The following is a 252,053-nucleotide window of genomic DNA, read 5'->3' on the forward strand; positions in this document are numbered from 1 at the left end:
AGCGCCATCCCCTTATTTCAGCTGGAGTGCCGTTAACTTATCTCAGGTGAAGTTTATTTTTCTTATACATCCAAATATGGACCGAGGAAGTCCTAATCATGCCTCTAATTAGTGTTTGTTTGTTTTGTTTTTAATTTCACACAAAGCTACTCGAGGGCTATCTGTGCTAGCCGTCACTAATTTAGCAGTGTAAGACTAGAGGAAAGGCAGCTAGTCATCATCACCAACCGCCAACTCTTGGGCTACTCTTTTACCAACGAATAGTGGGATTGACCGTAACATTATAACGCTCCCACGGCTGAAAAGGCGAGCATCTTTGGCGCGACGGGGATGCGAAATCGCGACCCTCAGATTACGAGTCGCACGCCTTAACACATTTGGCCATGCCGGGCCCTCTAATTAGTGTAAACTGTAAGTAATCTTACTTCCCTCTTCCTTTCCACTACCTTTGAAACAAAGCTACGCCCGTGGAGATAGTAATGTTATAATAAAACTGTTGAATTATTAATAGAGTAGTTGGAACACTTTCAAACGTTATTCTAGATTACACTGAGTTAAAGGAGCGGAAGTTTATGTTCGATCTTTGTGATCCAACATTAATTTATGAGATTAACTTGTCTTAGTTTTCTTTTGAATGTTAATAAAGCTTGACGGCAATTTTTCAGTGTTATTTTAATTCGATATTGAAAGTTCATGCACGTGCGAGCACAAACCTAGCAGAACAAAAGAATAACAATCACGCATATGAAAGGTGCATGACTTCGTGTTAAAACTATTGATAATTGTGTATATTTTTATAATTACTGGAATTTGAAGTTATCATGATCTTTGGACTTCAATAAGACCGTCCTTGAACATGCTTGTCCTTTAAGTCATGGTGGTTTTAATGTGACGATCAATCTTACTATCCTTTGGTAAACAGTAGCCTAAGAATTGGTAGTGGGTGGTATTAACTATCTGCGAGGTCACTAGCAACATCTAGTAATATTAAGCAATACTCCTGTTCAGATATATCTCGTGAACAACTCGTCAGAACTCAATGTAGGGTTTTTATTCAAATGTTAGATCACGAGATTACAAATCATGTGATCATAATTTACACAATCCTGTAGAAGATATCTGTACATAATTTATATACTCTTCCACAACATTAACGATATCTGTACATCACCACTAGTATAAATTAATGTCGGTTTCATAACACACGCACGTTAACTGAAAATAAACGTGATCATCAGAAGACGAGTTAATGTTTTAAATGTAGCTAAAAGTCATAGATAAACTAAACGATAGAAGAACTAATGAGTGAATGATAAATAAAACCATAAGCTAATAAAAACAGAATTCGTGCAGAAAGTTTTAAGAATGTTTTCTCATTTTTCACACAGTTTGTTGATACTCGACTTCAATGAACGCAATGAGGAGGTTGAAAAACAATACCAGGTAAATAATCATATTTTATATAGAAAAAATAGGAAATAAATAGACGAATTTTCTTGCTTTGTAGTGAATAGATTGTCAAAATTTATAAACTTATATAGGGAAATTTGAGCTTCCGATAACAAAGAGAGTGAAATAAAAATTTCGCAAACAGCCAATCACTTCTCGTATATCAAGTTGGTATTTGAAATATACATGTACTACACAAAGTTACTACAGAAACTGAACCAAATTTATGAACTGGTGATTATTTTTAAATAGGATAATACAAAGTACGATAAATATGCTACGCCCCGACAACACGCTTCATTATTCATGATAATTCCGTATTTTCTGTTTGAACAAGGTGCGAATACCATCATGTCGCTATACCTCTAAAGTAAATCAAACAGGAATTTCTTCCATCTTGCATCATATAGTGTAGGGAAAAAAAGGCTGATGCACTTATTGAAGTAAAAATGTGTATGGGTATTAAAACTTTAATTAAAATAATGTACAGAACAAATTTTCGATTTACTTAGGTCAATCTAAGAAGGTCAAAATACGTAGCTCAGACTAATTAGAATAGTTCGCCGTTTTGTTGTTTGTACTGTATAACTTTATCGCTAATAGCGTAAACCAGTTTTACAGGCTTCCGTGTTACAGTGGTATCAGTTTAAGTGAAAAAAAAATTAAAACTACATTTCAAACTTTGTTATTTGACAATAAAACTAATTACCTTATAGTTATTAATCAAAGCATGTTAAACAAGACTTTCTTCTACAATGACGTCAGTAGCATGTTAGATTAAACTAACAGGTTTAAAGAGAATGTTTATTTTCATCATGTAGTCGTCATTTTAGGAAATTTATTTATAAAAGAATGTCAGCCATGAATTAATCATTCGTTTTAAACTTCTGGAAGGTGAAAAAGTAAAAGAAAAATCACCTTGATTATATTTTGAAAAATTTAACGTATCGTGCCCCTATTTAGCATTATTGTAATAAACTTTTAGCTTACAGACCATTATTCGTTGGTAAAAAGAGTAGCCAAAGAGTTGGCGGTGGGTGGTGATGACTAGCTGCCTTCCCTCTAGTCTTACACTGCTAAATTAGGGACGGCTAGCACAGATAGCCCACGAGTAGCTTTGTGCGAAATTCCAAAACAAACAAACAAACAAGCTTACAGACTCTTTGTAATTGACGTTCACTGAGAATAATGTTAGCAGATTTGTTAAGTTCTGTCTTTGCTATCTGAAATATAAAAACGAGATTAAAGATATATTTACATCTTAACCTTTTACAACTAGTTCTAACTAACGTTATAATCTGCTTCAATCAGTTGATTAACTCAAACTATTGATCACTTATTCGTGATGTGTTTGCATGTTTCATTGTACTAAATGACGTAACTCTTCTCAGAAAACGGGTGTTTGTGTTTATCTACATTAGAGTTACATATACCTACTTGAGGTTAACGACCTGATGTACTTGGAAGTTTAATTCTTTGATGCACTACCTCCACATAACGTTATTGCCCTTTAGTTATAGTCCGTGATAGTAGAACGATAGATTTGAAGGGGGGTGCTTTTGTTTTTTAATTTCGCGCAAAGCTACACGAGGGCTATTTGCGCTAGCCGTCCCTAATTTAGCAATGTAAGACTAGAGGGAAGGCCGCTAGTCATCACCACCCACTTTGAATGCGAAAGTAAAAAATAAAAAAGACTGAATGAGGGTGGAAACTGTTTAATTGGGAAAGTCAGCTTTCTAAGATGTGAACTTGTATCAGATCAAAACTTGTTATTAAATGTTAAGACTCTTTCAGTACATGTAAGTTAATAAGGCTTAAAGTTGTCTCGGGATCAATAGTTTAATAAGGGCTAAAAATATCCAGACAACACATATTTTAATAAGGGCTATACATGTTACAAGTATGGTTTGATTATGGGTAGAGCTGTCTCAAACGAACTGTGTAAAAAGCGCTAAAGCTGTTTCAATACAAGTATTTTGATAAGGGATAAAAGTATTTAGAGATATTTTATTAAATAAAATATAAAATGGTCATATGAACTGATTACATGTTTTAGCAAGGTATGTAAACAAGGCTGAAGAGGAATAGTTTAGCACGAGCTAAAGCCGTTTGGTGAAACATAATTTCTGTTATTTTATTTGAAGTTAAGCGCAAAGCTACACCAACGAGCTAGCTGTGCTCTGCCCATCACGGTATCGAAATCAGTTTTCTAGCGTTTTAAGTCCGTGGACGTACCACTGTTCCACTTAAGAACATTTTGGTCGTTTTTGTGTTAATTAGCTTAAATAGAATTAAAATTACTTTCATTAAAATATCTTAAGACCTTAAGCTGTCAGAAACAAAACTGTTTGATATCCAACAGCGGTTTTATAACAAATTAGTTATATAAACATATATTGTAGGTTTTTTTCTGATCGAGTAAGCTCAGTTGATCTAAATTCATATAGTTTATTAAAGGTATAAACTATTTATTCTTGATTGATGTAAAATGTACAATAATTATGTGAGAAGAGGATTAAAATCTTCCATAATTTTCTAAAGGGTACAAGATTTTAATAATCTACTAATAAAGTTTAAGTAGAAGTTGGATTGCTGTCAGTAATTAAATGTAGTTTTGTCGTTGATTGAAAAGATGAATGCTGGGACCTGTTGATATGAAAACCCTTCCTAGTTATTCGTTCTTAGACTGACTTTTGTTGTATGTGTATGTATCTTCATTTGTACCTGATGAAGATAAAATGAGGTCTGATAACGATACACGTACATACATCTAAACACATTTTAAATAATATGCACCTCGGCAGGGTGTCATGTCGACAGCTCCTGTAAAGATGGAAGATTAAAAACATTTTTAGCAGACGAAAACTGGAGTCAATAACAAGTCTGAACAAACTATTATTTTATGAGTGAAAAGACGGTTATGAACAACAATTTGATAAAGTGAAATCATGACGCTGCAAATATAACTCGGAAAGCTCGAAGCCACGACATCAAGGGAAAATTGTTATAGTAGCTCTGATGAACACGTTCTGCTGTACAAACCGATTAGACTGGTAGTAAATAAATGCTCAATAAAAGACTGGACCATGCTACTATGATAAAAAAAATTAGTCGAATGCTAATGATAGCAAGAAACATCATATTGGTGGGTAGGGTAGTCATGTATCTACTTCATACTGAAGACAAATATTGCTTTCTTTGTTACATTCATTTTAAGCTATCTGAAACGAAATCAAAGGAATATATACATCAAGCGATCTGATACAGTTCTATGAGACTGAGCAATAAACTGAAATATTGTGTTGATTAAGGTCGAGCGTTGAAACTGTCTGTGGTGTTATTTCGAAAAATGATGACTTTAAGTTTATTACTTCCAGGAGATTATTTTTGTCTGACTGGTAGTGGAGTTACCAGTGAGTATCTTGTTCCAGTTAGATCACAAAGAATACGTATAATTTTAAGTAAACTGGAAAAGGCAAAGAGGTGTCTTTAGGACTAATGTATAGTTAACAAAGCCTTCTTTCTTTGCAAAGTTATTTCTCTGTTGAGCTGAGAATACTGAAGTCTTTACCGCAAGGTGTCATGCTACAGATGTTATTGAAGTGTATATAAATAATGAAATTATTTTATTCGTTCGGTTTAAGTACTTATTTGGTTCCATCCACCAGATGGTGTATTATAGAACCGATATAAACTTGTTTACATGTATATTTGTTAACATGTGCTTGACCGATTCAAAGGTGAACCAAAAATGAGCATGTTGTCAATTAGTTGACCATGATCGGCCCACGATAGACCGGAAGTGGATATGTTGTCAAGTAATTGATCATGATCGGTTTACTGTAAACCGGAAGTGAACTTGCTGTCAAATAGTTGATCATAACTAGACTATTGTGTACTGCAGTTTATTTATTTATAATTAGGTACAAAACCACATAACGGACTATCTGTGCTCTGTCAACCACGGGTATTATCGAAACCTGGTTTAGAGCATTGTAATTCCACAGACATACTGCTACGACATTGGGAAGATATAATTATAAAGAAGAAAAGAACTTAAAGCTTTTACTTATGTTGCAAAAAATCTTCAGAGACATAAATATTAGATGAAAAAAATTATGTAAGTTGATTATATGTGCCTGACTACAAAAATATAAACAGTATCTGTATTCCAAATATATCACAAAATATAAACGTGTATATATTCTAAATATATCACAAAAATATAAACGTGTATATATTCTAAATGCATCACAAAAATAAAACGAATACATTAACTTTTCCAGGCAAACTTCAGATAGAAACTTGTTTCCAAAATAATTTTTATTTCAAAAGGTGGTAACCATTATGAAGTTTGAGATAACATATTGATAAAGTTAAAATTACCCAACGCAAAGAAAAGTTCAGTAAGACCAAGGAATAAGGTATACCATTTTTTAAAATTCAAAATGCAACAGGGAAACTTAGAAATAGAAAATGTCTTTTTTCCGTATTGAGTAGAAACTCCTTTTTTAAACAGAACAGTGCAACTGAATTTTATTTATAGTTTACAGTGTTGTTGAAACTTTCAATACGAGACATTTGTGGTAAAGCTTCACTCTAAGATAACTACTATACACAGATTCCATTGATAAGAGAGTGTATAAAAGTTCTACAAACGAAACTATTCAGTCACGTTATTCACATAACAATAAAACATTCACACGTGTGGAACGTATGATATGGCTAGTAACAGGCATTCTTTACTGTTATTTGAAAGATCAATAGTCAATAGTTTACCTTAAGAAGTTATTGTCAACTGATGATGACTCCGTTTTCTTTCGGAACAGTGGAATGTGTGTCGTGACATACATAGGAAAGATATGTTTTGTGATTTGATTTGCTTACGACACATTATAATGACTAGTGGCACGTCCTGTTTGATTAGCATTTCCTTGTTTGAAAATAACTTTGTATGTGAAGCGGTGATCATTTCTGAAGATTTAATAGCAAATGTAAAGAAATGTTAAACATTGTAAGTACTTCAAATAACACAAAAATGAAAATACAATTACCTTTATTTCGGATTAGAATAATTTCACACGTTAAACATTTTGCTATTTATATGTTAATCAAACGTAATTTTATAAAAATGGGTTATCTAAAAATTACTGGGTTACCACTGGCTTTTAAATGTTGTCATAGAAAAAGTGAGTGTGTATACTGTTATCACTTAAACAGTACATGGTACTTTATGATTAGTAATCGTTTACTCTTAACTAATATGACGTTGTAATAACCTATTTAGTGAGAGAAGGAACCACATATGAAAGAAGAATGAGCAACTTGTGTCTTTGTATAAGTTAATAAAAACAATTAATGCAATCGTAGCACGAGGCCATTCAACTTAGGTGTAGAAATTGCAATATTTTTTGTATGTAAAGTAAATGTAGTGGCATTACATATATAAAATTATAAATATTAATAGATAACAAGTAATGTTACATTGCAGAAAGACACAAGATCTAGAAATTAAACACTCAGAGATATTCGTGATGACGAAAAACCAACTTGAAGTAAAAATGTATTCTCAAGACGGCTAGTGTGGGTATTAAAACTTCACTTAAAATAAAGTACAGAACAATGTTTCAATATTCTTGGGTAATCTTCAAACTCAGAGATGATGTCGTGCGATGATGTGATGTAACTTTGTTTCTTGCTAAAGGGTAAGTACTTAGATTATGGAAAATAGTATAAAATGTATAGAAGATCATTATTCAATCGGACCTAAAACGATTTTCTTTTCTGAAACCTTTAAACCTTTTATATAAAAATTTCTGCCTGGTTTCTCTCGGAATTAAATAAAACTAAAATATAATTAGTATTTATCTTAACACTGTTAAATGAATAGATTTTATGAAACTGAAATGTCTTCATGCTGACAAAATGACTTACATTTCATATTTTAGAGCACACAGAAGAACTGTAAAACACTAGTTATAACTTTATGTTAACTACAATCAGAAAAAAATGTAGCTATTTCAAAGTTTTTCAACATATGAATAGAGAAACAGGTAGGAATTTAACAATGAGAAGAAACCATTACATCTGATGTATTTAGTTTCAGAGTAGCTCCTCCATAAGGTTGGCAGGCATATAACACTATAAAAATATGTTTATATATTTACTGGTTTACTATAAATACAGACATAAGGCTCGCAATTAATACAGTCGCTATATTTATCTTCCAATATAGTTATATTGTAATTAAAATTGCTAACTTATTCTGCCAAAATTACATTTTTTATGTATATGTATGCTAACAAACAAAAATACACAAGTAATTCATTTTCTCTGTGAAACGTATAGCAACACAAACGTATAAAGTTATCACTGTTGCTATATTCATTAATAAAAAAATTGCTGCATGCTCAGACCAACAAAACGTGGTTGTTCTGTTAACCTACCAACAGAACTAGCCAAGTACAGCAGCTACTGCTTTACTCTACTAACACGATGATACAACGATTAAACATGCAGTATTATAGGTTTCAAAGAATGCATTTAGGAACTCCTTCACAAAGATATTTTACATTCAAAGAACTAGAACCATCAGTGAAGTAAGTATAGCAAATTCTTTGTGAAAATTATTTTTAAGCTAACCCTAACTTGTTCACGAACTAAGTACAAATGGTTTCGATAAGTCACTTGTTTGTTTGTTTTTGAATTTCGCACAAAGCTACTCGAGGGCTATCTGTGCTAGTCGTCCCTAATTTAGCAGTGTAAGACTAGAGGAAAGGCAGCTAGTCATCACAACCCACCGCCAACTCTTGGGCTACTCTTTTACCAACGAATAGTGGGATTAACCGTCACTTTATAACGCCCCCACGGCTGAAAGGGCGAGCATGTTTGGCGCGATAGGGATGCGAACCCGCGACCCTCAGATTACGAGTCGCACACCTTAACACGCTTGGCCATGCCGGGCCGATAAGCAACCTATGATAATATCTAATCAATAGAAGAGTGATTTAGTCAGCTGTGACGTGTAAAGAGTGTGATGGTCAGGTTGTTAGGACGCCTGACTCGCAATCTAAGGGTTGCAGGTTCGAATCCCTATTTTATCAAACATGCTCGTCCTTTCAGCCGGGAGGGCATTATTATGTGATGGCCAATCCCACTATTCGTAGGTAAAAGAATAGCCCAAGGATTGGCGGTGGGTGGTTGTGGCGAGCTGGCTTCCCTCTAGTCTTTCATCGCTAAATTAGGGACGGTTATCGCAGGTAGTCCAAACTAAAGATTTTATGCGAAATGGAGCAGTCTTAATGAAAAAAAGAACAACAAAAATAAGGAAAACGTGGTTCTATTCACTTGAACAGTTTAGGTAACACAGAATGAATACATATTCTACCAAGTACAACAGTATAGAAGCAAACTCTGTTAAACAGGACGGTCTTCAAATACAACTAATGGAAATATAAGATATAACAATTAGTGTAAAGGCAGAAAGATTATTCAAAACGTGATATTATCAGAACAAAGATGTGTAGAAATACTTTGCAACGTAAGATACTCTCAGAACAAACGTATAGAAATTGAATTTTCGGATGTGTGAAGCATTCTCAAGGCTAATATTTGTAGAACTCGAAGAATTTGGTTGTGTGAGGTACAATCAAAAGAAAGATGTTTAGAAAGTCTCAACTAAGTGGAACAATATGAGAATAAGGATGTGTAAACATAATTGGATAAGCGAAAAAACCAAGTACAAAGAGGTGTAAAAATGCTCGGTCAAGTGGAACAGTTTCTGAACAAAAATTTATAAGTAGACATGTTCAGCTATTATGAAAACCTCCAAACACTGACAGGTTAAAACTGTCAAGCAGGTAAAAACTAAACTGAAAAATGTGAATACGAGTTTGAGAACAAAAAGAAGCTATCCCTTTAAACTGTTTCAATGTCTTAGACACGTGTATGTCCCTCCCCTTCAGAAAACTTACGTGGGAGTTTGAAGTTTTTTAACACCATGAAGATCAATCATTTCCATTTATATTTGTCAAAGTTTGCCAATTATAAGCTTCAGGTAACTGATTAACATTAACACATGTATATTTTTGTTTTTATTGTGTACCTAAAAACGAATTTGACACAGGTGGATCTACTTACAAAGGTGTCTCTGAAAGATTAACTTATGTTCAGTCATCTTGTGCTGTGAGTAGCTCAAAATTTTCAGAAATTTTCTGTAAAAGTCTCTAATGTGCTAACAATTATAAAATTTTGTTGACTGGCATCATATTTAACAAATGAAGTTTGAACTTTTAAAGATCATAACAGAGAAACGAATAATGTGACCTATAAAAAATAAGACCTAAACATTTCAACTTGATCAAAGCAACACCTTTGTTTCGTTTATAACAGAAGTACTCACGTCTGCACTGGAAGGTCGGGAGAAAACTGTAGACTCCTCTGGTCCATTGTCCATGTCGAGAGGGTTCACTTCTTTTAGAAACGTCAAGCTGTATTTCAATGGTTTGGAAATGTTCAGTATTTTCCTCACACACACCACGCTTCGTATTATCTCGTACAATCCAGCCGTTAACGTAAACCAACACGAGGAGTACGAAATAAACTATGCTACTAGCGCGCTCTGTTGTCCGTTTATTAAATTACTAATGTTTAATAACGTATTCTCATTGCGTGATCATGTTAGAGGTCAGTTACCTTTGAGGCAAAACTAATGTTCCCAATATGCATGCTTCTCAGTGAAGTTCACAAGAAGCAATATCTTGTAGTCATAAGTACTTGTAAGCGCACAATTACTGAAAAATATGTTGTTGTTATTTCATAAACTTGAGAGATGTTAGAGAAAACAATAAAGTTAGTAATGCAAATCCTAGTTTAAAATGTTTGTGATGTCATAAGAGACAGAGAGAGCATCGATAAGTTTAAATCTAATATCAACCTATACAACTACATCTCTCGCATTGTTCCGAAATATAAGTATACAGTCTTTTCATGGTTACGTCAGACAGATACTTGCAATAGGCTAGACAAAATAATGGAGACACTTATTGTTTCATAGATTTTATTCATTAATAGAGAGTTCGTTGATCATGAGCACGTGGAATACCGTTAAATGGAAGCGAAACTCATGAAACAATGTATCGCGTATCAGAGAATTGCATATTTAACAATTCGATGAGAAAAGTTTTATTTGATTGTTGAAGTGATATTGTTTGTGGGGAACTGCTTCGAAAGTTGATTTTAGAAACTGGCCACAAAGACCTAATAATATTTAGCTCTGGTGACTTTGTTGGCCAAGTTAGGTGTCTAAGCTCTTTAACCCAACCTGTAATAACTTCGACAGTATTAATAAGTGTGTTGTCTTCTTGAAACAGACCAGTCCCAGTTGGAGGCCCGACATGGCCAGGTGGTTAAGGCATTCGACTTGCAATCCGAGGGTCACGGGTTCGAATCCCCGTCACACCAAACATGCTCGCCCTTTCATTCGTGGGGGCGTTATAATGTGACGGTCAATCCCACTTTTCGTTGGTAAAAGAGTAGCCCAAGAATTAGCGGTGGATGGTGATGACTAGCTGCCTTCTCTCTAATCTTACACTACAAGATTAAGGAATACTAGCGCAGATAACCCTCATGCAGCTTTACGCGAAATTCAAAAACAAACAAACCCATTTGGGAAAATATATTCATCATAAGATAAAGTTAGACTGCTTTAAGGTTTGAATATTTTTTTCTGTCACTCATTTCCAACAAAAAGTTATTCATATCATAATAATGCCTTCGCCATGTTTCACTGATGGCACAAACACTTTCAGGCCTTCGAATATTTTACTGTTATTACAGATTTTTTAATGAAAGCTCTACCAATATAACTCATTTTGTGCATTTACCTTCGAGTTTTTTGTTTGTTTGTTTTTTTTTAATTTCGCACAAAGCTACTCAAGGCTATTTGCGCTAGCCGTCACTAATTTAGCAAGGTAAGACTAGAGGAAAGGCAGGTAGTCATCACCACCCACCGCCAACTCTTGGGCTACTCTTTTATAAACGAATAGTGGGATTGACCGTCACATTATAACGCCCCCACGGCTGAAAGGGCGAGCATGTTTGGTGCGACGGGGATTCGAACCCGCGACCCTCAGATTACGAGTGGCCTTAACCCACCTGGCCATACAGGGCCTATTGTGTTTTTATATAAAAATTGATTGTTGTAGGCTAATATCAAGTTTTGCGCACAGTTTTAATGTTGTAGTCTTTTGTTTTCGTTTTACTAGTCACCTTTATGCTTGTCTGTCACGACATATTAGCTTAATTCTTCGAATACTGCTATTTTTGTCTGACATGATTTTGTTTTCACATATGTACTGACATTCACTTGGTCACTGCTTCTCGGGATACATTCATTACTTTAAGTGCTTTACTCTTGTCGCTGGGCGCTCAGCGAGACTTTCACTTGTAACTAAACCTCTTTCGAAATATCACGGACAATTATTAAGCCTAATATTTTTAAAACTCTTTTGAAAACAAAATAATAAACTGTTTATGTACAGATAAAATGTACAGAGATATAGTTCTGTACGATAAGGATATGCAGCCGTTTTATATCTAATAGGGTTAACGAAAAAGCTGTACGTTTGTCATCTAAAGTGACAAAACAGCTCATCGCTGTCTTAAAAAGCACTGAAACGGTTATATACTTGTCATCTAAAAACAATAGGACAGCTACATATCTGTTTTGTAGAACCGTGAAACAGTTGCTTTGTAATTTATAGAACTAAACAATAACTTTATATTTGTGATCTAAATTCACAGGACAACTATATCTGTTTCATTTTAAAACATTAATTGTATTATTTTGAAAATGAAAAATACAACGAAGTTTTACACGTGCAAACATTTTATACATTATGCGTTTTACTACTAAACTTAAGTTCATGTTGGTATACACAATATTATATATCCAAGTAATAATCCAGCCTAGCGGCTAGCATGTCGGACTATGAAACCGGTGTTCCATGGTTTGCACCCCGTTACTCTAAAATAAAAATAGAGCTTCGCATTTTGGGGTTCGCGGGTCCGTTATAAGAGTGACGGTCAAATCTAGCTGTTCCATTAAACTAGTCTGTAAGTTGACAGTGGGTACTGTTGCTTAGCTGCCTTTCCTCTAGTATGTCACTTAAAAAAAACCAACAAGAATTGAAGTTTGGCTTCGAATAGCTTTATGCAAAATTCTATAAACAACAACTGTAAACAATAGTTATGAATTACATGAAGCCCGTGCTTTACTCAAAGTGACATAAACTTTCTAATGAAAGTTTATAATCAGTCAACTCTTAGGAAAATTTTAGGACAATATTTTTATCTCCATATTACACTTGTAAACACAAAAAAAATTTATAATAACAAAATTAATTCTGCTTTAAAAAGAGTAAGTTTAAAAGAATGTAATAAAGGAAATGTTTATGTTGCTGTTGTAAAGAAGTTTTAGAGTTAAGACTAATAGGCTTAAGAACAAGTAGAGAAAATTATGTGTATAATGCCCTCAGTTCCAGTTATTGTTTTACGTATTCAGGTTATATAAAATGTAGATTAAGAGTTGATTATATTTAGCTTTAACTAATCTGTTCTATCTGAAAAGCGTTTAAAAACCAGTTTGTTTTGATTTATCAAGCACAAAGCTATACGTTGGGTGATCAAACAAATGCCGTGATGCCTTCAGCTCCAATCGCTGTTTTGGGTATTTAGAATATTTCAAAAGTAGTTTAAGAACTGATGTTATTTAGTTTTAATTAATCTGTTTCACATGAAATAGTTCAAAACCGGTTTGTTTCGTTTGCCGCGCATCACACTACACAGTGCACTATCTGTGCTGTGTCCACTACGGGTATTTAAAGGAGGAGGGGCTTAAAACCGTTCCTTGCATTCACTCCGATGAATAGTACCGGTACTTTTCAATGTAGGCCTATAAATTTTCGAATCCATTTGTTTGCTAGCGATTTTTATTTTTATAGATTTTTATATTTTTGTTGCCATTTTATAACAACGTACACAGTAGGACTTCTGTATTGTCAAGTTTATCGATTATAATCTTTCTAATGGTTAGATATAACTCTGTGTTGCATAGCGTGCGTTTTGCAGTTTAGATTATTGTATCGACTTTCTCTTTGTTGCTTAGAGCGTGTTCCGTGCAAATTAAATTCAAAAAAGTGTGGTATTTTGAATATTGCTTAAATTTAAAACATCGTGTATCATTTAATGTAAATGTGGAACAGCTACTACTATGAAATTATGTGTCTTTCAATTTAAAGATTAAATTGTATGTTTCTATTTCAAGTTTACCAAGGTAACATCGTTACAAGAATATGTGGTACATCATATGTTGTGTAACTGACGCTTTAAATACGAATTACACCAAACAATCTAGTCAATGGGATTTTCTTGAAGTAAAGAGAAGGAAAAAGTTTATTACTTTTTAGCTCTTGTTTAAAAAAAATGTTTTCAGAAGTACAGAATTTTGTCAAGTTTTTACTTATTTTGACAGATTATACTTTATAGATAAAAATCAGCTCACATACAATGTTCCGAACACAGAATTCTTGGAAAACTCTGATCGATACATTTGCGACACGATTGATCAAGGTATACAAAACAATGATAATACGTCATCACAAAGCTAAACTTATCCTGACGAATGAAGTTAGGACCGTTACGATGGGATCGTTTTATATCTGCATTATGTTCAGTCCAACCATTAAATATGAAACACCTTCGTTTGAGTTCTCAGGTAGAACAGTAGTAAGTTTACGGACTTACAACGTTAAACTTCGAGTCAGATTTCTTTTTTTAGACACAACAAATAACTCAATGTGACTTTGCTCTAAAACAAAACAAACCTCCCGTTGATTAACGAACGAATAATAATCCACATTTTCAAGAAATACGTTGACAGATCCAATGCTGATATCATAGAAGTAATTACTAAATGTAACAGAGAGTAGTTTTGTGATGCAACATTTCATCTACATACGAGAGAAGTCCAAATAAACAGTTCTAGCAGGAACCCCTTAGTGTATGGACTATAGCCCCACAGAAGTAGATTTTCTATGAGCGATTAGTAAGTGAAATGTTGTCTGAACAAGCAGTTTTGGTACAAAACACTTCTTCTACGAAGGTACTTCTAAAAGTGGAGTTTGATATGTTACAGCTGGTCCATGGAATGTTCTGCAAATAAACAGTTTTCACATGCAACACGCAATTTGTGAAGGATACTCCAAATAAATAAAACTTAATGAGTTAATCGAAATTTGCGGCAGAGATGACCCCGAAATACAACAGACTGTGGAAACGTAATCATAGGCCTAAACCTGTTCTTCTAAAGTCCATGACATCTGATTAGTCATAAACCACTTTCTTTGTTGCTTAAAATATAAATTATTAACTTCTAACTAGCATTTTACTCATTTACGTGAACTTGTAAGAATTCAAAAGGTAGCGGATTTTAACTGAAATTCACAGCAATGAATAAAATAGTGCATGTGCTATTATAAACATTGCAATATGTGTTCTATCGTTTAGCCCGCCAGTGGCACAGCGGTTATATCTATAAACTTACAACGCTAGAAACTAGGTTTCGATACCCATAGTGGGCAAAGCACAGGTAGCCCATTGTGTAGCTTTAAATAAAAGAAATAATTATAAACCGCTGTTACAAATATTCAATAGTATAAACCAATGTCTGTACACTTTAATACAGTTCCAGATGATGTTTCTTCATTCACTGCGATTATTTTACCAGCTCAACGTTGGAAAACCAATTTTCTTAATACTTCTTCAGAGAATATTGCCCAAAAATTTATGAATGAGAAAACCGGTTTTATAAAAGCAATTTTTGTGGTTAACATGCTTGAATGCTGTATCGTTCGTGGCTCAATTTTCAATTTCGGATTTGCCGCGCTAAAATCCGGAGTTCGATTCCTCTCAGTAAATGGCTCTTAAATAGCCTAAAGGGTGACTTTATAATAAAATAAGCAAACAGGCAAAAGTTTTGATTTTTGTCTTTTTTTACTTTAACAATTACTCAGTTAACTTGTGTGAAGGTTTTGTACGTATACAAGCATGTTGCATTTAAAACACATTATTTAGAAAAATTAAATTATAAACATGTTTTGTTTTTGAATTTCGCGCAAAGCCACTTGAGGACTATTTGCGCTACCTGTCCCTAATTTAGCAGTGTAAGACTAGATAGAAGGCATCTAGTCATCACCAACCAACGTCAATTCTTTTACCAACGAATAGTGGGATTGACTGTAACATAATAACGCCCCCACGGCTGAAAGGACAAGCATTTTTGGTGCGACAGGGAGTCGAATGCCTTAACCCACCTTGTCATGCCGGATCGAATTTTAGACATTCAGAATACTTATGTTATTTTAGAACCTTAAGCGTAGATGCACATAAATTAACTGCGGGTAAAATATTTCTATACAATTGTATATAAGACAGATGTGTGAGCTGTAATGTTGGGTATAATTTCAGAATGTTTGAAATGATTTGACAACTACAGACAAATACAAATTTTATGCCAAGTTTCTTATGGGATTTTTGATGTGTTTACTTAAACGCGAGTACACTAAACATCTTCCTCTTACTCAAAGAGGAGTTTATTGAAGTACTTTAAACATAAAATAAAAGGTGTTTTAATTTCACCTCGTTCGTTTAAATGTTAGAAGTTGACATATTAAGTTACTTAGAGAGGAAAAGCGAATTGTAATCAAAGTGGTGATTAATGTTTGTGTTTTCTTATAGCAAGGAGACACATCAGGCTATGTGCTGAGCCCACCGAAGGGAATCAAACACCTGATTTTAGAGTTGTAAATCCATAGGCTTATCACTGTACTAGCGGGGGGCGGGTGATTAGTGTCCATCATTCAAGTGGTGATAATGACCTATGGTTTTTAAAAGTTTTTATATTTTAACGTTATAAGGTTAATGTCACAAAGTATTTAGCCATGGCCAAGCGTGTTAAGGCGTGCGACTCGTAATCTGAGGGTCGCGCCAAACATGCTCGCCCCTTTCAGCCGTGGGGGTGTTATAATGTGACGGTCAATCCCACTATTCGTTGGTAAAAGAGTAGCCCAAGAGTTGGCGGTGGGTGGTGATGACTAGCTGCCTTTCCTCTAGTCTTACACTGCTAAATTAGTGACGGCTAGCACAGATAGCCCTCGAGTAGCTTTGTGCGAAATTCCAAAAACAAACAAGTATTTAGCAATTATAAATAGTTATTTGTGGGTATAAAATAATAAGAGAGAGAGAGAGTGACCTAAAGTGTCAATAGATGTGTTTTTTGTTGTTGTTTTTTCCTTAGCAAGCAAAAACTATAAAGTACTTCTTGCAGTTTTTAAAATCTTCTGTCAATGTAATATTCTTTAAAGTTACTTGTAAATATTTGTTTTTGTACCAAATCATATGAACATGTTGCTAAGATAATACGAACAATAAATGTAAAGAAATAGCTAATTATGCGTGTTCTGATTACATAACATATTATGGCCCATAAAACTGTCTTGTGCTATAAATTTCACTAGAAGAGAACAGCTAGCATCGATTAGAAAAATAAACCGTTCTGGTGTTTTTATTCTTCACAAAATATTAAGATGGGGACAAGACACTTGTGTAATGACAAAGTAAAGCTTGTAATCTGATGTTTATGAAATGGCTAGGTTATTAAATTCTGTTTTTTATTCAGTTTTTACTAATGAAGACTTAAGCAGTATTCCTCATCTTGAACAACTGATAGATGAAAACAAAGCTGAACAAGACAATCGCCTAAATTCGGAACTGCTAAACTACTCTTTATAGTATTTCTTTAAATAGGAGGGGCAAAGGCTCTAGAATTATTAAAGTTTTATCGAAACAATTAAAAATAACAAGTACAGATTATACACTTTTAGTCTATCATTATTCTGGTAATACATCCAGAAGGTGTTCTGCTGTTAGTTAATATATTTGTTAACAATCATAAACTTGCATTAATCCTCGTCACGGGCTAAGGCTACGCATCACAACAGCCGTTCCGTAGAGCTATATCTGCTGAGTGCCGATTAGATCAAATGGGACAAGTTAGACTTTCATGTTATCTTTAATACGGAAAAATGTAACAGCGATCATTTACACTGGAAATCAAGACCTATGAAATACAACGCTAGGACTTTGTTCTAACTTACAAACGGTATAGATACAATCTTGTCTTCGTTGTGTGCTGAATTCATGTGCTTTTCTATCAGTTCCGACAGCCAGAAATATAATTTCAGAAGCAGGCCAGCATGTTTTATTGTGTGTAATAAAATGTTTGTTTCGTCTTTCATACAAGTATATAATTCTTCCCTTTGCTGTTCATTTTATTTTGTCGCGAGTCAATCTTTTCGACATTCCAGTTATAGCGACAATCCGTATTTGAAAATTAGGGACGACTAGCGCAGATAGCTCTCGCGTAGCTTTGAGCAAAATTCAAAACAAATAAATATTTTGAATAGCGATTTCCCAGGGTTGAATTTTTAAAAAAAAACCAGTAAGTCTGACACAGAACTGGTGTAGCAAGTGTTCATTTGTCTATTTGGTTTGTTTGTTTTTGTTTTTTGTGAATTTCACGCAAAGCTACATGAGGGTTTTCTGCACTAGCCACCCTAATTTAGCAGTACAAGACTAGAAAGAAGGCAGATAGTCATCACCACCCACCACCAGATCATGGGCTACTTTTTTACCATCAAATAATGGAACTGACCGTAACGTTGCAACGTCTCCACGGCTGAAGAGTCGAACATATTTGGTGTGACAAGGATTCGAGCCTACGACCCTCAGAGATTATTAGTCTAGCATTCTAACCAACTAACCATGCCGGCCCTTTTCTATTTGAAAACGAAAATAAATCACTGACTTTTAAAGGATGGTTTTGTTCACGTACATACAGAATAATAAGTGCGCTTTGCATGAACTTGCATCGAATTTGTTAAAATATTTGTTGGTTTTTTGTGAGTTTTTGATAAACATTCTAATATAAGTTTGCAAGTTCCAACATTTAGTTGTATAAGAAATATTTTCCCATTCTAGGCCATTCTTTTGTCTGTCGCAGGTGACCGAATGAAACTAAACATTGAAAATTAATGAAGTTTATTTTTAAAATTTTGTTTAAATCTTTATATATATAAAACCACCTGGCCATGCCGGGCTGATCAGGGAAGAACTTATATGAAGATATTCCAGTCAATTTCACAAATCAACCGAGTCTGAGATTCGTAAATCAATTACTGCATTGGTAGCGATAAAAATAACAACGGGCACAATAAGGTGTGAAACTAATGTCACAGAAAGCCAGAAGAGGAAGTGTTATAGTTGAAGCAGAAGCAGCATATATATATAAACGTGAATAAATAATTAAAGAGGCTTCGCAACACCGTCCTTACAGTAAAATATAAAATACTATTTATCACTCTTTAATAGCAGCTACGCGAGCCAACCCAGCACCTTGTTTGGATTAAAAAAAAAACGTCATGCAAAATAGGTTGAGTTGTTTTGATTAAACAAAAAGAAGCTGTTTGGCACTATTTTTGAAGCCTAGGTCATTGGACCAGACCAGTAACATGAAAGCCAAAATGGAGAAGTTAACTTTGTAAATGTAATTTAAACGGATGTAGTAATAAAACTTGCTTGAAATGTTCAAGATATGATAGTGCATGTGGTGGTTTAAGTGTGACGATTAAAATAAATCATAGGTCTGGGTCGGATTAGGGAAGTACTTATACCAAGATATTCCAGTTGATTTTACAAATAAACTGAGTCTGAGATTCGTCAATTAATTACTGTATTGGCAGCAAAACATATAACAACGGGTACAATAATATCCTTATCTTCAAAAAAAAGATTGGAGCCATATATAATAAATATGGTGTGAAATTAATGTCACAGAAAGCTCAAGGATTGACTGTCGTAGCTGAAGCAGAAGCAGCATGCATTACAAAATGATTTTATTAGTGATTCTTAAATTTAAAATGCCATTTTTTGCAATGAAACATAACTATGATCAGGATGGTATAATGCCTAGTTTGTAACGCCATAGTATAATTAATATACATTTCGTCATGTTATATTTTCATTAATGCTTAGTTTGTTATTTGTAGAAGTTATGTCAAGCTGCTTTCATCGAGATATATCGGAATATCCCTAAATCACCGGTTTCCGGACTGCAACCTGTACTAACTATCCTATGGTCCATACTAAAAAAAATGCTGGCTGGGTTAGATAGTGTGGTAAATGTTAAAACAATGAAATGTTACTTCAACAAAGCCCAAAAACTTGAATGTTGTTGTTACTTATGGTTTTACGCGCAATACTACTTTTGTATTTTAATTAATATAAAAAAATAAAAAATAGACAATGAACCAACTCCATCGGGAAGTGTTTACCAATCGGTTACAGGTATGTCTACACCACCTCGTATTTCGTTGGCCGATTGTGGTCAAGTGAATACAGTAAAACCTGTCTAAGGCAGAATCACACGGGACCGAGTAAAATTTCCGACTGAAGCAGGTTTTCCGACTTAGACATAGTGAACATGAATTTCCTTAATTATACAGGGTGGTCCGTAAGTCCCTACCCATCCATGTATCTTATGTATCCAGTGTATCTGTGTGGTGTCACCAGTATTCTTGCGCTCATGTACCCACGTACTTGTCACAATACGCTCTTCAAGTGTAAATGGGCTTACAATGGCCATATTTTTCTGAAAAAAAAAGAAAAAAATTTATAATACATGCGTAACTGAATATAACATAATAACATATGGATGATATGGACTTACGGGTTACCCTGTATATAATTTCTGAGCGGAACGTTATACTTGCTTGGCTTAAGGGAAGTAAGACGTTTATTATACTGTTTATGCTATATTTATTAGTATAAGAACGAAAATACACATTAAAAATATACATAAGTACACAAAATCTTAATCAAATTTATTTGAAGAAAGTGTCCAATTTCAACTGTTTCGTTTTTTAATGGGCTTTCTTGCGGTTAAAAGAGAAAGCCAATTCTACGGTCTTTTCATGAAGTTCATTTTACCCCTTTATGTTTGCATACAATTTGATAGTGTTAATATTAACACTTGCGATGAAGCAGGAATTTCTAATTCCTCATTATCTTTTCCATTTTGTTAATCTTCTGAATTTCTCACACTGTTACTATCTTGCAATTCTATTATAGATTTTAAATCAATTTCATCAGCTTCTATGAAAACATTCAAGTCAACGTTCACAGAACTTTCTGCGTTCACAAAATCATCTGCATCAATCTTCTCATCAGAGTTTGGATTTCACTAGAATCATCATAACAAACAACTTCTCCGCAATCTCCACCATTATCAAGAATAAATTCACAGTTTTGAAAGCGCTTTCATTACGCACTTAATTGAATGACTTAAAAATGCAATTGCATCTAACACGTCAATTTTCACGGTCATTTCAGATGCTCTTTTACAGTCGTCTATGCTTGCAATGATACAGCAGTTTTCTGTATTTCAATTTTATACACTGTATAATTCCATTATCTAGTGGCTGTAGAACTGATGTTGTACATGGAAGTAGAAAGACTAAACGAACATTTGAAAGTTGAACTTTTGGGTGACAAGTTACATTATCTAGGAAAAGTAGAATATTCCTATTTTCTTGTTCCATTCTTTTGTTTAATTTAACTGCAAAAATAATGACGGCAGAAAAAAGAACAGAATATATTTAACCAATACTTACTGTAACAAAATGTCCGAGAATTTATTAATATTCCAACAAATTATTAATTAAACAAGAATTTATAAATATTTAAATAAATTATTAATTAAACAAGAAATTAATATTTAATCAAAAACATTTTTTCCGCCTTACTCAAGTTCTAATCCTACTTGTTGATAGATGAGGTAAGTGAAAGATAGTTTTTACTCCGCGTTTCGCAGGTTCCGCTATATAGAGGGTCTTTTATAAGAAAAACCTTAATGCTGTTAAATTTTGATATTTCCGACTTGTATCGTTTCCGCCTTAGACAGGTTTTAATATGGTGTAGTATATCGGGCTGTGTATCAATGGGCTCAGGATTCGAGGTGATACGTTTTATTGATTATGCTCCTCAACTTCTAATGTGGGCGCGTTTTAAAAGTGAAAGTCAATCCCGTTGTTCAGTTCCAAGAGTCGAAGAAAATCTTTGTGGTGACGGATGCTGCTAATTGTCTGCTTTCACAGTGGTAGTTCAAAATAGAATATCATTTATTTTTAAAATTACAATTAAACCTCGTTTGGTTTAGTTTAAAAACGTTAGTAAATTGCAACAACAACGAAAACAATTTAAAGTGCCTTAAAAAAGTTACTTTGTTTAATTGTGTTTTGCATATTATATACGCATTACTATAAGTATGCGATAAATTTATCATTCGTATTTGCTGGCCACATGATAAAGCTCTGGATTTCGAAACTTATGAAGTCAGGTTGCGTTAACATAAAAGATTCCTCACAGTTTAATATATTATAAGTGACAGTTAACCCTTCTCTGTACTGAGATAATGGATGATAGAGTGATAATACCTAGCTGTCTTCCATCTTGTTAGTAGTTCAAAATTAGGAATAGTGAAAAATAGCCTTGGTAGTTTTGCCATAAATACTAAATCCAATACAGGTACAAAAACACAACTTTATTACCTAGTTTCTTTACAATAAAAGAATATATTTTTAAAAAAATGCAGTATCTTTTATAGCCCCATCCCATTACTAACATGATCAGTCATCTGCCAGTGTAGGCCCTAATTCTAATGTTTTGATGACACAAACTATAAGATTTACAACAAACCACTACGTGCAGTTTTTTCCGATAGATTTGGTGCATTGCCCTTACTCTTTATTAATACTATAATAAAATGTATATCACTGAGTAATAGTATTACATAAACTATAATTTAACCTCTGTGATGTTTTAAAATCCAATAAAAGCATGTCAATAAATAATTTTATTTTGACTGATTTCAGTTTTCAAAGGTAATTAGATGAAAAAACATTAAAGGACACCATTGCGAACTTTAAAATGGGATTAGTTCATCTAATTACCTATGTTAAAGAAAAAGGCTGAAAGAGTGATCTTTTACATTAGATTATTTCTTATTTTATTAAATAATTGGTTAGGATATTTCCATAAAGAAAATTGTGCATTTTTATTTGAGAAGTATGTTTGGAATGTTAATGTGTATATGGACGTTTCCTGAATTTATTTCAACTAGAAAACAGATAGAAAACCTGTACTGCTCAAAGCCAAGACAGCCATACACAGTACCCATTGGAAAGACTATACAATAAACATTAATTTTCTCAAAACAAAGTAATTGCTTAATACACATTTCACTAAAAATACCACCAGCAGTAGACTTAAATTGACAACTTTCGTTTGTATCATCAGAAGATACAACACTTAATAGCTTCATGTACATTTATTGGTAATTTTTATTGTTCCAGGAAAATATGGTTAACCATGTAACTATATTTCCTAATAAGACTTTAGAAATGTCATCTGATATGTGATATAAGTTAATGTTTCATAAAGTTACTAGTTCTATCTTAATTCTGAACATAAACTTTTGCATGTCTCAAGTTTTCTTAGCTAGGAACATCTGTAATACCAACTGTATAGAAAGAATAATTCCCATAACAATAAGGTGTATTTATGTATTATTTACAGTACATTTTTGCAAAACTAAACTTTTAACCTGGAGGACTTTTACTTCTTGAAAAAATGGCCATAATGTTATTAGACACTAATTAATCTATATTTACTAAACATATTGTTAATTCTGTTAATTGTTAATAGTCAAAACTACTATTTTGACTGTCTTAGAATCTAACTATATAACATATTTATCTCTTGTGTAACATTAAACGTATATTGGACTAGCATGTATTTGATTTAATATAACTTTTCTCTTATCATGCATAAAAAAGTACACTAAATTTTTGTAATGCACAGTTTAACAAAGTGTTGACATTCATTAAGCAATAAATTAAACAAAAAATTAAAAATTTTATAGATTGTAATATTGTTATTATTAAATATGTCCACACATGAGCTTATTAATCTATTTACTAAAAATTTCATAAAACAGAATAAAAGTATGTCATAACACTTAAATTACTTTGCTGCTTGTTTTTTGTTATCATAGACTAAATTTTCTACAGTTCTGAAAGTACAAAAATCTTTCCTTTACACTTATTGATGAAAATATAACATAAAATCTTCTGCTGTGTTATAAGCATTAGTTTGTCATCTAAATTATTTTTCTGCAGATTTGTCTCTGTAGCTTGAAGACTGGTTTGTAGAATAAGAGGGTTTTTCTGCATTCCCACAACTCATACCTTTCCTTGTTTTGTTATGCTATTAGTGGACTTTAAAGATGGAAGACTAGTTCATCATACCCAAGGTCAAAACTATATAGAGGTAAAGGTAAAAAATATTAAGATAAAGAAACATCAGAAGACATAGATTTTTCTCAGAAGATATCTATTAATAGAGATGAAACATACGTGTAATCAGCTGGCTGTTCATACTGTGATAACTTCCTTGAGAAACTTTCCTAAATAAACTACTTATAGCTTTATTATATAAAATCAAACAATCAAAACTGTTTGATCAACAGAAATCTTATGCATGCTGTGTGTTTACAATAATTTTTTCTAGCTGACAAAATGTTTAATATTAGTTTAAAAATATCAATTTCTATTAATTAAATTTTAGTCAGATTTTGTAACCCCTTCCCTATATATTCAATATATAAATGGTTTGTGGTTTTTATTTTTAAATTTTAGAAAAACATGATGAAAAAAGTAGTTACAATCCTATCACTAGATTAATATCACAATACACTGGAGCAGTGTTTCTTAATTTTTTATTCTTAAGGCACTTGGAACTATTAAAAACTAATGTGACATGCAACTAACTGTGATACTTATAATAAATAAATACAGTAAAACCATATGCATAAGAATCTGAAAACCAGACAGTGGTAAATGTCTTGTGAATACTTTTATTGGAAAGTCCAAGGGTTTTTGATACTAAAAACTGGGTTCTGATACTTGCAGTGCACATAAGACAGAGAGCTAATTCTGTAGTAATCATATTAAAACTGCAGTTGTAATGCATTTCTTAATACTTGTTCATTTCTTCTGCAAACCAACTATGGAAAAGTGGAAAAAGTTTTGCAGCATTTTATAGTAAGTTGTTAATCACCTCCTATAGTTCCATAACAATGTACCAGATGGCTTAAACCTTGCAACAATGTACTATCAGTAGATATTATTTTATAATAAGTTGTCACTTAACTTGTAACTTGAATTATACATTGTTTATTTTGTAGTGAAATACTAATTAGTGCATATTTCATTATAATGTCCCAATTGGTTTCTATTTTGTAATAAAGTACACATCACTTCACATTGTATAATAATAATTAGGTGATATATTTTGTTAGTTATATAATTTTTCATTGAATATCTTGTTTGTTACAAAATTAATCAGTGCTTGTTTTGTAATTAATTGTGGAGCAAATTCAGCTATTTATAAAACTTATCAGTATATATTTTATGGTAGATGATTATGCATATATAATTAATTTATATTTGTTAATTCTTCTAAGTAAATATACTCTTCAAAAAAAGAAACGCAAAAGGCAAAATTTGAGACAAGTTGTTAACAAGTTTATTCTGGGTAATTCTGTATGACATGTGTGAAACTTTGCACATTCACTGCTGAACATCCAAAGTCTGCAAAGGCGAAGTACACGCTCACTAGGTGAAGTTTAACGTCACTCAGCGTCAATAACGAGTATGCCCCCCGTGAGCATCAATAACTGCTTGGCATCTCCTGCCTATGGAAGCGATGAGATGATGAATCACATCCTGTGGAATGGCTGTCCACTCAGCCTGCAAAGCTGCTGCAAGCTAAGGTAGAGTCTGTGGTTGAGGTTGTCGCCTTCGCAGACATCGGTCCAATTCCTCCCAAAGATGTTCGATGGGGTTTAAATCTGGTGATCTGGAGGGCCAGGGAAGAACGTTAATGTTGTGGTGTCTCAAGAAGACAGTGGTGAGTCGGGCTGTGTGAGGACGGGCGTTGTCATGTTGAAAGCGTCGTTGACGTTCACCATGATGGGTTGCATATGGGGCCTAAGAATCTCGTCGACGTATCGTTGAGCCGTAAGATTCCCTCGAATGTGCAAAAGGTCTGTTCTGGCATTGTAGGCGATGGCAGCCTACATCGTGATGCTGCCACCACCAAATCTGTCAACTTCCTGCACACAGTTTGCTGCAAAACGTTCACCTCGGCGACGGTAAACACGGGTCCTTCCATCATGCCTATGAAGCATAAAACGTGATTCATCGCTGAACCAAACATGCCTCCATCGTCGATGAGGCCATACCTGATGTGTCCGAGTCCACTGCAGCCTTGCTTGACGATGTTGCTGGGTGAGGATGACGCCTCTGACTGGACGTCGAGGTTGGATTCCTGCATCTTGTAGACGGTTGCATGTGGTCTGATCAGAAATCCTATGCAGCCCTGGTATGGTTGAGGCAGTAGACGTCGCAGTGGTGGTCCTATCCCGAAGGTGATGTAACCAGATATAGCGATCTTGTGCGGGCGTGGTGACATGAGGTCTGCCAGATCGTGGACGGTCACGAGTTGATCCATGTTGTTGGTGACGATTTCGTAGCCTTGTGATGGTGCTTGGGTGGGCATTCACAGCTCTGGCAACATCTGATTCGCCTGCTTCCAAGCGACCAATGGCGTTGTTGCGTTGTGCTTCAGTCAGTCTTGGCGTAACTGTATTGCGTGTCGGTGGCTTAACACTGAGCTATGGAAACAGAGAACCCGTCACTTTTATAGGGATTTTGCACATGTTGCATTTGCAGAACATGCAGATCTCTCAAACAAATTTATTGGACACGAATGCGTTTTGGCGAAAAATCCGATGTTTTCCTTGGTTTTCAAAGTGCACAACTTTTATTGTCATTTTGGTCTGACAGTCAGTGCCTTAACACGTGTAACATCACATACTCTGAGCTTGTAACGTTATTACATATATTTCTCTTTAAAATAACAAAAATATCCCTTTTGCGTTTCTTGTTTTGAAGAGTATACATTTTGTGGTAATTAATTAAAAAGGCAATTATTATAGATTCAACTGTATGATCATTAAATGATTGGTAACAATAATTTATTTCCTTTACTGTTTTTTATGTCTTTCAAACAAACAAGTATATATTTATCTCTACTTTGAATGACTAAACAGAGAATTACACTATTTTCTATTATTTTTGTAAGGGTAATTATTAGTTCTCTTTATCTGTAACATAATCCATTAAAATGCATACTTTTAGTTTAGGTTATTATATAACATGTTATTTATCACATGTACAAGTCTTATTAGCTATCAGGTTACTTACTCAATTCATCTAATCTTCATACTTAGCTTACACTCTATATATGTATAATCACTTTAAAGCCTACTAAAATTTCTGTTAACTAAAGAAATATCCAAATAAGAAACCACTATGTTGTTTATTTTAAATACTAAAATAACCAACAGTTCCGGTCCAGGTAAATAGGAATCCACCTGTTATTTTCACTAAATACTAAAATAACCAACAATTCTTGTCCAGTTAATAAGGATTCATCTGATATTTTTACTAAATACTAAAATAACCAACATTTATGGTACAGTTAAATAAGAATACATCTGTATTATTATTATTAAACACTAAAATATCTAGCAACCCCAGTACAGTTAAACAAGAATCCACCTGTTATTTTCACTAAATACTAAAATAACCAACAATTCTTGTCCAGTTAATAAGGATTCATCTGTTATTTTTACTAAATACTAAAATAACCAACAATTCTTGTCCAGTTAATAAGGATTCATCTGTTATTTTTACTAAATACTAAAATAACCAACATTTATGGTACAGTTAAATAAGAATACATCTATATTATTATTAAACACTAAAATATCTAGCAACCCCAGTACAGTTAAACAAGAATCCACCTATGTTATTTTTACTAAATAATAAAATAGCAAACAGTTCCAGTCCAGTTAGATAACAAACCACTTGTGTTATTTCTAGTATTTAATAAAATAACCATAATTGATAACTTCAGTCTCATTTAATAATAAACCTGTTTATTCCATTATTGTATAGGCTTCACTCATTTAATCTGCAGTGTATAATAATAACTAAACCTAGCAGTTGTTCAACAAAAAACTTTTTAGTTTTTTTATTCTAAGTAATTATTATAGTGACTTTTGAAACAAAAATTTGGACTTATGTTTAACTTGTATTATTTATATAAATATGTTATCTCACCATTCAAACTACAAGTAGAATCATAGAGGGCTCATGAGTAAGTTACAATGATCAGGACCCAAACGTTTCTTTACTTTCATTTGCATTTTCCACTTTCTTTCTTCTCTGAGCTAAAATAGACTGTAATTCTTGACCACTCATAGTTTTATACTGAGAAAAAACAAAACAAGTTATAATTATTAATAATCTATTATAGCATATGAATAGACTTATCTCAGAATTATCTAGTAAATTGTTCTACAGGACCTATATGATAGTGAACACATTTGATATTTGTAAACTTCAAATTCAGAGCAGAAATAAACTTGACCAATGAACCTATGATCGTCAAAATGCTACATTTTTAACATTTTAAAATAATGTTTAAAAATATTTTAAAAACAAACTTTAAAGTTAGAAATACATACATCATTATTTTGACAGCTAAATGAAAACACAGAAATGTTACAAGGTGAATTTTATTTTTACTAAACACTCAACAACTTGCAAATTGAAGTTGATGGTGATTTTTGTAGAGACAATGTAACTAACTCTAAACATAATATTTACTTACACCACTCATATTTTTCTGAACAGCAATATGACCATGCAGACGACTCCCAACTTCTACTCCCAACATTTCTTCAAGTTGGCTCCTTGTAAGCTCAAACAGTCTCTTTCCATTCATCTCTTTAAACAACTGACAGGCTCTGGTGAGAAGTTTCAGGAAATTAAAAATTATCTAGTTTATTCTTAACTAAAACCTATTATCTCAATACCTTATCTGTGAACTCAAACTGTCAAGGTGCAGTAGAATGAGATGATTAAAATAACTAATACCAAATGGATTTATATTATTTAAACAAAATACTCATTCAGGCATTCATTAGGACTAAAGTTAGAAAATTTTATTAGAGGTAAAATACTGTTGCTAAAGAAAAATATGATATTTGAAGTTCAAGTAAAATTATGTTAAACATAATGTCAAGAAATTTGTGATTTTAAAGAGTAATGAAATGCTTCCACTAACATAGAAATGGTATATTTCAATCTATGATGATGTGAAAGCTAATACAGCATCTAAATAAAATACCATACAAGTATTTACACTATTTTCAATTACTCCTTTTCAAAGCTTATATTTTGCAATATTTCAAACTTATGCCTACATCAGGCAACTATGGAAAGAAGATAAAGAGAGAAAACAACTGTGATCATTTGACAGGAAACCAGGATAATTAATGAATACTTGTTTACTGTAATAAACGTATTCAGAAGTAATATCTTTAAACTCACTCTGGGCTATAATCTTTAGCTTCTAACCAATGCTGCACTTCCACTGGTGTAGAATCAGCAGTGATGTAAACTGCTGCTAAATTGCTTTGCTGTATCAAACCCAACTTTTTCTTTGCTTTGTGGCCTAAGGTCAGTCTCTCTCTCAGTTCCTCCTGAAACAAGTCTCGTGTATTTGTAGTTTTAGGATGCACTTCCTGCTTTATTTTTACTGCTGAATCTAGTCCAGAATAACAAAAGAAAACTCAGTTGTCTTTGCATAACATTCATTATTTAAATAAGAAAGAAATATACGTTAGTAATGGATTCAGTTCAGTTGTATATAACTTACTAATGGAAGAACAGTTACCTTAAATTTGAAAAGAAAATTATACTGCTTATATTAAATGTACTAATTATCAAAGCTTTTGTTAGTGGAAGGTATAGATTTGGCAAAGTTGAAACAGAAGGAACTGGTCCATTTTAATTATAATTTTTTCCAATTTGTCTAGAGAAACGTTCATACACTTTAAGGTAAAATGTATAAAACAAATATGCACTTAAGCTGAGAAATTATATGTGTAGGTAAAATTTAACTTCAGATGGTTTATAATTAAGCATACATAAAATAACATACAATTCTAAATAAATATAAGGCTGTTCTCTAAAAGTTCATTAAAAGATTTAAGAAAGGAAAAGTAGAATTTTTAATTATTAGTTTTTGACTTTTAGTTCAGAAATTAAAAACACTCCAAAAGAAAGATAAGTGCAGATGCTAAATACTAAGAAGTATATTTTTACTTTTTCTTCTGCAGTTATGTTTTGTTGTCTGTGGTAATACACTTGACATATAGTTACAAGAAAGAGTTTTATGTCTCGTTCCTTTTTTGTTCATGGTCATTGTTGGTTATATTTTAACTCCAAGTTATTGTGCTTGAGTTATATCTACAGAGATTAGTTTCATGTCTATTTAGTTATCTTTTTTTTGTTTATAATTATTGACAAGCCTGTACATGATTATACTTGTGGTTGTATACCCTAATAGGTGTTTTGAGTACTCTAACATGCCTAAAACCTATTCATGGTTATATGTAATTTTGTACAAGGTATTGTGAGTGCTTGGTTCTTTCTTACATACAATACTAAAGGTAAAAAAAAAAAAAAATCTTATTTCACGATAACTCATTTCTATTTCTTCATATTTACATGCTTTTTACCCACCCCTTCCATATTAATTGTCTTTCAAACACTGACAAAATATGTTTATCAACACTGAAAACCATATTTATAGCTCTAACAATTTAATTTAAAAAAGTCTTATGGTAGTTTGTGTCAAAAAGAGTATTATATACTTCATTTACAATCTTCTCAGTAATTTACTTTGTGTATAAACATTGTAAAGTTTTCAAATAAAACAGTTTGTTACCACTTACCCTTTAATGATTTACAGATACAAACTGATAATTACAAAATTATACATGCATTTCAGTGTTCCTCAAATTAAAATAAAAACACTTCTTTATTTTCTCAATGAAACAACTTGTCAACTAGCATTACTGGTTTAATATCTGTATTTGTTCTTGATATTTTACAACAAAAGGCAGCTACAATTCTACAAACTAGTTCCTCAATACATAGTATTGCAAAAGTATAAAAGGACTAACTACTATTTAACCTTAAAATTTTTCATGTTTCCTGAAACTTCTTTTGATACAGCCCAAATGAACTCACTGAAACTGCATAAAACAATAAACATTCAACCTTCCAATATACTTCTATACAACAGTAACTAGGATGCCAGAGTACTACTTAAACATAAATAAAACATTTTTCATACTGGTGTTATTTCTATTTTCATCTTAATTCCTAAACATTATTGTATCTAATATACTTTTTATCTGTAAGTATAAATCTGAGGGAGTTCGTGTAATGAAATTTTTACCATACTTAGATTTGGTTTATTTTTATTATATTTTGTTTCTTTAAAAGTTGAAAGCCTAAGACAGATGATAAGAAAAGGAGGTTTCAGTTAAGCTAAAACAAGTCATGTTATTATCTGCTTTAATTCTGGGAGTATTGTGTGTGTGTAAAATTTATTTCTAACTAAAGTTGCTTAAGCAATAAAACTTTGTGGTCTCTTCATATTTTTTCACACCTTATTAAATATCCTAGATTCCAAAGTAAGAAATTTATCAACTTGAGTCAGTGAAACAAACCCAGAGAAAATATTGTTGTGACATTGTTCTTTCATCAGTGAGTTCTTTTTAAATTATCGAGAGAAATTAATTCAGCATTCAGTCCATGTAACAAGAATAAATTACATTATTTCTTCCTTTAACATTCTACAAGCTTGAAAATTTGTACATTGTTATAAATTGTTGTAGGCTTACAAGTCTACATTACAAATGATGTTGAAACCTCACTAATATTACTAGGCCTAACATAAAATCAACTTATTTGTACAAAATAACTCAATAAGAACAGTAGTACGCACAGATCCACGTTCTTCATGAAAAACAAACTGATTAATTTAACCTTCTATCTTGAAATAAATTTCTATCTTTTTATAACTCTAAAAATGTTTTCACTTTATATTCTTGATGCTTTATGGAACCTTATATTTATAATCCAGTTTTGAATATACTAGTGAACTATACATCACCTCCTTAGAATTTTCTAGATGTTTTAAGCCTGCCTTATTAAACCTTATGACCTTAAGAGCCACATCTTCTTGAACTTAAGTCCTAATTACAGCATCAAAAATAGAGCATAAAACAATATCTTACATTTGGATACATCAGATGCTGTAGCTGTGAATGATGGTGGAGGTAGGGGAGGAGGAAGAGGAGTCATCACAGGTTCTGGCTGAATGGTCATGAAACCAGACCTCTCTGGAGTTGTCCAAAGTGGAAGGAAACGATTATTTCTTTGTTTTCCTGGGTAAAACAAACATAAAAATAGGCAAAGGAATGGGCATAATGTGGTTAATGAGGTTTAGCACACTTTCACAGGAGTTGCATAGCATAAGCATGATAGAATTTGGATTCATCATTACGAGTTGTGTAGTCTAATAATACAAAGATTTTATTGATTGATTGATTGATTTAGTGTTTTATGGCACAAAGCAGCGAGGCTATCTGCGCCAGACATTCGGTAAAAATGTAAAAAAAAAATAAATAAATAAAATAAATGTGGTAATAGACATAAATGGAAATGAAGGTAAAACAAAAAAGTATAAAACCAATGTTGACACCTAGTCTACAATGTTAAGATAGAAGGCAGAGTATAAAAAGTTGTAAGGTATTTACTCTAGCAAAAAGGTAATGATCATAACCTGCCAGGAAGATTAACAGGTAAGTTCAAGAACCACCGTCAATCAACTGAAGTTGGCCTTTCCAGTCCTGGTTCTGGGTTATGTGTCATAGCAGCTATTATCAAAATGTAAAAGAATAAAAGTTTTAAAAGACACTCCGCAAAATCGTAATAATGAGTAGCCAAATGTCCAGTAAAAAGATAAAAGTCAAGTAAATGGAGTAAAATTTGTAAAAGTAATTGAAGATAAAAGCAAAACGGCAATTAAAACAGAAAATGGCGTAAAAACCAATGTTGACATCCAGTTAACAAAGTTGTAAAGAACTACCTGTAGCAGAATGGTAATGATCATAACCCGCCAGGAAGACTAACAGGTAAGTATAAAAACCACCGTCAGTCACCTGAAGTTGGTCTTTCCAGTCCTGGTTCCGGGTTATGAGCCAATATGGCCAGTACTAAAAAGTTAAGTAGTAAAAGTGTGAAATGATATGCAGTAAAAGTATAATAACAACTCGCCAGGATGACTAACGAGTAGTTCAAACGGATAGTTCAAACAGGAGCGTTAGTCACCTGAAGTTGGTCTTTCCAGTCCTGGTGTCGAGTTATTTAATGTTCTGGCCATTGTCTAATGTCAAATTGAAGGAGAGAGATTAAAACTGTAAAAAAGGAACCACAATTAAAAAGGTGTAATGAATAAATATGCAACACTTAAATGAAATTAAAAAGGTTAATGGCCATTAAAAATTAAAAACATTATCAAGGTGGACAGAGTCACCATCACCAATAACTCTGTCCAATGTTACAGATTGACCCTGGGAAAAAATATGTTTAAAATATTGCCGTCGTTGAGAATTGTAACGATGGCAAGAAAGTAAAACGTGGCTGATAGTGATTTGAGTGTTACACAAACTACACATTGGTGCATCAGTTCCAGATAAAAGAAAATGATGAGTTAAAAACTGTGACCAATGCGTAGCCTAGTGAGAACAACTTCCTCCTTCCGAACTTTACGGAAGCTAGATGGCCAAAGTCCAATTTTGGGTTTGATTTGAAAAAGTTTGTTGTCACGTTGCTCATTCCAAGTGGACTGCCAGCTGGCACGGAGCCGAGCCTTGAAGACAACACCATAGTCCATGTACGGAATAGGCATAGGAGTGATGGTGCTGAAGCAGACATATTTAGCTGCCATGTCTGCAAGCTCGTTCCCGCGAATACCAACATGGCCTGGTATCCAGAAAAACTGGATTGAAGTAGCTGCTAATGAGAAATGGGCCAGTCGGTTTCGAATATCAGCGAGAATAGGATGTGAGCTAACGTGTAGCGATTCCAAAGCAAGTATACAACTAAGCGAATCAGTATAAATAGTGCAGTTGGAGTACTGCTCAGCTGCAATATGATCCAGGGCAAGAGATATGGCATACAGTTCAGCAGTGAACACAGAAGCTGTAGAAGGGATTCTGCGCGCAACTACTGACCCATAGCAGAGCCCACTGAATTACCTGATTTGGAACCATCTGTATAAATGGGAACTGAATGATTGTTTGAAAGATATTCATTGAATAAAAGACGGTACTTCCAATCTGGAGTATCTGCCTTTTTTAGGTGACTGAAAGAAAGGTCACATTTGGGGGCTGTAATAAGCCATGGTGGGATGGGCCGACCTGTGGAATCTGCAATGTTATCCAAGGACAGACCCAATTCATCCAATTGCTCCCGGATGCGAAGGCCAAATGGAGCAATGACAGATCGTCTGTTCTGAAAAAGTACTGCTCACCGAGGAAGGAAAACACATTTCCAGGTGGAATGCTTTGGTAAGGAATGAAGTTTCGAAGTATATTGTAAAGATAGTTGCAAACGGCGAAGGTGTAGAGAAGGTTCATGAGATTCAATGTATATACTTTGAACTGGAGAGGTACGGAAAGCCCCAGTGCAGAGTCGAAGTTCTTGGTGATGAACGGGTCCAGCATCTTTAAGGCCGAGGGTCTGGCAGAGCCATAGACCATTGATCCATAATCGAGTTTCGATCTAATAAGAGCACGATATACCTTTAACATTGAACAGCGATCTGCCCCCCAACTGGTAGAAGAGAGAACACAGAGGATGTTCAGTGCTCTTGTGCATTTGACCCGAAGCTGCTTTAAGTGTGGTATAAAGGTCAGTTTACGATCAAAGATAAGCCCCAAGAACTTGGTCTCCGGGACCACTGGCAGCAAAACTTCACCGATATGAAGTTCAGGATCAGGGTGAATACCCCGTCGACGGCAAAAGTGCATGCATACAGTTTTGGAGAGAGAGAAATTAAAGCCGTTCGCCAGAGTCTACTTCCGTACACAATTGAGGGCGGTTTGTAGTTGCCGCTCAATATATCTCATGTTTGACGACTGACATGAGATGTGAAAGTCGTCGACATACAGCCCATTCGCAATAGTGAGAGGGAGTTGTTCAGTGATGGCATTTATCTTTATACTGAAAAGTGTGACACTCAAAACACAGCCTTGAGGGACTCCAAGTTTCTGTACAAAAGAACGGGAAAGTGTCGAACCCACACGAACCTGGAATCTCCTGTGCATTAAAAATTTTTAAGAAACATGGGTAGATGGCCACGTAACCCATATGTATGGAGGTCTCGAAAAACGCCATACCTCCATGTTGTGTCGTAAGCCTTCTCTATGTCAAAGAATATTGATACAAGATGTTGGCGGTTGGGAAAGGCTTCTCTGATAGATGTTTCAAGACGAATTAGGTGGTCTGTGGTGGAGTGCTGTCGACGGAACCCACACTGGGTGGGCGAGAGGAGGTTGTTTGATTCAAGGAACCAAACAAGACGAGCATTAACCATCCTTTCTAATGTCTTACAGAGACAGCTCGTCAAAGCAATTGGACGGTAGTTTGAAGGAATCTTGGGATCTTTCCCTGGCTTAGAGAAGGGTAAAATAATAGCCTGGCGCCAGGCATAAGGAAAAACATTCTCCTGCCAGATCCGGTTGAAAACAATCAAAAGGACATCAAGAGAAGCAGGAGATAGATGGTGCAGCATGTCATAATGAATATCATCAGGTCCAACAGACGTACTGGCAGACCAATGAAGGGCCATTTTTAGTTCCACCAGGGTAAAGGGACAATTATAGTCAAAGAAACAGTCAGTTCGAAAGAAAAGAGGTGATCGCTCTGCCCGAGTCTTGATGGCCAGGAAGGTGGAGGAACAAGCAGAAGTGCTAGATACCCGCAAAAGCTTTCACCTAGAGTGTTAGCGATGTTCGAACATCAGTCACCTCCTGACCATCAGAGAGTAAGATCGAGAGGGGGATAGAATTGTAGTGTCCATTAACCTTTCGAATCCTGTCCCATATGATCTTGGAACTGGTGGTAGAAGATATACTGGTTGTGAACTTAATCCAAGATTCCTTCTGGCTGTGACGTCTTATCCACCTAGCATGTGCACGGGCCCGTTGGAAAGCAACCCGGTTTGAATGTGTGGGATATCTACGAAAAGTATCCCAGGCCCGCTTTTGAGCCTTCCGTGCTAAGTGGCAAGCAGAATTCCACCACGGACGAGGATATCGTGGAAAACGTGTCGAGGTTTTAGGAATACACTGAGCAGCTGCATGTGTAATACAGTCAGTTACCGCTGCTACACAGTCATCTATTGATGGCTGATTTACGATGGCAGGATCAAGTTCTGCGAGAGCAGTGAAAGTGGACCAGTCTGCCTGATCCAGCTTCCACCGGGGCACGCGGGTAGGGTGGCATCGACAACGACCAGTCTCTCTCAAAAGTATAGGAAAATGATCACTGCCTAGTGGATTACTGTCAACCCTCCAAAGATTTTAAAACACAAAATTTAATGACATAATTTTAACATAAAATACCTTCAAAACAATAATATGAGTAATGTAGTAATATCAAGTCTCCCACCAGAGGGGAATCTTACTGAAAATATAGGGATATTAAAGGACAATTCTGTAAAAAGTAAAGCAGGTAAAAGAGCTTAATGATCATAAAAGACAACAAAATGCAAACACTTATATACAGAAGTTCTTGTAATTAATAAGGTTTATACACTTTAATCAGTTATCATTTCAAATGATAACTTATTTCTATTCTCATGAGAACATTAGAAGAATGCTGGCAGTCTGCTGATAGGATAACATACAAAATCAATAATCTTAAATACATGTACATATCTTGCTTACACTGCAATGATACTAAATTAGTCCTAGTTGAAGAAAAAGCCTTCGTGCTTTAAGAATATGCAAGCAAGTTTAGTTTCAGTTACCGTATTTTATGCCTTGTAAGACACTACATCATGGAAGACACATCCTAATTTTGGAAAGTCAATTCTAAGAAAAAAATATTTTGACTCCGCAACCAACACCTTGATGCAGCCTTGACTTTTTTCCAACCTACTGAGTAAATACAGTCAAATACATCATATTATTCACAATATATCAACAGAATTAGTTAAACTGAATTTTTAAGCTATTGAAAACACTTGTAATTGGTAAGTAATGAGATTCCGATCTATATAAGAGGCTGTTTTGAGTAGATCCTAAGCTAACCTCTTGCCTTAACCCATCACCTTTGTCTTGGAAGATGCATGGGGATTTTTCAAGGTACTTTTGAAGAAAAAAGTGCATCTTACAACTTGTAAAATATGGTACCTTAGTAAATTTTAATAGATAAGCTTTTCTTGCTCCTAACAAATAGTAGAAAGTAGTTAATAAATATATCAATTAAAGTACAGAGGTATAGAGCAATATAGGGTTTGTGGAAGGACAATAATATGATAAAAATAACACATAAATGTTATTATAAGGTACTCTATACAGTTGAAAAATGTGAGGATGAAAAGAAAGTATTTCAATAGATCAGTTGTTCAATAAATTTTCTGTGTTTGCACACTTTGTGTTGTTTTTTAAGATAGAACAATAAAGTGTAATCACTCATACCCATTATAAATTTGGATGTTGAACAGGGAACTACTTCTAAGATCAAAATAAAACAGTTATTCATAAGAAGATTGTAGTAAGACAAGCAGTGTTATAATATTTATGATAGAATAATGTCAAAATCACTTAAGGTTGGTAATTTAATCTAGATCCATTCATTTGGTATGTTGGAGTTGGATGAATTGTTAATCTCTTGTAACAGAGGTCCAGGAACAACTGAATTTCATTACATAAATGCCCTAACTGGGACATTTATTTATGAGTTAGAACAGTAAGAGTTAAGGACATTTATTTGAAAGTTAGAAATAACATTATTATTCCAACTCTCAAGTAAATATTCTTACTGTTATAATTACAACTTCCAGGTAAATATCCTCACTGTTATTGTATCTACAGTGACATTAAAACATTATGCATAGGGCTTATGTATTGTTCAGACTATTAGAGTGATTATTCCTCTACTTTCTATTAATAAATGGATTTTTTAATCATAAAATATTATTCCCTACTGAGAATATTAATGTTAATTTAAGTCAATAAATATTTTATTTCTTTCTCTAACAACAGAGTCAAGTTTCACGTATAAAGAAGACATTAAAAAATCTCATTAAGAACATTATTTATAAAAGACACAAACATATCTTTATTTATATATATATATATATTATATTATAAAATGTGTGTGTGTGCAGCCTTGACCTTTTTCAACCTACTTAGTAAATACAGCCAACTAATAAGTAATGTCCAAAAATTTAATACAGAAAGTGCATCATCATTTCTGTCTTTGTAAAAGGCTTTAATAACTAAAATATGTAGTAAGATGTGTATAAAAATGTTCAGACAATAAAAGAAATTAACCCAACTCTATTTTTTCAGATCATTAATCAAATAAACCCTTACAAAAATGGAAGTATCTGAGAAGCACATTAGGCATATAATGCTTTATGAGTTTAAAAAAGGCAATAGTGCAGCAGAAACTACATAAAACATTCAAAGTGTTTATGGTGCAGAGTTTCTCAATGAAAGAAAATGTCGAAGGTGGTTTCAGAAGTTTAGATAAGGTGACCACAGCTTAAGTGATGCGCCACGTTCAGATCGTCCTGTTGAGTTTAATGATGACTTGCTGCTGGCTGCACTTGATGAAGATTGTGCTGTGACAGTTGAAGAATTAGCACAGAAGCTTAATTCAACTCATTCAACAGCTTGGAATAGTGTAAAAAACTTGGAAAATGGGCCCCCATGATTTGACAGAAGCCAACCTTAGAGCAAGAGTGAACATTTGCACTTTTCTGCACTCTGGGTGAACATAACTCACTTTTTTGAACAGCTTATTTACTGGAGATGAAAAGTGGATATATTATAAAATTTTTAATCGTTGCAGAAAATGGCTCAGCACAGGCAAACTGGCTAAAGCACAGCACAAAATGAACCTCCACTCAAGGAAAGTCTTATTAAGCATTATGTGAGATATTGTTGGTGTGATCCACTTTGAGTTGCTGCCACTCAGTGTAACGATTACATCAGGCTTCTATTGTCAATAGTTAAAGTGTTTGAATGTTGCACTGAAAGAAAAGAGGCCTTCTTTGATCAATTGTAAAGGTGTTGTGTTACACCAGGATAATGCATGGCCTCATACAGCAAGGATCACATCTGCAAAGATTGAAGAGCTAGACTGGGAAAACTTCTACATCTTCCTTATTCTCCAGACCCTGTCCCATCTGATTATCATCTATTTCAAAGTTTGTAGAATTATCTTGATAGAAAAGAGCTGGAAACACATGAAGATGTCAGAACTATCTTATCTACATTCTTTTCCTCCAAACCCAAAAAATTTTAAAGAAGTGGCATTCAGAACTTGTGAATCATTGGCAGGAAGTAATTAATGATAATGAAACATACATTATTGATTAAATAACATTAAAAGCATTTGAAATCCTTTCTCTATTTCTGAACCTAAAATCGGACATCACTTATGGGATGACCTGATATTATGTGTTTGTGTTCATGTACATATGCATGCATGACAAGCATAAGTGTATGGATAGAAATTAATGTTAATAGTCTTAAGTTAACATTTCAAGCAAATGACATTTCCTTAAAACATTCATAAGTATATGTATATATAATGTTTTAATACTTAATGCTCAAGACAGTAAAAAGAAATGGGTAGTTGATGTTGAATATGCAAAAATTATCATCCAGTTAATAGTATAATGTAAGAGACAAAAATACCAAATGTGAAAGTAATCACAAACGAGTGAACTCTTTTACTTAGGTTATAGGACAAAATATTTTTGTTTGATTAAAAAAAAGTAAAAGAAACCATAAACTCATAAAATGTAAAAACAAGTTCTTATTTATTCTTTAGTTTCATATTTCTATTATACAAACGAATGACTGATGCTTCATCATTAAGAGAAATAGCTGAAAGTATTAAATGTATATAAAAAAGGTTTGTTTTTGAATTTTGTGCAAAGCAACAAGAGGGCTATCTGTGCTAACCATCCTTAATTTAGCAGTGGAAGACTAGAGGGAAGGCAGCAAGTCATCACCACCCACCACCAACTCATGGGCTACTCTTTTACCAGTGAATAGTGGGATTGACTGTCACATTATAACACCCTCTGCCTGAAAGGGTAAGCATGTTTGCAGGGGCAGGGATTTGAACCTGTAATCTTTAGATTGGAAGCTGAGTGCTCTAACCACCTAGCTATGCTGGACCAATACATACATACAAAGGGAATATAAATATTATTTTAATTTAAATTAAAACTATTTAGCCTGACATCTCCAAAACAATTGTTGTAAATAGCCTTGAAATTTAAACCTATGTACAATGAAAGTCATTTTGTGTAACAAGCTTTAGCTCTAAGCAAAAATCCTTGTCAGGAGTGTCATACAAAATCTTTGTTGTTGAAATATTTTTTATACACTTTTCTTATCAAATAGCCTTACTGGGCAGGTAAAGAACAATTTAATTATTATCAATTTGATTGTGACTTAATATCACATAATGTTTCTACCTTCTTATTTTGTTTGGGATGAAACTTAGCTGTTAAAACAAACGTTCTGCATGGCAGACTTCTGTTTATACTGCAATAAATATGTCTGTACAAAAGAGGCTCTTAGTGAAACTTATATTAACATTTAATAGAAAAGATGCTGTTTTATCTGTTGCTACATAATGAAACTTTTGCACGATAATATCATGCAAGATGAATCAATATATTTTAACAATTGGAAAATATAGTGCAAACTAAATTCTCTTTTTTATGTATGGCCAGAACATATTGTTAACAGATAGGATACTCAGATAGTGAAACAATGCATTTTAATCTTTACAAGTAGCAATGTAAGAAAAGTATACTTACTTAGTTATACTGACTCCTGATTGATTGGTAATTTTACTCTTATGTTTATAGCTTGCTCTGATTGGAATTTAATATTACTTAAGTAAATATACCCTTAACTGTTTGATCTTGAAGCATTTAATGGTAATAAAATTCATGACTTTTTAATATTCAAATTGTGTTGGTTTTTCTTCACCATACTCAGGTATATTAAGTCGTATACTTTTAAGAAGTCAGAATTTAGCTATCTCTGGTTTTTAAACATTCTTCAGCATGTAGAAACATTTAATGATCCAAACTGAGATTAACTTACTGTGTAACTGCTTTGTACTACACAGCATCTGATAGACTAGTAGTGTATGTAACATTTGTTTCAGGATGTTTGCTGTCACTGTATACATAATACTGTATTGAGATTGAAAATAAATTAATATACTGTTTTATGTGATTCACTCTATAGACTACAGTGTAAAAGCAAATGTATCACTAGATGTAAACTTCAAGATTATATGTATCATTTGATGCAGGATATAAGATAATAACAATAAGCAGTGTATCAACCCATGCTTTAGATGTGTGTATGTACTATTAGTTGAAGGCTGTACATTATATTATAAGTTCAAAGTACCTCTTAATATAGGCTGCAGAAAAACTGCAAAAATGCATATATCACTTGACAGAGGTTAGGTTTAACTAAGACAGAATATTTTTCACCTGATTCAAGCTGCAGATAACATGATAAGCTTGCATTTACTACTCAAGTCACAAGTTACATAAACTGTCAGAAAATGTACAAAATATAATGCATGCTATAGTTTGCTAATAGATAAAGTCTACACATTAACAGATTAAGCTTCAAGTTAACTGAATGTTCAGTAATTTTTACTTGTCCTCTACAAGTGGCCTTAACTCATCCACAGAAGAAATCCTGGTAGGGTAAAATAAAACCAAACTCAAATGGCCATATAGCATTTTATATGATTTAGATCATATCAACTGACTATCTAACCAACCATGAATGATGACATTCAAGTTATATATATATATTGAATAATGTAAAACAAATTATGATACTTTACATAAAGACTGTAAGGGTATGTGCACCACCTGACTGAGGTAGTAGAGCATGTGATAATTTATAAGCTCCACAAGTTGAAACTGTTAAACAAACTATATATACTTTTCAAAAAAAGAAACGCAAAAGGGATATTTTTTTTATTTTAAAGAGTAATATATATAATAATGTCACAAGCTCAGAGTATGTGATGTTACATCTCTTAAGGCACTAATTGTCAGACCAAAATGACAATAAAAGTTGTGCACTTTGAAAACGGAGGAAAACATCGGATTTTTCGCCAAAACGCATTCATGTCCAATAAATTTGTTTCAGAGATCTGCATGTTCTGCAAGTGCAACATGTGTAAAATCCCTATAAAAGTGACGGGTTCTCTGTTTCCATAGCTCAGTGTTAAGCCACCGACACGCAATACAGTTATGCCAAGACTGACTAAAGCACAACGCAACAACGCCATTGGTCGCTTGGAAGCAGGCAAATCAGATGTTGCCAGAGCTGTGAATGTCCACCTAAGCACCATCACAAGGCTATGGAATCGTCACCAACAACATGGATAAATTCGTGATCATCCACGATCTGGCAGACCTCATGTCATGATGCCCGCACAAGATCGCTATATCTGGTTACATCACCTTCGGGATAGGACCACCACTGCGACGTCTACTGCCTCAACCATACCAGGGCTGCGTAGGACTTCCGATCAGACCATACGCAACCGTCTACGAGATGCAGGAATCCAACCTCGACGTCCAGTCAGAGGCGTCATTCTCACCCAGCAACATTGTCAAGCACGGCTGCAGTGAACTCGGGCACATCGGGTGTGGCCTCATCGAAGATGGAGGCATGTTTGGTTCAGCGATGAATCACGTTTTATGCTTCATAGGCAGGATGGAAGGACCCGTGTTTACCGTCGCAGAGGTGAACGTTTTGCAGCAAACTGTGTGCAGGAAGTTGACAGATTTGGTGGTGGCAGCATCATGATATGGGCTGCTTGTTTGTTTGTTTGTTTTGGAATTTCGCACAAAGCTACTCGAGGGCTATCTGCGTTAGCCGTCCCTAATTCAGCAGTGTAAGACTAGAGGAAAGGCAGCTAGTCATCACCACCCACCGCCAACTCTTTGGCTACTCTTTTACCAACGAATAGTGGGATTGACCGTCACATTATAATGCGACCACGGCTGGGAGGGCGAGCATGTTTGGCGCGACTCGGGCGCGAACCCGCAACCCTCAGGTTACAAAGTGCACGCCTTAACGTGCTAGGCTATGCCGGGCCCTGATGTGGGCTGCCATCGCCTACAATGCCAGAACAGACCTTTTGCACATTCGAGGGAATCTTACGGCTCAACGATACGTCAACGAGATTCTTAGGCCCCATGTGCAACCCATCATGGTGAACATCAACGACGTTTTTCAACATGACAACGCCCGACCTCACACAGCCCGACTCACCACTGTCTTCTTGAGACACCAAAACATCAACGTTCTTTCCTGGCCCTCCAGATCACCAGATTTAAACCCCATCGAACATCTTTGGGATGAGTTGGGCCGACGTCTGCGACAGCAACAACCTCATCTGCAGACTCTACCTCAGCTTGCAGCAGCTTTGCAGACTGAGTGGACAGCCATTCCACAGGATGCGATTCTTCATCTCATCGCTTCCATGGGCAGGAGATGCCAAGCAGTTATTGATGCTCACGGGGGGCATACTCATTATTGACGTTGAGTGACGTTAAACTTCAACTAGTGAGCGTGGACTTCGCCTTTGCAGACCTTGGATGTTCAGCAGTGAATGTGCAAAGTTTCACACATGTCATACAGAACTACCCGGAATAAACTTGTTAACAATTTGTCTCAAATTTTGCCTTTTGTGTTTCTTTTTTTTGAAGAGTATATATATTAACATATGTAAGTTAAGTTGATGGATAGCTGACACATTGTATATTACACATCACAGGTATCAGAAAGAAAACTAATTGCAAACTTGTATATTTTACTTGAAATAACACTGCAGATTATGTATAACCATCAAAGTCAAATTATTAACAATGTGATTTAGAAAGAAAACTAATTTAATTTACACAAATGATAACTGAATATATCACATACTTATTTGAAATTGGTTATATATTATTGGCTTGATACATTGTACTATATTGTTTCAAATAACACAAATTATAGAATAACTGAATATACTGTATACCTACTTGATATTGGCTGTAGGTTAACTAATATGCTCCAGATATTATTTGATTGAGAACGCAGGTCAACAGATAAGACAATGTATCACAATTCAAAGAAATTCAGTGATAAATTGCACGTGTCAACTGATTCATATTAAACATGACTTGAATCAGAAAGTAGGTTGTATGATAATATATATGTATTATTTTTATCCAAACCTGTATGTTAACTAGCAGTTACTATGTGCCACCTGATTCAGCTGGCAACACTAACTGGCATACTGCAGATAACATTCACACTTCAAGTCAGGTCAAGCACAGATAAAATGGAAATTAACCCTACAGAAGAAGATTTACAGAGGTTCATTTGTTTCTGGTATATGAAAATATAAAGGAACAGATATTTTAAGCATGTATTTACATATCGCAAAATCTTAATAAGTATTTTTGAAACAAGTAAAACCATGAACCATTGTATGATTAACAAACTATTGTATGCTATAGTACATTAAAAAGACCATTATTAAATTTGACCAGTTTAAATTAAATGAATAATTTTAAAATACTACTTGGTAGTTTATCTTCAGAAGAAAAAGAATGAGCCATTATTTCTGTTAAAGTTAACCATGTTATAAATATGAGAAGCACATCTTGAATACACCCAATTCTATACATCTCACAGAGAAAAGTCATTAATCCTAAAAAGAATCTCAGTGTGAAATCTTAAAATAATATAACAATTAAAGGTCAGCTTTAATACATTTTATATCTCAAAACAACTGGTATGGGTATTAACACTTTTACTGATAAGCAGAGAATGACATTTTTATGACACAGATTGAATCTCAAACAATCAATTTAGCATTATACCCACCACTGTACTGGTACAGGTAAGTTGATGATAAAATTGCTGGACTCACATTTACAGAACACACGTTTTTTTCAATCATGTTAACTTGATACATGATCATTCATCCCAATATTAAGTTCACCTGTTAACAGGAAAAAAACTAACCAAATAGCATTTTTTAACCTCAAGAGCACTAGAACTGATACACAATTCAAAACAGAAAATCACCCATACTGGATTATACATTACCTGGGACTCAGCACATGAAACAAAACAAAAAAACTCAACATATTAAGAAACCAAGTTAACACAGCCACAAAACTATGCTCACCTGATAAAATTAACAATGAAATCAATAAAATAAAACAACTCTTCATCAACGTCAGAAAATTTCCTCTAAAACCATGGAAAAAATTATAAGCACACAGCCAGACCTACATCAAACAAACAATAAATTCCAAGATACAACAAACTACAAAACCTTACACTGCTGCATACCGTATGCTCCTGGCAATAACTGCCACAACTCTTATATTGGGGAAAAAAGCAAAAAAATGGAAACTATATTAAAAAAAAAAACATCTTTTAGAACACTGCAAATCAAATAAACATAACGTAGCCATAGAACACACTCTGATACCTAGCAGGGACACAAATATAAACAAACAATCCAGTACCCATTTATACTCTCAATCCTAAAAAGGTCCTTGGAAACAGTTGGTTGCAAACTCTCTCTTTTTTTAACCTGAAGATGACTTAGGAAGGTTGAAACGTTATTCTCTGCTTATCAACAAAAGTGTTAATACCCATACCAGCTTTTCTGAAATACATTTTTATTTCAAGTGGGTTTCTCATCATCAATAATTTTTTTCATTTTGTTTGTTTTCTCAAACAATTCAGTGCTCTGGATGTAAACAAGTGTCTTCATTTATTATTTACTTCTTAGAGAAATGAATCAAAACTTGCAGCTTATTTATGATGAAACCTATTGGATCATTATTAAAAACTATTATGTTAAAAAAACTTCTTACTTACTTCTATCTGGACTATCCATTCTGGATAAAGCAGTGTTAAAAGCTGAATCTATTTGAAAGCAGAAAAACTAGTCTGTTAGTAGTCACCACCACCAGTGTTAAATTAAATCATATGAAAAAAAACTGTAAAACTATGGTTATTACATGCAAGCAAAATGTTAATAAGCTAAATAACTGAACGAAAGACTAAATATAAAGTTTCTGTGTGTTAGAATGAAATTTGTCAAAACTTATAAAAATAATAAATAAGCTTGTATTTGACAATGTTTCTCTCATTTAGTGATGTAGTAACTTAAACATTTTGAATGCATATTTTTGTTTTTCAGCTAACACTACATCGATAAATTTAAAATGTCAAACTAACCCCTGAAAATAACTTACATTTTTATAACTGATTGTAAAATGGTTTTGTAATATATTATTTTCTTCAAAACTAAGTTTTATCTAAATTTTAGTTGTTTTTTTCAATACCTGTCACAAAAATTTATTAATTTGGGGGTTTTGTATTATGTCTACCAAAGTGAACAAAAATACTGACAAATTATATAAAACATGGAGTACATTTAATTCTGATAGTTTAAAATGCCAACAATTTATCTTGTTATTTGTCAACTGGTTAATATCAATGTATCAATATCATGCTGAATTGATAAGCTATTCATATCAATTAACAAAAAGAAGGTAGATAAACAAGCAAGGACCAAACATATATAAGAAACATAAAGCTGTTAAATTTCATGAATTTCAAGAGGTAGAAGTATGCTACAGGCTTTTTAATAACATCGAATATTAAAAAGGAAAACAGTTAAGACTTCATTGTTACAAATAATATGGAGAAAAGCAGAGGAAAACAAAATACTCAACAGAAAAGACATGAAATAAGGAACATGTTCAATTCTTGTTAATATAATTTTTATTGAAAATCAATAAACATACAGCATGATTCACTCCAAAAACCAAGGGGTCAACCATATACCATGATCTATTTCATATTTAGTGTCCATACAAAGTTTAAAAAAAAATCATTAATTCCCACTGCTACATATCATTCTGAGCCAAAAATAACAAATTTTTGGATCACTTTATTAAAAATGTATACATTTTACACAGTTATTTACCTACTTCTCTGACTTTAGCTTTCATATTAGTAAAAAAGCTTGAAGTTACTATTAGATGTCACAAGTTTTCCAGAAGTCATGAGCAAATTACTTCTGAAATGCTTATTTTTCAAAGCTAAATGTCATTTACAATACCAACTCATTTCACATAAAAAATTCAATAAGCAGATGAACCATGATTCACATTTAATATCTAAAGTAAATAAAATTTAACACCTCTTCAATGATTATGTATTATTGTCTAAAGTCGGTAAACAGCCTTAAAACTTTCCGCAAACATTATAACATGTTTTAAATTTCTGAAATCAAAAAAACATCACTGTCAACCAAATATATAACTTCCACCATCAACAAACAAACTTAAAACATAAACGAACATTTAATACAAATGGTGCTTTTCAATATTAAAATATTTTTGTTAAAATTGAGTACAAAATGCAACTTACTTCTTGAGCAATGTGAATGAAATTTATGAACGTGTTAATTACAAATGCAAAGTATTTCAATGATATCATATTTAATCCTACATGAAAATACAACATTACATCTTTAGAGGTCAAAACACCACTTATATTTAATGTTTAGCATTAATTCAATTTTACTAGAAAGTTTGATTCATAATTCTTGAAAATTTGTATTTTTTGGTGCATGCTGAAAGAATTAACATTTTATATGTTTCTTTGTTGTGAAGCATATAGCTAAACCATGACCTATCTGTTTCATGCCAACCACAAGTATTAAAATTCAATTTTTAGCATTGTGAGTCTTCATACATACTGCAAAGCCACCAAAGAGTAAAAGTGTTAACATAATTTAAATATAAACATGGGCAATGACTGCACTATAAGATTACTACTGAATTAAATTTAAAAACAACTTCCATCATTCCTTGAAATACATGATATAAAATGTTGCACAATTCTTATAGAGTTTTACTAGCAAAACAAACAGAATCAGTACACTCTTACATAAATTCCAATAAAATACTGGCAATACAGTAACAACAAAATAATACATATGTAAGTTTGCAATCTTGACATTAGTTACAGCTGTATTACAACCAAACACTTTTATATACAAAGGAAAGCAACCAGTTAGTCATTTATCAAAATAATGTACTTTAACTAGTATTATAAGTGTTAAAATATTCCTTAGCAAAACAAATACAAGTTTATAAAAATAAACAAGCACTGGGATTTCCAGACAGAATTTGCAAAATAAAAAGTAATAACAACACTTAGAATGCTAGCTCCACAACAACATAATGGTGTGGTATAAACTGCTACATAACTGCTGTTTTCTTAATGCAAAGTTACACTATAGGCTATCTCCATTTTGTCACTGCATGGAATCAAATCCGAAATTTTAGCATTGTAAGTCCATAAACTTACCACCAATCCACTGGGGAAGTATCATACAAATAGTAAAACCATATAATAAAGACAGAATAAAGTTTTTATTTAAAAAATACAACAAAATCTCAATAACTTGCTAAGCAAATATAATTTTTACACCTGTACTTGTTTTGTTTCAGTTACAATTTGGTATTTACATAAACAATTAACTGTTACAAATAGAACAAGTTGATGTCATTAAAAATAAAAGTCACTTTAATAACCATTTCTGCAATTTAAAGGAGAATTAGTATCTGAACTTCATTAGATTCTGATACATAAAATACATAGATCTTTATATTCTATTTTATGTGTGACACACCTCAAATACAATTCAAGTCTAATTTGGATAGCTTATTTTATGTATAATACATACAACATACAATTCATTGAAAAAATTCTCTTGTATGCCTCATTTATTAATTTGACAATTCAATAAGTGTGCCACAGAACTTAATTAATAGTTTCTGCTATGTTACATGACTTGGATATAAGTATAAGGTGATAATAAAGGAAACCTCATTTAAAATGATGAGGAACAGCAAGAACCATAAGGTTTATTCAGTTCAGAGATGTGTTTCAAAACAATATTATAATGTATACATACCTGTATTACTTTCTTTACAAACTAGTTTTGCTTTTTCTTTCATAGATTGTTTAGGCAGAGTATTTATGATGAAACTATGTAGATTGAATGGCAACTGCCTGTTGTGGAGACACAAGTGTAGAGGATGATGTTTCGATGAAAGGTGAAAGACTTTCAAAACGTTGTCCTCTACACATGTCTCCACAACAGGCAGTTGCCATTCAATCTACATAGTTTTGCTTTTATTCCATCTTAAAAATATGAACAATGTCTAGAACATATGATGCTTGCAGTCACTTAATTTAGAGAAATTTGTCTGATATGCTAATTGAGAAAGTATGCTGAATATGTTCTATGTTCCAAGCCCACATTCTCCTACATAAAACATATGTTTTTTGTGCTTCTGGTGCAATTTGGTTCTCCTAGAACAAGTCGTTTTCAGTGATTTCAACTGGAGGTATAATAATAATGTCCCTGTAGTTTCTGCTGTGTGACATCTTTAATTCTCTCTCTACTCAAAGTTTTGTTGGGTGACATAAATGTGATTTACTAACTATCTTTACTGTTTTTTTGTTTTACTGTACTGTGAATCAATAAAAGTATTTTAAAGCTACTGCTATCAAGATTAATATATGCCTCAACTCAAATAACTTATGTTGACTGCAAGGTTATCAAGGTTTCTGGGCTCCAGAAAGGATTGGTTGGTATCTGGGTGACCCTTTGGGGTAGAAAGCCTTGAAAAATGTTCACTCGCCTTCCCACCCTGGATGGGCAAGAAATGTGATTCACTTTTCAAGTGCTGGTATATGACATTTATGATCTACCATCATCATTTGTCTTCAAAAGCTGTTATTGGGTGACACAAGTATATTTTTGTAATATTACTTGAACATATTCAATTGCATGACACAATCTAGATCTAATAACCATATTTGATAGCTTCTCATATTTGGTATGTCTAGAGTTTATTATCTAACATGGAAAGCTTCTAATTTGTGACATTACAATTACCAAGTTTCAGAAATTTCTGTTGTCAAACACAGTTACTGAATACTGTCCAATGTGAAAATGCTTCTCTGAGAACTCTTTTCCTTCAGCTATTCACTATTTAAGTTTTATAACTACTGAGATACGACTCACCTGAAATTTACTATCTTACACTGAATAGTGTGTGTCAATAGCATACAGCAGGGGACAAGAGGGCTACAGCCTTCCTTTGATGTGATTAATCTACTATTCTAGTCTGAGGTAGGCTTGTTACATTACAATCTACTGCTTGTTGTTTGTTCATTCTTGATTAGCCAGTGTGATTGCAGGATTAGTGTTGGGAGAGCTTAAGTTTAAGTGTAGCCATGCTAAGCACTGGTCCACTGAGAATGGAATGTGCCATGTTACACTCACACAGCTCATCAATTATGTTTTTCTACGATGCTGTGAGAATTTTTGCTGAACAGAAATGCAAGTAATGAACTGTCATGAGAAAACAAGAATTTTCTGCATGCCATAGGAACAAAAACAAAGAGTATATAAATTGTGGACTCGTATGTTTCATAAGTAATTACTAATAACTCAACTGTACTTTTTGTGTAAAAATGCCTAAGAAAAAAGAGCCCAAGTTTCTATTCATTCTTTAAAATTTATAGTATACCAGTTAAGAACCTAAAATACTTAATAGTGAGACAATGTTTAGCTAATACAGTTAATGTTACTGGTTCTCTTGATGAAGAATATGAAAAGAGTTCAGAGAATAATGTTTTAAGTAAAACAATTTCAAGGTGAAACTTCAGTATTTCAAATACTACAAAATTACTTATCTTTAATGAAGATTAACTGCAGTATGAACCTGCATTACATGAGTTCTCCAATAATTCAATTTTGGCTAACAGTGAATTGATAGAAAAGTCTGATATCGGAAGTTTTGTAAAAGCAAGTAAGCATTTAGCAAATGATGTTTAATACAATGCATTGGAAATAATGTGAACCCTACTGACCAAATACTGCTTCCCTAAATCAATACTATTTGGCTCATAAGACAAGAAGGAATAACCTATAAAATTATTGGCTGAATACTTTTATCTGGCTGTCTCACAGTCACAAATATCAAGGAAACTACAACTTAACCTATGTTCTCTTTTGGCCAAAATAAGATATGAAAATAAAGTCTTGGAGAATTTGCTTATCAATTTCTAAAAAAAAAAAACAAGAATGCACAGCGAAAGTTTGAAATCTACAAAAGAAGATGTTATCATAAGCCATTGGTCATAAAATCAGAAGAGTTTAAAAAACAAACAAACCTGATATGAGCACTGATGTTGTTGCAATTCAACCTAAAGACCAATTAAAAAAGAAAGTAGATCAAAACCCTCAGTACCTTTTACCTATCACAAAAAATACTGCTTTGGGACCAATAACACATTACAAGGAAAGTCATTGTGATGACAGAGAACAAAACTAATAAATACCCAAATCAAAGGCAATATTATTTTAGGGCTCAATTATAATACAAAGTTATTGCTGATGAGTAAGTGTTCAAAAGCAGTTTAAAAACAGATACATAAAATGCTACCATGATTAACAAAAGCACTTACAAAATATAGCTACATCTTGTAGAGTAATTAAGATAGAAAAGAGCAGACAAAAGTGTAATGTAATGGTTTATAAAACTTAACAGTTAATCCTCTGTGTTAGATATGTACTTAAGACACTACAGTTTAGGGAATACTTTCTGTATTTTGTCAGTATTGTAGATCTAAAGGGTGAACAGTTTCCACAGACAATATTAGACACTTTTATCAATGTTCAGTCTTTAGTATATCACAGAAGTAAAGGTTATTAGAGAAGTACCAAGGTGTGAAAACATTACCCCTCAAAGAGAAAAGAAACAGAATTATGGTGAGACCTTCAAAAGTGTATTTTGTTTGTTTTCTTATAGCAAAGCCACATCAAGCTATCTGTTGAGTCCACTGAGGGGAAATAAACCCAAGCATTGTAAATCTGTAGACTTTCCACTGTACCAGCGGGGGACTCAAAAGTGTAACCAACAATGCAAATGAAAATGATATAAACTTATCATGTGAAGTATGAAGGTAAACACACAAAGCAATCTTCAACCACCAAACATTCTGTTATGGTCTGTATACCAATTTTAGCCCTTTTTACGAGAGGGAAGCTCATTAATGTGGTCCATACCATAACTATGTTTGCAATCTCAGATAATTTTACCACTGATTGAATATTTCATTTGACTGTCGCATTTTGTATGTATATAAAATCTTACTTTCACTAATAGAATTAAATGCAGTAGAAAAGTTCTTAAAAATGCATTACTTCAGTATGTTTCCTACAACACTATGAAAGTGAGCTCCATTTTCACATTTTTTTTCTTGTCTAAGTCTCCACCTTTAACTATTCTAGACTATTTCCTTGATTTGGAATGATTGTCTATTTTTGTGGTTCCAAGCCTGTGGTACTCATACCCTTGAGAATATGCAGAGATCCTTCTGGAGGTAACTGAAAATCTTTATAAAACGTTAAAAAGAAAATTAAGCCCACACCACTAAAAAGAAGGGCTGGTGAGTCACCAATGTATCCCACTAATTGACACTTAATGTTCACACGTTGCCGACTTACTCTTAAATTACTTCTTTAGATTTACTTCTGTATTAATATAAAGTACTTTAAATTTTTTTAAATATACACATTAGGGGTTTGCAGCTGGCTCAAAGGTTTGATTGAGGGTATGCAGCACAAAAAAGCTGAGGATAACTGGTCGTCTTTATTTTCATAATTTTTGTTGTGCGACACATTTGATGTTCCACCAACTTTCACATTTTGTTTCTGCTGCTGTTCTGATGTATTTGAAGAGTGAAAATATTCTTCAGTGGACATTGAAGCAATTCTTTGAATAAAAAAATTAAACTCTTAATGGGCAAAACTGTTCTCCAGATCCCTGTACATTTCACCAAGGAAGTTATTCCCTTAACTTATTATTAATTAATTTAGTTCTTTTTGTGTGGAACCATTATCAAACAAATGACTCTTTTAATATCTGTTAAATTTCTATCAAAGATTTTATTCCTTGAAACCTAACAAAAGTAGGACCTCTTATAATGATATTTTTCACTAGATTCTAAATTAGGTTTAAACACTTGTTTGCAATAAAAAATGATACTTTCCAAGATAACTGCCTTTTATGGTGGGTTTTATAGTTGTATTACTGGAAGTATGTTATACCTTGATCCACAATTTCTAAAATATTTTCTTATGTTGAAATTATATAATCATAATATTCATTGGAAATAAAATGCATTAAACCCATCTTCTATATAAACAAAACAATTTGATGAAGGAATTCTTGATGAAACACGTTAAAATTCATTATTACAAAATGCACTTTAACCATTCTAACTAGTAGTTTATATTATACTATATACATTAACAATGATATTCACAACATATGAAACATGAGATTAGATATGAACTCATGCTCTAGAGTATAAAGTAATATTCTTCTTCAAAACACCTGTTGTGGAATAAAATATTCAGATGTTAATAATTTTCATGTTTTCATCCTTTAATAGAAGTTATATTATAAAATCACATTTCTTAGTCAATATTCTACAATCACCAATCATTTATTCACAGAGTTTCATATTTTAATAGATTTATAGAAAACATTTTTTTATCAATATCATGAATTTTTTCTCACCTTTTATATTTTATCACATCTTCAAAATATAGTGTAAAGATTCTGAATTACTATTTTATGTGGAAAATCAATTTATATTTCTTACCTTCAATTAGATCACAACTTATTTCAGCACAACTATACTAAGTAATCTGTATTGAATAAAACATAATTAGTTATTACAGAAATACTGCTAATGCTTAATTCTATTCACAGTTAAAACTGATGATTTTCGTGAACATTATTAGCCACATAATTATACACCATTTAGTCATTATTATTATTTTTGTGTTAATAGTATGAGAAATAACAAAAAATGAACAAATCTTCACAGTTCCAATCCATATTTCAGTAAACTGTGATTTGTCAAATCTCCATCACATATTGGTAATTTTACTTCCCACCTAGAAATCCACATAAGAATATTATAAACGTTCCTGATACAGCATCAAGCACAAGTGATGTTTCAAATGTCATCTTCCATTATCATCAACTTTCAACTAAGTAGCTAAGCTGGTCAAAGGTAATTCAGCATATTTACTCAGAATACACACATTTAGATAGTCAAACAGAGGGTAGACAAACATGGGAAGGCAAGAAAGCCACAAGGGATTGTCAGATGAATCAGAAGTAGCGAAATTCACCTTTCTTTCCCATTCGTTCTCTCTGGATCCAGTCAGCTGTTGCTGGAGTGGGAATTGGGTGGTGTGAAGGACCTCGATATGATGAGCTTGATGGCCCAGAGCTACTGTCAATTCTTCTCTCTTGGACTGGTGAAGATTCATTCTGAAAAATTACAAACAGTATCAGTAATGTCAGCAATGACAAGAAAACCCACTTGTAGAGAAAAATATATATCTGTAAAAACGACTGGTTTGGGTTTAAAAAACATTGTTTGCTCCTCTACATAAAAAATTTTCTCAACCCAAACCAAACGTTTTTACATATATAGTATCACTAACACAATAAAGCAAATGATGTAACTATCTTGTCATCTTAAACTATTTTCTTAAAGCTACTTAATTTCTAAAACATGTTTCTAATTAAGTTTAGTTATCATGCTTAATAAAAGAACAACACATAAAGTAAAAACTATATAGTACAAAGTAATGTGCTACTGGCCACATTTTGCAAACTAAAGTACTGATATTGTTTATTGGGTCTCTAGATGACCAAGGTACATGGCAGTAATAATAACATGCAATTCATCAAATCTGAAACATGACTTATGTTGAAGTACGCAGTAATATATTTTGAATTAGATCTGGAATGTGAAATATAGAGCAGAATACACTATTGTTTTGTTCAACAGTTCTGACATATGAAGCATACTGTCATACACTACACTGCATTATTAATCAGGTATGAAAATATAATATAGAATAGTAAGGGAGTACTTTAATATTCATAATATCTGATACATGATGCACAGTAGTAGAAAGTGATATGCTTTGCATGAGGTCTTAAATAAGAACTACACAAAATAAGAGAGTAATATCTATGAAAACCTACTACAATCCAACAATTGGCCTAACAAGTAACACTTACTGCACTATAATAAAATAAGAAATATTGGCCACATCTTTTGTTTTTCTTTCATAATAATTTTAACCAACATTTTAGATTTTTATTAGAGGTACATATAAAATATATAAGATACATTTAAAATGTAGACATTATTTTAAAAAGTGAGATAAATACTGTATTTTATACCAATTATTTACTGAATTCTACAATTTCAGAAAGCAAAATTTTTCTACATGGATTGTTAACACATTCATAAATTCTGAGATGAAAATCCACCATCTGTTCCCTTTACTTGTTAAAAACAATGACATTAACATCTTACTATACATTAAGTTTTAAAATTAAATACAAATTTAAAATATACTAGGGTTAAGTAAACTAAATTATCAAAATTATGTCATAAGTTTTTTCACGAAATTGTAGAAGTATTTCTCATTTCTTTACATGGAAACACTGTTTAATATTTGATTAGTTTTGGTTATCAATAGAAACAATGAATTTTGCTAAACAAAGAAAAGGAAAGAAGGATCATTATGATCCACTATACAAGAAGTTATAAAAGACATTCTTTTCAGTCTTCACACTAAATTTAAAACAAGGTGCACCATAAAATACACTTATAGAAAGATATGCTTGAACATGTAAAACCATTCAGTAGCCTAAAAAACTAAAACTTACAGGGCTGTTGTAGAAGTTGTTTCGACTTGGCCCAGCACGGGAATACAGAGGATTACTAAATATCTCATCTTCTGAAGATGGTCCCTGATACTGTGCAATAATAGTACTTGGAATATAGCCAACTTGTCCACGCATGTTTCTTGCTCTCCACCATTTCCTACTATCATCTAGAAGCTATATATCACACAGAAATAATTTACCAAAACTCCTAGCAGAAATAGTGAAATAAAGAAACAATCACTAAACATAAGAATAGATTAATAAATACTATAGAAATCTATAAACACAAAAGTGTAGTGGTTTATATTATGATAGAAAACCTTTGTAAAAACCATTATAGCAGATTAGCATAAAGCTAAAGTGATTCTTACGTGTACTAAATATTAGTAGCAAATAAACAAATCTTTATAATAATAATAATAATATTAAAAATACCCAATGAATAATTTACTGAATACTTTTAAGGGAAATAAAATCAAGGGCAAAATATTGTCTTTGACTGTATTTTTAGTAAATAATAATAATAATATATATGCATTATATCTTACAAAATCAAACTGAAATTTAGTTCTTTCTTCCCCATAGTAGTGTCCAGTAACTATAACAGAAGTAACAGTTAAAGGGACAGAATATAAAAACACACTCTGATATTGCTGACATGTGAAATAAGAAAAATGTTCATTTAAAGCCTTTACACTTGAATTTTAAACTTATTATTTCTTTAAATACTTACTATTTAAATTCAGAATAACAAAATATTAAGACTAGAGATTTGGGGAATGAAATGATGAAACTGCTAACAAAGATATATAGTAAATGACTTTCATTAGATAATTATATAATTTTGAGCTCATTAAGCTTAAAAGTCCAAGTATAATTTCACATAGAAATATTTTCTATGTACTTTCCACAAACATCAGAAACGCATAAACAACACTTTGTGACATTAAAAAATACTGACACGAAAAGAGTTACGCAAAAAGTAAAAAATGGTTTTACTAAGAGTAGTTTCAAAATGGCAACTGACTATGTAGTGTTAAGCCTTAATTCAGTAGTAACTAGATTTCAAAACTTAGATCTCTTCGTTTGTATGAAGATTTTTTTATGAAACAGTTTCCTTTGTGGTTCACTTGAAAAGTCACCATGGAATTGATTTTAGATATTAAAAATATACATGCTTAAAAGTAGAACCTAATACAGGGTTTATGATTATTTTCTTGTGTTAAAATATACCAGCCCTTTAATAAAATAAGTTTTCTGTTTCTTTAGATAATACTGGTAATGGCACTTTTAATTTAAAATTTTGCTAAAAAAACTAACCAAAATTGTATGTAAATCTGAAAATTTCAATAAAATAACTTATTTTCTTATCTTACTATAATTAACATTATACTTATGTCAGTTTCTATGTGTATAACCAAAACTCCTGCACCAAACAAAAATCCATAAAATATTTCACTCTTTGGGTATTCAAAATTCAGACAATTAGAAAAATAACTGTGGTATGTGCAACAAATATTTTTATTTATAACAGAACACAAACTTAAATAAAAGTACTATCTTCATAACAAGAACACAAATTTCACTAGAACTGTACATGAGGGTTTAATGTAATATTTTAAATGCAGTGCTGAGAACTTGGAGTTCTTAACAAATATATTATTTTTCAATAAACAGTACTACTTTTAATATGTAAAAACATCATAATTTAATACTACAATCTGTAATTACTATCATAAACAGTTCCTCATAGAGTGATGTTTATGCTAGTTTCAATAACTATTAATTATTTTTAATTATGCAAGAGAGATAATATTTTGGACTAACTTTAGTCCCACGTAGATCTAAGAAAAAAGTTTGTGAAGTTGCACAACGATACTGTCATAAACGTCTATGAACATATAATCAATAGAGAAGTTTTTATTACACAATTATTACCTCCAATAACTCTCCTTTCACAACTGTCAATTCTTTGTCATTATTAGCAGTTCGTGGATACAGTACTACAACACATTTGTTTCCACGTGCTCTTATGTCTTCAAACCAAGGCCTCTGTTGACGTTCAAACTGTCTGAGGGCATCTGTAGGTATCATTCCATGCTCAGCAGAACTGGTGCTGATGTCAGACCTTGTTTCTCTATCATGAAAATCCTGATCAGAAGGAGTGTTAGCACCAGATCTGTTTCAATGAAAAACCTGAGTTTTAGCACCCTCAAAGCTTAGTATTTTTACTGTGCATAAAATATAATTTCTTACACAGTTCATTAAAAAAGGCAATTCTCAGGTCATAAATTCTTTCACAGAACTTCTGAAAATAGTAATACATTTTTTATATGAAACACCCAAACTTTTTAGAAAAGAATAATTGTTCAGTTACAAAATATTCAATAAAAGTACCTGTATGTGATTCTCATACACAGTACAATGAAATCTGTGATGGAAAGCTAATTTCTTAAATCAAAGTGTATATATTATCTCACAGAAAAAGTACAAGTATTTCTAGATTGGCTATTGGTCTCATCTCTTTGAAAAAAAATTTCAAATTTATGAAATTTGCAACTTCCTACTCAGATCAGTGTCCTGAAATTGAAGGTCTACCATTTGAAGTTCTAGGACTCGATTATCAAGTAGATAACTCCCTATACTGTACACATATACATCACAAAATGACAGTTGTAAAACAATATATACAAGAGCTGTGGTTATTTATGTTGTTATGAATTAGCAACTGTGGTAAATCTATAAAACTTCAATTTCAGTTTTTGCAAATTAAAATATTGTATTATCACAATGATTTTTTTTTTCGAAAATTAGTCTAAAATTATATTTACCTTTTAATGAAAACCTATAATTATGATTCTACACAAAAAATGATTTACTAAACAAGTGGAAGTAAAATGAACTTTGCAGATCATTGAATAAATACTTATAGATATCTATTGCACTTTATTTTCAATAGCTATCAATCTTTTAAATATAAACTTAGCTTAAAAAGGTGGAAAACTCTCTAATTTTTCAAAGTTCATTTATAAAAATATTATATAATATGAAAACATCTATAGTTAAAACTGACTAATTATTTACATATTATTCTATATATATACACACTATACCAGTTAGATCCTCACCTGTCCATGTAGGGAGCCTTTCTTAATACATCTGGTGGTGGAGCATCATAGAAGTGATTGCTGTAGTTAGCTGGACGTTGTTCTGACATTGGTCTCTGGTCTCTATCACTGCTATAGTAATCAATATCATAATGTCCTTCTCTTTCCAACTGGGAATTAGATTGTCTCAAGTAGTCCTGATTTCGTAGTTCAGCCTAGTTGGTTGGAAGAGGAAATAACAGTCTATTTGAACATTTAAATAAAAATAAACAAATATATTCATTTAAATATTAAATTTAGATCATTCCGATTCAACATATTGTTTTAAAACATGAAACATTCCATTTAGGCTCATCAATATATCATAAACAAAACATAGAATAGATAAAAATAATCCAGAAGAGACATATTAAGTAAACATTCTAATTAACCTGGCAAAATAATAATAAGAAATATAAGACTTTTTAAGTTATTGCCTTTCAATTATTTTCACAGAAGAGTGTGTAACATGAGAGTATAATACTAATTATATGTACATGTAAAACTGAAATATCATAATGTATATGACTATTACACAGATAAGCAACAGAGTTATACACTGTAAGTCTAGGGATATAAAAATACAACACTAAAACAGCCATAAAAGAACTATATTCACATAATCATAAGATTATCTGAGATATAAATAATAATTATATATATATATATATATAGTAAGTGAAGAAAATACAAAAACAATTTCTTTATAAATTAAGATTTGATGTCCCTCCATATAAACAAATTCTAGATATATTTACAGTGGAAAGTCAATACTTTACTTTAAAATCAACAAAACATGTGGTAAAGTATATTTCACTTTTAGTTCTCAATTAAGATAAAATGCCAATTTATAATTAAATAATTATAAATAATTAAATTTATTAAATGTAATTAATAAAAAATAATTAAATTGAGCAATATTTACTTAAAATCACAAGCATTTTAATTTATGTACATTTTTTATGAATAACTGACTTAATCATGATTACAGAATGGGAATTATTTTTTTAGGAAAACAGAGAAATAGTACCAAGTGTGGATGACTATTTTATCTAATTATGTGGTAATAAAAGTAAGATAAACACTAGCATGACAAATATAATTGTCCTACACTGGCTAATACAATAAGATAAAACAAAATGATTAAAGTCACTGTGTATGCAAAATAATAATCTGTATAAGCTAAAGATAAGTGTCCCAAAAAACATCTTAGCTTGCTTTCCCATAACAGCATGCAAGTCTCAAGCTGAAGAACTGTATGAAGTACAAGTAATCTTTACATGATGCTAAGTAGAAACATTTACACCTCTAATGAGGTTGGATCAACACAACAAATACAAATATGATCCTACAATTAATGTTGTTACACAGTGTTATGGTTACACAAAGTAGTCCAAACAGGATCTTATATACTGGTATGATGTATACATCATAGGTATATTAATTTGTCAGGTTTCCTTTTCTTTTAATCATAGCAAAACATATTTTGCTTAAATTCAGTTCATAGTAATTAAAATGCAAAAATGTTCGTTTTTATTGTTTTTCTATTATTATTCCATACAAAACAATAAGGACTTATTACAAGTTACATCAGTCATTATATTTTATTCTTAATTCTTAAAAAAAGTAATAAATGCTTGAAGACTATAAAACACTGTTTACTAATTTACATTTAACAGTGCTTAATAATAAGGTTAGTGAAACTATCTAAATAATTTAATTTCTATGTTCTTATGTTATGAATTAAAAACAACAATTTTGCAATATTGTCAGAAAATAGACCTAAGTGTTGTGTTTGTTCAAGTTGTTATGAAGTAGCAATTGTGCAACTGTGGTAAATTTATAAAACTGCAATTTCAGTTTTTGCTAATACTATATTATCACAATGGTTTGTGGGAAAACTAATTGTTCCCATGAACAGACTTGGGGTTTCTCTAGATAAAAATATTGTATATACATTTACAGTGGAAAGCCAGTAATTTATTTAAAAACCACAAAACATATATTGTGGTACAATGTGGGGGGTACAATGAGGGATCCTAATCAAAGATGTGAATTGCGTATATGCCAGCATGTTGTCAAATTGTTTCAGTTCTAAGTCCAAAACTCAAATGCTGGGAACCAACATCCATATGGGGTTAAGATGAAGGAAATCAGTTGCATGACTGACTTGCATGAGGATATATTGTGATTGGTTTGGCTCTAAACTCAAATGCTGAGAACCAACATCCATATGGGGTTAAGATGAAGGAAATCAGTTGCATGACTTGACTTGTATGAGGATATATTGTGATTGGTTTGGCTCTAAACTCAAATGCTAGGAACCAACATCCATATGGGGTTAAGATGAAGGAAATCAGTTGCATGACTTGAATTGTATAAGGATATATTGTGATTGTTTTGGCTCTAAACTCAAAACTCAACTGCTATGAATCAACATGCACATGTGGGTAAGATGAGAAATCCCTATTGCACTATGTGTGTGAGAGCATGATGTCGATAGGTCCAGCTCTGAATCTAAAACTCAAATGTCAGGAACCAACATCCATGCAAGGAGAGGATGAGGGATTCCAGATGTCATAATATATGAATGCAAAAAAAAAAAGGGTGATCGTTTCAGATCTAAAACCCAAAACTCAAATACTTGGAATTGACTTCTATGTGTAGGTAGAATGAGAAATTCCAATGATTACTACAGTTCATTTCAAAACTCCATCATTCCTTGGGATAAGCCAGTGCAGATATGCGACATCTTTTTGAAGAATATCCATCAAAGACACCAACAGAACACCACCACTCTCTCTCAACTGAATGGAGTCATTGTTGTTTATATTGTATATCTCTCATTCAGGAGTATACATCTATGGTCCACAACTAGTAAGAAAAGAAATCTCTTACTCCACTAGAAAAAACAGGGAAAGATAAATCAGTGGAGAGTCTAAAAGAACATTCACACTAAAGACCCTATTTTGAAAAGGAAATCAAACTTTAATTATTCAATCCATGTAATGGCAGGAGAAGGGGCAGCAATCCCCTTCTAATTTACCTATGAAATCCCTGGGTCAATACACTCTGGAATGGGCATACTTGTAAAACAAAGATATCAAAAGAAATAACCTACAAGTAATATTGTGGAACACCACCTTTCCAGCATATGTGATACTAAAAAACAGTGTACATTTAGTAGCCATGAAAATTATGAAAGTGAAGTCAATGTGGCATTACAGCACAAATTTATTTATAATTCTAAGTAACCTGAACAGACACCACTTACCACAGAGTGAGATCTTGATCTAGATAAAAACATGGGACAGGCCACTGAAAAATATATGGAATTAAAGAAACAAAATCTTACATGGTTATGGGCCCACCAAAGTCTGAAGAATGGTAACAGGTGAAAGACAATAACATGACAAGGAAGAAACAGCAACATGATGCAGATACTGAGAGATGAAAATATAAGGAGTAGTTCACATGCCTGCATGAATAATTTCCTAAAAATTATGATGCAGATATGATGCAAGGGAAAAAGTAAGGTGCCTAATCTAATGGAAGACACCCAGAATACGTGACAAGGAGATGATAAAGACTAAGCCAACTGAATGAAAAGTCAAACCCAAATGGTGAGGATGAAAGGAGAGAGATCATGAATAGGTGCCAAGGAAGAAATAAGAGGAAACGATTATGAGGTAAGGAAGCTATGCAGGCGATATAACAATAAAAAGCACAAAATGGACATAGAAGTCTATCTGGATAAGACCTGGAATATAGGTAGCAAATGGAAGAAAAATACGTTGGCAACAAGAAGGAATTACTCCCTTGATCCACTAGTCTTGGGAAGAAAAGATCTATCCAGATAAAAGAGATGATAAGAGGAATGGTACAGAATACAGGAAACATCAATGGCAAACAAATCCAATCAATGGCATCCAGAGGCTAAAAGGAGGAAGAAATATGCCTTAAGAAATAAATGAAAAATAGAACACAAAGAAAAGGTTTAGACAGAAGTAAAATAAGGCAGTGAAGCATTACATTAACACCCCAAATCAAAAGGGCTGCATATCATGGAGGTTGAACAATTCAGAAGGAATGTAACAATAATGATAAAGTATAGGAGGCAAAAAAATTACTGTACCAAGAAAAACAAAAACAAAAAAGGTGTGAGATAAGGTTGTCTGATAACCTGTGATTAAGGTGACCAAAGACCCCTGATCATTTAACTAAGATAAGAAATCCATAATAAGAGAATAATGGGATAACCCTAACCCTAAGACCAATGACAGAAAATGTTTCACTAACAATAATAGACCTCCATGGAAGATTAAATGGAATGGGCCATGATAAATTAGATCTTCTCACCAAGGCATGAAGATGAAATGTAGAAATGATGAAATAGAACAAATGAAATTCTGGGAAGGGAGAAACAGTAGAGCAAGTGAGCTGTGGAGCAGCTGCAAAAACCACAACTGGGCTGGTAAGTCAGGAGAAATCAGAAGGATACACATAAAGTAATTTATCTGTCCAATCTGACTGAATGCATCAACAGATAGAGCAATAAGATGATGCACCAGAAACCTAAAGAGAGGTAACTTGGTATTGAGGATAGTAGCAAGTGCATCCAGGTGCAGAGTATCTACCCAAGTGCATAACCACTGGAAACTTGAGAATTTGACCATTCTGTCAGATAAATTTTTTCTACACAGGAAAGATAATCTACAACAAGGCTGAAAGCACCTAGCATTGAGTTAGATGAATGCTAAATAGGAAATCCAATGTTCAACAACAAACAGAACAAGAACGAGTGTCTCCCTGGTAATTGATATATGCCACCTGTCTAGAATTATTTGTACAGATCATAACCAGTAAACTGTTGGCAAGATGAAAATTTATTCAAAACCTGATGGACAGCAATAAGCTCCAGGATAATACTGTTTGACCTATCCATCCCAGCTATGAAGTGTCCATAAAAATATGAAAGTCTGGATAAGGTAGAGGAAGCAGAATCCCTGCCAAAGTGTGATTGTCCACATTAGAAGAATGCAAGGTAATAGGTACACAAGGGATCCCACAAAAGGTTCAATTGGTTATAAAGAGTTCACTAAAGATATTTCCACATGAGCACAACATATGGGAATAAGTACCACCACAGAATAACACATCCCCTTAAACAATATGACATTGTGAGCAACAATAAAGGAAGAAGTTAGATTGTTGATGACTACCAGCTCTATCAAAAGGAGCCAAACAGAAGAAGGTTGGGTCTGAATGAAATGAGTATTGAAGAAAACACCCAAACGAATAAAATATTGGGTAGGAACAAGGAAGGATTTCTCTAAATTCGTCAATTAACCAACCCATGCCACATCCAAAAGAAGTAGATAAGTTTATTGGGGGAGACTCCAGTTTGGAATAAACTGAATAACCCAATAGAAGCCAGTCATTTTTGTAATGGTGGAAGCACAACCCTTGAGAGTACATAAGTCTGGCAAAAACCTTGACCACCCAACAAAAGACATCTGGTGCAACTGCAAGTCCAAAAAGGTAGATCACAAAATTGATAAACCACCTCAATTGCAGAGATATAGGAATATGAAGATAAGCATTCAAGATGTTGACCTAGATCATTCATAAAATGACTCCACAGTAAAACAAGGTAGCACAAAGAAGTGATTAAGGCATGACAGATCAACCACAGAACTCCAGCATCCAATTTTCAAACAGCCTAAAATGAAACCCCTGAGAAAGATGATCCTATACTGCCTCAGGATTCTATCACATATACTGATATGTGATAGAATCCTGAGGCAAATGACTGGAAATGAGTATCAGAGTGTCAGAATCTCATGATAAGTTCTTCAACTAAGACCTAGAAAACTCACAGATCACTATTAAAGTCTCTTCATAGATAAACATATTAGGACAAAAGAGTCCCCACCAGACCAGAACACATGGAGTAGTCAGTGATGATGAGAAAACCCACTTGTAGAGAAAAATATATATGTAAAAATAGCTGGTTTGTGTTGAGAAAATGTTTTATGCAGAGGAGTAGTCATCAAAACTGTTAGTGGAGTGACACATGATGTTGAATAAAATGATGAGAAGAAGATCCCTTAGCAGAGGGAACAAGAAAGGAATTGGAAGAATTAGGAAAGGGAACATATATATAAGGGATGTTCAAGAGTCTAAGTGAGACAAATGATCAACAAATAAGGAAAAAAGCTGTTTCCCAAATTCCACTCTGGATTTCAAAGTTGCTGAAAGATTTCCAAACACTAACTGATGGAGAAAAGGGGCTGGGTGTAAGTAAGTAAGCTAAAGAGATGGAAAATTAATGTGGGAGAAAACCACATCTCTCCCAAAAAGATCCCAACAATAGAGGAACCACATGTGTAAAGAGAAAAAGTTAAAGTTGACAAACGTGCCAACAAGGATGCAATTAAGGCAAACAAATTCCACAAAAAAAAAACTCAAAATTTTGGTGTATTGCCTTGAAGATGAGATATGTTAGACAAATACTGTAATATAGATGTAAAAAGTAAGATAAAGGCAAGAACATTGGGCTTGGGATAAAAGAATAGAAACAATCAGGTCTAAACAAGTAACATGGATACAAGCTCCTAGGAATCAAGGAAAGAATAATAAGCCTTAAGCATGCCAATGATCTCACGAACCACGATACAAAATGCTCAGTATGGTGGAAACACAACATACTTAGAGGATGAAGTATCATATAACAAGAAAGGCAGAGGATCTTAGGAAATTGGGGAGAAGAATAATGCCTGAGAAATTATGTCCAAAAGAGCTGTATTAGGCCTAACAGAATTCATAGTAGGAACTTAGGAAGACATGGCAAATTCAGGTAGAGTAATAAGAGTATCAAATGCTTTACTGTCTCAAACAGGTTCAGCTTGTTCAGAAAGAATTTGGACAACATCAGAAAAGGGAGGTTAGCTTAAGTAATGACCAATCTTTCAACAAATATTTACTAATTATTTCAAAGTCAAGTCCCCCCCACCTGAAGCTTGACTGCTAGTAGGTGGTAATTTGCACTTCATAATTCATAATGCAAATGAAAACCAAACACAACTGTGTTGGTAAAGAAATAAAGAAAACCATGGAAAATTTATTAATTTTCATAACTAGGTAGAAAATTAAATAATACCACAAATGAATGAGGTATAAATTCAAACAATAAAAAATAAGTAGGGAACTTGAAAAATAACTGGTCAAAAATTTTATATTTGAAGAGTGCACTAAGTAAAATATCCAAACATGAGCATTGCCCAAGAAGTGACAACTGGGTAGAATAGTATAGAGAGTTGCATGATTCATGTGTGTGTGTGTTGGGGTGGGTACATCAAGTGGTGGAGATCTGTTGCATAATAATTTGCATGCAAGATTCAGTTAAAGCATGTGAATCAAGGAGTACAGGGAAGTGAAATACTTGTGGCAAACATACGGCAACACTGAACAAGAATTGCTACATACGTGAGCAAAAGTAGGGTACCTTGTTAAAATAAGTGATTTCCACAATAACTATAAATATTAACTTCCGTATCTAAAACTGACTGACAATAAACCACACAAATTTTTACTATTATTCTTTAATTTAATCCTTTCACTACAGACTCTGTGTAATATACACTAGTTTAACGTCTTTGCATTCACACACATTAAATATTTCCAAACACTTTTAATGCAAGATGTGTATCTTCACAAAATTTAGACTTTTAGCAAAGATTACATTTTTGTTATACATAAAAAAATCAGATTTTTTTAATGAAATATGTTCACTAAAGTTTTGTTAGTGAAGCTAGAGTCTGTTTCATTACTAGTCTAAGTGTAAAGTGATTTCATTTTTTGATTAAAAAAGTATTCTTTGTTCCAAAAATCTCAAATATTATTTGCTTAATCTCTAAAATCTCATAAGTACATTTCAAACGTTTGTTTTCAGTGAGACTATGTTTTATGTTATTTTCTATACTCTACGTAGAATCTGTCACTTGACCAACTTCGTTACCATCATAAAAAAAGGAAATAAATATAAATTATGATTTTTTCTTGCTAGAATGACTATGTATTATAACACAAAAATACAAATGTTTAGTCTATGTAGCTTAAGTCTCATAATGCTATATATTTACATACATATTTATTATTTTGTATTGTACTGACCTATTAAAATTTTGTACATGAAGGATATCAGTTTCTTTTGGTTTTTTCAGGTTTTATATATACAGTTGAATAACCAAGAAATCATAAATAACTACACTGATACTATAGAATTCCACTATAATTTATTAAGCTCAGTAACTAACATGTAATTTAGGTTTTAAAGTAAAATCTGAAACTTCAAGAACACTAAAGACACAACCTATCTCATTGAAATCTGGGATTGAAAGAACATGGTAATATTTTCAAATATTACAGTGACTGAGAAAACCATTCTGGGGACATTCTAAGCTGTTGATTGGTTATTCATATGTCACATATTGAAATGAATGTACATAAAGGACCATTTCCAAAAATAGAAAGAGGTGAACAGAGCTACTGTTTTTGATTCAATACATAAGCCAATACTCAGCAAAATAAAAAGATATGAAGTTCTTATTATATATTTTAGCTTGATAACATTAGTAAATTGAGTTCCTAATTTGTACAAAACTACAGACATAGTATTGTACCATCACAAACATCTAATTTTAAACAGTGCTGCATTCAACATATCACACGACTTACAAAAATCTGTAGTTGGATATATTCTTTTAATATTTACTTTTAAATTACGAAATTAACGCACACATAATACTGAAGTTTGGATTATAATCTACGATTTGATTCTAAACTTACTGATGTAAATTCACAAAATAGTAGTTAAATAAAGTTTTGAATACAAGCAAAACTGTGATGATATGGCCTTTTACCCATGGCCTGCTCTGAAAAGGGGTAAATAAATAAAAACTCAAAAAGTCGGGCAAATTTTTACTTTAATTTATTAAATAATGAAAAGGTTTCTTCACAGTGACACAACCGTAAGTAACATGCTTTGAAGGAGTATTTTATCGAAGTCCAGTGAGAGGCTGTTTTTATATGGTTTCACATTTCACTATGCAGTAAAAATATCCTTATAAATTTGGTAAATTAGTGAATTTGTAGGAATTTTACAAGTATTAAATTCTACAGGATACATTTTACCATCTGAAAGTAATTCACAGAGTGTGTACCTCTTCTTGAGCTCTTCGAAGATTATCTCGTCTATATCGCTGTGCTGCTGAAGCTGCTGCTGCTGCAGTGATTCCAGCTCTTTCTCTGTCATCAGAGAAAGGATATTCTGGTGCCCAACCATTGGTGAACACTGGATGATAACTGGCTTGGTTTCCTCTCCACTGGTCTCTGTGCCATGACAAAAACAAGTTTACAACAAAGTTAAGGCCTACTCGGTTACAGCAGATACAATGAAAACCTGCCCACTGACCTCAAACTTATGAAAGACAAATTTGTGGCTTATTAAAAATAAAGTATACTCAGAATTAATAAATGATATCTACTTGATGCTATAAATGGAATTCTTGGAAAACTTGTTTCTAAACAAGTAATCACAAAATATAATTTATTAACATGATTTAACAATGCTTTGGTGAATCAAAACCTAGATTTTACAACAAAATGAAATAATGATTTTCTGGATGTCATTAAAATAGAAAGAAAAATTTTAGTTCATATTACAAAAGTGTATTTCACAACAAATGCACATCCTAAATTCATTTTAACAAATGGAATATTAAATCTTACAATTAATTTATATCTATGAAACAGAATAGACAACTACCTTCACACTCTTTCTGTTCAACAACAAAGAAGGTTTTAGCATAATAAATCAGCAATAATTAACTAAATTACAGTTTCAAAAGGAACACAATAAACATTTGGTGCTCTCTTGGCCAAAAGGTGAACATTATATCATGTAAAAAATAAAGTAATAACAGTATATAACAAAAGTAATCACAAACCAAACTAATTACTTATTGAAGTTAAATCTATGGCTATGCTCAAACTTTAGTTTTGTCTATTCTGCAAATGAGCGATTTATATCTCTTGAACCACTTGGGTACCTTCATTTATGTTATTATGAAGTTCCTACAAAAACAAAACAGATATTTTATGATTCCTACCCCATGAAATGAAATACTATGTCATTGTTACTAGTTCTTATATGTTATGTAAACTAATGAGTGTTACAAAATGGAATAACTACAGTAGTTTAGCATTTGTATGTATGGTACATATCCTGGTAGATACAATAGTATTGGAACAACCTTTAACAAAACTTTACCAGAACATAGTAGTCAACAACAAAGTAAGAATTAAATAGAAATCTGACAGCCATTTTTTTCTCCCAAAACCAAAGCCCAAAAACTCAAAATTAAGCTTTGTAATAAGCATATTAAGTTCAGTTGGCTCAAATTATGTAAAAAAGTCATATTACCCACTTTTGATAGAAATGTTCCTTTATGTTTCTTTTCTGAAAATCCCAAGTAGTTTAAATTACAGATCATACTCAAAGTAAATATGTAAATTATAAAATAAAAATAAGGCATTTCAAATACAATAACTGTAGGTTGTGGCATGGCAATATTTATTATCTTGAGAAAGATAGCCACATCTGGAGCTAAAAATATAAATATGTTATGTTTCATTAACAACACTCCCAGAAGTCACAGTTTAGCTCCTCATTCAAACTGGTGCATGGTGAACAATAAGAGAGATAAACAGCCAGGACAGTTCCATGTCTCTCCAGTACAATAACAGGAAGAGCTACTGTACATGCTTCAGTCACATGTATTAACTCCAATTAGATCAATTACTTCTTCCCTCCTTCTTGCAAAGCACTAACAATTAGTGGCAACTGTGAACAACACAGTTGAAAAAGACCAAAAGTCTTTGATTTATTAAATGTTACACTTATAGTTTGTGGCTGATCTCTCCTTCAATTATTTGTTTCTTATCACTACAAAAGCATTTTTATATCTGCTATTCTTTTCACATTTGTAGATTTTCCATAGACATGTCATACCTGGGTATGATCCATGGATCACCAAGGCTATGCCATAGGTCTGTTTCTTTTGAAGAGCAGCAGTTAACCAAAAGATCTATGGCATCAGCTGTCAACAATGGTGTGACAACTTGTGGTGGTAGATTTGACCCAGTCTGCTGAGCTGCATCCACAACAAGAGTCAATGGAGTAAAGAGGAAGTGAATCAGTTCTGGTGCATTAGGGTCATGAATGTGGTTCTTCAGTTTGGCCTGCAAAATTACGTCAGCTCTGGTTTTTAGTGTTATCTATGTAGCTTTAAAAATTCTATTGGATTAACATTGGTATTGAGCATTAACTTTGATTACAAATCTTGATGCTTTTCCTTAAGTTATGACTGTTTAAGAGTTCTATCATTATCCAAAGCCAATTTTATAATTATAATACTCTTACTTTATTTAGAGTGCAATTAAACTAGCCATTTTAAACATAATTCTGGATAAATATTTAGTTTAACAAGTAAAAGTTTCTTACATTGTTAGCAAAAGTTTCTCTATAGGTCCATTTATGTATAGTGGTGAAAATGTAAAAATATACCTAGTTTAAGCCTTTCCTAGTAACTACCACCTTGAAACCTATAAAAACAAAAGTTAGAAAATGGTAAATTATAACTTTCCTATTATGAAAACATATTTCTGATAGGAAATTACCTCCAGCTCACAGATATAGTTATTCTCATTCAATACTGCATTCTATATGCAAGGAAATTTTTCGTGTAGCACAAGCCATGTACTAACATTACCCATGATTATTATGATTTCTCTGTGTCTTACACACAAGTTGTCATGTGATAGCCCTTCACCAACAGAAGTGCAACAAAGCCTCCAGATGTATGCAACTCCCACTGTTTGATTCTACTGAACTATCACTTTAATTTCAGTTAGAAAAGGAAACACTGGTTTGAAGTGAGGAGGAAAGTGTGAGAAGAGGTAAGTGCCTATCAAAAATATATTTCTATTACAGGAAAATTGTAACTTCTCATACATATATAACTAGAATCCCACATTAAACAGGCAGAGGGTCTGATACAAGAAATATAAAGAAGCACACTTCAAAAGCATATGGAGAATACCCTGTACTGATGATCCTCTTAATAAAGAATCATTCTTGGGAGACTGCATCACTTCAGTGCTAGGTATACTCTTTCCCCAGTGTGCAAATAGGTAGAAAAAGGGAAAAAGCACAATAAAAGCAAGAGAAAATGGTTAAATTTCAATCTGCACCATATACAAACATACTTTCAATCCTGAAGAAGACAGACTGTAGATGAACCATCAACAGACAACAATGTAGGGGGAAGTGAAAATGGATGTGTTCCAAGGTGAAGAGTGACTTGTGTGTGTTGATGGTATGTGGCCAGTCTACTCCAGTACAAAACTAAATGGTACTGGGCATGTAACCTCTGATCTATGGTCAACCCCATCCTCACCTCAAGTTTCATAGAATGGAAGTACATAATGTGCATAAGGTGAAGAGTGACTTGTGTGTGTTGATGGTATGTGGCCAGTCTACTCCAGTACAAAACTAAATGGTACTGGGCATGTAACCTCTGATCTATGGTCAACCCCATCCTCACCTCAAGTTTCATAGAATGGAAGTACATAATGTGCAAAACGATCTGAAAAACAGGTATATGTGCAAAATCCACAATATGTGATTGTCAGATGAGGGATTTCAAATGAAGGGGTAAACTGCAATGTGATGGGTCAACTCTAAAGCAACATCATCTCTTTAAATGTACAACATTGGAGTATATCACAAACTACCAAATACCACTTTGTGGAAGTGGATTGCCCCTAAACGCATATGCAACTGCACCTTCTGGATAATCACAGAAGCTGAAGGCAACATCAACCCATGAAGCCCACCATACAGAGATGGAGCATATTTGCTATTAGCCATGTGCAACAGCATCCCCTCAAGCTTCCAAATTCCAATGCACAAAAGTGGATTGCTTCTATAAATAATATCCAACTTCACCTTCCACATAGTCACAGAAGCTGGCACAACAACAATCCCCTGCTCTGACCCCACCATACAGAGATAGAATGCCTTTATCAATGTATGTGTGCAATCTCATCCTCACAGGCAGAATCATACAGATTGGAGTGCATCACTAACTTGTGGTTACCACCACACAAAAGTGGATTATCACCATAAATGATACATAACGTCACACTCCAGATAGATGCAGAAGTTGGGTGCAACATTAACCCTTGAAGCCCACCATACAGAAATGGTGCACATGAATGGAGAATCATGACATCTACATCAGCAGAAACCTCCAACTTACTTTTAACTGAATGGAGTTGTATGTTTAGTTATTCACATTAAATCACATTCAGAAGATCCACAACTCCAACAACTTAGAATAGGAAAGTGACATGGGCAACCCTACTTTACTTGAAGAAAAAGAGGGATAAAACACAATGGAAAGTGTGGCAGAACATCAAAATCAGAGACAGTGCAAATGAGTGACCAGAAAAGTTTGTTTTATTGAACATAAGGAATAGCTTTTCCCTTCTGCTTTATCCATGTATATTACAAACTTCAATTGGTTACTGCATTTTGAAACAGGCATATTTATGAAGCAAATATATCACAAGGAAAAAACCCAAGAGCAATCTTGTGGAACATCCAATCTTAACAATGTGCATTATGGACCATGGAAATACGGGATTTAATGATAGCATTATGACCATACAGTGTGAATTTGCGATGCTTTAAGTATATCTGGGTAGGCAATACTCACCAAAGAGTGGAATCCAAACAGGATCCAAATTAAAAAAAGATAATTTTTCAGTCACAGTATGACTGATGTTTGAAAGATAGTATCCTGATAAGAAAGAAACAGCCACCCAATGCAAATAATCAGGTATATGAACAGATGAGTAGTAGTTCACATACCTAATTAAAGAATTTTCTCCAGTGGATAATGGAGGCAAAAGGCTACAGAAAAGGTAATAAACCAATATACCTGATTTGATGTGGCAACATCTGAACTAGATTTTGGAAAGAAGAAGAAGACAAGGAGGAATAAGCCAATTGAAACAAAAACAGAACCCAACTGGTGTGTGTTGAAGGAAACATATCATAAACAGAGGAATGTTGCCAATGGATAAATAGACAGGAATGAGAGTCAAGAGGAAGTCATATGGGAAATGTGACAATGAAGAGCAAGTATGGGACATAGAAGTCTGTCTGGATCAGACTGAAAATAAGGGTGAAAGATGGAAGGAAAAAATTGACAATTGGAAATTTGATAAGCTTTAGCAACTGATGGCAAGCAGGAAACTAGTGAAAAGTTCTTAACTAGAAGAAATAACTGTTTGCTGCACTTCTTTATTTACTATTCTATGTTTTAAGAAATATATGTTTAAGAACATATTTGTAAATAGTAATAATTTAAATACAAATATAATGTATTATGGCTGAAATGTGATTGTATTTTACAAAACACTAGTCCACTAAAATATAGCCAAGACAGTCTTGTAAAGGCCAGTTTTAAATTTTTATATATGGTTACATGACTACACGTGTTGGGTCTTTACAACTTCTGTAATGTCAGCCAGGTGCAGCAAAAACGTCAATACAATAAAAATAATAAATATATATAAATGTATAATGTTATAATATTCAAGCAATTTAGGTTAAGCATTTTTGTTGTGGTGTTATAATTTGTTGCTATTCTTGAACGAAAATAAAGCGTAATTTATATTTATTTCCTCATCTCTTATGGTAGTTATGAGATCAGTTAAACTGACCAAACTCATACAAAGATTCAATAATGAAAAGAGATAAAAAAATTTTCTTAATTTGTTTTTTAAAATGTTTAATAATTATCTGGAGGTTATAAAGACTTACATATTTTTAATTTTAAAATCAAAATTACTTTGCATGTAGGATAGTTGATATTACAAAAGAAAAAATGGTAGGAGAAAAACGTTACTTCAAAAATTAATCTCACTAAAAATCTAATGTTTTGCTCATAAAAACCTTGTAATGTTTACTGATAATCTGCAAAATATCATGAAAATACACTTACTAATTTAAATGTTATAGCTTGAAAACTGTAATAAGCACAAACTGGTTATGAGATCAGTTTGTAAGACCAAACCCCTGCTAAAAGAGTTAAGGTATAAGGAAAATAAAGAAAAGTAGGAAAAAGGCTCCAACAGAGATAAAGTAAAGGAGTGAAAAACCACAATGACATCCTAATCCAGAAAGACTACATGATGTGGAGTAAACAGGGTAGATAAACACAAAATAGTACCAGGTAAAATGGAGGTGTGTGATAAAGCTGCTCGATATGCAAAGATGAACAAACAAAAGGTCCATGATCAAACAGCCAACTGAGGATATTGGTAATAAAAAGAATGGTGGTTCAAGAAGAGGAAAATCCCCAACACATGGTCAACAGCAGAAGACATTCCATTTACACTGATCAGGAAGGATGATTGGAACAAACCAAAAAGGAAGCAACCTGCCAGGACAATCCAAAACACTTCTCCAAAAACCTGATAAATGCCATGTATGAAGACAGAGGATAGAAAAGGCAGGAGGAAATACTAGTGATTAAGGATGATTTAGAAGAGGAAGTGGCTATAGAAGGGCAGTACAGAGTTGAAGTAGTTGAGGAAACCAGTTTTGTCCTGAGCAATCAGGAGTAAGAAATGGAGTGGCATGAATGATCAAAAATCACCCTGGGAAGAAAACAGATGGATAGATAAACAACAAGGAATCAGTCAGTTCAATGTTGGTTGTGCAAAGCCAACCAAAGAGACCTCACATGTGCTTGACCTAAGGGATAATAGCTTCTAAAAAAGTACATATCCCCAAAAATGATAGAGCCTTGCAAGAAAGAGGGGAGTAGAAAAAGCATGGAGAACTGACAGCTTCATAGAATGGAGTCAAAGAAGAGAAGCTAAGCCTAATAAAGGTGGTTGTTGAAAAAATGACCCCAAGTGGACAATACATAGGGTAGAGAACAGGAGTAACTTCTCCAGCTTGATAATCCAACCCACTTCAGAAGCTTCTGAAAGAAAGACCAGTGTGATGTGAAAGCCTCTATTTCAGAATGAGCTAACAGAAGCCATTCATCCATGTAATAGTCTAAGTGCAACATCTAAGCATGAATACAATGGATAAAATCTTTGACACTCCTACAAAAGACACATGGAGCTGAAGTAAACCCAAATGGCAAGGACGTAAAACTGGTAAACAAGCCCATGATGGAGAAGTCGAAGATAGCATCAGCACCAATGAGAAATAAGAATGTGTAGATAGGCATTTGAGATGTCTGTCTTGGTCATTACAATCCCAGAGAGAAAACCCATCTAGTGTGAGAAAAGATGCCATTATAAAGTGGGGAAGATCCAGAAAGTGATAGAGGTGGGACAATTCGACCACTAGACCTCAGTTCCTGGTGGTCTTGTGTACCATAAACAGCCTGCAGTAAAAGCCTGGGGAAGAAAAATGAAAGGCTCAATAGCTTTCTGCAATAGAAGAGACAGAGCAAACTTTGATAGATGTCGGTTGGTAATAGGATCCTGAGGCAATACAAAGGATACGTGTATAGGAGACAACAGGTGTAGGGAAAGGAATCAGATGAGAAGCCCTTCTTAAAATACCTGAAGAACTCAATGATTGGTACCGATTACCCTGCACTGGTGAACAAATTCAGATAAATAAGATCCTACCAGACCAGAACCCACAGGATAGTTGGCATGGTGATGAAGAGACCTGTTTCAATAGATACTAAATGGTAAAACCCCTAGTTGAAGGAGCAGGCAAAAGATTGGAGGATGTTGGAGGTGAAACAGTGGGTTGCAAGGGCTCAGGTTGAAACAAATGAGCAACCAAGAACAAAAAGGTCAAATGTTGCATCACAGATTCCAAAGCTGCAGAAATATTCCCAAAATATACTATTGGAGAAATGGGGCAATCCCTAATTTCCAAAGATAAGCTGACAGTAAACAAACCTAGAACAAGACAGCATCTCTCTCCAGAAGATTCCAAGAGCAAAGAAACTACATGAGGAAAGAGAAAGCAGAGGAGGACAACTGTGCCAAAGTAGAAGTAATGAGGGAGAAGGTATCCCCAAAACATTCCTCAGGAGAACTGTGGTGTGCTTCAGAAAGGTGGTGTATGGTGATGAACAAGTACCATAGGAGAGTTGGAAGGGTAAGATAATGGCAAGAAAATTGGGCCTGGGATAAACAGACAGGATTGTCATGGTCTTCTTCCCATACTGGCAGTAGTGATTCTAACTGCTGAGAATCAAGAAAAAGTAATCTATCTGATGGTAAGCTAAGGCAAACTGATCTATGGCTCATGAAGGGTGAGGTGTGCCATCACTGGCTCACAACTGAGAAACAAAATGCTCAGCATGAGCCCTGATGTTAGAAGAAGAATGGAAACAAAGTACTAAGAAGAATGAATATCATGTAACAAGGAATGGACTGAATTGTAAGAAATTAGGGAAATAAAAAATACATAATAAATCATGTCTAAAAAGGCTGAATTAAGCCTAGCAGATTCCACAAGAGAGGCATAGAAAAGCCCAGCATGAGTGAGAGGAAGAAAAAGACCATCAAAATCCCTTTTTCATGAACAGATCCAGCTAGTTCAGCAGGAAAATGAACACTATCACAATGAAGAGGTCAACTTGGACAATGTTCAATTTTCTGATGAATAAAGGCCAGAAACACCTTAGTCAAGTTTCTCCAACCTGAAGCTTGAGTAATTGTAATAAGTGCAGTGGAGTATAACCTTTGAGTGATAACAATAACTTTGGTATTCATCAGAAAAAAATGAAATATTGGAAGTTATTCAAGTAAAAAAGAAAAATAAATACATGTACAAAAAAGCTATAAAATTAAAAACAGTAGTAAAATTTAGAAATTATCTTTTCACTTTATATGACATTAATAAATAACAAATTCCATGAATAGAGCACAGTCAAAATACATCTTGACTGTAGCACTGAAAAATGGTAGTTCCGTATAATTGAATAGAGTGAGCCACATACATCAGAAAGTTGTGTGGATGGTTGTTACATGACAATTTACAAGAGATACACTAGAATCATAATATTTGTAGGGTAGTGGGAGTACAAGGCTTGAAGCATGTGAAGAAAGTTTTTGGATATAGAGGGCAACAATAAACAAGAATACTAAGTGTGTGACAGGAGTTAATTTCCTACTAGAAATATATTTTCAATATGGGAAAATTATAACTTTCCACTTTCTAACTTTTGATTTTTATGATTCTCAAAGGTAGTAGTTGCTAGGAAAGACTTAAATTAGGTACAATTCTATATATTTTGGAATTCATATAATTATTATAAATTACACTTTAAAAGTTGTAACAATTATTTTCATTTTCAAAATAGTTAACTTGTTTTAAAATAAATTAGATAGTATGCTTTTTAAATCCTGCAATTGTGAGCCATGCTCACCTATATTTCATTATATTCCTATAATCAGCATTTAATTTCTCAAAAATTAAATCTTCTTTTGCTATATTATTTCAAATTAAAAAAACTAGTATTAAAGTACAACAGAAATCCTGAACCAATAATCAAAAATTAAGCTCCAAACTGAAAACAAAGTCAGAGTTCCAGAACTTGTAACATGCAAAGCCTGAATTCTATTATTCGTATTGTTACAATAATCTTTTCAGCTCAAACCATTTCAATATGTTATGCATATACAAAAATCAATGAGGGTTATATTAGCAAATAATTACAATTTCAACATTAATATGTTTAATTCAAATCCATGTTCAGCAGTAAATTAAACTTAACAATTGATCCTCATATCACACTACAAACTTTACTTAACCTATACTTTACCTAATTTGATATAAAATGTCTATTTGAAGACTTATATTTCACTCTCCAGTTCCAAACATACATAATTAAAACTTAACCAGACATATTAAGCCAACATTTAAGATTACCTGTATACAAACTGATTCAACATTCATGTAAAATTATTTTTAGTGCTAACCTATAATATTAATATGAAGAAAGTAAACTTTTATTATAGTTCACTGTATCAATAAAATGCATACCAACAAGTTGAATGAAAACTTGAACTTCTGCAGAACTTCAATAAATTCTCGTTCAGAAGGAGGTTTTGCACGCATGCTCAATATTCCATCTAGAATATTATATATAGTATGGATAAATTTAACTTTGTAAATGTTACTTAAATTCAAAAGAAAGAGCTATTTCTAGCTTTTAAATTGTATATATATATAGACACACACACATCATACATGCAATTCAATAGTTAAAACTGGTTTCTTCATGAAAAGTTTTAATCAGTTGTAACATAAAAAGAAATGTGATGATGATGTGTAGATCTTTGTCTGATGTTACAATCCACTAGACATACACAAAAAAGAAAACCTACCTAAATTTTACCATTTCAACAGATTGTAATATAATGTAAAACACATTAAACTCAAATTATATACAAAAATTATTCATGAAATTCCTTATGACTGAAGTGGTTTGATGTGAGCTGATAAACTATAAAGCTGCAATAATTTGTATTCTTTTATAATGAATGAGAATGTTTAAGTTTTCAGCTTTTCTTTTACACAGCTCTACAATTCAGCAAGTTGGAATAACTTTGTTTGTTTCTTCTGTTGTGAATTTTATGTGAAACTGCACAAGGACTACTTGTAAGAGCCATCTCTAATTTATAAGTAATAGGCTACAAGGAAGCCAGCTAGTCAATACCACTCACCACCAACTCTTGGACTATTCTTCCACCAAAAAAAAAAGGAATTAACCATCACATTACAATGCATCCATGTTTTAAAACATTGAAATATACGGTGGCCAGGTCTCCAAGCCAAAAACCAGGACATCCTAGCTTTTGTCCCTAATTTCAAAATGGTTATTACAAATGTAAAGTAAACTATATTTTATTTAATTTGCTTTAACTTGATTGAACTGGTCCACAATATTTCCAAATATATTAACACTGAAATAGTTTTTTAAACAGTTCATACTACCTTTTTTGGTGATAGACAAAACAAATGAGCAAGAATAATCCAAGTATAAATCCAATAAATCTTTAATTACTCACTTCATCCAGTTCATCTTGAATTGTGCTACTTCATACCCACATTTATTTAAGAATCTTTAACATTTTCTATATTATTTTGACACTTGTTAAGGCATTTTTGTGAAGAATGAATGTGCATTTTTTTTTCATTAAATAGCAATAAAATCCAGTAAACAACTGTAAAAAGTGTGTTTTGAGAATTAAAACTACTTTAACTGTCTTCACATTCAGATCTAGTTTTCTCACCATGTACAGTAAAAACTTTAAAGAGACCTTAGCAGCAGGAGAGTTCATATTACAACATTGAGTAAGTCAAGTAGGCCTACTACATTTGTAATTTGATGTCTTTATCATAAAAATAGGACATACTGTTCATTTTGGGAACTGTTTTCTGCATAGTGAGACTGTTCTGACCACAACAGGACACTTGGTCACCCTAATAAAAGATGAGCTTTATGGAATAAATAGTATAGAGGAGTGTGTGTACAGTCATGTGAAAAAGTTAGGACACCATATGAAAGTCTGTGTATTTTTGTAACATGTTTGGATATATAGATATTTAATCTCAATTTTAACAATACTGAGAGATTATAGGAATATAACTAAACAATTAAAACTGAAGAAAAGACTTTTCAAGATCTTCTGTAAATGTAATTATACAAAAATGCATATTCTAACTGAGGAAAAAAAGTTAGGACACCCCCACATTTATTCCCACTTAAAATGGCTCAACTCACACACAGGTGTATCACACCAAGTGCACGTGATTAGAAGATCGTTACTCAGCATTTTGAATGAGCCTTGCCCTATTTAAGCCTCAGACATTTAGTTTGGTGTGCTCCTGACTGTTGAAGTAAGAGTGAGCACCATGGTGAGAGCAAAAGAGCTGTCTGAGGCCTTCAGAAAGAAAATTGTAGCAGCTGGTAAGGGATATAAAAAGATCCCAAAGATTTTGAAATCAGCCATTCCACTGTCCGGAAAATAGTCAATAAGTGGAGGGCTTTCAAAACAACTGCCAACATGCCCAGGTCTGGTCGTCCAAGCAAGTTCACCCCGAGAGCAAACCGCAAGATGCTAAAAGAGGTCTCTAAACACCATAACATGTCATCATGGGACCTACAGCAGGCTCTGGCTACTTTTGATGTGAAAGTGCATGCCTCAATGAAAATTAAAGCTGAAGCAGAACTGGACCCTGCAACATGACAATGACCCAAAACATACCAGTAAATCCACCAAGATGAGAACTAAGAAATGGAGAGTCCTGGAATGGCCAAGTGAAAGCCCAGATCTTAATCCCATTGAAATGCTGTGGGGTGACTTGAAATGGGCTGTACATGCAAGAAACCCTTCAACCATCTCACAGCTGACATAATAAATAATTTCATCCAATTTTTGGTAATTTCTTTACAATTTAAGAGGCTAGACAATATGATACAATATAAAACCTCATTAACAGTAAAAAGTTTTATAAACAAGTTCCACTTTGATGAAAATTCATGTGTTAGGTAGTGACAATCTGTATAAGCACTAACATGCTTATTTTTGACATGTAGGTCAGCACTAGATCAAATATTAAGTAGGTTAATTGAGTTTATTATTGCTTCTCACACAAACTCACTCAAAAAAAAGTCTTGTTTAACCCTTTCATTATACAATTAATTTTCAGGCTGATTCCCAAATGTGTTAATTATCTACAAAAAAATAAAATAAATTCAATCCTTTGTATCACTTCGTCAACACTGAAAGATGCTGTATTTTCTTAAGTATGACAGGAATATTCCTTGAAAACCATACTTGACAGTGTAAAATAATGATTTAAATAAAAATTAGAGGAAAAGTATTCTCCACTAAATGTCATAAATGTAGGCAAAACTAATTTGGTAATGAAGCATATAAACATCCAGGTTTCATGGTGTAAAACACACATATGACAGCACACACGCAGGTTTGGTGATTCATGATGATGAGAAACCCAGTTAAAGTAAAAATATATATCTTAGGACTGCTGGTATGAGCATTAACATTTTCGTTAATAAAGCAGAGAACAACATTTCGACCTTCTTAGGTCATCTCCAGGAAAATACATATAAAATGTTATGAGCCTAAGGCTGTTTATGATAAATAATTTTAATTTTCTGCTACAATATGCAATTACTCTGGAAAAAATAGGGTAACTTACAGTTATTTTATATTTCTTGTGGTTTGTAAAAGGTTGATAAAATAGACTGACCCAATATGGTGTTTAGGAAAACAATAACAGATAAAGTAACAAATGATATCTGTTTGAGATAATGTACATAAATATGAAAACTGTATAATGATTAAAAAAGTTTATTTTATTTTATTCTTAATATGAAAATCAACTTACAATTAGAAAAGTCAGAATCTGAGTCAAACTGACTGAAATAAATTCAGAGGGAAATCTTTAGTAGAAATACTTTATCTAAAATTAAGCTTTTCTATGCATAGAATACTTGTAATGTTTACTAAAATCTTACAGAATTGTATATAAAAATACATTAGTACATTTGGAATTATAGAATTCACAGCAAACATTAATTCTCCAATATGAGCTTGATCCAATGGACTGATTTTGTGCATGTAAAGTTAAATGGGATGCATATGACATGCAATCAAAACAACTATACTTTAATTGATTATTTTCAATCAATCCAAAAATACATTTCAATGAGGATCATGTTTTGGCTATGGCTTCAGAGACACCCATTGTTTCAAAGACATACATAAAGTAGTTATTTCTTTTATTTGTAGAAGGTAAAAATATGTCCCCTCTAGGTAAATAATGTTACATTATTTATGTTACCAATCTGCAAAATGTACAAACCCTTGTATATTGCTATTTTTTAAACAACAGTAATATTTAATAAAAAGAATTATATTTAAAAAAGTGTAAAGCATCTCTGACACTACTTACCACCAAGATCTTTCTTTTTATTTTTTCGGCTTTTCTGTCTTCGTTCTAATTCTTGGTAAGCTGCTGCAGCATGTTGAAGTCGACCAACAAATATTTCAATATCATCAAAACAACAGTTCAACATCATCTGTAACAGGGTAATGCTTGCTGAATTAGTTTAGTGTCTACTTTTTCTAAGATTTTTTTTTAACATTTGATCAAATTTCCACAACAAACCAGTTATAGGTTTTTTAGATTTAAGAAAAAATAAATTTATATTTAAAACTATTGCTAGAAATATTAATAGTAAAATGATGGATGAAAAAATAACTGAAATAAAACATCTGAGAGGAAATAAATAAATAAAGCATTAAACTTCAAAATAACTCATCTTTTTAATCTACTCAATAAACATTAATAAAAAATTATGGATTACTTATTGCATTCACTGATTTAAAACTGAACCACCTGTTTTTCAAATTTCATTATGTTCAAGAATTTTCTAAACATTTTTTGATCAAAGACATACACAAATAGAAAGCATTTTAAAAGCTAATAATGAAGTTAACTAAAAAATAAAATAAACCTCAAAAAAAAATTCTGTTTAAATATTGCACTAGCATAAATCACAAGACAAAATCTAACTTCTGGTTCCAAAAAAACATTCAATTTCTAAAGACCATAAAATCTAATCTATATTTGAAGTTTATTCAGTTATATTCTTTACAGATTAAAGCACTATTTTATTATTCTGGTGAACTCTTCTGTCTTATTACAGAATTATTTATAAAACAAGCTTTTCAGTGCCTTTATTAATATTTGACTCTCTAGTCAATCAGTTAAATTTCTTCAATGAAATGTTAATAAGTCATAAAATTCTTATTCATACCACTTCCTTTTCATATCTTTCATTCCCCACTGAGGTAGGTTCTTCAGCAATTTCTCGAGAATAATGAGATGGTGATCTCGTCTGTTCTTGTCTTTCATTTTTTGTCTGAGAGTTACGTGGTACTACAAGAAATGTAGAAGTACAATCATATTGATGTGAACTTGCTACATATGAGACTCTTCATAATAAGGATATAAAAAAACAAATGAAAATTCCAAGTGCTTTGAAGAAACTCTCTTCAACCTCAGAAGCAATGAAGATAAATAGCAGAATTTATAAAACAGTAAATGGTAGTCAAGATATAAGTAAAAAATGCAACTGCTCAAGTGTTGGAAAAGGTAGGTTTTATGATATATGGACAATGTCATAAAGTAGAGTAGAAAATGTAATATGTCACAGATGAAAATAACATGGCATTGAGTGAAAGAAACTAAACAAATGGTGCAAAAACTTGAAATGTAAAATTAATATAAAAACTTTAGAATACTCATTGTGATAAAATGAAATAAAATACACAAGTTGAACACAATGTCAGTAACAGAAATTAATAATCAGATGACAAAAATTTCAAAAAGAAATTTAAATGCTTAAAAACAATAGAAGGGCAGATATAAATAAATACTATTCAAATTTTAAGGGTTATGAAATCATAAGACTTTATTCTGACCATAACACTGAAGGTCAATAGCTTTTAAAATTTTTAAGCTACCTTTAAATTTTATGTAATTCTTCAATATCTGATTTAAATAAACTGAACATCAAAATGTAGGTAATGGTTAAAGATTTTGAAAATGTTACAAATATGTTGGGTTGCTGTTAAAGTTTTTTTATTTCTAAACTATTGATATTATTTATACAATTGAATTACTCAAAATTTTTCAATGATGCCTAACTAACACAATTGGTAACTTATGTATTACTTACAGTTTGTTATTTACTGGCAAATACAGTCTGCAAAATTAGTGGTATACAAGAATATTAGCTTTATATGTATGAGAGAGGGTCAAAATGCCTGAGCAATGATCTTTTACAGAGCAACATTCAACCTGGTATTATATATTTGGTGTCAAAAGTGATCAACTATTAATTTACTTTTGCTGATTTGGTAAAAGTTTGTGGTGGAGGAAAGTAGATACCTGATACATTATTCAGGAATACAGAAAAAACTGGAGATATGCAAGTTAAAAGATTCTAGAAATTATGAAAATAGAATACACAAATTGTATAATTGATTAAAGCATATTTATTCTTCATATAAATATTACCTTAAGTTCTGATTCTAGTTGAAGTACGAGTTATATAAATATTCCCTTGTACTCCAACTAGAGTCAGAACTTGAGTTATATAAATATTCCCTTGTACTCCAACTTGAGTCAGAACTTGAGTTATATAAATATTCCCTTGTACTCCAACTAGAGTCAGAACTTGAGTTATATAAATATTACTTTGTACTCCAACTACAGTCAGAACTTATGTTATACAGGGTGTTCGGAAAGTCACTGTGCAGTTTTGTAATCATATTTTAACAACATTCATTCAGTCTATCTGAAGCCAGCAACTGATAGCAGTGTTTAGAAACAAAATAAAAAGGATCCAAGCCTGTATTGATGCCAACAGGGGTCACTTTCAACATTGTTTTAATTGTCATTCATATTTACCTCCTGTATTCTATATTGAAGCATGTCTGTTGATAAATATATAAGTGCACAGTGACTTTCTGAACACCCTGTATAAATATTACCTTGTACTCCAACTACAAGCAGAACTTGAGTACAAATACATTTTCAACTCATCTGATATTTTGTGTACAACAGCATTTTATATTTTACTACAAATTTGATCCATTTAGTACAGACACACTTAGTAAATTCAGAATTACAGTTTTAACATTGGGTTAAATCCATCTTTCATATTTTCCAAGTGTATAAAACAGGTTAATAAACATTTTTATATATATTCTGAAAACCTAAAACTTTTAACACTTGAATATACAGAAAAAATGAATTACCTTGTGGCACTGAAGCAGCAGCTGCAGCTGCTGCATTAAACAGGTTTACATGATCCCTCACTCTTCCATTTAATGGAGGATTAGGAGGAGGATTTGATGGAGGAGGGGGAATGGGTCTAGGTGTACTTCTATAACTGAAAAACATTAAAACCAATATAAAAAAAAACTTATATTTACTTCAAATGACACTTTGGATTTATAATACAAGTTCAATACATCAAGTTAACCTGAACCACACAAACATAATGAGTAAAATAAATAGATGCGAACAGAAAACTGTTTTGAAAAATAAAGAGAAAATTAAAACCTTAAACATAAAAATTCTATTCTTGTTTCCAGTACTTTATGATGACGTATATAACTCTTTATGAAATTTGTTACAAGTCATTTAAATTTTATAAATGCATCCTCCTTTAATATGATACATGTTATCAAATCTATTCTATTTTTAATTAATTAATAATATTAGTACAGACAGAAACACAATAAGTACAAAATTCAAACCATAAAGTGATGTTTCAAGTGAACAAAACTTATACTTTACAATTTATGTAGTTTCAACTATTTCATATTAAAGTTGGAAATCTTAAATGGTAGGAAAATTTACCCAGGTTTCCATTTTCCATTCATAAAAAGTCTCATCTCTTCCACCACATCTTGAGCCTAAGTAAGACAAAATCAAAATATCATTAAGCAATGTTAGTCATCATATGCAACACATTACTGAAGAAACCTTCCCAGAGAGCAAAAAAAATTCTTGTTGGTTTTCTTGAACTGTTTAAAGAATATTTACTAAATTAAATATTTAGCCTGTTTCAAAGACCACTCAATTTTCTATTTACAGCTGTAGTTTCTAACACTGCTATTGTAAAGATGAAAGGGTAAAAAAGTTTTGTTTTTTTTATCTAATAATGTTACACTTCCAACTGCAGTATACTACTTATTTATATACACATGAACCATCTTTCAAATCTTTATGCTAGTAGAGGTTAATTGGGATAATTGGTTCTTTAATATTTTTATTTTCAATTCTCTTGCTTCTAAACGTAACATCAGTTTCCATAATTATGCATAGAAAGAATCAAAACAATCTTATTAACTTACTATAATAATGCATTCTGCAATGACTTTTGACTGATAGAGGATGTGTCTATATGCTATGCAGAAAAAAGCTTTTATCTTATTTTAATGTAGAATTTTACAAAACCTTCCTGTGTTGTAGGTTATGTGTAGCTTTCCCATAGCATGCAATGAAGAAAATTGTTAAGGTTAACATTTTTCTAAATCGAAAATATATTTCCAATAAAAGTTACCTCTGCTGACATTATAGTTATTTCTTCATCTCTAGGGTTTTTACTTCTTTGCCTACCTAAGCAATGATCATGCTTGCTCCAGTCTTTTACACTCCACCTGAATGCCTTTTAAACATTTACTTTGCAAAACTCTCCACTCACATCAATACATCAATGCACCCTCTATCTAGGTACTAGATACAAACATCTCTTTCTGATAATGTAATCACTTTTTTGAGAATTAACCCATCCCAATCACTAACACTGGCTCTCAGTGAGGAGGAATGGCACGAGAGTGTCAGTGGAGGTTAGCATTACTGAAAATGAATTTTCAATTTAGGAAAATGTTAATTTCCAAAACATACTTATCATCTGCTGACACTATAACTAGAATCCTACATTGAAAAGGTGGAGGAACCTGTGCAGGTATTATCCATAAATAAAACATCTGTATGGATCAAGGGTGTACACAAAGATAATGATATCCGAGTGGGGGAACAGCATTACATCCAAAACGGGTATGCTCTTCACCTAAAGCACAGATCTTGCATTAAGGGTGGAAATAGTATGTAAGTAATTATTACTACAGACCAGCCCCAACCTGATAGCCAAAGTCCACTACTCGCAGTTGGAGTTAAGGGGTCTTGTTCCTGATATTACACATTGGTGGATAGAGCAACTGAACTGCAGTGTTATATAGAGATATATGTGTGATCAGATTCCAATGTGTAGCCATGGAGGGAAATGTTTCAAACCACCTAAATTATGGCAAGAAAGTAAGTAACAGTGAAGAGGACAAACTTTCTCCTCAGCCTGAAGAAGTCCAAAAGGGAACTCCCCAAACTAAGAATGGCAAGTATGTGTATGCCTTACTCGATTCATCCAGTGTGGAATTATAAACATTCATCCTCCCTCCCCATCTGAGTGGGCAAAGAGAATGCCACTTGCCCCCAGAATTATGGAGAGGATGTAGAAAACTACTCAATCACATTTGTAATTATATCAAGATAGTGAACTTCATTCTATGAACAATATACTAAACTGATATTAATCAAAAAGAAGAGCCAAGCAACCCCCAACCAGATAGCTTTGCATCAAATCTGCATTGGTGTTACAAGTAAACTTGTAGATTCCTGTGTTGGCTGGGGACCCCAACTTTGTCCTCTTCACCAAGAGTGGAGGAAACTTGCTCACTTTGGAGAAGAAGCCTCTGTCCACCACTCCAGTGACTAAAAACTAAGTCTGGTAAGAACTCTCTAGTTCCACTAGTAGAAAGTAATGTACATTGGAGAGCCCCAAGGAACAGTGATTTGGAAACAACTCAATAGGCAACCCAAGTTCCTTAATGTTTCAAAAGTAAAACAACCTCAATTTATTCAATCAGAAGATCAGCAGGAATGGGTACAATTTCTTTTGACTTTATTCATGATAGTTCATGAAAATGATAATACCATCTGGTTAGCATCTAGATGTTCTATTGGAACACCTCATTTCTAAAAAGCCTGTTACAACCTGTAGTAAGTATAGTAAAAGTGGTTGATGGTGTAGAATTAGGATGATAAGGGCACATCAGCCTGAGTACCACTCACTATTGAGTAGGATTCATTGAAAATGTAAAGGGATTCTGGAAAGAAAAGAATCCATATGATGGAGAAAATTATTCATCCTTTGTTAAAATCTAGCAGATGTGGTCAAAACAGTTACATCGAGTAGTAAAAAAACCTTCAAGAGAAGAAACTGCCAGATCATGTAATTAACGAGAGAAGAGAGTTTTGGGAGAAGTCCACATACCAACTCACACAGTGTCTTCCAGAGGGCAATTCAAATGGCCACTTATGACACAGAAACATGATAAATCTGATGAGAAATGATTTGCAACAGACTCCTCTCCTGTAGACTTGATTCAGAAAAGGCAATGTAAATCATTCTGCAAAACCACCTTGTTAAGAAAATGGGAAATAAATCACAGGAAACTGAAGGATCCCAGTGAATATATAGTTAATTCCTAATATCTCTATATGAGTTAGTATGAGCCACAAAACACCTGAGGGTCCTGAAAAGACACGACACACAACAGGAGTTCAAGAGGTCTCAAAGGTGAGAAATGGTTGTCAAATTAACTGGCAAGATAGATTTATCCCCCACTCTGACTGCCAGAATTGGTAAAGCAGAATATAAATGGAAAGATGAATAGTCCTATGCACATGTACTGCAAATAACTCCAATTGACAATGTCCAAATGCTGACAACAAAATATAAAAAAATATAATTTAAGTGAAAGGTGAAACAAAGAATAAGAGGCTAAAGGTTCAAAAGTATGACAAAACAATGCAAGAAACACAACCTAAAAATTTCAAATTAGACAACTAAAAAGGCTGTTTGGGCCAAAGGACATGAAAAAAATTTTAGTAAGTCAAAAATCAGGGAGAGTAAAAAATCTTCTGACATTTGGAATACGAAAAGGTAGTTCATAATGATGCCTTATATAAGGCCACAGTAGACAAAGCAAGACCTCTTTCAAAACCCAAGCCAAAAATGGGATATGGTATGTAGCTTAGGTTTAATTTCCTTTTGATACATCACTGACAATAAGTTGCTGTAGTTGGTCTACGAAGATATTTCATTAAATACAATGTAATTTTAGAAGTTAAAGCTTTAATTGAAGCAAAGGACCACATAATTTTCAAGCAGCAAGACATTCAAATTTCTGAACGTATGTGTGCAGAATGACAGACCAAGGTTGTCTCAACAGAGATGACTAAAGAGGAAATGGCAGAGGTGAACACTCTTACAAATACCAAATAAGAGGAAACCATGTTTGAGATGGCTGATATGGTGCTATCAAAAAAACGCAACAAGGAGTGGAACAAACCACAGCCAGAACTATATGCAACAGAGAAACTAGGGGAAAGGCATACAGATGCATATCCATCCAGTACTGATTGAATGCATCTACTGTCGATGCCTAGGGATGAGGTACCAAGAACCAAAACAACTGCAGCTGAGAATTCTAATGAGTTGATAAAGCACAGTCGTTGGAGACCTAAACTGTGATCAAATCCATTGGAAAATCTTGTGATGTAGCATCATTTCTGTTGGGAGAATCCAGATGGGCTGAGAAAAATGATATGCAATTGAATTCATCACTCCTGGAATATGGCATGCCTTAGACTGATAAAAAAGGGAGTAACCACAGTACAAAAGATTCAAAGTTTAAAAAAAAAATCTTGGGAATGTGTGCCTTCTTGAAGAGAAATATGATACCACCATGGAATTGTCAATATGTATCATGATGATTCTTCACATCAAAAGACATACACATTGTTAAACCAAGACCCTGTGTATATGTAGGAGTTGAAGAATGTTAATTAATGTGGAGGGTATATTTGATATCCATTCAAATATCCTGGAATTCCTAACTTTAGATATTATTCCCATCATCCCTGAAGAGTCGCATCTGTGGACAGATGGATCTGGGGAAAAAGAGGTGGTATCAGTAACCAGACAAGAATGTTGTACTGATCTAAATACCACTCGAGATCTACAATGTTGCTCCTGAGTAAGGGAGACTAGATAATCTATTGGATTGAAGCTCATAATCCACTTACACACAGTAACAACTTAAGAAACCTCACATGAGCTATTCCCATGGGAATGAGGGATTGGAGGGATGCCCACATCCACCAAAAAAGAGAGAACCACCTCCACAGTAGGAGAGGGATAAATGAGTAAGAGCCTGGCTGCTCTTTCCATAGCTAGTAGCCTGATAAGAGTTGACTAGCCTTTACTTAAGTACGTGTCAAAAAATAACACCCAGACAGACAAGGTATTGAGTTGACAATAGAATGGACTTCTCTACTCTGGATGTGTTGCTCTGCTAACTGACAAGATGACATCAGAAGGAGCCATTAATCCATATAATGATGCATGCACAGACCCAAGGAATGCTTGTGATGAGCAAACTCTGCATAAAACAAAAGGTGTTATTGTGAGTTCAAAGGTAATGACCTGAACTGCAGCACTTGGATTCGTGGTTAAAGAAATCCAGATATTCAGAGAGTAATGTAATTTTTCTCCCACTGCATTAAAGTTGGTGGAGAATTTTGCAAATTAGGTATTTCCAAGGGCATTCAAGTGGGGTATAAAAGCCTGGATCAAGCTCAATCAGTGCTTAGATGAGCAAAGATGTAGAAATTACAAAGACTGAAAAATAGCTATAGTGTCAGTGGATGGTAAGTTTGTTTTAGAATTGACTCTGTTCTAGCTGCCTTTATTCCTCCCTCATTTTCTTGAAGTCTCATCCATTCTGCCTATGGCAGGTATGACTGTAATGCTTCACAATGTGTGCATTGTTCTTATGTAGTAGATAAAATGGTATCTAAAGCTTTGAATGAGAATGACCATACACATGGGCAGTGTTAGTTCATCTAGATAACTTTAACATTACAGATTCAATTACATAAGATGAAGTGTAAAAAATCTAAAAATTCATCTCAAAATAAGTCACGAAGGATTAGGACTAGACTAATCAATTCACGACTTAATTAAGGGGTCAAAACAGTTTATTGTTTAACAAAAGCACACACACTATGCTTGCAATATTAATAAAGACTGTTTTAATTGTGCATCACAATTTATGTCCAGTTCATTTAACTCTTGGCACAGACTCATTTAGTTTTATAGGAATCTAGAATTACATCATAATTTATCTTACCAAACCTCCACTTATATAGCAGAATCTAGTTATCTTCAGATGGATTATAAACTTACTTATGATCCTGAAAAATGCATCTGACTGTCGGTAAATCTACATGTACTGTTCATGCATAAGTGATCACAAACAACACAAACATATTACCATATTTGAAACATTTTTATGCAATACCAAAGAGAATCACATGTATACTGGTCAGAAATAAGTAAATCATCTACACAAAGATAACTATGTTAAATAAACAACTGGTTACATTATGGTCATTGGTGTTGAAGTAATTATAAAACAATATATTGCAGATGATGATGTTGGCAAAAAACAAGCATTCACAGGTTACTAATTTTTAGTTAAATTTTAAATCATCTTAAAAAATTACTAACTCCTAAAAATTCACTTGCATTCCTTTTTAACAAGATAAACTTAGTATTATGCTTATGTTTAATATCTGCAAAACACAAAATTCCAAATGAAGGAATGAATATACAAGTTTTGTAATTTATTATTATGTTCATGTATACAAACAGATATTTTCTTATTGCACTATTATTTCCACAGTTACAAGTAAGCTTTAAAATTACAATTTTTTTTCTCAAAACTTAATGCCTCACAATTTTTCTATTGATTCAAAAATCATAAAATTTGACAGTAAAAACACCTAGCCAAAGGTTCATAATACTGAGAAAAACTTCTTGACTACAAATGGTAAACTTACTGATACCCGAACACATTGAAAGATGTGCATTTCTCCAGAGTTTTTTAACTTGTTTCTGGAATCTTCTCGAACAATGAATATGAGGACATTATTGTAAATTTCTCTTGAATCATTGCTAATGAAGCTTGTTGGATCACTGATCAAGTTCATTGGAAACTTCTCCACCACATCCTAATTATAGTAAAAACCAATAATCACTACTAGCTTTACCATATTGTTTTTATTTCAAATAACTTTAAAAGTTTAATACAGTTTCATTTTTCCTACTTCTCTGAGAAGCAATACTAATCCATTATAAAAAACCTTTTTATTCTGCTCAGAAATACGCATTTAACTTCTTCACTGACATGCTTATAGATAAATAACAACTAATCATCATGTTATACTTATGTAAATACAGAAGCACATGGTCTTGTATATGCGTCTTGTTTATTATTTGTCATATCAACACAAAACTATTTTAATGATAATTGGCTGAAATATTTCACAGATGATTATTCTCTCATATGTTTATAATAATTATTTAAGCATTTATTTTCAAATTTTGGGAATTAATTTGTAACATTTGGTTTTTTAAAGAATTACTGAGTTGCTGATTTCACTGCTTGCCTATTTCTCAAAATAGTTACTTCATATCATACTCTTTAAGGTTTCAACATGTGTAAACTAAGCAACTTATTGAAGTGTGAAGTTCATTGTACAACAGATAACCAGCCTCCAAAAACAAGAAGAAATCACACCTAAAAATCAAATTGTCAAATCAGGTTGAAATCTAAAGAATTAAAAATAAAACTTTCTTAATAGTGGCTTAACATAGAATCTTACACCATTCTCATAATCTTTAATAACCACCCATCTTCGATCCAATTTCAACTGCATCTTCTGAGTCCAGATTCCAGTAGATTTTTCCATCTGCAGTAACCTTCGAAGTCCATCTTTAGGTGATTCTAAACCTGTAAAAAAGGTACACAGTTAAACAGTTAATGAAGACATTCAACTGAATTTCTTTGAAAATGACAGATGACTTATTAAAGATATATAAATAATTGAATTATAAAAATGTGTTTAAAATTCCATAATTCAACAAAAAATGTCTTGAAGTGTTACTGCTACTGTGTTTTACATAGGTTATTTACTACTTGATAACAACACTGTAACCATTAAGTCTCAACACGCTAAATAATCTGTTAATAAAAAAGTACACAAACCTTAGTTTCACATTCTATTTTAATGTTAAGAGTATACAATATACAAATACTAAATCACTTATCTTAAACAGTAGCATTTATACTCTTGTGAAAATCCAGACCTAGTCAATTAAACCATACAACAGTACCATCTATTGGCTTAAATCTATAACATATAATTACAACATTCTAAAGAACATCACAATATCTTCTAAAACTTGTGACAAAAAACAATACACCGATGACTGTTATCATGCAATCAAATTGGTGAAATAAAATATGTAACTGCTGTTACAATACATAATAGAAATAAAATATTTCTTCTTTCCTACACATGTGATTTAAAAAACACGTCTTTTGTGTTTTAAGATATGCTTTTACATCCTAAAAATACTGTTTCACATGAAATGCTATGCAATACATGTAAAAGTGGAACCATTTGGTATTGCTATGTCATGCACTTGTAAAGAGAGTCATTTCAGTCTACTGTTATACAAAGTTGGGTAAAGAGAATCAGTTCAGACTAATGTTACACTATTTGTTTGTAGAGAGAATCAGTTCAGACTAATGTTACACTATTTGTTTGTAGAGAGAATCAGTTCAGACTAATGTTACACTATTTGTTTGTAGAGAGAATCAGTTAAGTGCTGTTACACACAACTGCATTCCTATCACACAAGACAATATTCTACTTACCAAATTCTGAACCAACTGAAAAAGTTGCCAAATGTTCTAACAAATATAGTGGCCCATCTTCAACTTGGTCACTCTGCTGGTCTGAAAGAAAATAACCTGAAGTTTATTATTTTATTAGCACCAACATCCTTTTCTAATGCATGTCTGTGCTATGTTTTCATTCTACACTCTTCAAACGTTTATACCTATGAAGTATTATCCACTCTCCTTCTTACAGGCAATCAAGTTTTTAAAACATATTTGTACACCATATATCTCAGACATATACATAAAAAATATCTGTAAATGGTTAATCATCACGTTGTTCCAACATACAACATTTGCCCCATCAAAAATGTCCTATTTCCCAATGTACCTCCAATAACAAACAGAAATTTGGCCACTAAATCCTCAAACAATCATCCACCATTTCTATAAAGTCTTAACCTCTTAACTGCTGTTTTTTTCAAGGAATATTTACCTCTCTACTGAAGAAATAAAACTGCCTCAGATAGAGATGTGTGTGATGTTTTGAAATCTTAAATTTATAAACTCTTTATACAAAACTCTAGGAATTCAAGATAAAAAAAATCTGATGCATCAATCTTCTTTTAATTACTTTCACATACTTCAGTTGGATCATCCTCGACCCTTTTTTTAAAGAAACAAAACAAGTTAAGAAATTTCAACGTATCTAAACTTATAATCATCCAAACAGTCCTGCTCTGATCCCTTCCAACAACTCAGTGTCCTTTTTTAGCCAAAAAGTATGGTACGTTATTACCTGTTAATCAGAGTTTAATGACAAGGTGACATATGTAATTATAATACATATAACTTTATATTCTGAAAGTAATGTTTCTACTATATATCTTAGTAAAGGCAAATAAAACATGTTACGACAAAATAAGCATAATAATAAAAAAAACTTAATACTTCTGTATTGCATTACTCATATATCATACTATAGCTCATATTTAGGTGTTTGGAAGCTCATCATGCATAAGACGAATTTACTAAGAATTTAAAACACAGCTTGAAAAAAATCACTTCAAAAAATGTGGATATTTAAAACAATTTGTTCTATTACCATGTTCTGTTATTTATATGAATCAGGTGTTTTAAACAGATTGTTCGACTAATACGTAACACGTGTCAAAAAGGTGCTTTAAAGCTTCTAAAAGACTGTTCAACTTGCATGTTAATCATGAATCTCCTAATAGTCTGCTTTTAGGTATGAAGAGAGGCAGTAGTCTGAAACATTACTTAATAAAAACAGCTCTTAAAGGTAATATTTCCTTTGTTTTTATTCATCACATTATGACCTGCAAACTATGTTCACTTAGCAAAAGTATTAAACAGAGCCAAATCCAAAGTTATTTTTGTAAAAATCATCCTCTGTATTACACTGAAATTTCCCTTCTGAAGAATAGAGGTTTACAGTCAATAAGTTTAAGTAGAGATGCCTTTAGGCATACTTTTCCATATACATCATACTATCATTGATACTAATATTTGTTACACCTAAAGAAGTGTTATAATAAATATTTTGAATAAATTGCACATAAAAACATAAGAGTGGTCTAGTTCTATAGTATTATCTGATAATAAATGGTTATAATCAACAGAAGCATTAGAAAACTTTTGATAGAACAAAATACATGTAAAAATAAAACAATTGCTATGTGTAAACTTTCTATATATTAAAAAAATAAATATTCTACAGCTCTTTACATTGTACTGATGAAATATAAGCCAACATCTATTCTGACTGGTAGTAATATTAAAATGTGGATATTTATGTTAAAAAACACTTAAAAAACAAAGTAGCAAAACATAAATAAATCATAATTAAAGATAGTGTTAACAGAGTGCCTTTTGAAGATACGCCCTGCTAACTCACCTGTAAAAAGAAAGTATCCTTTCTCGAGAAATTTTTATTATTGAGTTTCTTGAAATGATATGTTTAAGATAATTAACTACCTTATTTACTTATAATAGTAACTGTTCTAATTAAAGTTTAACCAAATGTCCCAATTGAGTTACCCTTATTATAAAATAATTAACTCACTGATGCTTCAGTTTAAAGTTTATTCATAAAATTATTATTTATCTGTTTACTAAAATTAGCAGCCTTTAAACAGTTATTATAAATGAAAGTAGATACTACCTAGAGCTTTTGTAATCAACATGAACATGTACAAAAGATGTCTGATGTCAAACAGGATATAATATGTTCTAAGTTAATTTTATAGTCAAATAATAAACATACGTGCTCTGTACTGCTCTATAATTCATGTTTGTTTATTGTTGTTTTTTCTTTTCCCCTACCCTGTTGTTCCAGTTTCACAAAACTGCCAAAGCGTAACATAATGAGTACATACTTATACCTCTGAATATGGCTGCCTGGGGCAACTGTAACAAGTTTTATCTTTTACCCTTTTCATTTCTGTATTCTTTTTTGTGTATTTTAAACTTGTCTTGCATTTCCATTGAATCTGTACACAGTTCATTATTTTATACCATGATATATTTATTTGTGTTTTAAATGTTTGGATAAATTTACTGAAACAGTACGTTATGTCCATAACTGTAAAATAAACTTTTCAAAAGTTGTTCTTACTTTTAAAATGAATGTGTACATTCATAAAATAACTAAGAACTAAATCTCATTAGATTCTAATTAAATAATGTGTATTCAAACAGCCTTCAAAAATAAAATGAAATATAAATTTTTCAAATAAAACACAATTTTCAATAATGTGAACAGGTAAACATTCACATGTAATAAGTAACAATTAGTACTTAACTGTACAAACTGAAGGAAATATTAGCATATATAATTTCTGATAAATGTGTTACCCCTAAAGAAACATTATTTCAGGTTATAAATCGAACGAAGACCACAAAAGTACTACCTGATTACTCAAAAAAAAAAAAAAAAGTGCTGCTGAGGTAATAAAAATAGAAACAACTCCATCTCTGATAAGTAAACCTAAAGTGAACTAAAACTAAACCCAACACATAAAAATATTATAATGCATGTTCCACATAGGTACTCTACATTTATACGAATAAAATTCTTGCAAGAAAACTGAAAAGATAAACTAGTAATAAGATATATAAATATACCACAAGACCTTGAAAATATATACATAAAATTATAATTAAGACAAACCTACACATGCATACGTGCCTACATACACTAACACACTATTGTGCATACATACATACATATATATACACACAGATGTATCTGCAGAAGTGTATATATGCATAAGAAATTGCTAATTTAAGTTACTGAAAGGGGAATAATAATAATCTCAACCATTCATTCCCCTTTTACAACAATACTTAAGTGAAGATCACAATTTAGAAGACTTGGTTTATGACTACAAAACCACTCTTCAACTACTGATATCATGATACACTAAACAAAATGAGTTCCAATAGTACTAAATACTTAGTGTACATTTGCTTCTGCCACATATTAAATATTTTAAAAAATCATTTTCTGTTATAAGTAAAAAGTTCTCAACAATACATGCCAACAAGACAGAATTAAATTTTCTGTTACAAAATAAACATGATTATAACAACCATATCTTCTCTTCATGCCATCAGACAACATCCACAATACAACAAAACAAGGGTTGAAAGAGAAACATTATTTCTTCCTTAAATAAGTGCACTGGTTAATGCAGATAGAAGGATATAAACAATTGGGAACAATCTCCTTTAATGTTCCTAACAGTCTTAAGTGGAATACAATCCAAAGCCAGAAGTAATTTTGGAAATATATCTGTCATTTAAAAGTTTTCTAATAATATTTATAAGATAAATTTTCAGCTTATTCTTTTCTTATGTGCTACTTATTGTAATTTTTATTTTTAGATTTAAAATTTAGTACGTGACAAACAGATAACATACTGAAGACAAGTATGTTAAGACCCAAAAGTTAAGGAAAAAAAAATTATATTTTGGCACTTAACAGAAGAACATGTAAACCTTCCTTCTTGTTTATTTACAATGATTAGCTTCAACTACCTAAATATTACTCAACTATTTAGTTCATAAAATATGAAAATTTTAATTGTAGCTAACGACTCATACCATGATCAACCAAAATTTGATTACAGGCTAGTATCTATGATGTGGTATTTTTGTTGTATCAATACCTAGTTAATACCTGTAATTTAAAGCACTGTTTAACAATCAAACAACCATAAATGCACTTTTGAACACTCCTAATAATGTCATATGACTAAACATTCTAGACTTTTATATGACCACTTGTGACTTAAAAGTAATTTATGTTGCAGTTATTTTTACCTGAACCATAACCATTAGCAAATGAAGATCTAGAGGCTCTCATGTCTGAGTCTTGACGATGTGGTGACATTTCTCTTCTGTCAGGATATGAGCCAAACCTATCACAAATAATAGAAATAAAAGTACTCAAAACACATAAAATACTTAATTTGATAAAACATTACCTTTATAACAACTATTACTAATACAAATGTTTAAAAATTTTTGCTTAATGTTACAACACAAAACTAAAACCAGTTCAGTGACATTCTAACAAAAAAGCTGTTTAACAAAAACAACTCAAACATTATTTACAACATCCAGTAATCTATGATAGAGACTGTAAAAGAAGTTTACTAGATGCTAAAGTATGTTTTGACTAGGAAAGAGTAATGATACACCATCATATATGTTTATCTTTGGAAATAATTTAATAAGTGTTTCAGTTTCTGCTATTTTTCAAAATTAACAACAAAAACTCCCATTAGTGGTCAGAAAGAATTTACTGTCAACTGGCTACTTACAAAACAAGTGTTATGAAAAAGACTAATTGGAAAATTATTTTCTGTATTGCTAAATTAAACCATGGGATCATTGCCTTACATATTTAGTTTATATCTAAGTTGCATATGTATATCAAATATATCTATAAAAAAATCATTTTCAAGTTTATATCAATTTTAGTTCAGCTTTGAACAAAGTTTAAAGTGATCTTTAATAATACTGCCCTGCAAATTTAAACTTGATAAAAGTGGTTCTAGTCTTAATAACAGATTTCTCATAATTCAGCTATGTAAATTTGAAAAACAGCATTTTTTCCTGTCATGTAAGGAATTTTTTTAAATCAAGAAGAAAAAACTCTCATTATTATTTCATTTACCACAATGAACATTTTTTATTATTATGTTTGTTACCAAAAATGCAAACAAACTGAAGAAAATGGAAGAAAACTGATGTAAAAAAAATATGCATCACCATACATCCTAATTTTTGTGTATGAAATTTATGTCTCTTAGTCTCAAAACTATGTTTCGTGGTACTTCTTTTGTGTATTGCATTATGACATTTTGTGAAAAATCTGTATGTGATAGAGAAAAACAGACATCATTTTCAGATTCAGTGTACAGGAATTACTGTAGAACATATTAAAAAACTCAAGACAATAAAAGTATTACAGGCATGTGTTATCTACTAGACTGAAGAGGTTTGAGGTTTATATACTTAATACAAATTTTAAATTTTTCTTATTTTTTTGCATTAAGGTATAGTGTAATCACACTTTACTGAATGGTATGTAAGTACTGTACTAACTAAGCTTAAAAATTAACATTCATTTTGATACCTATTCTTGAAACATAGTTTATTAAGCCATCAATAAATTATTTCAATGGTCTGAATATATAGCAGTTTCTACAAATTTTTTTATAAATAAAGTTCGTAAACTAAGAATAAGATATGATAACATAAAACTGTAATTGAAAGTGCTGATCATTCTTTTGTAAACATAGCAATAAGTCCATTTTCTATTCATCTTTTTATACATACAACAATGGCTAACATTTCAAGATAACCTATAAATTTACTTTACCTTAAATATTTCATAATACATCTTCATTACTGTGTACATATACACACAGCATAATACAATGATAATTACTTACATGGTTTTAAAGGATAGATTAATGTTTTCTTCAAAGGGCAAAGCAAAGAAATAAGTAATATTTGTGCTACATAATTTTCTTAGCTCCATTCATAAGTAAAAGAGCTATGAATGAAAAAATTATTGAAAAAATCAATTCAAAAAATGTAACCTTAATTTAAAAAATAACTTTAGTTTTACACTTACAAAATACAAAAACAATTCACTGAAAATTTAATTAAACACTAACATATTAATTATTCTTAACTTTGTATCACATTTATTTGTCATGTGGTTGCATTAAAAATGTAAGAAATCCTTTTATAAAACCAACACCTTATCTTGTAAACATATAGTCTTTAAATAAATTACTGGAGAATAATAATATTATTAATTACTTATACCATCACATCTCATAGCTAGATGTGTGGCAAATGAAATGTCAAGCAGACTCTTGGAGCTACTTTTAAACAAAATAATAATTTAATTGTTTTAAACACTGTACTTGTACATATTTATAGCTACAGAAACTTACAAAAATAAAAAATTCATATTTTAAAGTATAAACAGAAAAAATAAAACAACTTACAAGTCATACAGTCTTGAGCTAAACTCTTTGTTCCTAGACTTAGGAAGATTATAAAATTTCAGCTATTTGTGTTTGTTCAGTAAAACTAACTTTTATTTTTCAGTAAGTATCAGAGTCCTCTGTAACCCCACCCCAAAAAAAATGATGAAAGACAACTTTATAACATTTGGTGTCAAATGAGAGAAAGATAGAAAAATATTACAAACTGGATGAAAAAAAACATAAGAGAAAAACACTACCGAAACATTACAAATGTTTTACATGTCACTCTGGAGCCAAGAGTTGTGTTTGCACTACAATTTGTTGAATATTAAAAGCAAGTTCAATCCAGAAACTCCCAAAGAGGGTGTTTTTGGATGCATCTTTTTGAGACAACTTTGAGAAAAGTTTTCATTCATTAAATGATAAATTTTAAAGTGATATACAGCATCCTCAAGTCTCTGTACTAGCTAGTACTAACATATACCCATTGGTAGTAAATGCAATATATATCAATTAAATCCATATTCTAAGCATAATTAATTAAGTCAACCTTTTATGCTTAGCTTTCAACTGAGATATGAATTATTTTACTTCAGATTTGGTAAGGAAGGTTGAAGTATAACAGTCAGCAGTAAGATGACAAGAAAACTTTGAAAGTAGCTACAGACATAATACTGTACTCAGCTTGCCACAAGATATCTACAAAGGTAGTTCTAAATGTTTATGAATACTTTCACATGTCAGTTTAAGACTGCCAGTTAAGTTCATGATACACTGACAGACTTTAGTCACTTTATCACTTCAAATCACTTTTTTGCATCCACAATGTTAAAAGAGTCCTGCAAAAGACCTTCTTTTTAGCCAATAAAAATGTAAAAAAAAATTTAATTAAAATTAAGAAAAGCAAGATTGGGTAGATTTTTGTTGTTTTTTTAACAAAAATGTCCAACACTAGTTGAAAAAGGACATGTTAAAAAGCAAAAGAAAAAAAAAACAACAGAAGATACACTACCAAAACTTTACAGGTCTGTTGAAAGAGAATGATAGAAAAATTGACAAGACATCTAAGAATGGATGATAAGTTGAATAAACACATACAGAGTTCAAGAAATAAATAATGCCAAGAATGCTATATTCCAAAATTGTGTAAGGTTGTCATAAAACTATCAGATACACTGCCATAAATATTCTGACTGATCAACTGCAAAACTTTCCTACTTTCAGGACTACAATTAGCAGTCATTAGTGGTTGCTCATTCCATTCATCTTTTTATATAGATTGGCTTGCACATTCACCTTACTCATGTGACAATGTTCCGTTGTTTTTTGGTACATTTTCAGTTTATTAATGTTTTTGAAGACATAAACATCCAACTGAGCAGAGTAATAACACACTTTTGAGAACAACCATTCAATTTGATACAAAGCTTCCACTAAGATTGTTAATAAACATCACTGAAACACTTAACCAAATGACACCTTTATTAGAGCATTAAATGTCAAATCCATCTTAGGACTCAGATAAATGTTAATCAGATATAAATACTGATTTGGATGATTTTTCCATAAAGAATTCCAAGATAGGTTACTCAAAGCTGTAAGCTTCAAGATGGAAACACGAAGCATTATGCTAGGGATAGAAAAAAAACAATACTACACTGAAAAACATAAGTGATGTCATAAACAACATAGTGGAAGCAGCTGCAAGTTAAGACCATAAAGGAGAAGTTCAGGACATTACTTAATAGCAAACATAAACATTCTGATGTATTATTTATCATTCCCTGACTGAAAGCAGAAAATTAGTAATACCAACTATGTTTTTTTTTTTATTCTCTTCTATTGTAAAACCTTACATTGTGGCACTGACTTCCTCACTCACATGCATTAATACATATTTCAATGCATTAGGAGATTGAAACATATAGAGTATAATGCTGACTGTAGATTAGTACCAAATAAAAATGTGTATTGTGCAAACAAAATGAAGTTCTTGGTTTTAGTTATAATATCTGTTTATTTATGGTTTTACACAAGTTTCCAAGAAGAAATTGTAATGTGCTTTAATGCCACTCCTTTGCCACAAATGCCTGGATGCACTGATTGGCTTCTAGCAAGCTGAATTGTATGATGACAGCAGACTTAAGATTGCTTTCAGCACTCAAGAAGCTTGTATTAAATACATGTGAAAATTGTCTGTATTATACAAATGCCACTTTATGAAGCTGATAGAGTTTACACTGAGAATGCTGCAATGAGATATCTAACCTACATTTTGGTGCCTGGATGCACTTTCTCAGACTGTCATCAGGAGCCTGAAACTGATATTTCTATAAATGTAGAAGACAGTTGAAACTGAAGCAAACAGAGTATGTACAAATGCATACATTGGTGGAAATGTAGAAATAAACAGTATCCATGATACCTACAAAGATCACAGCAGTTATAGACTGTACCCAACCAAACAAGAAGTCATTGCCATTATGTAAACTGGAGAAAATGACCATACATTTTTAGTTTTAAAGCATACTGTAGCTAAGGCTCTGGTGTTGACTGACTCTCAGTTACTGTCCATTCATCCTCGATACTGATACCAGTGAAAACTGAATCACTCTAGTGTTGTTAAATTTGAAGGCTGTTATAATGTTGATTGTTACTGATGGTTTCTGAACACTGTTACTGCATAATGAAGAAATTTTTTGCAGTTGTATTATTTACCATATGCTACCATACATTAATAATTTCATTATTTGTGTAGACCAAACATCACAAAATTTGATCATGAACCTTAAAAATCTAATATTATGACCATACACTGGATTATAATGTTCCAAGAGGAGAGTAATACAGATGAATTATGTCTCTTCTGAATGTCAAGAATGTAGGAACTGTGGAGCTGCAAGTCATCATAACAGCAGTGATAAAAAAACAAAGCATCATGACTTTACTGATTCACTATGACCTTAACAAGTACAGCTAAGAAACACAGATCTACACTTGAAGCTACTTGCCATACAACAAAGTAAGAGATTACAAGTGGAAGTAGGTGCACTATGTTGCTACTTCGATCTACACAGGGTGCTGTATATTCTGTAATGCAATTATTGATCTCAAGGGTTCTACTTATGAGATACTTCAGACTTTGAATGAGGGCATCAAGGAATATTATGCATGACTGCCAATGTACAAAATTGGTTTTCTTGGCTACATTCATATTAAGGTTTTGAAGATGACAAAAACACTGGATTATACACATTACCAAGAAGTAAAGCTGACCAGATAGCTGTTGGTTCTTAAATTACAGAAAATAATCCTGGATGTAGTTAAACCCTTATCAAACAGTAGAAACAGTAATCAACATATGGTGGTTGTGATAAGTTAAAGAGGGATGAAATTTATCTACTGGCTGACACATCAGTATGGTTCATTGTTTATAAATTTGCTGAAAACTAGATAGTATAAAACAAAATATAATTTATATCAGTCACAAACTGCTGATATACACATTCAAAATCATGGTCCATGAGAATATGTAAACGTAATAAGATTTGCATTAGTTGATATGCATGAATTTGAAACATGATAGGTAAAAATAATCAAAAGATGAGTGACAAGACATTACAAGAATTAAGGTTGGAGACTGGATGTAGTCTTGATACATGCTGACAGCATAAACAAACTTGATTCTGGCTTAACTGGTTCTCATCTTATTTTTGACAATTCAAACCATCACATTACAAATCTCAGTACAAAAAACAAGTATTTTAAACTTCTCAACAAGCTGAAGTTGTATAAAACAGACTAACCTTCCATATAACAGTGTATGTCAGTACAATTATAGTACAGATTACATATGAATGTGTTCATGCATATTGTATTACAAACATGAATATGAACACATAGATGGGACAATTTTCAAACCAGTAAAGAACTTGTCTAATTTACTAAAACATTTATGTTCATTAATTACTGCAGTTATCAACTTAGATTATACTGCAAGAGAAATTAAATATAGTAGGTTTTGTATTTACTGTATGATAGTAAAAAAATATTTTGTAACTCATATTTCCATAAATGTTTGGTGCTTCACTGAAGTGGATGAAGATTGCTTTTTTTTTTTTAAATCTATGCCACACCATGTGAAAACATTTTGGTTCATTTCGTTTTTATTGGTGGTAATGAATTGTATTCAACTGTGCATATATTAAACATTTGTAGATCTTGTGACTTTGTCTAAGAACAATGAACTTGTGGTTAATAACTTGTTTAAGAATAAAAGAAAATATAAACTATGTAGTGCAGTTTCTTGGTACTCCTAATTATATTTATGGAATGGACCAATTTCCAAACTTTACAGGTACTACTTATGTACTCATTTAACACATGAGAAACACAAACTGGTTCCCATGAGGTGAAACATTGGGATAAAATCCAAATTCTGCCTCTTTTTCAGTTCCCTGCATGCACTCAGTGTATAATGCAGGTTTAGTAAGAATCAGTCTAGTAGTTCACCAGTTATAAGGGGATACACACATACCCAGACATTTCTAAAATAGCTGTTCAAGATTACCAGTGCTGATATGACCTATGCTACAAACCAGCAGCTACAGAGAGCCACAGCCTTTAAGGGGCTTCAGAATTGGTAGGGCAAAAGAGTAAAAACTGCTAGATATAAAGTAATAAAGAGAGAGAAAAATAAGTTCCTATTTTGAAAGTTGTCTTTTTGTTCTTACAAAGAGTTAGCAAAAATTAAAAATAAGATTCTCATTAATGAGAAACTGTTGTATTTTTGTTGTAAAATTCTTTCCACCACTTATAATTCTCAGAGGTTTAATTCAGAAAGTCAGCATGTTTTCCATGCAACAAGTGTATTTATTCTTTGCTATGTTCTGGCAAAGCAGTAAAGTTGTGTTATTTGCTTTTAATATCTTCATAAATGTATGTTTATTATCTTTAGTTCTAATCTTTAGTTATTTATTAATATATAATGTTATGGTTGTAAAACACAAATAACATATCAGTCAAAAGAAAGAAGAAACAAGTAAAAAGAGGAAAATAACACGAGAAAGGTGCTCTTAAAAATATTTTATTCTAATTTTAAATTATACATTATTAGATATATAACACAATATAAACTGAAATAAATTTATCACTTAAAGAATGGTTGAAGTGTTTGATTCTTTCGTTGCAAGGAATGAAGTTAGCAGATTCACACATCTGCTGATAAATATTTATTAAATAAGTGTAACATGAAATCTATTATTGGGTATGTAACACATTCCACAAAAATAATGTGCATGTTAATGCTAACATTGTTTACTACGTATCACTTATTAAGAAATCGTCTTTTTAAATGCAAGCTATGATATACTTCAACAGTTCTGTGCTATGTCAAAGATGTGTCATGGAGTTAAGTAAATTATTTCAAACATACGACACTCATGTATACTGAGCTACAGTGTAAGAATACTTACCAAGTTAGGTAAGAGTAAGTTAACATATGTTATATGTGCAGTACATGAATATCACTTGTCCATCTGTTGCACTAGGAAAGGATTGTCACACAATATTAGAATATGTTCTATAAGAGAAGAAAAAGAGAGGCTGCAAGTAAAAAAAGAAAACTGGTTTACAAAAAGATAAGTGATAAAGTTAAAGAAATGCATTATAAATTTTTGAAGTTTAAATTAATTACTATGATAAGAGGCTTAGAGAATTATAAAGGATTGGGCAAACAGGTAATCATGAAATCCAAAAGGGTATATGAAAAAAGACTGGCTCAAAATATAAAAATTAAACTTAGATTTCTTTAAATACATTAAAAGTAAGCAAAACATAAGGATGGGGACAGAAACTTTGTACAATGATAAAAGAAGGCTCATATCTAATGATTATAAGACAGCTTGGTTATTAAATTCTACTTTTTCTTCAATTTTTATTAATTAAGATTTAAGTAACATTCCTCAACTTGAACAGTTACTAGATGAAAACAAGATTGAAGAATATAATAATTACATTAATACTGAACTTGTAGAGAGAAAGTGGAAACTTTAATAGATGATAATGCTCTCAGAGGAGATTATATTTCCTCAAGGGTTTTAAAGGAAGTTAAAGGTTGCATATGTGAGCCACTTGCTACTACTTTTAGTATTCCTTGAATAGTGGCAAGATGCAAAAGGATTGGAAGTTGACTTATGTTACTCCTTTTTTGTTTTTTTAAAGTAGGTGATAAACAATTGTCCTGATAATCATAGGTATAACAGTTTTACATCACCAGTGAAAAATGTTTTGAATATCTGATAAATGATGCTTTGCAAAGTAATTTATCAAAGTTTAAACATTTGTTGGATAATCAACATGGTTTCAATAGGGGGAAAATTTTGCCTTATTAATATTTTAATATTTTAAGGTGTTTCTGCTGATATAAATAAGAGTGAGTGTATTTGGATCTTCATGCTTATTAGAAAAATTATTTCTATACGTGTAGGAGATAAGTTGCTTTGTTGGATAAAAAGGTGACTGAATGAAGAAAAAACAGAGGATTGATAAAAGGAGTTCAGTCAAACTGAATTAATGTCACAAGTGGGGTACCTCAGGGGTCAGTTTACTACCTTTTCTCTTGTTGATTTACCTCATTGAAATAGATGAAGGAATGGTCAACAAATTACTTAAATTTGCTGATGATATTAAGGTCTTTGATGTTACTGGCTGTAAAAAGAATGCTACCAATTTAGATCATTTAGTGAGTTGGGCAAATAAATTACAAATAGGTCTTAATCATAATAAATGCAAGTAGGATATCATAATTTGAATTGTATGAATAAGTTGGATGGGAATAACCCTCAACAGTGTTATGAAAGAAATGGATCTTGATATTCTGGTTCCTCAGTCTATTAAGCCATTCAAGAGTATTCTGTTGCTAGTAGTATGGCAAACGAGATTTTTGGTTGCACCTACATAAATATTACATACATATTTGATGAAGCTATAACTTATTGTATAGATTACTAGTTACACTTCCTTTGGAGTATTATGTTTGTATAAGCTTTTCACATTGAATTATTCGAAAGAGTTCAAAAGAGTGGTAATAAGATAACACCTATAATGAAAAAGTTGTTATACAAAGACACTTTAAGATCTTTCAAACTGTTTTCTTTTAAAACAAAAGAAGAGTTTGAGGGAATCTGATTGAGGTGTTTAAGATTGGTAAGGAAATTGATAATATAAATGCAATATATTTTTTATGTATTTAATAACAAGAAGGACAGGACTAGAGAACAGAAGTATAAAGTTTGGCTGGGTAGAAATTATTATTAGCTAAGGCAGATGTATTTTTATAATAAGACAGTTATCCTTTTAAATGGGTTGCTTTCAGATATGATGGATGAAGCAAATAAATGAAGTTTAAGGGAAGGTTTAATTAATATTTGTATTATAAAAGCTAGCTTTATTGTGGTTATTTTTTCTTAAGTTTAGTTTGATAGATGGGACAGTCTAAGAGGACCAACAGATCCCTTATTATCCCAAAGTTTTATATTAAAAGTACAGTGTTTGTATAAAATAAAAAGTTGACATAATAGAAAAATATATACATATGTATAAAATACAAAATATTCAGACTTAAAAACAACAGGTTTTTTTATTTAATTTTATGCTCACATATACAAATCTAAAAGTATAAAACTCTTTGTGACAAGTTCTTCTTTTATTGCAAATCATTGTGAAAGTTTTATATTAAGGTATTTTGTATCTTGGAATTTCACTGAAGGATATTTTATGTGTATATTTGAAACTTTTTCAAGTCTTTGTTGGGGTATTGTGATGTATATTCTACATCTAGTAATATGCATGCATATAGTAATAAATGGCTTACTTAAGTTGTGTGTGTTAGTAATTAGTTTTTGTGATGTTATAACTGTCTAATCATTTTTGTAGTCTATAATCTAAGAGTAGGTTCTTCATTATCGTGTTTGGTTACAAAATTTAAAATACAAGATGGACCAAGGATGGTTCTGAAGGAAAGTAGAATGGTGTTGCATGATGCAAGTATTACAGCTGTAGCCCCTTCATAACATAAATATATGTATGTATAGGTATATTCAATAAAATAATTTAAGTATTGTACAGGCTAGCTGTACTTAATAGTCCTAGAACAGAATATGCTGAATACACTAATCCTTGTATTGTCTAGTAAAGCAAGATGTAGGTAACAACAATTACTGATATCTAAAATCTGACATCCATATTGGTCAGACTATCTCACTTGTCTTAGCAATCAGTCTGACTTAGCAGTCACATGGGAAGATAGGAGAATCAGAGATTCTTGTGCAGTTGAAGAACAGTTTGTTCTGTATGCTTTTATGAAGAAGCTGGCAAGAAACTCAGAGCTAGTCATATAAAATAGTCAGTCTATATATATGTCATAAACCACATTGAAGTTACAATGATGTGTTTTGATGTTTTCAAGTGTAACTTTATGTATCCAGTCTTTGGTCAAGTTCAGCTTAATAACACTTCCAAACATTTTATAAAAGCCTCTAGTTATTGCAGTATTTGTAACTCGTGGTTACAGTTTTACCTAAAAACACTAAATATTTAAAAAATATAAATTTGAAAGTCATAAGGTCACTCGACATAATTAGTTCTCCTGGTAAACAGTTACAATGAAGCATCACCAATTAAACTTAGTACAGCAAAGACTGAAGTCAATCATTACTATTTTAGAATTATCTAGATACATCTTAAAATATCAAACATATATTTTTATGTGCCTTTTAGATAGATAAAAAGTACTCACATTTTCATTCTCACACAGCAGAAATGATAAACTAGTTGTTAATGAGTCAGTCAGTCAGCTAAATAGGTAAGTATAGCATTCAGCAAAGAAACAAATCAAAAGGATGGTATCACCATACTATTTTGCTCCACCTAAGGAAACATTCAAATACTGGGATTTAGATTTATTTATTCTTAATCATAAAAACACTTTCAGGAAATTAAAATAACCATGCAGAACCTACTAGAATTTACTGAAAGTATCCTTACACTAACACAAGTTTTCAATCAGTTTTCAAATACCCAATTTACCCCACTAGAGTTTTTTTAAGTGTTGTACTTACTGAGCTACCACTAACTAACTAACTGCCCTTAGCTAGAAGACTTCATTCAATGCTGGTCTTTAAAGATAATTCTGAACTTGCATCTTAGTTAACAAAATACATTTAGATACTGCATGTCACTGATGTTTCTCCTTTAAAAGGTAGCATTCTTCCAAGACAAACAAGTCTGAACCTAAAGTGTAAAATGGCTATTTACAAAATTGCTTATTACTCTCATTAGCATTTTTTTTTTCAAAATGCTTACAAATGAGAGACAGTTCACCCAAAATATAACACCCATCATCTTTCATTACTAAATTTATGCATCTGATTTACTAAACAGTGAGAGAGAGAGAAAGTTAGATTATAATTATTTCTGAAAAAAAGTTTGTCATGTGTCTTAAAATCCCATTTTTTAAAATGCCACATATAAAAAAAAATGGGAACACTAACATTTGATCAAATGCTTTGTAAATTTGAGTAAAGGTACTGAGGCAGCAATAATAATTATTAAATTTATTTACATTACATAAGTATCATTTTAAACAATTATTTCTTCATCAGTAAAAACTGTCAGTAGAATCTTGTGCTTTAAACTTTATCTTGTATTACAAAACTATAAAAGAAAATGACAAGTAGCAAAAGAGGAATATTATTCATCCATAAAAGCTTTTGAAGAAATATATTTCCAGCAACAATAAACAAACATTCAATCAGCAAACAAAAGAAACTGGCTAAATAATATAGAATCTTGATTAGTTTAACAGCCATTACACACTAAAAAATGTAATATTACATCAGTTCATAAAACTTAGAAAGATATTTACAATAACTCCTTCAGTGAATAAGGCATTTGAAGTTTTATATTGTTCCTTAACTGATTAGGCAAGACTGATAATCAGCCAGGATGCTGTTTTTCTGGGCATTTAATGAACACCTTTCTTATTGGAGTAATGTACAGAATATTCAGAGGAAAGAATTTTTATATAAGAATAAAATTAGGTCTATAAGAAAGTCCAGTTGCATTAAATTTGATTCCACATATAACAATTAACTGCTACTTCAAGATCTAAAAGTAAAATAATGGACATTATACATACTGTGTTTTTAAAATGCTGCCTTGAATACACTAAACATTTTCAAATCAAAGTGACATAATCAAGGTGCTGTTACATAAAATTAGAAGCAGTCTAAAGCAGTGCTTCTCAACATTTTCAGTTTTTTTTCACAACAGCTCACTCATCCCAGTTTGAAAAAAATTACTAAATTAAAATGCAAATGTCTTTATTGTGACTTAAATACACATTAAAAGTGCAACCATAATAAACAATAATAACTAATGACTTTTATTGCTCTTGAATTTGTTGTATGATTGATAATACTCATTCACCCTGATTCTGAACTCATTAACTCCTGGATGAACCATTCACCCAGTTAGGAAACACTGTTCTAAATTATTCATCCACACCTAAATAAAACAAAATTAAGACTGATAATAATAATAATAAAAAAAGATATATCATAACATATGGTTCTTCAAGTACACCCACACTTAATATAAAAGAAAAAATTCAAACATGCCCTTTGTTTTCCATAAAACAAATGAATCCCTTTCTTGAACACTTTGTAAAGTGCTGGCTTCTAATAACGCTGATGGCAACTCATTCCATAAGCCCATCATCTTGTAAGAAACACAAAATAGTTTTAACTAAGCCTAGATAGTCTTTTTTAAAACATTCTTGAATCTGTTGCCCATTATCTTTTTAAACTCATTTCTGATTTATTTAATTATAAATCTTGTATCATTGCTTCAAAACTGGCTTTCTAAAAATTAGGAACTACAATTTAATTTGATCTTTATTTCAAAATATACCACAAAATCTAATCTAACTATGCAATTATCTCTCTTTCCTATATATTCCTCCACTTAATTCTTGAAATCCATAGGAAAAGAAGCAGAATTACAGTTTGAATTACATACTTGACAGTTTTACTACCAATTATATGACAAAAATATTTAATAAACCCTCAATTTCTCAGCTCCAGTAATGCTTGAGACATACAGACTGAGGGCAGATATGAGAGGTTTCAAAAGCACCATAATATCTCAAGCAAAATTTTGAAATGGTTAAAGGAAGTCAATCTATAACAGTTATATGTACAGTTATAACCAAAAAATGTAATAATCTTGGTTACTATATAATGAAGTGACTTAAAATAACACAAGTTACAAACAAATGCAGTTAAAGTATGATAAAACATGTTACAAAATAGTTAAGTCACTGCAAAAAAAGAAAACAATGTGGTTAAAGTTTCATATAAATAATTTTCATCAGAAATGGATGAACATCATTTGAATGATGAACACATACATAACAAAAGTACTCTACTTATAAGCAAACCTTATGAATGAATGAAACCTTATCTTTTTGTGTGAGAAAAATGTTAAAGCCTAGATGGCTAGTGATTTGAAATACAACACATTACAAAATACTTGTTACTACATCAGTAACAAATGATGTCTAAATTGACATTTTGTAAAACTGTGTGCCATCTTTTATAAACAAGGCAAAAAGTAAGGTGGAACAATGATGTAAGTTTTTAACTTAAGTGCTTAAAAATTTTCAAGACATCTTAAGCATGATTAGTTATTTTCAGTTACAAAATATCTATTTCAAATATAAACAATATCGTAGGAAAACATCATAAAATTATAAGTTGAAATATGAGCTATATGCTGTGTATCCTAAAGCATATTTTTTGCCTAAAAGACATTTCCATATCTTTCTATCATTATTGCATGGAAAGCTAAAACTGAGAGCTAAATATTACTGGAAAAAACTTTCCCGTATGAAAAAAATAACTATTAATTACTGAACATTCATCAGTGAGAATAATAAAACCAGCATGAATATTGTGTATATCTTGGGTATGTTTTCTAGGCCAAAACAATAATTCCATAAAAACATATTGCTCATTAAATAAGATTTAGTTGCATATTGTGTAAATTTTAAAATTTTAAAATGTACATAGCTTGTTGACTATATTTATATCTTACAAGTTACAGACAGTGGCAGATAGACAAATTTCATAAGCAACATAAAATTCTAAGTCATTATAATTACCATATATAGCAGAACTGTGTGTGTGTGTGTGTTTTTTTTTTTATAGCAAAGCCATATTGAGCTATCTGCTAAGTCCTCTGAGGGAAAACAAATCCCTGATTTTAGTGTTGTAAATCCATAGACTTACTGCTGTACTAGCAGGAAACATAACAAAACTCTAAAATACATGTGCTTGGTTTTCAAATCATCAAACCAAATTTTTAATACAATGTTTTGATTGATAAATCATCCAATAATCTATACTAACAAAATCCTACATTACTTGCCATTTAAGAAGAACTTAAACTTATTTGTATACTCTTGGATATGATGTTTTCAGAGAATCCAAGATGAATTGAGAAAACAAATTTCTGTTTTAGAGGATGTGAAGATTGGTGTTGAAAGGGATATATTACCTCTAGTGAGAAGGGTGTTTGAAGGCCACCCCTAAGCAAAGTTTAGCACTTTTTACACTTTTTCTCATTATCTGGTACATTTGAGATAAAATAAAACAACAGGTTTAAAAAAAAAAAAGTCTGTTTTGATTCCAATTTTTAATTGACAGGACAAAAGTCTCATGTTAGAGTTTGAAGCACAGACTAAATGCAACAAACTTAGTATATCTACATTTGATATTAAATTATGTAACAGATGCCAATCTTTAATATCAAATCAGGGTCATCTACTAGTAATTCTAATTGAATATTCTATAGCATCTATTTTAGCTGTATGTTATTTATCAAGGATTATGGATAGTTTAGACAACACAACATTGTTCATGGTATCATCACTCAATTGCTAAACAATTAGTTTGTGAAAACAAACAATGCTTATTTTTCTCTATAAATTAAATTATGAGTAAACACACTAGACTTTCAGCATTTTTCTTTTCTGTAAAAGTGACACAGTTTATTCTTGCTTCCTAAACCTTTTTTTGCTTCCATTAACTGGGAAAAACTAACAAGTTTTTATTCTGTCAAAAGAAAGAAGCTGATATCTTGAAAGAAAAACACCAGATTGTAAAGTAACCACAAATGGATATTTACCTTTGTTGTGAATTCTGGCTATTCTGAATGTATGGTGAAACAATCACACCAGGCATCTCTTAAAACTGGAACAAAAGAATAAAAGAATTTAAATCATGTTCAAGACACTTGCTGAACAGGTAAAAAAATTCATGTATTATAATTTGAAGCTGAAATTTTTGATTTTTTCTACAAAAATTATCAAAATTCCACAGTAATATCTATATTTCAGGATCTACTTTTTACAAAAGAGCAGGAAAACTGTATGTAGCTATAGTTACACAAGTTTCACTAATTCATTGATCCCTACAACCAAAGGCATCTTAATTACATATATTAAACTTACACTCAGTTTCACACACTTTTGGTATCATAGAAGTTTATAAATTAATTTTCTTTTAAGAAATAAGTTTGATGGCAAAAATAAATATATCAAAACTTATGCCAGAAAACAAGAAACATGCACAACTTTACCAAATTTTTCATTTTTCTGGGAGCTTCAAAGAAAACGTGACTAGATTACCTGAAGTACCCAATATGTCAGGCATGCAAAGTAATTAAAAATAAGAACTTTTTGAGTATTTCATGACTAAGTGCTGTTTAAGTTTCAATTTTTGTTTGTCCAAGTAAATGTTAAAAATAAATATTTGAGAGAACTAAGACTACCAAAGGATTTGTTTGAAAGTTAACTGGACAACAATGCTCACTTGCTTCTTTCAGTGATGCTTACAGACATTTAAGAGACACATAGCAGTATCTCCCTTCACACAAAACATCACAGCAGTACCTCTATTCAAACTATAATATAGCAAACTATGAAAATATCACTTGTTTCATATATGTATTAATGATTAATTTAAACTACAATTTCTCCTTTTAATTGCAAACGGGGAAAAAAGGGACAAAAATATAAAGCTATTAAATTAGATAAACTGTATGCATTATGAATAAATACAAATGGTAATTTTTGATTCAACATGATACTACAGTTTATAATAAGAGGTATATTATTAAGCAAATTTGAAATATTTGGCAATTAGTGATCAATTAAAATTTGTCAGTAACAGTAAAAGTTAAGGCATTTGAAGTTGCACTCGTACCCCCTCTTTTCCAAATACCACATATTTAAGCGCTGACTATTTTGGAAATTATAAAATAACTATGTGAGCAACAGAATAAACATTTGTTTTTCAACGTAATGGGACTAACTGGATTTTAGCTTTTTATGGACTTCAATGGCAGATATTTACGGTTGGGTGAGCCCGAGTTTCTTCACAGCAGTACCAGTCTTAATTGCAAGTAAGCACATAACGCCTAGAGCTTTTCAGACTTCACACTGACACGTCAAAATAAACATTTTAAATGTCTTTATCGTTTTTATCTTCTGCAAAAGTTCAACATAATTTATGATGATCAATCCCTTGATGTAACGTCAGAAATTTAATTTGGGCCTTTTACAAAACAATAAAAGACATAAAATATATGTGAGTGAGGAAGTTTCCCTTAAAACTCACAAAGTACTCAATCTATCAGTACGATGTATGTTTTGTTTGCTCTGCTACTTGGACCTTCATATAAGGACGGCACTTATTTTCCCATAAACATCACAAAACATGTGTACAAGAAATAATCCCAAGAACCAATGATAACTATTTTATTATACTTTTCTCTGTGTGTATATATAGCAAACACTGTCTTACCATGTCTTTATGTTGGACAATATCGATCTTCAAAACAACTGCTATGAACATATTTAACACCCAATTATCTGTTTGTCTCTGACGTCCGCTACATAAGGGCTATCTGCACTAGTTGTCCCTAATTTTTAACTAATAAATTAGAAGAAGGTCGGATGGCCAAAAGACTAACCACCAACTCTTGAGCTATTCTAATCGCATAGTGTTATAACGCACCTACTAACCTAAATTACGTAGAGCGATTTTTGTGACAACTGGACGGATCCAAAGCGCATCATGCTGACCACTAGGTCACGTATGTTCATTCAGCACCTGATAACAATGCGACAGCGTACATTTTACAGATATTTTTGCTTACACATTTGAAGTAAAACTTGATTTAATCTTTAAATTTCAAAAACATTTTATTCTCAATAGAGGCCTAAACGCGCTGAAAGCAGTCGAATGATGAATAGGCTTTGTTGACTATGGTGTTTAATAACTTCTTACACATTTAAAAAAAAAAAATTAAATACCACAATTAACAAACCTCTCCACAAGTTTACCTCCAATGAGTTTTTAGGTATTAACAACTTGTCTTTTCAACTGCAGTTATTCACTTTCCTAATTATACACAATGTAAAAACTCACATATTATTGAAAGTGACATATGGTTGCTAAAGGTAATACTGATCAAGTTTCCTAGGTCCTTCTTTAAATTACTACGACCAAGATTTATGTTTAAATATTTCTAAAGTCGTTTTTTTTTAACGAATAATAATAAACTACTTCCCCCTGCTTGGTCAATGGTAAGTTTACGGGCTTAAAACACAGAAACCTGAAGTTCGATTCTCTAAGGTGGAAAAATACATTGTGTAGCTTAACGCTAAAACAATAAGCGAGTGATAATGATTCTATTCTAATAGCAGAATTATATCTTATATAAGACACGAGATATGTTTAAGATTGAAATTGATGTGGAGACGACAAAATACACCTAAATAACGTTAAACTTCATAATATTGTCACTTATGAACGTACAAAAAAATACCAGTCTGGTTTTCTAACAGTTTTAGATATGACTACACGACAATGTTAATTCTTAATGTAAACATAAAATAAAATAATTAATGGAAACTTATACTTTACAAATTTATGTAGGTTTCCTACAACATCTCCACAATTTCGCCTCTGCAAACTGCATTCTATTAACCTAAATCCCACCTTCGGCCTAAGTTAACTTTTAGGAGGGTCGCAGGGAGGAGAAAACTTCCACGCCCAATGTACGTTGTGTATCCTTCTCTAAAAGTAGCCATAACTTTCAGGCACCAATTTCACCTGCTGGAAAAATGCCAAACATTCCACGCCCAAGGACAAAGACAGAATTTTCAGTCTAAGAGTTTGGTAAACACAAAGTAACGAAGGGTTTGATATTTTTCAAAACAGCGCATGAATGTTCGTAGCTAAAAGTTACACAGAAACAATAAGGGCATTCAGAAGGCATAATCTTTAGAAAGTAAACACGATGCCATGTTATATTAATAGCTACATGGCTGTGAATTTGTCCAAATTGCCTCTTTGTATATCCTCACTTACAAAATCTTTTTTGTATGAATTTTTTCACTCTTGTCAGACAAAACTCATAAGAAGAAAAGCCAACCGTGAAAAAAAAAATTGTTACGAGTTACGACAGATTATGAATGTTTTCACATCCTTAAAAACAACACATTATAGATATTTATTGTACGTAATTCATGAACAAAGGTACACACATAAGTTGATATGGAACACACAAAAGAATGCAGCACAGTTTCCAAATAGTAAAACTAGATTCAAAAGGCCCTAAGACATAAATAAGTTATAAATACCCAAAAGTCAGATAGTCAACAGACCAGCCGCCAACTCTTGGGCTATTCTAATGGAATAGTGTTAAACAACACCTACTAACAATATAATGTAACTGCAAGCGAGCATATAACACCTCTTATGGTGAGCTTGAGGAATTGTTGATATTGAAAAGTTAAACATAACATTTGTAAGAAACATGCCAACCTATCCCGAAGCTCCTACCCACCGTGGCTCAGCGAAAGTCTGAAAGCTTGTAACACTAAAAAGTAGGTTTCGATACCTATGGTGGGCACAGCACAAACAGCCCACGATGTAGTTTTGTGCTTAACAAATAAACCAATCACGAAATATCCCATAATCTTTATCAGTTATATTTTGTGCAGTGAGAAATGATTATGTATGTATTTCGTGAATACAAATATTCTCAATAAAAAGTTATTAAACCGACGATCTACAACAACAAAACATTTTCACTGTGCGTTTTTAAATAGTTTTACACTTTGTGTCACAAGACCGTGAAGTTTTTCATATGCTTATAAAAAAAACCAAAAACATATAAGCACGAGATCTTGAATGTATGTAAACGATTTGTTTACATTACAGATTTTTACAACTTTCAGTTCATAGGTTTTTAAACGCTAAATAAACTTTTACAATCATTCTTGATCTTACTGGTCGTATTGCTTTGAGCTATTTTCACATTCCCAATACGATAACACATCCCTATTACAACCTGTATCTAATTTAGTTGCTACTATTATTACTAGTATTATTATTATTATCGGAAAGAAAATTTTGCACAGCTGCAGTTATCAGTCAAAAAACTAAATCTACACTACATTCCCGTTTTTCCAAAGAAACTTACATGAATAGTTTAAGACAGTGCATCTTCAACACTTTCATGCACATGTGACAGTAATATCACGTATTTTAGGCCCCTGCATTTTCCGTACTGCATGCAAAACCGAGCACTACAACACGGTTTAACGATTCTGTTAACCTCTTAAGCAAGGTTTCAAAACATTTCTTATTTTGAAAAATGGCTTCATTCCATAACTGGATATTTCCTGATGATAAGCTAGAACCTGCTACAGTTCCCTCACCATGTCTTTAAATGGGTAAATAACCCCGGAAGTGTTCCTCTTTCGCCAAACTTCCTTCTGAGTTTTACCAGAACGCGTATATTTTACTGTAGGAGATGAAAACAGTTTGTTACCTCAATTTAAGGAGTTCTGTGTCATTAGTTTAGTCAAGTGTGTACATATTACGTAAATTTTACGGTCAGGAAAATCTTGATCGTTGCTCCCATGCTGCTACTGCTGTTGTAAAACAACAACAACAAAAAAATTCATACCACTATTATCTACGTAAGTACATAGATACTTTACCTTTCAAATCATCGACTTGGTAACGAAGGTTTCAACGTCTAGTTAAATTGCTACAACAACAATGTGCGGTAAAAGAACTTTCACATACATTTTTCCCAATAACAAGAAACAAGCCCCTCCCCGCCCGAAGAGTCAGCGGCAGGGTCTACAAATTGTAGCATACTTATGTCTCCACAGAGAGACAATGTCAAACACTTTTTAATTGAACGTTAGTCTTTCATTTTTCCGTAAATTCACATAGACCTTGTCAGGATTATACGTTTGTCGAACACTTTCGACCATTTCAAGGACTTTATGGAATTAAAGATCAAACAATTAAAAAATATATATTTTGGGCTCTTGTGCAGACATATTTACAACAATCAAGATGAAAATTGGAATAAGTATACATTTTCATGCGCCCAAGACAATGATTTGCAAAAAGTTGGATTTGCTCATTTTGAGTCTTTTTAAGGTGGGTCAGATCTCGCAAAAAAACACATAATGTTGAGGATTTTGTTCAATTACACGGCGATATTTTGACCAATTTACAAATATACGTTTCTAAATCTTCCACACACTGAAAAATAAAAATGACAGACTTGCCTATTTTCAGTAATTATTTGGGGAGTGGAGTCAAAAATCATAAATTTAAAAAGCTTTTCTTTTTAACTTATTCTGCTATATTTCGGTTAATTTAAATGGGCTATAGTACAAATATACTTTTTTGCAGGTCCCATAACATGCATATAAATGAGTTATATATTCATTTTGGGTTATTTTAGGATGGTGGTCAAAAGGTTAAATAAGCCCATAATTTTAGAAATTTTATTGAATTACTGGGCCCTGCATGGCCAGGTTGTTATGGGTTGCAGGTTCGAATCCCCGTCGTACTAAACATGCTCGCCTTTTCAGTGGTGGGGGTGTTACAATCCCACTATTCATTGGTAAAAAGAGTAGCCCAATGCTAAATGAGGGACGGCTAGCGCAAATAGCTCTCGAGTAGCTTTGCGCAAAACTCAAAACAAACTAAAACCTTGAATTACTTATATTTGTTTCAACCAATCTACATGACATTTGGTACAAAGATACTCTTCTTTACAGGTCCTCAACAAAGATATAAACAAGTTAAAAATTTTTGTCTTATGTTCGACTTTTCAGCGAAAAATGTAGAATACAGGGTTTTCTTAAACCATTCATATGTATGTCAACCATCCTACATAGGATATGATAAAAAAGATACGTTATTGCAGATTCCAAGCAATAATTTTGAGAATTTTCTATTTTTCTGGCGTCAAAATTTGATATGTTGGATAGCGTGGGGGAGATACGTTGCAATCTCCTGCAAATATTGGCCTCTTTAATAAGTAATTTTATGTTCTTACTTCTTATAAACTTCAATGTAAAAAAATCAGTTAAAAATGAGAACGAAATCACTCATTTTCTGTGTATTTCTTTGTATGTTGTTAAGCACAAAGCTATACAATGGGTGGTCTGTACTATGCTTACTATGAATATTTAAATTTGATTTTTAACGATTTATAAGCCCTCTGACTTGCTGTTGGGCCACAGGAAGATTTTTCTGTATAAAAAAATAAATTATTTTACATGGTAAAACTAACTGCAATATCGCTGTTTATTGTTCTTTTTTACATTGTTTTGTTACTAGGAGCATTGTAATAAACAGTCATGAATTCATAAACAATCTAATCCAAAAATAATCTGTAAAAATGTTATTAAAAACCTAATAGTGTATACATGGAACCACATCAATAATTGTAGGCTCAAGAAATTATATAGATACTCCCAGATTATAATGATGTACTAAAAGAAAGTCACCGTTAGGTCGCGCACAAAGCAAAGTAAAAGAAATACTTCAGGTAAGCGACATAATAAACTGCGACGACTGAACTCTTTAATATTCTTCTCTCACGCAGAAAGAAAACATACATACATTACAGAAATATTTCAAATAACTTTAGAATAAAATGCATAGTCTAAACTCTTTAATAGTCTCTTAATGTTTCGTGACCTAGTTTGTTTTTTCTTTTTCTTTAAACAGATTGAACGAAATAACAGTGGTACACAAACTGATTACGGAAGCCCAATAACCTAAAACAACATTGAAATATAGAAAGAGGTGAAAAGATAATAATTATATCTGACACAAAAACACAGTTAACGTACTCACTGACAGTAATACTAATACACGAAATAGGCATAAGTTTTTCTCACGAGTCTCTACACTTCTGTTGTTATGTTTCATTCCTGATAATCCATCTTTTGGTGTTTTTTTATTACTTTTCTTATCAAATCACTGTACTTGAGACTATCCGAATTTTATAAGGAATCTCTTTTCTGCATTCCTTTATTGTTATTATTATTATGCAGGGGTTCCAGCTTTTTGTTTTTGAATTTCGCGCAAAGCTACTCGAGGGCCATCTGCGCTAGCCGTCCCTAATTTAGCAGTGTAAGACTAGAGGGAAAGCAGCTAGTCATCACCACCCACCGCTAACTCTTGGGCTACTCTTTTACCAACGAATAGTGGGATTGATCGTCACTTTATAACGCCCCTACGGCTTAAAGGGCCAGCATGTTCAGTTTGACGGGGATTCGAACCCGCGACCCTCGGATTACGAGTCGAGTGTCTTAACCACCTAGTAATACCGGGCCCAGGCTTTTTGTACATATGATCTCTATGCTGTATCTCTCGCACGAATCAAGCCCCAAACTTTAGCGATATAAACTCTCAAATTTATTGACACGCCACAGAGTGGAGGAGTGAGTTAAATGCTTTCTTGTTATGTATAATAAAAATAGAATTTCTAAACGTATCCAGTGTTTTCTCTTTATTAACAAGTGTTTCTCCATAAATTTTTCTAAATATTCCAGTAACACACAAGTTAAACTTCTTTAGTATTACTTCAGATTTTATAACTGAATGGTTGAAGTTATGATTGGAATTGGTACAAAATTTTCTAAAGAATCTTATTTATGTAGATATGTTTCTATACATAACACATACTCTCTCTAACATTAAAAACCGATAACTTACGGTAAGATCACACGCATTTTTTATGCACCTGTCCAATCAAACTCTTGGTTAATTTTGATACTTAATAAAAAAGAAAGAAAAAAGATACGGTATTACAAATAATTCACTTGACATTCAATCCTTTATGTTTTCTGTTTTCTTTCTTGTTTTATTGGTGGTTAGTGTGTCGAACTGTGGAGTTGAGGTTCATGGTTCACACTCCATTACAACAACAAAATCGCGCTAAGCACTGTGGGGTCGCGAGTGTGTTACAAACGTGATGGTCAAATCTCAATATTCGACTAAAATAACCCATGAGCTAACAGTGAATCATGTTGACTGAACTGTCTTCCGCTCAGTCTATAACCTCAAAATTAGGGACAAGTAACGCAGATGGTACTCGGGTTTGCGCGATAAGCAACAAACTAAGTAGTTTTAAAAACTACTTTCACTATTTAATTTTCATTAATAATACTATGTTACATAATGCAGCGTTATCTCATGATACCGTTTATCGGATAATCTGACAAATATAAAACAATTTTTATTGGGTTTATTGGCTAAGTATGAATATTTGTCGATGATAAATGTTCATTTAGCATTATGCTGTAACACAATCCTTGTCGATGATAAATGTTCATTTAGCATTATGCTGTAATACAATCCTTGTCGATGATAAATATTCATTTAGCATTATGCTGTAATACAATCCTTGTCGATGATAAATATTCATTTAGCATTATGCTGTAATACAATCCTTGTCGATGTTAAATGTTCATTTAGTATTATGCTGTAATAAAATCCTTTTGTCATGCGTATTTCTCTAAATGGCACATATTTAACTATTTTCTGTCTCACATATATATCCCCCAGTGATTCAGCAGTAAGTAAGAGGGCTTATTACGCTAAGAAACAAGTATATACAACACATATAGCCAAGTGTGTAACTACAAACAAACTAAATCACACACACACACATATATATAATATTAACTGTAATAACATTAATAAATAAAACATTTCTATATTTGCCTCTTCCCTCTAGCAGCACAGAGGAATGTCTGTGGACTTAAACTCCTAGAAACCAATTTTCGATACCCATGGTGGGCAGAGCGTAGAGAGCCCATCGTGTAGCTTTGCGCTAACTAAAAACATTTTATTTATTTAATAAATTATCTAGTGGAAAGCATAAGATTGTTTATTTGTTTGTTGAATCTTGCGCAAAGTTGCAAAAAGAGGACCTTCGTTATTTGTTCTTATAATTTTTTGAAAAGTAACAGACAAGAAGAAAGACAGGTAAGTTAATACTACCTTCCTTCAACTCTTTTCAAACAGAACAGTTGAATTTCACCATCACTTTTATAATGCACCCATGCCCTCAAAGTGCATAGCGCAATGTTTTTTTGGTGGTAACGGGACGCGAACCAAAATACCTCATATTCATAGTTCTGCACGCTAACCACTAGGCAGCGCTAGGTCCGGTATGCATAGAAACACCTTAAACAATATTGTCCTGACATTCAACAGTATAATTTCTAATATGATGTTCCTTGTAACGAGTCTTAACATCTATTTTAATGATTCACAGTTACTTTTGTATATAATAAATCTGAACGGTACATCTAAAACACATAAAACGGCATTTAGACAACAACAACGATGTACATGGCTATTAATCGCCAACATATTATCATGCTGCGTGTTTTAAACTTTTTTTCCAAAAAATAAATTTTGGACTTACTGGACGACACTGACACCATTTTTTAAGAAATCAAACACATAACGTTGATATATTGCAAGTTAAAAACACATCTTGAAAATTGTACTCAAGTGTTGTTTTCTATACTTTTCCCTCCTCAGTAGTAAATCAGTGTAGTTACTGTGTAGCTTTGAGCTTAGTAACATATTTACCACCATTAATGTTTTGCTTAAGTCACTTTTTTACCATTTACTCAATGGATATGAATGTATTTCGAATTTCTGAATTAACAAGATCGTGGTCTATTTGTTTGTTTTGAATTTCGCGCAAAGCTACACGAGGGCCATCTGCGCTAGCCGTCCCTAATTTAGCAGTGTAAGACTAGAAGGAAGGCAGCTAGTCATCACCACCCACCGCCAACTCTTGGGCTACTCTTTTACCAACGAATAGTGCGATTGATCGTCACTTTATAACGCCCCTATGGCTGAAGGGCAAGCATGTTTGGTGCGACTGGAATTCGAACCCGCGACCCTTGGATTACGAGTCGAGTGTCTTAACCACCTGGTAATACCGGGCCCAGGCTTTTGTACATATGATCTCTATGCTGTATCTCTCGCACGAATCAAGCCCCAAACTTTAGCGATATAAACTCTCAAATTTATTGACACGCCACAGAGTGGAGGAGTGAGTTAAATGCTTTCTTGTTATGTATAATAAAAATAGAATTTCTAAACGTATCCAGTGTTTTCTCTTTATTAACAAGTGTTTCTCCATAATTTGTTCTAAATATTCCAGTAACACACAAGTTAAACTTTAATATTACTTCAGATTTTATAACTGAATGGTTGAAGTTATGATTGGAATTAGTACAACATTTTATAAAGAATCTTATTTATGTAGATATGTTCCTAAACACACTTGAACATGCCGGGCCCCGTGGTTTGTGTTATGTGGGTGTTATAATGTTCATTCAATTCCACTATTCGTTGGTAAAAGGAATAGCCCAACAGTTGGCGGTGGGTGGTGATGATTAGCTACCTTCCCTCTAGTCTTACATACAATACTAAATTAGGGACGGCTAGCGCAGATAGTCCTCGAGTAGTTTTGAGCGAAATTCAATTTCAAACCAAATCATCACAAACAAACATCGTTACTTACAAATATGAACCCAGCAATAGCATTCTAACTACAGAGGTACGTAAAACTGAAAAAATAGGGGTATTTTTAACCAAATATTTAAGGATTGGAGAGGTGCGTCAGAATGTGAAAGGGGCACGAGTACCACTATATACTTAAAGCATGAGCTTTAGTAAAGCTGAGAAAGGTACTGTTCATTTGAGGCATTATGGGATACGTTTTGAAATTATTTCTTGTGGTGTTATGTATTTAGTTGTGAGGGGTAAGGGTAAGATTAGTTACATTTGTTTGTTTCGTTATTATACACAAAGCTACACAAAGGGCTAGCTGTGCACTGCCAACCACGGGTATCTAAATCCGGTTTCTAGCAGTATAATTCCGCAGACGCTGTGACACTAGGGAGAAATTAATTACGTCGGTAAGCGCTAAGGACGAAAGAATGCGAATATTGAATAAGTTTTTTAATTGTTTAATCAGTTCATTAGGTTCTACTGTCGGGTTTGCAAACTTACTTCGTTGATATAAAAACATAAACATTAGGGGATTGAACTAATAAAGATTCAATAATCAGTCATCGAGTTACAACTACCCTAGTAGAGCTGACATATCTGGTGTTCAAATCATTCTTGATCTCAAAAAATTGCTATTGAGATACATTCTCATCACAGGATGCTAGAACTCCCTCTAGCAAACGTCTAAAATTAAAATATTAAAAACGCAGACTACAACAGTATATTAGCTGTATTCTCTAACCTCCAAAGAAAGTAACAGCGTTTTTGTACCATATGTATATCGTTCACTTGGATAACTTCATGTTACTGTGTAGTGACTGATGAAACAGTTATGAATTTCGCCCTTCCATAATAACTTTAGGGTATATCTTTATTCAGATACATTCATGTAGATTTTTCTAAATTGTTTTGTTGGTGTTCTGCTTGTAGTATGGACATTCTTGGTAAATGAATGTTGGAAAATCGTAAACATGTACTAGTCCTTTTATACGTACTGGTATACGACATTTTACCTAAATTGGTGCACGAAGAATCATAATTCCCACCGTCTTTGTGTGTGTGTGTTTGTTATAGCAAAGCCACTTTGGGCTATCTGCTGAGTCTACCAAGGAGAATCGAACCCCTGAATTTAGCGTTGTAAATCCGTAGACTTACCGCTGTACCAGCGGGGGCCCCCACTGTCTTTGTTCTGTGTGGATGTAAAAATAATTAATTGTCTTTGTCTTGTATGTACGTATGTAGAAAAGCTTCTTACCCTATCAACCACTGAGAGTTAAAGGAAAACTTTTTGTGGGCCAAGCAAATAAGTCAAGACTTACACAATTACTGTAAATCAGTATTTTGTTTATTTTCTTATTTATGCTTGTTTCTTTTATTTACTCTCGAGTTCGAAATTATTTTACACAATACTTTCCAAATTTGTATTTTGCGGATACTCTAATCGGACAGTAGTGTATATGAATACCCTAGCAGAAGTTCTGTAAGGTTTTTGATAATGATGTGTAGTTTTCCGTTGTATTATCCGTACAGCACGTTTATTTAATGCTGGTTTCAGCAAGGTTTTGGTCAGTTCCTACATTTATGTACCTTCTTGGTCAAAGTATTTTTTGGTTTTATGTATAGTGTTTTTGTTGTTTAAATGGTGCAGTCTTTGTAGTCAGTACAACTGAATTATAAACAATAGATTATTCTGAACCAGCAACAGCAAAATTCAATAACGCATTATCTGAAACACTTGGAAGAAAAGATAATCTAAAACAGTTGAAAAATAGAATTATGTGAAACAGTTGAGAGAGAGCAAAATCTGAAACACGTGGAAGAGAGCAATATGTGAAATACTAAAAGAGAGCATTCTTTGTAACAGTTGGAATATAACGTTTGAAACAACTGAATGAAAGTATTATCCGAAACAGTGAGAAGATAAAATAACCCAGTATCCACGTTTCTCTTCACACCAATACTCTGGTTTATCACTAACATGTTTTTGGCAACCATTAGAGCTCTTGGGTGCAGAAACTCCCAACATGGGCTAAAAATGATTTTTCTAAGCTAATTATAAAAACAAAACAAGCCAAAAGGTGTATTCTAATCTACACCTTTAAATCTCAAGTAGCTTATGAATATTTCAAGTATAAATTAAATATATGCGCGCTTTTAACTGGTAAGATTACAAGTAGGTGATTAGTAAAACAACAATGTGCTTCTTCTCAGGGTTTTGGTAGAACTGATGAGTAACATGTTCACTGTATAATTCACACCATAAATGATGCAATGTCTCCCTAAGTAAAAAGTTGTCGGGTCAACAACCAACCCCATGCCGCAAGCCATTTTACCTTAATTTATTGACCTTTAGGAATGTTTTGCTACATGTTCTTCCGTACTGAAGGATATAAGTGAAGGAAACCGGATTCATCTAGTCTGACGTTGTTCTGCAGTCCGGTTTCTAAGATGTCACATGATCCTTTGTGATCAATGAATGGCAAGTATTATTACTTCTCTGAATTAATTACAAAATTCTTACGTAAAAATTATGATGCCTTGCCAAAACAAAAACGAAAAACACAATTCAAAAAGGAAAACGACACCAGCATTATTAATTACGTCAGTAAACAGCCAATGACTGGAGCTATCTTAAGCGAAAGAAACTCCATCGTTGCAATATTTATGATCTATTTATACACTACTTAAATACTCCATTGTGACTAGAAAGAGTGCCAATAATTTAGATGTTGAACGTCAGTTAATTTTTGAGTGGTCAGGCCATTGCCACACTTCCAATTTATAGAGATTATGGGGGCAAGTCCCCCCTGAAAATTTTTGAAAATTTAAAAATGAGATTAAACATTGAACCACATATGGGGCGGCAATATTTCACAAAATATAATGAGTGTGGCAAAATTATTTACTAAATTAACATTTTAGATAAAGCAGAAAGTATATATGGCCTTTATGATATAAATCTCATCGTCGATATTGGCACAAGTTACGTATCACTTTCTTACTGTATTTCAGGGTGTTTTTGGTCAACTTAAGATGATACCTTGCCTGTTAATCATAACACCCACACACAAGGTTTTTTGAAGAGCTTGCCAAAGAACCTGGAGTCGCCCCACTCCTCCTACATACTGATAAAGTCAACGTGTGTATAGGAACACGCCCAAAATTAAGATTTAAGGCTTTCTATGATAGTATTTTGTTTCTATTAATACTCAAAATCTCTAGTGGGGCAAAAGTTATTTATGAGACAGCACGATATTTTTCTTTGTTAGCCACTAATTATAAATAAGAATTTCAACAACATCTAAACTGTGTTTGTTGTTAGCCCAAACACACAAAAATTTGTACCGATTTTATTCTCGTTAAGTATTATGATTTATTTACTTCTTCGTGATTATCATAACTTTATAACATTTCTAAAGTAGTTCAGGATGAGGGCTTGTTTTTAACACTATATTTTAGCACAGCAATAGGCGCTAACGGTTCAGTTTCCTCTAGGTACATAATTTATGTCGTTTTAACAAACTGTTCCTAACAGCTTCGCTTCTCAACTACAGGTCTTGTCCTTGATCTCGTACACAAAATCACGTGAAGTTATTTTGTATGCTAGAACCTGGTGGAACGGTTAAGAACTACACAGATGTTGAGTGTCGGTATGTTAAACCTGTAGCTGATATTAAGTAATACAATGCATATATATATTATCCGTCTAGACCTTAAACAAAAATGTCCTTGATATTTCGTGTCACTGCTATTCTTTTAGTGCTAGTTAAAAATAATCTATGTATATCTATGCATAAACAAACGGGACTGGAGTTGAAACTTGTTGATGACATGAGAGACCTTATACTTAAGTTCAAGTACAGGATGCTTGTAATGTATATCATTTATCTCACCTTGACAATCCACACAGTTTCCTATTTCATTTCGCGAGTCTCTTTAACATCATAAATATAATCAATTCACTGCGACACCAATTTCCTCACGCTGTGCCTACAATTCATGATAAAAACTACCAAACACATGAAAAAACACAAAAACAATACCTTTTTTAAAGACAATTGTACGTCATTGTACTACACCGTCAGAAGTTTATTTTTCATATGGAGTAACAAACCCAAGGTCATAACGTCCTAATGGTGAAATACAAGGGCAGGAAATTTCAACTTTTTTATCCCTGGTGTTTATCAAAGGTACATGTAATTCGTGAATTTCTGCTTATAGTGACAGTTTAGAATTATGTGTAGGTACTTGTTAAAAAGTCCCCTTCCCAGTGGCACAGCGGTATGTCTGCGTACTTATAACGCCAGAAACCGGGTTTCGATACCCGTAGTGGGCACAGTACAGATAGCCCATTGTGCACCTTTGTGCTTAATTACAAACAAACATAAAAAGGAAACTTTAAACACACTAATTGTGTCACGCACTGTTGTGTAACAACACCCCTTCATGATATATAAGTTAGAAAGTACGCAAAAATTTGATGCGTTACAATCAGTGATGTGTTGTAATTGTACTCGAAAGTAACTTGTAGTTTTGAGTCAGAAAGAAAAAACATGCAACAATATATAGTTCACAACAACAATACTGTCTGTATACACCATAAGAATAGGCTCCTTTTTATTTGCAAGGAAGTGAAAAATAAAATATAAATTATTTATTTTGGACCTCTAAATAACAGTGTTAAATTGTTATTACTACCGACTATGTTATTAACTCATACATATAAAGGTCACTTGAAAATGGTGGATATCTCACCAAACACCTATGCAAATGACGCCCTACATAAACCTTCAGTGCGTAAACGAACCAGCAGTTAGTAACCAGAAAACCAAATAATAATTGATTAATAATTAGATTTATATGATCGCTTAGGCTGCTAATTATGACAACGACTACTTAGGTCTCGGTTATTCACGCAAACTACACAAAGGTTTATTTATTGAGTTTCGCGAAAATGTACTCCAAGGCTATCTCCGCTAGCCGTCCATAACTTGGAGGTGATAGACTAAACTCTCTAAAGGAAAGGTAACTGGTCAACAGCACCCACCTCTTGACTCTTGGGCTACTGATATCTGACCAAATAGTGGAATTTGACTGTCACTCTAATGACACACTCACGTCTCCAACAGTGGAGCGTATTTTTGCGGTAAAATAGCCGCGAACCACAAATCCCCTGATTCGAAACGCTCGGTACAGATGTGAGTGTGATATATAGTTTTTCAACCAAAACATTACTTCAATTTTTCAATATTTTTTTCTCAATGCTAGGTTCGGAGGTGTGTTTGTGTTTTTCTTATAGCAAAGCCACATCGGGCTATCTGCTGAGCCCACCGAGGGGAATCGAACCCCTATTTTAGCATTGTAAACCCGTTGACTTACCACTGTACTAGCGGGGGGCAGGTTCGGAGGATTTATTATATTTTATATTATAAAACTAAAGGCTTTACGTTCAAACTCTATAAATACAATAGGAAAACTCTTTGTTAATTATCGTTATAAGTCATTTAAGTTTTATAATTTCTTGCACTGTAATACATCACCTTAGATATACGGACAATCCTTACGATACGACTGCGAGATAATTACTCTTTTAAGTTTTTTCTTAAAATAACAAGTTTTCACATTACATGGTAATAGTCTTGATAAAAAAAATTAAATGATTTGTTTGTATGTGAGTAAGCACAAAGCAACACAGCAGGTTGTCTGTGTTCTGCCCACCACAAGTATCGAAACTCGGTTTCTAGCGTTACAAGTCCATAGAGATCCTATACCGCTGTGCCACTGGGGAGACGAGATTAAATGAATAAGGGTATTACATGACATCAGCAAACTTTACCTGTTTGATGGTAAACGTTAACGAAATCAGCAATTTGTTGAAGATCCGGTTTCCACATTGAAACCGAAAGTTTTCTTCTCCGCTAAGAAAGAATGATGTAACTGAATCGTGCTTTTAAAACAACAAAACACGTTTCGGGCGATCCACATATACAATCCGAAATAACACTCACTTACTGCTATAATCCGGTCCAAATTCAAGGTAAGAACTTATCTAATTCGTGTGATAAGTAGAAGCATGAAAAGCCGTGGGTAAAATAAATATCATAAAACTGGTCTGAAAGCGATTCTGAAACGTGCACAGAAATGCAAAATGAAACTATGTCTTCATATTGTACTAGTGTACAAAAGAATGGAGCAATATCTTTTCGAAGATAAGACAGATCGGAGCTCGTTGATCGAATTTTTTCAAATATGAAGAGTAAATTCGAGCACAATTTGTGTGAGTTTTTGGTTATCTTTAAAACATTACTTAGTCAGTCATTCAAACAGTGAGAAAAAAAGGAAAAACAAAAACGAAAGGACAAAAATTAAAGGGAAAAAGTTCACAGCCATGTATAGGGTGATCCGAAATAGACCTCCCACTTTCTCTGTTAAGTATGTTCCACAGCTGGCTGGACTTAACGTAACGAATAACATTCATCACCGCTGTTAACTAACTCAGCCGTATCAGCACATTCCTTGGTTAAATAAGCATACGTAAATTACTAGAACAGCTTCACAGATACACTAGCAGCACAAAAAATCGTGTATCTGCAGTAGTTCATCATCTGAAATATCCTGGCCGAAAAACATCAAGTTCATCAATCTTTGTTGTTGTTTTTTTCAATTTTGCGCAAAGCTAGACGAGGGCTATCTGTGCTAACTGTCCCTAACTTGGAAGTATAAGACTAGAGGAAAGACAGCTAGTCATCACCACCCACCGCCAACTTGGACTACGCTTTTATGAACGAATAATGAAATTGACCGTAACATTATAACGCCCCCACGGCTGAAAGGGCGAGAATGTTTGGTGCGACAGAGATGTGAGCTCGCGACCCTCAAATTGCGAGTCGAGCGCCCTAACCACCTGGCCATGCCGGGCCCTAAAATTGTGAGGATATGGGGAGTATAAAATGCAAATACTGTTGGAATCCCACCCCTTTATTATGTAAGAAATCAACTGCATCAGAGTACAGTAATGTACCACATCTTTTAAAACTTTTAGAAGTACATGCAGTCGTATTATGTTCTGTAGTAGTACTTGAGTGTGGCTCCAGTCTTGGCCCTCGAGATCGACCTACCGTACACGAGTATAGAAACAAAGATAGTTCATGGGAAACATTGTAGAATCCGTATGCAAGACTGTGAAGCGAGTACATAAAACTGATACTGTTAATAACAATCATGGACAAGGAGGAAATCGCCAAATAAGCTCGTACTTTATAAATTATACGAAGGTCAAAGGCAGACATTGTCAATAACTTTGCCGTAAGTACTGGTACTAATGTTACCTCAATAACAGTAAGATACACATCAGCACAAAGTTATCTCAACGGGCGTTCTGATCAAGGTTGAAATCAGCACTTGGTGCTGACATACGTCGCTATTAAGAAGAGCAGGACAACAGCCTTGAATCTTTCTTTATATGGATAGGAAGGTGATACATATTGCACGATATTAAATATACTAGTCAGGTGACCCTAAAAGAGAGAATGAAAAACAAGATCCGACAATAATACCAGTGAGCTATCGAATCACTATGAATAAGCTAGTAGATTTCTCATGTTTGGTTTAAAAATTAGCTTCACGCTGACCTCTAATACGGTCATCATGAGTAAGTAGATTACGACAAAACATAAAGAGAACATGGCACTCTCTCTCTAGCAATTTATTGGAAAAAAATCTGAACTCAGCAAGTCAGTCAGTGACGAGATAAGAGACAATACTAAGTTGTTACTGAGAAATGTGGTATGAATATAAATTCCTCGCCCCCACAAAAAACGTTATTTCTCGCACTATATCACAAGTAAAAAAGAACTCGATTTTGCTATTATTAGTGTACACTAAATAATTTGTAGACAGACTGAAATACGATTATACACTGTTCAGAATTTATCGAAAGTAATTAAACTAATTTTAATATTACAACCCTCAAAATTATAGGAAGATACGAAAAACTATATACTATTTCGTATTGTTATACGAGATCATCGGAGCTTTGGGTGTGTTTTATTTCGTATGTTGAGAAGAACCGTTAATGTTTGCGTTGTACTAGAATATGTGTTTCTAAAACAGTTAATATACAGGATTTCTGTACGTTACACGAACAACTAACTAATCATGATACAGTGTACAGTTGTTAAACGTTTAATTCTAACATAAGTGACCAAGCTTTTTTCCACTCAAAATAACTGTATGTTATTACTTCTTGCGAGAAAAAAAGTTACAGTTAAAGTGTACTGTTTAACATTATAGTGGAGAAAATATTACACGAAAAGATTCCGCGTTTAGATTACCACAAATGCATATTACACTCTCGTCAAGCTAACAATTTAAAAAATTATAATATACGACACATTGCCTCCAACCTATCCAAAACTTACTGATAAAATGGGGGCTGTATGTTGCTTGTTTGTGTCAGACCTTTGTACAAAGTTACAAAAAAGCCGTCCTAATTTCTAGTCTGACATACTAGGGTGAAAGCAGTTAGTAAAGAGCACCCACCGCCAACTCTTGAACTACTCTTGCCTAATAGAATAGTTGGATTTAACTGTTACTCTTATCGGACGACGCCCCAAATTATTGTAACGAGTTTTTGCGGCAACGAAATACGAACTTTGAATTATCAGATACACAGCCCAGGCAGACTTATCACGTCCGACTTTGCAAGTAGTAATATAAGAATTCCAAAAATTTGTTTGTTTGTTTTTTGAATTGCGAGCAAAGCTACACTAGTGCTATCTGCGCTAGCCGTCCGTAATTTAGCAGTGTAAGACTAGAGGGAAGGCAGCTAGTCATCACCACCCACCGTCAACTCTTGGGCTTCTCACCAACGAATAGTGAGATTCACCGTAACATTCACCATAACACCCCACGGCTGAAAGGGCGAGCATGTTTGGTGTGACGGGAATTCGAACACATGACCCTCAGATTGCGAGTCGAGTGCCTTAACCACCTAGCCATGCCGGACCCAGTTCCGAAAATATGTAAACGTGTACGTTACCATGACGGTAGTTTCCAATATAAACCTTTTCTGTTTACTGTAAGTGACAACAAAACGCTTTTTTAATAATTAAAGTATTTATGCGTTTAGACAGTGTTTAAACTCGCTACAAAAATAGTTATATATTATGGTCTTGCTTTGATAGTTCTAGTTATATACAGTATTCACTGACAAGAACAAACCAGTCTGTGAGAGTTAGATGTTTAAACAAACTTATAAACCGTACGCTACTGCTTGTTTACAGGTAAGAAGGCCCAGTTACCCCCTTCCCCGCGGAAGAAGATTTGGAGAACCTGACAACAATACAGAAGTTTTATACCATTCCTGCTTGTGCTCTAATTCTCCAGAGCAATCTAATCAGGCCAAGTACTTAATATTCACTTTAGAAAAATTAAAGAGCGCCGCTACCTGCACCTGACACCCCCTTCCCTATTTAAATGTCAAATGACCCAGCTTATTGATTACAGAAATATAATGTCTTTACTGAGTCCTACACTTCTCACTAATACGTTCAAAGCGAGCTTGATATACAATACACTAGCTGCCTCTACTTGTAACTTACCTCATCAGATGTCTTATTCGTATCCAGTTGAATGCTTTTACAAAATGCTATATTTTGTCTTCAGTTTTAGGATCCTTCACAAATCTATATCCTAACGATAGAATTGTATAAATAAACGACTTCTTCTTTCCTCTCAACAAGTTGAACCCTTTGAGATAAAGCACGAAAACACAGATTCAAACATTCAGCCCTGTGTTTATCTTGTTACCGTGTCTATGTGTCTGGCTTTAGTGTCAAAACCGTGACGTGCGCTGCTGAACGTGTGACGTCACCAGAAGGCTTTGATGCGTTGAATTCATACACCACCCAATAGCTTCGAGCACTGTCGGCACAGAGTTGTTACATAATTTAACTATCAACGACAACCTGTTGCGACTATAAGCAACTAGTAAGATAGTTACTAATAATTTGCCCAGCTAATTTGAGCTTTGTGAATTTGAATATTCACAAAAGATATGATCTGAGCTTTACTCGCATAATAGGCTATCAATATCAAACCAGATTTTTTCTCGCAAAAGTTAGGTTGTTTGTTTGCTTCTCTTCGGTATTATTCCATATTCAAAGACTATAAAATAGCTAAATAAGAAAGCTTAACACCGTACTTCGAAATTCGAAAGGGACTAACTACCTTTGAATTACACCATGGAATAATAGGAATGGCATCAGGTAACAACATAAACATTTACAGAAAAAGTAAATAACGTCTTGAAACAACAAAGATATTGCTGGGGTGAGAGCACACCGTATGGTGCACATTTACTAAAAACAACAACACTTTTTTATACTGTTATTTGCTTCAGTTTATTCACATTACGAGGTCTTGTCAGTAACCTTTATAAGCAGTCCTTACTTTGAAAGAAAACCACACCAACAGATAGGTTACGCCCCGCTGACTAAAGCAGTGCCTGCAGCCTTTGAAGTAGCTGACTCCAAAAGGCCCTGTATGGAATGTAAGGAATGGAAATTAGAAGGAACTGGTACCAGCAGCACAACTTGTGCAGTCAATACACCTAAACAACAGGTTGAATAGTCGGGTACGCCCGAGGTGACAGTGGAAACACAACAATATTGCACGAATTGCTTGAAAAAAAAATCGTTTCATTTTGTAGTTGATTTAGATTACTATGACAACTAGTTCACCTTCAACAACCAATATAAAATAGCCTTACAAATTCTGTCAGCACGTACTTGATGAATACTTGTAAAAGTCATGCCACAACTTACACCCTTATATTTACAAATTTACATTTTTTTTTGGAGCTACGTTGATTTATAATGATTAATTGATCCAGAGTTAATCATATCATTAAAATTACAGTTTGATATTATAAGCGACAATAGAACGTATAATAAAAACAAACTCAACTGATCAACATATTACACTTTCACCTTTCTGGTCTAAAGATAACATGGAACACCTGTATGTTTACATAAGTGAACTTGTCCTTATTATGAACTACAATGCAAACGTGTGTCATGTTAAAAAAAAAAAAAAACTATTTTCTATTAAGCAGAACGTCCACATTTGACACCACGAATAAAATAACGATATTTGTGTAATTTGTTTTAAGATGAAAGTTTCTTTTCTTTCTTACAACGATTATCTTCGTTCACAGTAAGAACAATGTAGAACGCGATCTCATTTTTATACAAATAATGAAACGATACAATTGAAAAGAAAATTAAATTTCACTACTATAATTAGTATAGCTTTATTCAGATAGATAGATAGATATACATTTTTTGTGCAGGTGAACTGCATTTAGTTAACGTTCTTCTAAAGAGGATTCGAAAGGTCGTAAACTTGTGCTAATCCTATCTCTCTTGGAAAAAAAAGTTACAAACTACAACAATCACTTTTTACATGTAAATTCTTACAAGTTTCTGGCCCTTTTTTGTTCGTCATTTCAACCCTAGGTGTGGACAAGCTGATGAGAGTTTCGTACAAGTTAGTGCATGCATCGTGTTTACCTCCTTTACATACATATATATCTCTGTAATGGAAATTATCGCTACACGTACATACATTAGATAGGATTAGGTAATCGCGTTATGAACCGTCGTTCGAGTAAAATATGCGAAATAATAAAATATTTGCTCCAGTCTTGTGTTGGAAATATGTGTATCGAAATATAAAAAAACATATCCAACACTAAAAGCACACAAATATAGATCAAAATATGTGTATAATCTATTTGTTTAAAGTAATTCGATCCACATATTAATAGTTAGTTATGTTTATCTCTGAGAAGTTGACAGTCAATTTCGGTAAGCCTCGGAAGTTGTACTCATAACCACAGAAGATATCATGGAAACCGCAGCAGTTGTCAAAGTAGCCACAGCAGTTTCACATATCTGTATTTTCTTTGATCGTAATATTTTCAACTTCCTGTCCACTCTAGCATTATTATACATTGAAATAATTCGATTGTGAGAAACTCGATATAAGGCAACACTTGCTTTGATTAAAATAAAACAAATGTATTTTTAACAGTAATTAGCAGGTGTAATTCAAGATTTTAAATCATACCATTTTTATCACGATTTTATATAGTCTGTACCGAATCATTATACGCTTCAAACAAGAGTAATATTTTAATAAAGAAAAGTCTACTTACGTTATTCACACTAAATACACATTCCTGCGAGAAAGCATAAACCTGGTCTAGCAAGTTTTCTGTTAACAGGTTGTAACCATGGAGACAAAACGGATCTCAAAAAGTGAAACGAGGGGGGGGGTATCAGTTGAAAAATATCTTTAAAAATAACAGAAATATTGAAAAATTCACAAATATCTAAAATCTATTCAAAAGATTAAGATAACTTGAAGCATTACTTAAGAAAAATCTCTGAATAAAAAATAATGTTTACTTTAGACTTACACACTATCAACCAGCAAGAGTCACTAAAGCTTATACAGAAAAAATACCTGATTTTATTATTTCGTTTTAAGAGAAGTTTTAATTATCATAGATATCGAGAATGTTGAATATAACTGGGAATTCCGAATGACGGACGCAGTGGAAATGTAACTAATTGAAGATACCAGTTTTACTCTACACTGCATCTTCTTGGATGTACTTTTGGTGAATATAATTATTTAAATAATTTATAAAATAAAATAAATATAATAAATTTAAAAATATAACTGCCAACTAATGGTTTTAACGCTAATATCAGCTTCTACAACGGTCGAGCGTGGTATCGTGATTCGCGTGAATTTGAATGTTTATGGTTAGTGTCCCTTGTCGTAAAAACGCACTCCGTTTGGAGCCATTGGTGTCATAAAAGAGTAACAGTAAAATATTGTTATTCGGTCAGAAAAGAGTAACTCAAGAGTTGACGGTTGGTGCCGATAACTGAGTGCTTTCTTCTACTCTATCAGTTTAAAATTAAAAACATCTATGCGTATATAAATAACCCTTGCAGCTTTGCGCGATACTTTTAAAACAACGAGTTTCATTTTTCTGACCGTAAAGTGGCAATAAATTCATGTCTATTTACCAAAACCGACAAAAAGTGGAACGTGGGAACAAAATTTGTGGATACTTAATTACTAGGATTATTTGTACTGTTATTACGATAAACTATTCTGAAATAACACTATATATATAAAGACCGAATTTTGTTCTTGGCCTGTGCTGAACTCACGTTCTTATTCGGTTGGAAACTCCATTTCTGGTGTGGGATTGTGATAAACATTGAAACTGAAGTCGTAGGCTACATAACTGTATTTCACAGCAAATAGTAGCTTGGCATATAAAAATAATCGATAACTCATAACGCGTACTGAAAGTTAAAAGCCATTATAATGATACTTGTGTGTTTGGCCACGATATGAAAAATAACCAAGTTACAATTTTATATAAGATATTAAGTATCTTGTTAAAAGTCAGATTACTTCTTGAGCAACGTAACAGACCAATCTAATTCATGTTAATTAACACGCCACGCCCTCACAACGCGTGTGAGATTAGGTTAGAACACGTATACCAGCCACCTAAAGTAGTTATGACGGTAACTGTTATAAACTTACGTTAAAAAGTTTCACTTTGAAATCAAAGGCAACTTAAAACAATGTTTGTATGTAAGTGTATGTGTGTAGGAGTTAAAAATAAGGTTGCTTAGAAGCGTTAAATCCAGGATTTAAGCCTCGTGCTTCCTTCTAGAAAAGTCTAACAATAACATTCTTTACAGCTGTAAACGTGTACACAGTTTAAATGGTGGCAGTTATTTTTCTTTATTATTATTATTATTATTATTATTATTATTATTATTATTATACGTGTAGCACCTCATACGTACAAAAATCATTTCGAAAAAAGTGACTTAGTAATATTGTTTTATTATTAATATCATTTTGCAACTTTTCAAGTAATAGCCATAAAAATCTTTTTGTGACTATGTTGCATATGATAACGTGTAAGACGTGTACCTACTTAAATATTTACTCATACTGGTTAATAGCTTCAAAGATTTCGCAAGTAGCTTGGCTAAGCTGCAGGGGTCTGTTTATTTATTTACGAAATATATTCACTTGTTTTTAACAGCGTAAACTAAGTGCGTTATATTAACAACACGGAAGCATTTCTGCTTGGGAAGAAGAAATGCTGTCAATTCTGACCCTCCCAGGTCGCACACAACAACCAAATACAGAACCGATAAAACGACACCTACATTTGTGCCTATGTTGCACACTTCTTGGACTTATACACGCCTGGCTTATACAGCTACACTAAAGGCTAAAGATGTCGTTAATCGAGAAAAGACTTAATGTTGATAAACCATAAATATCACATTTTACAATTTACAACTTCTACGGTAAGTAATATTAGTTCCTGTTCTAAAACCTTGGCTTGCTTTCTTACCGTTAATAGCTGTTAAGTTGTAATAAAATATACGTTATCAATAGGTAGACTCTAAATCGTGAATATCACAATTCTTTAATTTCTAATTGGGCTACTCATAAACGAAATGTTTACTTGTATATAACTGTGCTAGTAATAATTTAAAACAAGCAGAGACAGTTTGCAAGTCTTCATGTGTTACTTAATAAAACAAAACAAAGTTCTGTTAATAATGTTGACCCTCGTAAAAATAATTACTGTCTGCGGAAATACCACACTGCAATGTTTCAAAAATATAAGTGAAGAAACGTACTTACATGCTTCTAAAAATATAAAAAATATAATGTCGTTGTTCGAAATTAAAATATTTCATTATATATGTGACACAAATACCGTTCATTGCGCATGAGTGCCATCCGTGACTGATGGCGGGAGTTATTTTCTTAACTTAGCAAGAACTATTCTTTTCTAATTAACCTGACCCATTACATGACACACTGAAGTTGATTATTATGATTTGCTCTAACAACTTGTTTTACATTTTTATGAGCGATTAATAATAGACTTTAATTTGTTTTTTACGTCTTATTTCACTAATGTTTAGATACAGGTTTGATAATATTTATTATTTTGCAAATTTTCTGACAAAATTGTCCACTTATCTATCTTCCTAAATAGAAAGAGACACACACATACATAGAGTAAAAGTTTTACTCCTTTCTATATTACTTTCTATGTAGTTTCAACGTTCACTATAATTACACCCCTTTAGTTTTTCTAACGTAATTCACTAAAAATTCACTTCACGTACAATTTAAATCTACTCTTTTATTTTGGTTACAATCAGTTTATACTTCACAACTTCAACTAAAACTATGCTCTTCCCCCAGTAGCACAGCAGTAAGTTTGCGGATTTATTACACAAGAAATGGTTTCGATATGCGTAGTGGACAAAGCATAAATAGCCCATTGTGTAGCTCTGTGCTTAATTACATACAAATAAACTAAAATATAAAACAAAACATGCTGACAATAACAACATAGTGAAAGAAATCTGACATTTGGTACTTTAACTCGTAGCGACATCTTACATGGGATAAGCAGCTAGGTCTAGCCGACACTAATTTAGAGCCAGTGACCAGAGGGAAGGCAACCAATCAATAACACACGCCGCCTACACGACTACTCTTAACCGAATAGCAGAAGTCACTCGCTTCTATTAAGCGACCATAGCTGAAAGTGCGCAACATTCTCTGTGGTATTTCACAAACTTGAATTTCGAGACACGCAGTTCGGCAAGTTAACTACAGTCAACGTATTAAACAAACACAAGTTGTATAATTTACATATTTCATCGCTGAGACCAACAGTAGATGTTTGTGTCCAGTGCAAGCTGAAGAAATATGATTTATATGAATAGGAAAACAAACACGAAATATCATGTAGTTTTATGATAAAGTTTCTGCTTTGTTAAAGATTTATCAGTAAAGAGTACATGTCCCCTTGACAAGACGAAACTTTAAAAAGCACAGGTGTTCGACACTATAAAACATACGACATAAAAGAGAAGCGTTTATACTTTAGTAAATATTCAAGTCACAAAAACATCTTTCATAAAAATGAGTATAGCGTTTTCATTTATAGGTTACAAACGTATCATATTAAACATAATAAGGAGCATAGAGTTCAGCTTCGATCAAGGTTATGTGTATCATGTAGAGTACTGCTTCACTAAAAACATTACTTCATGCAATAACGATGTACATGCATATTTTCAGAGTTTAAGTTTTAGTATGTGTCTTCAGTTACAGACTATTTCTTCTCGTCATCAAACTATCACTTATAAATGTGTGAAATTAACAAAACACTACTTTTTCTATTTAGCTGCAGTATATGCATAAAAATATTTGCACCACAGGCTAAAATCCGGGGTTCTGTACTCTGCTTGGGTTACTTACTTAGAAAGGTGAAAACGTGTGAGCAGATATAGTAAACAGCATGAACTTGACTCGTGTACTGGACGTGGATACAACTCATCGAGATTAGACGAAATGTAGCTAGAGTAAGCAAAACATTAGGATGAGTTTTTATATATATTTAAAGCAACTTATAAGTATAAACTCACATGAAAATATACATATAATGTAGTAATGGTAAATGCCCTCTTGTATAAACTTTGAAGGTGGTACCTTGTCGGTTGGACGTTTGTAATACTAAATGTACATCAAATGCAGTAACGTTTTTGTGAATCATATCTTAAACTTGTCAGCCCTAAAGTCGTGACGAACAGGATGTAGTACTGAATGTACATTTAATGTAGTAATGTTCATTGTCCTTGTGTATCACATTCGAGTTTTGTCAGGCATAAAGGCACGAGGAAATATGTTTTGAGACAAAGTTTCCTCGTGTATGGTGGCTCTTTCCGTGTTCCAATACACTCTGCTTTGAGAAATATATTCTAGAAACATTTTGTATTTGGCCAATAAGAAAATACGTCTGTCATATGACTTTGCACATGTCGACTTCAGAAAGAAAATGGAATGTTTTAGAATCCTTATACAGTTAATAAATTCATTTATGATCACGTTTCTGAAGAAGTATACTATCTTTTACACCTTGTAAGACGCTACATCGTGGAAGAATTACCCCAGTTTTGTAAAGAAAATTCTAAGAGAAAAATATTTTGACTCAACAACTAACACTTTGATGCAACCTTGACGTTTTTTCAATCTACTGAGTAAATACGATGTATTTACATCGTATTCTTCACAATATATCGACAGTATTAGGTAAATTGAATGTTTTAAGCAATTGAAAATACTTGTAATTGGTAAGTAATGAGATTACTGTCTGTATGAGAGGCCGTTTTGAGTAACCTCTTACCTTAACCCATCACTTTTGTCTTGGAAGACGCATGGAAATTTTTCAAGGGATTTTTAAAGAAAAATGTGCGTCTTACAAGGCGTAAAATACGGTATTTGGTGAAATTTCGTCGTATATGATGGTTTTATATTCCAAAACAGTTTATTTTTCTTTAAAATGGTACAGTAAAAATATTTGGGCTCCACCATTACCTGAAGTAATAAGAATTACGGTCTATGCTTATTCATAACGTTTAGCGTTTTAGTAATTGATAAACATGTTACGCAACTAACTTGTTTTGAACTCATGCACACACAAAATATATATTACACCGATGACTCACCATTTTTTCGTACATCTGTGCGCGTGTGTGGTCATGAAACAATATATTCTAATATCTGTAAGTAAGAACATAAAAACAAATATATTTATATTTGTTTATTTAGTTATACACATTAATAAATTGGTTTTTAGTCTGGCTCTAGCTAGGTAGCTGGCTCTGGTCGAAATTTAATAATTATTCAAGGTTTTCAATAAAGTTTTAACGCTCTGAATTATAAATGTGAAAGCACATAATTCAAAGTTCAAGATAAGTAATTTCCGCTACATTAGGAGCTTCTGTTCATTATTTTATATTGTAAACTAGATATATATATATATATATATATATATATTATCAATGGAGACAAGGAACACGCGTTGGAGAAAGGAGTACGAAATTGATGCTAAACTAAATTAGTTCGCATGCGTTTGTCCGCTACTACGGGGGCGTCGTTAAGTACTTATAATATTCGGAACTCGAGCCCAGAGGTTCGGGACTGTTCAGCATTTCAGTTTGATATCGGTCATGATTTTCTATTTTGGTTTTTAAGACACCAACTAGGGATTCGGGACACTGTCAAATATAATTGGGGCACGTGTCCCGTATGCCAGAGCCTGGCGATATTTTTTGCACAAGTATCATGTTTTCTCATTATCACCTATTTTTGTTTTGTTTTAACACAAAGCTGCACAGTAGGCTGTCTGCAATGCGTCCACTGTGGAAGTCGAACCCAGAATTCTAGCTTTATAAAACGTTAAGTTATCACACGAACTATCTCCTGTTGCCTAAAGTAATGCCACAAAATACTTAATTAGTCAAAGCATGGTGTTCTCCGTGTTTAATTGTTTTGTGTGTTATCATAAGTTAATAAGTCATATTTATATTGACTATTCAAAACTCTAATTTTTTCTAATTTTTTAAAGCACTGAGAAAATACGCATAATACTTATGGCCCAGCTGTATTTATTTTTATTCTATCAAATACTTACTAACTGTAGTTACTGTGTTAAAAAGGGGGAGAGGAATAAGACAACAGTAGTATTATATTACGTATCACTAAAAATAAAATTGAAAATGTAGTATGTGAATGCTGTGGATTGCAGTATCGTCTGCTCAAGGCCCACCTACACAGCTTACAACATTGTCTCTTATATTATCTTAATTATCATTATTTCATTATTGTTCAGAAAACGAGTACAAACTTTCACATAACTTTCAAAACCTGCTCCAGCTAACATTCAGAAATAACTTTTGAAACTTGTATAAAATAATCTCATTAACTTGCACTGTTTTATAGCCATTATTTAACATAAGACCAATTTTTTTTTGTAAATTTTAATCACTTATCCAAGTAAAGGCTGTTAGTTTTTTTATATATAAACTTTAATTGTATATTGTTTAAAGAAACAGTGTTGTTGGTCTCATCTGATAAACAAAAACGCTTAAATTGTTAATTAACGTCGTATTTTAATCACATTAAACATCTTGGTATCAACACCGTATTTTGGCCAGTGATAAATAGTTTGAGGCCATTATTTACGGATTTTCTTTCTACCGATTTATTACTCTCTTAACGAGAGTAACACATCCATCAAAAGAAAAGATGCCAAGGCTATTTTCTGTTTGTTTGACAACTCATACTTTTTTAAACAAAAGTAACCGTATAAACCTGGTACTGGTATAATGTTTTGGAGCTATACACAGCGTCAGACCTAAATAAGAATCAAACAATATTACATTTTACTGTTGGCACCTATTTGAACAAACGAAGTCGTTTGTTTTTGTTGTTTTTGGAATTTCGCACAAAGCTACTCGAGGGCTATCTGTGCTAGCCGTCCCTAATTTAGTAGTGTAAGACTAGAGGGAAGGCAGCTAGTCATCACCACCCACCGCCAACTCTTGGGCTACTCTTTTACCAACGAATAGTGGGATTGACCGTCACTTATAACGCCCCCACGGCTGGGAGGGCGAGCATGTTTGGCGCGACTCGGGCGCGAACCCGCGACCCTCAGATTACGAAGCGCACGCCTTAACGCGCTAGGCCATGCCGGGCCCCAAACGAAGTCAGAAATACCGACTACTGAAACTCCACCTTTCTTCCAAGTGGCCTATACAAAATAAGTACAAAAACTAAAACTTATTTAAACTGGTAAATACTGAATAATATAAACCTATAATTATAAATGCACTTGACGCATTACTAATACTTGTCAATATTTTTGAGGTAAAAAAACATTCAAGACTGGCAATTCGACATACCTTAATACATATATTTCTCCAAAACAAAGGCAAAATAGAAGGCATTGACAGCCTTGACAATCTACTCAACATCTCACATAAGAGATTAATAGGAGTGTTATGTTCTTTTATATCAGAAAACATACTGCGTGCATACACATAAATGTATGTACAGATACATATTCTTAATTTAAAGAATTTGCAAGTTTTCAAGTTAGCCCTACCTGAGAGCTTAAATAAACTCACTTTGACAGCGTCTAATTAAAACGGACATAAATGCATATATACACAGATTTATTTAAAAGAATATTGATGTTTTCGATTTAAGCCTAACTGACAGGTAAATAAGCTTGCTTTTAGCGCGTCTACTTCGAATATAATATTATACACGTGTACGTGCATTGGCGAGAATGCGCGCAACCGGAAGAAAACCGAAGTTGAGTAAACCATGCAGCAAATTACTGTGTACAGGATAAACTAGTGAGATGTAACTATATTTCATAGACTTACACAGAACTTAGATAAGAAAGTATGTGGTGAAATAGTAGAGAAAAGAGGTAACATATGGCAGTTTAACAGAAAAAACGATAAATCTTCGATTGAATATATATCAATTCGAAATCGCACGTAAAACCTTCTCTCGTGTTCTCTCAAATCGCCAGTTTCTTGTGAAATGGAATAAGAAATAACCTACTAATTCCACTTTCATGTCTCCTGGATTTATTAGCGAAGAACGTGTTCATCAGTTTAGTATAACCCTTCTTTTTTTTTTCTTTTCAACTTTATTCTGTTAAAGCTTGATTTTATGACTCAAAGAAACAGTTCGAATTTCCTCAACCATAACAGAAAATGGGCTTAGCATGCAGCTCCTTGCAACTAAACCTAAATTACAGTCCTGTAAAAGCATAAATATAATTTTGTAATTATATGAAGAGTATGCTTATTATGTTGAGGTACCACATTCTTCTTATACTGAAATACTTTACACTTGTTGAATTAAAAACATTCATCTACATATAAACATACTTTAATAATATTTTACCATCTTTCCACGATTGCGAAAATGACGAGTGACTGACCCCTACAGGTATTTTTAGAAATTTCATTTAAGTGCATTAAAAAATAAGCACACAGATCTATTAACATGTCAAACTAATGTTCAAATCTTATAATAAATACAAAGATGTATTCACATTATACTACCGCGTAAGACAATGGGTCAGAACAATAATTTCTGCAAATCAAAAGATATCTATTATCAGTTCTATAGCAAGACAAGAGAAAAAGTCAATGTCTGCCAAAAGTAAAATTTGTTGTCGCCTAATGTTGGTGACTAATTGATGAAAAAATAACTGAATAAATTTGTCAACTGCTACAAACCTGTCATCTTAATCTCAGCCGATTCTGTCAACAATGGCCAGATATTGATTCTTCTCAACCGTACCATGCAAAAGGTATAAATATAAAAACTATAAGATTGTTCTTTGTTTGTTGGTCTCTGTTCTCTTCTCGATCTCAACATCTTTGATACACTCGCACACTGACTAGTCAAGTGCTTCTAAACCTTAACAAACTTTAGTCTTCCATGATAGATGAGCTTGTGAAAAATTCGTAACATCATTTAATCAAGAAGAGAGTATTTGTCCATCGGAACGGCCATTATCAACGACAACGTTCATAGTGTTATTTAGCTTTAAGAATTGATATAAGAATCTTTGTGAATGTTCCTTACATCACTGCACCATCTCTAGCAGTTCGCACTGATGGAACAATATAATCAAGATAGATTAGGTCTTCATCTCCTTTCTTTCGTAGTTTCTCTATCTTTAAAGGAGAAAAAGATTGAAAAGCGATTCATCAAATTACTTTACCTACGTCCAAAATTTGCGTTTTGAGCACCACGAAAGGTTTGTTTTTCTGTTTGCATTTGAGATAAGTGCTTTTCGAACTTCTTTCAGTTAATGTGATAAAGATTCATTCTCGAACAATAGTAATAATAATAGTAAAAGTAATAATAAAATTATTTCCGTAGTTAAGTCTATGACAGTTTTTGTTTTGTTTATTTTTTGCGGGATATTTTCTATATTTATGTACTTATTTAACTACAACCTGTTCGAAAATCACTTACTTTAATGAACATGTGGCCTATAGAAATTTTAATAAACACAGAATGAAAATATTTTAATATTTATTTTATTTTTGGATGTTACTGTGCATCTTTTAGCATTTAGTACACAAAACATCTACCCAGTTTCTTTGACTTGGTTTGTTTTGAATTTCGCGCAAAGCTATTCGAGGGCTATCTGCGCTTGCCGTCCCTAATTTAGCAGCGAAAGACTAGAGGGAAGGCAACTAGTCATCACCACCCACTGCCAGTTTCTTTGGCATTTTTGTTCAATGATTAATATTATCATGATGAACAAATTAAAGTATTATAGATGTTATAAATATTGACAGCCTTAATGAGCCTCCTGATATAACTAAAATATTTCCTAAAACATTTCGTGTTCGATAACTTTTAAAATTTCAAGCCAAAGCGAGTAAAATTTTACAAATCTGATATTTTTTATTTACTTTAATAATCGTAGAGTTTATTTGCCTAGATATTTAGTTTCTACGGGTAAATGTTATGACTTTTCTATTTTTTTTTCGTTCAATAGCATACAACCATTCACACTACACAAATTACTTATGTTGTTGTTGCATTAGAATGTAAATCCAATACTTCTATGTTTAATTCTAATGTGTTTGTTTGTTGAATTTCATGAACTATCTGCGTCTGTATTCCCTAATTTAAAGATGATTGACTAGATAAAAGAAAGCCAGTCAACACCACCCACTCTTGGGGTACTCTTTACCAATGAAAAGTGGAACTGACCATTATATAACGCCCTCACAGATTGCAAGTCGAAGGCTCCAACGTCCGAGTGCCATACCAGACCTCATGAGTGCTTCAACATGTGAAGCTGTTTAAGTGGTGACATTATTCACAATGAAGAAATAAAAGTTAAATACAAAATTATTCACGCATTTTAGTTTCATCATTTTTTATTAAGCCTAAACCGAGACATCCTTTTCTTCTGATTTTCGTTACTTGCAGTGAATAAGAGGTGGAGGACACAAGTTTTAGCGATAACATAGACACTGATCTCATCTTGTTTTATAATGGAAGATCCATGCTTCAGGTTAACATAAACACTGTTTTTAAGCAACGGCATTTTTTATTTTGTAAATGTTTTTTTAAAATAGTTTTAAACGGCATTTACTGCTTTTTTAAATATAAATACATATCCCTGGGCTCTCTTTTGTGGTTGCAATGTGGAAGATCAGGTTACACTAATAATTTGAAGCATGTCATTTATATACTGTCCGCATATTTGCAAGTAGAAAGATGAAGATATTAAAAAAAAAACAGAAAACACATTGTATCATTTCTTACATGTTTGAATTCAGTGAGATCATAAATGTGTGACTATATAATTCAAGACTAGAAGGTATATCTTCAAAGACGAGTCGAGGCTAAACTCCAAAAAGATTAAAACGTGGTGTATCTCTTCTTCAAACAACGTGCTAAGCCTAAAGTTATTTGAAGCCAACAGTGGAAATTATACAATACGAAGATAGTATCTCAGTTGTTTGCTGAGATGACATTAATGGGTGAATATTCAGGGAATCAGAATATGAAGAAAGTTGACAATTGGTAGGGCACCTAATCCTGAATCTGAAACAGATCTTACAAAACTTAAGTTTAGGGTGAAAAAAAAAAGAGTCCAAGCTCTGAGTGCTGAAAGTATTTTGAGGTTTCAGAACTCTGCACTTGTAACCTCTGTAGGTAGTGGTGTCTTATAGATAACATTATCGGTCTTTTCCATTCAAGTTCTCATGAAAAGCGCAAAAGTAGTCCGTCCGATAGACTTGGTTTCTCTATAACGGTGAGAAATATTCAATGAATTTAGAAACTGGACAGTGATATGCAACGGGATTTCATTAGTTATTATTTTTGTATACAGTTTAAGAGGATATTGTGTTAGTTTTTAACGTATGTATTTCTCAAATGAGGTTATGTTTTGGAAATTTAGTCAAAAGGCGTAGTTAAAAAGTTATTGTTTTGAATATAAGCATAAAGTTACACGATGAGCTATTGGGCTATCTGTGCTCTGCCCACTACGGTATCGAAACTTGGATTATAGTGTTGTAAGTCCCCAGACATATCGGTGTGCTAGTGGAGGACGGTCTAAAAGCGTCAGACTGACATGTTTTAATGGATTTGTTCACCTTATAAAGTTCATTATACAGGTCTACCACCTTCAGAAAATTCTATGAATCTGAAAGTTTGAAAATGAAACTACGTTGTAAGTTATTAAACAGAATTGTTCATTAATTAAATATTAGATAATTTATTTAAACAACAATTAGACAAACCGGAGACAGCGTGCAGGTACTGTTTTAGCTCGCAGTATTCCACGTGTTACGAAGAAGTTTTAGTTGTGTGCCTGATTACGCCTTAAAATGCTACATAGTCTGAGTAAAAAAATAGTCTTCATAAAAATTGTTGTTGTATTTAATGCAGTAATCTCATTTCACAGTCCACTGTTGTAGAAAACCTACGAAAATTTGTAAAGTGTTCGTAGCATATTCAAACTGTTTTAGTGAATCATCAAATTAAGGAAGAGTCTCTTAGTGTCAAAATGAGTTATGAAGACAATTAGTGGGCAGGTTCTAATTCTGATCAATGACATGCAAATATAATGTACAATGAAACATCACAAAAATCATTTGAAATGTTCGGCCTAAAGAATTGTGAAATAACGTATGAGTTAAGAATTTTTTATACACGTGTTAACAAAAGTAAGAAATACATCGACGAAAAATACCATTTGTGTTCAATTTAGACCAGTCAGTTAGCATATTATGGCACGACTTTAAATTTTGTAAAGACAAATTAATGATTATAATATTCACCAAAATGTTCTGAATATTTCTCTTAGTTCCAAGTTAACTGCTTATATTTTGTTCTATTTATACATAAATCAGTGAAACCAGTTCAAGCACACGTGCTTCTTAAAAGAAACTGACGGGTAGCGCTCGAACTAAATCCTTACACCAATAATTTCAAAACGTATCGTACAAGTTAATAAAAATGGAACAAACAGAGTTCAAACAATCGCTGAATTGTTAGGAACAACACACTAAAGTTGAAAGTCATACAGAAGAAGCAACTCAAGAATAAATTATGCAAAATAAGTTGCTAAGCGAAGCATCGTTATACTGAGTAATAAGAAGAGTGCTTCAAGTTATACTTTATTGCCTTTTATGGTTAGCATGGAACAGTTAGTTAAATGTCACTTATACGCTGTACATCACCACACTCATGGTAGTACTTATGCTCTCTCCTTTTAGCTATAAGCTTGAGGAATAAAATTCAAAATTCGATCTCTCCGATTGACACAGTATAATTAATCGTTTGTGCAGCTTTGTGCTTAAAAATAAACAATACAATAAATCCAGTGGCCATTGTTCATCATAAAAACTCGTTAACAAAAGTTTGCTTTGAATTTCGCGCAAAGCTACACGAGGGCTATCTGCGCTAGCCGTCCCTAATTTAGCAGTGTAAGACTAGAGGGAAGGCAGCTAGTCATCACCACCCACCGTCAACTCTTGGGCTATTCTTTTACCAACGAATTGTGAGATTGATCATCACATTATAACGCTCCTACAGCTGAAAGGGCAAGCATGTTTGGTGTGACGGGTATTCAAACTCGCAATCCTCCGATTACGAGTCAAGTGCCTTAACCACCTGGCGATGCTGGGTCATTAAGAAAGGAATCAGAGCAGGTTAAAGATGATCGCTGCTCTTTTCTATTTTGTCCTTAAGGTATTTATTTATCAAATTTGAGCTAAAACCTAGTGTTAAATTTAAATATCTCATCATATTTACAAAGGAAATTTACAGCTTTCAATAATCTGAAATGTCACAGGATACGTACAAACAGAGAGCTTTTCGCAAGAATACAAAATAGTTCCAAAACAAATAAGTAAAAACTTGTTTCAAGGCATTCAAAGCATATTGAGATGATTTAAAGAGTTGAGTTAACCCTTCTTTTGTGGGGATTTCCTACTCATACCACTATAAGCCCTTAAGTATAAAGCTGGTTAAGAAATAGAAAAGTGAACTAAATCGACAGCTCTGGTACGAGTAGAAAACAAACTAATCAACTATTGCTATACGTACTCCTAATCATCTTTCTCACTCATCATGTACATTAACACTTTACTAATGACTACAACGATAGTCATATACTTCTATACGTACTTTTGTATGTTCTTATTTACTTACCTAGCGATTCGTTTTCGAACTTGATAAAACTAAAAGTTGTTCGTATAAACGCGTCAACATTATTTTGTAATGCCACCAATAGAATATTAACCGTCTACAGCCTTTTACTATTACCTATTTACCCTCATAGGCCTGTTAATAGAATTAGCGTATGACTTATCGTCAGCACGTAGTTTTATTCAGGACACAAAACATATACATGTACTGTCAGGGTAATATCCTCCACAGGTGTCATAGTTCAAACTCTCCCAGACCGGAAATAATTAGATAAAATAACACACATGCAACAAAATATAATACTTGATGGTGTTACAATTATTTTTTTTTATTTTGAAATAAAATAATCATAAATAACATGCTTATACCCAGTTCCAGAATCCTTTAGCACACGGCTTCCAGTATTTTTCATTAGACGTATTATTAGATAACACAAAGACGAGAAAAAAAGAAACGTGAATCTGCGTTGTGATTTTCTCTCATTTTTTTACTGAATGTTTCCCCAACCAAAAAAGAAATAAATAAAAATAACATATTTTTGCATTTTTGGTGAGTGTATATATACACACAGATATATATCATTTTGATATTAAGAAAGTCTTTTCCACCTTTGACATAATCATTGATATTACTAATTTCAAAACAGTCAGAATGTACAACAGGTATTCTATTACATATAACAATTACGATGAGGCCCGGACTGACCAAGTATAGATTTCTTTTTAGCATGTGACATATATTGTTGGATGTGTATTGCTCAAGTCCCCCCTGCTCTAGAAATTTTGTAAAAGATTCTTCAGAGTAAATATCAACAACATTTGTTTTGCAAAATCGTTATCTCGTTTTGAACATTGTTGAAACTTCTAGAAACTCGCGTGATTCGTGTAAAAGGTAATTAGCTGAGAAACAGTAACAGAAAAATATTATCATTGGTCAGCTACAGTCAGTGTGCTATAGGCCTTGAAAGCTATAATTGGGATTAACGCCTGTTACTCGGAAAACAATTGAATTTGACTAGGAACATTTATAAATTTTCAAACATTACAAATGTTCAACTTCAGTAAATTAACTACGAACGTTATTACTTCTACGAGGACATTAAATATCTTCTTCGGTAAGAAGTGAACTCGTTACAGAGTGTGAGGCCAACTGAGAAAAAACAGCATTAGTTTAAACGAGGCGTAACAAAATTAATTCAGAATTAATTTGCTCGTCGTGGAACTACACGATCGATAAAATATTGAATTCTTGACCATATAGAAGACTCAATATTGTATGTAAGTTTGTAAAACTGTTGTATATACGTCATTATTTGTAATAATCATTATTATAAATTGTAAATGTTTTTTTTGTTTCTATATTAAAATTTATTTGTGTTCAAAAATGAAAAGTGTATCAATTTTATTGGCAAATATCATAAACTTAATACATATTAAGGTTTAATTAACTTCTAAATTCAAATTTCTGGCAATTTAATACCTGGTATACGTAACATAATAAATCGGAGATTCGTTCGAAATAATTTAGAATACGTAACATAGGTGGTACTTCTTCATCAAATTTTTCTCGTCTGATTCAGAAGAAGCGGCTATAGCAATTAACGAAAGTTTTAACAGGGGCCTGCATGGACAGGTGGTTAAGGAGCTCGACCCATAATTTAAAGGTTGCGGGTTCAAATCCCTATCACACCAAAACATGTTCGCCCATTTAGCCGTGGGAGCGTTATAATGTGTGCGTGTTTTCTTATATTAAAGCCACATCGGACTATCTGCTAAATCCACCGAGGGAGATCGAACCCCTGCTTTCAGCTTTGTAAGTTTTGTACCAGCAGAGAATACGTTATAATGTTACTATCAATCCCACTATTCGTTGGTAAAAGAGTAGCCCAATTATTGTCGGTGGGCGGTAATGATCTTCCTCTAGTCTTAAGCTTCTAAATCAGGAATGGCTAGTGCAGATAGCCATCGTGTAGATTTGCGCAAAGATTCTAAACAACCAAGCAATTAAGATGAAATAGCCTAAAATGTTAAGGTAACCTACAACTTATTTTATCATTGCATACATAAAAAAACATTAATATTTACATGTTCAATTCATTACTGTGTGGGTATTTATGACAATGTTTTAAAAAATATTTGTATGACTCGAATCGATGGTCTATAATTCGAAGAATTCATAAGGCAGCCCTCTCTGGAACGTTCCTCAGCGAGTCAGGGGTAAGTTACGCACTTTCAAGTTATAGTTCAAGATTCGATTTTTCGCGGGGTAAAAAGCAATGTTTCCCTTCCGAACTATTAGGTATTCTTCAGCAGATATCGCTGATTTTAACAAATAAATAAATAAATATATATATATATATATATATATATCATTTATCAGAAATTACGGACCAAGTGCAATGATCACAGTCACAAATGCTGGTAATAGCGACAACAAACACATTTCACGTTTTTTTACTTTTAGTGCACGAGATTTAATTCTGTTGGTAATTATCGGCATAAGCAGTAAAACCATTTTCACACATTGTTAAAATTTACTGAATGTCCTTTGACAGACACTATATAATAATATCCTTACTTCATTGCCGTTAAAATAATGATTGCGTTTCATATAGACAATCTGAATGACAAATGTAATCACCAAACAACATTTGACATATCCAGAATACATATTATGTTACGTTCCATACGCAGTACAACATAAACAAGTTTAATCTGAAAAAAACAAAAAACTGGCGACACGCCAAAATCAGATGCGATATCAACTTTAAGGAATGCACAACCCGTAGATTTTGTTGTTTTTGGTCCATAATAGAGAACACAGTAGTTTTTAAATAATTTACACTTTTATTGCCTTTAAGTTATAATTCAGCACCTGTTCAGTCTGTCCTTTAATCTAAAACTCACTACGGGAGAAGAAAAGATTATTGACATCACGGACGTGTATGTTGGAGAAATACGGTAAACAAGTTTTTCTACAAAAGAAGGGGAATATCCATGACCCACATGACAACCTGTTGGAATTCTTTAAGCGTTAACAACGCTTTATTACTACTTCCTGAATTCGAACACAGAACTCGAAAAGCAAGATTCTGTTGTGGTGACGTATCATTAATAGCAAGCGTTGTTTAACGATTTTACGGTATTTCATTAACAAGTTCTTAGATTTACTCAAACTTAATCCCTGATTAAAAAAAAAGTTATACATCGTGTTCATTGCTGTTGTTGGTTTGAAATTAAGCACAAAGCTACACAATGGGCTATCTGTGCTCTGCCCATCACTGGTATCGAAACCAGGTTTCTAGCGTTTTAAACCCGTAGACATGTTGCCACTGGGGGCAACATCGTGTTCATTTTAGATCAAAATAACCATCGATACAAAAACAAAGAATGATTGGAACACATAATATATTTCATCTTATAAAATAACGTTAAGCGCCACCTTCCGTTACTGTTATGCAAGTCGAGCATCTGATGATTTAGTCATATAATCTGGCAAATAATTGATGTTCACCCAGGATACAATCGTAATGTAAATGAACTTGAACATCTGGCAAAAATAACTTTATGTCTTTACAGCTCATGACATTTGTCTTCAGTACGAAATGCAGTCGCCATGAACAGGAAGAGCAAATTGGCATCGATGTTCCATGCTTAAAATGAGATTTTTGATGGAGTGTTGAAGGATTCCCGACTACTCTTCTCAAAGGTCTGTTTCTAGTACATCTTTGGTATTCAAAGTCACTTCACGGGATATAACATGTCTACTAAGAGTGTCTTGTAGATATTCGATGGGATTGAAGTCTGATAAAGATACAAGCTACTCAGTTTGGTCAGTCGTTTCTTCTTCAATGGTTGTGTCAACCTATTTAGCACAGCTATTACCCATCAGGATGTAGAGATCAGAATGTCCAATAATATCTATTTCTGCCCATATTATAACGTCTGCCACCATGCGCATTACGTTCTTAAATGAAAATTCGGTTGGATTTGGTTACACATTATTTCCAAATGAGCATACATCTGTTATATGACTGTAGAGTGAATGGCGGCTCGTCTATAAAAGGAACATTGTTCTATACGTTGTTAGTTTTCTTTGGTAGATTCTTTAGGCAGAGTATTCATGATAAAACTTAGTAGATTGATAACAACTGACTGTTGTGGAAGCACCAGTGTAGAGGACGACATTTCGAAATTCTTCTGCCTTTCGTCTTCACGACTTGAAGACGAAAAGCAGAAAACACGTTTATCATGTCATTAGTTTGTTTGGCACTATTAAAGATGAGATCTTTTTCTGCCATACTGTGAGGAAAATTCATTTCATTAGACATTTTACATACATGCTGACCTTGTGAAGTCTGTTTTTATATGTTTTTACACTGATGCAACGTCCAATTATGGTTGTAAATACCTGATCCAATCTCGAAGCAGATACCCCACAATTTTGAGTTTGAAGCGACTCCATCTATATTCTACTAACGACACTTTGAAATATTTTTAGAGGATTCGAAACATCTTGCTTCCATTCTTCTCATAGATAACTCTTTACAAGCATGAAACATCTAATAGCCTCCTATAATTCATGAACACTTCAGAACACTTTACATTATGTGATTCAATTCAGAGTAGCAACTGAGACAAGAGTATGTGAAACCGATTAGTACAAGTTAATGCACAATCATTTGCACTTCATATCACATGACTGAACAGTTTATTCCCGAGTTGCATAACAATACACTGAGAAGAATAGCCGACAAAATTATATAAATATTATTTTGCCCTTTTGCTGTTTAATATTACAAATTCTGATTATCTTTTGTTTTTACATTATACTATGAAAATGTGTATACATCAGTATTTGATAAACTAACATTACAGAACTGTTAAAAACGGTGTTTAGTAGCATGTTTTAATCACTTTTGAAAGCATTTAACTCGGACTTGTTACATATTCAACTTGCAAAAAAACAAAAACAAAAAAGTTCAGCAAATTAAAACTTTCTGAAAATCTCATGCTACCCACATAAATGCAATAAGTCATTTATTGTTACATGTAAATGGAATGTTTATAGGGCGTAAAAAACCTTTTAAAGAAAATATTTACATAAATTTCCTATGCTAATTATGATTATTATAACTTAACACTTTAAGTTAACAGCTTCCTTGGGCTTTCGATTTAACGTGCTTTGAAAAAAAAATATAAATAAGGTTAAAAATATTTGTATCATGAGGAGATAGCGGTAAATTTACAGACTTAATATGCTAATCTCCGGGGTTGAATTTCAAGCGGCGGACGCAACAGATTATTCAATGAGCTTTTGTTCTCAAGGAAACAAACATATGAAACATTTTTGATCGAAACGTGACTTTTATAAAGCATTTAAGGAATTCAGATAGACAAAATCAATATTTAAAGATGGTTCTAAACTAGACACAATTTGCCAGTGGAGGTCATATAAGATTCACCATTGTTTTATAAAAGCAATTACAAAAATGACGCTTTGGAAAATAATAACTCAATTTTCAGAATTAATCTTCGTTAAATTAATCGATTTGAAAAGTTTGTTCTGAATTTCGTGCAAAGCTACATGAGAGCTATTTGGGCTATCCGTCCTTAGTTTAGCAGCGTAAGACTAGAGGGAAGGCAGCTAGTCATCATCACCCACCGGCATGTTTGGTTAGACAGGGATTTGAACCCGCGACCCTCAGATTACGAGAGTTCGTTAACCACTTGGCCATGCCGGGCCTAAAAAGTTTGTTTGTTGGAATTTTGCACAAAGCTACTCGACAGCTATCTACAAGCTGTTCCTAAATCAGCAATGATAGAACTAGAGACAAGATAGCTAGTCTAAACCATCTATCTCCAGCTTTTGGACTACTCTTTTACTGATGAATGGTAAGATTCACCAGGACATTATAATGTTCTCACGGTAGATTCAAACAAGCAACCCACAGACTGCGAGTCAATGTCCTAACCCCCAGGTCATAAAAGGCCGTGACTTAAAAATAAATTACATGCATGCACTTTAAGCATATAATGCGTATTCAAAATTTATAAATTAAACATTCTGAAATATCGTCGTGAAATGAATATATAATAATAATAATTTGTAAACTTTGTTTGGTCTGGAATAAACGCATGTTAATTTTCTAGCTACTGTGTCTAACATTTCATTCGAATACAACAGGCTGAAAAAACTGTAGAAAAACAGAGAAACATCATGATAAAAATATTTTCGTCTATTGTTCAAACTTCTTATCCCCCCAAAAAACAAAACACAGATATTACCGAATTTCCAAAATCACTAGATGAAACTGCATTTTCTTGTAGTTTTGTGTTACGTGGTAGAATTATTTGTCATAACAAACCTTTACTGAATCATAGGATGTGATTTTTCGTGTTAAAATAATTCCTAAATATTTCCTTTCTATCTGTTGCAGAATTAATTTTCAGCGTATTAGTCCAACAGTCAAAGGTTAAAACCTATTGTTATATAACTAGTCCACTTGTATTACAACCACTACACCAACTGCTAATTGTTACAGTTACAAGAAGGTAATGTTTACTATTGTGTTATACCGTTATAAATACCAACAGTCGATGTTTATTCATGTATTATACTATGCAGCACATATTTTGTTCCTGGATAGTATGCGTTATTTCTTAATTGTTTAGGTTGTAAAAGTACAGAAAATGGCCATTATTCCCTTCAAACTTTGCTTTTGTGACGTGGATAATGAAATTTAGAAATTAGCCTATTTTCTATGTAAAAATGAGCACATTTTCATTTGCATAAGGTCTGATTGATTGATTGATTTAGTGTTTTATGGCACAAAGCAGCTAGGCTATCTGCGCCAAACGTCCGGTAAAAAGGTAAAATAAAGTAAATGTAATAAAATTCGTGAAAGTAAACAAAGGTAAAAACAAAACAACAATTAAAAACAGAAAATTGCATAAAACCGATGTTGACATCCAATCTAGAAAGTTGTAAAGAACTTCTGTAGCAGAATGGTAATGATCATAACCCTCCAGGAAGACTAACAGGTAAGTTCAAGAACCACCGTCAGTCACCTGAAGTTGGTCTTTCCAGTCCCGTTTCCGGGTTATGTGTGATTTGGCCAATACCAAAGGGTAAAGTAATAAAAGTTTAAAAGACATGCAGCAAAATTGGAATAACAACTCGCCAGGACGACTAACGGGTAGTTCAAACGGATAGTTCAAACAGCAGCGTTAGTCACCTGAAGTTGGCCTTTCCAGTCCTGGTGTTGAGTTATTTAATGTTCTGGCCATTTTTAAATGTCAAATTGAACTAGAGAGAATGAAACTGTGAAAAGGGAACCACAATTAAAAAGGTGTAATGAATAAATATGCAACACTTAAATGAGATTAAAAAGATTAATGGCCATTAAAAAACTAAAAACTTTATCAAGATGGACAGTGTCACAATCACCAATAACACTGTCCAATGTTACAGATAAACCCTGGAAAAAAACATGTTTAAAATATTGCCGTCGTTGAGAATCGTTACGACGGCAAGAAAGTAAAATGTGGCTGATAGTGATTTGAGTGTTACACAAACTACACACTGGTGTATCAGTTCCAGATAAAAGAAAACGATGAGTTAAAAAACTGTGACCAATGCGTAGTCTAGTTAGAACAACTTCCTCCTTCCGAACCTTACGGAAGCTAGATGGCCAAAGCCCAATATATGGTTTTATTTGAAAAAGCTTGTTGTCGCGTTGCTCACTCCAAGTGGACTACCAGCTGGCACGGAGCCGAGCCTTGAATACAAGACCATAGTCCATGTACGGAATAGGCACAGTGGTGATAGTGCCAGAGCAGATAGATTTAGCTGCCGTGTCTGCAAGCTCGTTCCCGCGAATACCAACATGGCCTGGTATCCAGAAAAACTGGACAGAAATAGCAGTTAATGAGAAATAAGCCAGTCTATTTTGAATATCAGCGAGAACAGGGTGTGAGCCAACGTGTAGCGACTCCAGGGCCAGTATAGAACTAAGCGAGTCAGTACTACTCAGCTTCAATATGATCCAGGGCAAGAGATATGGCATACAGTTCAGCAGTGAACACAGAAGCTGTAGAGGAGATTCTGCGCGCAACCACCGAACCGCAGCAAACCATAGCAGAGCCCACTGAATTACCTGATTTGGAATAATCTGTATAAATAAAAACAGAATGATTGTTTGAAAGATGTTCATTAAATAAATGACGGTACTTCCAATCTGGAGTATCTGCCCGTTTTAGATGTCTGAAAGAAAGGCCACAGTTGGGGACTGTAAAAAGCCATGGTGGGATGGGCTGCTCTGTGGAATCTGCAATGTTATCCAAGGACAGACCCAAGTCATCCAATTGCACCTGGATGAGAAGGTCAAACGGAGCAATGGCAGATCGTCTGTTCTGAAAAAGTACGGCCCAATAAAGAAGGAAAACACATCCCCAGGTGGGATGCTTTGGTAAGGAACGAAGTTTCGAACAAAATAGTAAAGATAGTTGCAAACGGCGAAGAGTGCAGAGAAGGTTCATGACATTCAACGTATAAGCTTGGAACTGGAGAGGTGCGGAAAGCCCCAGTGCAGAGTCGAAGTCCTTGGTGATAAATGGGGTCTAGCAACTTTAAGGCCGAGGGTCTAGCAGAGCCATAGACCATTGATCCATAGTCGAGTTTTGATCGAATAAGAGCACGATATACCTTTAACATAGAACATCGATCTGCTCCACAACTGGTAGTAGAGAGGGCACGGAGAATGGTCAATGCTCTTGTGCATTTGACCCATAGCTGCTTTAAGTATCGTATAAAGGTTAGCTTACGGTCAAAGATAAGTCCCAAGAACTTGGTCTCAGGGACCACTGGCTGCGAAACTTCACCGATATGAAGTTCATGATCAGGGTGAAGACTCCGTTGGCGGCAAAAGTGCATGCAAACGGTTTTAGAGAGAGAGAAATTAAAGCTGTTTGCCATAGTCCACTTCAGTACACGATTGAGGGCAGTTTGTAGTTGCCGCTCAATATATCTCATGTTCGACGACTGATATGAGACGTGAAAGTCGTCGACATACAGCCCATTTGCAATAGTGAGAGGGAGTTGTTCAGTGATGGCATTTATCTTCAAACAGAAATGTGTGACACTCAAAACACAGCCCTGAGTGACTCCAAGTTCCTGTACAAAAGAACGGGAAAGTGTCGAACCCACACGAACTTGGAATCTCCTTCCATTAAAAAAAACCAAAAAAACATGGGTAAATGGCCACGTAACCCATATGTATGGAGGTCTCACAAAACGCCATACCTCCATGTTGTGTCATAAGCCTTCTCAATGTCAAAGAATATTGATACAAGATGTTGGCGTTTGAGAAAGGCTTCTCTGATTGATGTTTCAAGTCGAATTAGGTGGTCTGTAGTGGAGTGCTGTGGTCGGAACCCAAACTGGGTGGGCGAGAGGAGGTTGTTTGATTCGAGGAACCAAACCTTGGTTGATTCGAGCATTAACCATCCTTTCTAAGGTCTTACAGAGACAGCTCGTCAAAGCAATTGGACGGTAGTTTGAAGGAATCTTGGGATCTTTCCCTGGCTTAGAGAAAGGTAAAATAATAGCCTAGCGCCAGGCATCAGGAAAAACATTCTCCTGCCAGACCGATGAAGGGCCATTTTCAGTTCCACCAGTGTAAAGGGACAATTATAGTCAAAGAGATAGTCAGTTCGAAAAAAAAAAGAGGTGAACGCTCTGCCCGAGTCTTGATGGCCAAAGAGGTCGAGGAACAAGCAGAAGTGTTAGATACCCGGCAAAAGCTTTCACCTAGAGTATTAGCGATGCTCCAGACATCAACCACCTCCTGACCATCAGAGAGTAAGATCGAGAGGGGGACAGAATTGTAGTGCCCACTGACATTTCAAATCCTGTCCCATATGACCTTGGAACTGATGGTAGAAGATATGCTAGTTGTGAACTTAATCCAAGATTCCTTCTGGCTTTGACGTCTTACCCACCAAGCATGTGCACTGGCCCATTGGAAAGCGACGCGGTTCGAAAGTGTGGGATATCTACGAAAAGTATCCCAGGCTCGTTTTTGAGCCTTCCGTGCTAAGTGGTAAGCAGGATTCCACCACGGACGAGGATATCGTGAAAAACGAGTCGAGGTTTTAGGAATACACTGAGCAGCTGCTTGTATAATACAGCCAGTTACAGCTGCCACACAGTCGTCTATTGATGGCTGATTCACAATGGCAGGATCAAGTACTGCGAGAGCAGCGAAAGTGGACTAGTCTGCCTGATCCAGCTTCCACAGGGGCACGCGGGTAGGGTGGCATCGACCACGGCCAGTCTCTCTCAAAAGTATAGGAAAATGATTACTGCCTAGTGGATAATTGTCAACCCTCCATGAAAAAATGGGAGAATAATGAAGGGGAGCAAATTAAGAGATCAATAGCAGTAAAGGACTGATTAGGTGCATGAAAATAAGTGGAAGAACCAGTATTAAAAAGAGAAAGATTGTGATCAGAGAGCATAAGCTCTACAAAGCGACCCCTCCCATCAACAGCAGCACTTCCCAGAGGGGATGATGTCCATTAAAGTCCCCCAGGAGTAGAAAGGGAGACGGCAAATGTTGAACAAGAGCATCAAGGTCTGATTGATCATATGTCTCTCCAGGGGACAGGTAGGGAGAGAACAAACAGTGATGGTATGACCCAAGGAAACACGGATGGCTTCGGCCTCCAAGGGTGTGTTGAGTGACAAAGACAGGGTGGGCACATGCTCATCAACCAATAATGCCACTCCTCCATGTACTCGTCCATCACACAGCCTGTCATTTCTGTACAGAGAAAACTGTACAGTATCAGCAGGTTTTAGAAATGTTTCTTGTAAGGAAAGACATACAGGATGGTAGAAAGCAATCAGTGTTTTTATATCACCCATATTAGAACGTAAACCTCGACTGGAGAACCCTTCTGTTTACGACCACATCTTTTTTCCTTGATGTCCTTAGTCGGAGGAGGTCTATTAACCTACTTGGATCCTAGCCTGGGTCGATTGGGCAGGTCTTTGTTATTGGAAGGGGATTCCAGTGACTGAGGACGCGAACGAATGATTGTTTTGCTTCTTGGGGTTGGAGAAAAAGATGTATCAGAAGAAATGCCTGTATTTGAAACTGAAGGATGTGGATCTTGAGGTGTGTTGGAATGTATGGGAGAAACAGAGACGGGTGTGGAAGTCAATTCATCAACCTTTTTAACCATGGAGGTCAAAAGGCTTTTTATTTGTTTTGAAATCTATTCTCTTGGAGGCACAGAGAGATCTGTATGCACTCCCACTGTAATTGTGGAAAGAAGTGCAACAGCATATGTCCGAGATGGAGTGGCGGGAAGCAATTTCGAAGCCTCAGGATAACTAATGTTATGAGTCGTTTTCAAACGCTGCACCTCTTTTTCGTCCAACCATTTTGGGCAAGAACGAAAGTAGGAAGGGTGAGAACCATTAGAGTTGACGCAATGTGGGTTCATGTTACAGTCATAGGCATCGTGGTCCTTGCCACTGCAACGAGCACATATCAGGGAACCACGACATGATGTCTTTGAGTGGCCGAACCTCTGACATTGGAAACATCGGAGAGAGTTTGGAATGTATGGCCGTACCCTACAAATTAGGTAACCTGCCTTGATGGTGGCAGGTGCACGTGATGATGTAAATGTCAAAACGAGGGTATTTGTTGGCAGTGTAACTCCATCTTTGCGAGTGGAGATGCGCCTCACTGCAGAAACTCCTTGAGTGGAGAGACCAGCAAAAATCTTGGACTCGGGGACATTCTTCAAATCCCTCTCAACAATAACTCCTCGTGATGAATTCAAGGTAGCATGAGGGGTAACCTCAATAGGTATATCCCCAATTGCCATTGAATACAAGATGAGTGCACTGTGGTGGGTTGTGGATGTTTCAACTAGTATGTCTCCAGATCGAAGCTTCTTTACTGACTTTGGAGAGCCAGCAAGACCCTCTAGTCCCTTCTGAATGAAAAAGGGGACAATTGCCCTAAAGGTTTTTCTGAAAGAAAATGTAATATAAGAAAATGAGGTACGTGTGTTGCAGATGTTGAAGATTGCTGCTCAGAGTCTTCAAGACGTGGTCGCTTACCTATTGACTGTTTTTTCACTATTTTATTGAAATTTTTTGAAGGAGGATCCATAGGAAAAAGAAAAATTTCGGTACCCTCTGATCCCACCCACCATGGAGCCCTACAAGGGGACGCACTACAATGTCACGCAAGGACAATGCAGCAACGCCAGGGTTTCGTGAGCACTATACCCAAACACCAGTATCAGGCACAATGTCCACAACACCCGTTGAGAACTTCCAACACTGGTACTTAGTTGACTCTAGCCCAAGTGGACCAGCCGATTGGCCCAAGGGGGGCCACCCAAAGGCCGCCCGTCTACAGGAATTCAATGCCAAAGTGGTGTGTTAGGGTTGGATCCCTCAACCACCAGGATCCTCTCCTTCCCTTCACGAGTCGCCACGCACGGCAAACACGTGGGTGGATGTTTAGATCCCAGAGAAGGTAACCAGACGGAGCAGAACCTTCCCTGGGAGATCCCCTCACCACGCATAAGGTCTGAATAAAACAACATATGAATCAGGATTTACATGTATTTATACTAAAGTTATACAAAAATGTTTCGATTTGTTTGTTGTGTTTGGAATTTCGCGCAAAGCTACTCGAGGGCTATCTACGCTAGCCACACATAATTTAGCAGTGTAAGACTAGAGGGAAGGCAGCTAGTCATCATCACCCACCGCCAACTCTTGGGTTACTCTTTTACCAACGAATAGTAGGATTAACTGTTACATTATAACGCCCCCACGACTGAAAGGGCGAGCGCATGTTTGGTACGACGGGAACTCGAATCCGCGACCCTCGGATTACGAGTCGAACGCCTTAACCCACCTGGCCATGCCGGGCAAAAATGATTAGAAGTGGGTAGTTTTCCCGATATTTGCGACTGTAAGGTAAATCACTTTCACGTACCAGCTCTCAAATATAATCTCCCATCATGTTTTTTTGTTGTACGCTCCCAGGTCACAAAAGCAAAGTTTGAAGAGTAAAATAGGTCTTTTCCATTTACTTTAGGCGTAAGCAATTGGAAAATAACACTTTCTGCCCAGGAACAAGTAAAAATATGGTTACATACATGCAGTGTTATTATTACAGCTACCAGTGCTTTGATTAATGCCTATATTTGTATTACCGTTAAAGCTACCAGTGAATAATGCATATTTTTTGTGTTATACCGTTACAGCTACTAACAGTCAGTGATAAGTGCCGTATTACAGTTACAGCTATCAATGATTAATGCCTACTATTGTAGTAGTGTTGGATCTGCTTGCGGTTGATGCTCATTCTTGTATTGCTGTTACAGTTACTAGCAATTAATGCTTCTTCTTGTATTAGTGTTACAGTTACCAGTGATTAGTGCTCATTCTTCTATTACTGTTAGTTACCAATGATTAGTGCTCATTCTTCTATTACTGTTACAGTTACCAATGATTAGTGCTCATTCTTCTATTACTATTACAGTTACCAATGATTAGTGCTCATTCTTCTATTACTATTACAGTTACCAATGATTAGTGCTCATTCTTCTGTTACTATTACAGTTACCAATGATTAGTGCTCATTCTTCTGTTACTGTTACAGTTACCAATGATTATTGCTCATTCTTCTGTTACTGTTACAGTTACCAATGATTAGTGCTCATTCTTGTATTACTGTTACGGTTACCAGTGATCAGTGCTGGTTCTTGTATTACTGTTGCAGTTACCAATGATTAGCGCTCATTATTGTATTACAGTTACCAATGATTAGCGCTCATTATTGTATTACAGTTACCAATGATTAGTGCTCATTCTTCTGTTACTGTTACAGTTACCAGTGATTAATGCTCATTCTAGTATTACCGTTACGGTTACCAGTGATTAATGCTCATTTTTCTATTACTATTACAGTTACCAATGATTAGTGCTCATTCTTGTATTACTGTTACGGTTACCAGTGATCAGTGCTGGTTCTTGTATTACTGTTACGGTTACCAGTGATCAGTGCTGGTTCTTGTATTGCTGTTACAGTTACTAGCAATTAATGCTTCTTCTTGTATTAGTGTTACAGTTACCAGTGATTAGTGCTCATTCTTCTATTACTGTTACAGTTACCAATGATTAGTGCTCATTCTTCTATTACTGTTACAGTTACCAATGATTAGTGCTCATTCTTCTATTACTGTTACAGTTACCAATGATTAGTGCTCATTCTTCTATTATTGTTACAGTTACCAATGATTAGTGCTCATTCTTCTGTTACTGTTACAGTTACCAATGATTAGTGCTCATTCTTCTATTATTATTACAGTTACCAATGATTAGTGCTCTTGTATTATTACTTGATCAGTGCTGGTTCTTGTATTACTGTTACAGTTACCAATGATTAGTGCTCATTCTTGTATTACTGTTACGGTTACCAATGATCAGTGCTGGTTCTTGTATTACTGTTACAGTTACCAATGATTAGTGCTCATTCTTGTATTACTGTTACAGTTTCAATGATTAGTGTATATTCTTGTATTACTGTTACAGTTACCAGTGATTAATGTATATTCTTGTTCAACTACAACAAAGACCTGTAACTGAAACCCACTGTTGTATTATTATTACAATAGCTTGTGGTTAATTTTCATTGTATACTAGCGGAGTTACCAGTAGTTAATGCCCATCTTCGTAATACTATAACATTTGCCAGTGGTTGAAACCCATTATTTGTATTACTATTATTAGTTCCAGTGGTTAGTACCCACACTCAAAATACTATTACAACTACCATAAGGTAAAAGCCATTCTATTATTATTATCATAGTTACTAGTGTGTTGAATTTCGCTCAAAGTGCGTAGTTCCCATTCGTGTACTACACGTACAACTGCCAGTGTTTCATGTCCATTCTTACACAAATATAGCAACTACGAATGGTTAAAACTCATTACAGAACCCCAATTAAAGATACTGGTGGTTAATATCCATTATAATGTTACTATTATGACAGTTATCACTGTCTGGTAGTCATTCTTGTATTGTTATTACAATTATATTATCAGTAGTAAAAATCCACTCTTGTATCATTATTCTCGTTACATTGACCAGTTTGCTTGTTGAATTTCAGCCAAAACTTCTCGAGACCTATCTGCGTCAGCCGTCCCTAAGTTTGAAGCAATAAACTAGAAGGATAGTGATTAGTGAATTTCACTTACCGCCACGTCTTGGACTACCATTTACCAACGAGTAATGGGATTAACCGTCACACCATAAAGTTCCTGTTGCTGAAAGGGACAGCAAGTTCAGCGACAGGTTTGGATTCTGTGACCTACAGATTGCGAGCCAAGCGACCTACACTAGGTCATTTCAGGCCCTACATTATCGTAAATTAGTGCCTATCCTTCCATAACAACAACATTGAGTTAATGTTTATTCTTCCATTATTTTCCTAATTATCAAACCTTCATCTGCATTATTTGTCCACGTATCAGTGGTTCATGCTCACGCTTATACTAGTACAATTATCAGCAATTAATATATACTTTCAACTCAACCTATCAGTATTTAATATATGCTCATGAACCAATGGCCCAAGTATAAAGTGTTAGGCTCAGTCTTGTATCATAATTATACTATAACATGAAAAGAGTCATTCATTTCGAGATGTTTCCAGAAGCTTACAAGTCTTTAATAGCATCCTTGTTCGCCGCAGTGTCATGTTTTCTGAGAAATTGCTTTCCTATCTAAAACTATCAATTTCGTTCCTTTGGGGACGATATTTCGGAGCCCATTTCTGCCCTAAACGCTCTGGTCAGCAAGTGGCTTTGCTTCCAAGTAAAATACTAAAGATACTCCTTTAACAAAATTATGTATAGTTTAGCTTCATGTCGTTTGACAATTTTGTTGTGTGAATACTTCTCTTTAGAAAGAAGGGTCACATAATTACCAGCCGCTGGGAATTCGCTGTGAACCAAATATGTATTAAATAATTCGTCCGTGGCACCATGGGTCGAATCTGTGACGATTCGCTACTACATCCACATAGGTAAATCGTTCTAATAAAGTGAGTTTCTGTTCTAATCCGACTATCACTGGTTATTTCATAGTCATTTATCATCGAGTACAGAAGTACTTAATAGTAAGGATCTTTAAGTAACAAAACAGAAGTCGTAAACATCGCTCGTTTAAAACCACCTTTAAAGTATCTGAATATTTAACAATAACTATTTCACAATATTAGCTAAACAAAATTAAAGCTTATTGTGCTTACAAAACAATCAAAATCGTTATGTACGTGCTTATAAAATGAATAAGATCTCATCTGAGTAAGTAACTAACTTTTCCAGACAAGTGTACAGAAAAAAAACAACAATAACGAACAAACCTTATAGTTCTAATTCTTTCACAGAACTCTTTCGGCTGGGCTCAGCATGGCCAGGTGGTTAGGGCGCTTGTCTCGTAATCTGAGGGCCGTCACACCAAACATGCTCGCTCTTTCAGCCGTGGGGACGTTATAGTAACTCAGCTTTTATGGTTATGACTTTCTTGTTTCAATACTTTTTTGTAGCTTTAAAACTTTCTATGCTGTTATAGCTAGCTAAGTTTCCGATATATGGATTATTACTTGTCTTTAAAAATATTTTGTTTATTATACTTTTTGATACTATCAGTATATTTGCTATCAGAGATTTCGGCCCATACTTACACCATTAGTCCCACTTCCGATATATATACACACTTGTATTCACATTCCTCCTACAACTGGTTATTACCCATTCTTCCACTGTCAGTCCAGCTGATACACACTTATATTACAGTTCAAAAATTCACTGATTTGTGTCCAATCTTGTAATATCTAATTCTCAATGGTGAATAAACACACTTATGATACTATTCCTACTATCCTGGACTAGTTTTTGCTCTTGTAAGATTTGTACAACTCTCAGTGATTAAATATACATATTTGTATAATAAATATTCCTACTATTTGCCATGATATAAAAAAAAACTCTTCAATTTAGATGTTATTGATTAATTCATTTTCTTATAATAACAAAGTTAGAAGCAGATGACTATTTGAAGTTGTGTTTGTAATTCACTGATGTTGAGACTATCAAATGTCGCGTGCAATACACTTAACACACACACTTGTGTATTCTAACTATTCCTACTGTCCTTGGCTATTATCGTGCCATTAATCCAAGTTTTCAAGGTTAATATATACTCTCATATTGTTAAACAAAATACTGCAGTTTAGGTGAAGTTGAATTATAAGTCCATTTATCAGAGGTAAAAATATGTACAAACGGTGTTTGAAACACACTATCATTTGTTCAAAGAAAAAAGAGGTTATTTAGTCTCTAGCTTAAGAAATGACAGACATACTTTATCTTTTAGTCCTGAGGAACTAGTCATTGTCTATCAGTTCAAAAGCTAAGGAATAAATAAACATTTTTTTCACCTATCAGAAGTTAATAACTATCACCTACTTTCTTATCACTAGTTTCTCTGTATGAGATTAATGCCCAACTTGTTTTACTCGTTCAGCTATCAATAGCTAATGCTTCCTTGTTTGTTTTTCTGATACTCGCAAAGGTTACTAAAGAGCCATCTGCGCTGACCATCCTAAATTTTGAATTGATAGAGAGAAAAGGAAACAACGGGTAAACAGCGCACAAAACCACTTTTTGGGGTATTGAACAAATAGGACATTTTGTGCAATTTGTTAAGAATAAAACAGCAAAGAGCTTTGTCATTTTATAAACTCAGAAACACCGATATCAACGATCGTGGAAACTAAATCATTTGGTTGATAGAGAAAACAAAAATACTATGAAGTGATAGTTTTAAGACATTCCAATTAGGGGCACATATACTGGTTTACAATGTCCCTTTTTTCAAGTTGTATTTTACCATAAACAGAAAATATGTAATTTTACAATGATCGATTTAATACTGATGATTAGCAAGTAAAGCCAAAATATGACACTTGATAAGTTTCATATTAATCTAAAAAATATCAAATCTTCCCCGTTTTACACGATTCCAATGTCTTTTAAATGAGTCCCCAAGCAGGTTAGCAGCAAGTTTACGGACTTACAACGTTAAAAATTCGGGTTCAACTCACCATGGCTTACAGTAAAAGCGTTTAATCAGTCAACAGCGTCCACCAACAACTCTTGAGCTACTCTTTTCTGATCGAAGAGTAATATTTGGCTGTCGCTGTTATAACACACTTACAGTTCTCATAACGTAGAACGCATTTGTGCAGCAATGGACGCGAACAACGAAATATTGGTTTCACAGTCCTAGTACATTCCCTAGAGAGACAAATACTTTACTAAATAGTCCAAAAGATTCAGTTGTTCCACGTGTAACATTACATGATAATAACGAAGGTCGCGGGTTCGAATCCCCGTCACACCAAACATGTTCGCCCTTTCAGCCATAGGGGCGTTATAATGTTCGGTCAGTCCCACTATTCGTTGATAAAAGGGTAGCCCAAGAGTTGGTGGTCGGTGGTGATGACTAGCTGCCTTTTTTCTAGTATTACACAGCTAAATTAAGGACGACTAGCCAGATAGTCCTCGAGTAGCTTTGCGCGAAATTCAAAACAAACCAAACCAACATTAAATGAATGTGTGACCAACTGTTTTATCATTTTCCACATTTACTTTTATATACATAGTAGTTTTTGCCACAGTGATGATACTTCAAAAGTAGAATTCCAGATCTGTTTGTCTGCTATCATTAGATCAGCAATTCAGAAGCAATAACCCGATCAAATTCAGCAGTACTAATCACGTATGGGTTATATTATTCACGTTACCACCAATAAAATATTCATGAATCAGACAAGTTCACTCGACATGGCTGTTAACTGAGTTTCGAAAGCAAGCTTGAGCGTGATTAACTTTCTAAAGGGGCATCAATTTTCTGTAACTAATCAAATTCAATCGTAGCGTCAAACTCTGACGTGCCTTATAAATTAATTTTTTAGAGATACACTTAGGAGCTTAAATCTGGTAACATAGTGCATAATATAATCTTGATAAAACAACACTTACTAATAAATAAATAATTGCTATTTTATTGCAAAATTACACAATTGACTACTTGCACTATGTCCACCGTACGGAATCGACAAGGAATGTCGGGACTGCGGATTCGTAAACTTACCACTGACTCACCGGAGGACCAAAGCGGATAGATAGACAGGTGTGTGTGTGTGTGTGTGTGTATGTATATATATATATATATATGGATGTTAAGATGAAATATGTCATCTCATATATTTTTTTTTCCAATGTTTCTATTGTACTTTAATAGATGAATAGCTAAAACAGTACATAAACAATTTAGTTATATTTTAGCTCCTCAACTTTCCAAAAGGCATATTTGTCACGAAGTCGATTACAGAGATGCCAACTATTTCAACTGACTGAGCGTAATGATTGTTAGTTTTAGTCCTTTTAGATTTGCCAAAAATAAAACAATCTGGTGAACGAGGCCTCTTTTTTTCCATCTTGTTAACGATCGCATTGGTGTTTCTATGCCGCTTAGAAAACGAGAAATACCCATCTACGCGAGCGCTGATTGGCTGACAAGCACCTATGACGTAACTATGGTTTCTCCCACGTACCCAGAATGGAGAAGCACCGCACTTAAACTATTGGTAGACGTCGGAGATACAAATATTTTTTATTATTTCAAGCACAAACATGATTATCGCAAGTAGCCATTTGGACTGTGTCTTTTATTTATTATCAAAATTTATTTGTATCTCACCATAAATTTTCTTTTCACCCCTTTCAAGCCCTGGGGGAACAATTTATCACTTTATTGTATAGGCCTATATAATATATAATAATTTGGGAGTTGCAACAAGTCGTAATATTTGTTTGTATGAGCATATAGTCGTAATGTATACACCAAAATCGTAATGATTACGCTCAAATCGTAATGGTTGGTATCCATGCGATTACAGTCAATTCTGTGTACAATTACTTAGGCACATTGTATGTTGACCTTTACCATACCCATAAAGATATACAAGGATTACACATAAGAGAGAAATGGTTCATAATACCCACAAATATAGGTATACGAACTTCATGCGTCAGATATGTATTGCTCCCTACACAAACACACGTACTCAAGCGTGATACGTCAGAACTAGATGGCTCATAATCTGTTCTTTCGTTTTTCCTTTTAATGCACACATTGATATTATTAAATCAAAAATTAGAATAATTGTTCATATAAATTTAAATCTATCCCAAGATATTTTATCTGAACACGATTTTAAATTTCGTGAATTTCATCACATTCATATAAAATATTGTAAGATGGCGCTTTAACACCTTGGTATATTAGGCACTTAAAATGATCGCAGAAAGCGTTTCTATTCTTAGGAACCATTCATAAGCTAAATAAAGGACAAGGAAAAACATAAAAGCAATTTTCTAATGGTATGACCTCTATTACTGGGAAATATGCATCTTAACTGTTCATGATGGTAAAAACTCAGGGAACTGTGAAAGTTTGGAAAATTACGTTAATAAATATCGAAGGATAGACGTAACCTTAAACCTTTCAAGAGGTAGACCTATTATTATTTACGTATTTTTCATGTACACGAACCTTTTGCTTCATCTATTTGTGCTCCTGAAAAAGACAGGACTGCTGTCGGACGTGCTAAGGTTTCATCAGATTTTCTAACTTGTATTTTAATCAGATTTCAAAAATCGCTCCCAGTATTTCAGTGATAAGTCTGAAAGCTTATACAATGTTAAAAAACAAGTTTTGATACTCGTAGTGGGCACAACACAAATAATCCTCTGCGTAGCTTTGTGCTCGAGAATAAACAAACAATCTCAAAACCATTCATACTTCACGTTGCGGTTAACTTAATTCAACACTATACTCTATTCAGTCGTTTTTTTTCTATAAACTTGGGGAGAGCTACACAAGACTTAATAATATCACTCGACATTATTATTAAACCACAAGTTATGCACGTGCATCTCTTAAAAAAAAACTTTTTTTCCGATAGTGACTTTGTTCAAATGCGTCAAACTTATAGTCATCAAATAAATATTTACACGAGGCATTAGTGTTACTTGTCACGCACGTCAATATGATATATCCAATAATCGTACCTTACTTTCAATTACAGGGCATGACACGTGCGCATGCATACCTTTCAGAATTCTATGCATTTGAATGCTAATTGTGATGACGAAATAGTTTGGGAGAAATCAGATTCAACCTCCCAAGTTTCCCTACAGCGAGACAAGAATAAGCAAGCGTATATATAGTGAGGTATTCCATCCCTATCCTTACAGCAGTAAAAGAAAGAAGCTCTGTTCGCTTTCTTAAACGTTATATCCCTGCTTATTCAACAATATCATCGACATTTAAAAGAACTACCATATCTAACTTGTTTATGGACATTCATACAGCGAATTATTACAACAGTTTCCTTTATGCCTTTATTGTTGCTCTTTTGTTAGTTTCTACGTGTGTGTTTCATTTCATCAGAATACCCATGATTCGTACAACCACTACATTCTTCACCTAACGAATAAGTTGAACGTAAGTATTTCAAAACACCTGTAGGTTTGCCTCAGGTGAGCAGGCATGCTACATTTCTTAGCAAACCCTATATACAGGAACTACATCAAACTCTCAGACTATCAACTTCCTCATGAATTGTTCGCCATCGGTGGTCCCCGATGCCTCAACAGCAAGACTAATGGTTTATAATGCTAAATATCAGGTTTCGATACCTGCGTTAAACACAAGGCAAATAAACTATTGTGTAGCTTTCTGCTTAACAAGGGCCTGGCATGACCTGATTGTTAGGGCGTTCGACTCACAATCTTTAGAGTTGAAGGTTCGAATAGTTGCCACACCAAATATGCTCACCCTTTCAGCCGTGAAAGCGTTATAATATGCGGACAATCCCATTATTAGTTGGTAAAAAGTAGCCAAGGAACTGGAGGTAGACGGTGTTGACTAGCTACCTTCCCTCTAGTATATCACTGCTAAATTAGGGGCGGCTAGTGTAGCTTTGCACGAAATTCAATACAAACTGTTTAACACACTGAATAATTTTATACTTTTATTTGTACACCATTAAGCTTGCGTAAATGTTTAAATACAAATACAAGATTAAACTACTCGTTTTATATGTAATGTACATAAAAACAGTAATTGGTGGGATTAACGGCCTAATTGTTTTCTGTGTATCTTGTATTAGGTTGTTCGATAAATAATGGCGGATTTTAAATTTATCTTTTATGAGAAATGAAAAAAATTCAAAAGCAACTTTACTAATCAAAATAGGAACCTAGTCAGCCTACACATTGTTGCCAACAAGAAACAATATTATTTATATCATGACAATAAAACTCTAAAGTTCTAGAACTGAAAAAAACTCTTTAAAGAATTCTCTGCTGCTGCTCTGTTGTTGAAGTTTTTGTCCTGTAAAAAGTTCTTCAAATGCTTGAAAACGTGTTAGTCGGTTGGCGACAGGTCTGGGGAGTAAGGAGAATGAGGCAATGTTTCATAGCCCAATTGGTTGAGCTTCTTGAGCAGCATTTGAACAAGGCGTGCCCGAGTATTATCATGATACAAGATTGGTGCTCTTTGATTGACTAGTGCTGGCATTACTCACGAAATTTTCTATCCATTTCTTCCAATTCTTGACACTAAACTTCCACAGTGATATTCTGTCCCTGGCTGAGCAAGCTGTAGTGGATAATACCGACCATAGACCAACATACAGTACCCATAACCTTCTGTTGGTGCAACTTTGGATTTGGAAAGTGTTTTCGAGCTTTGTCACGGTTGATCCACTGCGCATATTGCTTTCTGTTGTTACAAAGGATCCACTTTTCATCACAGGTGACAATTCGATCAAGAAATGAGTCATTTCTCTTGCACAAAATCAGCACAGAACACAGTTCAAAGTGGCCACTTTTCTAATTTTCGCTGAGCTCGTGTGGAACCCACTTGTCAAACCTTTTCGATTTTACAATTTCTTCGAGATGGTCAAAAATTGTGGAAATGCCAACACTCAATTTTTGTACTATTTCTCGAACAGCTTGGCGCAGGTTTCTTTCCACTAATGCTCTCAGTTTCCAACAGTAGAAGGACGTTCTCTGCTCGTCTTATTTTCAAGACTCACATCTTTGTTGTGAAACGTTTGGAACCAACTCTGTACTGTACGTTAGGAGAGGATTCCTTCACCCCATGCTTGGGTGATATTGTGAGCTGTTTGCGATGCATTATTACAAACTTTGAATTCATGCAAATACATTATGCGCAACTTTTTTCCCATCATTAATTGTAAAGGTTTGAAACATTGAAAATAAAGCTTTAGAAAAGACTAAAATCACTAATGAATAAAATAAAGCTTTAGTTTCTTACCCCTATAAATGACTAAAATTTTAATATAAAAACCGCCATTATTTTTCGAACAACCTGATAGTTCATTAGACCATATGTAACTAAAATATTAATGAACCCACAAGAAGTTTGATATAGATATATACTTTAGAAAAGCTCTTCAAAAGCCAATGGAATCCACATGGACCCACTCTATAATATTAGAGTCATGGCTAAAATTCAGAAATTTTCTACTTCCGATGACATGAAAGCGGAATTATTTAAAATCTTTGTGTCACTTCTTTGATCAATAAATAAATAGGACATGGAACCGTGGAATGAAAACACCGAACGTTTTCTTAACATATTTAAATGTGGCTAATTTCAAAAAGCCAACAACAGAGTTATTAAAGATTTATAGCACACACACTCAAACTATATTACCACAAAACTTATTGTATGGGTTTTATACTACACACAATGTCTATACATATAGGTATACTAATACTAGGTCAATGAATCAGATACTTTGTAATAAAATCATTCCGTTCGGTTAGAAAAGCCATGCACGTGATACTCGTTACCTCTTCAAGTTACCCACTGAACAGTTGTATATGTTATTTGACCAATTATCACTAACCTAACAGAAACTTATAAATAATATATGTCAAGCCGAGCGAAGCGGTAATTTCTTAAACGTTCAAACAATGACCAAGTGTTATTAACCAAACCAAGATGTAATCACGATTTAAAACCGAACCAAACAAATACATCACGAAAGATAAGTTTGGTGAAGCGTATCTTTCTATTCTCCTCACCAGATCTGACACATTGACTGAATTCATTACCTACCATCTTAAAATCGTATACAAGTACTTCGAAACGTGAGTGTATTTTCTTCAAGTGAGGAGACATGCCACGTTTTTTACCAAGTCATAAACAATACAACCAGGAACTCATTATACACTTGTCATTCAGAACTATTTCTTACTTCCCTGTATCGATATAATCCATAAGGTTAATCACTTTAACTACTTTTGTCACGCATATGACTTTTAACGACAATGTGTCTTAAATCATCACGGCATGCTGATTGGTTCTGATCCATATGTTCACGTATTCACTAGTCAGCAAGGTGCAACTTGAACCCTGCGCTAAGACTCACTAATACGATAAATTATAAAAGTTACTAAGGTATCTTCTACGTATATTTTCGGGTTCAAAGATTTTAATTCTGAGCTAAAGAGTATTAAAAGACCCAGAAGTTTAGTCAGTGGTGAAACTTGGTTTTACTATCTCTTTGTATTAAACGAAAAATAAAATAACCGCTTGAATGCACTATATGATGAATAGTGATGTAATGTCTATTTGTACTAAACGAAGAACAATGAAATAGCGGCTGAATCTGGTAAAGCTGGAAACCCATTAAAAATAAATGATATTAAACTATACATACAATGTGGTTAAGTAAAACTAGAAATTTGCTATTTTAAGAAAACAACTTGAGCTCATTACCAGTAATGGACAAACTTGCACATGTAACAAGCACCTAGAAATGGATGAATCTGCACATGGAATATGTACCTCATAATGGGCAAACCTGCACACAGAACATGTATCTAGTAACAGGTAAATCTATGCGTTGAAAATGTACCTAATAATGGACAAACATACACAGAAAACGAGTATCTAGTAATGGACAAACCTGCATATTGAATATGTACTTAGCAATAAGAATGTGCTATCTTTCTCCTGTTCCTATAACCCTAAATGCACTGGGTGTCGTTCTTAATGGCGAATGGTGTAATATTTCTAAAGCAATCTTATAAAACTTCACACTTCATTGCAAACAGGAAGGTTATGACAGTCAAACCTCATTATTACTACAAAAATACAAGCTTATGGAAGTTAAACCTCATTATTACAGCTACAAAAGTACAAGTTTATGGAAGTCAAACTTCATTATTACAGCTAGAAAAGTACAAGCTTATGGAAGTCAAACCTCATTATTACAGATAGAAAAGTACAAGTTTCTGGAAGTCAAACCTCATTATTACAGATACAAAAGTACAAGTTTATGGAAGTCAAACCTCATTATTACAGATACAAAAGTACAAGTTTATGGAAGTCAAACCTCATTATTACAGATACAAAAGTACAAGTTTATGGAAGTCAAACCTCATTCTTACAGCTAGAAAAGTACAAGTTTATGGAAGTCAAACCTCATTACTACAGCTACAAAAGTACAAGTTTATGGAAGTCAAACCTCATTATTACAGCTAGAAAAGTACAAGTTTATGGAAGTCAAACCTCATTACTACAGCTACAAAAGTACAAGTTTATGGAAGTCAAACCTCATTACTACAGCTACAAAAGTACAAGTTTATGGAAGTCAAACCTCATTATTACAGCTACAAAAGTATAAGCACATGGAAGTCAAACCTCATTATTACAGCTACAAAAGTATAAGCACATGGAAGTCAAACCTCATTATTACAGATACAAATGTACAAGTTTCTGGAAGTCAAACCTCATTATTACAGATACAAAAGTACAAGTTTCTGAAAGTCAAACCTCATTACTACAGCTACAAAAGTACAAGTTTATGGAAGTCAAACCTCATTATTATAATTACATAAGTACAAGCTTATTGATCAAATTATTAACTCTTTCAACGCGCCCATCCTCCAGCAATTAACCTTTAAGTTCAAAGACCCTCAAAAGGCCGCATAAAATAGCACGATATCACCTAAATATATTCCTTACAATATTTCAGATCGATATTTTCCTTAAACTAGCGCTCGTTCTTTTAAAAGTGTATTTTTGTATGTCTTAATGCATTTAACGTGCTAAATCAGTACTTAATATCAAAACTGAAATAACTTCTTAGTAATTAGCATGATCAAATAGCCATATGGAATACAGTTATGCTGAGTAGACCTTAGGTATCAATGGATTAACTTAAAATTACTACTCAAGAATATATTTGTTTGTATCTGATGGGTATAACTTGTCGCCTCAATGAGGGGTTTAATACGTTTGTTTGCACGACAGGCAATCATTAAATCTTTTTGTGGACATCCGTTTCCTTTGCTTTGTCATTTAGATTATTTTAACTTCATTCAGTTCACTATTTCTTGACCTCGAGTTCTTCCGAAACGTTGTTTAGATCTGAAATGCAATGTGATTTTTTATTCTAATGCGACGAGTCTCATGACTGTTGGGTGAACTGAACTTCACAGTCTCTTTTCTCACTTTTCATACGTCAAATCATACGACTTCATTGTATACAAAATTGATTGATTGATTTAGTGTTTTATGGCACAAAGCAGCGAGGATATCTGCGCCAGACATTCGGTAAAAATGTAAATAAAAAAAAAAAAAAAAAAAAAATGTAGTAATAGACATAAATGGAAATGAAGGTAAAACAAAAAAGTATAAAACCAATGTTGACACCTAGTCTACAATGTTAAGATAGAAGGCAGAGTATAAGAAGTTGTAAGGTATTTACTCTAGCAAAAAAGGTAATGATCATAATCCGCCAGGAAGACTAACAGGTAAGTTCAAGAACCACCGTCAATCACATGATGTTGGTCTTTCCAGTCCTGGTTCCGGGTTACGAGTCAATATGGCCAGTACTAAAAAGTAAAGTTGTAAAAGTGTGAAATGATATGCAGCAAAAGTATAATAACAACTCGCCAGGACGACTAACGAGTAGTTCAAACAGTAGCGTTAGTCACCTGAAGTTGGCCTTTTCAGTCCTGGTGTCGAGTTATTTAATGTTCTGGTCATTGTCCAATGTCAAATTGAATGAGAGAGATTAAAACTGTAAAAAAGGAACCACAATTAAAAAGGTGTAATGAATAAATATCCAACACTTAAATGAGATTAAAAAGATTAATGGCCATTAAAAAATTAAAAACATTATCAAGGTGGACAGAGTCACCATCACCAATAACTCTGTCTAATGTTACAGACTGACCCTGGGAAAAAATATGTTTAAAATATTGCCGTCGTTGAGAACTGTAACGATGGCAAGAAAGTAAAACGTGGCTGATAGTGATTTGAGTGTTACACAAACTACACATTGGTGCATCAGTTCCAGATAAAAGAAAATGATGAGTTAAAAAACTGTGACCAATGCGTAGCCTAGTGAGAACAACTTCCTCCTTCCGAACTTTACGGAAGCTAGATGGCCAAAGTCCAATTTTGGGTTTGATTTGAAAAAGTTTGTTGTCGCGTTGCTCACTCCAAGTGGACTGCCAGCTGGCACGGAGCCGAGCCTTGAAGACAACACCATAGTCCATGTACGGAATAGGCATAGGAGTGATGGTGCTGAAGCAGACATATTTAGCTGCCATGTCTGCAAGCTCGTTCCCGCAAATACCAACATGGCCTGGTATCCAGAAAAACTGGATTGAAGTAGCTGCTAATGAGAAATGGGCCAGTCGGTTTCGAATATCAGCGAGAATAGGATGTGAGCTAACGTGTAGCGATTCCAAGGCAAGTATAGAACTAAGCGAATCAGTATAAATAGTGCAGTTGGAGTACTGCTCAGCTGCAATATGATCCAGGGCAAGAGATATGGCATACAGTTCAGCAGTGAACACAGAAGCTGTAGAAGGGATTCTGCGCGCAACTACTGACCCATAGCAAACCATAGCAGAGCCCATTGAATTACCTGATTTGGAACCATCTGTATAAATGGGAACTGAATGATTGTTTGAAAGATATTCATTGAATAAAAGACGGTACTTCCAATCTGGAGTATCTGCCTTTTTTAGGTGACTGAAAGAAAGGTCACATTTGGGGGCTGTTATAAGCCATGGTGGGATGGGCCGACCTGTGGAATCTGCAATGTTATCCAAGGACAGACCCAATTAATCCAATTGCGCCCGGATGCGAAGGCCAAACGGAGCAATGACAGATCGTCTGTTCTGAAAAAGTACTGCCCACCGAGGAAGGAAAACACATTTCCAGGTGGGATGCTTTGGTAAGGAATGAAGTTTCGAAGTATATTGTAAAGATAGTTGCAAATGGCGAAGGTGTAAAGAAAGTTCATGAGATTCAATGTATATACTTTGAACTGGAGAGGTACGGAAAGCCCCAGTGCAGAGTCGAAGTCCTTGGTGATGAATGGGGTCCAGCATCTTTAAGGCCGAGGGTCTGGCAGAGCCATAGACCATTGATCCATAGTCGAGTTTTGATCGAATAAGAGCACGATATACCTTTAACATAGAACATCGATCTGCTCCACAACTGGTAGTAGAGAGGACACGGAGAATGGTCAGTGCTTTTGTACATTTGACCCATAGCTGCTTTAAGTATCGTATAAAGGTCAGCTTACGGTCAAAGATAAGTCCCAAGAACTTGGTCTCAGGGACCACTGGCTGCGAAGCTTCACCGATATGAAGTTCATGATCAGGGTGAAGACTCCGTTGGCGGCAAAAAGTGCATGCAAACGGTTTTAGAGAGAGAGAAATTAAAGCTGTTCGCCATAGTCCACTTCAGTACACGATTGAGGGCAGTTTGTGGTTGCCGCTCAATATATCTCATGTTCGACGACTGATATGAGATGTGAAAGTCGTCGACATACAGCCCATTCGCCATAGTGACCGGGAGTTGTACAGTGATGGCATTTATCTTTATACTGAAATGTGTGACACTCAAAACACAGCCTTGAGGGACTCCAAGTTCCTGTACAAAAGAACGGGAAAGTGTCGAACTCACACGAACTTGGAATCTCCTGTCCATTAAAAAAATTTTAATAAAGATGGGTAGATGGCCACGTAACCCATATGTATGGAGGTCTCGCAAAACGCCATACCTCCATGTTGTGTCGTAAGCCTTCTCTATGTCAAAGAATATTGATAAAAGATGTTGGCGGTTGAGAAAGGCTTCTCTGATGGATGTTTCAAGACGAATTAGGTGGTCTGTGGTGGAGTGCTGTCGACGGAACCCACACTGGGTGGGCGAGAGGAGGTTGTTTGATTCAAGGAAACCAAACAAGACGAGCATTAACCATCCTTTCTAATGTCTTACAGAGACAGCTCGTCAAAGCAATTGGACGGTAGTTTGAAGGAATCTTGGGATCTTTCCCTGGCTTAGAGAAAGGTAAAATAATAGCTGGCGCCTGGCATCAGGAAAAACATTCTCCTGCCAGATCCGGATGAAAACAATCAGGAGGACATCAAGAGAGCAGGAGATAGATGGTGCAGCATGTCATAATGAATATCATCAGGTCCAACAGACGTACTGGCAGACCGATGAAGGGCCATTTTTTGTTCCACCAGGGTAAAGGGACAATTATAGTCAAAGAAACAGTCAGTTCGAAAGGAAAGAGGTGATCGCTCTGCCCGAGTCTTGATGGCCAGGAAGGTGGATGAACAAGCAGAAGTGCTAGATACCCGGCAAAAGCTTTCACCTGGAGTGTTAGCGATGTTCCGAACATCAATCACCTCCTGACCATCAGAGAGTAAGATCGAGAGGGGGGACAGAATTGTAGTGCTCATTAACCTTTCGAATCCTGTCCCATATCATCTTGGAACTGGTGGTAGAAGATATGCTGGTTGTGAACTTCATCCAAGATTCCTTCTGGCTTTGACGTCTTACCCACCTAGCATGTGAACGGGCCCGTTGGAAAGCAACCCGGTTTGAAAGTGTGGGATATCTACGAAAAGTATCCCAGACCCGCTTTTGAGCCTTCCGTGCTGAGTGGCAAGCAGGATTCCACCACGGCCGAGAATATCGTGGAAAACATGTCGAGGTTTTAGGAATACACTGAGCAGCTGCATGTGTAATACAGTCAGTTACCACTGCTACACAGTCGTCTATTGATGGCTGATTTACGATGGCAGGATCAAGTTCTGCGAGAGCAGTGAAAGTGGACCAGTCTGCCTGATCCAGCTTCCACCGGGGCACGCGGGTAGGGTGGCATCAACCACGGCCAGTCTCTCTCAAAAGGATTGGAAAATGATCACTGCCTAGTGGATTACTGTCAACCCTCCATGAAAAATGGGAGAATAATGAAGGGGAGCAAACTGAGAGATCAATAGCGGTAAAGGACTGACTAGGTGCATGAAAGTAAGTGGAAGAACCAGTATTGAAAAGAGAAAGATTGTGATCAGAGAGCATCCGCTCTACAGATCGGCCCCTCCCATCAATAATAGCACTTCCCCAGAGGGGATGATGTCCATTAAAATCCCCCTAGGATTAGAAATGGAGATGGCAACTGTTCAACGAGAGCATCAAGATTTGATTGATCATATGTCTCTCCAGGGGACAGGTACAGAGAACAAACAGTGATGGTATGACCCAAGGAAACACGGATGGCTACAGCCTCCAAGGGTGTGTTGAGTGACAAAGACAGGGTGGGCACATGTTCATCAACCAACAGTGCCACCCCTCCATGTACTCGACCATCACACAACCTGTCATTTCTGTACAGAGAAAACTGCCGAATGGAGACAGTATCAGCAGTTTTGAGAAATGTTTCTTGCAAAGAAAGACAAACAGGATGGTAGGAAACAATCAGCGTTTTGATATCATCCAGATTAGAACGTAAGCCTCGACAGTTCCATTGTATCAAGGTGGCCATTATTAAGAACGGGTAGGTGAAGTGGCTGGAGAACCCTTCGGTTTACGACCACGTCTTTTTTTCTTTACTGTCTTTAGTCGGAGGAGGTCTATCAACCTCCATGGATCCTGCTCTGGGTCGGGTGGGCAGGTTTTTGTTATTGGAAGGGGAATCCAGTGACCGAGGACGCAAACGAATAATTGTTGCGTCTCTTGTGGTGGGAGAAAAAGATGTATCAGAAGAAATGCCTGTATTTGAAACTGAAGGACGTGGATCTTGAGGTTTGTTGGAAGGTATGGGAGGAACAGAGATGGGTGTGGAAGTCGATTCATCAACCTTTTTAACCACGGAGGTCAAAAGGCTTTTCATTTGTTTTGAAAACGATTCTCTTGGAGGCACAGAGAGATCTGTCTGCACTCCCACTGTAGTGGTGGAATGAAGTGCAGCAGCATATGTCCAAGATAGAGTTGTGGACAGCAATTTCCGAGCCTCTGACTCGGGAACGTTCTTCAAATCCCTTTCAACAATAACTCCTCGTGAAGAATTCAAGGTAGCATGGGGTGTAACCTCAATAGGTATATCCCCAATTGCCTTTGAATTCAAGAGGAGTTCACTTTGTTGGGATGTGAATGTTTCAACCAATATGTCACCAGATCGAAGTTTCTTTACTGACTTTGGAGAGCCAGCAAGTCCCTCTAGTCCCTTTTGAATAAAAAAAGGGGACATTTGCCCTGAAGGTTTTTTCCGAAAGAGAATGTATTATAAGAAAATGAGGTACGTGTGTTACTGATGTTGAAGATTGCTGTTCTGAGTATTCAAGACGTGGTCGCTTACCCATTGACAGTTTTTTTACAATTTTATTTAAATTTTTTGGAGGATCCATAGGAAAAAGAAAATATTTCGGTACCCACTGACCCCACCCACCATGGAGCCCTACAAGAGGACGCACTACAAAGTCAGGCAAGGACAATGCAGCAATGTCAGGGTTTCGTGAGCACTATACCCAAACACCAGCATCAGGCACAATGTCCACAACACCCGTTGAGAACTTCCAACACTGGTACTTGGTTGACTCTAGCCCAAGTGGACCAGCCGATTGACCCAAGGGGGGCCACCCAAAGGCCGCCCGTCTACAGGAATTCGAGACCAAAGTGGTGTGTTAGGGTTGGACCCCTCAACCACCAGGATCCTCTCCTCCCCTTCACGGGTCGCCACGCTCGGCAAACACGTGGGTGGATGTTTAGATCCCAGAGAAGGTAACCAGACAGAACAGAACCTTTCCTGGGAGGTCCCCTCACCACGTACAGGAATCCACACCGAAGGGTTGTATACAAAAAGGGTTTTATTTTCGAAGTCGATTCCGTAAATAAACAGTTGATATATCAGTTCTATTTTTTGCATTGTCCGTGAAGGAAAAAATAGCTATTACTTTTTATATATATTATGTAATCATATCAGTTTCATTTACATACTGAAAAGTATTCCAATACGCCAGCGGTAATGTTAAGCGGTTATAACGCTATAATTCTGAAATAACTCCCAAATACGCACATAACATAGAGAGGCCATTGTGTAGCTCTACGCGAAAACAAACAAACAAAAAAACAGTAACAAAAATGTGTTACCATTCGCGGTCAGTTACTCTTATTTCATTGTTACATTTTATTAATTCTATACAACTAACATAAGAGTTACAAAATATAATACCCTATATGCGGGCGTGGTTTAATGGTTATGAGTGTGAGGTTGCACTGAGCAGCCGCTGAACATAGTACGCACTTTTAAATGTGTGGGCGTTATAAGAGTAATAGTTAATATCGTTATTCATATTTAAACAGGAAAAGCCCTTACAGTAATGAGTACCACTGATTGGCTACCTTCTCTCTGGTGAATAGTTCAAAATTAGTGACGGGTACACATGAGGCATAAGGATTTCTGGTCTGGTTGTTTTATTTGAGTTAAAAAAAAAGCACAAAATGGTTTTGGTTTGTTTTGAATTTCCATCAAAGCTGCATAATTTGACAGTGAAATAATAGAGGGAAAGCAGTTAGTCATCACCACCCACCGCCAACTCTTGGGTTACAATTTTTACTAACGAAGAGTGGAATTGATCGGAACATAATTAAACCTCCACCACTGACAGGAAGTGCACGTTTCGTGGGACGGGGAAATCAAACCCGCGATCCTCAGATTGCTAGTCGAGTACCCTAACCGTCGACCCACACCGAATGTATTCATTTTGTTAGTAATGTAATACGAAATCGCGGTTTGATTTTTAAAAAATTAAGTGTTATCGTTTGTTGTTCTCTTCCGTATATTGTGTCTCTTAGACTACAGTCAGCGAAGTATGCATGAGAAAAAACGTCCAAGTAGAAACGATTTCTGCCATACACACACGTATTAATAATCTGAAGCGGTATGGATGATAGATTCAATTCTATAAGTGTTGCAGGTTTTCTACACACTTGGTTAATTAAACAAATATGTTTACGACATATTCAGTGTTATGCAAGTAGGTAAATATCAGTTAAGTGTCACAGATACATTTCGCTTTACGCACCACTTAGTTGAACACTGGAAAAAAAAAAAATTAATGGATTTTAATCTAGCCACTTTAAACAATTCTATCAATGTTTATAAGAAAAAATACGTCAAAATCAAACTTTACAACAATTTGTCTACGGACAAAAGATTTTCAGCTGTTCAGCTTGTAAAAAGTTATCAAACAGACCTGGATTTAAGGTTGAATACATCGAACTGAAAGTAATAACCTGAAAATTCTGCAATATGCCAGGCGTGGTACTAAAAATATTAGTCCCGGCATGGCCAGGTGGGTTAAGGCGTTCAACTCGCGAGGGTTACGGGTTCGAATCCCCGTCGCACCAAACATGCTCACTCTTTCAGCCGTGGAGGTGTTATAATGTTACAGTCAATCCCACTATTCATTGGTAAAAGAGTAGCCCAAGAGTTGGCAGTGGGTGGTGAAAACTAGCTGCCTTCCCTCTAGTCTTATACTACTAAATTAGGGACGGCTAGCGCAGATAGCCCTTGAGTAGCTTTGCGCGAAATTCAAAAAACAAACAAAACAAAATATTTATGAGCTATATACAACCACCGGAAGAATAGACGTGATGACACAATTTCTGAAAGAATGGGTAAAAATGAGAAGAAAATATATACTTTATTAAAACAACAAAGTGACGGAACACTTACCTTTGAAACAACTTTAAAATGTTCTTTCATCCTAAATATAACCACAACTATTTTAATTTATTTATAATTATTTATAATTTTTTATATATATTTATATTATATTATATATATTTATTTATATCATATATATTTATTTATAATTATATTATAATTTATACTTGAAGAGCACGCTCGCTATGGTAAAACTGAGACAAAACTTTTAAGTATTATATTTAAAACTTGCGTTAAAACAAAGTATTTAGAAATTGGTTTAAGGAATTATTAACTTTTATTCCTGAACGTGTGAAGCGTCAGTATGGTCACACGTTTCGTACTGACCCCAGTAACACAGATGTGTCTGCGGACTCCTACTGCTAAAAACCAGGTTTCGATACCTGTGGTGGAAAGAGCACAGATAACCCATTGTGTAGCTTTGTGCTTAATTCCAAACAAACAAATTCTTTAATTATTTGTCAAACTAAAAACGATGTTAATTTGAGAATGAATGATCCTGTTGCATGAAAGCAATTAAGTTTTCACCGAGAGAACCGATCATCAGTATTATCGTAAACAGTGTATATTACAAATACAAGGTATTAAATTATTATACAAAGAGTTGTGCAGCTTTTTGCTTAATTTCAAAACCATAAAAAAAAACGTTCGTGGTACACGTGTCTACCAATGGACCGCAGTTAGTACAATGGAATTCTAGTTGTCATTGTAGCAAAGATTTAAGGCACTTATCTCTGAAGCACAAGTACACGGTTGTGTCAACATAATTACCGAACGTGTGGTGATGAACAACGTCTGTAAGTTGTTAAAATAGTAAGAGGAAGTAAAATGATTTAAGATGCTAGCAGCCATATAATATTTTCAGGATTTTTTTTCAGTTAATTATTGTCATATTATTCCTGTCTATTCTTTTTCCTTTTATGTGCTCCACGTTCGTTTAACTATGCACGTTTTATCATTAAGTTTTGCATGCTGTTATAGGACAATTTGTGAACAAGGGTGACAGACATAGGCAGGGATGAATTTAAAAGTGTTTGACCTTTTCAATTTTTGCACGATGTTAAAATATACTTGAATGAAGGTGGTGAATTACGTCTAACAGTTCAACACGGTAATCGTGCCAATTTCTGTATATTTTATCCTTAAACAGCGGGATTGCTGTAGGTAGCATAATCAACTGATTATGGCCACCGTTTAAAAGTTAAAGAGATTGAAGCTAGTTTGGTCATCACCTTCTTGACAATTTTCACGACCATGTCAAATATCTGTTGTTTATGTACACTTACAATAAGCGACTCAAAAGGGGGTAAGATGGTTTACTTATAGAACATGATTATAATCAAGATAATATCAAAATTATCTCGTCGTCGCCTGGCAAACTGTGTAGCGCCTTCTATTAACATCTTGTTCATGTTGTTTACACATTTAGTCAATACGCCTGATCAGATGCAAAGCTTTTTAAAGGATGGGAACTTTCAATTTATCACTGTTTGAGGATTACATCAATGAAAAAAACAACTCACTTCAGAAATGATTCTTGCATTAAAACCTAAACTGAACACAAACTTTAAATCACGATTTAATTATTCTATTTTTCTTCTTCTACTGTACTTTTGCTAAACTTTATGACAAATATTTAAACATTTACTTAAACTCACGTTTCTAGGCTTTCACCCTTGATTTTGTCACTGCTTCAGCTCCGATTTCTTCATTGTATTATTATATCTAAACTCCTTCCAGGTTTCTACTATTTCAGAGGCCAGTTCTCACACAGGTCACATTTAGTTCACGTCTACGAGCAAGCCAGCGCTGGTTGTAGCTAAGATGAATCATCTAAGACTCAGGTCTTTCTCCTATGTTCTGCCCTTTACGTACTTTTTTCTACGTTCTCTTTCTACACTGAGTCGCCTGTAGCTTTAATAACTTAGAAAAATATTGAAATGAACTATCTAGGTTCTACCTAACTTCATTACTACCAATATTTTGAAAATTCACTACTTATGATAAACGCTCTAATACTGTACCCTAAAGTGATTCCTCCGAATCCTCAGATCAGTTAAGTTACATCAGGTCGTCTACTCTACCAGCCAGAGTCCTTAATTAAATAAATTACGCCGTCATTACTTCCCGCTTGTCTTAACTATAAGCCCACTCAAGATTTGCTTGAAAACTCCTTGATCACTTCTCCACTATATTTCTTGTATTTCCAGTTAGATATACCTCCGTGTTAACGTCCTACCGTGTGCAGAAAGAGATCCGTCACTAACCACTCTTGTTTTTATTTGAATACGTGCCACAAAAACACTAATTTCACATCAGAACATCGTTCAGGTAACAACGCAGCAGTTGGTAACAACCAAGCTTATGAAAAAGTCGGCAAGAAAGTACATCGGTAACAAGCAAAATGGGGGAAAATTACATAAAATGACACCCCCCCAAAAAAAACCGTAAAATCGCGTGTTTATATGAAACTTATGATTTTTACATTATTATTACTATTAGTAGTGCCATTTATTACTATGTAACACCGTTTAACACGACCAGTATTGAAAACTAATGAAAAATATTGCAAAAATCAGCCTGAACCAAAACTGAACCTACATACACGTTCAGAAAGAAAAGGATAAAAAACAATATAAAGTTTTATAACAAAAACGGTACTACGGTTTCCTGCATACGAGGCCCTTTAAAGGAACTTCCCACAATTTCTCCGTCGTACCAAACATGCTCGCCCTTTCAGCCGTAGAGGCGTTATTATGTTACGATCAATCCCACTATTCGTTAGTAAAACGGCAACCCAAGAGTTAGCGGTGAGTGGTGATGACTAGCTGTCTTCCCTCTAGCCTTACACTACTGAATTAGGGACGGCTAGCGCAGATAGTCCTCGTATAGCTTTGCGCGAAATTCAAAAACAAACAAACATACAATTTCAAAATCATCGTGCATGAGTATTTCTTCTACACTGATATGCGTATTCACTATGTCAGACACGTGTCCAAACAACACAGTGTTTACTAAACCAAATAATTAGTTAGAATATTCTCAACATCATTTTAGTACTTCACATCTTTCGTAGGCTAAACGTATAACATATAACACGCAGTGAAATATTATTCAAAGACATCCTGTCACCTGTTTTAGCTCCATACGCTTCTCAAACGGGTCTCAAAACCAACTAGTTAAATAAAAACTTTGCTGTCATCTGTTTTAGCTACATATCTGAAACAAGCTTCAAAACTGACATGAACTATGCTGAAAAGAACATACAAGCAAAAATTCATTCCATCTAAATTTTTATTGACAAATAAACAGGACCTCAAACACTGTTAACTAGGATTGTTTTCTTTTGACTGCTGATTTTAATAGCAATATCCAGAAACCCTCCATTTTTCTTTACAGCTACATCATATGTTTATTACTTTGTTCATTCCTAATTTACTACGATTGTACTTCATGTATTAAACGACTTCGATTTCTTTATCGTACCCTGTTGTTCCAATTAATAAATGCGTTAAAAAGCAACCTGTAACCAATAGCTAAGGACTGGCATGGCCTGGTGGTAAGGGCCTTTAACTCTCAGTCAGAAGGTCGCGGAAACGAACCGTCATTGGCATGCTCCCATATTTAGAGCCGGGGGCGTTATAATGTTACGGTCACTCTCACTGTTCATTAGTAAAAAACAGCCCAAACACAGTCGTGGTTGTCCGTAATGACGAGAAAACCCACTTGTAGAGAAAATTATATATTTAAAAACGGCTGGTATGGGTAGAGAAGGCACTAATAGAAGAGCGAACAACCGCCTTCAAAGATGTCGTCAGTATCCCTTTTTTTCTTTGTAAACCTGACGATGGCCGAAGAAGGTTGAAACGTTGTTCGCTTCTCTATTAGTACCTTCTCTACCCATACCAACCGTTTTTAAATATATAACGGTCGTGGTTGGTGATGACTAACTCTCTTCTCTCTAGTCCAAAACTTCAAAATTAGGGAAGGTTAGTGCAAATAGCTCTCCGCACAATTCAACAACACATAGAAACAAGCAAACCAATACTTGATGTTTCTATTGTACTATACAAATAGATAACGAGTCAAACCAATACTTGATGTTTCTATTGAACTATACAAATAGATAACGAGTCAAACCAATACTTGATGTTTCTATTGTACTATACAAATAGATAAAGAGTCAAACCAATACTTGATGTTTCTATTGAACTATACTAATAGATAACGAGTCAAACCAATACTTGATGTTTCTATTGAACTATACAAATAGATAACGAGTCAAACCAATACTTGATGTTTCTATTGAACTATACAAATAGATAACTAGTCAAATCAATACTTGATGTTTCTATTGAACTATACAAATAGATAACGAGTCAAACCAATACTTGATGTTTCTATTGAACTATACAAATAGATAACGAGTCAAACCAATACTTGATGTTTCTATTGAACTATACAAATAGATAACTAGTCAAATCAATACTTGATGTTTCTATTGAACTATACAAATAGATAACGAGTCAAACCAATACTTGATGTTTCTATTGAACTATACAAATAGATAACGAGTCAAACCAATACTTGATGTTTCTATTGAACTATACAAATAGATAACTGGTCAAACCAATACTTGATGTTTCTATTGAACTATACAAATAGATAACGAGTCAAACCAATACTTGATGTTTCTATTGAACTATACAAATAGATAACTGGTCAAACCAATACTTGATGTTTCTATTGAACTATACAAATAGATAACGAGTCAAACCAATACTTGATGTTTCTATTGAACTATACAAATAGATAACGAGTCAAACCAATACTTGATGTTTCTATTGAACTATACAAATAGATAACGAGTCAAACCAATACTTGATGTTTCTATTGAACTATACAAATAGATAACTGGTCAAACCAATACTTGATGTTTCTATTGAACTATACAAATAGATAACTGGTCAAACCAATACTTGATGTTTCTATTGAACTATACAAATAGATAACGAGTCAAACCAATACTTGATGTTTCTATTGAACTATACAAATAGATAACTGGTCAAACCAATACTTGATGTTTCTATTGAACTATACAAATAGATAACTGAGTCAAACCAATACTTGATGTTTCTATTGAACTATACAAATAGATAACGAGTCAAACCAATACTTGATGTTTCTATTGAACTATACAAATAGATAACTGGTCAAACCAATACTTGATGTTTCTATTGAACTATACAAATAGATAACGAGTCAAACCAATACTTGATGTTTCTATTGAACTATACTAATAGATAACTAGTCAAATCAATACTTGATGTTTCTATTGAACTATACAAATAGATAACGAGTCAAACCAATACTTGATGTTTCTATTGAACTATACTAATAGATAACTAGTCAAATCAATACTTGATGTTTCTATTGAACTATACAAATAGATAACGAGTCAAACCAATACTTGATGTTTCTATTGAACTATACAAATAGATAACTGATCAAACCAATACTTGATGTTTCTATTGAACTATACAAATAGATAACGAGTCAAACCAATACTTGATGTTTCTATTGAGCTATACTAATAGATAACTAGTCAAATCAATACTTGATGTTTCTATTGAACTATACTAATAGATAACTAGTCAAATCAATACTTGATGTTTCTATTGAACTATACTAATAGATAACGAGTCAAACCAATACTTGATGTTTCTATTGAGCTATACTAATAGATAACTAGTCAAATCAATACTTGATGTTTCTATTGAACTATACTAATAGATAACGAGTCAAACCAATACTTGATGTTTCTATTGAACTATACTAATAGATAACTAGTCAAATCAATACTTGATGTTTCTATTGAACTATACAAATAGATAACGAGTCAAACCAATACTTGATGTTTCTATTGAACTATACAAATAGATAACGAGTCAAACCAATACTTGATGTTTCTATTGAACTATACAAATAGATAACTGGTCAAACCAATACTTGATGTTTCTATTGAACTATACAAATAGATAACGAGTCAAACCAATACTTGATGTTTCTATTGAACTATACAAATAGATAACTGGTCAAACCAATACTTGATGTTTCTATTGAACTATACAAATAGATAACGAGTCAAACCAATACTTGATGTTTCTATTGTACTATACAAATAGATAACGAGTCAAACCAATACTTGATGTTTCTATTGAACTATACAAATAGATAACGAGTCAAACCAATACTTGATGTTTCTATTGAGCTATACTAATAGATAACTAGTCAAATCAATACTTGATGTTTCTATTGAACTATACTAATAGATAACGAGTCAAACCAATACTTGATGTTTCTATTGAACTATACTAATAGATAACTAGTCAAATCAATACTTGATGTTTCTATTGAACTATACAAATAGATAACGAGTCAAACCAATACTTGATGTTTCTATTGAACTATACAAATAGATAACTGGTCAAACCAATACTTGATGTTTCTATTGAACTATACAAATAGATAACGAGTCAAACCAATACTTGATGTTTCTATTGAACTATACAAATAGATAACGAGTCAAACCAATACTTGATGTTTCTATTGAACTGTTCAAATAGATAACGAGTCAAACCAATACTTGATGTTTCTATTGAACTGTTCAAATAGATCATGAGTCAAACCAATACTTGATGTTTCTATTGAACTATACAAATAGATAACTGGTCAAACCAATACTTGATGTTTCTACTGAACTATACAAATAGATAACCAGTCAAACCAATACTTGATATTTCTATTAAACTATTCAAATAGATAACCAGTCAAACCAATACTTGATATTTCTATTAAACTATTCAAATAGATAACCAGTCAAACCAATACTTGATATTTCTATTAAACTATTCAAATAGATCATGAGTCAAACCAATACTTATTGCTTCTACCAAAATATACAAATCAGAGACAGCGGAATGTTGCTTTAGTAGGCTTACCATAATTACAAAATACAATTTTCTCCATTTCTCTCATTCGTATAACTCCTAAGTTAAGAAGTGGATAACTATGATCTTAAATTATTTTTCAGTATCAATTTTAACTAAAATATTATTTCCCCAAACACCTTAATGACGTTTAGGGAAAGTTATAAGGTTTCGAAATAAAACTTGCCTTAAGTTGCATTTTGAGCAAAATACCTGCCTCCAAAGCCAGATTAAGGGCTTGGGGGTCCAGGTCGAGTTTTAAGAGAGCCCTCGGAACTGAATAAGAAGAAATAAGAGCCTTTTGTTTTGCGTTTGTTAAATTGCCGAACAAATATTTATTAAAATAAAGTTAGTGAAAACCTGCAAAATATATGAAAATAGTGTTTATATGAAATATTAAATGTTCTATAAAAGGAATACGCGAAATAACTTCCTATTCAACGTATGTGTATATATATAATTAGTTTAGTATAACATAACAAGGCCCGGCATGGCCAGGTGGCTAAGGCACCTCGACTCGTACTCCGCGGGTTCGAATCAGCGTTGTACCAAAGATGCTCGCACTTTCAGCAGTGGGTGCGTTATCATGTCACGGTCAATTCCACTCTTCGTTCGTAAAAAAGTAGTCTAACAGTTAGCAATGGGCAGTAATGACGAGCTGCCTTCCCTTTAGTCTTACACTGCTAAAGGCAGATCTTCAGTTTTTAATCAAATGGAACACGGTCTCTGAAAAACAGTTAACCCAGAAATTCACACACGTCCACACAACCTCTTCCCTAAGGTGCTTTAAACGTCCTGGGGTAAAGTCTACCTCTTCCGGGTTGCAACGTAGAAAACAAAGTCGTCCCATATATTCGTACCGGTTGCATTGTCCAACAAATGGTAGAACTAATTACATCGCTCACTTACAAGTTTGAGACATCTCCGAAACTTAAGAAGAAGAAAAAAAAAAGACTTTGTGATAATCCTACGATTTATAAGTTACACGATGGCATAATGACTCCATTAAAGTATAATATGCTATGTACAAGCAGATCGAAATACGTGTATGTGTTAGAAGTAAAAATATAAGGATATTAAAATCTAGGCTTTCTTTCTACATTAATAACTTTTGTAAATTTTGTTTTGTTTATACAGAAAAGAAGAATAGCTTTCGTAGCCCATAAATACCTATTTCTATGGAAACAAATCGAACGTGCATTCATTGTTATAAGTAAGTACTTTTTGTGTTGGAAATTTTTAAAGCATTGATGTAAGGGGTGCTCAGAAATTACCAATACTCTAGGAACCAGTTCACCGTTTCATATTAGGCGATTGGATGCATTGGGGGGGGGGGTTGAATAATTTGGTTTGGTTTATTTTGAATTTCGCGCAAAGCTACACGAGGGGCATCTGCGCTAGCCGTCCCTAATTTAGCAGTGTAAGACTAGAGGGAAGCCAGCTAGTCATCACCACCTGCTGCCAACTCTTGGGCTATTCTTTTACCAATGAATAGTGGGATTGACCCTAACATTATAACGTACCCACGGCAGAAAGGACGAGCATGTTTGGTGTGATGGGAATACGAATCCGCAACCATCAGATTACGAGTCGAGGGGGGATGAATAGAGAAAGAAGTGTTTGTCATTTTATTTAAATAACTGTATACACTTTTGAGAACCCAATTTTACGTTTTATTGAATGTTAATAACGAACAAAAAGTGATGTAACGCTTACCCAAACTAACAATATATACTGATTTTTTCTTCTACTATTTTTGAAGAACTATATGATTATGCAAATATAAATTAAAGAAAACAATTGTGTGTTTAATACCAAGATTTAGTGGTACTAAGTGTCAAAATACATTTATTTATCTTTTACAGTTAGTGGCACATAACCCTTTCATAGTGTTTCCAATTGGTAATACGAATAAACAAATACTTTCGTAACATCATACTATTACAATACTGTTTGTGCAGGAAACACACTGTTGTTTCAACTATATTTTACTGTCCTGGTCCCGTTTCGAGAAACAATTAACCTAATTAATTTTTAACTTCTTATTTAGCTTATACGTTAGTTTTTTTGTTTTTTGTTTTTTTTGTAATTTCGCACAAAACTACTCGAGGGCTATCTGTGCTAGCTGTCCCTAATTTAGCAGTGTAAGACTAGAGGAAAGGCAGCTAGTCATCACCACCCACCGCCAACTCTTGGGCTACTCTTTTACCAACGAATAGTGGGATTGACCGTCACATTATAACGCCCCCACGGCTGGGAGGGCGGGCATGTTTGGCACGACTCGGGCGCGAACCCGCGACCCTCAGATTACGAAGCGCACGCCTTAACGCGCTAGGCCATGCCAGGCCCCTTATACGTTAGACTTTCATATTAAATTGTGGGTGGCTACGTATAAATGATAGTGGCTTTAATGAAGATGTAATCTGAATCTGACTAATAATAGAAGCTACTGCCCTTTTTTTTTTTTTACAGAGTTAGTCGTCATTTCTGTGTTTTTTAGTAATACATAGTTAAGCCGTTTTTTCGGTTGATTATAAAAACGTTTCACCAAGGTAAACCAGCGTTAAAACATCAGGTGTGATGGTAATATGGTATATACGTATAAAAGTGATTTCTAGAATCTGCTAAGTGTTTTTCATTGGCAAAGATATGTTTTATACTTCCTAACAGACCGAAACAAATACAAGCCCGGCATAGCCAAGCAGAAAGAGGGCTCGATTCTCGATTTGTGGGTTCGAATTCCCGTTCCACTAAGCATGCTCGTCTTTTCAGCCGTTGGAGTGTTATAATATGGTGAAATAATATGGTAAGTTGGTAAAAGAGTAGTCCAAGAGCTGACGGTGGGTGGTGATGACTAACTGCCTTCCCTCTAGTATTTCACTGCAAAATTAGGGACGACTAACACAGATAGCCCTCGAGTAGCTTTATGTAAAAAACAAAAACAAAAAATCAATTCGTTGAACACAGTGGAAAGATATAGGGACTCGTTAGGAATAACATGTGGAGGTCGAACCCTCACATTGCCCTACGGGTACATGCCACTTCTCGAAATAATAGGTCCAGCAGTTTGATAAATAAAAAAAAAAAAAAAACACACAGAGAGACGTCAGTGGCTTAAAGATTTTGTTAAGAATTAACTCCCTCACTGCAGTATTTTAGCTCGAACTTAGTTCCTAGTCGAATTCGTTTATTTTTGATTTCGTCTCGGCGTCAGACGAGTTTTATTTTGTAACCCACATATGATGGTTTTTTTTTTTTGTCTATTGTTAAGTGCAAAACCATCACGGGTATCGAAACCTGGTTTTTTGAGTTATGTTTGTTCAGATTTGTCACTGAAGTACGAATCTAGTTTTCTCCTAAAAGTTAATAAGGTTATACATGTAGAAGCTGGTAATGGCATTTTTATCAGGATCTCAATTTTTTTTCAATATTGTATTAGTTAAATACACAGAAGATAATTATTTCACTTATTTATTTTTATATTCATATTGGTTATATTAGTCAAGAAAATGGCTGGTTGTCGTTGAATTTATAAAACACAAAATCATCAGCCAGATTTTGGTTCTAAGACTTATTATGTTTTTTGTAAATGATATCAGATTAATCTCTATTTGAAATCTTCAATAACTTTCCTTTTTTACAAACGTGTCAATATTCCTGTTGTGGCTATAAGTGAAAATAACAGTATTTGTATTTATGGCAAAATTACTAAGGCAATCGTCCCTAATTTTAAAATATTAACCAAAAGGAAGACAGCCAGTCGGCAGTACCCTACTTTTCACGCTAAGGGAGTGACTATCACACTTATAACGCACTAATAGCTTAAAGTGTGGTGGATATTTTATGGTGTCGAACGAATTCGAATCTAAATTTCTAGGTATGAAATTCAGAGTTCTACCTTAGAGACGACATGCGCTAACGTTTAATAAAAAGACGACGCAATCGTTTAAAATAATATTTTTCTTCGTGCAAACTAAAATAAAAGTATAATAAACTTGTATGTTAAATAAATAATAATAATAATAAACTTAGCAAAGAGTCAGAACACGCTAGCAAGTTATTTAGATACTTAAACGAAAACAATAACGAATCTTAAGGAAAAATGTACTTGTCTTACGCTTACAGCATAAGTTATTAAATTCTTACAAGTGTTCCGAGAATATCAACTTACATCTGAGAAAGTTATTTTCAAATTACCATGAAAAATTATTTTACATTTGTATCCTTTAACTGCAAATCATTATCAGTTATAACTAATCACTGTCAACGAGTGTTATACACGGTTGATCTATTTTGAACAAATTTCCCAACAGCACACTATCAAACTTGCAAATACAAGCTCATCTGTACAAATAAGTGAACATTTTACCAGGGTATAATCGTTGTATCTTAATGTGACAAAAATACAAACAAATATTGTAAGAGTTAAATAAAGGCAGTTAAGTAAAAAATGTATACATATGAATCAGAAGTTATATCACTTAAACCTAGAACGTGGTGACGAAACTTCGACTTATTGAATTGCCAGCGTCAAATAAGAACACGTTAATGGCACCACGATTAAAGACGTAAGCATAGAATGTTATAACCAAAATATACTTGAATTTTGTTCAATAGTTTGTAAAATTGCCTTAAGTATAAAGCTATACATATTCATAAGATAAATATTTTAAGCACTGAAATAGTAAAATAAATTCACCTAAAGAACCTTCCTTGTAGTTGTACTACCGAAGAGCAATACATGCAGGTGAAATAACGAAGCACACCTGACAAGTAAAATAAACATAAGGAAGTGGTGACACCTAACGGATATGGTATAAAACTAAATATGTTTCCAATGTATTACAAATTCCCGTTTGGAAAGAAAAAGTGTGTTAGAGCGTAAATTATTAAGCTACCTGTGCAGTAAGTGAAAGGTTAGTCTTATAGCCAGTAAACATATGTTTTACAAACAATGTATGGAATGACGGCTTCCGGAATAAAAACAACTTTATATTGTTTAAACTGATTTATTACAGTGAAATTAGTTATTTATTCTGCCACGGTATGAAACAAGAATATTTAAGGTAGAGTTGTTACGTAATTATTATTAAAGTTATAAAATACCATGTATTACAAGTTGTGTTTATATTGTATTTACTCATTAACGCGTATCGTATCAAACACGTTATGCTCTACAAAAGAAATTTATTTGTTATCAGAGAAGATAAACTCTACACCAGCAGCAAAACCGGCAAATTATTTGCAACGATTTCCATGAAATTCTAATAGTAATAAAAAACGCAACGTTGATTAATATTCAAGACGTTTTACTCAATACATCATATTCTTTGGACAATACAACGGAAAGTTTGAACACGCCGATCAACTTTTACAAAGGCAACTTTTTGTACGACCTACATAGTAATAATAGTGCACTGTAAGCAACATTTTGATGTCGACACAATTGTCGTTAGCGTAAGTACCTAAAAAAATATTACATAAGGTTTGAATACATATTTTTTGCAGTGATGCAGAAGTAAACTAGAAAAATTAGGGCACTGTTTTTGTCCCTTAACGTTTTTTTATGTTCATGCTAGTCTGTTTGATACTTTATTTCTTATTCATTTCTTGCTTCTATATTAAATTATACTTTTATTACACGTTTTTTAAAACTATCCAGGATTAACCCTAGCTCCAGAAACATCTTAGTACAGAGCAAGCATTTTTATTTTTATTTGTAAAGTAGACTAGACTGACACATAATCATCATTTTATCTGTTAAATGTGAAGCAATTTCAAGGATATGTCTAATAAGTAAGAGAAAATCCTAAAATAACTCCTGCAACTTATTATTTTAATCAGTTACTTACTGAGATTAGTTATTAAGTTTCTTTATTTATTAGTGGTGTGCCTAACTGATTTATTGTTATACGTTTATTTTAATACCAAAGCTTGTTTCAGTACAGTTTTCTTTTTTCGGATGTGACGTATATTGTTGGATGTGCATTGCTCACGCCCCGTCTGTTCTCGAAATTTGTAGAATATTCTTGAGAGTTAAAATCAACAATATTTGTTTTATGAAAACGATTGCTCGTTTTCGAACAATATTGAAATTTTTAGAACTCGCTTGATTCGTGTAAAAGCAGTTAGTAGTTAGGCCTTGGAAACTATAATTGTGATTAACGCCTATTAATCGGAAAACAACAGAATTTGATCAGGAACGTTTTCGATTTCAAACATTACAAACCATTCAATGTCATGGAATTACCTTGGGCGTTATTATTTCCACCTAAGTATATTTAGTAAAAAGTGAGCTTGTGACCAGTGTGAGACCAGCTAAGAAAATACAGCGTTAGCTTTGGCAAAGCGTGGCAAAATCGACTCAGGATTAGCTCGTCGTGAACCTGGACCATCGATAAAATATTCAACTGTAGACCAGATAGAAGACTCAGTATAGTTTCCAAGTTTGTAAAGTTCTTGTATATACATTTTTATTTGTAGTAAGTAGTCGTAATACCCTTATTAAAAATTATATTGCTTTTTTTGTTTGTATATTAAAATATGTGTTAAAAAAAAGAAAATTGTGTGTGTCAATCTTGTTGGCAAATATCAGAAAGTTAATACATATTAACATTTAATTTACTTCTAAATTCAAATTTCTGGCTCTTTGAAATTTTAATAATAAATCGTAGACTCGTCAGAAATAAACAAGAATACGTAACATACGTTGCACTTCCACATAAACCTTTTCTCGTCTGATTCAGAAGAAAAGGCTACAGCAATTAACGAAAGTTTCAACAGGGCCCTGAAGGGCAGGATGATTAAGGTGCTCGACTCGTATTGTGAAGGTAGCGGGTTAGAATCCCCATCACACCAAAACATACTCACCTGTTTAACCGTGAGGGCGTTATAATGTGACGTTCAATCTCACTGTTCATTGGTAAAAGAGTAGCCCAAGAGTTGGCGGTGGATGGTGATGACTAGCTGCCTCCCTTCTAATGTTACAGTGCTAAATTATTAATGGTAAGCAGAGATAGCCCTCGTGTAGCTTTGCGTGAAATTCAAAACAAACAAAGAAACAATTTTTAATAAAAACTTTCCTGCGAAGTTGAGATGGATTATTTTGATTTCAACCGAGTTGTGAATAAAGAATAGTTAACATGTAAAACAGTGCATCAACAATCTTTATTCAATTCACACAACACAATCGAAATGACAATTATACTAATAAAGAACAGTGAGCTCTGTCAGGTTTTATATGAGCTGGATTTTTTACAGTGGATGTCTGGGACTTAGAGACAAATTCGAACAACAAATCACTTGTTTGAAATAGTATGTTCGAAACAAGTCAAACCTATGAACAAAATGTCTTTACACCATAGGATCTCACAGTTGTATCTAAAATTCTAAATAATTCTCTTTTCTGTTAAAAGTCCACACAGCTGATTCGATATTTTAATCCAATTGACAAAACGAATTATTTCTCTCTACTCAATTTGTCACTATATAACTACGATAAATTCACTTATGTTACTCTATGGGCTAATACAATTCCATTCCGAATTTTCTGTGGTAAAGTGATACGTCTGTTGACTTGCACCGTAAGAAATATGGTTTCTATGCCGGTATTGAGCAGAGCATAAATGGCTCTTTGTGTAGCTTTCTTCTCAATAACGCGCAACAACTTTAAATAATTCTCCCCTTTTCATTGAAGTCCACGCAAATAAATGTAATTACTTTAGAACATCCGTGGATGTAATGCTGTGTTAATTTGACAAGATTATTTTCCTTATTTTTGTTAAACTACGTAACTCACTTTAAAATATCGCACGTTAGGGCGAAACTATCAATAACGCAGTCTATCTTCATTTTCACTAAATTAATGTTTTCTGACTTCAATTAATTTGCGCTCACTTGGTCGCCTATATGTATATATACGTTGAATAACCGAAGCCTAGAACTTTCTAGAAACTTCAAAACGCTATTACGTAAAATACTCACTTTAGGCAAGAAGCAAAATACAAAAGGTTCGAGTAATGTAACGTCAAATTATGATAACAGAACTTCATTCAACATACAACTCTTTCTGAGTTACATAAAGAAATTTGTCATAACTATCGCTTTTAAAATAATTACTTTTAACACTTACGAAAACTAAATAATAATTAAATATTAAATCACTAAATAGAGTAAATAATTATTATTACATTAAACAGTATTGTATATCCAACAACAACCCCCTCTTGAAGAATAATAAATTACTATATATATATCTTTATATTATATATAATGACTGTTCTCAGTTCATACACAAAGTCTACTCATACAGTCTGCAGCAATACTTGAAATTCCCTTGGTGGCTTCATTACGGAACCTATAATTCTGGACGTATAATGCCGACATCATGATCCTAGCAATGTCGATTTTACATCTCTGTACGTGGTTGACAGTCTGACTAGATAATGAATTCTGTTCCATATAGGTAGTTTTGGAATTTTAGATGTCTAGTCACACTCGTTCGATCATAGAACAGATATTTTCAATACTCAATAGTTGTTTGTTTGTTTTTTTATTTACGTACATGCCTAAAGCATCTGCTTAAATGATAAACGGTTTGTTGAACTCCCTAAAATGTTCTCTAACTTCTGGAATGTCATTTGGTGTGTTTGTTCCAATTTCGCCTTTCTTAGTCAGGGCAGCCAATGGTTTAACTTCTGTATAATTTGGATGAACTTCTTGTACTATCCTGCTAATCATAGGAATAATTTGACTTGCTGCTTGTCGTCGGAGCTGATGCAGGTTGTATGTGAGTCATTTTTTTTTACCATGGCTATCTTTTGGTTACCCACCTTGTGTCTAACAAACTCCAGCACAGAATAACCAAACTATCACTTAGATAGTCTATTGGTCAGACCCGCTACCCTCACTCATCTAAAAAGCTAAGATTCATCAGATGGTTCTCCATCTGGCTGCGACTGTCAGAATGTCATCCACATAATGTTCGTTGTTGGTGGTTTTGTGAAACATCTTTCTCATCGTACAGTTGAATGTTGCTGCTGAGTTGACTAACCCAAGTGACATCCAGTTAAATTAGAATCATCAATTTGGCGTCGCAAATGCTGTCCCTACTTTATATCCTCTCTTCATCTGAAACTGAGATAGATCTTTGAAAAAACTTGGCTTCATCTAGTTTTGCAATGTTAGCCTCTGTATTGCCCATAGGTTTGGAGACGAACTTTGCGACATTCAAAATCAAGTGTGTGTGATTATGATTATGCAGTTTTGCATACGTATATGAAACTTTACCCAATCATTCATAGACATTGCTCACTACAAAATGGAAAAAAATCATTGAGAATACAACTATAGGACAATCTTTGAACGAAAATATGAGAGTTTGTTCAGGATGTTAAGAACTCGTTATGAATTTAATGTGTTAAGCATTAGTTGACGAAATGGTGGGCCCTTCGATTTCACTAACAAAAATATAAAATATTTTCAGTTTTACATTGAAACATTCATCATGTAATGGATTTTATGGAAAGAGATGAGAGAAACAAAAAGACTTATAACAAGCTTACAGGAAAACACAACTTTATTTGTTACTTTAAAATGTCAGCTAGTAGCATTTCAGTTAGATTGAACTGAAATGTGAGTAAATGAAGTGAAATTATCTGTGGGAAGTGAAATTCATAGGCAGTATCATTGAATATAAAAAACAACATAAATTTGATGTATCCAATCTTTCAATTGATTATGTAAGATATTTTCGATCACATATATTGAAATATCTCCAAAGTAGAAAATTCTCTGAACGTATTTCTAACATCTTCAGTACAAGGCCAGTTATAGTACAAAGTGTGCATGTAATTTTGGGGGAAAGACGTAAGGTCTATGTGTTAGGTGTAGTTAATTTTCTCTGTACTAAAGAAAGTAACAAAAAAAATGTAGGGGTAAATGTTCATAATTTTCCCTGGTCAGACAAATTAGGCCACCGATTTAACAATGTTAAATTTAGTTGCTCTTGTTATTTTCAGTGCAGTAGTATACAATGGGATATATGCGCTCAGTCTGCCGCAAGAATCGAACCTAAGGTTTTAGCATTGTAAATCCGTAAGCTTACTGCTAATCCAATAGGGAACTGTTTAGTCTGCACTTGTTTTAATATATGTACTTCTCCATTTCTTTCCTACCAGATTTGGGCTCCTTTCCTGTTTCTTTTTTAAAAACCAAATGTTGATGAAAGGGATGTGGTGGTTATACGATAATTTTTGCTATCCATCACAGTTATGGCCACGTTGTCGTATTAGACTAGTCTCTCCTAAAAGTGATAAATGGATTTTGAGACGCATTACTGTATTTTTGCAAAGTTGTTTTTCCTTATCACACATTAGGGTTGTTTGGCAAGAGGTTTTACTTGGGCTGTTTCAGTTTCTTAGCCAACATGCACTTAAATTTTAAATTTTGTACTTTGAGCTAAGGATGGCGGGGTCGGACTAGAAGGAAAGGGAAAAAAACATACGAAGCAAAACAGTACCGCATACTAGCTCCCCTACAGCTGATATGTAAACTATTTTGAGGGAAATTCGTGCACTGGCAAATGTTATAGTGGTTCATGTGCAATTTTCCATAAAAGCTATGTGGATAGAACTTTCACAACTATTTTGGGCAAACTCATTTTGAAATATAAGAGCAAGATGTGGTACATACACAACATCTATATTAAAAACGAAAAGGTATGGTTGTAAATTAACTTGCTGTAACATTTAAATGTACAGTGAAAACTAAGCTTCTAAGATATCAGAGGTTGAGTTACTTTAAAATCCTGATTCTCTATAATTCTCACCCCTTGACAATTTTATTCTGTGAAGAAGTCCATTTTATGATAATTTGCAAACATGCAGGATTACTTGCTAGGTGGTTGTAATGACTCAAAGAAAATCATTCTCGAAGTTGATGAAGGAAGACTTTTTTACAGTCAGCCAACTAAGCTTGCCATAATGCAAGCATTAAAATGGTACACAGGATGCCATCAGCTAGCTTTGCAAAGTCTGATGCTATATTAACATCTTGTTTTACTATCAATAGACAGAAAGGAATGTTGGTAATCTGTCTGGTCAAATGGTGCAGGATAGCCAACCTACATCAGTAGGATGTCACTACTACCTAAAGGAGGTACAGAAGTTCCTCAATCTAAATAGCATATGTTTTAAGCTGCACTTTCTCTTGAGTCCAAAAAATGAATAATGCATACTGTATAATGGCATCTGTAATGGCATTTTCAGTGGGCATCACAAACATTTCTCCCAGCAAAGATACAACTGCTGATTTACCCACAGTTGCATTAACCAACATCCTCAAGCATCTGATGATGATAATGATGGCAAAGCAGATAAATTGCATTATAGAATGAAAATATTACATATCTTATTCTCATACTATATATACATATTTATTGTACAAACAATTCGTTAAGTTTAAAAGTTCTGATTCTAGAACACTCTAAATCAGATAGAAACTTTATGATGAATTAGTATGAAGTGTTATTTTTTACAGCTTGACTGACATAGAAACTTATTCTTAATTTTGTGGCATAGATGCATGCGGTTTTTCTTAACCTTACATTTGGATATACCTTGTGGCTATCACATGGAATAGATATATTTCTACATCCCAGTATCTTTTTCTAATTCCTCAGCTGCATTAAAAGTATGTTTGTGATGTAAAGTTTTGGTGCTTTGGAGAAGATTTATTTAAACTTTGGAAGGAGGAAACTTGTTTCTTGGTTTAAGAGTCATAACATGATGTGAAAGTCTATCAAAACGAAAACTTCAGTATAGGGTTTTGTTGCTGAATATTCATTTCTATGTTAGGAAAGTATATTTTCACCTGACTGACTTTCTCAATCATGATACCATTAAGGTCTGTCCTGATAGTAACATTCCAATTTGTGAGTTTTTTTTATGCCACATGTCCTTGGATAGGTTGTTGGTATAACTGGTGAAGAGATAGGCTAGCTACCATTAACTAAAGTATGGTATCATGATAATTAGTGATAGAAAAGATTATTTTTTTCCTTTGGCTACAGAATTACTGACATACCATTGAATTGTAATGGACCTAACAAAGGTTGGTGTTGATCTCAGTTTTATGTTTGCATTTCTCTCTTCATCTTCTCTCTGATAATGTAAAACTGACAGAATTTCTTTTTTTCCTTTCCTGAAGCTATGTTTGCCAATCTTGTGGCTACAGGTACCATGGCTGGAGCAATCAGTGAGTCATCCACTAAATTGGAGTTTGGAGGAGGTGTTCTATGAGTGTGAATGGATAATTCACTTTCTTTGCAAGATCTCTGTAAATTATGAAGAAAGAATTGGTAAAATATCATCACATTTCTCATTATAATCAAAGGCAAACTTAACTTTCATCTTAGCAGATGATTCAGGCAATACAAAAGAGCACTTGGCAGAGTGAGCAAAACATAGCATTTCATTACACAAGACAAGACTGAAAACATTTTACAAACATGATTTCTGATAAGATGAAGTTCAGACAGCAACATAAAATTGGACGGTTATAACACAGTTGATTGCAAGTACATCTTTCTAACAAAGATTATGGACAAAATGTAGGTTATGAAACTAAAAACAAATGAATTCAGTTTCTTTCTTATTACTATCTTATACAATAGGCCATATTTGATCTATGGCCATATTGATCCATTTCATTTTTAAGTTCAGTTACAATAAAATTACCACATTCCAGACTGGATATTTCTTATAACAAATAAATTCTTTCCAATAGTAATCCAACATCAATATCTGGTTGCATGAAGCAGAAATCTGAGTCCACTAGGAAAGAGAAGACAAATGGCCAAAGTCCATATTCCATTTGCTGAACTGTGGCCAAACATTTTAATGATCATCATCTTCAAAAACTAGATAGTCAATATGTACAAATTTCTATAACACTGCATCTTGACAAGCTTATCATAATTTGAAAAGGACATACTGATTCAATACTTGAATAACTGAAGAGGCCTCAAGCATTATAACACTGAATGTATGCACAAGTTGTAATTTGCATAATAATTATTAAGAAACTTTTAGTAAAAACTGCCAACTTTACAATATATTAGTTCATTAACTTTTAATGCAGTCAACCACAATGGAAAACCTAATTCAAACTTCATATTTTTGTGGTACAAGTTATTTTGTGATTTCCTCCCCCTCTTAAATATATATTTCTTGCACATTTTATTCAGAAAAAACTGAACACATTCATCATCATCATCAATGCAAACCTTTGGTTCTGTATTTCTTTTTTATAATTATTAATAAAATATTTCATGTGAAAATAAAGAAGGGCTTATAACAATGTATCAATGATGTCTTAACAGATATATCCAGTTCTACGAAAATTTTTTACCAAATACTAAGGTTAATCAGAGCAGCTTGGATACAATAGACACAGCAATGTTTGACACACTGTTTTAACTATCAGAATATTTAACAATAATTGTTGTGGAACGAAGTGGACTAAGTTGGTAAAGTGAAATCTCTCATTGATCTTATTTATGTTACAACATGTCAGAATTAGTCAAGTATTATTTAACACTGTGCAAGTTATCTTAACACCAGCAATAATGGGAGAAACTACATCAATAACTGTTAAAAGGAACTTAGTTAGAATAAAAGAAAATGTGTAATAATATGTCAGTTACACTATGTATCCTATATACACTACCTACAGTTTCTTCTGCTCAATACCTCATTAGCCATGAAACAGAAGCTTTTCTTCAAGGTATCTCAGCATTCTGATTAAACTCTGTTGTTGGCTGGTGATTGTACTCTCTGTATATGTACATACAGACATTTGAACATCAGTGAATAAACAAGCTCAGAGATGAAAAGATAATCAGATATTCACTACTTTATCATAGTCTTGCCAATCACAGAACAAAAACACCATTAAGCACTCAACTAAGCTTGGCCAAAACATCCCAATAAGCCAACAGTGTTGACCAAAGTGTTTGCATATATTTTAAACTAATATTATCATTATTATAAATAGGGAATACAAATACACTGTGTACTGAATAATTGAGAAATGCATGTTATATTAAGCATTTACATACACAAAAGGAAAGAGATTCTATGGATATCATGAAAGGTTTATTAGAACAGCAAACAATTTTATCAGACACCTGTAAAAACAACATTTCACCAATCACAATAAAACCTTACCAAAATCACACACAGCACTGTGCAAATGTGCTAGGACAAAAAAATATTTTGTCATTCTTTCCATTTTATGTGGCTAATTCTTCCATGACATTATAGGACGTAAATTTCAATCCTGTGGGGATGCTTCACTGACCCCTGTTGGTAACTGAATGAGGCACAGTGGGAATACTTATTCCCAGCAAACACATAGTGTTCCTGCAACTCTCTTGTAATGTTGCAGGAGTGTTGCATGATTTGTACCATTCCTGCAACATTTACTAAACATTGCAGAAATTCAGTATTACAAGTTTTAATTTGAGCAACACTGATTCAATATTAAGCAAACTACACATATTAAATGTTGCACATTATGTTCTAGGCACATAAGAATGTATTACAAGGAAGTGTTGATGCAATGTTGCTTCTGTATTCTTTGTAGTTTTTTAAAGATTGTATTTCAGAAAAATGTTGCTACAGTAGAAAGTTGCTGCTGTATAGTATTTTTGAAATACACAATTAAATAAATATATAAATAGGCAAATTGCAATGCTAATGAGAATATCTATGCTGACAGCAGAGAATATATATATATATATATATATATATGACATATGTATCTGTTTGATATGACACCAGAGGCCATTTGTGGCCATTTTTGTTTTTTTATAGTTATATGTATATGAGCCATTTCTGAATTATATAAATAATATTTTTAATACGAGATATTAAAAATAATATACAATTTAAGTCAATGAATATATTAAATCAAAAACGGCTTTTAAAATCTGTCCCTGGCAATTTGGCACTCTAATTTGGACATCATTCATCACATGCATACACTGCAAAAAGCCAAGCGAATCTGAATGAATAAGTATTACAGATTCAGACTCGTTACACCAATACTGAATTAGCCATTACTAGGGCGATCAAGGTTGGTATTTTATAAGTATATTGATAATTTTTAGTGTTTTAATTTTCTTTAATCAATAGTTCTTTGCTAAAAAATTCCACAAAATTACCGTCCCCAATTATGGCTCACAAAGTTCGCGCTAAAACCCGCTAGCAGTTTTCCTAATATAATTGGGGACTGTAATTTAGGTGTTCAGTATTCACTAAATGAATAAAGCACTGAACATGAATTTATGTTTTATAAAACTGATAAATACTATAAAAAGCATGAAATCCATCATGAATTAATGTAGAATAACTGCAAAATTTTAATATGCTTTTACTAGTGTCACGTTTTACATGTATAAATATTGTCTGTTACAGAAGCATACAAGCTGGCCGATAAAAAAACTGATGTGCACACCATAGAAGACGCCATTGCGGAGTGTGTTAGAAATACTTCAGTAAAATGCAGACGCAAGGTAAAAAAAAAATTAATATATGCCTTTTATAGTTATAAACTGTTCATTATTATGGGAAATGAACTTTTTGATATTTTAGATTTTCATGGCAAAATATCTAATAATTATGTTTATTAAGTTTACTTCTGATGTTAATCCACTTTTTGCTACAGGTTAATGGGGCTATGACTTCACCATGCGCACCAACTGTCGATGAGCTGCCTGCTGATTCAGAATCTGACTGATTTACTTATTACTTTGCAGTTAATCTTAAATGATGTTTCTATTTGTAAATAAAAGGCTGTAACGTATCAGATTTATTCGTTTGTCTGCTTTTGTAGTAAAGACATTTTTAAATATGACTGGTGTCCTCAGTAATATTACCTCAGTGTTGCAGTAATCTTGCATTACAATATATTAAGCAACACTGCAACAACATTCTTGCATGTTCACCAGGGAGCACTGCTGCAATGCAACATTACTGCAATAAAGTATGTTTCTGCAATATTTTGTTAGCTGGGTGATTCTTTAAAATTCTCATGTGCTTGCACCAAGGGTATATCATGAGGGTTCTGCTTGAATGAGTATGCTGATCAAATTAAGGTCTAAAATAACTGTCTTGGTACCCCATGCAGTGTCTTAATTATACAGAAAGAAGCTAGCTTATAGTATTCATATATGCTAGAAGAAATCAATTCAGTAGCACTCCACAAATAAACCTTGATAAAAACAGTGTTTGACACTATATATTAAGTTTTATTATCATGATATGGCCCAAAAAGCATAGAGAGTTGTCAGTAGAGCAGAGTTCCCATAAAAGATTTACATGATGTCGGTTACTCTACCTTACTAATTGCTTCAGATTTGAAATGCTTCTCAAATACTGTTAAGTACACCTAGATTGGGACTGAGATATGCAAGTTTAAAAATAGGAAAGTAAGAGGCAAAACACCTGAACTCAGTGATACTGATGTCAAGTATTTTCATTTATGCAGCCTTTGGTACAGAAGGAAGACTGCCACTAATCACATGTTTGAGATAAACAACCATGTACCAAATAGCAAAGAAGCTTCTATATCTACAGTATCAAAAAAGACAGCAAGAATTGAGTATTTGGTCATGAAGCAGTTAAAAATACTTTTACTTCAATCTCCAAGTGTTGTCAAGATACTAGAATTTGTTAAAAAGTATAAAAACGTGATGACTGGAAATGGTTGTTATGAACAGACAAGTCCAAGTTTGCAATATTTGGGTTAAAGTGTAGGTTGTACGTTCAGTAGAAGAAAGGTGAAAGATACTTAGTTCATTCTATAGTACCTTCCATGAAGCATGGGGTGGCAGTGTGATGGTTTGGAGGTGTTTTTCTGCTGAACAATAGCAGATATTTGCAAAATAGATGGAATAATGGACCAGTGCAAGTACCATCAAATGCTGATCCACCATGGTATACCCAATGGTTTGCATATTATTGGTTAAAGATTCTACTATCAAGAAGATAATGACCCAAAATACTCATCTAATCTAAATGCAAAAATTACTTAGCTAAAAATGAAGCTACTGGAATCATTCAAATGATGCAATGCCACCTGCAAAGCCCCAATCTCAACCCAGTTGAGCAATTTGTGATTTGATAAATCAAAAACTTAGACTATTTTTAGTCAATTCCATATACCATCTGAATTGTATATAATAAAGGAAGTTAGCAGAGATGCAGTTTTTGTAGCACATGTAGGGGCTAATAACATAGGAAAAGGTGGGTCAGAGGAGCTAATTAATAAGAATAAAGGGTTGATATAGGCATTTAAAGAAAAAGGCCATAACTCAGTTTTGGCCAGGATACTGTCCAGAATTAACAGTGGGGATGAAGTTACATGTAGGTCAGTGGGGCTAAATGCTAGGTTTAGATTAATATGTAAGGATAGACAGATAGGCTTGTTGGACTCTTGAGATCAGATCAGTGGAAGGAAGGGATGATTTACATTTAAATAGGGTAAGGTCTAGCTTGTTTACTAAGGCAAATAACTCAGCTGTAAGGGAAGTTTTAAACTAAAACTAGACAGTAGTGAAGGCAAGGAAAACTAAATGCAAAAATAATAAGAAACAGAGAAAAGTTTAGTACAGAAAATGAGTATAATACTAGTTATAAGGATAGGCTTAATTGTTACTGTTGTAATGCTAGAAGAATAAGAAATAAAACTGATGGCTTTAGAGTATTAGTGGGAATGGAGGATTCTGATTAATGGAAATAACTGAAACATGGTTAAACGTAGATGATTTTGATGACAAATTTCTTTGATATACAGTTATAGGGTTTTAAATAAAAGTAGAATATTAAAGGGGAAGGAGTGACCTTATACACAAGGCTGGATTAAGGGTTTTATTAGCTTTAGGTGTTTCAAGTTGTAGAGGCCTCCTCGACCCTGAACATCTGTGTGCAATACATTTATAGTCATAGCTTAAGACCCCCTAATCAGCCTGGTAAGCCCATGCCTTAATATGTAAAATGTGAGTTACATCCTGTTGAAGTTGAGGACAAAGATAATAGCAAGGAAATGGAGTCAATTTGTGTTTCTTAATGGATATAAAGAGAAAAGGCTTTTAGTTGGAACTTGTTACAAACTACCAAATGGTACTGATGAAATTAGTGAAAAACTTCAAAATGAAATTAAGATTTCAGCTGTTAATGAAGTCATAAATATAGATGATTTTAATTTCAAGCATATAGAATGTAAAATGCTGAAGTCAAACTGTGAGGGAGAAATGTTTTTGGAACTGTTCAGGATGGCTTTCTTCACCAGTCAGTCAAGGAATCTACTTAAAACAGTGCTATTTTAAATTTTTTGTTAACTTCAAATATAGAAATGATTGGTCCTTCTTCTATAGCTAATGAATTTTCAAAAAGGTGTCCATACTACAATGTGAAATATTCTTGTGTGACTGAATTTCACTGTGGAAACAAAGGTTCATAGCTGCACAATATCTGAGATATGGTAATTTTTCAAAAAGATAAATTCCACTGCATGTCAAGACAATCCACTGGCATTACCATGTTGAAGCCACAAATTATGTTGTATTATTATATGTTGAAATCCATCATGCAGCAACACCTTCTATACTGTTAATTCACATTGTAGTAATGCTTGATGAATACTATGACAACAAGAAGTTCTTTACCTTCTAATAGCAGTATCCAGGAGTGTATGTAATTACTCACGTTACACATTTCTTCACTTCTAAAAACACTTCTCTAATCTCATTATCATTGACATTAATATTATATTAAATAAACAGTCTTGCCTGGGATAAAACAACAAAAAGTCCTCAGCTAAAGACAATTTTAGTTACAGTTTTCAGTGCATGTAAAATAAGATCAGTATAAACTGGACCATATTTTAGGGCAGCAATTTTAAAGCTGACCACAAAATGCTAATTATATGATGTAATAATCCATAACTATTAATCTAGTAGCAAACTGGGGTTAACCCAGTCCATCTTTACCAGTAACTGTTTGGTGCTGTTCACATTATTTATTTCACCTCTTATGCAAACAGGCAACAAGATCTAATATTTAAAACCTCTTGTGCAGTTCAGTTTCTTTTATATTCCTTACCATGTCAGTGACTGTTCCAGTTGTAATTGAACAACCATTTTTATATATATATATATATATAAACTACTCTGGAATAATATTTTCATCTTGGTCTTTGGATAGAAAATGTGCATTTGTTGTATTGTTTCCACAAGTCTGTGGCAACATTTTGGAACAAATCATTATAACACCATAAATACTTAAACATTGGGGTAAATTGTAACATCTTAAATATTCATAAAAGCAGCTTACTGCTTCTCAGTCCTGGTAACAGATAAGTTCTGCAGCAGATCTATCCCTGAGGTTCCATTGTTTAAACCAATCCTGAAAGAAATAACACCAGTAATGAGATGGTGTCATAATTTTCTGCTCACTTTGTACTAATTGAAGTGGCAGTTGAAGCTAATGTGCATTTTATATAACAAGGTTAAGGAAGGGTCTGGCAGAACAACTATTTGACAAAAACTCACCTTTTATCTGTGTAATTTTATAAACATATGTTAAACTTTTGCCAATAGTGTACGAAATGAGCTGATTATCACAACTTCAAATACAATATGATTAGTCTTCCAAACTGGTGGCCAAATGAAACTTGGTTTACTCATAAAATGAATCTCTACTGTATAAATAGTGGTAACAGGGTTTTATGAAGAATACAACTGCAAGCATCACTTACTTTGATATACAATATCTGCATTCAGAAGCCACAACTATAGGGTGGCCCGTAAGTCCATACCCATCAATATGTTATTATGTTATATTCAATTACGCATGTATTCTAAATTTGTTTCTTTTTTGCAGAGAAATATGGCTGATGTAAGCCCATTTACACTTGATGAGTGTATTGTGACAAGTGCGTGGGTACATGAGCGCAAGAATACTGGTGACAGCACACAGATACACTGGATACATAAGAAATATGGATGGGTAGGGACTTACGGGCCACCCTGTATATGCAACTACAAGTGCTTCTTCATACTGCAACAACTCCAATCCAAGTACAGCAGATATTTATGTCCAATAGGAATTCATCGTCCACTGTAGCAAGCTTTAGGAATTGGAATGCTGTCACTTTCCTTGTTTCTTTAAAAGAGCATCTCAATTGGTGCTACTATTTTGGAGAATTAGGGCATAAACCATTGGTAACACAATACAAAACTATAAAACTGCAATCTCTTTACTTGGTCAATGGTTGAGACCAGTCTCTTATTGCTACTGCTACCTCCATCTTTACCAACAATAAGCATGCTTTGTTTATATACTGGAATACTATTCTCAGGCTCTCAGCTGCAGACTTTAATGTGTGTAGTAAACCAGACATAATCCAGTCATCTTCTACTGCAGTTGTAAATCGGCTTTCTCCCTCAAAATTTCTTTTCATAAACCAAATGAATTTTCCAATGTAATACTGTTTAAATCTGGGAAGTGCTGGATTTACCCACAGCAACTAGTAATATCACGTGACTGGTCATTCTCATTTAATGCATCAGAGGTTGTAACATCTAAACATAATTTAACTCAATCCACAAATAGAAAAACAAAATATTATGTAAAAACAATAATAATTAATATTATTTAATTAGATACTGAACAATCCTTGTTAAATTTCATTACATAACACTGATCAGGTTTTGACTTCATATAGAAAATCCAGCTTTAAGTTAAAAAATTGAATAGGGTAATAATTTTAAATTTTTTTGTTAAAATGTTTGATTGTTTTGGATTTTGTACAAAGCTATACAAGAGATAAGTGTGTCAACTACCTTTAATTTTAAAGTGATAAACAAGAGGGAGGCAATTAGTCAACATTACTAACCACTAATTATTTTTAGAACTAATAATACAATTTAATTGTAGCTCTTTATAATGCACTTATAGCTCCAATGAGCAGAGTATTTTTTAAGTGAATCTCAGTTCCACAGTGTGGCACTGTAAGAAATGGGCTACTGTCAATCATTCAGTATGAAAGTCCAATATTAGAAAACAGTTAAAAAAATTTCAGACTTGATTAATAATTCAATATTGTTTTATTTTCATATAATTAGTATTTCTCAGATTGCATTAGTTTGCAAGAAAAATTTTAAGGTGAACTTATTAATTTGTATTAATTGAGCTTTATATATACTAAGAAAGACTAATTACACTTGGTATTACTGATTTCCACATACTAAGGTAGTTTTGCATTACTGCAGATACAAGCTAGGGTACAAGTGACATGTTATGTACCTGTATATTTGATATACAGTACGTTTCCAACCATCTGATAGTGTGATACTTCTGTTAATATCTTACACCTGCATCTCTCAGCAGTTTCTTAGGTAAAATATTTTTACATCTATATAGCTGAAACAGTGAATTTCTGGCAACACCAGTTTAAAACAACCTGTATAAGTGAATAGTAAAAAATTAGTGTTAAGAAGTTCCACATAACCAAATAAGCAATGCAGAAGTATACAGACCTTGTAACAAAACATAAACCATGAATTTGCAAGATAGTTCTTTGACACAATGTTAAAAGTAGGACAAGCTACAGAAACTATACCAAAAATATATAGCAAGTAAAAGATGGAAGTTTGCTGTAAGATAGGACAAGCCATACTTAAATGACTGAACAAATATCAGGATTTAATACTAACCACAATACAGTATATGCAATGCTACAATCCTATAATAGGTAAAAGCAAGAATTAACAACTGCAATTTTGTAGTGTTAGAGATACATAACACAAAAAAACAAACATCAAATAATAACTCACAAATGTGTACAATACAAAAAAAATCACTTTCTTCTTGGTAGATCCACCTAGGAGTTCTCTCTCCAATTCAATGTAATCACTTCAGATGTAGTATGTTGAAATTCATGCTAGACGTACAGTTACAAAAGTTCACTGTTCCAACGTCAGTTGTACAAAAACTTGTCAATATTTTCAAAATGTTTTTCAACAGTTCTCAAAAAAACCATAAGGCTTACAGAAGATATGAAAGTTAAGACTAAATCTTAACCTTACTAATTCTTTAGTGTAATAAACAAAAAAGAAAGCTAATTAAAGCTTATATAACAAAAACCTATGATTAATATCTAGGTTTAAAAACTCCCTTGAGTTTTATACAGAAAATCCCTGCCTGAAATGGGCACTCAAATTAAAATAAATTTCTCAAGAAAATATTCTCACTATCTCTGCTTTTATAATAAATAGAAAGTTGAGACCTTTTAAGTAAAACATCAAAAAACAGTTATAAAGAGCACATGTGATAAACACTATTAGTTATGTCAGTGATCAAGTGATACAGCTGGTGAATAACAAGCAACTTTTTACAAAAATATGGCATTGTAACAGCATGACAGTGTTTTTCATTGAGCTTTATGATAGTAACAGATTTCTCAGATAAGAGGAAATTCAAACTTCATAAAGAAAACACTATGGCCCAGGTGAACATGAGTAGTTAATACCAGGCAAACATATTAACATAAGTTGCAAAAAAAAGAAATTATTCCATCATATGAAAAAAAAAGGTATGCCTAAAATCAAGTCACTTATGGAAGTCCACAGCTACAATTCTGTTAACCATGGAAACTGAAACCACTGTTCATGCTACTCCCATTTTCTAACATACCTGTGAATTCATCTGGTGGCAAATCCATTACCCTCTATTGCTTAAATATAATTTTGGGAGCCAGTGTTAGTGTACAACAGAAGAACTGTAGAAAGTTTGCTAAGATGTGTGATGCAAGACTAACTTTGTTGTCCTCCACTAAACTTTTCATAAAAAAAAATTACAAGGTCAGATCACAATGTGTATAAAACTGAGCATTAAACACTATGGAGCAGAGGGTCTGAGGGTAGCACATGATTTGAAAGACAACTATGCAACTATCCCTATATAGATAGTTCAGCAGCTGGATAGTAATAACAAAATTTTTCCATAGTGTGACTTAATATATTTTTCACAATTTGAATTCATATACAACACCAAAATTGTATATCTGCATGTTTTGATTGCATTGCTGATGAGATATAGTAGGTCATATAAGAAACAATCAATGCTATATTTATATTCAGTGAACAGCTTTTAAAATGTTACATGTAGTTTGATAAAGATAGATCATTATGCTGATACTTCATCAGATACCTTTGTTACAACCATCATTTGAATTCTGGGATATACAGAATAATATTCATAAACTCTGGTTGCCTTAGCCCCTTTAACTGAGCCCAGGAACAATAAAGTAAGATATTTTATCTCTTAAAATGCTTTTCTGTTTGAAGCTTCATGAACTTCCCAGCTCTCATCGTAATTTTGATCTTGCAAGTTAATAACATTAGTATACTCACATTAACTGCAGCTGAGAATCTGGCTCAACACAAATACAAGTTGAAAACCTATACAAACTTAAAAATATACCTGAATAATAATATATTAAATTTCTAAGATAGAGGAACTGATGGTAGTCGCATAAAATTCAACCTCTCCTGGAATCTTTTCTGCAGTAGCATGACATTCAGTTTGTAACTGTTTACTTATCACAAACTAAAATAGAAATTAACATAGTAAAATCATTTGTTAATTAATCTGTTTTAAAATTGATAAGTTTACCTGATATACATCTTGTGGTAGTATTTTGAAGATAAAAACTAGACTAGGACAGAATTTATTTCAAAATTTGGAATAATTCTAGTCTAATTGAGTGTGTTATATCAATTTCAGAGAGAAACTGTTAAAATATATATAAGTATTAAGATGTCAAGAATAGAAAGTTGTAATGGGTTTCATTTTTTTTATTTTTGGCAATTACGTAGTGACTTAGGTTACTGTTAAGTAGCAAGATGTTCTTTAGGAAAAGAAGTTAATCAACAGTAATATCCTCTATACAAGAGTTGACACAGTTTAAGACATTATCACTAGGTTGCAGAAGAACAAGTGAAAACTTCAGGGACTCATTCAGTTGAAATGAGGAACTTATTTTAAGCGATTAGCTACAATTTAAATACTTTAAATCTGGTTTAAAAGTGTTCTCATATAATATTAAAACATAATTCATGATTAATTCTCACTTATTTTCTAAACTTATCAGTAGAATAAATCAAAAATCCTCACTTAAAACCATGTAAATCAACCACACCCAAAGTTCAACTAATTGTAAGGTTAAAAATGATCTGTAAGTTTTAACTGTGACATTATGTACTTAGAGTTAGAATTCTGTCAAGAAATTTTGAACTATTAGAATATCCTTGATAAAATATTTCTTTTATACCTTTTTTTTCCCTTAATCTTCATTACTTTACTTTTAATGATTATGCTTTAGGTTTGCCTTTCTTGTTGATTCTTCCTGAATGTGCATTTCCTTAACTTCTGAAAAGAAACTGGGATAACCAGATCAGAAGCATGCTTAGTTTGCCTATTCAAGAAGATGGATATAGAGAACAAGAACAGAAAGTTATCATTTCTGAACATGGTGGAAAATGAATTTTTCACGATGATGCTAATAAAAATTATCATTAAATAGCCCAATATTTAGTTCAATGGATAACTTTTGTTATCATGCCATCAACATGCTTGTAGGCAGTAACTCAAAAAATAATTTGTTTGCAAAACGCATTTCACTCTGTTATTAAATATTTTAAGCAAATGTTGCATTGGTATATGTCTCTTCTATCAGCTCGATGATGATACTTCAGGCTTAAAATTACCACCAGCAAATTGTTGGCTAGTACTGCTGCTTTGCCAATAAAATGTAAAATGCACTACCAAAAAATGACTGGCATTACATATAATTCAGAATGGTTATTCAGAGATTCTTCCTCTCAAGTATCAATACATCCATGGATTATCTCAGTAATTTGTATTCCAAGATTCAAAATAAACAAGGTTACTATAACTGTGATTAACACTGATTCACTTGTTGAAGTCATGCTAGTTTTGCAACAAACCTTATTTGATCTAAATGGCATATTCAGGCTAAGTGTCTGGAAATATGAATTGTGAGACCATAACTTCAACTTGTTTGATTGTTTTTCAAGGCAATTATCATGTGGTTCAGCAATTTAGATGCACATCAATTGGTCTCTGCAGTGTTTTTGCTAGCAGCATGGAAAGAAATACTGTACTCAAGTGGTTACTCATTGTATGTGATAAAAAAACAAATTTCATAACCTCCAGGTACTTTTTTCACTTTCATTCAAACAAAGACAGCCCTCATCATTTAAATATTGGTCAATCCTTCCCTTAATATCTCTTAAACTAACTATATCTACCACATTTTAAGGCCAAAGGCCAAACACATTGTTAAAAAATAAAGCTGTCTTACCTGAAGAGGACTTCTACCCTTTCATACTATATACTTGTTTCATAGTTTTACCATCTCGTCATTAAATGTGAAAAGATGATGCATCTGTACTATCAGTTCCCTTTACAATTTTGAATATTTTGATAAAATCCCCTCAAGAGAAAACAATTTCAGAGATCTTAACCTATCCTTGTATGACAATCTTTCTATCTCAAGTATTATCCTAGTAGCCTTCTTCTGAGCCCTTTCTAAAAAGTCAGTGTCCTTTCTCTAATAGGGAGATCAAGATTTTGAAAACAGTACTCCAAATGTGGTCTAACCAATGATTTATACAATGACATTATAAGCTCTTTAGACCCATATTCAATATTTCTGTAAATACAATTTAAAAACTTACATACCCTGCCACTAGCAACAGTACAATGCTTGAATGGCATTAGAGATTGTTCAACCAGAATATAATGCACTGTTAAGGTTATTACCATTTAAATTATACTCATAATTCATATTGTAATATCTATTAAGCATTTTCTTACATTTATTACACTGTATTTGTCCAATTATAGAGTGATCTTAAAGATAAGGATATCCCTATTTTTAGGTCCACAAAATAACTTTCTTGCAGAACAAACATGCATTAAAGAATTCAGTCTTTTGTTTCAGTCAAAGCCTGATATCATTTTCAGTTACACCAAATTTTGAAGCAACTGGTTTTTTTTGTCTCATGTGCCACCATAATGCTACAATTTGCATCAACTCTCTCATAATCCTTTGTTAACTTAACATTTTCTTATTCCCTGTCTTCCAATTTTTTTTTTTTTGAAAAACAGTTGATCAAAAAAGAGATTCACAGACAAGAATTATTATAAAACTTAAAACTAGCATATTCAAAGCAATAAATGCATCAGCAAAATCAGTACAATAACTGAAAAGCCTGCAGATGGATTAGCTGTAAGAATTAGTGATGGCCTTGAGCAAACATCTGGTGCACATGCATGGATAGATGTTATGTGAATATTCAGGAATAAGACAGGCTAGAATATAGGGACAGGGCCTCTGATCAGCAATGATTGTAAGGTGAATTATTAATCAAAAAATAAAACTTTATAATTGGACCAATACAATAATTAAAAACCATCAACCATTTATTCACCCAACTCAACAGATAATTCAAAACTTCAAAGAATGTCAAAAAGTTAGGCAAAATTTTCCCCTACTATGTGTTTTTGACCCAGGTACACTAATTTCTTACCAAAGTGAGCATCTTTCACCTTTTGTAAAATGATTAAAATAAAGATTGTTGCATCTAATTAAAGTTAACATTTTCCAGCACTGAAAATGTATTTCTGATACTTTCCTCTGAATGTGCAATTTTTTTTTTATCACCAGAAGACTTGAGGTTCCAACCTAACACCAAATATTTACACATGGTATGGCTGAGTTGTAGCATATAACAACTCTCCACCAACCTCATCTGACTCCCTCAATACTGTGGAGTACAGTCATCAGTTTGAGATTGGGGAAGAAAAGATGCACCCAAAATGCAGAAGCTGAATGGGATGTGTGATAAGAAGTGAGTATTTATCATCAGAAATACATTATCATTGTTCAAAAATGTTTATTTCTGATACAATACCTTACCTCTGCCCATACAATAGCTAAAATCCCACACTGAAACAGTGGAGTGACTGGTTCAAAAGCTACCAAGGTGAGCCTCCTTTGGAAAGCATCTGAAGACAACTCATGTAGCATGATATCCTATACCATGAAAAATTAAGGTGGCATGGTGCAGATTTAAAGTTAAGTATATTCCTGTAGGCATTGCTTGCCATTGAGTAGGATCCTTACTTGTAAAAATGGGTCAGTGTAAAGGGACAATATACAGAGCAAGAACAGAATGGAAGAGATACGTTGAATAGCAATGGGAGGAAATCATTATCCAGTAAGAGACAGCCATATGATGAAAACTGTATGATTAAAGTACAAGAGGTAGTCCACATGCAAACTTCCACAAACTCTTCCAGTGGATGATGCAACTGAGCAGCCATGGAGAGATGAAACCTCAAAGAGTCAATGTGATTCTATATCCAATAAAGCAAAGGCTAGATGGATGAGTTGTTATAGCCATTCCAAGAGGGTAAGGGGAGGAACATCTCAGGGACTGGGGAATTCCAAATAATAAGCAGATGAGAGTTTGAAGAGTGAAAAGGAGCAGTGCAGGCTGAATAACATGGATAAGACAGAGAAAACAATCTCGATCATAATGAAATAAGAGTGAAAAATGGAAGGAAAAAATACAGGAAACAAAAATGTCTTACATGTCTTCTACAGTCACAGGCAAAAAATAAAAAATTAGACTTAAAGGAACAAGAGGCTAAAGAAAAGAAATGTGAGGGCATGAAGAATAGCATTCAGATCCCAATCAGGAAGGACCAAAAGATGAGGAGAATGAAGGTGGCAAAAAGAACAAAACAGCATGGTAAGTACAGAAGAGAATACAAGATTATAATAGAAAAATCTGAAAGTATTATGCTTTGCTTAAACAGCCATTGAAAAATTTGAAAAGATTGGGATAGAAAAACAAGAATGGGAAAAAGCATAATGCAGAGGTCTATTACAGAATCTGCCCCATTTTCATCGATGGAAGGAGAAAGAACAAACTGAACAAGAAGAAATGATTGTTGCATTGTAAAGAGTTTGGAACATTATACATGGGACTGAACAAAAAACCACTTATGAAATTGGAGTGACAACACTGTCAGATGAAAGATGGAGACGTGAGATTTAAGAAGTAGGGAGAGTGAAAGAGGCAGAGGAAGAAGAGAGGCCCAGAAAAGATGTAATAAAATAAAAAATAAAAACATGGATGAGCCAGCCAGTACAGAGTTGGCAGAAGGGCTCAACATAGAGTGTCCTGAATGAGGGAAAACACATGAGGTAGAAGAGTAGTAGATGAATAGGCATGGAGAAAAAGGTTGGGTCAGTTGTGAGTGAATGTATCCATAGCCAGAACTGAGGGAAAAGGAACAGGGAATCAGAAAATGTGAAGTAGGATACTGAGATGAGTGATAAAAATCTATAGAAGAGTCACATGATAAAAAGCAGCCATTTGAATACTAAAGGATCAAAGGACCAATCTACAGGTAGTATCTTGGCTGGCTTTGAGAAACAATCTGCAATAGTATTCAAGACACCTGCAATAGAACAAATTACTAGTCATACACGGAAACAATGGCCCCACAAAATAAGAATGTGTCAAAAGAAGAGTTAGACTAGGCATCCCTCTCCTGATGATTGATATAGGAAACAGATGCACAAACGGTATGTAGCAGTACTACTGACCCATATTCACGTGGGAGTCGAAACATGCCCTTCTTTATCTCATCAAGAAAACATTGTGTAACAGAAGAACACCCAAATAAGAGAAAGAAAGAGGAACACCATGTATGGTAGTGGTTTTATCAAGTCATCAGATGACATCTGAATAAGAAAGGAGGAGGACAAGAAATCCAAACTAAAGATCCAGTAATTGTACAGAATCTACTGTAGACATTGCATATGAGCATAACCCCATGAGATCTGAAATCCTATGATAGCTCAAATCCTCAAAAGGGAAAGAACCCCCCAAACTATGAGAGAAGGAAAGAGCAGAGCAAAGGAAACCAATCTCTCCCTGTCCCTTAAAATAAGAGAAGACTGGGTCCTGTGAATATGCAAACTAAAAACACCCAAATGAATGAAAAACTAAATCAACGTGAGATACGAGTTCTTCAAAGTTGATGAACTAATTCAGATACACTGTCTCCCAAAGTAGAAGGGGCTAACTGTAGGAGACTTGCTAGGATGGAGCTAAGTAAGAGAATAAGCACATCCAAGATATCCAACTTGGGTATTTCAAGACCTAGGACAAAATGTCACCTCATGGTAAGAAAATTCCCATGGAAAATAGAGGGAGAATGAGAAGCTGACTGAGAAACAAAAAAAAAAAACAACTGAAGACTGGATGTCTATCTACAGATTTCCTAGTAACCACATACAGACTGGAATAAAATCCTGGAAAATAATGAGGAACCCACCCACTAATGACTTTAGCCATTATGACTAACACAGTCATGGACCAATACTGGTAAGATACAAGATCCCATAGAAGGAGGAAAGTAATAGATACATGAGAAAATGGAGGAAGAGAGGAAAAACAGAAGATTAAGGCTCTCTGACAGAGCTCTTGAGTACACAACAACTAGCAATAAACAGAAGGAGACGTCTGTAAACCATACCAAACAGGCACTACAGACCTAAGCCGATATGATGGTCACAAACAAGACTGACAGCACTGAAGCCTTTGAGTAGTTGTAGGATACATAGTAATTATGGGATGGGAAGTGATTACAGAGAGAGAGAGAATAAAAAGCAGGGCAACTGTAAATAGAAAAACAGGAAAAGAAGGAGAATGGCAAAGATGACAAACTAGAGAAGATAAGAAATAACACATTGGCATATGGTCCCAACATATTAAACCACAGAAACATGCACAACAGTTGAAACACAAAGGCAGGTGAAAGGAGTCAGACAAAGGCATATGAAATAAAAGGGAAACAAAAACAGCTGAGTAACAAGGGCAACATGCACTAACATACTCTAGCAACAAATCAACCAAATATGAAGTGATATGGCTGAGAAACATAAGTATGCAACTGCACACAAGATAATGAGTCTGCTGAAAATGCCATTTACTGGCATGTAAAAAAAGGTGAACTGAGGAAAAATAATGGAAAAGGGTAGTGTATGAAAGGTGAATGTGAGAAAATCTAAGCCTAAAAAAAGATGAAAAATGACAGAAGACCTGACTTACAATTCTGAACAAAAGACTGAAGTTTAGGTGTCTAAAAGAAACAATACATCACAAAGTCATGCCTAGTCAAATGAAGTAATAAAGGAAGGAGGATAAGGCATTCACATTCAAAGAAGTGATAAAAGTAACTGGACAGTGACCTGTATATCTGGATAGGAAATAAAAAACACACCTTAAAAATAGTCTTGTTATCACAAAAAAAAACAACTGAAATAGAATCAAGACAGCATGGGTATAAAATTAGACAAAGTAGATAGTGGGAAAACTAGCAAAACCCCTGCAGTCATGAAGAAGAAAGGAGAAATATAGGTGGAGGTATGCTGAAGACGAAAGAACGTCCAGGTCAGATGAAAGACTCCATTTTGCTACATAAAAGTTTACACTTCTCCCAACAGACAAAACCAAATACCAATGCAGTTGCTAGACTTGTGTGAAAAAAGTTGAACTGTTTTACACCAGATACAGTAGAAGTTACTGACACTTATGAAATAATTATTTGGAAAAGAAAGGACACTAAATCTGCAACTGCAGAAAATTTTGAAAGGTAAAAATTCAAACATTTAATATTTCCACTACAGGTAACATCTTTATAGATAGTTCCACTAAAAATTGCCTATATCTCAAAAGTTTGCAAAAAAAAAGACGTCAATACACACAAATGCCAAATTTGGAAATGGTAATTTTACAGTATAAATGGAGACATCTATGCTGGGATGGTGTGTTGCACTCTATTGATGGAGGGTTGTTGCATACTACAATGCAGCTATACCATATTGAAACATGATTCTAGGTAGGAGCCTCAAGTCTAGTGGTTTGACTAAGATGTGTAAGGTTGTCAAATTTTAATTTTGTTATGCTGGCAAAATAACACAAATTGCACATATGGAGAAAGCTTTTGTGAGCAGAGGTAAGGTATTCTATTGAAAAGAAGTTCTGATAATCCAAGATATTTAAAAGAAAACATAGCAAAGACAAGTTAATATAAAAGGATGTGTATACATATATAGATTTAATAAATAAAATAATTAATTATTACACATTTACAGATATACTTAAAGAATATTACTGTGCAAAACTTGCTAGTAGGTTTGTTTGTTTTTTGAATTTCGAGCAAAGCTACTCAAGAGCTATCTGCCCTAGCCATCCCTACTTTAGCAGTGTAAGACTAGAGGGAAGGCAACTAGTCATCACCACTCACTGCCAACTCTTGGGCTACTCTTTAACCAATGAATAGTGGGATTGACTGTCACATTATAATGTTCCCATGGCTGAAAGGGTGAGCATGTTTGGTGCGACCAGGATTCGAACTCGGAATATGAGTCGAACGCTTTAATGTGCTTGGCCATGCCGGGTCCCTTGCTAGAAGGAAAAGATATAACTATCAGACATATGCTAATACCTTCTAAAGTTAAGGTTGAAGCTTACCACCTCTATACCACTTTCTCAAAAAAGTTGAAGGTTGGAATAAGTCCAAAACATTATTCTGAGTCATTTCACTGCTGTATAAGAAGTTTGGCATGTTCATAACAATGAACTGAGCATACCTTAACTATAAATGCTGCATTAATTGCAGGTATAATAGATTTATTATCATTTAAAAATATGTAAGCATGCATCTAACTGCCTCTTGCTAACAACTGTTCATAACAGATACAAAAAATATTATTACATAACAAAACTACAAACCATGTATTCAAAAATAAAATAAAAACTGTAACTATAGCACTTAAAATTAAAGTCACCAACTATACACACACACACACACACACACAAAATACTAAAACAAATTTGTATTTCTGTAGAATTTAAACAATTTCATGCGCCATACAAAACATAACCACAAAGAACTTTTGCTAGTTTGTATAACTGCCCATGACAGATTTTGCTGTCACTGTTTCATCATAACACATGAATAGTGCCTTCTGCTTTATTTTTTACACCTGGCTGTGCAACAATGAAATGTGTATAGGAGAATATAAAATGGTTAATAACACAAATGCTGAAAATAAATTTAGTGAATTTATTCAACAGTGCAATACTCATAATTATTATGACACATATGGGTTTTTTATATGAGTGTTTTAAGTTGGTTGGTTGGTTTGGTGTTTTATGGCACAAAACAACTAGGCTATCTGCACCAAGTGTTTTGAGACATTATTCTTTTTACAAAGGTTCTCAACAGCAGTTCGTCTATAATTTTCAAGCATCCGGAAAATGTCTTATCACATGCACCAAAAATTATCCATGTGCAAAAATGTCAATTTCTGGAAGAAGCTAAAAACAAGCAACAGTAGCACCATACCCACCAAAGTATATTTCAGCTTCATAACTTGCTTGTTCAACATTTCTTCACAGTATGCAGGTTAATTCAAGAAAATAATAATTATCATTATATGGTGTTCAATAAATAATACAATGTAAAATAATTCTTAACATAATCATGATGTGACATAAGATTGATAAAACATAATCCATTTCACATCTTAACACTGTTGTCAAACAATCTGCTAATATATAAATGCCATTCAAGCCACTATTGTGTCTGTTGTATCTTAGTCACCCTGAAGAGCCCTGATATTAGCTGAAAGGCCTTATCATCACTGGATATACCAGATATAACATAAATAGCATGTTATTATACACTCTCCTATATTTTCACTTGGAAGTTTTTTATTAATAATTATTAAGTAGTTATTTTTCAAACTACATTGCCAAATATTATAATATTTTGCTATTAATTCCTACCCTAATTATGATTTGTAAATGACTGATATAAACCTCATAATAATTAAATTCATAAACTTGTCTACTTTACACTATAACAATTGCTCTTCACAAAATTTAATAAATTTAAAGTGTTTACATCACTATTGTCTATTACATCCTAATTGGCTTGATGAGTCCTGGTATCAACCAAATGGCCTAGTAGGCATGGAACATGGCTGACATATTTTTGTATTTTTCTTCTTTAGTTTCACTCTTACATTCTTATAATTCTTTGGTAAAGAGCTGCATATTTTCAGATTCTATCTTTATTAATAGACATACATATACTATTCATATGAAAATTCCCTTGAAAACAAAAGTTTAAAATGATTGTAAAAACCTTTCAATGAAAATTATATCTATGGGAACTTCATATCTAATCACCTGAAACTGACAAGGCTTTCATTTAAGGCTTATGAGGTTTAGACCTTTATTATAAAAGTTAACTTTAACTTTTCTTAACTTGTGGTAATTACATTATTTGTATTTCCTTCACTAATATTCAAAACTAAGACCTGGAAAACAGGCTAGTGCTCTACTGATTGAGCTAAAGGGCTAACCCACTAGCACTTGCTAGTAAGGCACTTTTTAACAACTTAAACTATCAAATTATTCCCATCTCATGAACAAGGCCAAGCCTTAAAAATTACCTCAAGATTGGGGGACAGCCTCATGTTTGGCAGCAGTTTTTGTTTTAGTTGTGTAATTTCAATTTCACTTTATGAGCTTGGATTCAAACCTGAGTTTCACACACCAGGTAAATGCTCTATCAACTATCTAAGTAAATGGTTAACCAACTGCCAATTGTAATAAAGTGCCATTAACAATTCAAATTACTACAAGGTACCAACTGAAGTCTATATCAGTTTCTTAGATGAAAATATTTTGATTGAAATATGATAAAAGTATAAAACAAGGAAAGTCATTATGTACAATATTACAATATGGTACAACACCTAATTATACTTATGCTGCAATGAAATTTACTAAAACTTGTTTATGATGCAATAGTCACTAAAACAGTTATAATTTTCTTCTAAAAATTAAATGTTTAAAAGATAAACAGAGCAACATGAGCATGTTTTCTGTAAGAAATTAAAATCCATATAAATATATCTGTGAATTACTTACTGCAAAATAAGAAACAAATTCTTGATTTTAATGTTATAAAGAGCAGGTTTATATTCAAAGTTTCATTCAAAATACAGAAATAAAAACAAATACACCAAGATTAGAAACAAAAGTAATTCATTTATGCATCACACGTTAAAATAACAGCCTCAAAATACTAAATATTAATTAAGAGCTAATCAATTTTATTACCAGGTGATGTATTAGAATTCAACTGTGGATGCTGCCAGTTTCTATAAATTTATACACGCCCATTAACATTTTGTACAAGCTGTCGGTTCATAGTGTTTATACTTGTCATGAGAAACTGAGAAATTCAGTATTGCTTGGGGTCTTCTATGACTCCACGAGCAAGATCAGTCATTCGTGGGTACTTTATTTTCTTTTTGTCAAGTTCTTCTTGTCCCCAGAGTAGCAGTTTCAGCAGGTCAGCAAGTTTAGGTGTAGTGGAAGCTCTATTTTCCATTTCAAGAATTGCTCCATTGATTTCACTAGCAATCTAAATTAAAAAAAAAAAAAAAAGCTCTTCATTTGAACTATTTTTCAATAACTACTTGAGTACTTTTATTCATTTTGCTACTTTAGTGTCAAGCTTTAAAGGAGCCATTCCTAAGAGAAATTAAAATTATGCTTTCTAGTCCAACAGTAAATTTACAACAGATTAAAAATGATATAATTATGCTTAAACACAGTTTTACTAGTATAAAGACATTTCAGGTTGTCTTCTCACATTTACATCCAGTATCAATAATGTAGTAAAGAAATGCAATACTACTGTAGATAACAAATTAAATCTTTCTCTCCTGGAATGTTGCAGAGATGCATGTTCAGAGCTTATTTATAAAAAGAGCATTCCAAGTATTCATTTGAACTTATGTCAAGAATAGATTCAAGATTTTATACAGGGTATGAGTATGCATATTAGCCTTAAATTTGTAATAAGCTCTGATCCACTTTTTTAAAAATATTTTTCTAAACTACTTTGCTAAAACTGATACAAAGAAATTGAAATTTTACAAATATCTTAATAAACCACAAAAACCTTTTCTTATTCAGTTTTAGTCCAAAAAATGTTTTCAGTATATATTTATATATATAATAAAATACTGTATTTTATTTGAGTTTTACTATACATTTGTTAATTGTTTTACTACACCTGTTAAGCCCTAATGCAAGGATATCTGATATCCTACAACTACTACACATAGTAACATTAGTGTTGTGATGTAACATCACATGTTAGGAAGAGTCTACTACATTCCAGAGCTGATACTATGGTCTGTACTAATTGATTTGTTTTGTTTTAAATTTTGCACTAGCCATCCCTAATTTAGCAATGTAAGACTAGAGGGAAGGCAGCTAGTCATCACCACCCACTGCCAACTCTTGGGCTACTCTCTTACCAATGAATAGTGGGATTGACTGTCACACTATAACACCTCCACGTCTGAAAGAGTGAGCATGTTTGGTGTGACAGGGATTCAAAGTCTTGTTAAGCATTTGGTGGGATACTATAGGTGTGAGTTGCTGCCACTCAATGTAATAACGATGACATCATACTTCTATTGTCAATAGAATGTTGCACTGAAAGAAAAGAGGCCTGCTTTGATCACTTGTAAAGGTGTTGTGTTACACCAGGATAATGCATGACCCCATACAACAAGGATCACATCTGCAAAGATTGAAGAGCTAGACTAGGAAAAACTTCCACATCCTTATTTTCCAGACCCTGCCCCATCTGATTATAATTTATTCCAAAGTTTGCAGAACTATCATGATGGAAAAGAGCTTGGAACACATGAAAATGTCCATACTACCCTCTTCTAGTTCTAGGAATTTTGATGCACTAAAGATTTCCATTTTCTATATATGCACGTGTCATATTTTACAGTTCTAGCTGCACTGCCACACACACATGTTCTACTTATCAAAGTGCTGAGGTTCTGCAAGTTTTGGTACTGCACTGTCAGATATACACCTTTTAAGTATCTAACAGTCAATTTGCTGTGAGTCTTGATACACCACAGATTTGGACTGATAAGGCCAAACACACACAAAAATGCACAAAACATGCATGTTAAACTTGCAATGAAGAGGAAATCCAATCAAAACAGCCATATGTAATTCTTCTTTTTATTATTATTCTAATTCCAGCTTACAACAATAATCGCTCGGTATGTTGCACCTAATTGTTTTGTAGAACACTCAATAATGTACTGTGAATATTCATATAGGTATTGAAAACTCAATTTCTTTCTTCTATATTTTAAAAATGCTAAGGAACATACATAGTATATATATGTATAATATAAGTATATAGGTTTTAAGTTCCTAATTCTCCAAGGAAATATTTTTAAAATTGTGAATTTTCACTAGTATGACACAACATTTTCTTTAGGTATCTTTTTTTTCTCTGTTTGTCAACCATCCGGTCAAAGAGTAAGAAATTAAATGTAAACTTCTCGCTATAGAATCTTATTGCTCAGATAAACCATAACTTTTATAGCCTTCAATTATGTTGATTACAGAGCTATGAATAGAAAATCAGACACCTCCTCCCACACATACTTATCACATCCTCTCTTCCAGAATGCATTAATAGTTCTCTCTAATGATTAATTATATATATTACACAATACTAATAGGAAGTTGAGGTTTTAATCTACCAAATGATATATTCCATAACAATGTGTTCTGAACAGATAACAGTTTCACTCAGAGTACAAACATTCCAGTGAGAAACTTAACAATTAGCTTAAATGAATTTGTAAAAGCTCTTGTCAAAGTTAGAAAGCCAGAAAAATTGTGAGAGTTAGGGGAAATTGTCTACTTTTTCCATATTATTAGTCTATGTTCTTTGGTGCATTTTTAATTAAATAAACATTTACTGCTTTACTGCCATTACTATAAAAAAATCAACAGCAAGAAATATGACAGTAAATACTTTATTTGTTGTTTTTCATATTTATTCTTTATTATTATAAAAGTAATTAAAATGTAAAAATAGAGATCTTTCAAGATTAAGTAAGATCAGATTAGGTAAAATAAATAATATAATAAAAATGTTCACGAGGCACACCTGGAAGCAGCAGGTGGTTAATGCGATTTGATAGCATAACATAAGCTGCACATGCCTCAAGTGACTTACAATTTATAAGAGCATGGACAGATTAGAAATTAAACCATTACCTTTTTCTTTTGGTGAAAAATGTAAACAAGTTTATAAATTGACAATTACAGGTTTTTCTTTAAAGAAATAAGAAGTGTTACTTTGCATGGATTTAAGTGCTCTAATATATGATTTTGTGCCTAGTGTTAGTAAAATTTAAACCAAAATACTTAGCATCTACATTAAACTGTACACTCAGATTACTTCTAATAGAATTTTATTTGTATGCTAGTTACTATATTAAAATTGCTAGCAGCATAAAATTCTTGTTCTTAAATTTGATTCAGCTCATGCTAGTTATTAATACCTTTTGCCTGTGAGAAGGATGCAATAAATCTCCAAAAGGAGATTTCTCCGGCTCATCAAAAGCAAGTAAAGCTAGCGTCCTTTCTAATTCAATCAGTACTTCTTGGTTTTCCTCTCCCCTCTCAGCAAGTTGTTCTTGAGCATATTTTAACGCTTCTTCTGTATTTTTTCCACGAATCAACTCTATAAGATGTTGTTGCTAAAAGCAAAGAAGTCAGATTCTTATACTTTAGTATCTATATACTTTTTGTTAGTAATATTTTAATTTGTTTCAAATTACTCCAGAACTGAAATACAGTTCACTCATGATTAAAAGAAAAATATACTCATGACACTATCTGATGATATAAGGTGTTTTACAGTAGCCTATGAAACTTAAAAAAAATATTATGAAATTAAATACAACAAATATACACCACACTATATAGTAAAGTAATAAAAATTAAACAAAACTTCTAATTTTCGGAGACCATTAGAAAAATAATAGGAAATGTTGAGCTGGATGATTAGAGAATGTAGCCGATTCATCATTGGCCTCATTCACAGATGAAATTAAGCTAATTAGTTATTTTCAAATGAAATTTAGATAGTTAGAATAATCAAAACTATTAGCAAAATTCAAATTAAAATTTAATAACTGATTATTTTCCTCATAGTAATAAATCTAATCATAATTTAGTTTAATCAATTACCTATGTATCATTAATAAATGAACTGAATTGATTGTCCAGTTCTAGTAAAAAATTGTATTTAATATTTATTTAATTCTCTTAATGAATGATTATCACAGAAATGAGTTACACAGGGTTGATTTAAAAGTAAAAATCAGCTGTGTGTTTCATGATTAGGTTATTCTGTAATGTACTTATGAAAGTATGTTCAAGACATTGTGTCTGTAAAACAGCAACAAAAACTATTAAAAGCAATCCTAATCAGCAATATTTGTATAATGATTACCATCAATTCAATATTTTGATGAAGTTTGTAGTTACAATCTGACATTGAAAATAAAAAAAAGTATTTTTTTCTGTAATATCTATTTCTTACATTCTTACAAAACTCAAAATTTATAATTTTTCTATACTGAAAATGTATTTTGAATTGGTACTGCTTACCTTCTCTCTCTAACATACAAGATTAGCATACCACAAGACTCGTACTCTCCCCTCACTGGAATTAGGGTCATTCCATGTCAAATCGTCCACATTTGGAAAATTATCCAGGTGACCCCCCCTCAGAATGCCTTGAAAGAATTCACATGTGCTCATCTACCCATATAATGAAAAACTGCCAAAGATTAGATCAATATCTTTAATAGTTTCTGATTTACAGCCCTGTAAAATTTAATTAATTTTTTTTTTTATTTTTGGCAAATTTATTTTCAGGCAACTTTGGCTGCTTAAAGTTGCAAGAGTAATGGTGGTAGAAGGCTGAAATTTGCTACACTGAATTAATCTCACAGAATTCAAAAATGGTTTCAAACCAAGTTTATCTCTCTTAGGATTTGCATAGTGAAGCTGTAAAATTGCCTGAAAACCCATAGCTCTAAGACTTAATATGATACAAAGCTGAATTTTTTCAAATTTCCTATAACATATCAGTTGATAAATCAGCAATTGTTGTAATTAAAAGTCTGTTAGATCTCCTGTAAAAAAATTTAGTTGCGTGCAACTTTTTATGATTTCAGAGGATACTTTAAAAAATTATAACTCAAAAAATAGGTTGAACACCATCCTGATATTTTTTGTACATCATATTCAGAGATGTAAGAATATATGATACAAATCTGAAAAGGCTGAATAACTGGCGACATGGTCAAACTGTGGACTGAAGTAGGGCTATTTTTAGTTAAATCATAAAAAGTTGCATGCAGCTACATTTTTTTGCAGGAGATCTAACAGACTTTTAATTAAAACAACTGCTGATTTATCAACTGATATGTTATAGGAAATTAAAAAACAAAATTCAGCTTTGTATCATATTAAGTCTCAGAGCTATGGCTTATTACATAAGCCAATGTTTTTTACGATTTTGGGTTTTCAGATGATTTTACTGCCCAACTATGCAAATCTTAAGAGAGATAAACTTGGTTTGAGACCATTTTTGAATTCTGTGAGATTAATTCAGTCAGTGTAGCGAATTTCAGCCTTCTACCACCATTACTCTTGCAGTTTTAAGCAGTCAAAGTTGCCTGAAAATGAATTTGCCAAAAATAAAAAAAATTAACAATTTTACAGGGCTGTAAATCAGAAACTATTAGAGATATTGATCAAATCTTTGGCAAATTTTCATTATATGGGTAGATTAGCACGTGAATTTTTCAAGCCATTCTATGGGGGGTCACCTGCAGTCCCCTGGATGATTTGACATGGAATGACCCATTAGTAAATTCCTATGCATCTTTTATGCAAATTCGTCATCCATCAACCAACAGTGTCACAGCACACTCACGTAATGCGTGCAACTCCCTCTACCAAACCTTCACTTTGAGGTTTGACAGGTGTGAGCACTGGTGAAGTAAAGTGGAAAGTTGGGAAGTGTAACAAGAAATAAGTATTTATTGGAAATATATTTCCAATACAGGAAAAATTATAACTTCCTTATATATACTGTACTTACCTCCTCTTACAAAATTAGCTAAAATCACACATTGAGAAGGTTGGAAATCATGAAGAATGATTAAGGCACATCGAATCATATTCTGTAAATCAGCTACATAAAAATCTCTAAAAAATACTGACATCCTACAAGGGTAGGATGAAGAACATACCATCTACACCTCCAACTCAGTTATAGGGGATTAAGACCCACTTTAATTACTATGCACTACACAAGCATCAGCACCTGACAGCAATATAGCATTTGGGACTAACCATCCAGCAGGGAAAGGATGGATTCAACTTGTGCAAGGACTACGTTAATTGGTTCACTTGAATCTAACACCTTAATGCTGAGAACATTTGCAAAAGTAAGATGAGAGCTCCCAATCAAAAGAGGTGAGCTGCATTTGCTACAGATTAACTCCACTTGGTATGGAACCTGTAACAGATAGCCACATCTACTGGTAAGATGACAGATTAACTCAATTGTATGTGCAAAAAAGATGGAATAAAGAAAGGCCCCTGAAAAAAGGAAAAAGGGCAAAACTTACCAATTAAAGATGCACCAAAATCTAGAGCATAGCCACAGGTGGAAGCCAAAATCCCAATACAAATGAAAGCACCATGTGAGGAGGATAATTGGAGGTTAACATAATAAGCGTGGCCCACATGCCAGCTTGGAGAATCTTCTTGAATGAATGATGAAGATGGGAAGTGATGGAAGATAGAGAGAAGTAGGCAAGTGGACCAGAAGGCAGACCCATTTCATAAAGGAAGAAGGACAGCCATGGAACACAAAGGCAGTTACAAGTATCCCAGAGGATAGTTGCAATGCAATATAACACCCTAAGGCCCCAAAAGGTTACAGCAGTCTATCTGTGTCTGGATAAGGGTAAAGATGGGAGACAGAAGGTAGAGAAAAAGAAGAAACACCCTTCTTGAGTTGCTATGGTCTTAAGAAGAAAGGAATGATCAGAATAAAGTAGAAGATAGATTATGAGAAAGACTGGCAATGTCCACGGGCCAAAACGAAAAGGAAATAGATCTTATGGGACAATGAAACAAGCAGCATGAGGAAAGTGGTTCAAAGAAAGGAAGAGTCAGGATACACAGGAGACAACTGAATCTGAAAGAAATGCATGAGAATGGATAACAGGTAAAATAAAAAATGGATGAATGGAAGTAGCTAACTGGTAGGCAATTAGAGGTGCGAAGCCAGATCTCCTTATCTGAAAGGAATGCATGAAAATGGAGAACAGGTGAAATAAAAATCCTACATAGCAAATGGATGAATTGAAGTAGCTAACAGGTAGACATTTAGAACTGTGAAGCCAGATCTCCTTACCTAAAAGGAATGTATGAGAATGGAGAATAGGCAAAATAAAAATCCTACAGTAACTGGCAAAATACATGGTATAGGAGAAGATGGCTCTATATTTGGAAATTGAAGACATTGAAAACCCATGGTTGAAAAGCCAGGTGAGAAAGTCTGCCAACTGAGCCATTGAAGGTCTTGGCAGCAGGAAATCCCGTGCCAGCAGAATAACTGCAAAGAATTTTCCTTATGCCTCAGTAAATTTCCATGGAAAATGGATGAATGGAAGTAGCTAACAGGTAGGCAACTAGAGCTGTGAAATCAGATCTCCTTACCAAGGACCATACAAAAGCCATATATGAAAATGCAGGATGGAGAAACTGGGATTAAGAGTCAAGGATAAAGGTTAATGCAAAAGAGGGAGAAACAGAGGAAAAGGAACTGGTAGTTATAGTAGTAAACTTCGGTGCCTTGGAAAACAGAGCTGTGTTTAACAATGGTGTGCAATCAGGAGAACCAAATATGGAATAAAATGTACCAGAGAAATCACTCAATGAAGCAAACAGATGAAAAGGTACACAAAGGTATTTGTGAGACCAATCCTGGTTCAAGGCATTAATAGCCTGAGCCTGTGAATGCAGGACAGGTGACAAGGTCTTGATGACTAACAAATACTGTTAATGCTTAACCACCTCTTAAGCTGTGAAAAAAACATTAGATTAATCCCTCTGAAAGAACTTTTGTGACCCAGTAATCCTCAACAAAGAGTAGCCAGCAAAGAAAAAAATCCAAAAACCAAGCTCTTACTGGCACGTGAATCAAGGAGGTAGTCACCAGTACTAGAGATGACAGACAATACATTATCAAAGTCCTTGATGAGAGGATACACCTGGACTGGAAGTCATGGACAAGGGATGAGAGAGTAAAGGACAGGAGACAGGAATAGGAGGCATAGAAGGCTCAAAATGAGCCATAAAAGTTGAAAGGATGGATATTATTTACAGCTGGATATCATCAGGGACCATGGTAAAGATATAATGTGAAATTCAAAGAGCAAGATATAAATTCTTGAGATAGGTGGATAGCAAATTAACTCAAGCCAGCATGTATTCCCTACCAATAAGATCCCAACAACAAAGAAACCACATACATAACAACAGAATAAAGGAGGATATATGGGCCAAAGTGGAAGATAGAAGGTGAGAAGTATTGGCAGAAAGTCCCTCATGATTTCTGTGGAGATCCTCAAAGAGGAGATGTATGGAATACAAATACCAGAAGAAAGTGATAAGAGTAATACAAAGGTGAAAATATTGGGCATGTGTGAGGTTAACATTAGATTCAGGAATTACTTTCCAGAGAGGCAACAAGGAATCCAATAACTGGTAATCCAGAAACAGAAATTCAGCCCAATTATGAGTTAGGGCATACTGATCAGAGGCTCTCAGAGGGCACAGCACACTGATTTCGTCACTTAACTGGAAGAGAAAGTGATTACAATGTTTTGATTTTTACAATATCAAAACAGGGAGGAAAACCAAAAAGAGTTGAGAAGAATGCTCTTGCAACAAAGAAGGATGGGTGGAATAAGAAATCCAGGAAAGAGATAAAACATCACAACCCTCAGGTACAAAATCCATGAAAGCCATGGAAAATCTACTGGAATCTTAAGGCTGGAACTAGGAAGGAACAGCATACCCAGGAGGAGGAAAAATTGTCATCATGCTAAAGAACATCAGCCACATCAGAAAGAGCTTGAGTAACATCAGGTGACAAAGGATGACCAAGTATCACTCAATCTTCCAATAAAGAAAATCAGAAAGAGCTGTTGAGTTGCCTGCAAATGAGGCCTGAGACAGAAGACGTATCATTGGTGTGACCCCTGAAGTGGTAATTTTAATTTTGGATTTTATGACTGACTAAACTGCCCAAAAAGCAACAACTCTAAAGTGAGAGAAAAGTAGTAATGTAAAACTATAATAATAAAACTACTTCAAATAGAAATAAAAATGTATTATATGGGAAGCCACAAAGCACAAGAGAAGAAGATATTTGTACTCAAAAGCTGCCAAGTGAGAAGTAAAGGTTCAGTAGTGTAGTACAGAGGGAGTCACATAAATCATGTTACACTACTATTGGTTAATGAATGACTCATGATGATTTGCATAAAGACATGCAGAAATATATTAATTTCAATGATGGGGGGGCACAAGGCTTGTGGCATGCATAAATAAAACATTCACATCTAGAGGACAGCACTAAACAAGAATATCTAAATTTGCAAGATAAGGTAAGTACAGTATCAGAATATATTTTGTTTCTAAGATTCATAATTAAAATATATATATGAGCATCCTGCCTGGAGAACATAGGTGAGGAACAGTACTATAATTTCTTAAATCTTTATCAGGTCAAAGTAAGTGGCATCAAGAATCTAACAGTTCATTATTTAAATGCTGTGCTATTAGGGTGAATTAGTGGTGTTTATTTACTATACAGATTTATGTTACATGAACAGAAGCCACAAGATGATAAACCTTTCCTGCATTTCAGTAAAAGACAAGAAGGAAGAATAAGCGAGTTCCTCGGACCTTAAAAACGTGGGCATTAACACAGAAAACATGTACTTAAATACCTTAAATAAGGACATATGTAATAAGTTACTTTAATGGATGGAAGGATGGTTGAGAGAAGGCAGCAAATTATTTATGGAGTTCAGCTTAATTGGACTAATGTTATGAGTAGTATATGCCTTTCATTATTTACTTATTTGATGAATTTTCCAAAGGTATTAAAGAGCTAACTTTATTTTGAAAGTGAAAGACTAGAAGGAAGGCAGCACCCCCACTGCCAACTCTTACGCTGCTCTTTACCAATGGATAGTGTAATTGGCCATCATATAATAATGCCCTCTCAGTTAACAATGTCTGATAACAGGATTTGAACCTGCAACTCAAATAATAAGTTGAGCATCCTAACCACCAATCTAATGTCCTTCATGAATTAAAAAAAGCCCTTGATGTCTCACACAAGGGAGCATTACACCTGTGTATTTCTCACTAGATTAACTAACCAAAACAAAACTACACTATTATGCTTATATGTTTGAAGTTAAGCACAAAGCAACACAATGGGCTATCTGTGCTCTCCCCTCCACAGTTATCAAACCTGGATTCAAGCATTCTAAGTCTGCATATATATATATATACTGCTGTGTCACAGAGGCAAATTATTATGCATTCAGTTATTACTATTTAATAACACTTCTTCACTAAAACTTGACTTAATATACCCCCCTAATGGAAAATGATACCAAAGTATTTACAGAAGATTTTATTTATTATCACAGTATTACAAACCTGTAGATGGAAAAATAGATATCTGTTGTTGTCCAAAAGTTCAGGATGAAGATTATTCACCATGGCAATAGCCTCCTGAATTTTACCACTTTGTATTGCATCACGGATTTTAATTCTTTCATCTAGGGTATCCAAATCCACTGCAGGACTAATTCCAGATTCTATACGAAATTTTTCTGCTGCTTCTTTAAATCCCTCTTAAAAAAATTACAAATAATACTTTCAATAAACTTGCATGTTAGGCAAAATACATGGTATCACATGTTAAAATTTTAGTGAATATTTAGCTGTTAATAACACAAATACACAATATGCCATGTATGTATGAGCTACAGCAGTACTTTTATAAACATGGATATTATGAGGTGTTCACATTTCATTGTCTATCCTAAACACTGATAACCCTGTAAACTAAGTTCTGAAATGTAACTTATACAATAGTCAAAACACAAAGTTCCATTACAACATTAATGCTTTCCAGATGTTTCTCACTTTCTTAATCCCTACATTTTCACTAAAGTAATAATTGAAAAAAATTTACACATATACATTACATACTCATAAACCCAACCTTGACAAGTTAGAAATAAAAGTTATAAATACAAATGCACCAGCATCACTTTTACTTTTCAATAAATGCTTGGAGCTTAATATAAAACTGTATATGAGGAAGTTAAGTCCAGCCTACTGTTTGAGAACCATGATTAACAGGTAGAAATGTAATCACAATAATGGCTTCTAAATAATCAGCAGGTTACTGAACTGCAGGATAAAGACAATCTGCCATGGGGAAAAAAAAGCTTTAGCAAATAATTTTTTCTTCATGTACATTTTTGCCAGTCTATTTTAAAAAAATAAACCCCTAATTTTTAATAATCTGTCTTATATAAATATAAAGTCATCTGAAAAGTTAGCCTTAAATAACTAAGACAAAAGTACCATTACCCAAAGCCTCACTAAACACTCCTATCATCTCATTCCCAAGATAGTAATGCTAATTTCTATTACTCTAATCCTTACTACAGCTGTACCACAGGAAGTTTGCAAATCCAGAGTCTATTATTTAAATTATCTTCAAATAGATTTTTCTTAACATTACATCTTACATTCATCACTAGACTTTCTATTAATGGTCATTCTGCTTTGCATTATTTTTAAAGGAATGATGTGAGCTATCCCTACATTTACTTCATTTTTCCAAAGATATAATTTTCCTATACTGAAAATGTATTTCCAATAGGTACTTGCCTCCTCTCACATAAATAGCTACTCTCATTCAGTGATGCTTTCTATATGCAAAACAATTTTTAAGCATGTCACAAGCCTTTTATCTCCCCTCAATCATAATTACCTGATTTCAATGCATCTCTCATGCAAATCATTATGCGATAACTTTCCAACAAGATAACAAGCATATGTAGTTTCCTCTATTCAATTACATCAAACTATAACTGAGTTTTAGCAGGATGGAAAGTGTGAGTAAAGGAAAGTATCCACTGGAAATACACTTCCAATGTAGGAAAATTATAACTCTTGATACAATACATCATCTCACATAAATAGCTACAATCCCACACTGAATAGGTGGCAGGACATGTGTGAGGGAAAAATAGAATCATCCTTCAAAAGCATCCAAACAATGCTCCCTAAGATGAGACAGTCCAATTCTAAGATCTGATGTGGGAGACTGCACCGCTTCTGAACCAGGTATAATCTTTGCCCATTATACAAAGGTATTACACATATAGATGGGAAGGGGAGGAGTAGAGGAGAGGAACACATTCAAATGGGAGGGAACTAATGTTGGATAGTGATATGAACCATACAATATTTATGAAACTACATCAGAGAAAATATAAAAGTGAGTACAATTAAAAGGATATGTCCACATATAGAGAAGTCAGGGCACAATGGACAGTACAAGGCAAGTCAACTACATTTAAACCTATGCCACTGAAAACTGACATCCATGAAGGGGTAGACTGAGAAACACAACATTGATAAATCAACTACAATCCAAAACCTGCCACCAGGTACTAACATCCACATGGGGGGTAGGAAAGAGGATCATACCACTTGTAAGTTTACTACATTTCAAAACCCAATCCACTGGAAACCAATATCTACATGAAGGTAGGAAAGAGGATACTATCTTAATTTCAAGTTAATGAGACCAGAGGAAATTAAAAACCTCTATACCCATGAACAGGGCACATGTGAAGATAAGAAATTGATCAATCAATCTTGGAACTTAAAATATCTGGTATAAAAAAAAAGATGCCTGCATAATATAAACCATCTTCCTCAAACTTGAAATTCACTGGAACCACAACAAGCACAGTAACATCTTCAGAATAATAAATGTTGAGGATAATGGAAGGAGGAAACCTGTAATAATCTGCAAATACCTTCACTATTAGCCACAACATACATTTAATAACAAAAGTATAATTGAAGGAGGAGTGTAGACATCTTTAACACATGTGAGAACTTAAGTAGATTGTTTCAACTCTAAATCCAAAACCCAGTCACTGGGAACCAACATCCACATTGGAGTAGGTGGAAGAATGCCAACTGAAGGGGTGAAATGCAATTTCAATGGCTCACTACCATTTACACGTGTTTCATACTGGATGATATCACAACCAAAACACCACTACCCTACTCTCAAATGAATAGTTTTATAATCATTGCTATATCTTGTATTTCATTAACCCATTCAGAAAGATGCTTCCACAGTCAAATGAGCCCCCATGCAGTTTATTATGTTAAGTATCATAATTTATCCCAGATGAGTCTTAAATTTATTATTTTATGTATGTTACATATTACAATTTCAAATAACTGGAAATTTTAATTTAGAAATGAATTAAAGGTTAATATTTATCAAATTTATAATATTTGCCTACAAGATTGTTTGTTTTTTGAATTTTGCACACAGCTACACAAGGGTTATTTGCACTAGCCATTCCTAATTTAGCAGTGTAAGATTAGAGGGAAGGCAGCTAGTGGTCACCACCCACTGCCAACTCTTGGGCTACCCTTTTCCCAACAAATAGTGGAATTAGCCATCACATTATAATGCCTCCACAGCTGAAAGGGCGAGCATATTTGGTGTGACGGAGATTCAAACCCGTAACCCTCAGATTACGAGTCAAACGCCTAAATCCATCTGGCCATGCAGGGCCACCTACAAGATTGATACACACCATTTCCCTTCTTAACAGAAATATATTTTAATATATAAACAACAATATAATTTGTAATAATGGTTATTACTAATAGTTATTACAAATAATGGTTTATATACAAGGGTTTTACAAACTTAAAAACAATACCGAGTCTCATATCTGGTCTGGAGCTGAATATTTTTATCAACGATCCGGGTCAACGATGAGAAAATTAATTTTGAGTTGATATTGTCACATTTTGCTTAAGCTTGTTATCTTGGTTGGCCTTGCACTGTTTACGAGCTCGGTTTTTACTGACAAAGATATTTAATGTCTTCATAGAAATACTAATGTCCAAAGTTAATTCACTAAGTTGAATGGTTTATGATGTTTGAAAACTGTAAATATGCCTAGTCAAATATCTGTTGTTTTTGGATTAATAAGTATTAATTACAATTATATCTTCCAAAGCCTACAGCACACTTGACTGTAGCTGACTAATAATATTAATACTGTCTCTTGATGCAATAGTGTAAAGTTTGAGGAGAGATTCTAAATTGTTCAACAATGTTCAAAAACACTAGTGTTTACATAAAACAAATATCATTTACACTTACTCTCAAGAATCTTCTAGTTTTAGAAAACTTGTACAATACACACCCAACAATGTAAGTCACATGCATAAAAAACTATCCTGAAACAAACCTAAATATTAAACTGACTCTTGTGTATAAATCTTTGGGATGATTCTGCTATGGAAAGATTGAGATAAGCATCAGTAACACTGAACTAGGTCATCCAAAGCCTTAGTGCAAATTGCCATTGCAGGTTAAGAAATAATGCCATCAGAAAATGAAGAAGATAAAAAATATTGATTGAGGTAAGAAAGATCAATGATTGGAAACCAATCTCCTGTCTCCCTGGGTACAACAAACAAGTGAGAATAAAATCCTGGAAAAATATGATCAATCATATCTACTGCCATTTTGACTAATAACTCTCTTATAGCCTGGAAACAAAGCTGCACTTGTTGTGGATCTGTAGGAGGTGAAAAGCACTGGATTTTGAAGATATGGGGAGGGAGTGTTGATATGAATTGAATGGCCAACCCTGATACCATAAAATGGAGTACCTATGCAGCCATGGTGAAAGAACTCCTGATGTAAAGAAAATTTATATATAGTGTCATCAAATGGTGTTTTGGAATAGACAATTACATCACACGATAAAAACTGATGTTGAGAAATACTGATTGGATAAGATCAATAAAAACTACACTTACTTTGATGTTTTCAGAGCTAAATTGGTTTTATTTTATTCCAAGCTACTCTGACTTTCCTCCTAGAAGGCTATAAGTTACATTATCAAAAAACCTTTTATGAAATTTACAGATACTAACGTTTCATTCAGATCACAGTGAAATAAACCTATAACCAACATATCAAATTTAAAAAAAATTATATATAAAATCAATCAAAACTTTATTGCATAAATTTTAAATTTGAAGTTTTCTACATGTGAATGAAGAAATACAAATATATTTTTGGTAATTTTTAATTCAGTGATCCAATTTTGCTCTGTGGGAAAGAGTAGATGCAACTGGGCCTACAGAGGGTTAAATTATCTTGAAAATGTAGCTACAAGTGAATAGTTCAATTATTAAAATTACTTTATGTTGTTTTTAAATTTAAGTTGGTTTTTCATTCTTTTTAAATTTTGTAATATTCTTCCTCCCTCTCATGTAAAAAGGCACTAAAATATGAAAAACAATAACACTGCAACATAATTACAAATGTATATGAAAGTTTATAATCAGTTTCTTATATCCTAATTAATTCCAAAAGGCTTTAATGAATGTTCTTCATTTGTCATATAAGTAACTCATTCACGATCTGTTTTAATCATTTTTGATTACAGAACATGACTTATCAAATAACATAAATATAAACAAGTTAAGGAATGCAACTCACCTGTTTCTAAGTAGTCCATTATTAGACGATTCATATCAGCACGTTGTATGTGTAGACTTTCTAACTTTTGCAACCACTCTTCTTTTGTTATTTCATCTGGTTTTTCTCCTGCGAATCAAGAGTACAATAAGAGTACAATCTCCCATGTTTAAAACAAACATAAATCAAACTTATTTGTAAATCAATAAAGACTGTTCATTTTGTGTATTACTTTGTGACCATCTTTCTCAGTCTAGGTTATTCAGAGATCTAGCATATTATTCTGTAGTAAATGTTCTTATTGGATCTCTTGTTGTTCTTGGACCAGTCTTGTACCTCTACAGTTAGCTCAGTTTTACTTAAATATACAACAGAATATTGCTACTGCATCAATACAATGTAACAGGGACATCAGTTGCTATGAAACAAAGATGGCAGTTGCTTCTCCAACCTTGGTTTAAAATAAATACATGTCTATAAATACATCTAATCAAAATCTTCTCAGATGTGAAAAAAAAAAGTACAGCCAAAAAAAGGATTAAAACTTGCAACTTAAAGGAATGAAACCAAAACTGGCAGCTATGCTTATAGCACTGATAAGAATTTTACAGAAAATATCCATTCAATAGTTAGCTAGGTCACATATTTTGTTTTACCCACCATTATGTTTCAAGTTGAACAAAAATTGCAATTTGGTTAACTAATGAATGAATATTTAATATAAAATGCTTACTGATGCTATAAGCATAGCTACCAGTTTGGCTCCCACTCTTGATTTTGTTTCTTTGAGTCTCGCACTACCCAATCCATTTTCTCACACTTAAGGTATTTTTGTTTAGACATACAACTTTCTGTCAAAACACACCAACAAATCACAGCAAATAAGAAAGTGACACTTGATAATAACAAATATTAGCTTTAGAATCAAAACTGTATTCTTCAGAACACACCTTTACTTCACAGAATCAAACTAGGTACTTTAAAATATATGGTACTACTTTTGCCTCTTTAAAACAGTATTAAATTCTTTTATAATAACACCATGGAAACTAGAATAAGTTTCTTGTTATCATCTGCATACACTTGGAATAGCCATATCAAGCATCATGTACACTAATTACTTAAGCTAATATCACATGAAGTTAACACATTTTAATTAGGATAATTTCATAAAATTTAGCAAACCTGTACTGGAAAGTTAGCAATGAATAATCAATAACAATCATCCACCTACTTAATTCTTTTGACATCTTTCAACCAAAAGCTATCATCAGAAGCCTCAATGTAGAAGAGGGGATACAAACTGTTGGTATGTTTACCCATTTATTCCACAGTAGCTCTGCACATGGCCATATCCAATTTGGACTAATTAACTAACTCCATCATCACTGCCAGTGAACAATTAATTTCATGTAATAGCAGAATCATACATATAATAAACCTATTAACCTCTTATTAGTACATTAAGTTCCTTATTCTACTGAACTTTGAGAATAATTATTATTGCTCATCAGTGGTGAAAGTAAGATGGTACAGTGTACCAATAGGATTTTGTCAAGATAATTCCAAGATTTGGCTTATCATAACAGTTTTTAGCAACATAGTTGGGTGTTGTGTTATATTGTTGTAAGGAAACATACTGTACTTCAGACTACTTCTAGTCAAATGTGGCACATGCATGTGATTTAGGTATTACTTCAGATTCCTATCCTACCTAGAAAATATTTTCAAATAAAATTAAAGTAGACTTTTTTTTTTTTTACTGCCCCAATTGAGTGTAGTGGCTGTTAGTATTAAAATGTTGAAGCTTTGGTACAAAGAAGTCAGGTCTTTGGTGTTGCTAGCTCTGAAGAGGATGCTGCTGATTCACAAAAGGATTTAGATCATTTAGCAAATTTGGCAAATGAACAGCAGATGGGTTTTAATTATAATAAATTCAAGATAATGTATGTAAGTTACCATTATTTGAATTATAAGTATAATTTGGATGGAAATAACCTTAATAGTGTTATGACAAAAAGGAATCTTGGTGTTCTGACTGATCACTGTATTAAGACACTCAAGTAGTGTGCTGCTGCAAGTAATAGGGCAAATATGATTTTATGTTTTATCTAGAAAAATACTAAATACAAGTCTATAAAGGTTATAATTTCATTGAGGTCACTGGTTAGGCTACATTTTGAGTATTGTGTTCAGTCTTGGGCTTCTTACCTTAGAAAGGATATTGACTTGTAGGGAAGAATTCAAAGGAGGGTTACTAGAATGGTGCCTAAGGTGGAGGGATTTCTGTACAACCACAGAGTGAAATCTCTCATATTGTTTCCTCTTGAAAATTGTTGGGGTGGGGTTCTGATTGAAGTGCTTAAAACTGTAAAAAGAATTGAAAGCATTGATATAATGTTTTTTTCACACTTAACAGTGAGAACAATATGACTAGGACACACAAATACAAATTTTTGCAGAGCAGGAGTCGTCTTCAGCCAAGGCAGTTTTATTTCTTTTTTAACAGGGTGATTGGCATTTGGATGTTGTGGAAGCAGTAAATTGAGGTATTTTAAAGAGAAAACTTGATAAGTATATGAATGACAAGGGCTGCCTGTAAAATTTTTAAAAATTTATTTGTTAGTAGTTTTAGTGTAGAGGATGGAACAGTTGAAATGGACCAATAGGTCCTACGTCATCCCAAAATCTTATGGTATAAAATGTGGGTAGGAGAATGGTTAGCACTGCTACTGTACCAGTAAGAATTTAAAAATACATTTACCACATTTGCTTACAGCCTCCAGTATATGAATATATTTAATAAAGACAATGGGGAGGACAAAGAAAATTATACAAATATGTAAAAAAAAATAACAAAAAGTATTTTAAAAAACAGTATAAATAAAAAATGAAGCTAATCTTACAGGGTGTATGCATAATGTAATAATAAATGAGTAAAATGCTTATTTCAGAATTTGCCATATTATACAACAACAAAAATATAGTACTTTTTATTTTTTGTTTAATTTTTACTTTTTTCCATTGCCTTTTATACCACCACTCTCAATACACATATAACTATCCCAAATAGATAATATATGTACATCATCTGTTTCAATGTCCAACTAAAGGCAATACAAAAGTATTTCAGAAAGGCTTAATATCAACAAGGTGAATGAGAATAGCAGCACCTAATACATTTTCTGAAAGACTTGCTCCAACTTCAGATAACACTGAAAGCAAACTTCAAGTCTAAAATACACATTAGGATAGTGGACAATTATGAAATATTCAAATAATATCCCACAATAACCCATTCCTGTGGATCCATAATTATGGCCATTCAATTCTGGCCACTTGTAAAAATAATGTACAAAACACTAGAGTAATCATAGCATAGTTAACATTATGATATTTTGCATGCATATATTTTATCCTTTATCAGTTCTTTTGATACTTTATTTTGCCAACTAAGTTAATCATCATTCCTAGTTTAAAGTCATTAAAAAAAAGGATAAAATGGCTAAAGATTTACTTATGACTTATGACCTTGCCTTGATAATGTTACAATATAAAGTGTTTTTTTTTTAAATATTAATTTCTTGGTTAAATCATGACAATGGTGAGAAATTACACACAGTCTCACTGAAGCATGCTGAATAAACAATACATCTTACAACAAATCATTTTATTACATCCATAAAAAAAAAAACGTTGTAGAAGCTTTAAAGTTGAAAATAATTATCATAACTACCAGTCAACATATCTTATACTAATTACTTAAGGAAGAGAACTATCATTACCAAAGCAAAAATATCACTATCACTATATCAGCATCAATAACACCAGCGAGTAGTATTTCTATTGCAGTAACATGAAGGGCAAAATTGCTAAGAATTCCACTTATATTTTTAAGTTGCAGTACCGCTAGCAGTAGTAGAGTAGTAATTAGTACAGTCAGGAACCGTATTACTGATATTATTGCATTACATTTACAAAGTGGAGTAATTACAATTTACATTGCATATTTAATTTGCACTTGGAGCACTGTTGTAACTTGTAGGCCTAAGCACACATTGTTGTACACTTGAACAACAGATACATGTACGCAAATTTATATCAGACCAAATTTGAAATGTTCTTACGTGACTTTATTTGTTGAGCCATTTGATAAATATGATTCTCCAGGAAAAATCTCAATCAAATAACCAAATCTTCAGTAAATCTCGTAATATTTAAATCAACATTACTATTGGAAGAAAGGACTCCGTACAGCCTTTCACTCTAACCATTAAAAAGTACTAATAAAAACAGAATATTTTTTCCCTTTATTTTTCTTAGAGGTGGCCACTAGACCCAAAACATTGTTGAAACTTACTTATTAATATACATATGAGTAAGTGCTGATTTGTTTAAAATATCATACGATAACCTTCCTAAAATAACATATTATGATACATGAAATACCATAAAATTACTGGGTTTTTTTTCACAGTAAATCGATATATGAATTGGTAGGTATAAAATAACACAAATATAACAGTTGTGTGAAGGAGGTATTTGTTCTTTTTAATCCTAATATTAAATACAATAAAAAAGTTGAAAATACGATTGGAATATCCTATAACAGAAATTTCCACTCATGGTCAGCAGCCCCTTCGGGGTCCGCGATAATATTTGATGGGGTTCGCAATAATATGCCAAATTTATAAAATTACCATTTACTAAAAAAGTAATAAAGAAGATAGAATCTTAAAACATTATAAAACTATTACAGCAATATATACAAATACCAATTTATTAACTGAAATTAACATCAATTGAAGTATTTAAATTCATTGTACGTCTGACACTGTTGCCTGCCGATTGAGAAAACAAGACAGTTGGTTTCCAGTTGAGGAGGCACGGCATGGCCTTGTTAGTTAGGGTGTTCGACTGGTAATTTGAGGGCCCCGGGCTAGAATTTCCGTCACACCAAATATGCCCGCCCTTTCAGCCGTGGGGAAGTTATAATGTTACAGTCAATCCCACTGTTCGTTGGTAAAAGAATAACCCAAGAGTTGGCGGTGGATGGTGATAACTAGCTGCCTTCTCTCTAGTCTTCCACTGCGTAATTAGGGAGAGCTAGCACAGATAACTCTCGTGTAGCTTTGTGCGATATTCAAAATAGAACAAATCGAACTTCCAGATGAATTGATGCATATAAAATCAAAGTATGTAAGTAAAATAAATATGGAGCTGGTACTTCATTTGAAACTGTCAGCCACTAATCTAGAAATTCGCAAGATTCTCTCGGCAAAACAGTATCATCCTTCACATTAAAGTAAGTCTTAAGAGTTTTTTTATTTTTCATATTCAAATCTATTTTCTTAAAACTAGAGTCAAACTGTAAAGGTAGTAAAATATGTATATGATACAAGAGTTACAAATGATAAAAAAAATTTAATAGGAGATGGTTCGTCAACACTGTAAAGAAGTTTAAAGGTGTCCGCCGGTTGGCAAAGTTTGAGAACTCCTGTCCTAGAACATTTATTTTGTTACTCGCTATAACAGCGGTCCGATTTATAACGCTAGAATTAGGGGTTCGATTTCTCTTGGTGAACATAGCAGATAGCCCGATGTGAGTTTGCTATAAGGAAAACACACGAACATTTATTTCAATATGAAATAGTTACATACACACAGCTACGACAGAAAGTGTTCGTACCCCTGCGTCTCGAGTAGTTTTTTGCTCATAACTTAAAAAGTATCACGATTAGACTAATAGACGTAAAATATGTTATAAATATTATACTGACACACATCTACATAAATTTTTATGTAACTTAAACGACAAATAAACTATTTATGAACAAATAACCAAAAATAAGAGGAGCAGAAAGTGTTCGTACATTTCAGAACGTGTGAAATAACTGTTATTCCCATAAAATTTTGTTTAGTTTGGCGAATAAACTACGTTATACCATTACAGAACTAGACACTAGGTGCATAATTATTGGGATTTAGCCAGCAAAAAATTTACTTCCGGCAATTTAGCGCTGTCTCCATCATTACCTGCTTAGTCATCATGGCGAACAGGAAACAACTCTCCAGTGATTTAAAAAACCGAATTATTGTAAAATACAAGTCTTGTGTGTCTCTTTCCGGTATTGCTACACAAGTTAATATGTCGAAATCTACTGTTTAAAGCATAATTGCTAAGTTTAAGCTCACAAGACTAACAACTAACCTCCCTCGTTCCGGACGCCCCACCAAATTTCCAGAGAGAACCAAGAGGAAGTTTCTCAGAAAAGTTAGTAGGAACCCTCGTTTAACACGTAATGACATACAAAAACTGGTAAGGGAAACTGGGGTTGAAGTAAGCACCTCTACAGTTACTAATACGTTACGCTCTTCTGGGTTAAAAGGATGCCGTCCTCGTAGAACGCCATATTTAAAGCCTGTTCATTTAGAAGCACGATTGAGGTATGCAAGAAAGCATGTAGATAAACCCTTTACCTATTGGAAGAGTATTCTTTGGTCAGACAAGACTAAATTCGAGATTTTCGGCCACAATGATGTTCGAAATATTTTCCGTAAGAAGGGGGAATGAAATATTCAAAGAACACCGTTCCTACAGTTAAACACGGAGGTGGCTCGATCATGCTATGGGGTTTCTTCAGCTCTTCTAGTGTAGGCAGCCTTCACCGTGTCAACGGAATCATGAAAAAAGAAGAGTACGTTGATATATTAGGCACTTATGTCAAGAATGATGCTCGGAACTTATGGCTTGGGCGTCATTGGATCTTCCAGCACGACAATGACCATAAGCACATCGAAATATGTGCAATCTTGGTTGCAGAGGAACCATATAAGCGTTCTGGAGTGGCCATCGCAGTCAACAGATTTCAACCCAATTGAAAACGTTTGGCATGAGTTGAAGACCAGGGTTCATCAGCGTCGTCCCACAAACTTGCAAGAGTTGGAGGCCTTCTGTAAAGAAGAATGAAAGAAAATACCAGTTGAGTACTGTCAAACGATCATGGAGGGCTATGAGGAGAGATTGCGCCAAGTAATTCACCTGAAAGGCTTCACAACTGAACATTAAAGTAGACGCACGAACACTTTCTGCCCCTCCTATGTTTGATTATTTGTTTATAAACAGTTTATTTGTCGTTCAATTTACAAAAAAAACAACAACATGTAGATGTGTGTTAGTATAATATTTATAACACACTATATTTTCATTATCCTAATCGTAATACTTTTTTAAAATATGAGGAAAAGACTACTCACGACGCAGGGGTACGAACACTTTCTGTCGTAACTGTATCACCAAATATGGCTAAAACTTTTCAGGCTAATGTTAAAGCAAAGTAACCTTAAAAGGAGAGAGCAACGTTGAACAAAATGTTTTTCAGTTGAAGCATTAACAATGCGGTAGGACAGTAGTGCGTTTTTGTTTTTTTGTGTTTTTCTTATAGCAAAGTTACATCGGGGTATCTGCTAAGCCCATCGAGAACAATAGTAAGTTTACGAACTTATAGTACTAAAATCTAGGGATCAATTATTCGTGGTGAATACAGCAGATGTCTTAATATGGCTTTGCTCTAAAGCAGATAAACAACTCCTAATAACTAAAATTACAGTTATCATATGGCTGTGATATTATATTACAGTCGTGTAAATCAAAATATGTATTTATATATCTTATATCTCGGAAGAAACTAATTTCCTGAGGAATTTTATAAGTTTAAGAATATACTCAAATATATACAAATTAAATAAATACAACACTAAATATGAGTCTTGATGCTCAATCTAGAGATATGTGATTCTCGTAACTTCTTTTTTATTTTATTATTTATTAAACTAATCTTAACTATCAAACTTTTACACTCACTGGTCCCCACGCAAAAATTCTGCGTTAACCGTCACTAATTCTGAGCTGATAGACTAGACTGAAAGCAACTAGTCAACATCACCTACTGCAACCTCTTAAACAATTTAAAAATAGTGAGATTACACCGTTACGATTATAACATACCCACAGATCCAAGTTGTAAAACTGGAATTTTTGGCAAAAGAACACAACCACAGATTCACAGTTTAATACCTGAGTAGAAACTAAGAGCTTAAAGTTGATCAGAAACTGAATATTGATCAATCTTTGGTAGCAAAATGGAGTACTAAAAATTTTAATCTGAGAAGAATAAATATTATGACTCATGACCCAGAGAATAAAAACAACAACAATAGTAAAAACAGTTTTTTTTTAGAAACGGTCATATGACAATTAAACAAAAAGTAGATTTGCCATTCTTATACCATAGCCATTAAATATATCGAGCCTCAGTTAAAAGCTTTCTGTGTTATTTGATTCTTCTTGAAGAGCTGTAGAATAAAAAGTACCTGGAATCGAAAAGTATTTCGTAGTACTATTTACCGTTATTTGGTATCTAATAAAAAAACATCTTATGTGTGAGAAAAATGTGCAGCCAAAAAAAAAGATCTACTGTTCGAAAGGAATGAAATCAAAATTGGCGGTAGAGTTAGTGGCTACATTTATAGCATTTATAATAATTTTACAGCAAATAGTCGTTCATTAGTTAGCCAAACTGCGTTTTTTGATCAAGTTGGGACACGCTGATAAGTAAAGCAAAATACATAACCCAGGTAACTAATGAACAGGGCCCAGTATGGCCAGGTGGTTAGGGCGCTTGACTCACAAACCTTACGAGCATTATTATGTGATAGTCAATCCCACTGTTCGTTGGTAAAAGAGTAGCTCAAAAGCTACTCAAGATTTCGTGATGACTCACTTCCCTCGCTCTAGTCTTTCACTGCTAAACCAGACAGCTAATGCACATAGTCGTCGAGTAGCTTTGCGCAAAATTCAAAACAAATTAATTAAAGAATGTTTGCTGTAATGCCTTTTAATGTTATCGGCTTGGTCGCCAGTTTTGATTTCATTTTTTAAAGTCGCATGCTCAATCCTTTTTTCACACCTAACGTGTTTTCCATTAAATATCACGACTTTCTGACAATACACACCAACAAATCAGATCATATAAAAAATCGACACTCGACAGTAACCAACATTAGTTTTAGGATCGCAACTCTATTATTCTGAATACACCTATACTTTACAGAACTAACCAGGTTATTTAAAATATATGGTGGCAATTTTCTTGTTTACAACACCGTTAACAGCTTCCTTTATGCAACATCATGAATACTAGATTAACAATTTCTTGTCATCATCTATATGTACTCGAAACAGCCGTATTAAGCATCGTTATTTACACTAACTGCTTAAGCTAATACCACGTTAAACGCTCTTTAATTAAGATAATTGTATAAAATTTAGCAAATTTGTGCAGAAAAGTTGACAATGAATAATCTTTAATAACCGTCCACCCACATGATTATTTTGAAAACATGAGCTAGAAACTGCTAATTTAGTTTGTTTAGCCTTACCAATATTTATGTATATCGCACTTGGTTTTTCATCCTGTAGTTTTGCTACTGTAAATCAACTGACCTTAATCGAAAGGACAAAACTAAAAAACGGTGAAACTAGTGTCAAAACATGAGACTGATTGGTCGAGTAATTTTTTGCGTAGGTTTTGTTTGTTTTTGAATTTCGCACAAAGCTACTTGAGGGCTATCTGTGCTAGCCGTCCCTAATTTAGCAGTGTAAGACTAGAGGGAAGGCAGCTAATCATCATAACCCACCGCCAACTCTTGGGCTACTGTTTTACCAACGAATAGTGGGATTGACTGTCAAATTATAACGCCCCCACGGCTGAAAGGGCGAGCATGTTTGGCGCGACGGGGATGCGAACCCACAACCCTCAGATTACGAGTTGCACGCCTTAACACGCTTGGCCATGCCGGCCCTTTTACATAAAAATGTAATTCGAAATTTAGCGAATTTTGTTGAATAACTTTACACAAGTGGCTTATATTTAAGTCAAATTTCATAGCTAATTATAGATTATAAAGATTTATTGGTGTATCAAAATCATAAGAAATCTATAGAAGTTAAGTATGTTCTTTTATAAAATAATGTCAGTACTTTTAAGGCAAAAAAAAAGGAAGAAACTGAATCAAAAGTGTAAATGTTATATCTCGTAAACGGATTGGCGTGTAATGTGGTGTGTGAATTAAGGGTCTAGTAGTAGACTTATCCTGAAAATATGTAATAGTTTGGTTTAAAACAGTCCAAACAACAGAAAGTGGAAACAGTTACTAAACTATCACTTTTGTTAATAACACAGAATGTGTTGCAAGGGCTCTTTTGGTGGCCGCACGACACACTTTCGTGTGCTTTGTTTTTTTATCACTGATTGGAGATGTGTAAGAGGGAATTGACAGGCAAGTTCAAGTAAACCTATCATAATTTGATTTATGGTATTTACATCTGCTTTTGCGTGTTTGTTTCAAATATTTGTTGTTGTTTTTTTGTTTTGTTTAGCTCAGTTGTTGATACG

General features: G+C 33.5%; 2 protein-coding genes and 2 long non-coding RNA genes across 25 annotated transcripts; 2 read left to right on the forward strand and 2 right to left on the reverse strand.

The window, feature by feature from the left end:
- Nucleotides 1–21,412: 21,412 nt before the first annotated feature.
- On the forward strand, nt 21,413–41,182 carry LOC143223135 (uncharacterized). 3 transcript variants are annotated; one of them, XR_013012674.1, is made up of 4 exons: nt 21,413–21,721; nt 23,897–23,952; nt 28,449–28,564; nt 38,261–41,182. It is a non-coding gene; the product is annotated as an uncharacterized LOC143223135 (long non-coding RNA). The 3 variants fall into 3 exon arrangements; XR_013012675.1 differs by lacking the exon at nt 38,261–41,182 and adding an exon at nt 31,113–31,249; XR_013012673.1 differs by lacking the exon at nt 38,261–41,182 and having other exon boundaries at nt 28,449–30,552.
- Nucleotides 23,800–196,346, reverse strand: LOC143223133 (epidermal growth factor receptor kinase substrate 8-like). Of its 18 annotated transcripts, none has more exons than XM_076450645.1 (25): nt 196,248–196,316; nt 113,345–113,409; nt 108,894–109,024; nt 99,548–99,651; nt 97,908–98,005; nt 93,597–93,677; nt 92,539–92,666; nt 91,714–91,884; nt 85,603–85,658; nt 84,996–85,129; nt 82,988–83,109; nt 82,120–82,246; nt 78,178–78,266; nt 70,084–70,313; nt 68,234–68,402; nt 58,992–59,185; nt 57,802–58,042; nt 55,864–56,037; nt 54,303–54,444; nt 45,875–45,922; nt 31,910–32,059; nt 29,148–29,364; nt 28,426–28,561; nt 27,873–28,022; nt 23,800–23,942 (listed from the first exon to the last, which is right to left on the reverse strand). In XM_076450645.1, the coding sequence occupies exons 4-24, from the start codon at nt 99,634–99,636 to the stop codon at nt 27,924–27,926; spliced, it is 2,895 nt and encodes a 964-aa protein (XP_076306760.1). In that variant the 5' UTR covers nt 99,637–99,651; nt 108,894–109,024; nt 113,345–113,409; nt 196,248–196,316; the 3' UTR covers nt 23,800–23,942; nt 27,873–27,923. The 18 variants fall into 18 exon arrangements, with proteins under 18 accessions (XP_076306760.1, XP_076306774.1, XP_076306765.1 ...); XM_076450659.1 differs by lacking the exon at nt 99,548–99,651 and adding an exon at nt 105,571–105,677; XM_076450650.1 differs by lacking the exon at nt 196,248–196,316 and adding an exon at nt 186,218–186,477.
- LOC143223136 (uncharacterized) lies at nt 138,371–146,988 on the forward strand. Its single transcript, XR_013012676.1, has 2 exons — nt 138,371–138,518; nt 146,766–146,988. It is a non-coding gene; the product is annotated as an uncharacterized LOC143223136 (long non-coding RNA).
- A 29,407-nt stretch (nt 196,347–225,753) lies between the features above and the next one.
- Hou (GID complex subunit 8 homolog protein Houki) lies at nt 225,754–245,915 on the reverse strand. 3 transcript variants are annotated; one of them, XM_076450666.1, is made up of 6 exons: nt 245,724–245,915; nt 243,808–243,964; nt 241,618–241,725; nt 236,478–236,674; nt 229,205–229,402; nt 225,754–226,227 (listed from the first exon to the last, which is right to left on the reverse strand). In XM_076450666.1, exons 3-6 carry the CDS (start codon nt 241,649–241,651, stop codon nt 226,045–226,047), a joined length of 612 nt encoding a protein of 203 aa, XP_076306781.1. In that variant the 5' UTR covers nt 241,652–241,725; nt 243,808–243,964; nt 245,724–245,915; the 3' UTR covers nt 225,754–226,044. The 3 variants fall into 3 exon arrangements, with proteins under 3 accessions (XP_076306781.1, XP_076306780.1, XP_076306782.1); XM_076450665.1 differs by lacking the exon at nt 243,808–243,964; XM_076450667.1 differs by lacking the exons at nt 243,808–243,964; nt 245,724–245,915 and adding an exon at nt 245,382–245,621.
- Nucleotides 245,916–252,053: the final 6,138 nt, after the last annotated feature.

This window comes from Tachypleus tridentatus, chromosome 8 (genome assembly GCF_004210375.1).
Source record: "Tachypleus tridentatus isolate NWPU-2018 chromosome 8, ASM421037v1, whole genome shotgun sequence".
Taxonomy (NCBI): Eukaryota; Metazoa; Arthropoda; class Merostomata; order Xiphosura; family Limulidae; genus Tachypleus; species Tachypleus tridentatus.

What these genes read in the sequence shown, in the direction of transcription:
- LOC143223133 (XM_076450645.1), bottom strand. Translation starts at nt 99,636, where the DNA reads ATGGAGCTAAGAAAATTATGTAGCACAAATATTACTTATTTCTTTGCT. An exon ending in AGTTTTCATTCAACTTGTTG is followed by an intron (nt 70,314 to 78,177) that starts GTATGCATTTTA and finishes GTAATTTTGCAG; the next exon opens with GCCAAACTGAAGAACCACAT. An exon ending in TTCAGAAAAATATGAGTGGT is followed by an intron (nt 28,023 to 28,425) that starts GTAAGTAAATAT and finishes GTTTTTTCTCAG; the next exon opens with TATAAAACTATGAGTGGTCA.
- Hou (XM_076450665.1), bottom strand. Translation starts at nt 245,745, where the DNA reads ATGGCTCAACAAATAAAGTCAC. An exon ending in AATGGACTACTTAGAAACAG is followed by an intron (nt 236,675 to 241,617) that starts GTGAGTTGCATT and finishes AATTTTTTTAAG; the next exon opens with AGGGATTTAAAGAAGCAGCA. An exon ending in ATCCTTCTCACAGGCAAAAG is followed by an intron (nt 226,228 to 229,204) that starts GTATTAATAACT and finishes TTTTTAATTTAG; the next exon opens with ATTGCTAGTGAAATCAATGG.